General features: G+C 39.5%; 1 protein-coding gene across 5 annotated transcripts; it reads left to right on the top strand.

The window, feature by feature from the left end:
• The first annotated feature begins 77752 nt into the window (after positions 1 to 77752).
• ncam2a (neural cell adhesion molecule 2a) lies at positions 77753 to 225991 on the top strand. 5 transcript variants are annotated; one of them, XR_013303645.1, is made up of 18 exons: positions 77753 to 77970; positions 185924 to 185998; positions 190357 to 190563; positions 192291 to 192434; positions 193040 to 193177; positions 196935 to 197052; positions 199399 to 199568; positions 202313 to 202458; positions 209187 to 209337; positions 211242 to 211429; positions 211536 to 211632; positions 212104 to 212277; positions 213410 to 213529; positions 214182 to 214303; positions 214378 to 214552; positions 220324 to 220531; positions 220827 to 220928; positions 223380 to 225991. XR_013303645.1 is itself a non-coding variant. In XM_077611977.1 (18 exons), the coding sequence occupies exons 1-18, from the start codon at positions 77919 to 77921 to the stop codon at positions 223434 to 223436; spliced, it is 2382 nt and encodes a 793-aa protein (XP_077468103.1). In that variant the 5' UTR covers positions 77753 to 77918; the 3' UTR covers positions 223437 to 225991. The 5 variants fall into 5 exon arrangements, 4 of the variants coding, with proteins under 4 accessions (XP_077468103.1, XP_077468115.1, XP_077468096.1 ...); XM_077611977.1 differs by having other exon boundaries at positions 220827 to 220866; XM_077611989.1 differs by having other exon boundaries at positions 220827 to 220913; positions 223380 to 223500.
• Positions 225992 to 250186: the final 24195 nt, after the last annotated feature.

Raw genomic sequence — 250186 nt, 5'->3', positions numbered from 1 at the left:
TTGAAAATAGATCAAGAATCAGCTTGCGTGTTTTGCAATGGGAGTTTCTTTAAAAGGGTTAGGAACATTCAACACATTCAGTCTATAATCGGATGGTGTTTCACAGTGCAGATGGCTAATGATCATAAAGTCAACTAAACTCATCAAATATTCTTCCATGTCTTATCTTAAAATGAAAATGGTCTGATCTAAAAAAAATCTGCATGCTTTTGCTTTCACTGATGTTAAAAATGAGCATCACAAGTGGCTGCAAGTATGGATAGAGAGTATCAAATTGACTCAACAGCCTTTTTATGTCTCACCTCTAATCCTAATTGTGTAGACACAGAGCGTTCAGTGTGTGAATTCATGTTTTGCTCCAGCTCGAGAAGACTTCAAAGCCATTTGTCACACTGATACTGTATTTATGAACTTGTTCCTGTGCTTACATTAGCTGAGATAATTCAGAATGTTCACTGTGGGTGCTAAGTGAGGCCATCACATGCTTTATTCATAACCAAACCTCTCTTTGGCTGCTCAAACTCACACCTTTGTGTTGGGTACAATCGTGGCACTGAATTAGAGTTTCAAACAAAAGCACTGAGGTGATTGTGGTAACTGCTATCCACAAGTACTCTACATTTGGAAGGCAATAAATTACATAGACTACAATAGTATGTCCAAATGAACATTCACACATTATGGGCAATGTTAGAGGCTGCAAACCTTAAAAAAATGTTTTCAAAGAAGCATAAACAGAAGTGCGAGAAAGGCTGGTCCTGTTAGAAAATGAACTCCCTCAAGGCAGTATTGATACAGACTACTACTTTAAATGGTGCAGAGACCTTGGCTATTGTGTGAACTAAAATAAAAGTAAAATCAATGGTTCAGTGGAACTCTTTTTCAATGGACCTATTGAAAACTTAACGTTTGCGGCAATTATCGTGTCAACGATGGAAGTCAAACCCATTTGAAGAGAAAGGCAGTGGTCAAATGTATGTCTATCTCAGTGAGTTAAAAGTATTCCTTTATTTATCACACATACAAAAGGATCACATTTTTTTAAAAGATTGGAATATTAGAATCACTTTTTTGGCGTGACGATCTATTCCTTTTCAAAAGACAAAAACTATCCTTGCGCTCAGAATTTACCAAAAAGTAAACCAAGGAAATGTTTGGGAGGAAAAAAAAAGACGCCTTGAGGATTCTTAATATTCTAATAATTCTTAAAAAATTTATTGATGCGTAGACCGTGTTGTTTTACCTTGTTTTGTCGCCGGTCTTTTGGTCGTCGGTCTTTTGGTCGCCGATTTTTTGGTCGCCCGTTGTTGCGGTCGGGGCGACCAAAAGACCGCTACCAAAAGACCGCTACCAAAAGACCGGCAACCAAAAGACGGCGACCAAAAGACCGGCGACCAATCGACCGCACACGAGTCTAACAATGATGCTTACATTAAGAAGAAGCTCGCTTTGTTTGCATACGTAGTAATGAGGTGTTTTCAGTTTGGAGAAAAGTGGAAGAGGAAGCAGTTGGAGCAATTTTCTTTCCGGTCTTATTTCAACCCATTAACATCTTTAAATCTACAAGATGGCTGCTGCGAGCCGACAGAAATGATAAATCATTTCGGATTTTTTTTTCATTCGAGCTTACCTTACATCATTCAATTTTAAGTTTAATAGGACACGAGAGTTGGGCAAATTTAAACGAGTAAAGAAGAAAGAACCATAAAACTTTCCCCAATAAATGGGAAGAATCATCTCCGATCTCCTGATCAAGGCAGTGATCGCACATCGCATCCCAGCCCTGTCAAATCTTCTCAGACATTGTGACAGGTGGGATAATGATGGCACCAGCACTGAGCAGCAAACAAAATTCTTTCCTTCCAGAAGATCAGATATGTACCCACACTGTTGGCATAAGCCAAGCACTTATTTCAACACAATATCCATTCACATTTTTTCAAAGCGCTTTGACACTGGCTATATATATACATATATATATATATATATATATATATATATATATATATATATATGTATATGTATATATATATGTATATGTATGTATGTATGTGTGTATATATATTTATATATATATATATTTATATATATATATATATATATATATATATATATATATATATATATATATATATATATATATTTATATATATATATATATATATATATATATATTTATATATATATATATATATATATATATATATATATATATGTATGTATGTATGTATACAGTGGTACCTCGAGATACGAGCTTAATTTGTTCTGGGACTGAGCTCGTATGTCGATCTTCTCGTAACTCGAACGAACGTTTCCCATTGAAATTAACTAAAAACAAATTAATTTGTTCCAACTCTCTGAAAAAACACCAAAAACTGGATATTGTATTGGATTTTTTTAAATTTCTTCTAATTCACAATCTATTAACAAAGTAACACATAACTAGTGGTTTAATATGACTAAAATGTGTTTAGTAGTACTAAAATTATACGGCTTTTGAAGGGGGAGAGAAAGAGAGACGGACAGAGAGAGGGGGCGGAGAGGGGAGGGATTTTCGCACGGCAACACATCATTTCATAACATAAACAGATTTAAATGAACTTGGATTATGATGCAGACACACTCAAAAATGAGTTTAATCTAACCTTACACTAAACTTAATTCTAATTTTGTAATAAAGTTTGATACCTTTCTTCTCCCGGGTTGGCTCTATTTGCCCCCCTCCAACCTGACTTCCACTATCGATGGGCTGTTTGCTTTTGTATTCCCTTCAAAATATTCCGAAAATGATGCACACAAATGTCCTCACAATAGGATAACGCACGACCACTTGCCAACAATATATACTCCTCGTATTAGCGATCGCGCCACCATTCGCGCTGAGTGACGGAAAAAAATGCAACGCTCCGTCCAGTGCTCGTAGATATCTGTTATACACGAAAGAGATGCAGCAAAAAAGACAGTGCGCTAAAATCATAATCAGCCTCTCATGTCTTGGCCACCTGGCTTTCTCATATCTCAAAATTAGTCTCGTATCTAGATATAATTATTTGCTCGAAATTTTATATATATATATATATATATATATATATATATATATATATATATATATGTATATATATATATATATATATATATATATATATATGTATATATATGTATATGTATACGTATATATATTTATGTATGTATATATACATATATATATCGGAGAAAAAAGTTTGGACACCTGATTTAAGCAATATTAAACCTATCAATTCTCAAATGTCTGTAGCAAAAGTAGAAATTCAAGTCCGGATTAAAAAAATAACTAAAAATGTCACAGAGTATTGTACTTGTTTACTGCCCACATGTAAATGTTTTCCTCCAAGAATCCCAAATAAGAAAGGTGTTGCTTTGAGAAAGAGCAGAGTCCAAAGACGTATTCTGGTCACGTCCTTCCTCTTGTCTTTCTTGCTCCACCAGTGATTAACACAAGTGCAGCATGCATACATTTTGACAGACAGGCCCCTCCCTCCTCCTCAGGGCTCAGCACCCTTCCCTCCTCCAGTCACTCTCGGAGGAGTTGTCCCCCGCCCATTGGCATGTGGACGTGTGTAATGGAGATGGATGTTGGCCGGCTCTGCTTACACTGTGAAAGAGACGGACTAGTCCCTAAACGCCTGTCTACCAGCACACATCAGTCTTCCTCCTACTGAACCCCTCGATACACCCATATTGCGTCCCCAATATCTCGCTGTGTGTGCATGTCTGTTCTTAGTTCTTAAAAAAAAGGTTGACATTATATTCTGTTGAAAAGAAAGCAGCTTTTAAACTGTATAGCAGTGGTGTCAGACTCAGGTTGGTTCGTGGGCCGCTTTAATGTCAACTTGATTTCACGTGGGCCGGACCATTTTAGATATAATATTTAGATATATTTTTTTATAAATGGATTAAAAGAACTGGATTAAAATCCCTGAATATTCAGTTTTTTATAGATCTAAAACAATGTTTATTTTCCCTTTTTTAAATATATTTTTAGATTTTACAAAATGATTTTTGAACTAAAAACACAGAAAAAATGGATTAAAAAATGACAATAATTGATTTAAAAGGGGGGAAATCAGGAATCATTCATTTTTATTTGACCCTAAAACAGAAAGTCGGCACTCATGATTTAATTTCCTGGGCCACACAAAATGATGCGGCGGGCCATATTTGGCGCATGGGCCGCCACTCTGACACATGTGGTCTACATTAACCGTGATATTCGAGGGATTGCTGTAATTTCATTGCAAGTTGCGTTCTTAGACAGCCAATTTTTTTTAATAAATGGATTAAAATAACTGGATTAAAAGCTCTAAATATTCATTTTTTTATAGATCTAAAACAATGTTTATTTTAGCTTTTTTAAAATATATTTTTAGATTATACAAAATGATTTTTGAACTAAAAACACAGAAAAAAAAGATTCAAAATTTACAATTATTGATTTAAAAGGGGGAAAATCAGGAAATTGAATATACATCTATACTCTTCATTTTAATTTGATCCTAAAACAGAAAGTCGGCACTCATGATTTACTTTCCCGGGCCACACGAAATGATGCGGCGGGCCAGATTTGGCCCCCGGGCCGCCACTTTGACACATGTGCTGTATAGTGAGAGGGTCTGACTGAGACACAACTTTCAAGGTGCTTGTAAACCAGTCCAGTGGTTCTCAAAATAGCAAGTTTGCATGCTGCAATTTAGTGTAGTACAAATTCATTTGCATTGTTATAATCTCATAACTTTTAAAGCTCATCTTGCACTGGCAGAGATTACCACAATAATATCAAATACATGAATTAAATTCTCCCATTTTTCTATTTTAGCCCCAAAAATAGGTCCAATAAGATTGACATATGATTTAAATCAGAAATCCCTATTACAAATATAAATGATGTCCATTCATCCTTTTAGGAGACTAAAATATAAATTGGAGTTTGCTGGTCACTGCTGGAAAAAAAGACATTGACCATGACCTTTTTTAATCTGGATTATATCGTAATATAATGTCAATATGTGTTATATTTGCAGACTCATACAGACTGGTTATTTTGTTTAAACAAACTTGAGCTCTGCATCCTGGTGATGTTGTTCCACGTTCTAATGTTGCATACTGCTTCCCCCTCCTTTTACAAAATCATGCAGATGATTTGTTTTATTCTTTGAGTTTCCTTGTAAATAAATGGCAATGAATATGAAATATTATAATACATTTTTAATTGCGTTGCTGTCAAACCAACCTTGAGAAAATAATCGGTAAAGGTAATTACCGTGGGTTAACAGAATACCATTAGAAACTTTATGAGTCCTTTAAAATTTAAATGAAGTCAGAAAAATAGTATTAAATCTTTAGTAAATGGGACTGTTTATGGTGGTGTGTGATTCTTTAGTAAAAGGTGGATATTATAAGTCTGCACAACCCAGTGGAAATCATCCATTTTTGTAATAGATGTGGTGAACATAAGATGTCACCAGTCTCGCAATAAAAACATAACTAAACCCAATCCTGGGCATTTCTTTGATCAATGCACAAAAGTATAAAAAATAATAGAAATTATAATGTCCCCCCAAAAAGTTTTTGTACCGTCAAGGTATTAATGTTAGCTCTGACAGTTCCATTTTTTTCCGAAATAGTTTCTCAAACAAAACAAAACAAAGCAAACAAACATAAAATGGCTGCAATCAGAACAATCTGAAGCAATTGAGATGCTTCATTGTGTGTGCTGATGTTACACCTTGGAGAAAAGAGATGGAAATTATCACTCAGACAGCTCGAAAGAGAATTCATTTTACTAAATGAAGAATAAACCAAAAATATAGAAATAGCCATTTAAAAAAAAAAGAATGTGCACTTTTCCCAATTCATTTTCACAATAAAAACAAGCCGTCATCTACTTTGCAATCTTTAGTCGTTTGTGTTAAATAAAATGTACAAACATGTTACTTTATCTCTAGATAGTCTGTTAGACATGTGTTTAAAGTTCCAAATAATATCAAAGTATCATTAACACAAATTATTTGTACTAGCCACTATTGTATTACCACTATGCTAACAGTTTATAATGTATTGCACTTCAAATACTGTCAACTGTTTTCAGTGGCTGTCCGTGCATTTTCTCGTAGCGCCTTCAACGGGTAAAATCTACTTCCTAGCAGCATTTAATGATTAAATACAAATACTGGAGCTTTTCAGACATTACAACCGGGCCGGGGGGTAATTTCCCCGGGAAAAGACAGCGATGGACGTCGATGGCGAAACGGCAAAAAATTGCACTAAAATGGGGTAAAATCCACTTCTTGGGAGCAGCATTTAGTGATTAAATACAAACACTGGCTGTAAATCAACACAACAATATATTTGCTTGTGCAGCTCGCTCCAAATACAGTTTGGTAGCCCTGGCTAATGACTAGCTAGTTGGTGAAAGCGATGACGTATCCCTACGCCTGCGACAAGGCGATGACGTATCCCTACGCCTGCGACAATGCATTGTGGTGTTGCCAACTCAAAATCTGATTGGTTAAAAGCAACAGTCTTGTTTAATGCAGCAGAGCCCGCAGAGCTGATTGTGAAGGCCTTGAGGCAGATTTCTGACCCTGGCAACAAATAATGGCTGAAATGTGATTGGTTAAATGCTTCAATATGAAAACACACATCTGGAGGCAGTGCAACCAGGGGGAAAAGCAATGAAAGGAAGCTAACAGACAATTTGGAATTATTTAATAAGTATTGATGGACAAAATATAATATATGATTCAGATATTTCTTAGGCCAGCAGAAAAGGCCTAGAAGGCCCTGACGGCCTGCCACTGACTGTTTTAGAGTAATTGATTTGCGGAAGGTTGATCTTTTTATAAGTATCAATTTCCTGTTTTATGAAGTTAGTTTGAGTCTTAAGATCGCGAGTTATATAAGGTACAATTTACGTCCTCTACGTGTTTCTCATTGTTATTCTGCTTAATTTAGATTTTCCCAATTTTCCTGTTTATTTTATTATATTCCTCATTGAGTACGCATGGTGAATTTTAAAGCCAATCCTGGTGGACTTCACTACAGTACACAATTTAAGTCCTAATTTGTCAACATTAGCTATGAATGAAAGCCCCAGCTGTTAAGCATTATAAATCCAAACTTGCATTTGTGAAACATTTTACAGACTGTCAAAAGTGAGCGACAGGACGAGTTCCGGTCTTTCATCCTCTGACCCCAATCGACATATTTTTGCTACCGTGACTAATTTGAATACCCACATCTCAAATGGCATTGCATTTCTTTGTACATGCTTGTAATTTATCAATTGTGTTTCAACAGTTATTATTCTTTAATCATCTCGTTTACAAGTCATTGAGGTAAGTAAAACTGGATACTCATATAATTGACATCGTCGTGTTAAAAAAAAGTGACATGGCAATCTTTTCTTGCATATCGTGCGTGTCGTCTGTCAAAAGCTGGAAAAAGGATAATGAGCTGATTGTTAACAAGCAGAGAGAAAGCGATGCCTCAGTGATTTATGAGACTGGTGGACACACACATTATGGCTCTGGGATTATCCAAGTGTTGACGGAAGTGACAAGTGATGCTCATTTGGGAGTGTCGATGGGTGCATGAGACCATTCCGACTTGTGCTTTCACAAAATGATGCCTACTAGCTAGCTGAAAGTTACTGTGACACAAATACAAAGACTTAAATTATATCCTGTCAGGCTGTTGGATCATTATGAATCGTGGTGACAACTTTCGTCAATTAAGGGGTAACTCAAAATTTTAATATGAACTAAAAGTGGGAGCTCGTCTTCGTGAGCTGTTTGTCGAAAAACTGTGCGCAAAAAAACTTAAAAACAAAACAGAAAGCAATAAAAATGAATTTCTTTTCAGTTTTTAAGTTATGTCAATTATATCGTGTTTTGACTTATACCTTATTGTTCATATGGCAAAGCAGGTTTTCTTTGTATACATTTCTAGTCACATATTATGCAGATTAGCCTTGATATATGAGAATCTCTTGTAATGATGACTCCTCATATTGTTATACGCAGCTTTCTTTTCCTTACAATTTATAAACTTTCCTCTCTTTTCTGAAGAAGCTTTACAATTTTTTTTGGTTGGGTTTGTTTTTTCTTTTTTTTTTTGCTAGCGTGGAGCTTTTGACTTTGGTATCACATACCCAAAATAAAAGCACAGAAACAAATAAACGTCCTGAATATTTTGTATTTCTGTGTGGGCCTGTCATCTATTGTTAATGCTGTACCTGTGTTTTACGGTGTTATTTCCTTTCCCTAGTAACATTTTGTCTTAGTTCCTTTTCAGCCATCATGCTGCAAGCTCTTTGTTGGCCACATTCAATATAAAGCACTGGAATTCGGTTTGGAAAATCCCCAGTTAATGTCAACAAACCTCATGTGGTTGGGAAAAAGCCACTTTCAAATTTGTGAGAACTTGTGGGAATTGACAAAAGTTTGCAGAGGCATCTTGCTAAGGAAAGGCAGCAAAGTTAAAAATAAGGAAGGTGTTTGTGTGTGCTTTTTCTTTTATAACAACATAGACACATACCCTATATCAGTCAGCATAACGCCTTAGGATTCTGACAGAATAGGGTCATGTTAGACAGGAAATTTTGTCTAGCAGGCACACGGAACCGGTCAGTAATCAGTATGTAGATTTAGGACAATATTCAAATGATAATGCTATGCTTCCAAATCATCAAAATATCCCTAAAGGCCTTCCCAGACAAACACTTGGCACTAAAATGACGAATCAAAGTCAAAGAGTAAATTAAATAAGTAAATATGGAGAATCCCTGCGACTCTGAAAGGGATAAGCAGTGTTGGAAATAAATGAATAAATAGAGAAATACAGATTCATGATGAAAAGTAATTAATACAATCAACATTGACATCCCCGATCCAACCTTCAAAAATCGGCAAGGAAAAAAAGAAAAAAAAGGGTGAGAAAAGTGGAAGTAAAAGGTGCCTAATTTCAGCTAAATGATAGATATGTGTGTAAAAAAATGAAGGTAGGAGATAGAAATATGAAGTGAAGTTGCCATTCTGATTTCTGTAGGTGAGTGATTCCATAATTTTGGAGCCCAAACAGAGAATGCTCTCAAACCTACGGACTTCTTTCTTTTTTTAATCAAAAGACAAAATGTACTGTTCTTGGTACCTTTTAGATCTTGCTCTGCTTTATGGCCTCAATACACTTCTCCATTCTGATCACATAATCATATTTGCAAGCTTGCTTTGTAGCGTGATGTGTTATGTTACCTTTCTCACCGTTACTGAGCCCGTGCCGTAGGAATTACGTTTTTACCGCAGTAACGCTTCAAAGCGAGTATTTTCAGCCGGTAGAAAGGAGGGAGATGGAACTTCAGGCATGACAAACTGGGCTTGTAAGTAAGTAGGGGAGATTACACTGGTTGCTAAACTATCCATGGGGAAAACGATAAGCTGATTCAATGGATGGGGTAATTCAATTTGAGCCCCTGAATAATAGTATCATTTGCCATGGAATTAGCCTCTGCCACTATCAATCAACGGAGTCCGGGCCTAAGACAAGCCGCCCCCTCGGAGCGTGTCGTAGCATCTTTGTGGTCAGCCTCTCCGGACGAATATAATATCTTTTGCACTTGGGACGGAAGATAAAGTAGAGGTAAGGACATAGGTGGGCGCCATCTGTTCAACAGCCACTGTTACGGCTGTCAGCCTGGGTACACACTATGTAGTAGGGTGTGTTGTTTTGTGGTGGTTTCTTTTGCTTCTACAGGTACATGGAGAGGTGGCAAAGCCCTGCCCAGGCCAACACAGCTGTGACTACTTCCCAATCATACCTCCTCAAATCAAGATCCACTTCCTCTCCTTATTTTAAACCCTCTTATTTTTCAGTTCAGGGCTTGACTGTCTGGCATGCAGTTGCTAAGACCGATCTTTTGGTCGCCGGTCTTTTGGTCGACCTGAAGGTAAGTGATAATTACCATGTAAATTGTTGCTCAAATTCCCTAAATACAAACTGCAAATTACTATTTAGTCATACTTAATGCCCTAGTAATTATTAGGCTAAAGAAAAGCTCCAAATTTCCTGGAATTTTATTTTTATTTTTGTTGGAGAACTTATTAAGACCCTGACTGACGTAGCTTCTTAAAGGGACAACGCATGTACACACAAACTCTTATACACTCACACGTCGGCTCAGTGAAACTGCTCATGGCCATTGTTGGCTTTTATTGATGCGTAGACCGTGTTGTTTTACCTTGTTTTGTCGTCGGTCTTTTGGTCGTCGGTCTTTTGGTCGCCGGTCTTTTGGTTGCCCGTTGTCGCGGTCGGGGCGACCAAAAGACCGGCGACCAAAAGACCGGCGACCAAAAGACCGGCGACCAAAAGACCGGCGACCAAAAGACCGGCGACCAAAAGACCGGCCACCAAAAGACCGGCCACCAAAAGACCGGCCACCAAAAGACCGGCGACCAAAAGACCGGCGACCAAAAGACCGGCCACCAAAAGACCGGCCACCAAAAGACCGGCCACCAAAAGACGGCGACCAAAAGACCGGCGACCAATCGACCGTGTACCGCTAAGACAGTGGAGTCCTTACTTTTCTTTAGAAGGCTCGAATTGTCTGGAGTTAAGTAAGTTTTGTTTGCCCCAGCTTCACCTGATATTGTAAGTACGCTATTCATTGTTGTGTTGAGTATTTATGTCGATAGTTAATTATTTTGGGCTGCATAGGGGGACTTGAGATAAGTTTAGACACCCTGGGGTATACATATAGTTTGTTGCACTTATACATGTAGTTTATTCCCCTAGACTTTTATTACATCAGTTCTGACAGTGGCACCCTTAGGCCTTATTTCCTGTATTTTTGTGGGTGTTCATTCGAACACCTGTCTGGTATTTGAGGCTGCCACTTTAGTATCTTTTGCTTCCCCTATGTTGTCCCGTAGTCGAGGTTTTGGTGGACTTTTGTTGCAAATAAATTATCCTTGAATGCTACTTGCAGGGTGTGTCTGGCTTGTCATTGACTGAATCTTTCTGCTGTGGTAGTTGCGACTCCCTGGTAGAGTGGTACCTCGACATACGATCGTAATCCGTTCCGAGACTGAGATCGTATGTCGAGCTTTTCGTAACTCGAGCAAACGTTTCCCATTGAAATGAACTAAAAACAAATTAATTTGTTCCAACCCTCTGAAAAAAACACTGAAAACAGGATATTGGATTGGAAAAAATGTTTTATTTCTTCTAATTCGCCATATAGTGACAAAGTAATAAATAACGAGTGGTTTAATAGTAATAAAATGTGTTTAATAGATGTAAAATTAGACGCATTTCGCGGAGGGGAGAGACAACGACACACACGGAGGCGGAAGTGGGGGCTGTTCGGGGGGGACTTTATTCACGGCAACAACGCACTCGTAAACGAACAAACAAATTTAAATTAACTTGGATAAATATATACAGACACACAAACACGTTTAATGTAACTTTTCACAAAACTGAATTCTAGTTTTGTCTTTTGTTACCTTCGTTTTCCGGGTTAGCGGTTTGCCACGCCTCCACCCTCAAGTTCGCTATCGATGGACTGTTTGCTGTTGTATTGCCTTCAAAATATTCCAAAAATGATGCACACAAATGTCCTCACAATAGGATAACGCACGACCACTTGCCAACGAGAAATAGTCTTTAAAGAACGATCGCGGGAGCTCCTTTCCTTAGAAAGAATAACAGGAAATGCAATAGCTGAGCTTACCCACGTATTGATTGTGGGTAATGAAGTTTTATTCTGAGAAAGGGTGCCATTGGCTATCGGTGTTGTGTGCACGAGTATACTTCATTACCCAGAAAGCCCTCTTTTTGCCCGGGCATGCGCGTTGTGCATTTCCTGGTCGAAATTCGTCTGAATAAATCGTTCAGTGCTCGTAGGTATCTGTTATACACGAAAGAGATGCGGCAAAAAAAAGACAGTGCGCTACAATGATAAACAGCCTCTCATGTCATGGCTACCTGGCTTGGTCGCATCTCAAAATCTTAATCGTATCGCGAGCGAATTATTTGATCGAAATTTTCGTCGTACCAACAGCCACCTAAAACGTTTATTCCATTGTATGTGCATCAATGTGTTCCGACATATTCTCCTTTTTCGGTTTTTGAAGGTGTGCATGAGGCCGCTGTCCTCACATTTATTTGATATTGATCAGGTGCTCGTTGTCTTTATTGCGTGTATTTTCATCGATATATTGTATGTTGGCCATATTCTTTCCTAAATAAACAGGGAAGTAATTATTGACAGTCAGGATGGGGGAGTTGTGTTTTTGTTTGGTGTGCTTGGGAAAAAAAAATCATTTCGGAGTTGTTTTTTGAGACTGCCGAGAGAGGGTGGTACATGAAGGCTCCAGTCGGAGAAGTCGCTGTGCTCATTTTTATTTTAATTTTTGATCAGATGGCTGCGAGATTAAAAAAAAATCCTCTTTCGGCTGGCAAAAGAAATGATTCTTTGCGTCTTTGTTTTTCCACGAAATAATACGCAATGCATATGTGGTACAAATACATGTAATGGGATCTGACTCATATGTCTTTTGTCTGAATCGAGCATGAGATGTCGCCGTGAGCTCATTATTTGGAAAAAAAAGCACTGACAATCCATTTTGAGAAGTCGGAAACATTTATGCTCATTAAACTAGACTTAGGTCGCAATTTCTTTTGGTGTACTGCTGTCAAATGGCTGCAGGATATCATAAAAGGGGGAAACAGTCAATGTAATACAAAAGAAATTGACGAACAAATTAGGAGGGAAAAATTGATGGCTGCTGCTGTGTAATGTGTTTTTAATGATGCCCAAATTCTTCAGCAGTGACCTGTCATCAGGGTTAGTCGAAAATTGTCTCGCCCGGTCCTATTCACGAATGTCAATAGCGGGCTCCCAGTTGGAAATACGGGCTTGAAAATGAATTTAAAAGAGATGGCTTCTTATAAATTGGAAATTTCTCTCCAAGGTCTGCAAATTGGTACCCTTTTAATGGTTGAAATTGAACAAATTAGATCCTGCCGGCTGCATTCAAACAGTTTTCTTTTGTGAAAATTTATTTAATTGCAGAGCCTGATGTGTGTCGCGACACAAGGCCTTAATTAGTGTCACTTTTTCAGAGTGGCTGAGCACTGAAATGCTGTTTTCATTTCTTTGAATTCAATCATATTCATAAGAAGGTCTTTTGCTTTCTTGCCTTTCCTGCTCCTTTTATCCCTGACTGGCTCCTACTGTTAACAATATTTTTTGACAACTCGGTTGAACATGAACTCATTTGAGTCGAAAGCAAACTATCTTGTTTGCATCAAATATTTCATGCCAAAACTAGTCGGATGTACAGTGAATAATGGAAGAGGCTGCTTTGCCAACCAAATGTGATCGGAACGCCGATCTTCAGTAAGAATTCGGCAGTGGCGGTCCGTGCATTTTCTCGTAGCGCCTTCAACGGGTAAAATCCACTTCCCAGCAGCATTTAATGATTATATACAAATACTGGCGCTTTCAGACATTACAACCGGGCCGGGGGGTGACAGCGATGAACGTCAGTGGCGTACTGGCAAACATTGTCCAAAAATGGGGTAAAATCCAGCCGAAAACAACATTTATTGATTAAATACAAATACTGGAGCTTGTTAGACATCAGAACCGGGCCCGAAGTATCATTTCCCCGGGAAAAAGACAGCGATGAACGTCGATACGTCCATATATGTCCATACGCGAAACGGCAAAAAATGCACTAAAATCGGGTAAACTACACTTTCTAGCAGCATTTAGTGATTAAATACAAACACTGGAGCTTAAATACAAACACTGGAGCTTTTCAGATATCAGAACTTGGCCCACAATTGAAATATTATTTAGGAATATAGCCATATTTTACTCACCAAAAATCCCTTTTAACTGTATACAATATCCATCCTCCTTTCTTTCTTCCTTCTTTTCTATCGCCATCAAAGCATATGCTGAAAGTCGAGCCTGTCTTGTCATATTTCTGGCATAGTCCGTCTTGAAAATGGCTTAAATCAACACAACAATATATTTGCTTGTGCAGCTCGCTCCAAATACAGTTTGGTAGCTCTGGCTAATCACTAGCCAATCATAGTTGGTGAAAGCGATGATGTATCCCTACGCCTATGACAAGGCAATGACGTATCCCTACGCCTGCGACAATGCATTGTGGTGTTGCCAACTCGAAATCTGATTGGTTAAAGCAAGTCTTATCGACGCTTGTTCAATGCAGCAGAGCCCGCAGAACTGATTGTGAAGGCCTTGAGGCAGATTTCTGACCCTGGCAACAAATAATGGCTGAAATGTGATTGGTTAAATGCTTCAATATGAAAACACACATCTGGAAGCAGTGCAACCAGGGGGGAAAGCAATGAAAGGAAGCTAACAGACGATTTGTAATTATTTAATAAGTAATGATGGACAAAATATAATATATGATTCAGATACTACTTAGGCCAGCAGAGAAGGCCTTGAAGGCCCTGACGGCCCGCCACTGGAATTCGGTGTTGGCCTGAAGCTTTCTGGGAGGTGACAGGGTCGTTCTTATCATTGACCGAGGCTGCCAAAGCGTCAAAACATTGCCGCAATCCGCTTAGGAGTGGCAGGACCAGGGCTATGATCTGCACAGCAATTCATGGAGGAACATTTTTTTCCAACACTCAGCAGCTTTACAGAAAGCAACTGATGTTTACAGAAATCATTACCAATGTGCATAGGTGGAAGTTTTTTGTTGTTGTTATCCTCTTTTGGATTATTTTTGGATGGATATCTTTTTTTTGGAAAGAGATTGGCTGAGTGTGTGTTTTTTTTCAACTAGTCAACATTTACAGTAAGTGAGTCAATATCACTACAAGGTGCCTTTGAGCATCTCACAATTCAAAAAGTCAAGATTGTCTGTTGATTTTTTTTTTGCTTCACTAAATTAGGATTGTTGTTGCCTTGTGATTAGCTGACAACCAGCACAAGGTAATACCGTATTTTCTCGCATATAAGCTGTGTTTGTAAAAAAAAAAAAAGATGACTGAATCAAGGGTATGGCTTATATGCGCACAAATCAAAAAAATCAAAACCCTTTATTGTCATCATACACAGCTGCATATAACAAAATTGGTGGTGCTACTCCACAAAGTTTGTTTTCCCAGTAAAAAAAACATAAATAAGTAATATAAAAATATAAAGAGTCACATTAGTCAAATTAGACTTCACCTGCACGAAACTGCAAGGTGACAAAGACGAAACGCCGTAATGCAAGACAATGCGGGCGATACGGTCATTTATTTCAAAATAGAGGAAAGATAAACCGATAAAACGCCAAACTAAATTTATTTTAACGTTTATGAATAAAATTCAAGAAAAAAACCCTATCTTGCATAAAAGGCAAAAAAACTCACTTACTTGCGCCTGCCATTGCTCGCTCAGGGCGCCGCCATCTTACCTAGGGATGACAAACTGGACCGCTACGGACACACTTCTGGGTTCTACTGCTCACGTGACTTCCTTTTTGAATTTGTCTATCTCAGAAATACCATTTACGATGATTTTTCTTAAGATTTTCCCTTCAAAGTAACACATTTGAAGGCAATTTTAAGAGTACGGCATATACGCGGAGGCAGCTAAAATGCGAGAAAATAGGGTATATCTCACTCTTTGCTTTGCTACCCCAGTGACTCCAATGAGGACAAGATCTTAGAAAGATGTATGCAATTCCCAAATCCACTATAGTGAGCTTTGCTTTACTGTAGCACGCGACAAAAGTGTGACACAGGAAGTTTAATGTTGTAAAAACAAACTCGTAGATTTGCATACATGCTCTCAAGAGATGCTAGGATGATGATCGCAATTGATTATATAGATACCCTGTTTTATCTAATATGCTTTTGCATGAATATTTAAGCCCGGATTCAGTGGTCTATGAATTATTTAGGTGTTGATGCAAGTGAAGCGAGTCTTGACAAGGAGAATTGGCTTTTCACTTTTCTTTGTTGCTTTTTTGTTAACTTAACATGTTAAAATTAGGTTGTGATGCAGTATGCGCCACAGCAGAGCAAAATGTTAGATTTATCATTTTATGACCTTCTGCTCCTGGAGGAGGATTATGCTAATTACACCATCAATTCCTTTTACATTTTTTGTTAGAGTTTAAACTCTTGTAAAATTGTAATTTTGGGTGTGAATGGAATTGAATGACTTTTTTTTATTTTTCCAATTTATGTTACATAAAAAAGCAAAGAATTTCCATTTCAATTGTTCTCTGTTTATCTGAATAAGCACTGAAAAGGCTAATTCTGATATTTTTTCTCAGTGATTTTTTTTAATCTCATTTAATAGTGGACAATCATGCTGTGTTTTTTAATGATAATTTACTGAAAATGTCCTTAAGACTTCATTTGTGACTCTTGTTGAAGGTTATAACCTTTTTTCTTCTTCAAGGAATAGAAACAGAAAAACAAAATTACACTAAAATGAGTGAAATGCTGTGTATAGAAATAAAAATAAATAAAAAAAACTGTATCTATAGTAAAGTAACTTGAACTAAAGTGTTAACACTAGCTGCTATAATTAGCACGATACTTTGCAGTTTCGGAAATAACTTGATTTTCAATGGGTTATACATAGGTTTTTTTTCCTGGACTAGGAAATTCAGCAACTTTCAAGTTGTTTTTTCTACTAATATTGGATCATGTCAGAATTCCACCCTCTGTGTGTCAGTTTAGTTATTTTCCTTTATGTCAAATTGACCAAAGTTAATGTAAAAGCCACATTGAATCTTGGGTTTGCTAATTGTGTTGGTGGCTGTTTACACCAATTTAAAAATCTTCAAACAGGCAAGCAATCAAAGCTTCGCCTCTAACTTTTAATGTAGCTGAGAGCTTTAAAGTGTTTACCGTCACGGGTGACGCCGTTCGTTGAAACGAGACTAGTAATTGGCATTGTTGCTCTGACCGACATGCTAATTACCAATTAATTGGAGCCGGGGTGATTAAATCATTGCGCACAAACAATAGGTGTTGTTTAACAATATGAAAGGCCTCCTCATTGTCACCCGAGTTAACTGGGAGAGTTGACGGGATGTCTGGGCGGCAGTGCAGCAGCCGTGTGGACCCAAAGAATGGAACTAAAAGCATTTTTCACAACCTCTGCTGATTGAAATTTGGAGCTGTGATGTGAAAATAGCATCGCATTACGGATTCCATGCCCTAAAGCTATATTTAAAACCTACCAGAGTGAAAAAGTCCAATATGGCAGAGCTAATGTGGTGTTTTAGGTATTCTATCCTGCATTTACAAACAGCAGAGCCAAGAAATCATCAACAGAATAAGGAATGGAGCCATTATGTTGTTGTCAATGGGAAACGGACCAACATTAATGAATTGAGGGGATTTTATATTGCCTGCTGAAATGAAAACGCACATTAAAGAAATGTCATTAAGGTGGGAGGGGTCATTAGGATAGATGAGCTCAAACGTTCAGTCGATAAAGTTAGCTGTGACTCATCATGTCCGTGAGATGAAGATGAAAATGATCTTTCCAGATGAATGTAGTACATTTAAAAATTGATGTTCGCACACCTTATTCGTTGTTTTTCTTTGTAAATTAAGACGACTTGATAGAGATTCACAAATGGGTCAAAAACCACGGCCATTTTGCTAAAATTATTGAATTTCTAGCAGTATTTTTCTTTATGAAGACTGGAAATGATTATACTCAAGATATTTTTAGCCCTCGAATTGCCCTGTCCAAGCTGTTCTATCGGTTTTAATGGCCGCGGGGTGTTTTATTGTTTGTCTCTTAACATGACATGGAACTCAGCCTGCATCCATGAATAGTATCGCTCAGTCTTGCAGCGCTGCTGTCCTTTTCCAGTGGCATTTATAAAACTTTCATTACAGCAATATAAAACATTACATGTCACGCTCTCATGAATCATTTGTGTCATGGATCATTGCTTCGGCATTATAGCAAGGGGGCATTAATGGGAAGCAACTTTGTGACAAGCGTGTCCATGTGGGAAAGCCGATAAAATTTAGAACACGATGAAAATTTGGTCCATCTTATTCCAGATTGATGTGTGTGATCCTTCCAGAAAATCAGTAAAAAGGTTCAAATGTGGGAGTGAAATGAGTCGCCTGCCACCTTTTGGGATGTATCGTCATGATTAACATCAAACACAACATTTCTTACGATCTATCAAGATACACATTAGTAAGAGTGCAGGTTAGCAAATGGCAGCTGGCTGTGTAGGAAGGGAAAAATATTCTATTCTTGGCTCGGATTTATATCGAGTGCTCCGTAGAGAGAACGGGAACCTTCAGGGAAACTATGAGATTTCATTTAGATTGTCGATGCCAAACGGCATCCCTGGTGCCTTTTTAAGCTATGTGAATAGAAGGAAGCAAATGTCATATAAATGTGTCTGTATGTACGCAAGGATTTTATTGCACAACTCGTTGTATATATTCATGTTTGATTTCTTTTTATTTTCACAATTGTTTTATTGTGACGCTTAATAGAATAGCACTCTGGAGAAATCTTGGCCCAACAGTTAGAAAACCTGCAAGTTCGCCAGCTGATATTGTTGCTTGTTACTCATGTATAATTTCCACTCTCAATTGCAGGGGCGTCAAACATATGGCCAGTCGGCCGGAAAATGACCGCGAAGAGCTTGACTCTGGGGGTCTGACAGGTGTAAATCTAGCATTATTATTTATTATGTTCCTCAAAGAAAATACTGTACACTGCACATTTGTACTGGAAAGCAGCACATTTATTGATAAACATCACAACATTTTTAACTCGTAGGATTCATGGGGGTGGAGCCTATCCCATCTAACTATGTGCACCAGGCAGGGGACATTTTTTTGGGGAATGTGGGAGGAAAACGGAATAGCCACGCAACCCCGTGGAGAAAGTGCATGAGAACATGTAAACTCCACACAGGATCAAACCCTCTACACCAGAACTGTGAGGCCAATACGTCAACCACTACTCCACCGGGCCACATCATTGTCGAGTTATATGTTGATTTGGTACCCAGACATTTCGTCGACGGACAGTTCGTCGACGGACAGTTCGTCGATGGACATTTCGTCGACGGATAATTTTCGTTTTATTTATTGCCTTTTATTTTAATGTCAAAGTTCCTTTAAAAAATCTGAAGTAAAAACTCTCATTATTAATATTTTGAGAGAGAGAGATTGAGGTTAGGTTAACCCTAACCCCTAACCCTAACCCCATAACCCTAACCCCTAACCCTAACCTTAACCACTAATCTTAACCATTATCCCCTAACCCTAATTCTAACCACTAACCTTACGAATTGTCCATTGACGAAATGTCCGTCGACGAATTGTCCGTCGACGAAACGTCCGGTCACGGTTGATTTTATTCATTATTTCAGATGAATGCTAAACGCATCAGTAACAACGCTAGCAAGTGCTGGTAGTATGATAGAAAGGAATACGCCTACAGAATCCTCACACTGACTGTTTTTAAAGCTTTGTTACATGTAATGGATTTTTTTTAAATTTGATTCAAATTTGTCTGAGTTGTTAGCAACAGTCTTTACTTTTGCTCAATCCAACAGTTTATTCAGTTGAATGTGATTTTACAGGAATTTTAAGTAACTAAGGAGTTAACCAGTTTACATCGACATTAAACTTATAAAGAAAGAGGGGCATGGCAGAGAGTCTTGTGTGGTTGTGAAGCTTGGTTATGTCTATTAAATCTCAAAGTCTTAGATTTTTTCTAATGGATCAGTGAGAATTTAATGTAAAGCTTGACAAAGTGTTCCTTTCTACAAAGCATGACATGAGAAATAGTGGTTCCTCTCTTTGCGTTGAAGAGATTCATTCGCATGGTTTTATATCTTGATTGTGTGCAGTGATGAATTACATTTGCAGTCGGACGCCTGAAAGAAGCTGACCTTTGACATTGCCGCAAGCTTACCATATCGGCTCTTTGCCACGTCCTTGGGCAAGATCAGGCGACTCTGACCTCTGACCACTCTGTGGAGGCTGACCCGAAGATAAGCAATAGTACAGTATAGCACTGTTTCCATTAGCCACCACTTTTCGCTCTGTAGCTAACCTTTCTTTTCCACTTTTTCACGGTTGATCAAATTGAGTGTGTGACCTGGATGAATCTTGTGATCTTTGGCTTTGTGATTTGATTGGGAGCATTTTTAGAAGGCAAACTGATGTGCAAACCAGCAGAATTGATATCAATATCAGTATAATGTCACACTGTCCTTAATTATGTCATACCTTCCTACTTTGTGCTTCCTAAAACTACCGTATTTTCACGACTATAAGGCGCACTTAAGTCTTAAATCTTCTCCAAAATAGACAGTGCGCTTTATATATGGACCCATACTAAAATTGTTATCATGATAAAATAAAATAAATCAGTCGATAGGGTACACGATCCTCTACAGCTCTCACAACTACGGCAAGCAGCCTCCGACTCTACTATTTTCCCCGTAGAAAAAGTACTGCGCAGTGACTGCTGGGATATATAGTTCTTTTGTCAATACACCCAGTATGACGGCGAGCACACTAATTTGGTGCTCGCCGTCATCCCGGCTGGATTTAGAAAAGAACTCCTGCCGCTAGATGTTGGCGTCAACAGAGCATTCAAAGCTCTGGCAACTACGGCAAGCAGTCCTAGACTCTATTTACGGTGCGCCAGTGAATGCTGAGATATATAAAACTGCGTTGCATTTCGGTCGATCTAGCACATTAATTCTATGTTCGTCGTCATTCCCAGTGGAAGTTTCAACTGTGGTCCGAGCTTTCAGGAAGGCAGAAATTACTGACTCGATCAATGACGACTTTGGTGAGATGCCCACCTGTTCAACATGAGTTATTATGCTATTGTTGTGTCACGAAAATACTAATACTTTAACCTCGGAGAAAAAAAAACTTGTTTATTCATGTTGGGAGTGAATGGAGTTGTCAGAAAGCTGATTTGTAATCTATTCATAAAGTTTGGCTGAACTATCTGTTTTGTTGACATTCCCTTTAGTGCAGCACCATCTAGTGGGTGCGCCTTTAAATGTGATGCGTCTTGTGTGTGTCAAATAGAGAAATAGTACTCGTTACTGACACTGCGCCCTTAAATGCGATGCGCCGTATAGTCGTTAAAATACCATAAAATGCCCAAATTCCTTGTGAGGTTTTAAACACTCTCGCAAACAAACAGAGTCAAAAGTTTAAATGTAAATACCTAACTGGATCCAGTTAGCCACATTCAGGCCTTCACTTTCCAAACCGCTTATCCTCACAAGGGTCGTGGAGGGTGCTGGAGCTTATCCCAGGCAACTAAGGACAGTTGACCTGGTAACGCTCAGACTGACTCAACAGAAAATGAGCCATTACAAGTTTGTCTGCATACGACAACACTCTCCATTGTGGCCCTTTGTGGAATAGTTTGGACACCCCTGCAATAGGAGGTAGTGGGTTTACAACGCCACAGCGAATTAACCTTCCCGGAAAACATCCTCCTCAGCTGAGGTGGCCTGCGCGTGCAACCGACTTTATTACGAGTAGCCAAACGGTAAACATAGTCTGGCGGTTTTCTGTTTGGATGGACAGAAATTTTGAGCTACATTATATTCTGTCAACCAATTCGGGGTTCTCCAGTGACCCTGTGACCCTTTGGAGGATGAACGGCTTGGAGACTGAATTAATATTGAACATATTGCACATGCCAGAAACCATTAATACATCTTAGTCTTGCGTTTTGAGTATTTTAATGTCTTCAGACTGTCTTATGAACCCCGTTCAACATATTTTCAGACTGTTGAAAATGTTTCTAAAGAAAAAAAAACATTGATTTTTTACTTGTGTGTTGTAGTGTGTTTACGTAGTGTGTAATGTAGTGTGCTGGGTGTTATATACCCACCTGGTGATTGCCAGCTCAGATGTATCATTAAAAATGAATCATATTTTGACAGTTTGACAGTAGATTTGCTGCTGTCGGGCTGTTTCCCTGAACGTGCCGTGTTCTCAAACATGCGGCGACCACGTAGACTTCCTCAAATTGTTGGATGCCCGGTTCAGTGTTTTTCACCTCAATCGATAACTTAGGGGAAAATAACAAAAGTGCAGTTTGTATTTTATTATGAAATTATGCCCCACAGCTCAAATTAATATTTTTCTTACATAATCCTTTGGAAAAGGTGAGCCCAGTCATAAATAGGCCACTCATCAGGATGACTGAGTTGTGAGAATATTTTAATTACCAATCATTTGCACCTAAAAGAAAATAAATTTCATAACATGCTTTACTCATATGGTTCAGTGAACAAAAATAAGAACTCTTCAAATTGTTGAAGTTCTACTTTTCACGTACCTAATCGCTATGATTCTTTTTGTGGTTTTTGGCATGAAATAAGACTGAAATAAGAAATGTTGTTTTTTAATAGTAAAAAGCATGCATTGTCCTGTTCCCTTCCTGGTATTGGACTGTACTTCAAACCTTTGATACAAATGAACTGGTAGTGTGCTCTTAGCAAAGTTATCCCAACCATGCCACAGATTAAAAAGTAGTAGGACAAAGCAAACCCCCTGTTGTCCTATTAAAGCGTCATTCGTGTCATGTCTGGTTTTGTCTTTATACTGTGGCTTTGATTCGTTACTTTTTTTTCACCCAGTCTTTTGTTTTTGAGACCAAGTTTAAAATGGAGAAATAGTTTTTTAGTTAGACAGCCTCCTCAAAATGAAAGCTTTTCTGTGGCATATCTATTAAAGTCACTACTGGTGACCTGCTATTAGGAGAAAATAAATGTCATATGTTCTGAAATGTCTGTAGTCAATTGTGTAAGACTGGAATAAGTTGAGGTATATTCACAACATGATTTGATTAATGAAATGCAGCAGAGTTGCTGCCCACTCAGACGTGGGCACTTTACAAACTGCCAAAGTAATGACACACTGTTGAAATTGGCACGTTGTTATCTAGTTTAATCAAATAATAGGGTACAAAGTTTTTGATTGAGTAGTTGTTGATCAGATCCAGGGGGATTGAAAATGTTTTTCTGACTTTTAGGCAAAAGAGATTGAGATTGGAAGATGGTAACTGGTGTTTAAATTAGCCTGGCCATGATTTGTGTTGTGTAAGAACACTTTCAGCCTATTTAAACAACACAACAACATACAAAAACAAAACTAATTGATGAGGAATGATGGTCAGAAAACTACATTTAAAAGTTGCACAATGGAGCACAAACAACACGATTAAAATGTGACAGAGACATTTTTAGCTGTGATTGACCATTGTGTTAATATATAAAAATAGCAATTTGAACTTCATCAACAGGTTCCTGTACTGGCCCTTTTTTATGATGCCTTTATTATGATGATAAATAAGTCGTCCCCCTACGTATTTGTGTAAACCTGCATGTAGTCGTTAAGTCATTTGTCAAGTAGAAATCAGTGGTGAGAGCTATTTTGAGGGTCCTCTGTGATGAATGATGCCAGTCATCAAGTCCTGTGTTGTGACCAAGGTCATATCGCCTGTGTTTGCAAGTCCAGGTCGATCATCTAGCTCACGAAGCTGCACCAAAGATGAGAGGAAAATTGGGATACTATTCTGGAGTTGTGGAAAATTCCTTTAGTGTGGGTGGGGGAATTTGTGGCAATGACGGTACTGGCTTGGCCTTTCTCTCGTTTGTGTCTTGCTCATTAATCACCTTAACTGCTTCGCCTTGTTTTGTGGATGGAGGGCCAAAACATCAGACGACTCCCGCCCCTATTCCCCTTATACACACTCATGATTATTATGTCGTTTGTTTATGATGCATGGAGCTTTTATGATGGCATAATGCTGTTCATCAGTTGTCCCAGTGGCCCACTTTGAAAATACGGCACCATTCCATCCTCTATGATTCAGTGACACAAAAACATGTTAAGCTAATTATGGATTTTGAAATTGAGACAATTATTATTTCCTCCAGTGGTTCTGGGAAATGTGTCAGCCAGTAAATAACATTAATTTTATGTGCAAGCGATGCAAAGGTAAGTAGGCAGTAAAAACACTTTATCCAATTAAACGGAAGGTGGATAAAGGTATGGTATCAGTACAATTGAACATTTAACTTCAATATGCATGATAATTGAGTACAATGTTCCCTTTAATTTTTTGTTCGTCTGGGCAGAAAGACAACCTCCCTGAGCACACTGCGTACCAGTGTGAGCAACATCATCATTGCTCGCTATGGGCACACACCAGTATCACACCTGCCATAAACAGGTGCATGTCTCCTACACATGGCCCAACGTCAGCAGGGATAGGCTCCAGCACCCCCCGCGAGTGATAAAGTGGATAAAGCGGTTCAGAAAATGAATGGAAAAATATCTATGAATAAAACATCTTCATAAATGCCGTTAGAATATGCACAAATCCGACTTAAAATTTTACCTTATTTTACACATCTGTCCTCACTTCTCATTCTCGTTCAAATGACTTTTCTGCTGAACGTGTCACTTGAGATAGTCAAGTTTCCATTTATATGCAATATTTTTCCATGATTTTGCTTTGATTTATTTAATAAGGGATAGCACATATTACTGAACATATTTATATTCATGTTAATGAACATATATATGTAAGATTGTAGCCAAGGGGTAATTTCCATTTACTGTAGTCCAATGTGTAGGTTGAAGACAAACGATCACACATACTAGACACACACGCGCACACAACCACACACACAGCAGATTTAGACAGTTCTCACCTGATTTTGCCGCTTGTTCTTCTATTTGCACAGTAAAGTAAAAAGGAATGTATTAAGAAATATTAAAATGTAATTAAAAAAAAGATAGAGGGGCTGTAAAACTCGAAAAACATAAGAGCGGACAGAGCTACTGCCACTGGCTGCCGCATGAACGGCGCCATCATGAGGAAAGAGGGAAAAAAAGTTTGGATTTTATTTTGTGCGCGCCATATGATTGCTGCTGCGCGGAGAAGACAAGAGTAGTGCGCAATTGTGCACAAGCGGAGCTTAGAGGGAACATTGCTTGAGTATTGTATCAGTGCCATGGAAATCGAAAATTAAACAGGCAGAATATTTCATTATTGTCGAGAGAGGGAAAAAAAAGTAACATTGGTCCATACTCATACCGAGTTTTCAATTCTGACTAAATGGTTGTCCTTCTCTCAATGTTCTTATCAATGGGTGACCAATCCAGTACATAGTCTGCCTCATCATATTGAAGTCACTGCTATGGACTCCATTTTTCCCAAACCCTGAACATTGTAAGTGGTGTAAAAAATAAAGAGAATGGATGGATGGACAGTAGCTTTGAACTGCCAAGACACCATTGAAAATGGAGCGCTCTCTTGCTTCACGATTGCACATTTGAGCATTGTTCTTGGCTTTCATGTACACAAACACAACATACTCTAGAGATTTGATTCAGCGTCAAGATGTGTGCCCCTTTTCTAATAATAACTGACCTATTACTGTTTGAGAAAATGGCTCGACTGCAAGATAATTGCAACTGATGTATTTATGGTAATTTGAACATTAATTAGGACATTTTTTCGGAATAAATATTGCCGGGGTGACAATAAAATATCTGAATAGATGAACTCAAGTTCCACTTTACCAGATTTGATGCTAAAATGAATGTTCACACTGTGAAATTGCATATATACTACATTTAATTATGCAGAGACTGAATTTCAGGCACTTGAAGCCTGGAAAAGAACACAAAAGAAAAAGAGGGAGAAGAAAGTGACCCTTCTATTGTTGCATGGGCAAATATTTGAACCATATTGGAGGCCTTGATTCATGACTTTCATCTCAGACTGCCATGAACCCGAGAGAAAGAACAATCATCACAGTTCAACTTTGAGTGTAAAGGAGTCTTGGAAAGTTATTCCATGACATTTAAAATGTCTCCTGGAACTCACTCCAAACTAGGCCCATAATTAAATTAGGCTTCCTCACCTCTAGATTTAGGACTGAATAAATCTCAAGTTATGTTGATTCATCTTTCATTGTTAAGCATGACCCAAATGACAACTGTTTGGGAATGGGAATTGATAATAGGTGCCAAGTAATTCCATAATTGATCCGATTCTATATTAATGCTCTTAATAATTATCATCATTCTATACCAAGGGTGTCAGACTCGGGTTGGTTCGCGGGCCGCATTAACGTCAACTCGGTTTCATGTGGGCCGGACCATTTTAGATATAATATTTAGATTTTTTTTAAATAAATGGATTAAAAGAACTGGATTAAAATCCCTGAATATTCAGTTTTTTATAGATCTAAAACAATATTTGTTTTAGCTTTTTAAAAATATATTTTTAGATTTTACAAAATGATTTTTGAACTAAAAACTAAAATTTAATATACATCTATACTCTTCATTTTAATTTGATCCTAAAACAGAAAGTCGGCACTCATTGTTTACTTTCCCGGGCCACACGAAATGATGCGGCGGGCCAGATTTGGCCCCCGGGCCGCCACTTTGACACGTGTTCTATACAAACATACACTATTTACAAAAGGTGTTTTTGACAAATTTTTATATCCCAATCCGGATAATTTTGTTTCGTCATAGCGATGTATATCGTTGAAACAAAATATTGGACAGCTTTTCTTTCATTTTTAGTTTCTTTTCTGGCTCATATTTTTAAAATCATATCATAGGACTAACATACAGAAAAGCCTAGTTGACAAAGTCCTTGATTCCCAAGGATGATGTACTTGTATAGCCTGTCTTTGAGTTACTGTTGCAATAGAGCTAAAATGTTACCTCTTACATCAAAATAACAACAATAAAAAATAGTTTCTATTATACGCTGTACACTATTTTATCGTGTAACAATCTTTGATGCAGTCACTCGTTTACTGAGTCGCGGAGCAAACGATTTCCAAGTATCCAATTATTGAGAACCTGTTTTGAATAGCATCGATACTGATAATCTACACATCTTTAAAGGTTTGCTGCTTTTGCGCCTACAGAACGCTAATGGTCACTATACAATCTGAAGTGTATCTTGAGATGGCTGTCCACCGGCAAGCTGTGTGGCAAATTGTCCCGGGGGGCTTAGCACAGAGCCCACTAGGATTTGTATGTGTTCATTAGCGAATGGTGGGGAAGCTTATCTTTCCGAATAGCCTCATTAGTGACTGAAATTAATATGATGTGGAGTCATTAGAGCGATAGGCAAGGGAGTTGCCGGGATTGCAATATATCCTAGCTACTCGAATTTTATCTGATGCGGGTAAAAATATGCAGACGACACTTGTTGGGTATTGACAGGATTTCCTTCACTCATAGCCTAACCCAAAGGTGTCAGACTTGGGTTGGTTCGCGGGCCGCATTAACGTCAACTCGGTTTCATGTGGGCCGGACCATTTTAGATATAATATTTAGATATTTTTTTATAAATGGATTGAAAGAACTGGATCAAAAGCCCTGAATATTCCGTTTTTTATAGAAATAGAAATGGCTGTGTGTTAAGACCTACCGTATGCATGCATGTACATCTATATGTATGTAAATATGTGCTTATATATGTATGTGTATATATATACATATATATACACATACATATATACATATATATATATATACATATATATACATATATATATATATATATATATATATATATATATACACATATACACACATATATATATATATACACACACATATATATATATATACACACACATATATATATATATATATATATATATATACACACACATGTATATATATATATATACACGCTTATTTATTTCTATATTTATTCATGTATTTATTTATTAACTTACTTGCATGCCTTTCCTGTTTCTGTATCCTCACCCTCTTGCTACTGTGGCAACGAAATTTCCCGAATACGGGATGAATAAAGTTATCCAATCCAATCCAGTCTAAAACAATGTTTATTTTAGCTTTTTTAAAATATATTTTTAGATTTTACAAAATGATTTTTGAACTAAAAACACAGAAAAAAATGATTAGAAAATTACAATTATTGATTTAAAAGGGGGAAAATCAGGAAATTTAATATACAGCTATATTCTTCATCTTAATTTGATCCTAAAACAGAAAGTCGGCACTCGATTAACTTTCTCGGACCGCACAAAATGATGCGGTGGGCCAGATTTGGCCCCCGGCCGCCACTTTGACACCTGTGGCCTAACCCCAAAAAAACAACAACACTTTTTCGACCTGAAACTGAAGTTTTTAAAGTCTTGCAAACATTGAATTAGTGTTAATCATAAGGAAAGAAGGTAAAGCAAGGTGGTAATTTTAGTGGAAAGTGTTCAGGAATGTGATTTCCAAAGCTCCAAGACCCTCAACCCCCACTCTTGGATAAATGACAACTGGTGGGTTGTTAATATTTGCACCATGCCGATCACATGCTGAGAGCGATACTTTTAAATATTTAAAAGTCACACTGTTTTGTTCTTTCATTTATTGCAAAATAAATGGGAGGTTTGTAGGTTCTCCGTTCCTTCCTTCAAATATTTAGTTAAGGGACCCTGTACACTCATAGCTTTGCAATTTGTTTTTTTCTTTTTATGGATGAATTGTTTCAGTAATTGTTCATGATGAGCAATATATTAATTGGACCATTTAAATGTTACGCTGGAACCATGACTCAAGATTAAAACCCTAACCCTGGTTTTAATTCAGTGTAATTGTGACAGGGTTGAACATTCAGGACCCAGCAAAGGACTTTGTACTAATAGCACTGACCTACATTCACACACTCAATGGTAATATTTGTTTCATGAAAATCCATTTGGGGTATTCCCCACAGTGGTTTTCTCGCATTGTCTTGACTGCTCCGCTTCCTCTACAGCAAGGGTGTCAAAATCGGGTTTGTTCGCGGGCCGCAATAACATCAACTCGATTTCATGTGGGCCGGACCATTTTAGATATAATAATTAGATTTTTTTAAATTGGATTAAAAGCCCTAAATAGTCCGTTTTTATAGATCTAAAACAATGTTTATTTGAGCTTTTTTTCTTCATAATGGAACATTTCTTTTAAACATGTTTTTCATTTCAAATGGAAACAAAATATATTTTTTAATTATGTTCCATATTAAAGTGGAAAACGGAAAATATCTATATATTTATTTTTAGATCTTACAAAATGCGCTTTGAACTAAAAACACAAAAGAAAAAAAAATGGATTGAAAATATTTCAAATGATTGATTTTAAAAAGGGGAAAATCAGGAAATGTAATGTACATCATCTATAATCATTTGAATTTGATCCTAAAACAGAAAGTCGGCACTCATGATTTACTTTCTCGGGCCGCACAAAATGATGCAGTGGGCCAGATTTGGTCCCCGGGCCGCCACTTTGACACCTGTGCTCTAGAGCAAGGGTGTCAAACTCGGGTTGGTTCGCGGGCCGAAATAACATCAACTCGATTTCATGTGGGCCGGACCATTTTAGATATAATATTTAGATTTTTTTAAATTGGATTATAAGAACTGGATCAAAAGCCCTAAATATTCAGTTTTTTATAGATATAAAACTGTTTATTTGAACTTTTTTTTCTTAGTAAGGGAAAACATCTAATAATCATTGTATTTTCACTTCAAATGGAAACAATTTTTTTTCAAATTATATTCAATATTAAAGTGGAAAACCGAAAATATTTTTATATATTTATTTTTAGATTTTACAAAATGCTTTTTGACCTAAGAATACCAAAAGAAAAAAAATGGATAAAAAATTGCAATTATTGACTTAAAAAGGGGAAAATCTGGATATATAATATACATCTATAATCTTCATTTGAATTTGATCCTAAAACAGAAAGTTGGCACTCATGATTTACTTACTCGGGCCTGATTTGGCCCCCGTGCCGCCACTTTGACACCTGTGCTCTACAGGATGTGGTTTTTACATTTTTGCTCCAATCACATTTCACTCATTGTCATACATGTGCTGTTTTGTCAAATGAATGTAGCCAATACTTGATAACTTTAGGCATAACATTTAAATTGGTGCACATCCTGTTTTATTTTTGTAAGTTCCTCAACGCCTTGTCTTACCTCCCCCCTAATCACCCGAGTGTCAACACCTGTGTATAATTGGTCCTAATTCCTTGTATGGCCTTTTTGTTCCTTTTCTTATGCCAGTGCATCATCCTTGTTTAACAATCTGCAGGGTGCTATAGGTCACAAACATAAAGTTGGCCCATGTTATGTTTTTTTTGTACTCTTGCTTTGAAAGATCTTTTGTTTCCAGTTGGTTTTGAACTTTGACCTTTTTTCACGGGTCAGGAAATTAAACTGTTGCTTGAAACCTGGAAAATAACCTTGTCACCTGCATCTAAGTCCTCCATTGTGGTCCCCCGTTGTGACGTCAGCTTTGCGGGTGAGTACAAAAAAAATCCAATTGTTTCAGAATTTTGATCTTGGATACTATATTTGATTATGTGGGATTATATTGGATATAGTTATGCATTGGTATTTTAGGGTTAGTTCTATTTATAATGAACTGCTCCACCTAACAATTGGGGAGTAATTGCATGGTTTTTTGTTACGTAAATCCTCAATGAAAACCCCTATACCACATGTGTCAAAGTGCTGGCCCGGGGGCCAAATGTGGCCCGCCGCATCATTTTGTGTGGCCCGGGAAAGTAAATCATGAGTGCTGACTTTCTGTTTTAGGATCAAATTAAAATGAAGAGTATAGATGTATATTAAATTTCCTGATTTTCCCCCTTTTAAATCCATAATTGTAATTTTTTGATCATTGTTTTTCTGTTCAAAAATCATTTTGTAAAATCTAAAAATAAATAAAACAAACACTGTTTTAGATCTATTAAAAACTGAATATTCAGGGCTTTTAATCCAGTTCTTTTAATCCATTTATAAAAAAAATCTAAATATTATATCTAAAATGATCCGGCCCATATGAAATCAAGTTGACGTTAACGCGGCCTGCGGACCAACCCGAATCTGACACCCTTGCTATACCAAATGGGGTACCAATCATCACTGAGCCGTGAAGTTTTGTGTGTGAACGATTTTTGTTCGCTTGTGTTTATAATACGCAGTTTGGGAGGGATTTCCAAGACACACCGCTGTTGATTGAAATAATATCTGAATGTCAAACTTGCGTAGGTGATTGCAGTCTTTTCTTCCCGTGCACACATTTGCACGACATTAGCAAACAGGAGGAGTCGCAAGCTTCACTGTCATACTTCAGATGTGCTCAGGCTGTGAGCAAGTGAGAAGGAGAGAGCAAGTTAATGATAGCTGCCCTTGTCTCTTTGATTGCTGTCTCAACTCTCCAGTAAATTCGGCTGCCAGCCTTCAGATGTCCGTGATGGAGCCGAAAGAACGAATGAGAAAATTCAGGACGCACACACTGCTCACAGTAGCTCCAGGGTCTTTGTCAAATGTGATAACAAGCTTTTCTTTTGGTCTCATGTATTATCGCTTTAGATGCTCAGACTTCTTCTGATGGAAATAATTTCTTCACAATGTGAATTCGATATGTTCTGGGAGATCAGGCTTTTCTCTGGACTGAGTCTAACTGGTTATAAAGAGGAATATTGTTGAGCTGGCAGCAAACTTTCTGCACAAGATATACAGTAAACACATGCATACAAAATATATTTGTAACTTGTGACGTGCAGTGAGGTCCATTTTTCTTAATTAAGGAACAACTAATGCTCCTGTTTCTTTTATCATCCGTAGTGTAGAGCATAGGTGTCAAAATGGTGGCCCGGGGGCCAATTCTGGCCCGCCACATCATTTTGTGCGGCCTGAGAAAGTAAATCAAGAGTGCCGACTTTTTGTTTTAGGATCATGAAGATTATAGATGTATATTATATTTCCTCATTTTCCACTTTTTAAAATCAATAGTTGCAATTTTAATCCATTTTTTTCTTTCTTTTTAGTTCAAAAAGCATTTTGTAAAATCTAAAAAAAAACAACTATAAAAATATTTTCTGTTTTCCACTTTAATATTGAACATAATTTAAAAATTATTTTGGTTCCTTTTGGAATGAAACTTTTTTTTAAAGAGTTTTCCCTCACTAAGAAAAAGAAAAGCTCACATTAAAAAAATGATCTAAAAAAACAGAGTATTTAGGGCTTTTTATCCATTTCTATTCATCTATTAATATCTAAATATTATATCTAAAATGGTCTGGCCCACATGAAATGGAGTTGATGTTAATGCGGGTCCACGAACCGACCTGAGTTTGACACCCTTGGTGTAGACGAGCAACACAATTGCTACTAGAAATTTTCATGGCATAATCCTAAACACCCTATGGCACATTGAATTAAATAAAAAAGGTCATAGGCCACCTTTTTAACAATTTGAATGTTTGAATTGCAAGAGCCCATAAAATCAACACTTTCACTAAAGCAACTCTGGAATAAAGAGGCAATTAGATCATTGATCAGTAGCATAGCTAGTGCAAAGTATTAGAGCACAGGTGTCAAAGTGGCGGCCCGGGGGCCTAATCTGGCCCGCCGCAAATCATTTTGTGTGGCCCGAGAAAGTAAATCACGAGTGCCGACTTTCTGTTTTAGAATCCAGTTAAAATGAAGAGTATAGATGTATATTAAATTTCCTGATTTTCCCCCTTTTAAATCCATAATTGTAATTTTTTAATCTTTTTGTTCTGTTTTTAGTTCAAAAATCATTTTGTAAAATCTAAAAATATATATATAAAAAAAGCTAAAATAAACATTACTTTAGATCTATAAAAACGGAATATTCAGGGATTTTAATCCAGTTCTTTTAATCCTTTTATATAAAAAAAATCTAAATATTATATCTAAAATGGTCCGGTCCACATAAAATGGAGTTGATGTCAATGCGGCCCGCGAACCAACCTGAGTCTGACACCCTTGTGTTAGAGCAATGTCACAGAGGTGCCCGTTGACTTAATTTTAGGTAAATAAAAAAAGTACATATCTTCCAATTAAGTACATTAGGTAACTTCACCCCCCCCCCCCCCATTTGTGATATGTAGCATCTGTCTAAAAATAAAGAATGACTAAATAAACCAAAAATAATGAGTGTGTAGAGCAGTAGAGGGTGTTTTTTAAATGTAACACACTGTGCTGGGTATTTTAGATTAACATACTTCCAGTGATAATTCACACTGCCAATTACAGGTGCTTTATTTTTTGTTGAAATAGAGGTTACAAGATGCCAAGGGAATGTGTGATGCAAGTGCATCATCACCTTATGCTTCAAATTCTATATGCATCAAAAACTTGGACTTGGATAATGACAAGATGGTGAGGCATTATTGTAATGTAGACCTAATGGATTTCTCTCCCATCACTGTTTTAATGGACTTATTTGCATACGGAAATGAGTAAATAGCATATCTAAAAACTGCAGCAAATATAGGATTTTCAGTGTGAGATTGAGAATGGAAAAAGAGTGAATCGAAAAGTAAAACTAACACCCGGGTCAAATTTGCTTCCTTATTAACCTACATGGACTTTGCTAGAGGTGCCAAAGATTGTTTACTGCATTTTTTTCCTCACCAATTGATTCCCAAGTCATTGTGATATGGATGTGTAACTAAAATGAATACTCCTCCATAATTTACTGAATGGTCAGATTTTAATTTGGTAGGAACATTTTAGGAATGTTGAACACATCGTTCCTCGGAGACTGATTTTGTTTTTGTCACGGCGCTGATCAATTACCTGCGGACCTAAAATTGTTGCTGCTTTGTAATTGGTGGAAAGACCACAATGAAATTTTTATGTGATGTGTATTTAGGAATGTTTATACTTTGGTTTTGGAACACAATTAACATTTTGTATCTGCACTGATGATATGCATTCATTAATTTTGAACCTATTGTTGCCTGCATTTTCAGAGTTAGCCACTAGAGGGTGCGTGTGCTGTTCAGTTGTGCTTTACATCTTTCTGATGAGATGTTGGCGAGTGGGCAGTGGAAATACAGCCGTACTAGAAATCTTTACATATAACTAGAGGGAGTTGATCAATGATTAGTGAATGTCAAACATTGTCAACTTTTGATGTTTTTAACACTGTTGAAATATTAACCTTGCATATTATCTTATATTAATTGATATACATATACAAAATTATCACACCCACAGAGATGTGCAAGCGGGAAAAATAGCCACGTGTCATTTTCTTGCTCAAGGGACCACCGTACTCGGGAAGAAAGCTAGTTTTTTATCTTCAAGTCTGCAGCGGGATTTACTCAAGGCGTGGGGGTCCTGTTTTGAAGCTGAAGTTATCTATTTAAATGTAAATCCTTAACACGATTGATTGTACTGGGGATTGCCCACAAAGTTATTTTAAATAAATTGTAGAGTAGAGGCTCTGCTTGTAATGTAGAGCGAATTGGTACACCTGCTTCCCATTTGATGGAAAGAACAACATGGCATTTTTTGGTTTTCAAGGAAGAGTAGCAGGTGTGAAGACCACGGTTGTCTAGATCTGACGTTTTTGGAAATAGAGGCCTATCGTATGTGTATATATATTTATTTGCTGAATTGTACCCACTAAAAACAATTAGATTTTTAAGATCATAACTAGCGATGTGCATTATAAGATAGATTGACAATATGACTTGTTTCTTACCTAAACATTATTTTTACAGAACTTTCACCAACAGCCATTGCTGTTCCAAATAGCTCCACCAAACACATGACAAAAAACAACAACCCAATAATACCATTTCAGCCATCAACTAAACCTATGTTTGTACAAAATGGATGTGAAGGTATCAAAGTAAATTCAAGTACGGCACAGTATGAATTCTTTCTCCAGTTGATCAGAGCTATTATGATCTCGGCATGCAGGGCGTCTGATTATGCGCATGGATATGACTATATAACAAGTTAATGAAGACCAAGTAGTCTACCTTCAGAAGAACTTTGATCTTCTACTCATCTTTGACTATGTATGTCCCTATAGCTTGGAAAAACAGCACAATATATGTAACTCACTTTTCTGAAGGAAGATGTCACCTGCACAGCTGGAACACATCACCGGGCACTAATGAATTCCGTTGCTAATCTAGATAATAGTAATAACATAATAAGATGTAATTATGACAAATCAAACTGAACAGCTGAAGGCAAGCATACGTAATTAACTAATTAAAAAAATATAAATTAAACGAATAGCCAGTGCACGTTGCTGACTCTGAGTAGAATTAACTAGTCCAGGTGTTGGTCAGAAGTTCCGCTGCTGACCAGCGCTCTGACCTTTAGACATCAACACAATTTCACAACAGGGAGCACTAAATTATTTCTTAATCTCCTTGCTGGCCTGAATTAAGAATTTTTGTGTACTCCTGACACTACATTTAATAGGGCTCGGCTTCAATTTAAATCACGTTCATGTCGCCATTAAATTTAATGACCACGTTTTATTACCCAGAAATTAATCATGTTATTGAAAGGGAAAAATAACTCTTTTATATTCATATATGACAAATGGTGTATGGAGTGCTAAAAAAAGTGCAAGTTTAGGACCTAAAATGACATGTTTCTCTATCTTACTAAATTGTTAATAGTATGCCAATCATCGCCACATGCTAAAATATGCAAAGAGCATCTATGCCGCGAGGGCACCAGGTCACGGCAGTACGGCGGTTCGCAGTGAGTGCTAAAGCATACAATTGGGCCTACTTTTCACATTCTGGACAATCCGGAGTCAGGCTGCCCAGTTAATGATGTGCGGAAGTTGTAAAAAGGGTGAAGAGCTATCAATACCGTTCACCCTCCTGGCTGTGTGATCGTGATGCTAACAAGATGTGTTTGCCCTCAATTTAATTAACGTTGCTGTTGGTGTAATTATTCGTGACAAGACTTTTACTTTGACCTGAGCTCAGAGGTCGACAAGGTAAATTATATGGCAATAAGTGATTGAAGTATATTTTGGGGGGATTTTACTGTGCTATTCGTGTATCAACTCCATAAAGCACATTGATGAGGAGACATTTTAATGCTTTCAGGTGCAGAATTAACGTTTTTTCCGACAGTATTTTTGACTTCTTTTGGACATCCGATTTTGACATGTACAGAATGTTCGTACAAAATTGAAATTTGCCTCTGAAATGGTCAATTTGGATGTCCTCTTGATGTTTTACAGAGATTAAAGCAGAATTTAAGGTACCTCTATTCATACAATTGTAGAAAATGTTAACCAAATCTTATGTCTTTATGGGGTGAAAATGTTTTACACCACATTAAAAATACATTTCAGTTGACTTGCCATCTGAACACATAAACATTGTTTTGTTCATATTAAGGTTAACAAATGTTTCTAAAGTTTTAAATATCTCAATATAGTATTATAAAAGTTTAATGCTGACAAACTTTGATTACATTATAACTTGAGAACATCTGTTTAGAATTGCAATGCAGATTTTCATTGACAGTAACAGTGAGCATTCCGATCAGGTTATTTGCAAAACCTATTTTTACAAGTTAAAAAAAGCCAATAAGCCTGTAGTAAAATGCACAAGTATGTCAACAAGCAACAGCAACATAAAAATTCAAGGGAGACCACTCTGGGAGACTTCCTCTTGCTGAAGGAGTGTGTCTCAGGTGTTCCCCAGAATGTTTGCCAACAGGATGCCAGGAGCATCCTCCTTTGACTTCTTAAAGGCTTAGAGACTGCCACGAACAAAAGACGATGTATACTACTAGAAATACTCTGCAACCAGGGATATTTTCCCCCTTCCCTCTACTAATAATATGATGCATAAAGCCAGACAAGGGTGGCATTTCAAAGTCTGGAAAAGACATTCAAATGGATTTCAATGTACACAATGCCATTGTTACTGTTTAATTGTGGTGTACATAAGGGTAGAGGTGTCGTCATGTTCAAGAGGGGAAATGGGCACATATTAAGAGTCTCTGAAACTTCACAGTGGACAGTCATGAGACTTTTGTAGTTCCGAATGTGTAAAAATAGTCGTGACCGGACAATTTGTCGACGGACAATTTGTCGACGGACAATTCGTCGACGGACAATTCGTCGACGGACACTTCGTCGCCGGACACTTCGTCGACCGGACATTTCGTCGACTGACAATTCGTCGCGGGCTAGGGGATAGTGGTTAAGGTTAGTGGTTAGAATTAGGGTTAGGGGATAGTGGTTAAGGTTAGTGTTTAGGATTAGGGTTAGGGGATAGTGGTTAAGGTTAGTGGTTAAGTTTAGGGTGATTATAATTTTGAGAGAGAGAGATTAGCTGGTTAATCGCTTTCAACAAATTATTTATACAACAAAACAATCGTTCGCGAGGAAGCAACCGTTCAACAAAAACGCTCTTTGACTAAATATCCATGGCGACGGTGTCCGGTGACGAATTGTCTGTTGACGAAATGTTCGGGTACCAAAATAGTTGCTAGTCAAGGAATAAAAATGATGCCGCTCGGCAGCGCGATGCAAAAATTTGAGTCCGACGAGGTTTTAATTAGGATTATTACTACGTGGACATAGTCTAATGAGGTCAAGTCATGTGGATCACTGCATTTATAAACCATAAACACATCAGATATGATTGCTGACCACAGTTCTGTTTAATTAAAGTGCATACTGCAATGATGCTTGACCTCCCCGCGCAACGACATTCAACCACTAAATCTACTCTGGGACAAAGTTGCTTGACCCAAGGTCACTCGACTCATTGACATCGGGCTAATTGCTTTGACCCCCATCACAATGAAAGCTTCTACGCATCTTTCTCTGGCCCAAAATTGGAGGCTTCTGCCTTGATACCATATCAAATGGACATAATAGTTGTCGTCCTAAACGATGTTGAATTTCCACCCCACTGGGAGCTTCCCCATAAAGTAAATGTAAAATGGATTTTTCTTTTAAGATAAAAGTGAGTTTTCTCTCCTAATGGTAGCTTTTGTCTTCAAATTCAGAATTTTTAGACATTGAAAGACAACATTTCGAGGGGAAATTGCAAATAGGACTCACTATTTTCATTATCTACCATTACGACATAGAGTATGTTGCGAGAGATACAGCTATGAGTATCATATTATTGTACTCGTATATTGGAGAAATATAAGCTAACTATTGTCAGGCACTTACTAAAATGGAGAGGAAGTATGCCATCAGCCTTCTCAAATGACCCTTAGATCATTATTCAGCAGGATTTTATTGTGCAAATTCTCTGCAAGCCAATTGAAAATTACCAATATAATTATCAACATTTATAATATGGTCATTTTTACATTTGCATTTTTCAGGCTCCAGTCCAATGAACAGTCAACATTGCTATTGATTGACAGCCCATTCTCCTGACAAATGAACTCCTCATTGATTTTGGCTCCTTTTGAAAAGTGTGTGATCATATTTCACATCATTTTGCCGTGTATTTGCCCCTTAATCTCCTCTCCGTCATCATCCCGGCATTCACTCATGCGCCTCTCCTTGAGACTTGCTTGCTTGTTTTTGTTTTCAACCATCGGCACATTCTCATGCATCCGTAATATTCCGATGGACATACCTTTATGAAAATGTTTGTTTTGAGGTTCCGACCTTTTACATGCAAACAAAATCTCTGGAGGACACCTCAAAAAAAGATTGTGTGATACATTCAGTCCTCAATTCAACATTACAGCCCACAAGCGAAATGACACACGGCTAGCTAGCACTGTCATTTTGATTCACGGCGTCTTATTTGTTCACAGTTCAAGTCCTGGGGTTTCACAGCCTCTTTGCTCAACAAGTTGTTTTCACCAATCTACACACATTCTTGCTTGCTCGCGGTCATTAATTATAAATGTTTTCCCTTGCTTGACCTTTGGCCAGAGCCTCCGCTGCTGCAGGGAAAAAGACTCAAGGGAATGCTATATATTGTCGGTAATACGAGACAGTCTGGTGGCTTTAGGAGAGACTTGTTTTCACGTTCGAACTTGTTTTCTATGCTTCTAAAATCATACCGATATAATGTTTGCCTTGATAAAGATGAGTCTTCACCAGTGGTGTGCCGTCAGGGCCTTCAAGGCCTTCTCTGCTGCCCTAAGAAATATCTGAATCATATATTATATTTTGTCAATGAATGCTTATTAAATAATTCCAAATTGTCTGTTAGCTTCCTTTCATTGCTTTTCCCCCTGGTTGCACTGCTTCCAGATGTGTGTTTTCATATTGAAGCATTTAACCAATCACATTTAAGCCATTATTTGTTGCCAGGGTCAGAAATCTGCCTCAAGGCCTTCACAATCAGTTCTGCAGGCTCTGCTGCATTAAACAAGCGTCGAGAAGACTGTTGCTTTAACCAATCAGATTTTGAGTTGGCAACACCACAATGCCTTCTCGCAGGCGTAGGGATACGTCATTGGCTTCTCGCAGGCGTAGGGACAGGTCATCGCTTTCACCAACTATGATTGGCTAGTGATAGAGTGGACTAGCCAGAGCTACCAAACTGTATCTGGAGCGAGCTGCACAAGCAAATATTTTGTTGTGTTGATTTAAAGCCATTTTCAAGACGGACTATGCCAGAAATACGACAGGACAGGCAAGACTTTCAGCATTAGCTTCGATGGCGATAGAAAAGAAGGAAGAAAGAACAGAGAATGGATTTTGTGTACAGTTAAAAATGATTTTTGGTGAGTAAAATATGGTTAAATAATATTTCAATTGTATGAGATTATTATTGATTTTTTTTTTTTTGTCGCAGCTGTAGCTGCAGTAGAGGTTTTAGAACCATAAAATAGTTTTTGCTGAAGGCGTCACTAGGAAATGTACTGACCGCCACTGGTCTTCACCATACTGTGATGGAAGGATTTGCGTTTTCCAATTATCCAAGGTTTTGTGTTTTTGGACTTTGTGATACACTTTGCAAAAAGTCTTGATTTCAGGACAAGGACAAGAAACTTTAGAAACTTAAGTGCCATTGCTGTGAGGAAAATTACTGTTCGATTTGGAGTGATTTTTGTTATCAAGACCCCCCCATACACCTCTTTATTGAAAACCTCTCTTAACCATTTTTGTAGCTGCCACTCAAAGCTACGACCCCCTACACATTTTCTATTGAAATTTGTACTTTTCTTTGGCCACTTTAGGTTTTTTCCCCCCGCAGGTACTCCTTTATTACCCTAAAAGTATATTTTTAATGAAGTTTTAGACTGGCAGCAATTTTGGGTGTACCTTCCGCTTTTGTATAATTATGCCAATATTAGTAACAGCCTCACTAAACTTTTTGTTGCTCTGTACCTGACTGAAAACTTTTGGAGTCTTGCCCAGTAATTAGACCGTACCAGACAAGAATTTTGACCAAGTTGCAGTTAATAAAATAACAACAATTAAATTACACAACAGTGGATTACTTTAATCTTGTTTGTTCATTTTGGATTTTCTTATTATAAACAAATAACTGCAATGTTGGGAGATTTTGATTAGTTTTGAGAAACAAATTGAACAGAGGGATCAAGAAAAGTAATCATCCTCTATATATAAAGTAAATTAGGTAATTGGATCATTTATGACTGCTAAAGGTAATTTTGTGGTGCTTTTTGTCCAGATGGGTGCATGACGATGACTTTGTTAAAATGCACATTGAATGTTGTTGTGTCAGAAATTATTTTTTTCAAATGAATTAGCCACTCCAAAGCCACCCTGACCAGTGAGGGTAGTTTTTAAGATCATTCCCAGCAAAAATTGGCTTGGCAGCATTTCTCTTGGAACAGCACCCAGTGGCATGATTGCACCAGCGAAAATGGTGAGTAGAGACTAAAGGAAGAAGACAGAATGATTGAGAGACATTCCTCTAAAATTAATTGCCGACCCCCAATTGCAATATCAAATCTAATGAGTTTTGCTATTTCTTCCGATTTTCATGATTTATTCCTAATTACTGAGGCCTTTACACTGTCTGAGAATCGTTCACCAAGCGTTTCCTGAGTGTAGGATTTCAAACTAAGAGTTATTGGTGGTTCGGTTTGTCAGGCGGTGGTAACTCCCTTTCTTGTCTTTTCACCTTAGAAAGTATCTTAAGTTGTTCTCTTTAGACATTGTTGGCCCATTATTCTCATTTCCAGAACATTCATTCATTCATTTTTTTCAACCGCTTATCGACACAAGGCTTGTGGAGGGTGCTGGAGCCTATCCTAGCTAACTACGGACACCTGGCATGGCACACCCAGAATCGGTTGCCAGCCAATCGCAGGGGACAACGAGATGGACAACCATTCACACTCACACACACAGCTAGGGGCAATTTAGAGTGTTCAACCAACTTACCCTGCATGTTTTTGGGATGAGGAAGCAAACCAGAGTACCTGGAGCAAACCCATGCAAGCCTGGGGAGAACATGCAAACTCCACACAGTGAGGACCCGCCTGGGATTAGAATTTCATTTTCAGTGTGTGCATGTGAACTAGGAAGGCAATGCTATAACATAAATGTGACAAGTAGCCAATATGAAAGGCCCTAGGAGTAAAACCAAATGAAGAAAGCCATGTTATGATCTCCATAACCCTGACAGCAATCATGTAATAGGATGCATGAGACTAGATGCCCAAAGGGCCTAACCTAACCAGCCACATACATGACCACAGAGTGACAGGAATGCTATACCCAGCACCCCACCATCATAATGACCGATGGACCCACCTTCAAATTTATCCCAGAACTAACCCTCGCCGCTTGTCTGAGTGACTGCAGGCAGATGAAGGCCCTCAACACCTCAACAAATCACGAGAAGTAAGGATTTGGCGTCAAAAGGCAAATGGTGACTTGAAAATTATGGTTAATGATGCCATTCTTACAAAAATCATGACATGAGGTCTTTTCTTTTTCTTCTTTTGGGAGGTGGAAAGTGATTTTACCCGTATGAAAACTATTAGCTAAAATTGTAGACAGTGTCTGAAATGAAAAGGAATTAATTGCTTCCATTTTCTATGATTGACTGGCAACCAGTTCAGGGTACACACTGCTTCCTGTCCCTAGTAAGCTGGGATACGCTTTAGTACCTCTGCAGTGGTATCCATAATGAGTTGATGAATAAAAATGACATTTTTTATATTGTAGCCTTGTTAGATGTCTTTATTTCTCATTTGAAGAGCTGCAAATTACAATCCAGTCACTTCTACTAATGCGCCTCGTATATCTTTCACATTTAGTAATATTGTTTTCACAGAGCTCAAGTTATTTGAGTACTATCACGTTTGGAAAGGCGTTTTACTGGGGATTATGCAGGGATGGCTGTGGGTACATTATGGATTCTTGCTCAAAATTTTACATCCATTTCATAGGTTGCCTAGCAACAGCACCCAAAAAGAGCGAGTCTTGATGTTTTTCTGTGTTTGCGGTGCCTGGCAAGCACACCTGGAACACCTTGTTCTACATAACGACACTGTCTCTTAATCGACCGAGTTGTGTGATGTGTTTTATCCAATCAACCCTGTGCATTCCCCTTTGAAAGAGTTTGCTTGTGAACTTGTGGCAGAGCAGAAACTAATTACAGTGTTATCGGTGAATTGGCAGAGCATTACAGTAGATCTAAGCTCCAATTTGCTGAGAGTGACAAACGGCACATTTAATGTTGTTTCCATGCCCCTTTCACTCTTTTCCCACTCAGTAGAGGAAACTGTCCCAGAACATATCCACATTCATTAAACCAAAGGCTTTTATTTGAAAACATCCAACTTGGCTCACACTTCCAAAGGAGGAAAAGCACCTGGCAGGAAAGATGGAACAAGACGGTAAATTTTATATTACTAGGTAACTGCGCAACAACATGCGCTTTTCTTCCCACTGAAATTTCGACATAAACCTATTTTTAATGAGCATTTCATATTTCCAATACACATGACGGTTCTTGAGCATGGCAGCTTTTTGGTTTGAAAGCATTCCTCTGAAGAAAAATATTAGGAGATGAAGACATATGGGATAAAAACGTGATTATGATTAAAGAAGTTTGTAAATTCTTCCTAAATAACATGTTATATGATCACCCACCTGTTTTTTTTTTAATCAGTATGCATGATCACCATGGGTTTAGCGATAAATCAAAAATAATTAGGCTTCATTCCAATCCTTAAATATCATTGGTCATTTTAAAATGGCTACAAATCCCCTTTATATGGTGCTTGAACAAATACTTGTATTCTGCTAGGACATCTATTACAAAACTTAAGGCCCTAAGTTAAACAAGACCTCCCTGTAAATGTCTAATCTGGCTAATTCAAGGCATCTGGAGGTGCATTAAATGGCATTCATGCCTAAAGCTACCCAGATTTTGCTTGTTTACGTGTTGCTAGCATCCAGTTTGTGTATTAATTGCTTCGCTGTGGTTGAACAGAGGCCCCGAAGAGGCACAAAAGAAGTTTAAGTGTAATCACCATCTGTTGTCAAGGTCATTTACCACACTATAAACACATCCATCACGAGCAGGAAATGTCCTCAGTTAACTGGAAATAGAGTCGTTCATCTTGGTGACATTTCACATTCAATATTTTGGATCATTGTGCACTATAGAAGTGCAGCAAAGATAGAAAGATATCATCAGCAGTACAGAGGCAATCACAGATTTGATCTCTTATTCATTAAAGTGAGAATGCTACTTCCTCACAACGAAAAATAGAATTTTGACAACCAGATTGGATAAATTGTTGCATACTTTATGGTAGAGTTGGGTTTCTTGTCCGCCTTGATAAATTCGAGAGTGATTACGTTTAGGTTTGAATATTTGAACCCCGTTGTGGAGGTACACGGTCGATTGGTCGCCGGTCTTTTGGTTGCCCGGAAGGTAAGTGATAATTACCATTTAAATCGTTGCTCAAATTCCCTAAATACAAACAGCGAATTACTATTTAGTCATACTTAATGCCCTATTAATTATTAGGCTAAAGAAAAGCTCCAAATTTCCCGGACTTTTATTGTTTTTTGTTGGAGAACTTGTTAAGACCCTGACTGACGTAGCTTCTTAAAGGGACAACGCATGTACATACAAACTCTTATACACTCAAACGTCGGCTCAGTGAAACTGCTCATGGCCATTGTTGGCTTTTATTGATGCGTAGACCGTGTTGTTTTACCTTGTTTTGTCGCCGGTCTTTTGGTCGGCCGTTATCGCGGTCGGGGCGACCAAAAGACCGGCGACCAATCGACCGCACAAGGTTGTGGAGAATGGCTGACATGATAGTATGTTATTCAATATAAACAAAGTGTTCTAATTATATAATTGCCTACAATATTATCGGAATGTTGCCTTGGCAGGACTCAATTTGACCTTCTGTCTTGCGTAGCCCAGCCAGTGTCTTCTTTGTTGTGAGTACTTGGACGTCTTAGACACTTGGAAGCAGTGCAATGCTTCATATGGAAGTTAAGGGACTTTTTATTTTTTCAGCAGTCCAATGTGAAAGGCTCCCGCGGCGAAGCGCAAAACCCTCGCAAAAGAAAGGAGCCACCGTAACAGTAGCGTAGCCGTGGTCTCGAAGTCAAGAGCCTCCAAGCCGATTAACAACAATCCCAAGCGTGAATGCGTTTTTCCCCCCATTGTTGCACAAGAAAGCCCCAACTTTTCTCATTTTTAGGCTAAAGGGCAGGTTAGAACGGCCGCAAAAAGGGTTTTCCAAGTTTTGACAAGAAGATGAATAGTTCAATGTCGTTTGTGTATTTCAGCCGTACACGAAAGCGCATCAAGATGTCATTTTTTGTAGAAGGGAGAGCTGTGACAGCTACTCTTAGAGGGTCCAAAAGCTTGGAAAACTTCAAGAAAGTGTGTGTATCAAGGCTTCCTCTGCCATGGGTGTGTGAATCTTTCTGCCAAAACAGCAAGATATCACTATGCCAGCACCTTTGCTGATGGACACACTCAGTTTGCTGCTCTGAAATAGTGCAAGATTCTCTTTTGGGACCTGGCCCTTTGCCGCACCGTCCATTATGGCCAGGAACCCTTCAATGCCGCTGGGAACGCAGACTCCTACATACACAAAGAATGGAATTTGAAATTTTGCACTGCTACCTCTACTGCGAAAAGGTTTTTACATTGACCTTAACATAAAAGAGTGGAACAATTTTTTTTTTTTTTTTCACTTTTCATCTCTAACAGTTTATTATTGTAATTTTGTGCTGGTTGCCTGTGAATGTTCCTGAGTCAATTTAGCTTAAAAAAATAATAATTTGATCAAGTTTCAATTTTCATGTCATCTTAATTAGCAAATTATTATGAATATCGTTTTTAATAATAATAAAATGAATAGAAGTTTAGAGCAAGCCTGATCAGGCGTATTTCCCTCTGATTTGTGACATCCTTGTTCATTGTTAAATATTGCCATATAATGTTGTTGGGCAATGGTTATGAAATATTGCCTTTCCATAATTGCACTGGGAAGCAAGATGAGATTTACTGCATTTTATGGAGGATTTCTACAAAGTTATCTTGCCCTTAAATGAACATTAATTATATTTTCATTTGCTCATCCCTTGTCTCAACGTAGAATCGTTGATGCGGTCTCCTGTAATGTACAGTAAAATTGTCATTCTTGATTAAATATCCATTCCAGCAATCTAAATACACCACTGTTATTGGGTCTATTCAAATAGGATAACAAATTGCTTTACTCAGTAGATTGTCATGATGATGACACAGTCCACAACCTTTGTTGCTCTCTCAAGCTCATAACCTGCCATTTAATTTGTAGGCATCTCCCATCATACTACTTACATTTAGCAACAATGATAAATGCTGTGGAAACCTGCCAGAGGCTTTCTGTTATTGGTTTTTAAAGCAACATAGCGTCCCATCGGGCAGAGGGTCTGGCCCAGTAGCAGTAGAAATGGATTTATGATTAAACACACACACACAAGAAAAAAAAACCTCATGGAACACTGCCATGGGAGACCGCATAATGGTCCAATATGCTCTATGGGGAGATGCAGCAGAATGCTGCTGTAAATTTACGACAAATAAACAGAGTGGATGAAGGCTTGCACTGTTTTGGCCGTATTATTCTCTGTTCGCAAAAGTCACTATTAGCCATCTTAGCCTTTTTCTCTCGTTGACTGTTGAATGGAATATGCACTATCAATTGTAGTAGTTCTTTATTCAAATCAAGAATATGATGTTTTTCCTAAAAATCATCATCCATTATTTGTTATTCAATTAAGACTTGATAAACTGTGAAGGGCTGATTTCATGTTTCAATACTGTTTGCTGCCCCTTTGCTCTGATTTACAGTATAAATCACTGAGGGTCTGCAGAGCACTAGTGACAAAAAGCAGCATTGAGAGAACAGATTTGATTAATCTATATTATTATTGTCTGTGCAACTGATTCTGTTAAGTGTCTTTGAGCGAGGAGGGTGAGTGACCTTAAGGCTTTCAGTGCCATTGACGATGCTAGACCTTCGATTATGCGGCTCTTTTCATCCTTCAATTGTGGATTTTAATGAAACTGTCGCTAACTAAAACGTCCAAAGTGCTTTGAAATGAGAGGGGTTTGAAGCCCATCCTCTTCCTCCCATTTCAGATGGAATGAATGTTTATCGCCATCAATGGCAGCCATTCAATTAACAGGACTAAAACTAAAAATGACTCATCGGTGCATTTTCATAACTAGCGCTGACAGTTTTTTGAGTTACTTAAGATCATTCTTTATCAGTTTTTAGAAACTCAACTATGTCTTACAGCGGCGGTCCGTGCATTTTCTAGCGACGCCTTCAATCCAACCCTCAAAAACTATTTTATGGCTATAAAACTTCTACTGCATCTACAGCAATGACACAAAAAATGATCAAAAATAACCTCATACAATTAAAATATTATTTAGGAATATTTTTAACTGTATACACAACATCTATCCTCCTTTCTTTTTTCCTTCTTTTCTATTGCCTTCGAAGCTAATGTTGAAAGTCGAGCCTGTCCTGTTGTATTTCTGGCATACGTTTTTATTCGATTTAATGCTGAAAATGTTCATTCCCGGTAGTGACAGGATTGCTTGCTTTGGAGTTGTCCGACCTTTCTTAATGATGTCCAGCTTTTTTCTCTTGAAAAGTCCGTCTTGAAAATGGCTTTAAATCGACACAACAATATATTTGCTTGTGCAGCTTGCTCCAGATACAGTTTGGTAGCTTTTGGCCCGCTTACTCTATCACCAGCCAATCAAAGTTGGTGAAAGCGATGACTTATACCTACGCCAGCAACTACGCAATGACGTATCCCTACGCTTGCGACAAATCATTGTGGTGTTGCCAACTCGAAATCTGATTGGTTAAAGCAACAGTCTTATCTTGTTTAATGCAGCAGAGCCCGCAGAACTGATTGTGAAGGCCTTGAGGCTGATTTCTGACCCTGGCAACAAATAATGGCTGAAATGTGATTGGTTAAATGCTTCAATATGAAAACACACATCTGGCAACCAGGGGGAAAACCAATGAAAGGAAGCTAGTATTGATGGACAAAATATAATATATGATTCAGATATTTCTTAGGCCAGCAGAGAAGGCCTTGAAGGCTCTGACGGCCCGCCACTGATGTCTTATGGAAGCACAGGAGAGCGCATTATGGATATAAAGATATCAAAAGGAATGCATAGATCAAATATGTCCTATACCACTATTTCATTTTATATCGTGATGTATTGTAGATTAGGGTAAAAATCATTCATGGTCATTGAGTTAATCAACCTTGTAAATGGATTCAGGGAAATATGAATGCTATACAAAACGCAATGTAACAAGATGTTTTGTCTTGCTAGTTTTTATGGCTAAGTAAGCCTTGAATTATTAATATTTTTGTAAGAATGCTGAAGACCAAGTCGATTTCTCCTCCTTTTGATAGCCATTGCATGCAACGGTTTTAAATAGATGAATAAATATGTACAAATTTCTACGCATTCTGACATACAGACAAGTTTTCTAATTGGGTAGAAAGCCAACGTATCTTCATTAAAATCGACTTAGATCCTTGTTTTTGTAAGACATCGGTTCTCTTCAAAATGCCACAGTGTTTTCTCCATCCAGCTTTAACGCTGGTGAAATAAAGCTGAGAAACCTCACTACTTTCTTGTCGTAAAATTGAGCATATATATCTGTCAGCGTTGATTTAAATACACGCGCGTACTTGAATTATTTGTAAAGCTTGGGCACTGCTGCCACAATATGCTTTGATGAGGAGCCAAAATAAGAAGCTTTGGGCATTAAAAAGTCAATGACTGTGCGTGCGTCATTGCCACAATCTGACCTCAGTAATTCCGAAGAAGAAAGCTCCATCAAGCTGTCACTGCTCACCAAGGCTTAAAGCCGCATGACGACGTTCACTGGCTCCAAATGGGAGACAGTGGTCAGTGTGAACGTAATACTGCCATGCTCCAGTCTTCACACTTGGCCCTCGTGAGCATGTGTGTTCGTGTGACGAGTCGATCGACTTGAAAGCGAGCTGTCACTTGTGCACCGAGCTTAGTAGACAATGCAAAATGTGCCGCATCTGTGAAACAAGGGGCCTTTAACCTCCTAGGACCTGGCGTCCACATGTGTGGACATCACAATTTTGGTTGTCCCAAAACTACAATGTTAAATTTTGGACTACAAGGGCCTGGCGTCCACTTATTGGATTGGATTGGATAACTTTATTCATCCCGTATTTGGGAAATTTCATTGTGACAGTAGCTAGAGGGTGATTAGACAGAACAACAAAGCAAAAACACAAAGTACAAAGTAAATCAAAGTAAATGGGATCATTAAGAGTCACCAAATCAAATCATTAAGACAGAAACGCAGCAAAAACACAAAACGAGCCAGAGTGGACGGAGCTACCGCCACTGGCTGCCACTTGAACGGCGCCATGTTGGTTGCAGTAGCAAAAACGAATACAGACTCAAAAAGACGTTGCAAAGTTGGACAAAAATTGGAACCACACACAGGAAGTCTTCCACAAGATGGGGAACTTCTGCAGACTGTGACCGAGGTAGAGAATATGCAGAGTCACTCTTCCAAGCTTATCCGCACACTTCCTCAGTAGTCTGGAGCTGAAGACAACCGTAGCAGAGTAGAACTCCTTGACTCCGTTTCCGGCCTGGTAAGCGCCGACAGCTCTTCCATCTTATCCCATGATGGAATGGTTGGTCAGAAGCGTTGCTTCTTCTCCCGGCACTTTTGTCCAGCTCCGAATTTCCAGCGGCATTGAGGTGTTGCTCCTTCTGCTGCATATTGTAACAGCTAGTCCCATGTGTATGACAGTGTAGGGATGGCTGAATGGTTCCAAAAAAGAAGTAGCAGAAAGAAGCCAGGCTAACAGAACAAGGAAAGTTGTAAAAACATTAAAGTATAAAGTACAAAGTAAAGTGAAAAGGAATGTATTAAGAAATATGAAAATGTCACTAAAAAAGATAGAAGGGCTGTAAAACAGGAAAAACATAAGAGTGGACAGAGTGGCGCCATCTTGGAAAAAAATGGACATCATTTTTCTCAAAAACTACATCCAAGATAATTCTTTGTTTTTACACTCAGCAGGTCCCAATTAGCCTAAATATCAAAAAGAAACTAAAAATGCATGCCTTGCAAGAGTTTGGGTCTTAGGAGATTTGCGCATGGAAGTAGCGTCACAATGACAGACGAGTCGGATGCATATTCAAACCTACACGCACACTCTTTAATTCCAAAACCAGCAACGGCTCTGGCGCAAACTGGCCACTCCACCATCCTTCACTACGCACTCGTACTTCATCCTTCTATAGATGAGCGTGCTGGCATGAAAGTTTGATTTATCCTCGTAATAACTATCAGGTCAGAAGGACCTTGGGAAGGCTCTGCTATAAAATCCTAGCTCTAGCTGGGTCCTTTTTTAATACAGTCTCAGTAAAATGGCTGAAGGTCAACTGTACCCTCACTCAATCAGATGTAAGCAGCTCCTGCAGCCACAGCAAGTGTTGTTGCAGTAAAGTTAGACAGATCGCTGCGGTAGCGCAGCCAAGGGAGCGGGAACAATGGCTCCGAGATGTTCTGCAGTGGAAAGATGCCTCTCCCACGGAGAAGCCATTACTCCCAAGTAAAAGAAATCAATCCTGTAGCGGCGACGCTGTAAAACATCTCTGCTGCAGAACTGTAACTCAAAATAAAATGTGTCTTCAGCGGACAGCGAAATATCCCCGCACAAAGAGTGCAGATCACATTTAGATTAATTCTCCCCAACACAATGGATTCCGATGACGTACAGAGGTTCAGCGACCTGCTGAATTATCGTCATCATTGTTTGTGGGTTTTTCCTGTTTGCGCACGGGAAGCAACTGAAAGTGTGTGGACATTTTATTTGTTTACTTCTGATGGCGATGGGGACCATCTCAGGGCCTGCATTGCTTTTATGCTCACATTTACTCATGATGATTTATTGCGCCTTCTTTTTCAGGTAAATTATCCTCACACATTAAACGTACTGGTACAGAAGGTGCCTGGTAGTTAGGATTAATTGCTTGGAACTCTTCCCCCTCCCCAACAATTTAGGGGAGGACTCTCATCTTTTCAAAGGTGTTTGATTTGGAGAGAACAAATCACAACAAATGTTAAATCAAGGGTTTTAATCGCAAGTAAATTTAGAAAGTAAACCTTCTAATACTGGACAAAATGTCTTAACTTGAAATGCCAAACATTCAGTGATGAAGTGAACCTTGAATGGGGATGAAAAAACATCAGTTAGTTTAATGTTATTTTGATATGTGCACCTATGCCACTCCGCAAATATCCGTATCACTTTATTAAGGAAGCAATTTTGAAAAGAAATAACTATTTAAATGAATGAGCCACAGAGAAAAGTACTGCTACTTAGGCAAATTGAATGGCCTTGCTTAATACAAGTTACACGATATTGGCAAGCAGCAAAGAAATGAATTAACAAAAGCTAAACTTAAATCTGTTCACCAAATCTTCTCTGTGTACTAATTACGAAGTCTCTAGTTCTAAAATAGTTGCAGTGAATGTCACATTTTTACTTTACAAATAAACAATATTTACTTGAATGGCCTTTTACACAACAAAAAGGCCCACAAGAGAAATTAAACCAATTCTCCAAAAGTTGCGATCACCTGATTAGTTTTTCGTCTTTAGCCAAACAAACTTAAGTTTTTGCCAACTGGAAATATTATGCTTAACTTTCACAAAAGTGGGTCACCACGTAGTGGCAATAGTAACGATATACACGTCCCAGTGTGACAACAGTTAAGAGACACAGCTCTAGTAGTTGAAGGAGAAAAGGGATACAATTGATCTATAATAACTCAGAGATACAATCGGTTAACATCCAAAGTAAATGAAATCCCTCTGGGGGATTTGCAAGTTCATTTATTTGTTATTGTGACAATTCTTTGATCGCGGCTGATGGTACATTGGAATTCTGGAGCTTTCTGAGACTTAAAGTCATCCCAAAGAAGTGCATATTTCTCCTTGTAAGTGACTCTCAGGCTTGGATGCTGTCATTTGCGATGACCTTGTCACTCGCGCTCGGCAGATCTTTGAATTACATCCCGCCGTACCCCCCCTAATGCCATCATTACCATTATTAATGGGACATGACACAAGTCATTGCCACGCATAACGTTCGCCCACACCCCTGGAGTAATGGCTTCCCTCTGATGTAAAGCCACTGCTTTTCCCGCCTAGTGCGCCAGGAGGTCAAATACGGAGTGGCGCAGGACTTGCTCTGCTGACTCCACAATGCTAGTTGTCACACACGTAATAAAACCAAGTTCATCAGTGGGTGTGTACCGTTCCTAATTAAATCTCGCGTCAGTAATTTGCTTGAAACTCATCCGCTTTGCTAACATTATGTGGACACTGATTGAAAAGGTGGCTCCGTTGGGGAGATGTGGTCAATATATCCTGTCGGTCTATTCTGTGTGATGAGCAAATTCAATATCAAACTGCTTGGCTGTAGAAATATCCAATTGATATGAATTATTGCAGCAATGAGAAGACATGTGCTTGGTGGAAAATATTCCTAATGGCTTATTTCTCATCCCATCGGAGCTAGAATGAAAAAAAAGGAGAGATGTGCATTTATTGTAGTGCTTAACAAAGCTGTTAATGCTATGAGCTCGAGCAATCGTTTAAATTAGTAATATGAACATTCTCCCTCAAGTGATCACCATTCCATCCAAGGACAGACCTAGCTTAATGGTAATGCTAAAGTATTTTTTTTTCCTACAATCCATGTTTGTGTGGCCTTTTTCCAAGTCATTTAAAATGAACACAATCCTGTCTGACCTGGACCAATCAGATTTGACTTGCCATCTCTATAACGCTCAAAGTCCCTTGGGATTGGTGCATGCCAAAATTGAACTTGCGTTATTGTCATATTTACTTCAAACCAATAATCTTCCTGCTTATACACATGAATACATTTGTGCTTTTCATTTGAACACGATTTTCAATATCACTTTATGACAGAAACTAAATTGGCTTCAATTGTGTTCATCTCACATTCGAAATTTCTCTCGTAAGAATGTAGCGCACAGCTCTTATAATTTGGTTTACGATTTCAGTCAAAGTGCGGAATGTTTGTATCACTTCAAGCCAGGAAAAGATCTGAGTGATAAACAGTTTGCAATTGTTTGTAGAATACGTATCCGTCAACGTTCATCTGTTGTTGCCAAGAATGAACAATAATGATGCAATTACCCAGTATTTTTCCCCCAGCTTTGCCTTCAGCACCAGTTAGCTTTCCTTGTATCCGTGCAAAACTACTTTGCTAGATTATTTATTTATATAACTAAACCAAGCACACATTTCTTTTAAATGTTTCAATGTTAGATGCATCGTTGTTACCCGAGATCCAGCCTGACTAAAACTCCCATCTTGAATCACATTTTGAGCTTCTTTCCTGGAGCTCAGCGCCCTGCTGCTGTTCCAGCATGGTGGTAATTACCTCGTCCTCCTTTGCTACTAATGAGAAGGTAAAATATGGGTGTCTGGCAACCGCATTCATTTGCAACACCAGCTTGCTCCCGGCAGGAGAAGACAAAAGGGAGAGCGTTTCTATTTGGCCCACAAGCCATAATGGATTGATGGCACACAATCTCAAACCACCTGTTGTAGTTATCCCGCGTAACCTCAAGCGTTTATATGGAATGTTCTGTACCAACCTTCAGCTTTATCCTCATTCACAACTATCCTCCAAATCAAAGGAAACAAAAGGTGCTTGGAGTATGAGACTGAATTGAATAGGAATCAAACAAACTTGATGAAAAACACAATATAATCATTTTTTTTACTTGCACATTGTGCCCTGTGATTGGCTGGCTACCAACTCAGGTTGCCCCCTGCCTTGTGCCTGTAATTGTCTGCAACCCTGCGACCCTTGTGAGGATAAGTGGTATGGTAAATGCAGTGGCGGTCCGTGTATTTTCTCAGAGCGCCTTCAATGGATCAATCCAACCCTCAAATACTATTTTATGGCTTTAAAACCTCAACTGCAGCTACAGCTGCGACACATAAAAAATAATCAATAAATCAATGCACAAAAATGGGGTAAAATCCACTTGCTAGCAGCATTTAGTGATTTAAATACAAACACTGGAGCTTTTCAGATATCAGAACTTAGCCCACAATTGAAATATTATTTAGGAATATAGCCATATTTTACTCACCAAAAATCATTTTTAACTGTACACAATATCCATCTTCCTTTCTTCCTTCCTTCTTTTCTATCGCCATCGAAGCTAATGCTGAAAGTCGAGCCTGTCCTGTCGTATTTCTGGCAAAATCCGTCTTGAAAATGGCTTTAAATCAACACAACAATATATTTGCTTGTGCAGCTCGCTCCAAATACAGTTTGGTAGCTCTGGCTAATGACTAGCCTCATAGTTGGTGAAAGCGATGACGTATCCCTCCGCCTGCGACAAGGCAATGACTTATCCCTACGCCCGTGACAATACATTGTGGTGTTGCCAACTTGAAATCTGATTGGTTAAAGCAACAGTCTTATCGACGCTTGTTCAAAGTGGTAGAGCCCGCAGAACTGATTGTGAAGGCTTTGAAGCAGATTTCTGACCCTGGCAACAAATAATGGCTGAAATGTGATTGGTTAAATGCTTCAATATGAAAACACACATCTGGAAGCAGTGCAACTAGGGGGAAAGGAAGCTAACAGACAATTTGGAATTATTTAATAAGTATTGATGGGCAAAATATAATATATGATTCAGATATTTCTTAGGCCAGCACAGAAGGCCTTGAAGGCCCTGACGGCCCGCCACTGGGTTTGTCAATGTTGGGCTGGGCCTGTTGATAATACTCAAGTCTGTTATTTTATGATTTTAAGGACAGTTTTTTTAATAAAGGAAAAAGGCTGAAGAAATTAGCCATGATATCAGAAAGATCATTTTTGCTGTTTTGGGTCAGAAGTGACTTGACAAAAGATATGAATGACATCATGAGGAAAGAATATGATCTGGAAATACTGAAACATCTCAAGACATTAGCGAGGTAGTTAAAGTTTTGTAGATATGGGTCATTTAAAATGGTAAATGACTGAGGATATTACCCACAAAGCGTGCACTGATAATAAAGATGAATGCAATTGTATTCTAAATTGGCCTATGGATGACAAAGTCATTGTTTTTTGAGATTTCATCTGTTGTTTTCACACCTTTTGAAAATTAATGGCAGACCTAAGAAAGTTTGAGAGAAAGCCGTCCTGGAAACGGTGCTCGATATTGTCACGTAGTAAAGGGAAGCTTGTAGAGGTGATATTGGAAAAATGATTGACCCAAGTAGTACATCGTCCACATGACCAATCTTGTTTAAAATCTATTACATATCCGCTTTTAATTTTTATATTCTATTGTATATTTTTTTCCGCATTTCATCCACACAGCATTTTTGAGCACCTATTTTATGGGCTAAGGTGAGCAGGCCTGATGCATGCTTCCAAGTAAGTACCATTCTCTTGCCTTCCATTATCATATTTTTATCTGATTGGGAGGAAATCATTTTTTCTTACACTGTCAGGAATAAAAAAAAGGGTTTCCCAGTTGAAGGTTACAGAAAAACACAATGATGTGAAGGAAAAAGATTACATTGCTGCCGGTCGGATAGACTCCAATGTCACACTTGAGGAGACAAAAAATGTCATCACAGTGGTGGCAATCAGAAACATTTTATTCTCATTTTTTTCCTTCTCGAGCTTCACATTTACTATCACATCTCTAAGATTGACTTCCAGCTACCGGTACAGAGGTGGAAAATTCCCATTAGATGGACAAACAACAAGACAATAAGAGTGTGTTAGCAACAATAACAGTGCAGCTTTGTGGCAATTTCATGGTCATAAAAGAGATCATTTTAGCAGAGAATGTAAATGCTAATGTTTATTGGTCATGCAGACACTTTAATTAGAAACACATCAGGATGATAATTTGAGGGCTACATTAAAACTGACTTTGCATCAGTTAACCCACCCCAGCTCGCCTTTTTATGACAAATGGCATTGTTACAGTGAAGCTATCGCCATTGAATCTAATACTGGTTCTGCAGTTTGAAATAATCAAGACTGGAAGATACAGCAAGTCAATACTGTATCATTACAGCTAACCAATTGCTTTGACCTCTGTTTCTTCTCAAGCAGACATGGAGCAATCCATCAAAATTCTTCAAAACACGATGATTATATTGGACTCTAAGTGTTGCTCATGAGCGGCAGATGTGATTTAGTTGACCTCCGCAGAGGTTTTACCAAACTCAATCTGAAATGTCAACGTGAACTACACACCTGCCAAAGGCTCCTGCTCCGTGTACTACAAGACGGTCTTCGGGGCTCTTTTCCTGCCTCTTGGGTCTTTGGAGGCTAGTGTGTGATTTTGGAGACCATTAATGCTTTTTAGGGTTGAGCATTAATTGGTTCCCATGGCGATGCCTCGTACCACCTTGCAATGTGTCAAAACATTCTCATTATATTGTTGGGGACTAACTTTGGAATCATATCATTAGACACTTCATCGTGAATATGCCTTTTAAATCATTGTTTTGTAGGTACGGCTCAGTCGAAAGTGGCTTGCATGTCCGCCCCACAGTTCTGAGATTGAGGGTTCAAACCCGGGTAGGGTCCTAAACTTCCTATGTGGCGTTTTCATGCCTGAATGGGTTTTCTCCGGGGACTGCGAGAAAAGATTTCCTCCCACATCCCAGAGTAAGCGATACGAACACTCTAAATTGTCCCCAGGGGTGAATGTGAATCGTTGTTCCGTCTCATTGTCATTGTGCCCTGTGAGTGGCTGGTAACCAATTCAGGGTGTCCTCCGCCTAGGGCCCACAGTTGGCTAGAATAGGCAAAAAATATTTACTGTATATGACATAATGCATATCTATAGGAACATAAAATAAAAGAACAAACATTTAAAAAGCTGAAGCAGCACAAAATATTTGAGTGCATGCAAGAATGGACAAAAATAACACTAAAATAATATAAAATAATACATAAATCATTATGAATGAAAGTAGCGATTTTATAAAACAATGTAATGGACATATTTCAAATACTTTAACTATTACCATTTTGTGAAAGTCATTAAAAAAAAAAAAGTCAAATGGCAGTTCATCTTTTTTTCTTTTTTATTTTCAGATTAACTTGTATTCATGACTTTTGGTTTTATTTTGCATAAAGTGAAAAAGTGTCATCCCTGGTCCATCAAAACTGCTTTACAAAATATTTACAGAAATTTCATATTCGAAGAATGGAAAAAAACACCCCACACATCTGTAATACTACAAGATTTGATTTGACCATCTGGAAATGAGCTGTATCTGTATTCTCTTTAACAAACTAGTATCTATATGAGAATAAAAAATCAACTGAAAAACAATTATATGAGATGATGACTTCCAGTGCCAGTCAAATATAGACAAAAAATGCTGCAATGCTGAATGCGTAAATTAGATTTTACATTCATAATACCATTTCATGATAATGCAATCAATGCTGGTATCATTTTAATTATTTTACCAGAGGTTAATGCAAATTTTCACTTCCCGAGGGACAAATCGACAGCTTTCATGCTTAATAGAAGTCATTTAAATTGACAGCCTCTGAGTCACCCTAACGATAAAATGTTTTCGTGAATACACCCAGCAAACCGGTCCTCCTAATGCATGCAATTAAAAGGAAGTGTTTACATTATTGTTGAGCTACCAATCCCGAAAACAGCAAATAATTTCCCCAATTGACTAAACTCCAAATGTGGGTTCTTGATGAAAGCAATGTTAGTGAAGACTCAATGGAATTTAGAGAATGAAATCCACCATTTAAATTAACCGGCCCTGACAAATGCCTCTGTTTGTAGCTAAGCGCTCTGAACATTCAAGCTCTCACATTATAGTCAACAACATTCATTCATTCACCGTTTCAGGGGGCTCATGGGGGTGTTGGAGCCTGTACCAGTCGATAGGCAGTAGGTAGTGTCAATGAATTGTTTTCCAGCCAATCGCAGGGCACAATGAGACAAACAACTTGTATCTAGGGGCCATTTAAAGTGTTCATCCAGCCTACCATGCATTTTTTTTCAGATGTTTGTGGGCGGAAACTGGAGCACTTGGAGAAAACCCATGCAGGCTGATTGATTGTTTTGTTCCGCCATCCATTTCAATTGTGGATAAACATTTGCATGTGTAAAGCCCTGGTCAATGGACTCGGATGCTACACAATGTTAGCAAAAACATAACAACTTAGTTTATTTTCCTGTCAGCAATTTTCCATACAAAAATTAATATACTGTATTTTCTCGCATATAAGACACCCCTGCATATAAGCCGCACCCTTAAAATGGCCTTAATCATAAAATTTTACAATTTCTCGCGTATAAGCCGCCCCCTGATTCACAATTTCCACCTCCATATTCATGGTTTTAATAGGGAGTACATTTATGTTACTTTGAAGGGAAAATCTTAAGAAAAATCATTACACCTGGTGTTTCTGAGATACTGTATGAATCAAAAGCACATTATCAGGCTCAATATCATAAGGAAGTTAGTAATTCATCCAGTAATAGTTGTTTTCTTACTGCAATTTTTTTTGCTAATATCTACTAGTGAAAGAGTATGGCAACGCTGTAATTCTTGTGCGCATATAAGCCGTACTCTTGATTCAATCATCATTTTTTTGTGTTACAAATGTGGCTTATATGCGAGAAAATACATAGGTAGTCAACCTCAAAAGTACATTAGCTTTCAAAGAGAAGTCATGCACCTGTTGGCGTCTGTCATCAATATTCTATCCATTGTTCAAAAGCATCTCCCATGCATATCCTTATTTTACCTCACTCATTTGAGATTTGGAAAGAGATTTTTTGTTGTTGTTGGAACACAAATTTGTCAATTGTGTGTCGACTGTGAATGTGGCAGCAACAAAAGACAAAAAAATGATCTCATAATTATCTGGCTGTGGAAGATAAGACATTTGTGGTAAACATGGAATAAAAACAATAACTTTTTAGGTTCAAATCATCTTTTAAAATGGAAAATTCAGTTGACCATCGAGAAATATGTTGGAACTACTTCTAAAAAATGTTTCTTTAATGACTATTGAAATAATTGGGCTATTTAATGAATAATTGAAGAGAACATCTTACATCCCGCTCCTTTGAGCACAGAATGCCTGAGTATTCCCGCTCACCCAGGTCATTGTTTTCCCAATGCAAAGAATCATTAATAATGGACTCGTCTGGTTGTCTTTCAAAAGACGTTTTCCTCGCTTCTGTGCAAGATTTGCTAATTAACACTTAATGACTGGACAGAGCGGCTCAATTCTGAGCAGTTGGTAAAGGGCCCAAGTATCTGTCTCCTAAGATTGTTTGCATGGGGTGCCAACCATTGTCTGATTTAGGTGTAATAGATTTATTAAATTGATTCAAAATTCTCCTCAGTCTTTAAGACAGATATAAAATGTCAACAAGTTTGCATCTGTTCTGCCTCATCCACGTCGCTTTTGTTCCTTCTTGAACGACATCACAAACATGATGGAGGTCACTTTTGATTCCCCTGTTGACATGACTTCACTTAGCATGTGACTTCAACCAATCCATGACCTTTCCTTAATAGAATGAAATACCAACGATGTTGACTCCGTCCACGTGTACACATAAAAGCTTTTTTTCCACCTTTTGTTTTTTGTTTTAGTCTTTGAAAAATTGTTTTTTTTGGGTGCTTTCAAAACCGTGTGACTGAAATGTTTTTATGATGAAAGATGTTTATGGATTCACTTCAGTATCCTATTAGAGGTGGCAGATCTTAAGCCTTTCCCCACACTGAATGATGTGTGTGACCCATTTCATTCCTTCTTTGGTGTTAGTCTTTTAATGAATGGCTGATCTTTAATTGAATAATTTGGCCAAGATTAGAATCATAGATGTGTAATGTAGAAAGGAACCAGTCAAATACGCGTGAACTTCTCAAAAGTTAAATACGTTTCCTGATTTCCACAAGCGTAAGCAAATTGGCCATCTTGCTGCTGGACAAGCTAAATATAGTACAGAGTAAATTTAAAAGAAATAATATATACTAACGTGTCGGCCTCACAGTTCTGAGATTTGAAGGTTCAATCCCATCTTTGGAGCTTCCTGTGTGGAGTTTGCATGTTCTCCCCAGGCTTGCATGAGTTTTCTCCGGGTGTTTTTCCCCAAATCCCCAAAACATGCATGTAGGCTGGTTGAACACTCTAAATTGCCCCTAGGTATGCATATGATTGGTTGTTTGTCTCTTTGGCCATTTTGATTGGCTGGTGCCCGTAGTTGGCTGGGATAGGCTCCCGGTACACGGTCGATTGGTCGCCCGGAAGGTAAGTGATAATCACCATTTAAATCGTTGCTCAAATTCCCTAAATACAAACTGCGAATTACTATTTAGTCATACTTAATGCCCTAGTAATTATTAGGCTAAAGAAAAGCTCCAAATTTCCCGGACTTTTATTGTTTTTTGTTGGAGAACTTGTTAAGACCCTGACTGACGTTGCTTCTTAAAGGGACAACGCATGTACATACAAACTCTTATACACTCACACGTCGGCTCAGCGAAACTGCTCATGGCCATTGTTGGCCATTGTTGGCTTTTATTGATGCGTAGACCGTGTTGTTTTACCTTGTTTTGTCACCGGTCTTTTGGTCGCCGGTCTTTTGGTCGCCCGTTGTCGCGGTCTGGGCGGCCAAAAGACCGGCGGCCAAAAGACCGGCGGCCAAAAGACCGGCGGCCAAAAGACCGGCGGCCAAAAGACCGGCGGCCAAAAGACCGGCGGCCAAAAGACCGGCGGCCAAAAGACCGGCGGCCAAAAGACCGGCGGCCAAAAGACCGGCGGCCAAAAGACGGCGACCAATCGACCGCACACGAGGCTCCCGCACACCCGCGACTCTTGCGAGAATATACGGTATGGAGAATGAATGGATAGTGTTTTTTTTTCTAACACAACCATACTTGGGTCTAAATACAATAATAATAAAATATCCATCTGAATTAAATATCATGGGCCTATCCTAATAAATCAAGCATCAGTTCAATGTCGTAAAAATAGTCAGCTTTTTTTTTTTACAACACCTGTTGCACCAGATTTGATGCTTTGAAATGGAAACAACAAAAACAAAGGTTTTATGAGGTTAGATTATCTGGTTTTAGGAATGAGAAATGAGAATTTAATGTTATGAAGTGACGCACATCAGAAAATGACATCTCCCTATACAGATTGTGTGATTCCTATCAGATCTTGGGTGCAAATGACGCATGACGCTCGTGGTGGTGGCTACGAAAGGCAAAACACCCGTAGATAAGACTAAGGCAGGCTGGTGACACGTCGGGCTTGAGAGAAAAAACAAATCATTCGGGACCATCTATTCCCATAGCTGCCATTCACTCAACTGCATTGCACTCAGGAGCGGCTGCAACACAGCAGCCTGTGAATCCCAATTCTTTATTATTAATTTTAAAAAGCTTGTGGAGTGCTCTGTGCTTTGGCAACCTCTTGGACCACAAGCTGGCCACTAGATGAATAAATCATCTTTTTGAGTGAATTGAGCGGCAGCTTGAGGACTAAATAATGAACTGGAGTTCCCCCTTCAAATATAGAGCAAAGTAATATGTATAACTCTGCTTAAAAACGTTCCCTGTACAGTGTACATCAAAGGTATATTATATAAACATTTTATCTTCATTATAAGGTGCGACTTCAATGAATGGCCTTAAAATTAGTTTTATATATAAGGCCCACTGGATTATAAAATGCAGTAATTGTAGAGGATTGTGTTATTCATCAACGATATAAAGTTGTAGTAATAGTAGTAGTGGTTAGGTGTGTTATACATCAACTAGATGGAGCTGTGCTAAAGGGAATTTCATACAATGATTAACCAATATTGATCCATATATAAGGTGCATCGGATTATAAGGCGCACTGCCATCTTTTGAGAAAATGTAAGGCTATTAGTTTTGCTTTATAGTGCGGAAAATACGCTAAATTGTTTGTTCCCATTCAGATGTTGACATGCACTAATTGTTTCTGACGAATTTGCTAATGTCTTTTCCTGTTCGTATAAACCCACTCACTTTGCCTCAGGCTCTAAAGTGCTACATGTGGAATTTCTTCTCCTTTTCTAGTTTTAGTTTCCCATTTGCACTCTGTTACATCATTTTTGCAAGCAAAAGCTCATTATCAAGTATGAATGCAAATTGTAATGAAAAGATTTTTTTAATGCTTTTACAGCTGGTAATTGATCCTCATCTAGCGTACGATGTAGGCCTGGGGCCTAGATCCGCATGATTTTGTGCGGCCTATGAAAGCAAGTCATTTGCGTTTACTTTGTCCCCCCCCCCCGAAATAAAAACATAAAAGGAAAGCGCAAAGTTTTTGTCGGGATTAAAAACAGCTCAGCCCCAAAATGCTATTCCCAGTCCGTCACAGGTCACATCAAACTAGGGAAAGTTAGTCAGGATGTACGTGTGTGTGTGTGTGTGTTTGATGTATTAGTTTTCTGTCCACAACTAATACACGATCAAATTTCTTTCGCTTGCGGTGGTGTCACAAGGCCTGTTTCCAGGAACTTGCAGTCTATGCTATGTGCAGTTCTTCTCTAGCTTAATCTGGATTCTCAGGAAGTATTGAACCGGAGCTCCATTTGCCGACCCAATATGCCGACGGGCGTTTACGGCCCTGTGAGCTCATTGTGCTTTGTGCCCTTTCAGTTTTACAGGTCTCCATCAGCATTAATGGTGATAATTGATGTGTCTGTTCTTAGCCAGTAATGATGTTTTTAGTATTTATGGTTGGGGACAGGCAGGCAAGCTGCTTCTCAATAGTCCCCTAACTCCCTACCTCTTTACTGGTGTGGCATTTTTCACTTTCACATCAGTAAATTAATTTTGACCCAGCATTGCCATACATCAATGCAAACCAGGGCTTGCCGCCTCTTGGCAGCCACATTTTCTTAAACTGTTGTCATAAAGATGCTTTATTGATTCTCGCCACTGACGCTTTCATAAGCTCTTTGCAGAACAAGTGTTTTACAGCAGGGTTAAAAATGTGTCGGCCAGTGGCTTCTGTAAACTACCCATTTGAAGAGCTCTTTTCAATGTGATAAATGCCCTGAGTCGCAGTCAGATTCAACTATCATTTTTAAAAGAGTAACATTTTTCACTGATTGATACTATTGACAGTGCAGAAGAGAAGAGCAGACTTTGTGTTGAATTAAGCGCTTTCTTAACATGAAAAACAAGAACATTTTGAATTGGGGGGGAGTTCCAGTGGTTGTGTGTGTGTGTGTTGTTCAGATTTTTTTTCTCTATAGCCTTGAAGTTTGACAAGTCATAATATACTCTAATTAATTTTGTCCTTCACACATCAGAAACTAAATTGTTTTCTCTGTTAAATAGCCTTGTTTAAAGTCAAAATTATGACAGGATAATCAGGATGTGATTTTAAAAGAGTTCCTGCACACAAAAAAACAAAAGAGAATATAAATGAAAATCCTTTTTAACTGTACACAATATCCATCCTCCTTTCTTTCTTCCTTCTTTTCTATCGCCATCGAAGCTAATGCTGAAAGTCGAACCTGTCCTGTTGTATTTCTGGCATACATTTTTATTCGATTCAGTGCTGAAAATGTTCGTTCCCGGTTGCGACAGACTTGCTTGCTTTGGAGGTGTCCGTCCTTTCTTAATGATGTCCAGCTTTTTTTTTTTCTTGAAAAGTCCGTCTTGAAAATGGCTTTGACAGTAAATCTGCAAATGTGACATGCTAAAGCAGGGGTCTCAAACTCGCGGCCCGCGGGCCAACTGCGGCCCTCGGGACGATAATTTGCGGCCCCCGTCTTAATATGAAAGATTAATGTTCCTGCGGCCCGCAAGATTGATATGAATGACACTTGTTGTGTTCGGAGCTGAATGAACCATTCATTCCTCCAATCAGCTGGGCGGAGGAGAAGCCATGAGGCCGATCACTCCGCTCGGCCCGCACACTCCTCCGCTGCTCTCAGCATAGAACTGAATGAGGCGCTATGATCCGTGATCCAGCCTGTGTCAGCGTCTGTAGCCATCTCCGCGAGTGAAACGGAGAAACGGAGAGCGGAAGTGCGCATGCGCCACAAACCCGCGCGACTGAAAGTGAAAGATCAACCCGAGACTCATTCCAAGTGGAAAAACATATTACAGACCCTCAGAGATGTCTCTTTCAAAGCCTGCCGTGAAGAGAAAGGTCGGTGATGAGCACAGACAGTTTCAAGAAAAGTGGGGAGTGGAATATTTCTTTGTTGAACACAGGGGCACCCCGACGTGTCTCATTTGCACTGAAAAAGTTGCGGTGCACAAGGAATAAAATTTGAAACGTCATTATACTACGAGACATGCTGAGGAGTACGAAAAATACCAGGGAGATGAGAGAGCCAACCAGGTTGCCAGTCTTAAAACATGTCTTCTGAGGGAACAGGATTTCTTCAAGAAGGCTACCAAAGACAGTGATGCTGCAGTCGAAGCTAGCTACGCCGTTTGTGAGTTGATTGCTAAAGCAGGAAAGCCATTCACAGAAGGTGAATTTATCAAAAAGTGCATATTACAGGCTGCACATATTGTCTGTCCAGAAAATAAAAGTCTGTTCAACCACATCAGCCTTTCTGCCAACACCGTGGTAGAGCGCATTTCTCACCTGTCAAGTGACATTTATGATCAACTGTGTGAGAAAGCACAATGTTTCAGTGTATATTCAGTGGCTCTTGATGAGACCACAGACATCACAGACACTACCCAGCTCGCAATATATGTCCGTGGTGTTGATGACAATTTTGAAGTAATGGAGGAGTTGCTCACAGTAATTCCAAATGCATGGCCAGACAACGCTAAGGAAATATTTCACCAGCTGTGTGATGCCATTGAGAATGCCGGTTTGCCATGGAAGAGCTTTGTTGGAATAACAACCGATGGAGCCCCATCAATGACAGGGAGGAAGAATGGACTGGTAGCACTTGTTCAAAAAAAACTGGAAGAGGAGGGTGTGGAGGAGGCCATAGCTCTGCACTGCATTATCCATCAGCAGGCCCTTTGCAGCAGATGCCTGAAGTTTGACAATGTGATGTCTGTCATTGTGAAATGCATCAACCAAATCAGATCCAGGGGCTTAAAGCACAGAAGGTTCCGTGCTTTTTTAGAGTAAATGGAGTCCGAATATGGGGATGTGCTCTACTTCACTGAGGTACATTGGCTCAGCAGGGGAAACGTGTTGAAGAGATTTTTTGAGTTGAGAGCAGAAGTAAAAGACTTCATGGAGATAGACGGGTTTGCTGTTCCTGTGCTAAGTGATCCCAAATGGCTCATGGACTTGGCTTTTCTTGTTGATATCACACATGAGCTTAATGTACTGAACAAGAAGCTACAAGGCCAGGGGCAACTTGTCAGTGCTGCCTATGACAACATGACAGCATTCTGCACTAAACTTGTGTTATGGAAAGCCCAGCTCTCTCAGACAAACCTTTGCCATTCCCCAGCATGCAAAGCTCTCGTGGATGCAGGCACACCAATCAGTGGTTAGAAGTATGTTGAGGCCATTTTTAAGCTACAGGAGGAATTTTATCACAGATTTGCAGACTTCAAGATACACAAAGCCACATTTCAAATTTTTGCGGACCCCTTCTCCTTTGATGTGCAAGATGCCCCTCCTGAGCTTCAAATGGAGCTCATTGACCTGCAGTGCAACTCTGCACTCAAAGCCAAGTTCAGGGAGGTGAGTGGAGAAGCAGACAAGCTTGGGCAATTTTTGAGAGAGTTGACCCCCAGCTTCCCTGAACTTTCCCGAATGTTCAAGCGGACCATGTGCCTTTTTGGGAGCACATACTTGTGTGAGAAGCTCTTCTCCACCTTGAACTTCAATAAGTCCAAGTACAGGTCCAGACTTACTGATGAGCATCTTCAAGCTCTACTGAGGGTCTCCACTGCTTCCTCCCTCAAGCCAAAAGTGACTCAGCTATGTGAGAAGAAGCGCTGCCAGGTCTTTAGCAGCAAGGAGTAGGCAAGAGAAGCAGTGTTCAGAATATTTCATGTTCAATGTTCCATTCAAGTTCAGAAAGTTATAGGTTAAAGAGCTGTTAATACAGACATTTGAAATGGAATAAAAATAATTCATTTTCTCTACTTAGCCAGCCAGTGTATATCTACTGTATGCTCATTATTATTATTTTATTTTTGTATTACTGATTGATTTATTTTTATTCATCTTTAAGTTAATTTATTTAATTCATTATTTGTTGTTAAAAAATAAAGATATTTGATAACGTTGGAATGTTTTATCAGCGCTTTTCTTGTGGAAATCCTGATGCGGCCCAGTCTCACCCAGACTCGGCCTCTAGCGGCCCCCAGGTAAATTGAGTTTGAGACCCCTGTGCTAAAGTGTTTAAGTTATTAACGATTGCATGTTGTACAACGAGTTTGGATTGGATGGGTTTATCGGTGTTCGATTGTTGATACCTTGATCCACATGGCAAGTGTGTGGCATGTTAAAGAGTATCGGTATTCGATTATTGATGCCTTAGCACATAGCATGGCAAACACGGGAGATCTTCCTCATAACAGTAAAGTTGGATTGAAGAAACAACAACGGATAACTGTTCTGATTATTTCTCCCTGTGTTTTAAGATTAAATGCAGGGTGCAACACAAACAAATCAATTTCTTCTCCTCCTTCAGCCATTGCGGGTTGACAAAACCGCTATTAAATCAACACAACAATTATTTGCTTGTGTAGCTTGTTCCAGATACAGTTTGGTAGCTCTGGCTAGTCCACTCTATCACTAGCCAATCATAGTTGGTGAAAGCGATGACGTATCCCTACGCCTGCGAGAAGGAAATGATGTATCCCTACGTCTGCGAGAAGGCCTTGGTGTCACCAAATCAAATTCTGATTGGTTGAAGCAACAGTATTATCGACACTTGTTTAATGCAGCAGAGCCTGCAGAATTGATCCTGGTAACAAATAATGGCTGAAATGTGATTGGTTAAATGCTTCACTATGAAAACACACATCTGGAAGCAGTGTAACCAGGGGGAAAGCAATGAAAGGAAGCTGGCAGACAATTTGGAATTATTTAAGAAGTATTCATGGACAAAATATAATTAACATCAATCTGTGATTCAGATATTTCTTAGGCCAGCAGAGAAGGCCTTGAAGGCCCTGACGGCACACCACTGAGGAAACGGTATAAACAGTTTAAATGCATGTTGCTTGAAGGTTTGGGGGGCTGTTAGAGCTTGGAAAATTTCAATCTGAGGAATCCATGGCCCTGTGCTTTGGCCTAAGTGAGATGGATAACTGGTCAGACAGATCATGAAACAGGGGCAGGTCCCTTGGTGTCGTGCTTCACCCATGTCCTTTTCCTACACCTGTTTAGGAGAGGGAAATGAGGAAGAACAGACTGTTGCATCAAAGGCTCAATCCACAGTAGGCTGACCACAATAATAGAATTTATGTCAGGAAGGAGTTTCTGCAACTTGAAGGGGCAGATTGATGAATGTCGTAAATCACTGCATTGGGTTTTACAAAGAAAAAAACGCCTCCGGCTGGAGAACACGTTCTTGTGACCAAGGCAAGTGCCACTCTATTTTTACTGTTAGAACTTTATTCTACGTTTTAAAACAAACGTTTGAGGATTTTTTCGTTTTTATCTATTCTCTGTAATAGTCTACCTTATCTAGTGGTATAAATAACAAGACCAAACACTATAAGGAAAATTGTTGTGGTGCAGGCAAGTTTATCTACTGGCGTGTATTTGTCGCGTGTTTTTTACTGTATTGTAATGATCAAAATATACTGCCCTGAAGAAGTAACAGAATGGGCCAAATTGCTTACGAGTAAATGTTATCTTGAGACCATCCAGTGAGCTGAAGAAATAAGGCAGTGGTGTGGTGAAAATGGAGTGATCAATAACAAAGCCTTGTAAAAGAACAGAGTCTTTCTTTGACAAGAAGAAATGGAAGGGAAAGAATTTGATCAGGCAGTTATGACAAAGGAATTGGATTGGATTGGATAACTTTATTCATCCTGTATTCGGAAATTTCGTTGTCACAGTAGCAAGGGGGTGAGGATACAGAAATAGGAAAGGCATTTTAGACATAAATAGATAGGTAATAAGTGGGTTAATAAATAAATACATGAATAAATATATAAATAAATAAGCGTGTTGCTGAAATATATATATATATATATATATATATATATATACATATACATATATAGTATACATATATATATATAGTGTATATATATAGTGTATATATATATATACATATACATATACATATACATATACATATACATATATATATATATATATATATATATATATATATATATATATATATATATACATACATATACATGTACATGCATGCATACGGTAGGTCTTAACACACAGCCATTTTTTTGTTAAAGAGCCTGATATGAGAGGTTTATGTTATGAGAGGAAAAAAAAGAAGTGGAAAGAAGAAATTTAAATGACACAAATTCAGATGTGTTGACATATATGAAAAGGAAGCAAAGAAAAGTGTCAATCGGGTCCAAATGTGCGGAAATGTAGTCAATGTGTTCTATTTCTTACCTAAACCTAAAGAGTTACAGATTTCAATCAAACTGCAGCTCATTCAAATCGTAATTAAGCAAAGCAATCAATTAAAAATGTGACTTGTAGTATATTTAGCTTGTGAGTAACCTGCATGTTGTTAATTAAGCATTTTAGTGCCGTTTCGCTTGTGCAATACAGTTGCCTTCTTGAACAAGCACGATAAAATGAAGCAAAGTACATCATGGATCTTCTTCCCAGCTGAAGATGAAACAGACCTTGTGTGTTTAGGAGGTCATTATTCTACTTTGCAAGTTTTTTTTTTCTTCTATAAGGGATAATGGCAGACGCTCGGACATAAAGATTCAGAATCTTTCTGGCTGCATGTGGTGATATGACGGAAGTGTACTTTTTCACATCAAGATGAGAGCGGTGTAGGAAAGGATTGTCTTATCAGTCACAAAGATAAGAGTGCCATCAGCAGGGCAAAAAAAAAGACTTGCCGATTTATTTCAGAGTGCCGAACATGGAGACTTGGAAGGTCAACGAGATTGAAACGGTAGCTACAGATTCTTCAATTTCTACCTCTGAAGCTACGAATTAGCTTTGTACTTTACCTCTCTTTGTGGTTTTTTTTGGGCTCCGAGTGGCAAAATGATAGCTATTACAATCTAGAATTGCAAGAGAATAAAAGAAAAGCAGCCACAAAATTACACCTGACACTGAGTGGTGAGTATCAAGTTGTCTACTAATCTAGTTCTGCACCCTAGATAAATAAAGGCCTGGGGCTGCGGCACAACCGCAAATGATAATGCTATCATGGTCCACAGCACAAGTAAATAAACAGTGGAGGGCAAACTGGTTGGATGAATGTAAACAACTATCAAAAGTTTTGAAAACTAAGGATGTTACATTATACATATTGACGACACACTTCTGTACAGTAATACTTCTACTTACCTAATTAAATAGTTCCAGAAGTGGTTTCGTAACCTGAAAATTTACTAATATTCGAATTAGCAGTGCCACTGCATATTCAATCTACAAAAAAATGTTGGTGGCAACAACGTGTAAATACATACAAGTGTAGCTATGTACATATAAATCTTGCATAAAAAACACGCACACCAAAGGATGGCAACACTACAGCGCAGTACTATACTGACATAATAATGTACCCCCCCCAACCCCACCGGAGTGTCAAAAACAATCCTCAGACCTCAGAGAAAATGAATACTGCATGTTTTTGTTATCTGTGATTTGCACTTCTGTGTTCATGTCTCCCAATATGGAAAGTCTAAAATTGTTCGTAATCTAGGAAACATGGGTTTGCCCTTTCCCCTTTACTTACTTTGTAGTTTTATTCTGAGCCACAGGACCTTTTCACATTGTCTTGACTGGGTGCACCAAACCATTGACAATCCATTCACTGTGTATACGCTGTGAGGATGCAAAGACAGATTTGTTCACAATGTTCAAATAGCAGAAGGAAATGGTCCAGTGCTTTGCTTTCAGGCTACTAACAGCAATAGACCCTCTAAAAGCATCTATACTCCTGCTACCTGGTAAGGCCAGGTTCCCGCCAGGTTTGTTCACTCTGTGCTAAAAACCAAGTGTTCTGTGAAAAAGTCTCATTCAAACCAAACAACATTGTTTTGGTGTTCGCATTTCTATTCCCTGTGTCTCTTGTCCTTGCCAATTTAATTCAACTGTTGCCTGCCTCCTCCTGGTCTCTCCTCCAATCAGCTTCCCCGCTGTGTGTCTCATTTTCTTGTCACTTTGTTCGTGTATATTAGCTGTTGGGAAGGATGGGGGGGCTGCCACCTCTCTGGCTGAGAGAACACTTAAACACTATAATATAGCACTGTGCGTCATCTTGTATTTGTTTTCTGCTACTCTAGCGTTAACCCTTTCTGCTTTGGCAGAGCCCACCACATGCAGCCACAATTGTTAGGCATCCCCGTTGACCCAGCTAACTGTCGGACCCCCATCAAACTGCCCTCATGACAGTGCAGCATCATTATAATTTTGTTCATTTGAGCATGCCATGAATTCTGATTTTTATTCATTCATTTTGCATACCGCTTATCCTCGCAAAGGTTGTGGGGGTGATGGAGCTAATTCCAGCCAACTACTACAGGTACCAGGCGGGGACACCCTTAACTGGTGGCCAGCCAATTGCAGAGTCTGATTCTCATGGTTGATGAAAATTTATTGAATTTGTTCAACATCCTCATTGTGTTTTGTTCCTCCTTATTCAATTTTCTCTGATTTTTTTGCCAAATGGTAGTTTGCTGGATGCTGCCCAGCAAACATTGAGTGATATAACTTGAGCTTCTTGTAGGCTTCTTTTTTTCCTCTGCTCCACTGTCATCACGTCATACTCATGACGTGCCAACAGGTTTTGGGTTTTTCAGTTCCCTCAGCGTGAAAAGATGATGTGGTAAATGAATTGAATTCGGATTTAAAGTCAGGGTCAGGGAAGTTGTTGTCCGAAGGGGCTGTGTGAATAGTTATTGTCTGATCTTCAGTGTAAGGGGTAAGTGGTTTATTTTATGGGAAGAAGAGGTTCTGACCATAGACCTTGTTTGGTGAGCTGAATGTTAAGAGATGGAACAAAAATAACATTGGCTCATTATGAGAAGTAAACATCTGTTTGACTATTGAATTACAAATTGATTGCGTGAGTCATTGAATCGAGGAGTCATCTTTTCATCATATGTGGGTGCACCCGAAAATATTGCCCTATGGCATGAAAAGAATATTAAGCAGATAGAACACAGGTTGTTATTTCACCTCAGCATGTCACCTGTGGATTCGGCACACACGCACAAAATATATTACTGTTAATTGTACTGACGTAATATTGTACATTCACAAACGTACAGTAAGTTGAGTGTAGCCTTCATGTGAGGCATTACGTTCTATCTCACTCAGTCAGACCTCTGCTTCTCTCTAATTGAGGCGCCAGCGAATACAATTATAGTGAGAATCATCTCTGCCTGATGTGAGGACGGATTAACGGGATTAAGAAGATAATCTGTTGACCCCCTGGCCCTCGCACTGCATGAGGCTGGAAAGGCAATTTGAAGCGGAGGGAAGAAGCAATACAGGGGAGGAGGTGTGTAGAGGAGGAGAGCGTTTTAATGAGCGAGCTGACGAGCGTCTCTGACCACCAAGAGGTTCACATGGCTAGCCTCGGGGGGGATTACTTTGTGCGAGACCCACCGTCGACAATCTCACCTAACCACTCACATCATCTGCTCCCTTCACGATCACTTCTGCCTTTGTAAAGGTCACCGCCTTCTCAAAGACAGACCTGTTAACTTAATCATCCATATATTGGAATTCAACACTTTACATTCACATTCTGATTGTACAGCGGATGCATATAAATTCAGGTGAATAAATATATATACCATAGATATTTTAATATGGAAAAATGTCATCTGACTCCAGACCAAAAATATTTTGATAATGTGCACCTGACTTTAGGCCGCAACCCTGAATTTTGACAACCCCCCCTTAATCCCTCTTTTTTTAAACTTTATATTGTGGGATATTTACATAAAAAGCAATGTACGTAGATTATCAGCTTGTAGAAAGCCTCGGATAAACCATATTAGAAATAGCAAAGTTAGAAGAGGGGTTTTGAAACGACTCCGTAAACCGTCAACCATGAGGTAGTCATCAACAACTAAATTTAATGGGATATTGCTAAAGAAACTTGGCAAAAAGGCTTTGGCTTCAGAATACGGCTGAGATTGAATTGAGCATTTTCAATTTTCAATTCTAGAACTGATAACTTTCAGTTCAATATTGGCTCCTGAAACTACATCTCACATCAAAGTACACATGGTGGCACAATGTCTGAGTGGTTAGCATGTCAGCCTCACAGTTATGAGATCATGTGTTCAATCCCAAATTCTGGCCTTCCTCGGTGCATTTTGCATGTTCTCCCTGTGCATGTGATAGATCTGAAAAACAACTAGGTTAAGAAAGAGTGAGACCAATTTAAAGGAGATTTAGTTTATTACCAAACTGCAGAATGGGGAGAGCTCAAACAGTGTGAACCGCTCACGGTCTGTTGTCCTGCAACTCTCACCGGATGACCAGTGAGTGAGTCTTAAATACAGGCAAAACTGACAGTTGTCAGCAAGACCTTGGACAGATACGTTTCAGTCATTTGCAGGGCACAAAGTAATTGATCAGTGTCGGACAGTTGAGTGTTTGTGCTGACATGTCAACCCAATCACAAGACTAAGATTGATTATTCAGTCAGACAGTTGAGTGTTTATGCTGACATGTCAGCCATTCATAAGGATGACTACGATGCTGTTATACTTACAAAAACTGATACAATATGAACAAGCAATTGCAAAGAGACTGTCTTATCTTACAGCATGAACCTTCCTTTGATCTCGGAACTGTGAGGCATCATGCTAACCTGTCATCCTCCATGCTATTGAGACATGTTTAATTTAAGTATTTTTTTTTTAAATCAAAGTGAGTTTTTTCCTACCACAGAGTCATTCTGAGGTAAAGACAGGAGGCAGAGCTAGAAGTTAGAGATGAAGATACTGAGGGTCCCCTTGGGATTGACCAGGTTGGGTAGGATTAGAAATGAGACAATAAGAGGGACAGTGAAGGTCGGGTGTTTTGGAGACTAGGTCAGAAAGGGCAGACTTTGAAGTCCATGCATGTCCAGAGAAGATAGGGACTTTATCAGCAGGAGAATGTTGAGGGTGGAACTTCCAGGGAAGAGGGCTAGAGGTCGAACTTGGAGAAGATACATTGATGTACTGATGGAGGACGAAAGTGTAGATATGAAGGAGTCATGCCGGGGATGTTCTTGAGGTTAAGCTTAACATAAACAATGCATATATGACATGTGTTCTGTCTGCTTTGTTTAGTTCCAGAAACCTGAATAGCATTTACAGTATATATATTTTTTATGTATTGTTTAAGTCTTCATCACACGAACACTTCACAATTAAAATCAAGTGGCAACTAAAAATAAAACTCGGCTTGATACGCAAAATTGTTCTCTTGCTGCACGCATAAAAAGAAAACCTGTTTTCTCATCTTCCCCACGGCAGATATTTGGAGAGCAGGGTAACTAGGTAGCAATTACATTTCCAATTGGAAATGAAGCCATTATCAAACATTAAATGTAATCACTCAATTGAGGTTTACTCTTCATTGTCTAAAATGTGTTTAAATATGATATAATTTCAGATTTAATATTGATTCATTCATTACTTTTACATTCTGCTTACTGGAGCCTATCCTAGCTCACTATGGGTAGTAGGCGGGGTACACTCTAAATTTGATGCCAGGCAATCGCAGAATTAATGAAGGAATAAAATATTTACTCAAATAATCATTAGCTATTTTATACATCGCTCTGTCATTTTTTTCTTTTAATGTTTGCATTATTTTGCATAGGTTCCCATTTTTTTATGTCAGGACAAATATATATGGATCACAATTTCACGCTCTTCACCATTTTAAAATACAGTTTATTAGCGTCTAAAAAGTGAAATCGACACATTTTAACCATGAACATACTTTGTAAACAAAGATGGCAAAATTTGAACTACCTCTCTTGGAATCTTCAAGTGAAGCTTCTGTGATAAATGTCCTCTGTGTTTTTTATAGCATAATGATTCATAATGATTTAAAACTGTTACCGTCGCACTTGTCGAGAACCTTCTTGTCCTTAAAAGATTAACTATATTTATATAGCACTTTCCTCAAGGTCAAGCACTTCATTTGTTGATGGTTAATTCCTCTTTAATTCAGTTCCTGTTTTAAAACCCAGAATTGCGGTGTTTGCACAATGCACTACACATTTAGCGACACATAAATTCTGTTTCCGAAGCAAGTGTGGCACAGCTAACCTTAATAGATCAACTCAAATTTTGCACAAAACAGCCAGGAAATGTGATTATTTTTTTTAACCAATTGAACCACAAAGGGATTTTATCACCACAGGCAGCACACATCTCTATCCTGCAGGCACAATGGTTGAATGGCAATAAATGAGCAATTAGAATAATTGATCTAGAAAATACTGTTGTATTGCCAGAGTTAAGATTTTTAGGATGTTCGCAAAATATACTTGCGGCATGGAAATGGATCAATTTGACAGAGGGAGCTTACAAGTTCAGTTATATTTGAGCACTTCAAACATATTATCAGATAACAGTTGTGAGATTTCTCTCCCTGTTACATATTCTCTGGCATATTCTGATTGTAGTTATCATTTACTTCAGACAAGGGCTTTTTTTAAGGAATGCCCCCACGCAAACACATCTCAAGACAGTCATGCGATGAGTCATATGAACCATTTCTTCTTGTCTGCTACATCTAACTGAGGAAACGGATCCAAAACAGGACCTTTTAATCAGGTTAATGCATTGCATTTACATATACAGTCGTACCTCTACTTACAAAGTTAATTGTTTCCAAGACTTTTTCATAACTTGAAAATTTCGTAAGTAGAGGTGTACTTTATATGTAAATTCTTTAATTCGTTCCACGGTCTTCACATAACTACCAACTAAATCCTTTAAAATTGGTCAAACTGTCCCAATTTTGTATGAAAGATGTGAGGAAACAAAATTATAAGGAAATAATTTATTAATGTCTTAAAATATATAAAGCATATTAAAATGTGCCCTGGGCCGCTGAAATATCTCCCTCTGTGGCGTTATAGGTGTAATACCCATGTTTATCCGCCAGATGGTGGCAAGAGCCAGTTCTACCAGGGCCGAAAGTCGTCCACTTTGTAGTACGTTTTAGACTTTTACATGTGCCCTATGTGTATGTGTGTGAAAATGTGCCACGTTGCATTTGTAGTTTTTAATCGCTTAATACGAGATATTCGAACTAAAATAACGGCTAAGGAAATGCATTTACTTTTTGGGCAATTTCGTAACTTGGATCTTTTTCGTATCTTGAGTCACTAATTTGCATATTAAAAAAATCGTAACCTGAAACTTTCCTACCTAGAGGCATTCGTAAGTAGAGGTATGACTGTATATAGACAGTCAAAGACACTTTATACATCACATTATTTTTTCGCGTTACACTAGATGGTGGTAAGCTACTATCGTAGCCAAAGCTGGCCTGGGGCAATCTGATGGAGGAAGCCAATTGGCTGACTACGATCAACAGCTCATTCCCAAACCACTTTCACACAGTCAAGTTGGGTGAAGTATTTTGCCCAAGGATACAACAAGGGGGAGAAGAGGTAGCTGGATTCAATCATTGGACGACCAGCTCATTGAATGGCTGTTCTGCATATCAAGGAGACGCGGAATCTATATACTTTGTATTTGGAAACCCCTCTTTTGCAAGAAAGCAGTCAATAAAGAAGTACTCCTGAGTCTTTGCAATGGACATTTTGAACAATTCAATTTTTTCGACTTTGTAGCAGCACGAAAGCATGATTGAAATGTATGCACAGTGGAAGAACTGCATAAATTCCTTTTGGGATAGATAAACAGAAAATGTAGACCAGTATCAATGACCCTTTTTCACTTCTACCTTTTATTTTTATTTTCCAATAAGAGAAAATAATGTACGTGCACAAATAGTGGTCTACAACCAAGATTCCTCTTTTTAAAAACCTTAGGGAACAGCAAAATTACCAAAATATATCTTTCATATAAGAATTTTTTTATGGCTAACAACATTTAAGAATCATTAAGCCTTATTCAACAATGTGTTTTGCAAAGGGTGGATAAAAGTATTAGCATTTCAATTCATTTAAAAGGGAAAGGTTTATATAATTAAAGTGCTTTGTAGTACAAGTCAAGGGATACATTCAAATTGTATCACATAATACCCATACTGTTCTTTTTCTTCGGAAACCTTAGGCACAACTGCCTCGTGCACTTTTGTGAAAACTCTGGCCGTGAAAAATTCAAAGACTCAGAGGCTTGTCACTTGCTGTCTTGTTTCCACGTGTTTCTTCTTCGTGTCTCATTTCTCTTGTTTAATTTCCAGCTGTTCCTGCCGGCACTTTCCTTATGTTACACTAGTCAGCACACCCCAGCCGCCCATGACCGCTTAATTTGTTTGCCTCCCATTGTTGCCTGTGACGGTGTGTCATGAGTTTTATTCCCACTTTTATTATTCTCAACTTTTCGGTTGCCTGGTGGAAAAACAACGTTAAAAATGACGTGGACAGGAGCCAAGCCAACTAGTTTTGAGAGCTGGATTGGTTAGTTGATTGTTTGAATGATGCCGCCTGATGGTGTAGAGCAGTGGTCCCCAAACACCGATCCATGTACCGGTACTGGTCCGCAAGCTACCTAGTGCCGGTCCGTCAGAGTAAAAAATATTAACACTTTACATCTCGACCTCCTACTTGAAATGAGAAAAGTTGTTATAATAATAATAAATAATTGCTATTATGCTTGCCGTCGTGGGTTTTGTTCGTGCCACGACCCCACCCCCACACAATTTGTCTTAAGTTGTTGCCCTTCCCATTAGCTGGTCTGCGATAACATAGAAAGAGCCTAACTGGTCCGTTGTGAGAAAAACGCTGGGAACCATTGGTGTAGAGGTTCACTTGACTGACTTTTAGTGTGGGGCAGGCGTGAGCTCGATTCCCACAGGTAGCAGTATGATTGTGAGTGCATATGTTTTGTCCGTCTCTCTGTGCCCTACGTCTGACTGGCGACCAGTCTAGGGTGTAGTGTGGCTTTCGCCCAAACTCAACAGAGATAGGCTCAAGTAACCCCCCACTCTTACGTGGATGCATGGTACAGAAGATGAATGAATGAATGATTGACTGAAGGCTTTTTGGGGAGAAGAATTCCTTTCTGAATGGCTTTATCCTCATTAGGGTCGCGGAGCATGCCAGAGCTTATCCCAGCTAACTAGAGGCACCAGGCGAGTGACACCCCAAATTGGTGGCCAGCCAATCGCAGGGCTCAAGGAGACGGACAACCATTCACCCTCACACTCGTACCTAGGGGCAATTCAGAATTTTCAACCAGCCTACCGTGCATGTTTTTGGAATGTGGGAGGAAACTGGAGTACCTGGAGAAAACCCACGAAAGCCCAGCGAGAGCATGCAAACTCCTCACAGGGGAACCGACCTGGGATCGAACCCACGACCCCAGAACTGTGGAGGCGACTCGTCTGCCTGCGTAGAAATTCATTCATTTTCTGAACCCCTTTATCCTCATAAGGGCCGCGGGGGGTGCTGGAGCCTATCGTGGCAGACACCCTAAAAACTTAGTGTCCAATCAGCCTACCATGCATGTTTTTGGAATGTGGGAGGAAACTGGACTACCTAGAGAAAACCCACACAGGCCTGGCGAGAACATGCAAACTCCACATAGATGGACCAACCTGGATTCGAACCCAGGAGCCCAAAGCTGTGAGGCCGACCTGCACAACAGTCACATGGAGGACCTGACCTCATAGTCTTGACAGCCTTTTTTTACTAGTCTACTTTGCTCCTTTTGAGACCCGGATGGACCAATTTAGATATTAGAAGGTAACGCAGTACCTTAATTTTACCTGTATTCTTTTTTGGTGTTGTGTTTTTATTTTAACACAAATACCAGTAGTTCGACTTCTGAACAGTGTGTGGGTACTGGAATCACCTCGGGCTTACATGGCAGACAGCAGCTGGGTGGTGGGGAGGGTGCACATCGTGCTCGGAGAACGAGCTTGGCAGCGGGAGCGCGCATAGAGGAAGGAGCGGAAGAGAAGAGGAGAGAAGAGGACAGAAGAGGCAGACCAGTGGAACACAGTCACTCGCGGAGTCCAAGGCGGAGTGGATGAACGGAGTCGAGCCCTGTACCTGCCTGGTTTTCCTGCACGGTGTCTTTCTGTAGCTGCAAAGGAGCAGATCTACAATGATGCTCCAACTCGTGCATCTCATGGCGGTTTTGGTGTGCGGCAGCCAAGGTAAAACGCGCGTGCGCGTCTAGGTGTGTGAGGGTGCGAGTGCACGTCAAGGCGCGAGCCTGCAGACTTTGTGGACAACTTGGATTTGCCGTAGCGAGGTGCTGGAGACCGGGAGACGGGGTAGAGGGGCTGGACTGTTGTGCTGGACCTTGTTTTGTAGTTGCATCACGTCTTTGCAGGAGCTAGGGGGGCTCTGAAAAAAAGGGGGTGGGGGGGATTTGGGGGGAGCTCTTGTCTTAAGAAAGACTCCTCTTCTGTGCAGATAAGTGTTTAGTCATTTGCACTTAAGAGATTTGATTCGGGATTTGATATACTAAGGCAACTTCAAGCCGGAATTGGAAGAATTTTGCTGTCCTATTTTCGAATCGTGAATTTTCCAAAAGTCAACTCGATCTCGCAATGTGTACAGTAGCCAAATTGAATCATTGCACGTGCACGATGCTGCGGTTGCAGTTAGGAGTGCCCGTGAGAAGTTTAACGCGCACCGTGTGTGTGTGTGTGTGTGTGTGTGTGTGTGTGTGTGTGTGTGTCTTTGCACATCGATGAACTGACGTCACGATCGTATAGATTGACTCTATGAGGAAAAACATCGGAGACAGATGACTTCATCTACGTTGTCAAGATTTATCTATTTCGCTTATTTAAACCGAGTTTATGGTTTTTAGCAGCTGAATTTCCCTCAAGTCAGGTGCCAACATATCACTTTGCTTGATTGATGTTATTTACAGTGGCTTGCTGGTTTGCGACAGCAGGTGGCGGTAGAGAGCTGAAAAGTGTTGCGCTCGGGCCATATAAAGACTTTTCATTAGGTACCCCTGCACAATACAATGCATCTTTCCTAACCTTTTGTTTGTTTGGAGCCAAAACCTTACATCAGAAATATCTCACAGGACCCAAGCTAAAAAAATAAAATAAAATGTCACAGTCTCTAGACAAGAATAAAGTTCACAAACAAATTGATTTACTCAGTCAGAAATTTGAGGAAGTTTACTTCTCATCTCATCTCATTTTCTGAACCGCGTTATCCTCATTAGGGTCGCGGGGGGTGCCGGTGCCTATCCCAGCTGACTCCGGGCCAGAAGCGGGGGACACCCCGAATCGTGATTTAATCTTTTTTTATGAACAGGTGGATATACATCTTAATTAGAATCTGACATTCAGTAGAAGCGTGTCTAGATTTCCGGCCTATTTTGGTGGGGAGAGGCTGGATTGCAATTTCAGTCATTGAGTTAATAATATTCGTTATACATTTAATAATTCTGCTTGGCACTATGCATCTCTGGAATAGATAGAGGAACACAACTTTTTTTTAAATGAACTATTTCCTGCAGCACACTGCATGATGTATCAGCAGATAGCAGAGTGGTTTTCATGTGACTCAAGATTCAAGCACTGTGTGTATCCCTTAAAAACTTAAAATGTATTTAGCTAAAAACAAGTTATTTTCACCTAAGACAGAATGTGGAAAAAGCCAATCACTTCTCGAACAACTTGCTTTATTGTCCAGTATTTGTTCTTTCACATTCCCAATACTGAGTGACCAAGTCACCTATTTGTATCCTGGTTTTAAAGGCAATACTTTTGATACACTTTTTTGTAGTGGATCCAACTAGATACAACATGTAAGAATGTTTATAACACAAATACATCCATTTATTTTATAGCCTTGATTGTTTGTGTCATGTCCCCCAGTTAATTATATCGCAAGCTTGTGAGCTGCTTTTTTTTGCCCCGTTCCAGAAAAGTCTGAACATATTGAGATTATGCCAACAAGGAGAGAAAGAGAATTTTTTTTACCTGTTGTCTCACTTCTCTCAGTTCAGCATACCCCAACTCAAACTTGCTGGCATATTTCTGGAATATATATCGTCTTTGTTCATTTATTGCATTGGTCTTTCATCACACTTTAGCAACCATTTTCATCAGCTATCATCCATCATCTATTCACGATGGCAACAGTCCACTACAAATGAGCTGCCAGACAATACCCAGAACTGAATGCAAATTAGAATAAAAACAAGGGTGAACTTGAGTTCAGTATTTAAAAAAAAAACTATCACTTGAACAAAAAAAAATCACATTACAATTCATTTTCTTTTTGTAGCAGCAGCTTGAATTTGTGTGCGACGCTGAAAGGATTTGCGTGTCTATGCTACTCCACTCTGTGCACACATCCCGTTTAGCTTCTCTACGAAAATGTTTGCTTGTGAAATCCCAGTTTGCGAACCGCTTTGCACTTTGCATTCTTGAAGGTTGATGTATTTGGCTTTTACCGATCCTCCGTACAATGAATTACATGGTCGCTTGGGCTCGCCGGGGACCCGCCAATGTGATGTTAAGTGGCGTAATTAAGATATTCCCCTGTATCTCTCAGGGGGAAACGTCCATGGCTGAGGCTTTAAAAGATTTATACCCCTGCGCCTAAGTGTCTCTCATCATACCCTGAGCCGGGGCCTAAGCATGTGTTTGAGGTTTGCTCACATCATGTACTGCGGCTTTATGTGCTCTTGCTCACACGAATGGTTTTGAGCCTCAGCGCACAAAGGCGCAGAACCACAGAAGCCTTAAAATAAACCAACCATTCCGAAGAGATAAATATTCACGCAAGGCCTTTTCAAGAAATCCACATCAGCAGGGTAGCACACTGTAGGGTTCCTGGGATGTGATGTGTGTGGGTCTTGGCGAGGATTGTAATATTTGAGCGATGGTCTAGAAAGAGCCCGTGTGTACAAGAAAGTGGAATCACACCCCGGAGGCGGCCATGTATAAGGAACCCATTTTCAAGAATGACTTGAGTCAGCAGGCCTCGGATGTTGTCCAAAGGGCAATCTCATTGTTATGGATATGCTATTTATTATCCTGCCATTTTATTTTGATATGATGTGAATGTGTGTGCCCTTTAGCACTCATTTCCCCAAGTTTTGTCCTCTGCATTACTTTGCACACTACCTATTGGCCCCTAGTTCCATTACGTTGCCTGAATACAAACAGTCATGGTCGGAATAAAGTTCAAAAAACATCCTTATTTCTTTATTTCCTGCATTTGTTCCTCTAAGCCATAGAGCTGTTAAATTATTAACACCTTTTCAGTGTGACTAAAACTTTGCCTGAATGTCTTGTTTCACTTCTTAACGCTAAGCCATGTTGTTTTCCTTATGAAAATACACAACAGATCTGAATATTTTGTTCATGGGGATTTTTGAGGTCAGTTACCATGCAGTACTTTAGAAGAGACGTGTCTTGCTCCAAGGCAGTTTAAATGGGTTAAAAAAACTATGCAAGTTAAAAGGATTAGCATCAGGGATTAGAAAACATGTTGAAAATACTCGCACTGGAATAAAAGTATACTGTTGATGTTGTTTTTTTAATTTCCCGGTCACATTGGAAACAAACACACCATAGATGAGAGTTGACATTCCACTAGGTGAGAATATGGCACATTTCCAACAAGATTTGGCACCGTTGCATTTCCTGCCAACCTCCCCTTTAGTCTTATTCAAGACACTTCTTGACATCATGGACGTGACTAGTGTTCTCCTCGGGGATTCTTCGCTTCCGGCAGGGTGTGTGAAAAGTGTGTACATGGGATGTGGCAAGAGATCGGATTCAAAATTCATTCATTCCAAGCGAATCTGATTGCATCTCGTTAAAGTGCATCGGGCAAAAATGAACTCAAAGTCGGTAGAGTCACACTGAGCCAAAATGAATAAAATATAATTGGATCGTGTTGAGATTAAATCTTATTAGACCAGACTGATGTAATTGGAGAAGGCAGCCTTCTTCACCACGAGCCAAGTAGGAAACACTTTGGCTTCCTTGCAGGTTAATGGGACGCGCCAGACCACGATGCTGCCTGACACCAGAACCAGTTTCATTTCATTCATGTAGGCCACGTGTCAAAGTGGCGGCCCGGGGGCCAAATCTGGCCCGCCGGATCATTTTGTGTGGCCCGGGAAAGTAAATCATGAGTGCCGAATTTCTGTTTTAGGATCAAATTAAAATGAAGAGTATAGATGTATATTAAATTTCCTGATTTTCCCACTTTTAAATCAATAATTGTAATTTTTAATCATTTTTTTCTGTGTTTTTAGTTCAAAAATCATTTTGTAAAATCTAAAAATATATATATAAAAAAGCTAAAATAAACATTGTTTTAGATCTATAAAAAACTGAATATTCAGGGATTTTAATCCAGTTCTTTTAATCCATTTATAAAAAAAATCTAAATATTATATCTAAAATGGTCCGGCCCACATGAAATCAAATCAAGTTGACGTTAAAGGCTGGAATGCTGAAAATATGTAGTTTATGTCTAGAGTGGCTATACTGAAAAGTTGCTGTACTCTCCTCGATAAAAACAGAAAGACACAATTGGTCATATCCGCAATGGATTTTTCACTTTTAATTAAGAAGGGTCCTAGATTCCTGTCATGTTTTTTCTGAACCCCTTATCCTGACAAGTATCGTGAGGGGTGCTGGAGCCTATCCCAGCTGACTTTGGGCACCCTGAATTGGTGCCCCGCCAATCACAGGCCACAAGGAGACAAACAACCAATCATATGCATACCTAGGGACAGTTTGGAGTGTTCAAACAACATAACCTGCATGTTTTTGGGATGTGGGAGGAAACCAGAGTACCTGGAGAAAACCCACGCAAGCCCGGGTAGAACATGCAAACTCCCATCGGTGGGATCGAACCCTCTACTCCAGAAATGTGAGCCCGACGCGCTAATCACTCGTCCACTGGGCCGCCCCTAGACTATGACTAAACTAGACCCTAGACTACTACTAGATTGTAGGCGTTAACTTCATTATTCTACAGGTTGTAAATAATTCATGCCTTGACTTGAAAACGATTGACAAATATTTGTTTATTTATTTTTACACAATCTGTTGTAAAGCTATGCCACTCACACGCTGTCCTCACCTGAGAGTATTTTGAGCTGTGCACCTTCTCAAAATGTATTTATTCATGGGTAAACACAGCAGGTATCAACTGCCATCCTGCGTTTCTTGCATTTCCAAATATTTTGTAAGACATTCAGAATACATTTCAGCAGTTCCAACAAAAGTTGTCATTATTAGGTTTGAATTTAACATCTAATTATATTTTTCATTGGTTAAGTTTGGTACACTCGTGTGCCTTATCTCAATTTGAGATTTTTTGTGCAACGCATTCATTCTCATGGGGGAATTATCTTAAATAGATCTGAATCTTGATTGGATAGGTACATTTTCTCACTTATTTCCTGATAGCTACTCTAAACACAAAGTAATGTGCTAAATTCCCCCTTTTTAATAGTGGATACAGCTAACATATTTAACATATAAGGTACTTACCTTATCCAGTGTAGTAAGGCACTTAAAAATGAACCTCCTTTTAGAATACGGGAAAAAAAACATATCACGCCTAACTGATCATTATATTATGTACATATAACAATGTATAAAATCTGTAGGAATCATTGGTATGAACTTATAACTTTGAAATTGTTGACTTCAAATACTTGAAACATTAACATTTTATTCAAACGTTTGGGGAAGAATGAGTTTTGTTTTGCAAATGTTCATTTAAACTAGTTCTTTTTCCCCCTAGATTTTGCCAGTGCCATAAGAACATTTTCTATCAGTGTCTTAAAAACAGAATTTCCTGTCTTTTATATCAATCTCCTGCCATGAGCTTGTCCCCAATGACACAATAACTCTACCTACGATTGTCCTATTTGACATTGTTCATTATGTACACTAAAAGAGTTCTGTTAAAGAGGTAGATTTATGTGATAAGACCTGCCTCTTTTTTACCATTAATGGAATATCGGCCCTTTTCTTTTTTTGGAGTCTGTCTGTTATTTCTTCGGGAGTTAAAATTGGTTGGCACGTCAGCCTGTTTGTGCAATGTATCTATCACATGGCCTGAAATGTCAATGTCAAGAAACCGTTTTATATATCTATCTATCTCTCTCTCTCTCTCTCTCTCTCTCTCTCTCTCTCTCTCTCTCTCTCTCTATATATATATATATATATATATATATATATATATATATATATATATATATATATATATATATATATATATATATATATATCTATCTATATATATATCTATCTATATATATATCTATCTATATCTATATATATCTATATCTATATATATATATATATATCTATATATATATATATATATCTATATATATATATATATATATCTATCTATATCTATATCTATATCTATATATCTATATCTATATCTATATCTATATATATCTATATCTCTCTATATATATCTATATACGTATCTATATATAGCTATTTATCTATATATATATGTATGTTAACAGGTGTGTGTTTGTCTGTGTATATATCTGTATACATGTAGTATGTGTATATCTGTGTATGTTTATAATAACATACACATAACAGCAGAATGCCAAATTACAAGTCCGTAACTATCACTTATTTAGGTATTTTGCCGAGTAAACGCACCATTTTATACTTAATATCTTAAGAAATACTGATTTTTTTTTAACCAGTTTTAGGAGTAACATGTGGCCATTTTCCAGGCAGTCCGTAGTCATATTAACACATCTCAATGTGAAAAGCCTACATTGCCGTTTAATGAGAAGTTGAGACGGCTCATTATTGGCCTTTGTTGGTCTTCCAAATCCCTTTTCAGTTTTCTTTGGTCCTTACAGATGAATCCCCTGCTTCTTCACATACCGTTCGTGTGATGACAAGGGCCCCAAACGTATTGATCGGAACATAGATTTTTTTTTTAACATCACATATTGCCTGGCTTGCAATGTTGTTAACGGGCTGACTTTGAAATAATTAACTGGACTTTAGCATCGAGGTGAAGAGGCAGATGTTTTGAATGAGTGGATAATAGCATACTGACAATGATAACAGAAAGGCAAGGCGACATGGCCTGGTAATTTATGTTTTAATCATGAGGAGAAGGTAATAAGGCGAATGGTGTTATTGACAACTGCACAGCTATGCTTTTCATTTTAATTGTGGTTTTTGGTTTTAATAGGCCGAGTGTCAGTGCAGCATTAGCTGCAGAAGCAAAAAAATAAAAAATATCTATATCTATATGTACATGTACAAGCATTTATTTGTATTTAAATATACATGTACAAGCATTTATTTGTATTTAAATATACATGTACAAGCATTTATTTGTATTTAAATATACATGTACAAGCATTTATTTGTATTTAAATATACATGTACAAGCATTTATTTGTATTTAAATATACATGTACAAGCATTTATTTGTATTTAAATATACATGTACAAGCATTTATTTGTATTTAAATATACATGTACACGCATTTATTCGTATTTAAATATACATGTATACGCATTTATTCGTATTTATATATACATGTACAAGCATTTATTCGTATTTATATATACATGTACAAGCATTTATTTATATTTATATATACATGTACAAGCATTTATTTATATATACATGTACAAGCATTTATTTATATTTACATATACATGTACAAGCATTTATTTATATTTACATATACATGTACAAGCATTTATTTATATTTACATATACATGTACAAGCATTTATTTATATTTACATATACATGTATATGTAAATATAAATAAATGCTTTGCGTGAAAAATGTATTTTTGGTTTCCAGACACATTTAATCACAGTATTTCATTGCACACTTCTGTTCTGTACCATTATGTGAATACATAGTTAACACAGCATGCTTCAATCACTCCACTTTGTATCAGAAGTGAGACTTGTTAAAATGCTCTTTTATTAGCAGCCTTGGGCAAATTTATGTTGCCGCTCGTGCCAAGATGGGTTTAGCTGCCAGTCTCTGCTCAACATCATCTGCCAGATGACATCATATTGTTAGCTGTCTCACTGGATTTCTTCTAGTTGGAAATGAATGTAGTGGCCATCTTGAGAGGAGATTTCTGATTTCTTGCCTGGTGGCCAGTATCCTTCTTGATGGGAGGTGCTACTTCAGAAGCCGTGGATGAGAGGGAAATGCGAGGTTTGGCTGTTGTGTGGGTGGGAGCTGTGCGACTTGCTGCATGGCCAAACATTCTCCCTGCTCCTGATTTGCCTCTTGATGTCAGACTATCTTCAAACAGAATTTCCTAATGAAACGTAGGCCAGCTTCTTTTTGTTTCTCATTTGACTTCCACATTTGATTTCTTCTTCTTTTCATGTGCTCACGCTGCGCTCTGCACGGTCCTCCCACACCAGAAGTCTCATCTGCTCCTGGAGTCTGCCTTTTTAGCAGCACTACTTGGTCTGTTTGCCTTGGAAACTAACGTCGATGTTTGCGACTGCGGCTCTCAACAAAGCCAGTAAATGAGATGATAACATCACGTCTTTTCACATATGAACGAAGGGCAAAGAAATAGCAATGACATGTCATCTGAGCGCTGGAGCTAAAACCGCAGAAATATAGATGCCCGTCTTCTCGGTCAATAAGCCATGAGAAGCAATGCTGTCCCCTGTCGCATCGTCTGTGCTGCTCCCTCCCCACGGTGGCGGCCTGAGTCCCAAATTAATAGAGCTCTCCCAGACGATCAGGGAGTTTCATTTGGAACCTTCACGCTACATAAAACACCGCAGAAATGAGGAGTTCACTGAGGGCCTACAGGAGTCCAAGAATAACCTTTACGTCATGCTGGTCTTCCACCTGTGCTTCTTCACGAAAACCGCCGGCATTGTCTTCATTCAAGCATTGCTAGCTATTGTCTCCCATATTTCAAGGTTGCAGATTAGCATAAACGCATGCAAAGAGTGAACGAGATTATGCCACAGCCTTTGTTTGTCGATGTATGAAATTAAAACGGATATCACTTTTCGCCACATTTCTGACTGTTTCTCCTAAAAAGTCAGTTAACTGGCAACCGTGTAAAATTCCGAGTGGCAAAGAGAAAGTGTGGCGCCCACACCCCCGAGGACTGCTTTACTCTTATCATTATATATGCAATGGCCAAGATTAGACATGGTAACCGGCTCAGTCACGACTGCGTGCCTCTCAGCGAGGATTACCACGATGACTAACCACTCGACGCTCTGGACACAAAACGATTCATGTTGTGCCACAAGTCGACTTATTAAAAACCTGGCAGCTGTTTTGTTCATGGCAAAGCTAAGAACACAAATACATATTTAGAGATAATAACCTCATCATCTTGTTTGTCTCAAATAAATCATCTGAACAACAATTGGGGGGAATTCTTTTCATTTTGGTTATGTATTTATTGTTTGGAGAAAGGTTCACCTTTAATTTATTTGAATTTAAAATTGAAATAAAACACCAACCTCATCGAACAATCATTTTTTTGTACTATTATTCTTCAAATATGTATTGATTGATGTGCTCCCATCAATTAGTTATCGTATAACTCCCTAAATGACAATAAATGGAGCACTTATGTTAAATTTTGATGACATGGGCGTCTTCTACTTCAGGCTTTAGTAAAGAGACATATTAATGGAGACTTATTTTATATTTGCCAATCATTGCGGAAAACCAAATGCAACAAAAATGACTTTATACTGAAATTATAATGCTCTCACAAATGCACTTGAAACAAATGGTATACATTTCCATAGTGTCCAATTAGTGAAGCAAGATAATTTGCTGTTGTAATCCTGCCCATTGCTCATGGCAACAAGGGGCACTCTCATTGTCTTTAAGTGTACTTTTCATATCCACTTCTGCAAATGAAACAATAAGCATTGGAAAAGAAACATCCTCTTGTATAAATTGAGGGCAAAAGTAGCTCTGAACGGCAATCGCTCATTCGGCAGGACTTGGGCTTTGGGCCTGGTGCAAACGTTTGGCTTCGGGCAAAGAAAATTGCAACTACATCATGTTGAGATGCTTGGGCCCTTGAACAAGGCAATACCTTGACTTTCTCTTGTATTCTTGTCTGCTTTGCAACAAAAATATCAGTGGCGGTCCGTGCATTTTCTAGTAGCGCTTTCAGCTATCGGAATCAATCCAACCCTCAAAAACTATTTTATGGCTTTAAAACCTCTACTGCAGCTACAGCTGTGACACATAAAAAATCATCAATAATAACCTCATACAATTGAAATATTATTTAGGAATATAGCCATATTTTACTCACCAAAAATCCTTTTTAACTGTAGACAATATCCATCCTCCTTTCTTTCTTCCTTCTTTTCTATGGCCATCGATGCTAATGCTGAAAGTCGATCCTGTCCTGTCGTATTTCTGGCATACGTTTTTATTCGATTTAGTGCTGAAAATGTTCGTTCCCGGTTGCGACAGGCTTGCTTGCTTTGGAGGTGTCCGTCCTTTCTTAATGATGTCCAGCTTTTTTTCTTGAAAAGTCCGTCTTGAAAATGGCTTTGACTGTAAATCTGCAAACAAATCCATTTCTTCTCCTCCTTCAGCCATTGCGGGTTGACAAATCCACTATTAAATCAACAACAATTATTTGCTTGTGCAGATTGTTCCAGATACAGTTTTGTAGCTCTGGCTAGTCCACTCTATCACTAGCCAATCATAGTTGGTGAAAGCAATGACGTATCCTTACGCCTGCGAGAAGGAAATGACGTATCCCTACGCCTGCGAGAAGGCCTTGGTGTCACCAAATCGAATTCAGATTGGTTGAAGCAACAGTATTATCAACACTTGTTTAATGCAGCAGAGCCTGCAGAACTGATTGTGAAGGCCTTGAGGCAGATTTCTGATCCTGGTAACAAATAATGGCTGCAATGTGATTGGTTAAATGCTTCAATATGAAAACACACATCTGGAAGCAGTGCAACCAGGGGGAAAGCAATGAAAGGAAGCTGACAGACAATTTGCAATTATTTAATAAGTATTCATGGACAAAATATAATTAACAGGCTGTGATTCAGATATTTCTGAGGCCAGCAGAGAAGGCCTTGAAGGCCCTGACGGCACACCACTGAAAAATATACAGCCAACAGTAAATGGTATATTAAAGAAATCCGAGAAAACATAATGGTACTTATTTTATTGTTCGTGTGCTAGTGACATGGTACAGTAATTAATTAAGCAGACTTGTAGAGAGGATTTAGTCTGTTAGTAAAACTAAATGATTTCTTGCTGTTTCCTGTCCGCGAGTTGCCAGGGAAGCGGCACCAAGGGATCAGGTATTGTCTCCTGTGGCGGCAAACGTTTTGGCATCACTTTTCCGCTATTTTCTATGCTCCGAGGGAACCGCCGCGGGTGTGTAAGAGGCTAAAAGTGCTTGCCGTGATAAAGCTCAGCATGACACATGACCCAGATGCTAGCAGGGCTATTTCTTTTGCCTGATCACAGATGTGTGCGAACGGGTGATGATGTTTTAGCATCCAACCGTTACTTGTTTGTGACAGTGGGCGTCTGATGGAAGTGCAAAGGTCATCCTCCTGTCAAATCAAACTCGGGGAGTTGTGCAAAGCAAAAAGGGTCCTTAAGTGGAAAGTAAATCATAAGGAAGGAGATCAGGGCCGGTTGTGAGCTTTTGTCATCAAGTTTTTGTCTACTGTTTTATTCGTGCCTTTGATGCTTTGTTCCTCTCGCTCAAGGCTCTCTTTGTGATGAGTGAAAATGAAGCTGCCTGCTTCAGCAAAAAAAAAAATTGCAACACCTTGAAATCAGGTAGTGTTTAACTAAATGAAACATTGAGAACTTTGTCTTAACAAAATGGGTATTTTTTGTGCAGTACGGGTTCTGTCTTGACATGAATACAGTGGTATGGAAAGAATTCGCTACCCCAGATAATTCCCAAGATTTTCCTTCCAAAGCTTTTCCTAAATTACAGTTTTTCTGCTATGGGATATATTTCATTTGAATTGCTGATCCAAATGACCAATGATTTATATGTGAATTCATACAATCTAGCATGTCCACCCTTCTGGAATCAAGGGTTCAATCGCATGCGTTTGTGCTCCCCTCGTGCCTTGATGTGTTTTCATAGGGTCCTTACCTTGACCGGACGTTTCGTCAAAAGACGTTTGGTCCCCGGACGTTTGGTCCCCGGACGTTTGGTCCCCGGACGTTTGGTCCCCGGACGTTTGGTCCCCGGACGTTTGGTCTTCGGACGTTTGGTCGACCGGACGTTTAGTAGAACGGACGGGCCGTCGACCGGACGTTTGGTCGCCTGGTTCGCTCGCTGTCAAATTATGAGAGAGAGAGAGAGACAGAGAGTTTACTGTTGAAAGCGAGCAACCAGATAATCTCTTGCTCTCAAAATTATAATCATGAGAGAGAGAGAGAGTCCGTTCTACCAAACGTCCGGTCGACGCCCCGTCCAGTCGACCAAACGTCCGGGGACCAAACATTCGGGGACCAAACGTCTTTCGACGAAACGTCCGAGTGCCGGTCCTTACGCACCCCAAAAACATGCGTAGTAGGCAAAACGCCACATTCGCTGTAATTGTGTATTTGTGTGTGATAATGGGTATTTGTTTTGTTGGGCAATTCGATTACCTGGCAACTAATACAGAGATACCAGGGTACGGGAGAAGAATTAATGAACGTACATTGGTAAATATCAAGTAAAATAAAGACTTGGTATTGCCAAGATGAGCCTAATCATGGTCTCTAAACAGGAGTCCTATAGGATTCAGCGATTCTCCCCTGCTTGGGTCTATGGAAATGCAGGTGCAGTCAGTGTAAGTGTTTGTGTGCAGAATTGGAGGAATTTCCGAAAATTACTCAACAGCATAAATCTAATGAGACCATGTGGGATGAAAATGGGGTCCTGTGCATTGATGATTGCTTCTCTTTTAACATATATGTCTGTGGGCCTAAATTGAAAATCAGTTACTACATATGCTATGGCGTATAATTCCACCAGAGATAAGCACTATTTCTATCTGGACTCCAATTGGCTCGGACCAAGTAGTCACACACTTAATGCTTTAGGACCAAAAAAAGAAAAGACTTGTGACTTGTTTTTGAGCGTGACTTCAAAGACTACATTCCTCCGATTTTATTTATTCACGAAGGGAAAAAATGTTTAATGGTAAATTGCAATTAGCATGTCAATCAGTCAAAACTGCCATTATATAGAAGGACACACACTTATCAGATGGCTTGGTCATGGCATGTCAGGCTGTCAAGAGTTATTACTCCCCATGAGAAAAATTCCAAGTGCTTTGTCAAATTGCTACATTCATTTATCAAAGATGATTGACAGCCAGGCTAAAATATTGAACTTTGTCAGCCATTTAAAGATCCATTTTAGCCAATCTTCGGGCTTGATGTGGTAGAATTTTTTGGTGTAGCAAACACACATGCACCAACTTTCAAGCCACAGGTAGGTGTGCTTTTGAAATGGTGAGTAAACATTAAGTGCTTGTCATTTAAAACAAGTTACATTTTAGGAAAAATGGAAAAATTGAATTCATATTTTTTTCTATGATTTTTTCTTCTCGTAGTTATGATACAAAATGCATATTTAGTAGTTTGGTAAAGACTGCCATAGTTTGGACTGGTCAAATTTTAAAACAGTTGCGTGTGTGAGTGTTTGTGCGTGCGAGTCCAATATACTGGGACTAACATGATTCAATACTTAACCACACACTGTTTACAAGCGTGACCGGACGTTTCGTCGAAAGATGTTTTGTCCCCGTACGCTTGGTCCCCGGACGTTTGGTCGACCGGACGTTTGGTCGAACGGATGTTTGGTCGAACGGACGTTTGGTCGAACGGACGTTTGGTCGAATGGACATTTGGTAGAATGGACGTTTGGTCGCCGGGTTCGCTCACTGTCAAATTATGACAGAGTTTACTGTTGATATTTTGATATTAGATATTTAGATGTTAAACTCACTCACTCTCTCTCTCTCATGATTATAATTTTGAGTGCTGGTTTCAACAGTAACAACCCGTCGACCAAACGTCCGTTCTACCAAACGTCCGGTCGACCAAACGTCCGGCCGACGAAACGTCCGGGGACCAAACGTCTTTCGACGAATTGTCCGAGTACCGTTTACAAGTGTTTGTACTTTTGAATTAAGAGCACAGATGAAAAACATCATCTATTCAACCTGTGAGCTATTTTGACACCACAACACTTTGATAGTGTGTCAGTTGACATTTATGCGGCCATGAGATTTATGGTCTGTTTATGAAGCCAGCCTGCAGAGGATGTTATTAAGCTAGCAGATTCTCTTTGGGCCTGCAAATGAGCCGCCCCCACTGAGCCCGGGCAAAGCCGTCTGTAATTAGACCGGGGAACTCACCTGTTACCAAAGTGAACTCAAAGGAGTGAGAATGAGGTGAGGGGGCAGAGATAAGGCAAAAGGGAGGAAATGAAGGGGGGGGAGTAGTGGTGCTGATAAAGGGTCACGGAGGATGAGGAGGCGAGGAAGCTGACCTTGACACCAGCAACACCATTTTGCCTTGCAAGAAAAAAAAACAAACAAACAAAAAAAAACGGAATATCTGCGGGTTTAAGCTCTCCTTTTCCAACTCAACTTCTTGTCCTAATAGCTAAGGTGCAACGGCGAAGGAAGTGTCTGATACGACTCGCCCGACTTGTTTTTATGTGCATCGACTGTCATAACTCCTTTGTGTCAAAACACGAACTCCTGAGTTTGCTCATATTTCAATAGAAATATTTGTTCAAAACATGGATATTTTTCTGTCAAACCCTCGACCCTGTCACATGACCTGCTTTCTACCTCGGCCTGGTGAAAATAAGGCGTCCTCAACACGTGTATTTTCAGTAAAGTACACAGGCAGATACCGATATAAACACGGAGCAGACTCCTTCCGTTGGCTCTGTAAAAACATGATAAAATATTCAGCATGTCTCCCCGCAGTTTGGGTTCTACCTGTCTTCATTTCTCTTGCTGGATTTGAGCACTGTACTGAAAATGAAATGAAAAGTCCCCGTGCTTGTCAACATCCTCATGGGTACATTGAGTGGGATTAGATAGGTTTGTGAGTAGGTGTATGTGGGATTCTGTCTACAGTATGTATTTAAGGATGCTTGAGTTGGGAACAAACTCAAATTCGAGAATTTTAATGTAATTTAAACTTTCGTCAATAGTGTACCCTGGTGTAAAGTCATAATAGGCCTGTCATAAAAACATTTCTGGCGGGACGGTAAACAGAAATTTCCCATAAACTACTGTATTGTGAAAAAAAAATCCTGCTGACATGTTACAGCCTATAAATGAATGATCACATAATAACGCGAAGGGCAAAAGATGACATTGAGTGGTTCAGTGAGCTAGCTATCTTAAATGTTAAATAGTATCTTTATCATTTCTGTATCGAAAATACTGTCCCTGTCGTCACTTGGACCAAATTGATTCAAAAATATCCACCCCAGATTCTCGACCAACTAACCTAACTAACTACTTCTACCAATTCTTAAATGTTTTACAAAAATCTCTTCCACGTAGCGAGTGGTTAGCGCGTCGGCCTCACAGCTCTGGGGTCCTGTATCCAAATCCAGGTCACGTCCACCTGTGTGGAGTTTGCATGTTCTCCCCGAGCAAGCGTGGGTTTCCTCCGGGTACTCTGGTTTCCTCGCACATTCCAAAAACATGCATGCTAGGCTGATTGGACACTCTAAATTGCTATGGTTGTCCGTCTCCTTGTGCCCTGCGACCGGCTGGCCACCAATTCAGGCCTCTGCCCCGGAGTCAGCTGAGATAGGCTCCAGCACCCCCCGCGACCCTAATGAGGATGAAGCGGTTCAGAAAATGAGATGAGAGATCCTTATAAAAAGATAATGCATAACATCCTCTAGCAAGAACCTATTTGTGGACATTACCATACAGTTTTGAATGGAATTCAAGTAAATAATGATCAAAATGGGCAGCTGTCTACTGTAATTGTTGTGGTATCGCATGTTGAAATACTAATACAGGATATAAATGATATGCTTTGGAATTGCTTGGTGGCTTTGTTCTACTCAAGATGTCCTCTATTTTCATGCTGTCTTTTCTTCATGGTGTCAGCCACAATGGCCTTGGGGGGTGACTCATAACATTACCGACTTTGTGTGACAGGAAGGATACTTTTCCTTTATTGTCCATCCAGCCAGACAGTATTTTTGCAGGGTAATGGCCACAGTGCGTGCATAATGCAGGCACGTTGAATGTCAGGCTAGCACCTGGCAGTTGCTGTAGCCTATATATCAGTAGATTTTAGGCCACAGATAGATACGATTGTATTAGTGGGGTTATGATAAACATGCTCTTCCTCTGAAATGGCAGCAATCACATACATATTAGTCATCACTTTTGTGGTCATAGCATCTTACATATCGCCATGGCAAATTCTTTTGAAATGTCACTATCATTTTCAAGCTATACCACCCAGAAGTACATGAAGACTGGCTCAATCAAAGGCTTTAGACTACAAAACTGCATTTGTTTCCTTGCTCTGTACCACTCAATAATGCTTAGGCGCTTGGATGCAGATTTGATCAAGGTTTGAGAAAGCGGGGAGGAGAAACCATGTCCTATTGATGCATATCTGTCTTAATGGGTTTTAATTCATGGTGCTTTTCTGCACTTCATCAAACGTCTGTTTTTGTGACATTCCCACCCACCGCTTTTCTTTTAATATCCGGCCTTCTTCCTTTCATTTTATCCGCAAATATCCATCTCATTTGTGGCTGAGCTTGCTCTATTCATATTTAAATCATTGTCATTGTTTCTTATCTTTTTTCCCCTATCTTTTTATCATCTGTCATCATATAAACTTGAATTCCCACGTCTTTGCATTTTGCAAAGCGGAAATAAATGCCAGAAAGACTTGTATAGGATTTCCCCCCTTTCCATCAGATAGCAAAAACTTCCTAGCAAAAACACGTACCCTTGCACAAGACATAACATTCCCAGATTTAATCCCCAGCCTTGCTTAGCACCCAAAAGTGGGAGATTAGTAAAGGTTTCTGGCTGCGCTGAGCGAAAATGCATGTTATTTGGCAGTGTTGCCGTGGCAAAGATACTACCACCTGTGCATTCGGTACTCGGACGTTTCGTCGAAAGAGGTTTGGTCCCCGGACGTTTGGTCGACCGGACGTTTGGTCGACCGGACGTTTGGTCGACCGGACGTTCGCTCGACCGGACGTTCGGTAGAACGGACGTTTGGTCGCCGGGTTGTTACTGTTGAAACCAAATTATAATCATGAGAGAGAGAGTGAGTTTAATATTTAAATATTTAATATCAAAATATCAACAGTAAACTCTCTATCATAATTTGACAGCGAGCGAACCCGGCGACCAAACGTCCGTTCTACCAAACGTCTGTTGTACCAAACGTCCGGTCGACCAAACGTCCGGGGACCAAACGTCTTTCGACGAAACGTCCGGTCACGGTGCATTCAATGACATTTAGATAACTTTTAATTTATTTTAAAATGTTCAGACTCATTTAAGTGTACAGTTAGTCATCTTCATACCCCATTTTTCCTTCTTCCAATGATCTCCACTTGATATACAATCCCTATTTTGATCCAAGGCTTCAGATACAATGTACATAATGAAGTGTCGTACTGCATAGTGTATTTTTCCTCAACTATTCTTTATGATTTTTTTCATTAAAAAATGACGGATCATTTATCCATTCTGCAAAACAAGGTGTTCATTTTCAGTGTAATAAATACTTCTAATCAAATCTGATTTACGCTAACACTAGAATTTTATCAGGAAAAGGTGACCTCTCTGGCACCACCGTCTTCCTGTGATTGTATTTTTGATTATTATTATTATTGGTGTGAAGAAAACCATTTTGTCAGACTGAGACAATTTCAGCATGCAGGGATGCCATGAGTCTCGGTGAAACGGTGGATAATTGGTTTGCATGTCCGCCTGGATGTTCCAAATCCATAGGATGAATCCCGGGTGTAGAAGTGTACAAGGTGATGTACCTGAATAAGTTATTGATATGCTCCCTCCAAAAATGGTATTGTAGCCTATATTATTTAAACATATGCCGCTTATTTATTTGCAAAAAATATCCAACAATACAAAGTTGCTGTATTTATTTACAGAAATGTTGGATTGAAATATTCGCATTGTCCGTGAGTAAGACCATAGTTTTTGACAAGAAAGTAGAGCTTGATTTGTCAGACCGTGAGAACCTTTTGTAGTTCTTCCTGACCTTTTCAGGGGTGATGACGACATTTGGTGTGTTTTGACAGATAGAGACTAGAGATTTGAGACTAGTATTTTTGCTCCTACTTTAAAGTATGTAGTCTTTTTCTGAAAATCTTTCTTTTCTATCACTCTTGTTGTTGTTAGCATAAAAACGTGCACAAAGAAACCACATTCTCATGAAACAATTGATTAAATATGTAATTGGGACATTCCATTTTTGATCCTGCACCTGTCTTATTTCTTTACAATTGCATTAGATTACACACTTACCATCATTGTTACTCTCAGTTTCAAATTATTTTCATTATTTCCATGTTACAGATGGCTGCATCATGCATGTTTTTCCCCCCTCATAAATTTCATTCAATTTCTGGCTAATTTTCCTAACGGTGGTTTGAATGAGCGCTAATATCCTGATGCTCCTGTTGTGTGCCTATGTGAGCCAGCTGCAGCGATCGCAATACAACAATCATACAATTTTGGGGGTGTACTATTATAGAAGAAAGGAAAAAAATTGCTTCCTTTACTGGGTTCTACATTTCTCACAGACAAGTGTGCTACGAGCCTTTGGTGAAAAATTCCAATTTATTATTCTTTTGACAGAGACTCAAGCTAATCAATCACATTGATTCATTGTTTAGGTCGAGCCTCCCGGCACAGCTTGGTTATGGTTTAAGGCACAGTTAGCAAGCTAACTGCCTTCTGCAATGCAATGGCGGTCCGTGCATTTTGGGGTAGCGCCTTCTGCTATCGGAATCAATCCAACCCTCAAAAACTATTTTATGGCTATAAAACCTCTACAGCAGCTACAGCTGCGACACATAAAAAATCATCAATAATAACCTCATACAATTGAAATATTATTTAGGAATATAGCCATCGAAGCTAATGCTGAAAGTCGAGCCTGTCCTGTCGTGTTTCTGACATAGTCCGTCTTGAAAATGGCTTTAAATCAACACAACAATATATTTGCTTGTGCAGCTTGCTCCAAATACAGTTTGGTAGCTGTCTCGTAGTTAGCGCACTGAGAGGTGGCGCACACACCCTTTTCCCGGCTGTAACAGGCTTGCTAGCTTCGGAGTTGACCGCCCTTTCTTAATGTCCATTTTTTTCTGGAAAAGTCCGTCTGAAAATAGCTTTGTGAGCAAATCTGCAACCAAATCCATTTGTTTTCCTCTGTCGGCCATTGTAGGTGGAGTTTGCGATCTCTGGCTGCCTCACTCTGGCTTTGGCCCGCATACTCTCTATAGCTAGCCAAGTTGGTGAAAGCAATGACGTATCCCAGCCAGCAAAATGGAAATGCCTGCGAAAAAGCATTGTGGGGTTGCCCACTCGAAATCTGATTGGTTAAAAGCAACAGTCTTGTTTAATGCAGCAGAGCCCGCAGAACTGATTGTGAAGGCTTTGAGGCAGATTTCTGATCCTGGCAACAAATAATGGCTGAAATGTGATTGGTTAAATGCTCCAATATGAAAACACATATCTGGAAGCAGTGCAACCAGGGGGGAAAGCAATGAAAGGAAGCTAACAGACCATTTGGAATAATAAGTATGGATGGAGAAAATATAATAAATGATTCAGATATTTCTTAGGCCAGCAGAGAAGGCCTTGGAGGCCCTGACGGCCCGCCACTGCTGTAATGGTAGAAATAGGCTTTGCACTAGTAACTAAGTAACTCACCATCGAGTATGATGAACACTATTTCGATCATTGATGTATTGTTGTTTTTCTTGTGTAGACTTAATGGAGGGGTATTTTATGCTTATGTAACTGTTATATCAAAACCAAAAGAATTCAGAACATGGAATGTTGTACTTGATACTTATCAACCACAGAATTCAGTACTGCGTAGTTATCTTAAAACATGTACCACTATATTATTTCTCTTTGTTATAGTGGATAATTCTACAAAGAAACACCGTCCTTTAAGAAGAAGAACCATTGTTTCTGGAAGCACTGGGCTCGAAAAGTAGTGACCAAAGGGAAATGGATTTTATGTTGACTCCCTTATCAAATCTAATTAGGCTTAGCTTTGGACGTCATAAGGAGAGATTCACTGTCCACATGGTTTGACACAGTGTTCCACTTACAAATGAGACAATAGAGATGAAAGGAACAGGAGATTTGCTGTCTGCACTCTTCCAGAAATTTAGTGCTAATCACCAAAACATCTGTAAACTGAACAACTTGAAAACACCATCACACCACTCGAGTACAAGGCTCTAAAATTGAGATTTTACGAAATTTTACGGATTTTACAAAACGAAGTCTTCACTTTGGTAAAGACTTATGCAAGGGACCCATTACTAAATGATCAACATGTGCATGTACATATCCGTTATATGAATTATCTTTTTGACAAATTGTATATAAAATTGTCCACTTGAAACTATTCCATTACGCCGATTGTGTGATACTCGCAACCGGTGTGTGGATTGACTTTGGCCAATGTATTTTAATGTTAGATTTCATTACAAAAGTGAGGGATTTGGGCCGAGGGTAATGTTCGATTGGTTGCCCCTACTTTTGGCTTTTTCTATTTTTAGCCTGTCCCTTTGTTTGGCCCTTTTCCACCCGACTTCTCCTTGGGCTGCCAGCCTGTCATATGTATTGGTTTTGGTTGGCTACCTCTCTGCTACAAGCCAGTCGGGAGGTGGCTTGGCGGGTGTGCTGTCCAGCTTCCAGGTGGTCTCTTTTTGGCACTGAGCATCCAAACTCGGTAAGGCAAGTGTAAAGGGAGTGCTGCGCTAGGTTGCTTTTAATCGTGGATGTCATTTGAGTGCAGATGCATGCCAGTATTGCACCATAGCCACTTTGAACTTGGCATTTTTCTGGCCGAGTCTCACATTTCCTCCAGAACTAAACTAGACCTTCTATTCTTTTCATTTCAATTTTATTTTTTAAACCAGTATTGGTTCTAATATAGTATTCACATGTTCTACAAACTTCACATTATGATACGTTTGCAATACATAGAGTATTCCGATCACGAAGAAATCATCTCCTTTACTTGGTATGCCCCAGTATTCGAACTGAAATCCAGCATAATTATTATGCCTTGGGTTACAGCACAGGTGTCAAAGTGCCGGCCCGGGGGCCAAATCTGGCCCGCCGCATCATTTTGTGTGGCGCGAGAAAGTAAATCATGAGTGCCGACTTTCTGTTTTCGGATCAAATTCAAATGATTATAGATGTACATTATATTTCCAGATTTTTGCCTTTTTAAAAACAATCATTGCAATTTTTTTAATACAATTTTTTCTTGTGTTTTTAGTTCAAAAGCATTTTGTCAAATCTAAAAATAAATATACAAATATTTTCCTTTTTCCATTTAAAAAAATATTTTGTTTCCATTTGAAATAAAAAAAAACATGATTAAAAGACTATTTAGGGCTTTTGATCCAGTTTTTTTAATCCAATTTATAAAAATCAAAAAATATCTAGATATTAGATCTAAAATGGTCCGGCCCACATGAAATAGCATTGACGTTAATGTGACCCGCGAACCAACCCGAGTTTGACACCCTTGGGTTACAGTTACATTTAATTCAGTGAATTGTCAGATTTTACTTTTAAATACTATGATGTTGGATGTTAAAATGTCAGGAATAACAATTTGTTACTTTCAAAATTATAGTTGGCCTTCACATTTCAAGAAAAGTGATGTATTTTGAAATAATATTTGGATATTTATATATAATATAATATAGTTTCATCTCATTTGCAATTTTTCTACTTAATAATCCCATTAAATACCAATTCCTGTATGATTGATGGTCATTGACCCATGCCTTTTATCGTCAGAATACATCAGTATGTGTCATTTTCAAACCAATCTTTAAAGCTTACATTCAAGGCTGCCTTTTATTAAGGTCAAATAAATTTTTCCATCCTTTCTTGGCAAATGTATCCAATACTGGATTTATGCAGTGGTGGTGGAATGCACGAATAAATGTTGAGACATTTTTTTTGGGTGCAAATAGAAAATTATTTGTTGGGATAAATTCAATTGTAGAACAGATCATGGACTAAGGTGTGAACATTTTTGTCATTCTCATGGATTTATAGATGACTGCAATCGGGAACATAATGCCCCGAGTATAAATCCTATCAATATTCTGTATTAGTGAGTATTTAGTTTTTTTTAAACTCTTACTTAATTAGAAACCAGCGCATCACTAGCTGTTGCAATAAGGTTTAATGTTTAAAGAAAACAGTTTGGTCTTTCAATACTGGATAGTTTTGAAATAGCTCCACAATAACAATAATTTCCACAGAACGTGTAATCCGTTATGTCGTTTACGTTCCAGAAAAGATGAAAAGAGAGCAATCTTGGAAGGAGAATGATAGATTAGCTGCTAAGATGCTGCTAAGAATCAAACACCTTCCACACAAACGGCATCATTTGTTTAAACTTTGATTTTTGAACCAATTTCTTTGTCTTTCTTTTTTTTTGCATGGCAAACAGTTATTTTTATCCATTCTTATCTTTACAAATTGCCACGAGAGCCACTTGTGTTGTGTGGCAGCCTTGCAGTGGAATCAGTAAAACATTCCAAGATGGATTTCAAGGAAAGCGTCAAAGCTGATTAATCGGCTCAGCATGGTTAGCTTTCACTCACTTTGCCTACCCAGCTCCTCTGTAATCATCTAAATCTGACAAGATGATTAATCATCATCAAACAAGAACAAGATTAGCATTTTTATTCAGCTGTATGTTTCAAGTGTTGATGCTCGACAGGAGAAATAATCCATGAGAATGCCAATGTCTGCACCTGAAAGACAAATGTTGCTTCGGGCAAAAAAGCCATAACTTTGCTCACAAGGCCCATGCATGTAAATTTAATCTCTGAATAATCAACGATGGGAATGTTGGGCATTATATCCTAGATTCAAATCAATTTCTGTCTTTCTATTCTCAACAAAGGACAGTTGTTGGAATTATTTGTAAATGTTTAAGAGACAGGGAGATGTTGGTGAGAGAGAGAAAAAACAAATTAAAAAAGAAATAGTGTTGTGGTAACATTTTGGCGGTACGATGGAAGAGTGGTTGGCTCGTCCGTGACCCCGGTGAGGCTAATCGACAAAGAAGATAAATGATATTTTTGTACAGTACGTATTATACACCACAATCGTCATTAACGTGAATTCAAATGAGTGTAGTTCACCAGTGCAAATGAGACATTGTATTAATAGTGGAGATATAATTGGTGAGGAGTGAGCCTTGAGCGGCAATAGAAACTACCCTTCAGCTCCAGACTTCCAAACGTAGAACAGTTTTATTTCACTCTCTCTTATGCTCTCGCTACATACTCCAATTTGAACCCTATCAACCTTATCACCAATTTATTTTCATGTATATTTTTGTGCGTGTCACAGAATCATATAACTACATTCTACTTACTGCAAATAAAACCACACCAAACAAACAAAACCACCCCAAAACTATAGGAGACTGATGGATTTTTTATTAATACACTAATCAAAACAGGGAGACATCATTAACATACACTGGCTACAACTTGCAAGGAAAATCACTCCCAACTCGCCCTCGTCCAGGATGATTCTAAAGAAACGGCATCTTTCTCTGTCAATTTAGTCAGCGCATAATCAAAACATTTGAGGTAATCTGATTCAAACAATTGCATAAGCTAACCGAATAACACCATTAAGGTCAAAAAACAACTGCTCATATTAGATCGGAAACCAAAACAACTGCGTAATAGTTTGCACGAATAAGCATAATATTTCTTTAGAAGGTAAACAGAGCGATCGTATTTTTTAAACAATGCGAGTAATTTCGGAAGTTCATTCGATTATCGCCATCTGCCGGAATCCAAGTCAAAGCAATTCAAGAGTCCCTTGTAGATCTTCATTGCCAACTCAGATCAACAGTCTCGGCCTGGAACATGGTGTCCTGTTCATTCAATAGTCCTGAAAACAATTAACTGGCCTCGAAAGCAGCTTTGGGGGAAAGTGTCATCGTGCTTACTCGGTCCCAACATAAAGCACAAATTAATTTATAGCTTCATTACCTATTAAATGCTTAATGAACATATAGTAACATCCCAGAATAAACCCAACAGAGACAAAAGCGATTATGCTTAAAATAATGACAAAATTAGTTTATATATTATAGCATTTGTGCTATAAAGACAGAATAAAATAAGCAACAATTGTTAACTGAACTGTAAAACAAGGTCGAGCTATGTTTTTATAGTGTCTTTATCATCATTCCATATGGCTATTTTTCATCCAAGCGGATGTCACTGCAGTAATAAAAAGTAGATGCTTGACGGAGTACCGGTTCAATCCTAAATCATTCTGACATGAGTGGAAGTATTTGGCCAACTGATTCAGATTTGAATACGATCAATAGAATTGTTTACAACACATTATGTTCACACTTTGCCTGCATCTTGTCACCCTGCCACGGTCGCCGGCGTCTGATTGAAGGTGAGAACTTGACAAGAGGAGAAAAGTCCTGACAGGCCCTCAGTAAATGTGAGCAGCAGAAAATCTTAGTTAGTCATGCGAGAATGCACGGGACCGTAAAACAGTGCAATTAAAGATAGCACAAGCATCCGTATACGGAAACTAAAATGTACAATTGCTGTTATCGTATGCATCTTTATCCACCAAAGAGAAATGATGTCCTCGTGCTGTGGCCGCTATCTGCCATCCATCAAGACAAAACGTGGCGCAATAATAAATCAAGCCAACAAGGTTCACATGACCCTATGCCCTTATGATATGATATGTGGGATGTTATTAGCCCCGAAGACCCGACATTTGTCTGAAAAGCTGGATGGGTGCCGAGAAGGTGAAGCATGTGCTTGCCGAGGTCAAGGTGAAGTCGACAGGGAGTCCGACCTCACACAAACCGTCAGCCGGAAGCCATGTCCACGCTGTAAAACACATAATACTTTGTACCGCTACTTTCGAATGCTTCTTCATGTGAAATATTCTGGTTACAAAAAGCTTTGATTGGAAACCTTTTCGTTCCAAGATACGAAAAAATAGTAAAAGTTACGAAATTTAAAAAAAAATCTAACATACACTTATCTATATCTGGTATTTATTTATTTATAAATGTTCGTTCTAGAATTGTTTTTCCATTGGAAACACCTGTCAGGCCTTCCGTTCATTAGGACGTTTCCTCTCCATGATGCCGAAACTGAGGTTAGCGCGCTGTAGGCAGACGCTATAGGCATCCCTGGTCGAATGCGGGTTAACAGCCATGGGTTCCGACAGCGGACCAGGGCGCCAGCCTGACCCAAAATCAGCACGGTTCAGGTGGGGGGGTAGTGGCCACAGGTGGAGTATGAGCAGTCTGACAGAAAAGCCCCTTTTCATCTTTTTTGGGGGGGACCATGGATGATAGCGTGCTGATTCACATTCGATCCTCATTTGTCACAGCGTTGTTTCTTGAGTTTTTCTGAGTGTGTGTAACAAATGATCTTATTTGGTTAATTTTATTTACCATGCTTCAAATACATTTCTATTGTTTGGCTTTTCTTGCTTAGTTCCCAAGTTAGCTATTTTTGTTGTTGTAATCTTCTAAGATGTGACTCCATCCACCTTTTTTTCCGCATCCACAGAATAATTTTATTTTTTATTCAATAATCATTCGTATACATTTCTTATTCTTTGTGTTTGATTGGTTCTCAGTTTATCATGCTTTGTTCACGGCTCAATGTATAGGCAGTATTCACGCTATATTGGTTGTTAATCTTTTTTTTTAATTTTTCTACAGCTTGAAAATATGTACTTTAATATTGGCAGTCATACATGATGAAAGGTTTCGACACCTTCACCTTAGCCTTTCAATGTGCTGTGGTTCTTAAAAGAACAAAATCACTCTGTGGAAACGTTCGATAAAAGCGCTGCTTATCAGTTTGCATGTGACCCTTGGGTCCTATTCTGCCACACTAGTGGTCTCACACAGGGAATGTGAGCCTAAATTGAAATGAAAGCCACTTGATTCACAATTTAGTAGCACATCCAAATGATCTGAAAGTGTTTCCAAGTGTTTTCTAACAAATTATCGTGATGAGAATGGAAAAATTACAATCAGACAAAATGAAACTAATCATAGGCAAATATGTAATATAAATCATTTAGTGCACTATACATGGTACCGGCATTACTATTTAGAATTTCCACTTATGTCAATGAGTGTAAATGTTTGACTGGTCCTGAGGCTGAATTTTCCTCTAAAGATTACCACGGTATATATATCATTCAATTGTCTGTGAAAGCGCTCCATTGTGTGTTTTGAAAGGAGAGCAGGACATAGAATGTAAGATATTTCTGTCACTGACAGATGGAGTTTACGGTCATCTTGTTGTCTGTGTAAAGTAAAGAAACAAAACATAAAATGGACAGCTGCTCTATGACTATGACAAGTATCGGAATAAAACCCAAACAATAGAGTGCCAACAAGCAAGCAGTCACCGTCGTGCAGTTCAACGCCCGATTCTGATAAATAGACTTTGAATCCGTTCTGCAGTCAGGCAGAACCCTGCTGTCTGCTCTTGGAAATAGATGACACCAGGTGAGCGAAGAAGGGTAGAGGCATTCTCCATGAACTCCCAATGAACCTTGCACGGCCCTCTTGACATTTTCCACCAACCGGCAGTAGCGCTCATGTACACGTATGGCACGTTGTATTTCATTTGGCCTGTTCCCCAAGAGTGAGCTGCCCATGCACTAATAGATTCTAGTGGTTGACTGTCACTTAGCATGATGAGAGGTGACAGCAAGGCCCCGTGGTGCCCTCGCTCCGGTGTTGGCAAAGGTCAGGTTGGGACAGGTGTCCGTCAGCCATAAGCACCAGGCAGGGATGAATGAAACAACCTGAGCATCTGCGCACATAGAAGTATGTTCTGCATCATGTCATTTGCACTTTCATCTGAAGCTACAACTCCACTGTGGCCTCCCTCGTTGTTGATCTTTGCCAGCTATTCAATTATGGGCTGTGGTTGATGCTCCCAGCTGCAAAGCTTATCAAGCCTGGTTGATGTTGGCCAGACAGATTTGATAATGTATCCGTGAATAAACATCAGGTAGATAGATCCAACTACTCCGTTTCCATGGACCCCATCAAAGATTAGTTTTTATCGGACAACTGCCCAATGCAAGTCTGAGATACCATGACTCACCTAAAAACCCGCACACTGGACAATATGCTCCTTCCTCCATGGACCTAAAGGACAGAAAAACCCTTCTCAAGAGTAGGAGGCTTTTTTTGTTTCTCTTGGTTTCATTTTGTAGGGTTACGTTTAGAATTCTTATTCTTACATGAGAAAAAACATGTATCATTCTTTCAAACTTGGTGATAACAAACTATTTGACACATGCACAAAGATGCTTTCCTCAAGCAGATAGCAATAGGTGACATTTTGACCCCAGTTTGCTTCAATGATGAGGCGAACTTCCTCCTTTGTCAGGGTCGTTTAACTACTGCTCATTGTTAATGAAGACGAACCATCAAGTGAAATCAATCAATGATGGAGTCCCCGTACTCTATTTCCCAGAGGCTGCAGTAACAGACAAGCGACAATACTTGCATGGCACAGCCTGGTTCACAGACATTGCGCCACAGGACTTCAATGAGCACATTTTCTGTCGGGCTGTGCACTTTTTTAAAGCAAGACCAGCGCTTCCCAGTTGCATGTCCCCATAGAATACCCATCCTCACTGTGTCTTGAAGCTGCCTTATCAGGACGCTGGAAGTCTTTCTTAGCGGTGAGCTGTGGCTGCTTGCCAGGAGGAAGAACACATCAGTGGCAGATCAAACGGAACTCGTGCTGCAAACGGCGAAAAAAGATGTCTGGGTTTCAGCTCCTTGCCTTTGTGGCCACTTGTTCGTGCTAGCGTGATAGTGGATGTGTCACTGTGAGATAGGGATTTTGAAAAAAGAAAAAAACTGAAGTAAAACATTTGGTGGTTATGCAACTAGATGACTCGATCAGGCTGCTGAGTACTTGAAATCTTTTTTTTTTCAATTGCATTTTAAATTCATTAGCTTTTAGTGCTTGAAGTCAGTCAGTTCTGCCATTAGTAAACTCACAGTAACACCCGCAGTCTGTATGCAAGACTAATAGAAAGTATACTCGATGTTGATTCATTTTACCAATGTAAATAAAATAATTGAATGTAAAATGAAATTGCATAGTTTTATCATTACATTTCGCTCGAGCTTGACCTTGAAAATGGACTATAAACTGTGCCGAATATTTGTAACGAGAAAATGCCTTTCAACCAGACGCTGACCAAAAATAATTATTTATTTTTTTACCCAAAAACCAATTCTGTATTCCCACAAAAATAGAAGATTGATTTCTTTCACTCTTTTTTTTGTCATCTGTTTGAGGAGAGATAAAAGCTATATTTTCTCCTCCTTTCCATTTTGACATCAGATACTCGGTAGAATTTATTTTGTAATGGAACACTCCTGCTGGAAGGCAGATTTTAAAGATCATTCCTTGTCTTGTGTTATTGTGTGCCCTCAGACCTTAAGCGAGAGTTTACTGCCACCATTATAACTGTCTTTGTACTGTAAATGTTTGTTTCTTGATTCATCTCAATTGCCATGGGCAAAACATCAAAATGAGCAGTGTTTTAAAGATGAAAATTACCTAGTTCATTTGAACTACACAGCAGCATAATAAATGTAACATTTTTACGATTCTGTACTACTTATGAGAAAATATTCGGATTCACAGTTGTATGTCTGTTGTTTCCAAGCCACCTTCATATTTTCTTTGTGCAGAACGCAGGAGGTCTATTTCTGATTTATGTCGTTCAGATATTTTATTTGTATCTACTTGTGATCTCCACATGGGGTCAAAAGGTAATCCAGTTCATTAGGTGTATGAAATATTTTTACGATATTCTCTCTCAAGCGCAAATATGCCTGTCGTGTGACCAATATGCAATATCGTTGTGCCTTTAAAAATGAACCAATTTAACCAAAAATGTTGTGACTGAACAAATGCAATAAATGTTTACTGTTACACCTCGTGGGGTCTCAAAATCAGACTGCAACTCAATGATGTCTAATTTTCATTCATTTTCTGAACTGCTTATCCTCACAAGGGTCTCAGGGGGTGCTAGAGCTGGTGCTGTAATCTTTTGTCCCCCGTACCATATACCAAATAACTATCGAGTTCCTGAGAGGATACTTGCCACGAGTGTATCTCAAGGCACAGACTTTAACTCGTCACAACTCTGCCAGAGTTTTTACAGACTTTTCCCCAAGTCAAAGACCTTGGAGAATAAAAAGCGAGACCTCAAGGGAAGCAAAACTTCAAGCAACTGTGATAGATTAGAGGTGAATCCATGTCACGCCTGTGTGTACATCTTCACTCTGCTTCGTAGTTCCCATTCAAAACAGGAAAGCTATTTATGGCGCAATTAATTCTGAATATTGCAGAATATTTCACCGAATAAAAGTTTAAACTATATAGCTGTTGCATTCCAAAGCTCTTGCTTACCAGATGTGTTGTTGATTTGCACAGACCTTTTCAAATTTATTGAAAGAGACCATATATGTGCTTGGGTGCAAAAGAAAAATGGAAATCAGCACTGTCACAATGTGCTGCCGAAATGAAACTATTTGTGCAATTTTCCTCCCCACTGCTATCAATATGAGCTTCTCGCAACAATTTAAAGTTGTGCTACAGAATCTTTCAAGGCCAACTGGAAGCAAGTCAACTTCACTCTGTCAGAACTCTTCTGAAGCAAAAAAAAAAATGTGCGCTTGAAGACATTTTCCAGTTTCTCCCACACACACTGCAGATTTCTGTTGAACGTATTTAAGCATCACAGCCCCACTGCAATGGGTTCACATCCCATCTGGTCTAAATGGAAATCAGCAAGAGCACTGCTTTGTGTCTCCTAGGCAAATGTTTAGAAAAGGCCTAGTTCTTTTGATTGAATGTGCATGTGAAAAGACTTTGATTTGATGTAGAGAAGATCTGTCTGGAAGAACTGGGAAGCCAGACAAGGGAGGGGTATTTGGTCACTAAGTCAAAGCTTATTGACCGGTGCGAGAGGAGGATTTTGGGTGATCAGGCAGGCACGTTGCTTCTGTAAAGACCCAGATTTCAGTTTGGAATTAAGGCAACAGTACCAGTAAGGAGTAGGTAGCGGGAGATCCTGGGATGACAAGATCAGAATAGCCGAATGTTACAAGCATAGGAAAATACCTGATTGAAAGACGTGACTGCTGTAGTGGCCAAAAGTTGACCTTGTCTGCTGAAACATGCCCCACCAAAGAACTTTCAGATACCTAATCTTTTCCTAAATTAAGGGCCATTAAAATGTAGCCTTTAGTTCAGTTCTGTTAGTATACATTTTAGTATTGGCTAGATCATTAACTAACACATTTTTGGGGCTCCTCTTAGCTGATGAATGGTGACTTGTAAGTAGTCCATTGCATCTCCCTACTTGGAAATTCAAATAACAACTCTGAGGTGTTCTGTAGCTGTGATATTTGTGGTAAATGCAATTTCAGAGTTTAGGAAAAGATACATCCTGCAGAAGTTAGGTGGTCGTGCATCCTGCATAATGCATGTCAGTCTTGAATTTAAATCACTCATCCTTTATCCTACCCTGCCTCAAGAAGGACACTTACTTGTCCTCTTTGGAATTGGACCTGAACATAACACATTTTGGTCCATTTGGGAAAACAGCATTTTTTAGAGCAGCTACAGCTAGGTAATGTTAAGCACTTAGGAAAGTGATATTTAACCTTAACAACTCATGCTGTCATCCTGCAGCTGTCACTGCCACAAATACATAGTTTTCTGTTCTAAAACTCGCTGTTAAGATGGTATTGGTGTGTTTAAATTCAATTGTTGTTTGTGTTTGCACTCAAGCAATTAGCCACACATCCCATTAAACTCGACTCTAATTGTTGATGGCTTTGTCCTTTTGAAAATATTGCAAATACCGTACAATCTTTTTTGGCTCAATATGTAACAAAAACTATTCTTGAATCACCCTGTTGTGATAGAGCTGCTTTCCATCCCAACACTCTACTGGCCTCCCATTCACTAGAAGGGAGCTGCAACTCCATGATGAATAAAATTACTGAGGTTAGCGCACTTTAGGTGTACGGCATGAGCGGTGGAAGTGGCCACCGTTTGCGATCGTCCGACCAAAAGCCCCCTTTCCGGGGACTTATTCATCTTTTCCAATGTCAGTGGGTGACATGGTAAAGTAAATTAATTCCATCACAACAACTTTGATTGAACCTTAGAGATTGTGCTACTAGAATTTGACTCCTCATGCAGTTAGCTGATCCCAACTATAAAAGATAGTTATTCCGTGTTGTCTGGCAGCCATTGTTTAATGATTCTCCCCCAGAGGAGCTGCCAAGTCAAGGGTAGGGAAACCTCAAAAGTTTAAATGGCCTGCACTGTCTTATCACAATCTGTCAAAATTTGAAACAGCTTGCTGACACTTTTTCTTATGTATGCAGCTTACAAAGTTGCGCAACTCAACTCTTGATTAGTGAGCAGGCACTCTAGAAACCAAACTTTTTTTTAATGTAAGTGCACCATGCAGTCTAGAGAGAAAGCAGCTATCAAACTTGGCAGCTGGAGCTATTTACCCACAAGGAGAGAGGCAAAATATCGGAGTGGTTTACTACTTATAAGTCTCTAAGAGTTACAGACATGATAGTTGTGACTGTGTCATAAGATTGTTAGTATTGTTATGTTAGGGATTGCAGCATCTTGCCGTGAAGTGGTTTTATTTAGTTGTGGGGAGACGGTTGCACTTCGCAAAATAGAACAATATGTAGAAATACTGAAGCAATTTCCCACGACCGCAACAATCATTGAACCAACCTTGATTCAAACAAAGTTCATCAGCTATGAAGTTTAAGCTTGGGTGTAAATGTAAAACTACCAACCACTTAATTTTTGCGTGGTTGTAACATAATGATTAGCCCTCCTGCTGCTCACGAATCCACAATCAACCACTTGCACTATTTGTGTGGTGTTTTATCGTTAGCTTAGTCTCTTAACTGCATCTTACTATGGGATGCGAGCTGCAGCCCAAACACTGCGCATTCATTATCATGCACTTGGCAGGCTCAGTCTGAAATGTACCATGCGTCCTCATTTGCATACAAAGATGTCTCTCCTGCATAGCAGATGTAATGAAATTAGTATGAAGAGTAGAGGACCTTGGAGGAAGCTTATTGCACCACTGAAACATGTTAATACTGGATGCCTTCTGTCAATGCATTGCTTGATGGTAGTCTGCCTCCTCGTTTCTTGCCTTGTCGTTTTTACTCCCACTCTTCCCCCAGATGCTCATTTCTCATAAAAAAATATATTTGCTGTCGACGCTCCCTCACCATCTTGCATGGCGTCCCCATCGCTCTCTGCAAAATCCACTTTCTTTTTCAAAGATTTGCGTTGTGGTGTTGTCATTCTTGACATGAGCTCCAGAACTGCGTTCAGGGCATTACGTATTGCACTGCCTTTGTCATACTTTAAAAGAGGAAGAAAGCAAAGAGACTACTTAATTCTTTCCAGAACAGCAATTTGACTCGGAAAAGTTGTGACTTGACCTTGGTGAATGTTAACGTTGCTCTCAATCTCATCTTGGGTCAAGTACATGTTAATAGGCAATCTCTCTGATAATGTGGGCACTTTTGCTTGCCGTGTACTTTTAACACTTTGATTTTGGATCCAAGTTACGGTATTCTCTGTTAAACCAGGTCGTCTTTCTTGTAGCCAGTTTATGCTGAAAATAGAGAAGACTGATTAAAAAAAACATAACACAATTAGTATTCTTGTTCTATTTCTTCTGCCAAGACCCCTGTCTTTTTCCTGCAGCTTTGTTCCCATTACTGAGCGAATCGTCTGCGGCAATCAATAACAACTCGCGGCCCCGAAATCCATAAATTGCAGGTTGGGGAGTAGAAAGAGCTTTTGTCTCAAGTTTTCCATTTACGTATGTGTAGACATTGATGCTGTCAATCGTTTAAGTGGTCACTCGCTCCTTGGTGGAATGAATAAAATACAGTGGTACATACAAAAATATTAAAAGTTTTGTTGGGAAACTTTTTTTATTTCAATATAACAAAATTATTCCAAGTTACAAAACATAAATACACTTCCTGTATCTGTTTTGGGGGTGGGGGGAATTGTCTTGGAAGAGTTGCGTTCCCATTGGCTATCTTCCAACACCTCATTGGCCTCTCATTGGCTAGAACAAAGCTGCCCAGGTTAGCGCGCTGTAGGCAGACGTTAGAGCCAGCCTGTAACAGTGTTACAGCTACTGGGTCCAACAGAAGGGAACAGCAAAAGTCCAACCCGGAAACAGAGAGCTCAAGGTGGGTTTATGAGGTAGTCTTAAAGATTGTGAAACAAATTATGCTAAGTCAATGTAAATTGCGTCTCTACCTATGAAAAATCCAAGTTACGAAACCACTTCTGGAACCAATTAATTTCGTAAGTAGAGATGTCACTGTACAGTGAAGGATAATGTTTTTTTGGGGGAGAGGGGGCATAAGTAGAAATGAGTGTTGGTTACTTTGCTGAATGACCTTCAAAATAACATCTTGAGTTCAGAAAACCATTAGTGAAAGCCGCAGCGATGCTAAGGTAGTATTCCGTGGTCGTAAAATGGTTGCTATTTCACCACTCATTCAAACTCTGTATTTTGCCACAAAATGTGCGTATATCTATGCCCCAGGCTGGCGTGAACATCTTCTGGAAGGCCCTGGTGGGTCATTGCCAGATCGGATGTTCACCAGCAGCCAGTAAAAGTGCAAACTGCACGCTGCATTGTGGCCAAGACGTCAATGTCTCAACGGCCGTGTTGGAGTGCTCGGTGACAGCATCATAATAGAAATGTTGCGCTTTGTTTTCCATTCTATACACCTGTGGAGAAAGTCATGAGGCAATCATCCACTCGAATGGGAAAGTGTCTCAAACGCTTTGACCACATGTGTACGTTCTCACATTTATTTAACAAAGTACCCAGGCACCTCAGTACTTCCAACGCAATTCACAATCACAGTGTCAACAACAATGGTGACACACAAATCATTTTCCATGGAAGCACACTAAAAGCAGTTGTCACTCCTAGGGTTGCCAACTCGCGGAAAAATAACACCTCATCGGTAGAGCTGGCTGGCTAACCCGATTATTATTATTATTATTATTTTTTTTTACGTGAGAAGTGATTTTTTTTTATTGACTCAATAAAAAGTCCTACTTCAATTTAAAATGTATAATTTAACGCTTACAATCCTGAGGCTTTTTCTTTCTGTGTGTAATTTACTGTAAATATGTTTAACACGGGACAATTCCATTTTTTAAAGGGATGGGTGGCAACCCTAGTCACAAATCTTTTCTGCCATGTCATCCTAGTGGCGATATAACATTTATCACTTTTGGGGAAAAAATATTTTTGATTGCGTCCAGACATCCAGGAGAACATTTCTGAATGAAATACCAAAGGTGTTTCACGAGATTTTAAATCAGGTCTCTCATTCCAACGTGTCGTAATGCTGGGGTGAAATAAAAACATAAAAAAAACCTCCTACTTAAAAATGTAGAACACGTACGTAACATTATTTATATGGCACACAGCTATGTATAATTTATATTTAGGATGTAATATAGTTCAGCTTCCATAGCTAAAAGTGCCAATATGAATAATTGACAGAGGATGACAATGCCGCTCCACGATGTTTTTGCTACTGTTCACATCTGCGCTGGCATTCATCATTATCTGGCACACTTGAAAAATAACCCGTCACCATGTTTCTTTATGTATGTCTTTATGTTATTTATGCAAGTGTAGGTACTTAGATTTTCTCAATTCATTGTCGTCGTTCCTTTTTCTGTGTTTGGCAGCTGTCAGTCTGGCAGCCAGTCAACATGCTCTGCTGTGTGAAGAAGCACAAAGTGATGGCTTGTGAGGGCAAGTTTGAACTGACAGTTTTGAGGCTCTGTTCACAGCAGGCAGTCGAGTCACACGGCAAACCTTGAGTGCTTGTGCTGCGGCAAAGTATGATCCGTTTGCGTAGACCGCCGCCAAATGAGCTTGCTTCACCGCACGGGGGCTACAGTTTTCATCAAATATGTTGTACATATTCATTTAAATACAGTAGCCCTGCACACTATCTCTGCATATATCTGAAAATCTGCACAGAATGTTTTATACGGAGATTTTAGCCGCTCACTTTTCCGCTTTTGTCTTTCCTCACACCGGTACCATTTTACAACCCCCTGTTTCCAGCACAGTTTGAGACTTCTTAATGGATGTCAAATTAGGCCCGATGATTTTCAAATCTAAGTGTAGGTATATTGAGTCTTTGTCTTAAAACAATTGACGTGTCATTTAAGTCAAACCATGCATTTTCATAAAGTGCTAAGTAACGCACTCTCTCAGCTGCAGGACTGCTTTTCCCGCACCAACTGGGAACTTTTTGTACACGACAACCTCCAGGACTACACGGACTCTGTTCTTTCTTACATAAAAAACTGCATCGACAACGTCACTATAGATAAACGAATACGGGTTTTTCCTAACCAAAAACCCTGGATGACCAATGAGACACAGGCACTCATCAAATGCCGTAATTCCGCCTTTAGATCAGGGGACAAGATAAAATATAGCGCTGCCAGAGCTGAGCTGAAAAGAGGCATTAAAAAGGCCAAGGCAGCATATACCAAAAAAATTGAGGAGCACTTCACAGAAAATAACCCAAAGAAGATGTGGCAAGGAATACGACATATAACCAACTACAACAACAATACTATGTCTGTTAATGCAGATGCCTCACTAGCGGAGAATTTGAACCGTTTCTTTGCCCGCTTTGAGACTGACAAATCAGGCCCAGTCTCAACACCCCCACCACCACCCTGCAGCAATACACTGACGTTCCGGGAACAGGAAGTGAGACTGGTAATGCGGTCTGTGAACACCAGGAAGGCTGCGGGCCCTGACGGAGTACCTGGGAAGGTGCTCAAAGCCTGTGCTGACCAGCTGGCTGGAGTCTTCACAAATATTTTCAATTGTTCCCTGCAACTATCCATCATTCCATCTTGTCTGAAATCTGCCACCATCATCCCTGTCCCCAAAAAGCCAACCATTGGCAGCATGAATGATTATAGGCCTGTTGCCCTCACGCCTGTGATCATGAAGTGCTTTGAAAAGTTGGTAGCCCGCCATATCAGGAATACAATCTCTCCCTCAATTGACCCTCACCAGTTTGCTTACAGGGCAAACAGGTCCACTGATGATGCTATTGCCATTGCTCTTCATACAGCACTGAGCCATCTGGAACACCCTGGGAACTACGTGAGGATGCTCTTCATTGACTACAGCTCAGCCTTCAATACCATAAAACCGGACATTCTGACTAACAAACTCTCCCACCTTGGACTATCCTCTTCAATCTGCTGCTGGATAAAGGACTTCTTGACCAACCGCCCACAGACTGTTAGACTTGGTCCCCACCTCTCTTCCTCCATTACACTAAGCACTGGCTCCCCTCAAGGCTGTGTACTGAGTCCTCTTCTGTACTCCCTGTACACCTACGACTGTGCACCCACCCACCAGTCTAACGCCATCATCAAATTCGCTGACGACACCACTGTGGTCGGACTCATCTCAGGAGGGGATGAGTCGGCTTACAGAGATGAGGTCAACAATTTGTCTTCGTGGTGCTCGGTGAACAATCTCACGCTGAACACCACGAAAACTAAAGAAATAATCTTGGACTTTCGCAAACACGGCACAGATCTGGCCCCACTCCTCATAAATGGAGTATGTGTAGACAGGGTCCAGTCCTTTAAATTCCTGGGGGTCCACGTCACGGACAAGCTCTCATGGTCTACAAACACCACGGCAGTGGTGAAGAAGGCTCAGACACGACTCCATTTCCTCAGGGTGCTCAGGAAGAACAACTTGGGCTCCAATCTTCTGAGAACCTTCTATAGAACCACTGTAGAGAGCATCCTGGCGTACGGCATCACAGTGTGGTACGCTGGAAGCACGGCGGCAGACAAAAAGGCCATGCAGAAAGTGATTAACACTGCCCAGAGGATTGTCGGCTGCTCTCTGCCCTCACTTGAAGACATTGCCAGCCCGCGTTACCTCAGCAGAGCCAAGCACATCATAGGGGACCCTTACCACCCTGGTCACAATCTGTTCCAGCTGCTGCCCTCTGGCAGACGCTATAGGTCCCACAAAGCTCGGACAAATAGGCTTAAGGATAGCTTTTTCCCCACATCCATCAGACATCTAAACTCGCGCTAACATACACACATTCCCTTCTGCGGCATATGAATAGATGTTTGGTTGGTGATCTGCCGCCTCCTAGCTGACTTGAAGGAAGGTAAGTGGCAGACAGTGTGCGGTAATCGAGAGGTAAGCGACCTGTATGTAATCGCGAGGTAAGCGACCTGTATCCACAACAGCGGAATGACAAATTACAAGTCCGTAACTTACACTTATTTAGGTCTTTTGCCGACTAAACGTAGCTTATGGAGAAGCACCATCAATTTCGTCACACGCAGTTTCTGCGTGTGATGACAAGTAGGCTTTTTTGTGTTGTGGTAATGACGACATGGCCTATGTCCGATTATTATTATTATTATTATTATTTCATCACTACCAAAGAAACAAAATCAATTCAAATGGTGATATTTCTTTCCCATTCCTACTCTTTCATACTGCAATGTATATTTTTTCTATTATAGGACACTTTTTGCCAGAATTCATGTTTTGTTAAATAAATAAGAATAAAGGTAGATGAATTGAAAATTAAACCATTATATCTGATAGATTTATTATTAATATACTTTAATCAAACAGGGAGACATCTTTAACATACACTGGCTACAACTTGCAAGGAAAATCACTCCCAACTCGCCTTCGTTCAAGAGGATTCTGAAGAGCGGCATACTCTTCTCTCCATTTAGTTGCGCCATACTCAAAACATTTAATGTAATCTGATTCAAACAATTGCATAAGCTAACCGAATAACACCATTAAGGTCAAAAAACAACTGCCACAACAATCTCATATTAGATCGAAAGCAAAAACACCTGCGTAAGATTTTGCACAAGTAAGCATACAATGTGACCCGAGCGGATCGGAAACCAAAACAACTGCGTAAGAATTTGCACGAATAAGCATATAATTTCTTTATAAGGTAAACAGAGCGACCATATTTTTAAACAATTATGCGATTATCGCCATCTGCCGGAATCCAAGTCAAAGCAATTTAAGAGTCCCTTGTAGATCTTCATTGCCAACTCAGATCAACAGCCTCGGCCTGAAACACGGTGTCCTGTTCAGTCAATAGTCCTGAAAAAAATTAACTGGCCTCGAAAGCAGCTGTGGGGGAAAGTGTCCTCGTGCTTACTTTGTCCCAACATAAAACACAAATTAATTTATAGCTTCATTACCTATTAAAATACTTAATGAACATATACTATTATCCCAGAATAAACCCAACAATATCTTTTTGTTAATAGTGGTCAAATAAAATTAAAAAATCACTGTCTTTTACACTTTGTCTAATTACATTCTTTATTTAAAAGGCCTCTAAAAACTTCAGAATTTTAATATTAACCTTGTTACTTATTTTTTGGGGCTGTCACATCTTGGCTTATTGTTCAAAGTCCTTTGGAATAGGCTCACTCAAAGCTTGGCATGCTTGCAAATAATGTAAGAAGTCTAGATTTGAAAGAAAATCTCAAATGAGGAACGCTCGAGGAAAAATCAGTCATTCAAAGAGGTGTACTGTAAATCATGAATTCCTTCCTGTTGCACATGAAGATGCTGCTGTGAGTCACAGATTTAACATTTGCATTCCGGATCTGCTGAGCACCTGCCAGCGCAGCGAGGACATCAGAAGTGTATTGGTAATCATTAAACAGCCACATCTTAACATTTTCTTTTACAACTTGGTTAATTACCACTTGTACCAGACCTGACATTCCCCTGGAGCTTTCTCCCTGCGCGAACTCCCACCCCTAGACACCCCCCTCATCGATTTTTGACTAGGAGAAAAAGTAAACTTTCCCAAGGCTTTTAGCTTGTTTTGTTTCGACACCTTGATGATTCCCAATTGGGTGAACTACGCTGGCAAAGATGCTAATTTGTTCTTGACTAACGGAGAAAAAAAAAATAAAATCATTAAGCAGTTGTGCAATTCCCAGGAGGAAAGGGGAGCAATGGGAAGAGGTTGTTTGTACACAAAGCTTATTACACTCAGGATTCTGATGCCAAGAGAGTTCAAAGGGGAGTTTTTAATTAAAAAAAAGACTTTATTTACTGTGATCTCTTATTTTTGTATCTAAGATAATTGACTTAACCCTTTTTCTTTTCTTTCTTTCATGCTTCAATCTCTTCGTGGACTCAGGTAAGCCAGCCAATGGGTTTTAACCTCAGTTCACACTCACTAAAACTCCATGTTCATATTTACAGCACCACATTGCAGAATCGCATATTACACCCCCACTGGGTGTAGTGGATCATGACGAGGTAGCTCTTGTGTTCCACTAGGAAGAAGTATGACAGACGCGTCTCCTGGCGACAATGCACATTTAAATTGCATCCAAACATCAATTCATCACTGCCAGTTGTGGTGCTCATCATGACTCGGAGGCTGTTTGATTGAAGTGCGTGACATTTTCAGAGAGTGCGCATGTGTTCTTTCCGGGAATTACATTTTAGTACCTTCTCAAAAAGGAATCGTCCAGCTGTTCCTCCCCATCCTTAGGAGGAAAATAGCAACTTGACATGTTTACACCTAGACCAGGGGTGTCAGACTCGGGTTGGTTCGCGGGCCGCGTTAACGTCAACTTGATGTTGGCCGGACCATTTTAGATATAATATTTAGATTTTTTTAAATAAATGGATTAAAAGAACTGGATTAAAAGCCCTGAATATTCCGTTTTTTATAGATCTAAAACAATGTTTATTTTAGCTTTTTTTAAATATATGTTTAGATTTTATAAAATGATTTTTGAACTAAAAACACAGGAAAAATTGATTAAAAAATTACAATTATTGATTTAAAAGGGGGAAAATCTGGAAATTTAATATACATCTATACTCCATTTTAATTTGATCATAAAACAGAAAGTCGGCACTCATGATTTACTTTCCAGGGCCACACAAAATGATGCGGCGGGCCAGATTTGGACCCCGGGCCACCACTTTGACACATGTGACGATATCAGTCACAAATTTTCTGTGGTGCAAAATTACTCTTGAGGTGACAATGGCTTCATGTCAATTGGTGGGGTTGCCAGATTGGAAAGACTGTCTTAAGCCCAATCATAGCATTAAGCATGAAAAAAATAGATGAACATGTTTTTGTTTTGTTTTTCAGGGGGCAATTTAACGTAAAATTACGTTGAGCCATTACACGTAAATTAACCTAACCTTAATCTCTGTTAAAACAGTTCTTTCCAACTCCATTGGCAGGGTTGCCAGATTGGAAAGACTGTCTTAAACCCAATCATAGCATTAAGCATGAAAAAAATAGATGAACATGTTTTTGTTTTGTTTTTCAGGGGCAATTTAACATAAAATTAACGTTGAGCCATTACACGTAAATTAACCTAACCTTAATCTCAAGCGCATCCTTGTAACTTTTCTGCTGGAGATTTTTCAGTTTATTAAATCGAAAAACCTACAACCTTAAAAAAAGATTAGGGGAAAAGCTTCAATTTTGTTTGTAAACGTGTGTTTCCAGAGGCCAATTTATGCCTGAAGAAATATTTTGAGTCCATTAGACATCCATTTGTTGTATCCATGTTGCCTGCGAAGTAGTTATAGAAAAGAAAAGAAAAACAGTTGAACAAAAGTAAGTCCTAGGAATAAAAAACATGAACAATTCTGAATAAAATATTAATTAAATGCATCTATCGCATTTCAATCTTTTTTTAAAAACTATTTTGTGAAATCAGAAATGGAATTCAGACCATAGCTCCACGCCCTAGAAGGGGCTAAAATGCCAGATATAATTATAACAAATGAAGATGCTGTTGTCAGAAAGCAATGTAGCCAAACTTCCAGTTGTTGGACAACGAAGCTTAACTGTTAAAACAGTTCTTTCCAACACCACCAAATTCTGTGAAAAGTAGCCCAATTGGGCAGGAGCCAGCCCATTCTGGCAACATTTTCTATGGGAACTTGCTGTGCTCATTAATTGTAGGTCACCGACTGCTTGTATAGTTTGATTGCGGGATCTTTCAAACTACTGTATTGACAGACGTATCTTTATATTTAATCAGTTTTCCTAGAGGTTATATCTCCTTCAGAATAATTTTTCCACGTCTTTTCAGTGTGTTAGTGAATGCTGATTTGTTCTATTGTATTTGAACATTTAGATGGTTGTAGTACTATGGTGTCCTTTTGAAGGAAGGACATTTTCAAAGTCTTGTGCTTGCTTGGATTTGTAATCCTGCTATCCTTTCGCAATCACGGAACTATGGGGAAGCTTTTGGAGGCAGTCCAGTATTTATTAAACCATCATAAGCCAATTTGTCTTCCAAAGCCTGCCCTTGAGCAATGTACCCATTGTCAATCTTCAAAAAGCTTATTCACCAATGGACAGTCAGCTGAGCACTTTAAAGCTCAGTATTTATGCTTATTTATTTTGTTGATGGGTTGGTGTATCAATATGCCAACTTGAGTAATGCCATTGCCAAATCGTACCGATACTTGACATGTTAATTTGGTTTTGATTTCTCATGAATTGTACAGTTTATATGTAATGATGCAGGTTTGTCTGGCTTTTCTCTGGGTACTCCGGTTTCCCACATCCCAAAAACAAGCACGGTTTATTCAATATTTTTCAGGATGATTTCATTTCTCCTATTTTCTTCTATGTATGTTTGCTCCCCTTCAATCAGTACCAGTCCTGTATACAATCAATATGGTCATTGTGTCAAAGAGCATAACATTTCATAAAGGCACTCTGGGGGCTCCTTTGCCGCTTTCCATATCACACTACGTGGTCTGCATTTTGTATAGTTCTCCATATCCAAATACTTTCAGGTAGGAGAATAGCTCGAGGCCAGACACGTGGCCTTGGTTGATTTGACTATACTGATTTCAGACTGGTTCACGAGCTTGGGCTATCTGGTTGCGCAACTCTCGCACTAAACGTGGAAAATATATTGAAGCCCAATTTCAAGATCACCTTCGCTATAGAGGAGGAGGAGGAGGAGGATGCCACTTGTCATTTTCTGATCCCCAGGTGTGTATTGATGGAGCTCTCAGCTGGAGTGTTGTCCTTTTCTCGCGAAGGTTTTTCCTCAATATAGAGACACTGAAAGTCAATTGCACCTGCAGTCAGAAAAAGCTCTCTGATGATTTCTGATAGAAATCTCCACTAAAGAAATTGAGTCTAGAGGTGCAACCATGAATTGATACATCAATAACTATTTTAGTAGTCTATTTATTGTTTAGAGATGTTAACAATGTTTCGACGAGAAATGTTTCCAAATATGTCATCTTAAGGCCAACATAGAGATTGATTAAATTCCATAAAATATCACAGTTAATGCATTTCATCTCCCTAATAGCAAATGTCCATTGGCTTGGATGTGGAGCAATGAGGAGTTTTCATGCATGTTTTGGGGATGTGGGAGGAAACCGGAGTACCCGGAGAACACCTGCTCAGGTCCGGGGAGAACATGCCCACAAATGGAGGTGGTGGAGCAGGTGCAGGCCGGGATTGGACCCTTTATCTCTTAACTGTGAGGCGGATGCACTATGCCAGATGTCTCAAACCGATTCCACCGAGGGCCGCAGTGGGTCCTGGTTTTTGTTCCAACCGATCCAGTGCTGACATTTTAACCAATCAGGTGTCTTCTAAAATAAGTAGCACCTGGCTGCAATCAACTGATTAACTGATTACACTTGCAAAAGGTATCCTTTTGTTGAGTTGGAATGAAAACCTGCGCCTACTGCGGCCCTTTGAGGACCGGTTTGAGACCCCTGCACTATGCACTCTTCACCCCGCACTGTCACCATATAATTCCTACTAAATAAACTTTTCGCTCTGACTACACCAAGCTTACAGTCATGATAGACCCTCCATTGCATCTTACGGCAGTACTTTAGGCTTGGCTGCATACAGTATGTCTGTCAACTTCCATGGAGAGGTGGCCGTTGTTTAAACCAGTCATTTGTTATATTGATGGCGCACTGAAGGCCTCCATTGATTTGCAATCGACGCGCTGGTCTGCAGTAGATAAGCCTTCAGACACCAGGAGATAAGTGGCTGTCGTTTCTCCTGACAGTCACAAATGTCACAAAGGACGGCACAAAGTCAGATGCCCCCCAAAGTCAGACTGAGAGTCTCGAAGAGCCATTCCATTTGCACACATGGCAAAGCAAAGGCACTCATCCAACCGTGTAACCTCTATTGCCAGGCTTTTGCATCGAATTATTGCTTAATGCTGTCATTAGAAGTGATTGCCTTGTCAGTCAGCCAGAGTCCTTTAAGATCCCAGTTTATTTGTATCACATCATTAATCGAAAGAATGCAACACTGGTGTGTGTTAATGAAAAGCTAGAGGGGTAAAACTATGTTAAGAAATGAAATACCTACCGTTATTATCTTTTCATTTAAGTCTTTGATTTGTCTCCATGTATAAAAGCATTCATACCCCCTGTACATGAAAACGTATTTTCTAGACATCAAGCATATGCCAGCCAAAGTACACGTGGTGATTGTACATCTGACCAAGTTTGGCTTATACATCTAACCAAGTTTGTATCCTCAAAAATATAGATCCAAGAAAATTATGAATGTGTTAGAGCAGACAATGTATTGCGTCTCTTATCTAAGATCAGGTCCGGCCTCGGTGCTTTGCTCAAGGACACTTGAACAGCACCTGAAGCATTGCTTTTTTGCAACGAAAACTCGATATTGCATTTTTTTTCTGCAGGCAGAATGATTTGACCAGTTGATTCTCTGCTCAAAATTCAAGGCAAAAAAACTGACCCAACTATGGTCTTTTTTCCTCCTTAAATCCAATTTCCCCTCACCAACGGCACTACAATGTATATCTCAAAAGGCTTCCAAAGCGGGAAGTTGCCTGCTGTCGTTTGATTCCATATTTGCAAGAAATTGAATGTCTATATATATATATATATATATATATATATATATATATATATATATATATATATATATATAAATGTATATATCTCTCTATATATATCTATCTCATGTATGTATGTAAATGTGTGTATATGTAGATAGATTTTTCCCCACTCTTATATGCATAGTAAGAATGAGTCTGTGTCTGACCTGGTTGAAATTTGTGATAATTGTAGTTGTGATTTGATTGCAAACACTGAATGCAACCACATTGCAAATGAGCAGAATTTCTGATGTGACATAATAACGCGCCTTATTGTGCAAGTAAATGCCCATTTCGCTCATAGCACGTGTAGTCTTCAGGAGCGCAATGCCGCATATTTTTTTATCTTAATCTTGGCCCTTCCTCATAGTTTCGGGGGCATTTTGGGCTTTTTTGTCATGCAAACCAGATGAAATGACATCAAAGGTCATCGTAAATATAATCTTGATGAAAAAGGCCACTTTAATGTTGCGAGATTAGCCAATCAATCGTTTGATGTGGAACTTTTTCTTTCATCCTTTGCCACATTTTAAGATCCATGGAAGTATATTCCGATGGTGATTTTGAGCATTTTTGGTTCTTTTGCATGCCCCCATTTCCTCTCCGGCTTTTGGGCTGAGCTTGCTTTACTGCCATTGATAAGCTGATGTCACGCTCTCCTGTGGCTTTCAGGGGCCGACTGTGCCACTGCAAAACTGTGAGAGTTTAGCCAGATTGACGAGGGAATATAGCACAATTTGGTGTCATCTTGCAAAGGAGACTGGGAAATCATACGACCAGGTCATCCCGTGTATTTCATGTCAAGGGTGGGCACACAAATACACGCATAAATGCGGCAGCACGGGATGTGTTGCTCATGCATCCACATTCGTAAACAAAACAGTTGATTTAGATAAGAGCTTTATTCTGCTTTACACACCAGCAGTCCTCACGCCGCTTGAATAACAATTGCTCGTTTACATGCACTCAGGAAAGCCACACAAATTAGAAGATGGGATGCATTCTCTATCTCTTCCGCCTTAAGATCACCTGGTTGCCACTTGCTCGTTTTAGCATGCACTTAAATCGCTAATTAACAATGTTTACATTGGACGAAGCTCTTCATTTATCATTATCGCCATACGAGGCGCATTTCATATATATATGTATATATATATATATATATATATATATATATATATATATATATATATATATATATATATATATATATATATATATATATATATGTATGTATATATATATATATATGTACAAATATATTAATAAAGTTGGCTGTATACGTTTATGAAATGCGCATATATGTATATATACGTATATATATGTATATGTGTATATATGTATATGTTCTAACTTTTACATTGTTCACCTGTGTTAACTTAAAATATAAAAGCTAAGAGCCTTTGCGATTGGCTGAACTCAATTCAGGTGTTTACTATATCCATAGTTGGCTGGAAGAGGCTGCAGCACCCCCCACAGCTCTCCTGAGGATAAGCTGCTCAGGAAATGAATGAAAAAAATAGTCTGGAGTTGAAAGACATTGTGTTTTATCTAATCTACTGATGTGGCATTTAAAGCCATAATTATAATAATTGTTTGTTTTCCCAATGTTTTAGAACTTTATTCATTTGATCACTTTAAATTTATTCATTTATTATGCCCTTGAGAGCAGCGGAGTTGCTTGAGCTTGCTTAAATATAACGGTCTAAACGGTCGGAGAAGCTGGTGGTCATTATAGGAAGTTGGGGATTCTTGCCAATGCTTCTGATGGGTGAAAAATGTTTCAAATTAATCTTAGCCTTGGGTGACCTAATTAGGACAGTAATAAATCACAGCACCCCCCACTGCAATCATCGCCATACCACCTTCTCGCAGTGTCATGAAGTTCGGTTGCTCTGTGATATGCCAGTGACCCTCTGGGAGTACAGGTCCTCCATCACCACCTTCCAGAAGGTTAGTGTTAACACACAAGGACTGCCAACTCAATTGCCTTCCTCCAATCTATTTTTATATTTGAATAATAAATGAAATATGGTAGCCTCAGAAATAATAATGAGGCATTGCAGTGTTGCTTTTGGCTGCCATCTTATTAGGCTGTCATACATCAATGCTCATAAGTGTTAGTCACATTTTATTCATTCTCTCTAATAGTTTTAGTTGACAAAAACTCAAAACAAAGCTTAGTAAAAGTAGTGTACAGAGGGGTTTAAGCAGAATCAAGACCAGTTGGTTATGTCGGAATATCGACTCTGTACCCACCAATGGAAGTCCAGCTACAGTGACTATGTTGTCAGGCTGGACTGGGAGGGGCCAGTCAACTCCCCCCTGAGAGACATCCAGTTCTTTGTCTCACAAAGGATAAATGCTGACAGGGAGGTCCTCAAGTGGGCATCTCAATTTTAACACCTTGGCATCGTAGCATGATCTGTCATGGATAACGAAACGTGAAGTTTAAGTCATTGTGGAGTGTAATACACACTCTGATGTCAGCATGACATTCAGCCACTATTGGACCTGCATCAGGATTTTAATTCCTTGTCTAATCTCATCTGTATGAGATTCAGCAAAGCTGCAAATAAATATATGAATAATGCATTTGCTGGGTTTGAGATGAAAACCTGGGGAAAGCATACTCCATGAGTGAGAATGTGTTATCTATGCGAAATCTCTGACTCTCATTACACACAATTCGATTTTGGCAAGACACGCGACCCCGTAGTTGACAAGCAGGAAATGAGGCGCTGCACTCTTAGAATGTTCCCTTAATACAAGGGAGCGATGAGGGTTTATGGAATGAACCCAACCAAGAGAATGATGTGAAAGAGTGTTTTGTTGCACTCAAGTTCCCTTTTTTACTGTGTAAACCCACACTGCAAAGCTCCACCTTCACGGCGTTAAGTAGTGGCTCCTGGCAGCAACGTCCCCCCCTGAGCTGCGGGTTTTAAACACAGCGCCGTGACTTACAAAGCCCTAGGCTCTGCAAGCTGCTCCTCTATGGGGTGCCACCATCGGTATGTTCATACATGCAAATACAGGTGGATGTTTAGACTCACATTTGTCTGATTTCTACATACCCAAACAGGTTTGCTCGCAGAGGATCAGAAGCCGGCTTGGGATGTTTACTTTTAATTATGTCTTCTCCCATCCTTCCCACCTTGCCGTCTTTGCAACGTATCAGAGTGTTTGTTAATTATACACAGGAAATGTGCTGTGGCTCTTTTATACATCTTCGCACCTTCTTTTATTGACTTTGAGGAGATAAATGGGATGTGTTTTGGTTGGAATTCTGCAGCTGTCAATGGTTTATGCTTAGTGTCTGCCATTACACGTCATTAGCTGTGGATTAGCCGCATCTCTTGCCTTGTTTACTCCGATTTTCTTGTCTCTTTCTAATGCAAGTCATTTGGAAAAGTGGCACTTGTACCAAAACCCAATCAAAAGCAGAGGGATCTATGAAAGTGCTTCTTTTCATAGTTTGACATGTTGGCAGACAGAAGAGAATGTTTAGTGATCATAAAGAAGGATGAGGGCGAATCAAGTGGTGACCATAATATGCAGAAGTTGCATCAATTCACAATTTTACTGTGGTTTGGAAGATAAAAAATAACATTAAATCAATAAGGAGAAAGAGTTGCAGCCTCTTAGAAGGTGATACATAAGGCAGATTCTGAGGGGAAAAAGTGCAAAATGTTTGCTTTGCAAACATACGCACGTCAAAAGATGATAATTACAGCGTAAAAAACTCACAATGGAAATAAGAAGGAATATGCATCTACCTCATGATTTAATTTGATTAGGTTTCATAGTGCTCCGATTCTATTGGATTACCAATTATGGATGCATGTCATTGTCTATCGTACTCTTTCTTGTCCTTGTCCTTTCATTATTCATTCATTTACTCATTCATATTCCGCCCTGCACATCTTCGTAAGGGTTACGTGGGTTACCGGAGTCTATCCCAGCTTACTTCGGGCGAAAGGCAGACTATGGCCTAGACTGGTCTCCAATCAGCCATAGGGTACATAGTGACAGACGACCATTTATACTCACAATCATGCCACCACCAGCGGGAATCGAGTTCATGCCTGCCCAAACCGAAGTCAGGTGAGTGAACCACTACACCATCATTAATATTTCATTATTATTATCTCCTTTTGCTAGTTTGTTTTTGCACATTCACTCTTTAGATGAACCTAAATGCTGCTTTGTCAAGTTAGAAGAGCTTCAAGGACAAGCTACACATCTGTAATTGCTTGTCAAGCAAAGTAAAATGGCCTGACTAAATCTTTGAGTATATGAATTGTTGAAGGCTAATATAATAAGTGAGAGCTATTCACTCATATGACTTGTAGTGTTTCAGCCTTGTTGATTCTGAAATGTTTTGTCATGGCGACATGTTACCAGTACTGGTGCAATCTTGAGAAAACCTAAAAAAAATTGTAACAATTGTTAGTCATAAATTATGGGTGCGCGTTATACACTGGTGTAAATTATACTCGGTATGTGCGACATTAACTGGCATCATTTTTCTATCAAAATATTTGCAGAACATTCCAATCTTTTTAACTGATGGTGTGCTGCATCTTTAAATCTTCAATATAAATTCCAAAGAAAACACATCAGTGGTAATACTTTCAACTATTTTGAATCCACCTTCACTGTAATGTTTTTTTGTTTCCCTGTGACATATTTTTAGAGAATGTCACAGAGAAAGATTGAGGCGCACTCGTGAAAAAAAAGTAAAAATTCAGGGGGTGTTGTTACTTTTATCTATCATCTCTGTTTGAAGTGTGTGTGTGATTAAAAGGAACGTTAAGGGAACATTTAGTGTGTTACATTACCTTCTTGTGCTACCCTCCAGCAAGTTAGCAGGCGACTGGTTAGCTGCCATATGCTTGCCATGCTTTTGAAGTAAGAGTATAAACCGTTGGAATATATTCCTGTTACAGGAACAGTATGCAAATGAATGTGTGCATCTTCAGGCATTTTTCAGTTTCTTTGTAAATAGGGATTACTTAACAATCTGCCTCATGTACATGGAACAAAATAGTCACTAGAGGGTGAGCGAAGTTATTGATTATTTGGTTCATCTTGATGCACATGTAAAAAATCTGTGCCATAACATCTCAGAAAACTCAAAAACAACATTTGTTAAGACAAACTTCATTTGTAAGTAATTTGTTAAAAACAGCAAAAAGCATGGTTTGAAGTGAGCGAGGACATTTCCAACCGATGAAGTGAATTTAATAACATTTTAATAGCACTATGTGTCAAAAACATATTGCAATGTGATTTGTAAAACCCTGCATGAATTGTGACAGATATGGCCAATTAGAATGTTCAAAAGGTCTGTAAGTGAAGTGGATTTGGTTTAATGTTCTACAGAAAAAAAGAGTAGTAAAGAGCTTTTCGTGATCTGGGACAACGGGCAGTGACGTGCAGCAGTTTTCTGGGTGTGTTTTTAAATTCTGCGCACATTTCTGTATTTTCAATTACCACACACTCAAAGCGAGATTATTTCAACATGACTTCACCGAAAATGTCTTTTTTTTTTTTGCACAAACCTTTTATGGAGACCTAGCCTTTGGCCATACAAGTAGCAGAGTCATCCGATGATAACTTGTTGCTTGTGTTGCCGCAAAATGCCGAACTGTGAATACTCTGCTGTTGGGTTGGATAGGGATAACTTTGGATTGGACTTTATTCATCCCGCATTCCGGAAATTTTGTTGTCACAGTAGCAAGAGGATGAGGATGCAGAAATAGGAAAGGCATTTTAGACATAAATAGATAGATAATAAGTAAGTTAATAAATAAATACATGAATAAATATATAAATAAATAAGCGTGTTGCTGATATATATATATTTAAATATATTTAAATATATATACATATATACATATACACATAAGTGTACAGACACATATATACATACACATAGATGTACATGCATGCATACGGTAGGTCTTAACACTCAGCCATTTTTTGTTAAAGAGCCTGACAGCTGATGGGAGGAAGGATCTGCGGAAGCGCTCCTTCCTACAATGAGGGTGCCTCAGTCTATTGCTAAAAGAACTTCGGAGGGACTCCACAGACTCATGCAGAGGGTGGGAGGTGCTGTCCATGATGGACATCATCCTGGTCAGCATCCTCCGCTCTCCCACTTCCTCCACAGAGTCCAAAGGATAGCCCAGAACAGAGCTGGCCCTCCTGACCAGCTTATTCAGCCTGTTCCTGTCTGTTTGGAGATTTCAGCAGTTAACTGTCACATTTTCTATATTAGGAGTCTTTTTGACACTTGTTGCAAACAGCGCTCACATTTTGTTATATGTGGATCCTCTATTTTTTCAGTCCTTTTGGGCTGTGTGTGTGCTCTCTTGCACCCAGAGATTATAAATGTGCAAACATTTTTGAGTTGTGCATTTGTTTCCTGCAGAGATTTTTCTCCTTTTGAACTCAACTTTAACTTGTAGTGCCCTGCCAAAACAAATAGCACTGGAAGTGTTTGTGTTGTTGTAAATAATGGTGATTGGTAAGGATGCTCTGATTTCGGGGGAGAAAAACAGTAGGATACTGGCGCTCATGCAACCATGTATTACAGTTTGAGAACAAAGTGGTGCTGCAATTTTGTTAGTCGGGGAACAAACCACTTGTCACAATGAGGCATGAAACCACCTTAGAAGTCATCGGTTCTCTCGCATTGACTAATATGCATTTTATGTACCACATCGGATCCAATGCAAACCAGATGGCCAACATTTTCAGGCAATGCAAGGCGTCTCAGTGAGGTTAGCCAAGAGAGGGGGTGGGATGATGAAGACAGAAGACTTGACAGGTTGCTGAAACTAATGTTCATGTTCATTCATCCATCATTTAGACCCGAGGATGACACTTGGCACATGAAAGCCATAAAAGCTGTAGCATGCACAAAGGTGTCGTATGGGTGGGGAAAGTGATGATGATGATTCTAAGAGGCCGTGACTGATAGGGGCATTGGTGTTGTTTTTATTTGGGGCCCTCCAATCCCTTGTGCACCCCCATGTGTACCCACACATGCACACACCATGTCTTGTTGACATTTTCATAGGCACTAAGAGTAATTTATGTAAGGTTAGCCTGCTCCCACTGCACCATGCCAGGACACAGCAAAGCAAACAGAGTCCCAAAGAGGACAAATTGCTTTTTAAAATTGCTCAGACAGAGTGCTCTTTTTGCTCCATTAGGACAAAGTGCAAACACTGCTACCGAAAACCGGTTGGGAGTAGGATGGGTGGGCTGTATGGGTGTAGCATGCCACATGAGAGGGACTTCATCTAATAGAATTGCCATCTGCCTTTGCGGATACCAATACAACCAGTGTGTTCTGCATGGAGAACATGATAATATCACATAGAGCTTTGCTTGTGTGTCTGTCTATTTTCAGATGGCAATGTGAGAAGTGTATGCTTTGATAATTGAAGATTGAACCTAACTGGGAAAGTAACAACAATCTAAAAATATTATTTCCGGCACTACGACTCCACTATTGCTATATAAACAGTCACTGTTTTGGCTGGTTATGCCAGTTTGCCGGCAAGTGCAAGTAAATGGTGTTAGATTTTATTTTTTGCAGAGGGCTAGATCTAAATTCATCACTTGACCTTATGCTGTGAACGCAATGTGCTACTGCTAATGAGCTGTTGCTAATTTACGCGTTCATCCTCATTAGTTATCTGAAAACTGTCGTTCAATTATTTGTGTCTTAATGAGCAGAGAGATAAGTATTGAACATAACATAACAAAACAAAAAAGACAAATGTTCATCTTCCAGACTTGAATTATGGGAAAACATTCAATAAGTGGCTATTGTTGATGCCTCAGTGCAAAAAGATTTTGGTTTAGGCTATATACTGTGTGAGCGGCATAGTGGGAAAAGTGGTTGGGATATCCGGCCTGCAGTCCTGGGATCGAAGAGTGAGTTCTGACCTACCTGTTTGGAATTTGCATGTTCTTCCCGTGTCTGTGTGGGTTTTCTCCAGGTACTCCGCTAGCCTCCCATATCCTAACAACAAGATTGGTAGTGTGGTTGAACACTCTAAATTTTGTGTGTGAATAGTTATTTGTCTCATTGTGCCCTGCGATTGGCTGGCCACTGTGCTCTAGCGGCCCTTGTATGGATAAGCACAACTGAAAATGGATGAATAAATGCGTATTTTAAAATCTCAAGTTACTGTACTTACACTCTGTGGATTTCCTTCGGCTATGGTCCTCCAAAAATATGTAAGGTTAATGAGCGAGTCTAACTGACCTGCCGGTATAAAGCCAAGTGGCATTTTTTTGTTTCTATGGGCCTATTCAGTAATTGATGAGTCCATGTTGTGTCCAAACACTCTAAATATCTGATCGTGAACAGGAAAAACAGGGTGCAATAAAATGTCCTTATCAATGTAATGAATTTTGAAATAAAATTGGAATGTCCCTTCCTTGAAGAGCAAGACGCCCTGTACCAGTCGATCAGTGGCCTTTATACTCCAGGGAAGGTTATCTGTACAAAAATAGATGGTGATCCTCAGGAGTGAGCTTGACAAGAGCCCAATCATTACACCATATCTAAAATATTCATGAGAACATCTTCCATGCTCCCGTCTCAGAACAAGCATCTCTTCAGTGCTCCACTGGATATCGAGTCGAGGTTCCACCAGATAAACTGCCCTGTAAAACAAGCCAACTCACAACAGGAAATAAATTCACACTTTGACAGTTGTACAGATGATATCCATCCTTCCACCTTGCCCGTTAGTGTTTATCCTCATTATCCACATTTTCAAAATAACCAAGTGTGAAATATGGAAGAATGAATATGACTTGTAAAAAGTTGCTTTAGTTTTCCAACCTGCTCAGTGGTTCAAATCTTTGTGCCAGTACAGAAAGACATAAAAAATAGAAAAACTTAAATTTCTAGTACCATTCGTAGTTTCTGCTAGTTAAGTGTTTATTGACGTGTACAATTTACAGGTTTATTTTCTTGGTAATAGGACACAGGCCAGCTTTGAAGTTGAAAATGATCTTTGAAGGCATAGACAAAAAACATGATGAGCAAAAAAACGTAACTGACGCTCAGCAGTCGTAGCTTCCTATTGCTTTCTCAGATAAGAATGACGTGCTGGCACAAAACGAGGAACAAGGGGGGGGGGGGGGGGGAGTAGGGATAATGACATAGGTGTGGGCCCTCCGGTAATTAGGGGAGGATAGACAAGGCTGACAAAGTATACACTTGGCAATTGAGGAACCCATTGTAATATTGTATGATGTGAACTAACATGAATTAACGCTGCTGATGGCGGCGTGTAACAGCTGCAGTAGTCAAATTCGTGTGCGGTCGATTGGTCGCCGTCTTTTGTTCGCCGATCTTTTGGTCGCCCCGACTGCGACAACGGGCAACCAAAAGACCGGCGACCAAAACACCGGCGACCAAAAGACCGTTGACCAAAAGACCGGCGACAAAACAAGGTAAAACAACACGGTCTACGCATCAATAAAAGCCAACAATGGCCATGAGCAGTTTCACTGAGCCGACGTGTGAGTGTATGTGTTCGTATGTACATGCGTTGTCCCTTTAAGAAGCTACGTCAGTCAAGGTCTTAACAAGTTCTCCAACAAAAAACAATAAAAGTCCGGGAAATTTGGAGCTTTTCTTTAGCCTAATAATTACTAGGGGTTTTAGAATGACTAAATAGTAATTTGCAGTTTGTATTTAGGGAATTTGAGCAACGATTTAAATGGTAATTATCACTTACCTTCCGGGCGACCAAAAGACCGGCGACCAAAAGATTGGCGACCAAAAGTCCAGCGACCGAAAGATTGGCGACTAAAAGACCGGCGACCAATCGACCATGTACCGTCAAATTTATACAAATAACAGAGTACGTATGTTCCATATAGGATGGTCATGATGTTTCACCTTGATAGCATTACAAAAAAAGAAGATAACATGCAAAATACAGTGACCAGAAATATAGCAATGGCAAAGTCTATGCAGTATATAGTTTCATTCAGTATTACTGTTATGAAAATTTAGCCTCATTTTTGTCCACCCCAATAGTGTTGCCACATTGTGAGGATTTGCATTTTATTTGCAAACAATTACATCGTGTGCGGTGGAATCATTTCCTACTCTCCTTCCACATTAGTAGAGAGTTATTCAAAACCCTTCTTAAAACTGCTCCCCCCTCTTTACTGATCTGAAGTAAAAAAACGATTTAAATTATTTTTTGTTTAAGATTCACAACCAGGAGAAGTTATGTTACCAAGGCGACTGTAAAAGCCCCAAAGAAAGCCGACTCTGGACTTTTTGGGCTGGTATAAAAAAATAAAAAATTCCACCTAATTAATGTCAACAAGACTAAGGTGGAAGACAAGGTGGGCACCCAACACTGGTTAAGGCATATCCAGTGCTGGCGTCCATCTTAGTAACAAGCTGGAAAGGACTTAAACTATATATATTCGCCATTGCTCATCCACAAATATATGTCACGCACCATGATCATGCTTTTGTTCGCAATAGTGTATGCAGTGTTATGTATAGTGTAATTCTGCATATTATTTATTCATCTTTAGTTGCTTACAAATAGCGTATTTAATGTTGCATGTACAGTTTTGCTCCAGACAATCTTACTATGACTGAGTTTGACAGTTGTTTCATACACTGGCGCCCTCAACCCATTTCATTCATCCATATTCAAATGAACTTATTGTTTCAATGGGTGGGGGTCTGCAGTCTATCCCAGATGAATTATATTTTAAAACCTAACACTGAACTGGAAAAACCAGAAAAAAATTAAATGCAATCTAAAATAAGAACCATGTTTATATTATTTGGGAGGCGAGAAATTAACCTGCTGGAGTAACTGTGACCCATTTTTTTACACCACATATAGAAGTGAATAGATTAGAAAGATTCTGTCGAGTTAGTGTTGTTTATTCTAGAATTTAAAATCTTCATGTACTCTATGTTAATTTGCCTACTTGCCCCCCACCTTTGCTTCCTCTGCCATTCGTTTGTCACCTCCTGGTTTCTCAATTAAGGGTTGTGAAAAGCAACTTGTGGACAGAAGACTCTGGGGGATAGAAGGCTCTGGTGAAAGGCAGGAAGGAGGCAAAGCTCTCTGTTTCCTGTAACCTGATGTTCTTCTTAGACTTAGTCTTCTCAATAAAAACAATTATATTCACCTTCTCCACACTATTTGCTAGATGTTAGGTATATTTTCGTTCGGGTGAGTTGAAAATACATGCAAGGCATTTAAAAAAAGAAATATGAGATATATGCCGAGTTCTATACTTATTTTGCTAGATTGAGATTTTCAGCAAGTCCTGAATGGGTTTGAATGGGCTGGCTGAAGAATAAATTAGTTTGGATACAATCAGGGCCAATTCCCCTCTTGTCCGTTTGCCATTGCTATTCAACTCATACATTGGGTCACGGTTGCACACGTTCAGCCACTTGATCATTCTTTAAACGTCTTAGCCAAATATACTCCCATTACGGAAGTAGGCTTGACCACCACACTCCTTCTACTGTCGTTTATGTGATCTTGTGTGTGCTGCTTTATCGACCTGAAATGAGGATCTGGGGCTGTGTGATTTATCTGTACAGGTGATGCTGTGTACATTTATCAGTGGGACTTAGAGCTAGTTCAAGTGAATGAGGCATTTATAACGATAAGGATGTGATGTAGTCAAGGACGAGTTCAAGAGGGCGAGTGTGCTGCGCGATAACCGTGATGTACTATCTCTTTCTCTCCAACGGCGAGCTCTGCAGCCACCGACGTGAAAGTAACAGTTTTTCTGTGTTTCTTAATGGGGTGATTCATGATATGTAACGCTGTGGAGGGATTACTTGGCCCCACGGCACAATTTGCTCCGCACTTCTCAGCCTACGCTTCCATTTCTCTTAAAAATATCGGTCGAAAAGTCATCCAAAAAAGCATTGCGAGCATATTGATAAGTAACGATTGCAGTGAATGCTTTGAATTTTTCCAAAGAAAGGATATACCAGCTAACAGCGGCCGTCCGTGCATTTTCTAGCGACGCCTTCAATCCAACCCTCAAAAACTATTTTATGGCTATAAAACCTCTACTGCATCTACAGCTGCGACACATAAAAATAATCAATAATAACCTCATACAATTAAAATATTATTTAGGAATATAGGCATATTTACTCACCAAAAATCATTTTTAACTGTACACAATATCCATCCTCCTTTCTTTCTTCCTTCTTTTCTATCGCCATCGAAGCTAATGCTGAAAGTCGAGCCTTTCCTGTTGTATTCCTGGCATACGGTTTTATTCGATTTATTGCTGAAAATGTTCGTTGCCGGTTGTGACAGATGTGCTTGCTTTGGAGTTGTCCGATCTTTCTTAATGATGTCCAGCTTTTTTCTCTTGTGCAGCTCGCTCCAGATATAGTTTGGTAGCTTTGGCCCACCTACTCTATCACCAGCCAATCAAAGTTGGTGAAAGCGATGACGTATACCTACGCCAGCGAGAAGGCCATGACGTATCCCTACGCTTGCGACAAGGCATTGTGGGGTTGCCAATTCGAAATCTGATTGTTTAAAGCAGACAGTCTTATCGACGCTTGTTTAATGCAGCAGAGCCTGCAGAACTGATTGTGAAGGGCTTGAGGCAGATTTCTGACCCTGGCAACAAATAATGGCTGAAATGTGATTGGTTAAATGCTTCAATATGAAAACACACATCTGGAAGCAGTGCAACCAGGGGGAAAAGCAATGAAAGGAAGCTAACAGACAATTTGGAATTATTTAATAAGTATTGATGGACAAAATATAATATATGATTCAGATATTTCTTAGGCCAGCAGAGAAGGCCTTGAAGGCCCTGACGGCCCGCCACTGCCAGCTAATGCAAAACATCCCATCTCCATGCAAGTGTTTCATTTTGTTGTTGATAAAGTCGACTCGCTCTGTTCCCTGATGATGTTGATTTAAAAACGGCTCTTTTTGCCTCATTTGGAGCTTCATGTCACCATTCTGAAACAGAGTATGCAAGTCACTGAACAAGAGGGATGATTGCCTCTGTGTTGCTCTATTCCCATGTTAATGCAGCCTTTGCTTTCCGTTTTTGCTGTGAAGTTCATCATTTTGGAACAGTGTCACCATCTCTTGCCGGTTTAGTATTTATTGGAATGTGAACATTTCCCCGTGTGTGAGCTGCCTTAGAGCGTAAAAGTTAATTGAATTCAATCCTACATCAATGGTACAATATTAAAACTGTTACTAATGACACCTGAGAGTAGCTATTACATTTGCAATAGCTATTATGGGAAATTCTGTACGAATTTCATTCACGGTCTTCATAATGTAGGTAGGAAAAGTCAATCAAAGGCATGCTAAGCATGAAGTATAATTGGTGGTCTTCCATTACACCGTGTGATTCGATTATCAGTGACAGATTCAAGTAGTTGCAGCTACTAATTGAGACTTTTTTAATCTATGATTTTCCAAACTACATGCTTTCGTGAGGTATTTGCGTGGTGAAATGCAGTGTAGCTAATTTGCTCACCATTTCATGAGCATCCACTAAACGGGTGGAATAAAAATACAGTCACGGCATGCCGTCGTTATTAAATGACTTACTTCAACTTGGTCGCTCAAGTTGAAGAAGACTGTGACTTTTTAATTTGCTGAGGTTACTATTAGCTAAAATCACACTGTTTGGCATAAAAGTGCCAATATGCACCAAGCTCATTCTGAAAAAATAATTACAACAATTAATATGATTGACTACAAGAGCTGTAACAACACATTGCACAGTTGAAATTATTTTAATTCAATCAATTATCAAATGCCATTAAGAGAAAGATATTCACATTTGCTGTAATTTTCCGTACTGAATAATGATGCCATGTTAATAATATTTAAACAATCATTTCCTGCATTTAAACATCTATCAGAATGATGCATTTAATCAATCTTTGCATTGAGTTCTGCACATTTTCTGCCTGCAATGTTTTTTTTTTCTCTCTTTTGAAAACAATTCAGGATAACCAATTTACCTGAGATTTCATGTCCATCGTAAAGTGCTGACTGCAGGTTTCCTCCCTCCACAAAAATGAATCACCAGCCACCACTGGTTACACAAATAAATAATAATTATAACTAAACGTGCCTTGGGACAAAATTTAAGAGCAAAACAGTTGTTTCGCAGCATCGTAGCTTTAATTCACAGCGTGCCTCTCTTTGTTTCTATGGCGGAGAAACATTTCAGCTTTTGATATAAATCAGCGCCACTGTGACATAATGTGCACTAGAGAACAGAAGTCTATGAAGCCATGCATAAAGAAAACAGATGACTTGCCCAATTTCATGAGGACGATAATAATGAAATGCAGCGCCCCCTCTCATTTCGGAAAACAAAGGGGGGAAAGGAAACAAAAGGGACATTTAAGTGAGTGAGTCAAAAGAAGAACTTTGAATCGGCCACTTTTCCAAGGACAACATTGTTTCCAGTCGAACTCCCGTGTGAAAACAACTCAGCAAGGCAATCAGTTTAAGGTCATTAGAGACAATGGCAGCAGAATTATAGCAAATCTCATTTATTTCTACTTTTGTTTTGTTTTCCAGGCTGGAAAATACCCTTATTATTGTTTATTTGTGCTGTTGTAGTTTATCTCATCTGTGGTCATCGTTCTTGTGCTCGAAACAGTTTGTGTCGAGACCATTATCCAAATTTCTTGACTAATTAGTCTGCAGCTTCTCTGTGGGAATATAAAAGTTTTCAAGGATGACTAACGATAGATAGCAATCTGTGGAACATTAGCAGAGGTTTCCTCTCTATGAGAGCTAGTAGTAATTGGAATATTCACAGCTCGAGTGGCCACATTTCGTTGAATACAGCAAAAAGAAAGTAGCTATTCACCGTAAAATGTCTCTGTTTATATATGGGAAATCATCCGATTAAGAAGAACATGGGTTTTGCCATTAATCTTACAAAACAAAACCTAAGCCTAATTAGGTGCTTCTTTTTCTACTTATTTTTCTCTTTATAGCTTCAAAATCCGTAATTGTGCTTGCGATGACTCCTGTAACAAATGACCATAGCGCCAATCCACACGTGTGTGGTCAATTGGTCGCCGGTCTTTTGGTCGCGGGTCTTTTGGTCGCGGTCTTTTGGTCGCCCCGACTGCGACAACGGGCGACCAAAAGACCGGCGACCAAAAGACCGACGACCAAAAGACCGGCGACAAAACGAGGTAAAACAACACGGTCTACGCACCAATAAAAGCCAACAATGGCTATGAGCAGTTTCACTGAGCCGACGTGTGAGTGTATAGGAGTTTGTATGTACATGCGTTGTCCCTTTAAGAAGCTACATCAGTCAGGGTCTTAACAAGTTCTCCAACAAAAAACAATAAAAGTCCGGGAAATTTTGAGCTTTTCTTTAGCCTAATAATTACTAGGGCATTAAGTATGACTAAATAGTAATTCGCAGTTTGTATTTAGGGGATTTGAGCAACAATTTAAATGGTAATTATCACTTACCTTCCGGGCGACCAAAAGACCGGCGACCAAAAGATCGGCGACCAATCGACCGTGTACCCAATCCACAACCTACATAAATTCATTTTTGTATCATTTCAATAGTTATGAATCTGTATGAGTCCTATTCGAATACAATTCGACATTCTAGCATTTTAATTTGTGTGTAAAATGGCATGATAGTGGGACTTTAACTCATTGGCTGCCAATGGAGCGATGGAGGTCAAATCCATTTAGACTGGGAGGGTTAAGGGTCCCATTTTAAATGGATTTGACGTCCATCAATGTCAGCCAATACCGTAACACCTACTGGCTTTTCCTTGTTTTCAATTCCGACTCAATACTAGACCCCTTAAATGACTGGAAGTATCTTGCTAGTGTGCAAGAAATTTGAATTTGACCTCTTTACTTTGAGGCTTGTTGAATGATTAAAAATGACTGATGGAGAAGTGATCTCAGGACATTTGTCTGTACGTATAGTTTCAATCCAGTAGAAATCATGCTGTTCAGCTCTCTGTGAGTCCATTGATCTGTCTGTCTGCCAGCTCCCTGTGGGGCAGTGTTTATCAGTTAATTGGGCTGCAATTCACTTCCTGGCAGGGAGCACATCCTGACGACATCTCAATAAAAGCCAACTCTGCTGGCAGGTTCTGAAACATGGTCCGGTCCCTCGCCTGAATTCACGTTCCTGCCTGAGTGCATCCTCCAGAAGATGCTCACAATTGTTGTTGCACTATCAACAAACAAATGTGTGACAGGTTTAAAACGCATGTCCTTATGATGAATACTTGACTGCGCTTTAGAGGGATGTGCTCAACAGTTTGATTTGCTGTTAAAAAGTAATTATGTCAGCCCTGTGGATTCTATTACGCTGCATCTCAAATACAGGTTTCTTATGTTAACTTTAACTCTACATTAGATGATTCATTCTCACTTGTTTGCAGTATTATTGGCTGATGACTGGTAATTGGTGTAAAGTTCGCTGGGTTAGCTCAAACAAGATCCTAATGAGGACAATTGCAATGGATTGCAGAAAAATGATGGATGGGTGTTTAGTAATCCCGCCCGAGTGGCAGCATTCACCCTGAGCTGAGCATAAAAATTCTGCCTGTGTTGCGGTTGTATCCCTCCTCTTAGATCATCAGGAGTTTAATCTGTGGAATTGTCCACATCCAGGGGTTGGATTTCATTTGTTCACTAGTCTCCTCGCTGATTGATTTGTGAAAAGTGTGGTCCCAGATTGTGTCTACACCTTGCAAGTGTTGCTCCTTGGTCACCATTGCAATTGGTCCCACCTTGGAGGGCATCAATAATGAAGGAATACAGCTCAAAACAGGTGGCGCAGACACCCAACTAAAATCCATCCGGTCAGATAACCTTTATTTTTAAAAGTCCTCATATCCGTCTACCCAAAATTACGATTGTCTCTAGAACAACAAGAGTTATATGATTTAATGTAGGTTTTAAAATTCACTTGTACTAACGATGCCCTTTCGAGCTTTTTTTTTCAAAAGAAGTCCCAAATGCTCGACAGCCACTGATTATTTGAGCGTTTGAGTGGTGAAGTTCTCAAGCATCTGTGAAAGCTGTGAGGATAATAGACAGGTGCGGAATGGTGAATCAGCGAGGTGCTGCTTTAACAAGACATTTTTGGCAACTCCATGATTAGATAAGCTTGAGAAGTTTTTTTAGAATGAGATAGACAGTAAGAAGATGTCATCTGAAAACTGAATCCTTGCTAGCCGCTTGGAAGGAAGCCATTAGTATTATATTATTCTCATCACCACAACACAATTCTCTGTGTATTTTTTTAAAGAAAAGTCAGTAATTTGAATTTATGGATATCTTCTTTATGTGCAGTTGCAGAGGGTGAAGCTTACTGATTTTTGTACTATTGGAATCTTAAGATTTAAAGGTTTTTTAATGGGATTTTCAACCCCTTGCAGAGTCACCCTCCATAGAAGAACATACAAGAGGTGTGTTGTGAAATTCTTGGGAAAACATCCCAATTGAATTTATTTATTACAACGAAAGGAAATGGTTTGGATAAAGAAAAGAACAAAGAATATTAGTGTAAAGACAGTTATATTTTTAATGAGTACAGTATTTTATTGATAATCTTGAGTCGCCAATGAACCTTTGGGTTTTGTTTATTAAGATTTTACTGAACAAGAACTTGAACAATATTGCCTCAAGATGCGAAATAGATATTACTAACATCAATAGTCGGATAGTAATCTTCAATTACTTACAGTAGCTGTTATTTGCAGAAACTTTGTAGAAAAGTCTACTTTTAAATCAAATAGGAAATGCTACTACAACCCTCAGGGATGCACTACACAGAAGATGTTTAAAAGTAGCCCACCCACAGTAGCTAGACACAACCAGTAGTAAAAAAGAAAAAGAAAAATAATCGATAGCTTAGATTCAGGCAGATAAAAGAGAGCAGGATTTGTTGTTTGTCATCCACCAAGTTTTCAACCTTGTGCAAAGACGTGATCAACGTATTTATGTTATGAAGCGTTTTTGTTTCAATTAGTTAATTTTTTAAACTTGTTTTCTGCTGCACTGTTTTCATGTGTATTGAAACAATGGAACGTTGCTAAGATTCTGTGAAATATGGAAAGAGCAATGAAAATAGCTGTGAAGGGGGCACGTGGGGGAGGAGATGAGGTCGTTAAAGAGCCTTTTGAAGCATATATGATGTTAAGTCAATTTTCTATTAATTTATGAATGAAAGAAATAGTTTTCACAAATAAACTGCACTCTAATGTGCTTTAGACATAAACTCAATGCCAGGAAAAATATATGCAATACCTCCTATGTCATTTACGATATTTTTATTAGCCTTAGTGGGAAAAGATTAAATGGCATGCAGGTGTTTTATGTTCCGAGCATGGTTCACTTATTTCTTGGTACTGTTTGTAACTTCCTGAGCCTGAGACATTTCAGACAGGAAACAGAATACTTGGAAAATGTCAAATTTTCTCATTTGACAGAAGACACCTTTTTTTGTAATTCCCTCGTTGCCACAGGGCATCTCGCTTTACGTTCAGACTCTTGCTTCCTGTCCTTTCTCCTGTTTGTCATAGCAATTGCCTGATGCTCTTCATTTCACAAGAGTGTAGGTGGAAGCGTTCTCTATAGAATGGTCCCAACAAACGCACATATTTCCTGTGATTTTGGCATACTTTCCCCTTTCAATTTCTTATCAGATATATTTTACAACACTGAGTAAAACACCAAGTAAAACAAAATTGTCGTGGAATTCAAGTCAACGTATTTAATTGGGCTTTGGATGTTTACGGTAATATGTTTAATGTCATCCCAAGAGGATTTTGTTCATGTGACTCAACCGCCAGAAGAATATGGCGAGGCTGAAAGCGTGCATAATGATGGATTTGTCAGTATGTTGCATCCAAAGAGCTGCATTAAAATAAAGAATCACAGCTCAGTGGTGTTTTTCTTCATTCAGTGTGGAGACTTGAAGGATAATGAGGGACATGCTGAATGGTTTCTGCGTATCCTGTTAAAAAGAAAAAAAATTGTGCACATTCACCTCAGTCTTCTGATCACACACTGGTGGCTGCACCATTTTCCAACAATCAAAAAGCTTTTATAGGAGTGTTGATAGATATTTCCAATGTCTTTTTAAAGCCTACTTCAACGGAAAGAAATGCAAGTCCATATAACCCAACGAAAATTATAATATTGCCATAATCAGTCTATTTGACAAGAATTTGTCACTGATTAAAAATGTTTTCGAGACCCTTCTTTCTATATTTGCCACTCTTAAAGCACACATGCATGTGGCATTAATAATGGATCCAATGCTACGCAGTGACAAAGAATTATTGTTCTCAAGAAACAAAGTGTATCTTCTTTTCTAACCTGCTGTCACCGATTCACCAAGGCTTTCGAATCAAAAGATTTTATTTGGTCTCGTGAAAGCCGCAGATAGACAAGAGAAGTCATCCTTCAACTATCTGTGACACCCTAAATAACCCTCTTCATCCATTCTGATGACAAGATAAACACCACTTTTCTCTACCTGATAGAGAAACCAGCCCAATGCAGGGTAGTCGCCATCTTCTTCCCTGACAGAGATAAGAACAATAATAATAATAATCGGACATAGGCCATGTCGTCATTACCACAACACAAAAAAGCCTACTTGTCATCACACGCAGAAACTGCGTGTGACGAAATTGATGGTGCTTCTCCATAAGCTACGTTTAGTCGGCAAAAGGTCATTCCGCTGTTGTGGATACAGGTCGCTTACCTCGCGATTACATACAGGTCGCTTACCTCTCGATTACCGCACACTGTCTGCCACTTACCTTCCTTCAAGTCAGCTAGGAGGCGGCAGATCACCAACCAAACATCTATTCATATGCCGCAGAAGGGAATGTGTGTATGTTAGCGCGAGTTTAGATGTCTGATGGATGTGGGGAAAAAGCTATCCTTAAGCCTATTTGTCCGAGCTTTGTGGGACCTATAGCGTCTGCCAGAGGGCAGCAGCTGGAACAGATTGTGACCAGGGTGGTAAGGGTCCCCTATGATGTGCTTGGCTCTGCTGAGGTAACGCGGGCTGGCAATGTCTTCAAGTGAGGGCAGAGAGCAGCCGACAATCCTCTGTGGTGATTAGAGGACTTTTAGTATTTCCTCCAGTTGAGTGAGACACCTGGACTGTCTGATGAGGTTTGAGTAAGTTATAATTTATTATTATTTTAATTTCATTTACTCTCAATTAACCCGGCTACAATTATTGTGGGCTAAAGCGGTGTTTTATGAAAAATAATCGACTGGACCTGGGAATATATTTATTCATCCAAGTCATTTCAGGTAATTAAATAATTGCAACCGGACTCTTTAGTTCATAGTCGATGTTTCCGAACAGGTTTCATCAGTTCATTTAACAAGCTGTTGCATTTGAGGCTACAAAGCAATCACTTGGTATACATAAGCTACAACATACCGTGTGCGGTCGATTGGTCGCCAGTCTTTTGGTCGCCCCGACCGCGACAACGGGCGACCAAAAGACCGACAACCAAAAGACTGACGACCAAAAGACCGGCGACAAAACAAGGTAAAACAACACGGTCTATATGCATCAATAAAAGCCAACAATGGCCATGAGCAGTTTCACTGAGCCGGCGTGTGAGTGTATAACAGTTTGTATGTACATGTGTTGTCCCTTTAAGAAGCTACGTCAGTCAGGGTCTTAACAAGTTCTCCAACAAAAAACAATAAAAGTCTGGGAAATTTTGAGCTTTTCTTTAGCCTAATAATTACTAGGGCAATAAGTATGACTAAATAGTAATTCGCAGTTTGTATTTAGGGAATTTGAGCAACGATTTAAATGGTAATTATCACTTACATACCGGGCGACCAAAAGACCGGTGACCAAAAGACCGGTGACCAAAAGACCGGCGACCAAAAGATCGGCGACCAAAAGACCGGCGACCAATCGACCGTGTACCACAACATACGATTGATGGAGAGTCAGATGTCTTGCTGTATTTTAAAAAGAATTCTTTTTGAGGACAAAAATGTCCATCTAATCCACCAGGAAGACAGAAAGTTTCAAACTTTGGGAACTCCTTATTGCTGAACTTTGCTCTATTCAAATGCTGCTCAATATTTTCCTTAAGCAAATCACAAACATTAAAAAAAGGTGTTCAACTTGAAGGCCGTTCCACAACCTTTATATTACTAAATGTAATATTAATGATGGAATTTCACCATACCGCAGACCGTGGCCTGTGCGAGGCTTCTCAATTACTGTTGTACTGAATCCCAGAGGAGAGATATCATTTTGGTTTGGGGCATGCCTTTAAGTTGAAGGGTAAATAATTGGATTTTCTCGTCAAACCCGGACTATTGCTGTCCTAACTAGCCTGGTTGTATGACTTGATGAGAGGCCAAGTGTCTTCTAAGGCAACAAGAGCAGTCAGGTTGTGATCGATTCAATGTCCTGGGGAATTTCAGTCCGACAAAGTTTTATGAAGGCTTAAATACATTACAGAGGAACTGGTAAACTCTAGGAAAAGTTGCTTTACATATGCTTCTTTATGATTAGTTTATGTTGCAATTTGAGTCAATCTGTTGCTTGACAAAATGTCGGCAATATAAACCATACATAGGCACATTTTTCTTTCTTTCCTTTTTGCTGCCAGAAGGAATACAAATGTAAAACAAAAAGGAAAATTGGAACCTATCCTTTATTTTAATGTTGAGGGGTTCAATAAATTGTTTTAATATAGAATTCAAGACCTTTTGCAAAATGCCAGAAACAATGTGGTTTTTTTTTTTTTAATTCCGCAGTTCCACTGCTTATAAAATAACAAGACACTTGAGGATTTTTAGTTTGTGTCTGCAAAACAAGGCCGTGATTGTAGATTCTTGGGGGGCAGCTTCGCTAAAGTTTGATTGCGCAGGCACTTTCAATCAGCAGGGATTAGAAGCATCCAGCAAGGTTTTATTAAGCTTCACCATCCTTGGTGGTGTGTCAGTCACACATCCATCAGGCATGTATAAAAATGTTTACAGCCAATGAGGCAGTCAAACCTGTTTTGATAGAATCGAAACTTTGAAAAACTTCGGAGATGGGCACATGGTGTCAAAAATATTTTGGTTGGGCAAAAAAAAATCTTGAAAATGTAGACAACAAAAATAGATGTGCAACTACTCATGGATCAACCCACCAGAGTACCTTTTCTTTTTTTTTTCTGTACCAAAGATTGCTTTTGATACTTTATTCCTCCCTTATGTGGCAGATAGTCGTGCATATATTTAATCCATTTTTATGCGTAAGTTGTAAGTGTGTCAAGCATGATTCAAGATCACAGCATTTCCTCATCCTTCCTTACTTTTCTTTTCAGGTAGACATCTCCAGAAATGAAATGCATAGACACTCGTCTGTATTTTCTTCGATACTTAAAGGCTAAAATATCCAAACCTGTAACCTTGTTTCAAAATCATGTGTTTTCAAAGAATGAAGCAAAAAAAATCTTATTTTTAAGTAATTCAAAGTGATGATTTTTCTCACTCATCTATATACAGAACCATCTTGCAGGGTCATATACTTGGTCTTTTCTGTCTCAGGATGTAAAGAATATATATGTTGTATTTGTATGAAATAATATACTTTAGATAGATGGTGAAGAAAAGACACCTACGTATCACAACAAAGTTTCAACATTATTGTCAACACCTGGTCAATAAGAACAGAATAGAATTCTGCAGCAGTGACTCGCATATTTGGCACCCAGTTCTGAGTTTTGAGTTCTTAAAGTTTCCACGTTTTCCTCCAATGGTTCCACCTCCCTCCCAATTTCTCCCAAACCGTGTACATTTGCGACCGTAATTATGGATTCTTTTGGTTGAAATTTACTTTGTGGAGAACTAGTGCAATTTGCCATGCCATTTACCCAAAATTGGATGACAATCAACATTTCAAAGCACCTACACACATCTGTGATCCGTATAATATAATATTTGCGGTTATTAATCATGACACAGACATCTGGATGATGACTAATAATACGTATTAGCATGTATGACATGTCTCTATTGAGGTACTGCAGAGCTATCGTACAATGTTGACACATTATGTTTGTCTTATCCACCGCTCGCATGTCATCACTGCTGCACGCCACAAGAAAGCTCATTTAAATGAAGGCTCACTCGATTTAGATTTAAGTTTGAACTTTAGTTTTCTGCCGACTAAATGACGCTTGGAAATTACATTAAAGTTTGATCATTTCATTGATCTTACAATGATGAGTATTTGTCGTATATAAACTTTTGGGAAAAAATCTTTAAACAAGAGCAGTATATTAAAACACTAGGCTTATTACAAGAGAGTATAATTGAAAAGATCAGTGACAACTATACATTTATTGACAAATCAATCTGGATAATTCATGGAACTTGCTCAGCTTATTATTGAAGCCTTTTTCTGTTGATGATCACACCTCTTAGGTAGTTTTATGAAGCTTGCTAAGCTTTGCCTGGATATTATTAGGTTAATTTGGTTAATTGCACTACAAAATTTCCCCAAAGCGTTATTGTATACACACTATCCATTTTTAATTGAAAATGTAAGCACGACTTACATTGACAATGACTCAAGTCGAGAATATTACTATCTTTTTAATGTTTAAAAGACTTGTGCTTCAAAAAACGTTCTCACTGTCAGATTACTTATTATTAGTTTTACATCGTAAGGACGTGCTCACAAAATAGTCAACGACCGCTTTATTTATGTACCTACTCATTATAGAACAGTTTGAAAACCAGGCGACAATTCTATTTTTACCTTATTACAATTGTCAAGTTAAATTCTTTGGAGAGTTAAAGCAGACAATGAAATGTGTGTAAAACATGTTCCTTGCTTGAGAGTTGAGAACCCTGTGAAATTCTGACTTTTGGGAATTCTTTTTATTTTGGTACAACTACTACTACAACTGTCCCACAGCTGCCAATCAGAGCTCTCCCTGCCCTGTAACATCTGACCTCTTTCCAAAGGTGAGTCAGAAGACCTAAATTGGCAGAGAGAAGGCTTCATTCACTCAGACTGTTCCCAGCCTTGAATTGTGATTGATAGCTCCAGGCACATGATTTAGAGACGCGTGAAAACATGGAGGTGTGGTTCTACGGGTCTGAGAAAGTGGCTGAGACAACCAAGGTCACTAATGAGATGTCACAAAGCTGCTTCTGTGTTCAAATCTAATGGGAACAGGGCATGAAAAGAAGAAAAATGTGAGAGAAGAGGAGGAAGAAACAGATTGTGATCTGCAGTGTAGTACTTACAGTGGGGCAAATAGGTATCAGTCAACCACCAATTGTGCAAGTTATCCTACTTGAAAAGATTACAGAGGCCTGTAATTGTCAACATGGGTAAACCTCAATCATCAGAGACAGAATGTGGAAGAAAAAAACAGAAAATCGCATTGTTTGATTTTTAAAGAATTTATTTGCAAATCATAGTGGAAAATAAGTATTTGGTTAATACCAAAAGTTCATCTCAATACTTTATGTACCCGATGTTGGCAATAACAGGCCAAACGTTTTCTGTAACTCGTCACAAGCGTTTCACACATTGTTGCTGGTATTTTGGCCCATTCCTCCATGCAGATCTCCTCTAGAGCAGTGTGTTTTGGGGCTGTCGTTGGGCAACACAGACTTTCAACTCCCTCCACAGATTTTCTATGGGGTTGAGATCTGGAGACTGGCTAGGCCACTCCAGGACCTTGAAATGCTTCTTACGAAGCCACTACTTTGTTGCCATGGCTGTGTGTTTGGAATCATCGTCATGCATTTTTTTTCTTCCACATTCTGTCTCTCATGGTTGAGGTTTACCCATGTTAACAATTACAGGCCTCTCTGATCTTTTCAAGTAGGAGAACTTGCACAATTGGTGGTCGTCTAAATCCATATTTGCCCCACTGTAGTTGGATGATCTCTGCTTAAAATAAAAGGTGTTAGCGAGACCAGGGGAATGGAATTAATTGACATGTTTTTATATGAGACTATATTGTCCCCATTGCCTCTTTTGTTTAAATCACCACTCTTGAATCATCATTTTCTGCCTTGATCCGGCTCTGCCATCCCCAGGTTGTCTTCCTCTGACGTGCTATAATGTATTCTTAAAGTCATCCTGCTGTCATGTGTCTTGTCTAGTCTTATTACAGCAGAACCATTGTCTTTCACACTCATGTCAGAGGGTTGGGTGGTGGTATCTGGCAGTTCACCCTACCGCAACATCCTCAAACATTATCTAACCTTTAAATAAAATATACTATAATTGCAACATCCCTCTAATGAGCATATATATGTAAATTTATCCTAGGATATGAAGTCATTAAAGTGATCAATCGTTTGTAGGTGAATGCTGCTGATTATCTTCTAATTCACGAAGATTTATGTAGTAGATTTCCAGTTTGACTAAGGTTAGGATAGATGAAGGTTTATCTGAAATTCCACAGTCTGGTTTCTTTTTGTTTTTGTTAACCGTCACAGGATATGCAACTAGCTATGGTATGGCTTGGCTGAGGGGCCTGACGCAAGAAATATACGGCCCAGTAAAATGTGGCCATAAATGTTGTAAAACGCCCAGGTGTTGCTTTTAATTTCACCCAAGAAGTGGAGAGGTTTTACACGGACTGAAGGGGCTTTGGGAAAATAAACATGTCTCTGCCTCTGAGATCATTATCATTGCAGCTAATAACTCTTCCCAATCGAACTGGCCTCCCTGCCACTGACTGTAGGTGGGGTTGCCAGCCTTGCTGCAAAACACACAGGCATCTAATCGAATCAAATAGAGACTGTGGTGGGGGCTCGTTGTGTGCATTTTAAAGAGACAGGATACTAATCTGTGTGTATTAAAAAAGACAATATAAAATGAATGCTAACTTCACTGATTCACGAGGCTGTGCTAAAACAAATGTCATTGGCTCTCCTTAGTGAGAGCTTGATGTCTGTTTATGCCGTAGACCACCTATGTTGTTGTTTGCCCCTGAAAAGCTGCTCTATGTTGTTGGATTACTTTTAAAACCCTCCATTACATCTCAGCGCTTGTTCTCGCCAACCAGCGTGCAGACTTGGATTGGCTGCTAACTGCGGCCAATGATTAACCCTCCTGTTTACAGTGGTTCCTCGACGGTGTCTCAATCATCTGACTCCACTGAAATAAGTGGAAACTGACCTGTGTAGTATTTTACTCTATATAAAACAAGTAGCAACTGCATAATTAAATTGGACAAAAAGCCATTAACGCAGTCAGTCATTTATGATTGCAGGTCACATCACTGCATTCATTTTTTTAAACTACTGTTCAGAGTAATGGTCTATTACTGTATTAGTGACACCTGCCTATTACAATGAGGATGAAAGCAATAAATTATAGTTATTATTAATGTGGGGCGCCAACTTGCGTTCTTGCAAGTTCTTGACAGCCACATGCAAGCTGTTCCCTAAGTTTAACTTATCTTACTGATCTTATTGCTGTAACAAATGTAACGCCCATTGTCATTCAAATACAATATACAGGTTTCGAAATAGAAAGAGATTGGTATATTGCTGCAAATAGTCAAGGGAAAAAGGCTTAAAAAAGACCTCACTCCTTGAGACCTCCAAAGGGTCTAAAAATACAGGCCTGTAGACAAGCGGGCTGATTAATTTTTTTCTTTAAATCTATAGCACTTTTCACTCTTATGAATGTGTCATTACACATGGCATCAAAGAACAGAATACACTGACAAACTATTTTGTAGGCGAAAAACTAAGGAGTTTAGATTTTTTTTTTTTAATATAAAATGAAATACAATTTCAAAATCAATTAGATTCACTGATTAGGAGGTGTTAGTCAGCAGAGTATCTCTTTTTTTCCTTAATTCAATTTGTTGCTTTTACCTTTTGCTTTCAAAAGTGCCCTCTGATTATAAATTTGTGGCAATCAATTAACGATATCCATGAGGATGTGATATCTGGTAACCTAAAAAAAAAGAAAAGTTGTATCCCTTGGAGGTACAACATGACCAATTGATCTAAGCAGCTTTTGAAGAAAAGGGAAACTTTAAAGCAACCAATATGGATCCGACTAGGCCGACTGTTCATGTAGCCGTAGTTCAAGTAGAGGTTTCAGAAGTACTGCCCCTGGCAATGTCACAGCCCGCACGGTGAAACACTTCTTTCATTTGACCGTCACAACAGAACATTCCGAAAGTTCATTTTAGGGGTGCCTTGAGCGGTCCGAGCTCACGCAGTTTGATCATTAGCACCACGGAAAGAACGCAGGGTGAGCGTTACGACGGATAACTAGACAAATGATAATTTATGGTGTCGCAACGGTTTATTTGACCGCAACGCACGAATGATTCTCCCATTGGGTTAGATTCCTGCTGGTAGATGTGTCGTTTGAGAAGAAGAACATCTGTAATTTATGTGTTATCTTTTTGTTTGTGGTGCAAATTGAATAAGATGTCTACAAGTCAAGTGTATAGCCGGGAGCCTCAGACTGATTTAGTGCTCCCGTGTGTATTTGTGCTCGTGTTTATGTGTCTGTGTATCCTTGTCTCTGTGTGATTCTTGTACCACCCTCCTATGGAATGAATGTTATAGCCAACATTGAATTGATCTTCAAGGCGATTGAAATGTGTTGGTCCAGGGCTGGGCTAATGAACAAGTTAGAGTAATGCTGCCTTAGAAAATACACACATATTTTGTGTGTTTGCACGTGTGCGAGCAAGAGCCTTTAATCCTTTAACAGGATTACAAGCATTGTCCTGTGTTCGCTTGTTCCTTTACACCCACAGATGCTGCTTGTTGCAATGTCAGAGCCCACATTTAGGATTACTGTACAATGGGCATATTTTTCCCTTACTTTCTTAAGCTATGGCATGTTTGTAATACACCCTTAAGTTCAGATGCAGTTTGGGGGATTAGTTTTTATTTATTGTGCATATTGTAGTCGACTTGAATTGGATTTGAAGCACATTGTTCTTATTCCAGTCTTAAAGTCTAAAGGGAAAGACACGGTTTTCATCAAGTACATCCCAGCAAAAAAAAACTGGATTAACAAATTGGATTTAAAAAAAGGGAACATATTAGATTTTTATAATAATGCCAATTGTCATGCACAGATCGCTTTGTACTGTTTCAAGATGTATAGGACATGATTGTAGTACCTTTTCAAGAGGATGCCAGATGCAACTTTCATTGGCCCTGGATGGTGATACAATGTGGAAAATGCAATTTTTCAAAGGTACTCTCCATGTGTGCACCCAGGCTCTTACTTTTGTGGTCAATTTAGCTCCGTAATTGTGTAAAACGTAGCATAACTGCAGTTCTCGCAGTTCGTGGCATAATGATGTAGCAATGGTGTGTCTTGATTCTTAATTCATGCATGTATACACTGCCTACCAATTGGAAACTCACTCTCAAAGCTTTCAAAACTTGCGAACTTGCGCATGTCCTTTTTCAGGCATTTATAACCTGTGATATCTCTAATGCCAATCAGGAACGCAGCCGTACTCGACCTCACCTAGTTAGCTCGGACAGGCTCGAGCCAAGTATGTGTGCCCTTTTAAGGGTTAAGCCAAGCTAAGACAACTGTCTATGACTGCAGCTCCATTTAGAGCGGTGGCTTACTTTATGGATCAGTGAACTCCTGCCTGTAGGGATGTGGTAGAGCTCCATTAAAATGCTGGCTGGTGTTTCTTCAATGACCTTCACGGACATACACGGCCGCTCCCTGCTGTTATTTAAAATAACCGGATTTAAGTTACTGTACTGCTGATATTTCAGCTTGCAAAATGAGAGTTCTGGAGCAGCCATGTATTCTCACAGGGCTCAATGTAATACCACAAACAATTTCGTCAGTCAAACATTGTACATTTGCATAAGCGTACACGCTCTATGTACCACTTGCAGACATTTTTTCGGTCATGTTGCGTGAGTAAAGCATTCACATCTGTCTTTGTTATTCCTTACGTTATCAAAAATTTACATTATTTCGCCACGTGTGAAATCACTCTTGTTTTTTTCCTTTTTTTTGAGTTGTGCAGCACTCTGCAGCAGGGAATAATGTACATCTATGGGGGAAACAAAAAGAGTGCCAGGGGGACTTGGTGTCAATTAGCATCTTGTCAAAACTGGATTTTATTCGACTACCAGAACGAAATGTCAGGCTAGATATTCAGTGAGGCTGTAATGTCTTGTTGAAATGCAGGTACAAACAAAAAAAACCTGTCATGACAAAATTATGTTGGACCTGGGATTTATTGACGATAAAGTGAGTTTGGCACGTGGCCCAAAATATGTTATGTTCTACAAAAAGGCGATTCAGTTTGCTTTGAATGATAATTTTGTCTTTATAAGAACTATACAGTCCTTTGCACTGACGGGTGCTAGGGCCCTGAATCAATCAGTTAAAATAATTGCAGATAGATGCTCAACCATTTTTTCCATATTCAGGAGAAATACTTGTTTTATTTACAATAAAGGTTATGCATTTAGAAAATATAAAAAATGCATCCTAACAGATGTGGCCCAATAATAAAAACAGGGCACAGGTACTGAAGGTTATGGAGTGTTGTTTACTAGCGAATCATGTAATTGGTTTGTTTGTCTTCCTCCTCAGCGCATGTCCTATTTCACAACACACTGAAAACAACTGCCTTCATCATCTCTGCACTGTCAGAGAAAAAATCAAAAGAAGGCTGCATCTTCTGTCAATTAGTGGAATTGGACTATAGGTGATACTTGGGGATTCTGTTTGTATGGTTCAGCAAAGAAATGTCCTATTTTCTGTAATCGGGGTGGTTTGCAGGTGCTACTTAATAATACAACATCGCTCAAAAACCAACTTCCTGTCGGAGTATGAATGTTTGCCAAAATAACACTCACATGTTCAATGGGTGAATTTTGGATGTACCGTTTTTTTGACTAACGTTGTACTTTTGCATCAGTAAATAGTGGAATGGTCATGACATTAAATACTGCTACATAATTGATTATGTTACTGTACAAACCAAAAAACTGTTGTAACAAGAAGGACTGGATCAAAAGCATATCGGACTGTTATGAACCACAAAACCCTAAACAATGCTGAAATATTGTTTCTCTGAAATCAGAAGTGCATTGACCGTAATGAGTCAGTGGATGGCCTCTAATGGCCTTTTATCTTGAAGCCACACAGACATTTAAAAAATAACGATAGCCTTTCTGTTAATCAACAAACATCTGTTTCCAGTTTATAAAAAAAGAATGCATCGAATACAAACATAAATGCTTAATTAATAGTAACCTGCCTTCTGCAGATAATGTTGTAGTTTCCCACCTGTTCAGTTTCTTCTCGATATTGGTTCTACAATACTTTTCTGCATTTTTATTAGAATTGGGATTCTTTTTTTAAATTCTATAAATTAAATTCATCTTGATTCTTTACATTTTAATTTGACAGGATTGTAGTATTTGGTACATGTTTTGTCTTTAAGCAGTAGGTCATTGATCGGTCAAAAAGATTTGTACCATTGATATATTTTCATGTAGAGACACATGTTAGCGCCTATTTTAGCATACCTGTTTGACAGCATATTGTCAAAAAAAAAATAAGATAACTTAATTCGATGAAATGTTCTTAATTACTTAACTTAATCCAATTATTTTATTTCTTAGCTATCAGATAATCATATGCATGTTTCCGTTTTATTGGCATGGCATAAAATCATTATTGTACCTGGAGTTTAAAAAATAAAATCTTTTGGTTAAAGGTTTAATCTTTTCTACTTAATAAATTGTAATTTATGCATTAAAGTTCCACACCTAGTTTTCATTTAGGTTTATTTTTTATCTGTATTTTTAACTGCATGGAAGAAGGTTGTCAACGCACAGGGAGTCATATTTTACAAAAAATAAATGAAGGAACACAGGAATGAACAACGAAACCAAAAATGAAGCACTTTAGATTATTCTTTGTGGGGGCACAGGCGGTCTTTATTCTAGTTAATGCACAATGTTATCTCCTGACTCTCAAATCCTTCCAGAAAAATGTCTTATTTCAGTTATAATTGTGGGGTTTTCTTCTTGAAAGCAAGCAAACCAAAAAATGAGAATTCATGTGTATACTGTATGTACCCATAGGTGTGTGAGATGATATGATAGAGACGAGAAGATAAACAGAATGACCTACAAGTGTTTTTCGATAGTGTGTGTGTGTGTGTATTGTGTGTGGAAAAAGGTCAGAGATGGTGTGTCTATGTTGGGGAGGGTTATTGTTCTTAACTGAGACAAACTGGATCCATTAGTGGACCTTTTGTTGCCCAGCAAGCACCTTAAAGAACAGCTTGTCCAGACACTCATTCGCCGGCACTTTCGGCTATCTCTGGCGATCACACGGATCAATCTGAGTCGGGGACCTGTGGTGTGCGAAGTATTTGTAGGTATGTGTACGACTGCTGATATTTTTGTGCTGTCTCCGAAGCCAAATGTGAGTTTGTAATGACCTGCCATAAAGCATAATATTTCCTTCAACCTGCATTGACACATGACTTATTCAGTAGACTCCAAATTTACACTCGTTTTAACGTTGTTTCACAACTGACATGCTGCCTTTGAAATTTAGCAGTTGAAGTCAAGTGCATCTCAGTCAGACACTAACACCATCGAGCATCGTCTTAGTTGTCCCTTGAAACACTGGCATTTTATTGTACGACTTCAAAGATGGCAAGATGGCCCGATGAACGAGCATTATCCCTTTTAAAAAGAAAGAAAGAGAGAGAGAAAAAAGCGTGGGACTCCGCTTTGAAGTTCCACATCAATCTTCTATTTGCATTCGTCAGAGTTCTCCTAGATTTCCTCTCAAAGCCATCAATGCGAACTCGGGGCACTTTGAGGTGTTTGACCAGTTTTTTAATCGAAAAGTCCAAGAACTTCACTGAACGAGTCTAATTTTGTGGTTCACACACTAAAGGGCTACGACATTTTGTATGGGTCACGTAATGAACCCTATCTAATCTTTCCTTTTTATCACCCAGCCTTCATTGTGCATGTATAATTGGCAGAAAATCAAGTATATGGAAAATTATACAGTATTCCCCCTTTCCCCTCGCATAGTCACTCCTATGCATTAACTATGTGGTCATTTTTTATTTATTGCACAATGACGTGCAATTAGAGCTGTTATTACTTGGCCTTTAGTCTCAGTCATTTAGAGGTGAGTACACTATCAATCCTCCCATTTTTAGTAACCTCTTCTCCTTCTCCTCCCTTTCCCTCAAATGAGGCTGATAAGAGCAGAAGGCCCTGAATCCACAACTCATTTTAATCGTGGCCTCTTAATTACATTGGTAATTTCCACGATTTTCAGCTGAACACCCACAAATTGGTGGAGTCAGAGCCCAAAGACAAAAGGGATTTTGTGTTAATTAAACATTGTCGTTCATTTCACACTCTCTTTCTCCAACATATGCACATTTGTTAACGGCAACTCTGCAGCTGTCCCTTTTGTGAGTGTGTTCGGATGTAACACTTGGTAAGATCCTTCCCGGCTTTTAGGTGATGCAATGTGTTAAAAAAACTATTAGCATTAGCCAAATGCACCTTTTTCCCTTTTGGTTCTTTTTTTCCCCAATTAAAATTATAATGTCATAATGTCACAGTGTTATGAATATAATCAAATGCCCCTGAAATGCAGGGTCCTGCAAAGTTTAGTTCTTGAACACCAATTGTTCAGTCTGTATCTAACAATTTTGGGTCAAATCCTTCAGAACTTAATGTGGGCTAATCATGGTGGACCGATAATAACACCCACCTCCAAAAAAAATAATAATCAACAGCTAATTCGAAACCCTGCAGCTCGGGTAGTAACCAGAACTCAGAGATCAGTACACATTACTACTGATCTAAAATTTTTACACCCAGTTAGCTCTAGAACTGGCTTCTACAGTTCTGTCACTGGTCTATGAATCAACGAATGGGTTAGGCCCTGTATACATTCACCAGCCACTAATGGAAAATAAACCCCCCTGGGGTCTGAGATCTGCAGACTTTGGTCACGTAGTGGATTGCTCAAAGTTCAAAGCAAACATGGAGAAATACCATTTAGCCATTAAGTTGCACACAAATGGAATAAAATGCCATAACTGTGAATCTTCTTGGTTCTACTCCTCTCTCATGAACATATTTTAGGTATTTTTATAGTGTTTTTGTAATCATTATTTTTAAGTTTTAATTGCACTTGGATGTTTTTGTTTCGGTAAATAGATTTACTATTTTTGTTTAATTTTCTTTGTTTCGATCTTTTATGTTCTTTAAATCATTGTAAACCACACGGAGGTACCTTGTCTAAATAAATCCGCATTGCCTTGCCTAGTAGAAGCTGATACGAGCTGGTCTTACTGCATGATGGGAAATAGTCTTTACAAATCAGTCTAATTTTCAGGATTTTTTTTCTTTTTTTTTTTTTTAATCACACAATGGGGGTTAAGGTAAAAATAAAAATTTTGAAAAAGATGGAGATCTGGGGGGAAACTAAAATAAGGATACCCCACAAAAAATTGAGAAGGAGCGTGGTGACTAACCTACCATCGACCAATGCAGTCATCTGAAGGTCGTCAAATGGGTTTAAAATCTATTTGAGTACCTCGAAATATAAACAAATTAAACCACCATACAAGTGAAAACCATCCGTCCTTCCCATATCAAATACTCATAATGAAACAAAGCCCTCCGGTATGTTGTGATCATAAGCAGGCAAATAGCCACCATTGCCAAGAGGCACAATGACAATCAGTTATCACCAATGTGTTGAAAGAAAATTGGTGTAATTAAAAACAAATTGGAAAAAAACAAACAACATCCATCATATTTCCCACTGTGTTGAGAAGAAGCTTGTCTACACTTTATGATGTTATCTAGCAGAGAGCGACTAACGAAGGAAATTACAGAGAGGTGGCTTGGATTGGCGCTCTTGAAATTGGCATCCCCAGACGCTCATCAAGCAATTAGCACTATTTGGATGTAATTTAATGCTAATCCTTTATTCTCTGAATCATTTTATTCATTTATTATACGGTTTTGTGGAAGCCTCCAAGGGAGAAAGTGGCACACACACCAAAAATTGTCCGTCCAATATTCAAATGAGCAAGATGCATCCCATCTTAAATTGTTCATCGGATGCATTTAACAAACAATTGAGTGTAGCCTTCTAATCAATGCACAAATTTCAATTATCGCCAATTGTACTGAAGCACATGAGCCATCGACTCTAAGAAACAAGCGCGAGAGTATGGATGAAGACTCGGCCTACATTCTCCATCTACCGGTTAAATCGTAACCTACAAGCAACACACGTAATATCAATAAATGTTCTGTTAACACAGGCACTCTACTGGTAAAATTCCTAACCTATAGATGTCTTCCATATACTGGCTAACGCCTAACGACAATTCCCTAATTCATTTAGCATCCCTGATCCAAAAAAAAGGAAACACATTTAAATTTAAAGGGCTCACAGGCTCAATATACGGTACACGATCTTTTGGTCGCCCGGAAGGTAAGTGATAATTACCATTTAAATCGTTGCTCAAATTCCCTAAATACAAACTGCGAATTACTATTTAGTCATACTTAATGCCCTAGTAATTATTAGGCTAAAGAAAAGCTCCAAATTTCCCGGACTTTTATTGTTTTTTGTTGGAGAACTTGTTAAGCCCCTGACTGATGTAGCTTCTTAAAGGGACAACGCATGTACATACAAACTCCTATACACTCACACGTCGGCTCAGTGAAACTGCTCATGGCCATTGTTGGCTTTTATTGGTGCGTAGACCGTGTTGTTTTACCTTGTTTTGTCGCTAGTCTTTTGGTCGTTGGTCTTTTGGTCGCCGGTCTTTTGGTCGCCCGTTGTCGCGGTCGGGGCGACCAAAAGACCGGCGACCAAAAGACGGCGACCAAAAGACGGCGACCAAAAGACCGGCGACCAATCGACCGCACACGCAATAGACACTGGCCCATGCTGCGTCGTTTTTAAGTTTCAGGGCGATCAGTTCTCAAATGACCGGGGAGCAGGACTTCGAAGTTAGTGTCCACGAGAGCAGTAACAACAATCAGAATGGGGACTTGACAGGTCTTCAGCCTGTAAAATGAAGTGTAAAGTGTAGGTCTGTCTCCCACTTTAGAATCATGCGCTGTCATCAAATGTGTGTGTACAGCCAGACACTATCCTGCTGAAGCGAGCTGCACTCAAAGTTTACAATATGCGATAAATAAATAATCATTCTATAAAAAATATCTGTTCCGGCAGAGTTTATGGCACAGAATGATGACGACAATGCAACTGTGTTTTTCCACAGGCCTGCTTTAAACATGGAAACCAGTAACACATTAGATGTTGATCTCATGTTAATTACTAGGGCTCTAGCAATACAAAAAAATCATAAATTTTGATGTTTCTTAAGCATCAAATCACCTGAACATCATTTGCTAATTATAAAATAAATTACAATCCCTAAATAGAACACTTCTCATTTGGGGGGGAGAAAACACACAAATAATTTTTCCTTGAGCCAAGTTTGAAAAAAAAAAAAACACACAAACACTGGCTTTCTACATCAAACCTCTTTGTTTATTTGAAATCAGAATTTCTTCCCCTTTTATATTAACATTAATGAACAAAGGTTTTTGCTTTGTAACAAAATGAACCTCCATTTGGGAAAATGTGCCCAAATGACCTATTGAGCACACATTGGTAATTTTAATGAATAATGTTTTAATACACACATACACACAAACACACACACACACAAACACACACACACACACACAAAAACTTTCAATGGGATTGAATTAATGCTAAAACTTGAGCAGTGAAATGGTACTGAGGCACATACAAATTCACCACAGGAAAGGAGAATTTTTTATCTCTATGGATTACCGGTTTAATTTTGGCTATTTTCAGAGTAAGCCACTTCTTGAAATTGAGCCTCCTTGTAATTTGTTAAACAATCTGAAATTAATCTACCTTTATCTTTCATCTGTGATTGTCTGGCAACCGAATTGGGGTTTACTCTGCCTTCTGCCCAAAATTTACTGGAATTTTACCCTTGTGGGGATAAACGGCTCGGAAGATGAATGTTACCTTTCATAAATACCATCAATTTTGGCCCACATTTAGGCAAACATGTCCACAAATCTATCTATCTGCAGTCAGCCTTTATCCATTGAATTCTAAGTACGTATCACTGTCGTCTTGCTATTCCCAGGACTTCATTTTAAAAATCAATCTCATTAATTTACTTTAAGGGTAATTCAATTAAATCCCAGGTCTGTTATTCCCTAAGGTTAGCATTTCCCGAGATAGTGTGCGACATTTTCCCTTTAGTTTGTTTTCCAACAATGGTGCAGCCAGACGCTTACTCCAAAAAATAGCTGTTAATGTCTGTAGGCTATCTGCATCACAAGCTCCGATTTTTTTTTTCTTCTTTTTAAAAAGTGGTTCACATGCAAGGACTTTGAAGTACAAAATATCTCTTATCAACTTTTGCCAGCTGTGTTAAAGACAGCAGCTGCTGTGCAAGTGTCATGTTTAAGGTTGCTCAGAATTGCTTTTCATCCATGCTAATCCCCTTCATTGATATTCAATGAGCATCACAAGCGCACATTACTCCAGAGACAAGACGCATCTCCAAAACAAAGTCAAACTTTTTTCATCTCTCTCTTAAGGATTTTTGCTCTTTAGGATTACTTAATCCTAGGGACAAGTTTTTAGACTAATGTCTTCTCATTGATGAGTATTTTTTTTTCCTTGAGAGCAAATGGTAACCACTTTGCTGTCAGAATAAAATGTGATATTTATGTCATTTATATCACACACATTTATATCATTTCGGTTGCCAAGCTGGCATGTATTGAGAAATTTCACTTAATGAAAGATATCCCTGAATGTGTTGCGCAAAAAGTCTCATAATGGTAATAAAAGTAAAATGAGTGTAAAGGAAAAGTCGGCAGAGATGTTCTTCATATATAAGTGGGCAGTATGCACTCACCGCTATTTGATGGTTTGTGCTAAACAGGCTCTTTGTCAAAAGCAATCAACCCAGTTTGGCTTTTTTAAATCATTCAGGCTGGCTCGATGTGGCTGATCTAGAAAGGTGAGGGAAACAAATTCAGGAGAGAAAAATGTATTTGCATGAATGGTGCCAAGTACATGCATGGTGACACTTAAAGCTTTTATTGCCATTTGAACTATTTGCCCGCATCATCCGCAGATAGCACAATAGTAACTGTGAACTGATGGTGGAGGGACATATAAATGCCACTATCTGCTAAACAATACAGCTATTATAATGAAATTTTGGTTGGGTTTTTTTCAATAAAAATGCAAATTCAGCTCCCTTGTTTTTCAATTCTACGTTACTAAAACAACCGAGCGGTCGAGTGATTAGCGATCCCAGGTCGGTCATCATTGTGAGAACTTGGCATGTGCGTGTTTTTGTTGTTGTTGCTGGGTATTCCGGTTTCCTCCCACATGCCAAAAACATGCAGGGTAGGCTAGTTAAACACTCTAAAATGCCCCTAGCTGTGTGTGAATAGTTTTTCGTATCCTTGTGCCCAGTAATTGGCTGGCCACCGATTCGTGACTTAGAACCCCCGTAGACCAGTAGAAGCAATATTTCTTTACTTTCCCGGTCACTTTCATGGAAACAACAATTTCTTGAGGAAAACATTTCTCTTTTTGTTGGATTTAACATTCTGAAATCAATGATCAGTTGGGCGTGCTTTTCAAAGGTCACACAAAGAAACCTGCCTAGGAAATTTCCTGGATGGTAACAGGAGTTAAAGAAATCGTATCGTAATCCTGTTCTGTCAAACTCAGTGACTCCCCTTGGCAAGGATACACGTTTTTGTGTGTGGTTTTTTGGTACATGGTCGATTGGTCGCCGGTCTTTTGGTCGCCCGGAAGGTAAGTGATAATTACCATTTAAATCATTGCTCAAATTCCCTAAATACAAACTGCGAATTACTATTTAGTCATACTTCATGCCCTAGTAATTATTAGGCTAAAGAAAAGCTCCAAATTTCCCGGACTTTTATTGTTTTTTGTTGGAGAACTTGCTAAGACCCTGACTGACGTAGCTTCTTAAAGGGACAACGCATGTACATACAAACTCTTATACACTCACACGTCGGCTCAGTGAAACTGCTCATGGCCATTCTTAGCTTTTATTGATGCGTAGACCGTGTTGTTTTACCTTGTTTTGGTCGTTGGTCTTTTGGTCGTCGGTCTTTTGGTCGCCCGTTGTCGCGGTCGGGGCGACCAAAAGACCGCGACCAAAAGACCGCGACCAAAAGACCGCGACCAAAAGACCGGTGACCAATCGACTGCACACGTTTTTTTGGTGCCCTAGCTGATAGGCTGAGATGATGGTGACACAATAAATGGAAAAAATGTACATCTTCTTTGGCTTGATGTTGGTTTTACTTTGTACCGATTGAATAGCATCAGTGCTATTCACATGATCAAACACTCGTCTTGTTTGCTGTATTGTATATTTCTATATATTAATCACCTTTGTTCAAATGTTAATTTTCTGACAAATGCTTAGTCTCTAGATGAACGTGTATCTAGGTAAAACGGAAGAGATACTTGTTTCCTTTCCTTTCCCTGAATTATTGGATTGTTTTCTTTCAACACCTTGTCGGGCCAGTTTTAGACATGAAGTGTCATTAATAAAAACATGACAAGAAATAAAGGACTAAAGATTGGTGGAAGAATGGTGAGAAAACTTGGGCTGAGATATAGCTGATTACAGAATTAAGGAAACCACCACAAATAATTGTTGCCTGAGTCTCAATTGAAAGATAAAATGGCCACTGAAAGCAATCAATAGTCAATTAAAAAACAAAAAAAGGAGCCATTTGGGATGTGTTTTTGTATAGTGAAATGGGCTGTTACATTTGCACGTCATTAGTTTGCATTTTCTGCAGGGCATAAATGTAAAAGGATCTTTTCGTTCACTTGGACCAAAGAAAAATCTAATAGAAAATAGTCACTCTACATCTGGAGTGCCGCAGTTTATATGTGATGATCAAATGACTTAAAGATTCAAACCACCGGGTGGATTTATTTGTATATATTCTGCTTTCAGGGTTAAAGGAACACAATCTACATAAAAAGCTTACCAAGTTCAAAAAGTAGTCGACTGAATCTTGATACACAACCAAAGCCCTTTAAAAATGTTTGGGCTTTCTCTGCCTTTTTACAAAGGCCGGCAGTAGGCCGAGAACATGTAGCAGTCGCACTTGTCTGCTCTCAACATGCAAGAATGAAGTCAGTTGTGTGTGTTTTGTTGGCAGAGACAGTTTTGACAGTGCAGTGTGCACACTTGGCAGGATGCAGCGAGAGCGAAGCGCGCAAATGGAGCTCAAGTGTTTCCCAGGTTAATTAAAAGATGATCCCGTCTCAGACATCTGGCTGCGAAGTTGTCAAATCCAATGAGAAAAGACAAGCCAAAGACCTTCCTACGAAAAGTGGAGCGAGTGAGATGGAAAATAACAACTCAAGAGGAGACAGATATTTTTTGGGGAAGCTTGGTGGAATTGTTGAAATCAAAGGTCTCTAAAGTATCCACTAACGTTTGTCTTTTCATGAATCCTTTAGTGTCTCCGTGTTCATTCAAGCGCACTTTCAATTGTCGCATAAACTGTTTGCACATTTGTAAAGCAGGGGTATTTAATGAACAGCCTGTGGGCGTAGAAATGGTGTCACAGGGGGACCAATCAGGCCCACGGCCACGTTTTAGTTCTTTCATGCAGTAAATACAGAATTGCATTTTATATATTGACACGAGCACCATAAAGCTGGAAGTGAAATTTGTGTGTGTGTCATTGAACGGAAAGTTTTTGACTTGTATGAGCAAATGCAAAGCACTCTGCTTTTTTTCCTTGTCATTAGTTCACCATCTTATATCGGCAGAAACATCTGCGTGATTAAAAAAATTCAGCAGGTGCGTGGTGCAGGAAAAGTTGCTGTACTCGTTAAATCGTTAAGCATATAAGCACTCAAAGTGAGAGTGTAGATAAAAACATTTCATTACACTTGCAAGTGTAAATACTCATTTGAAACTACCTGAGGAATTATATTGTTATATTCTAATATATTATTAGGAACAAAGGAGAATCACACTGAGCAAAATGACAAAATAACTTTTCTAGGTTTAAACATTTCTGCATTAGTAGAATTTTGCAGATATAAAATTGGCTTAAAAATTGTGTATAAAAAAAGAGTATCAGAAATGGCACACATGAACATGAAAACTAATTGTAGGCAGTCTGGGCAGCCATGATTTACTGTATTTGTTGTTCAAATTGTAACAAGTTCACCCTATCTTTTACCATATACTGGATTAACATTTTATGTGGGAGGAAACTGGAGTACCTGGAGAAACGTGACCGGACGTTTGGTCGCCGGACGACGTTTGGTCGCCCGGGTGAATATGATTTTGAGAGCTGGTTTCAACAGTAGATATTTAGATATTAAACTCTCTCTCATGAATATAATTTTGAGAGCTGGTTTCAACAGTAAACTCTGCCATGTTGTCAAACGTCCGGCGACCAAACATCCGGGGACCAAACGTCTGCGACCAAACGTCCGGCGACCAAACGTCCGAGTACCCTGGAGAAAACCCACGCATGCCCGGGGTAGAACATGCAAACCCTCAACTCCAGCTCTAGTTCTTTAAATACAAATCAAAGTGACTTGAAATTAAATATCACCCATTTTGTAGTTTCAAATGCAAGGACAGATCTGATTGTGTCCTTGTCAAAGGACGCTCTGATTTTCTGTCGCGCTAATGGGAAATGTTAACCACAAGTTGAAGGCTTTCAGTGCATCCTTCTATCTTGCATTGATGTTGGCATCTAGGATTTCTCTATGAAACGCAAATTAGAAACACCACCTTGTCTTCCTTCCAGCCTGCCTATTTATATAGACATGCTGCACATGCACTGTCGTTTGAAAAATTTCCCTCAGCACCAAAATGGAAACCTTGCAGAGTGGAGATAGCGAGGCAAGGCGACCATAGAATTCTCCCGATCTCGAGGCAGCCCAAAGAGCCGTGACATGGTGCCTATACCGGCTGTCTGCTCTCTGGTGATGATAAGAGCTGCAGCATGCGATCTCTTTCTTTAGAGGAGTTCTCCACCCGTCCAGATAGTTGGTTGCATGGCAAGCTACTTAAGTTACCTGGACGTTCACCTGAACATACTATGTACCCGATAAGATATGCTTTTTCTGAAGTACCACTTTCACAGATTTATAGACACTAATTAAACGACAGAATACTGTCGAAAAAATATTGAAAAATAAATTATCAAGACACACACAGATCATTAATTATTGAAATTGTACCGGGAAAAAAATGATGTTGCCGTCAGCTTTCTTAAAAAAACTAAGGGGTTACAAGAGTACAGGTCCCGCCAGAGGTCGTATGTCTCAATAAAAACAGAGTACAGTGGTACCTCGACATACGATCTTAATCCGTTCCGGGACTGAGATCGTATGTCGAGCTTTTCGTGACTCGAGCGAACGTTTCCCATTGAAATGAACTAAAAACAAATTAATTCGTTCCAACCCTGTGAAAAAACACCAAAAACAGGATATTGGATTGGAAAAAATGTTTTATTTCTTCTAATTTGCCATATATTGACAACGTAATAAATAACGAGTGGTGTAATAGTAATAAAATGTGTTTAAAAGAAGTAAAATTAGACGCATTTTGCGGAGGGTAGAGACAGCGGCATACACGGAGGCGGAGGGTGGGTGTTCGGGGGGACTTTATCCACGGCACTCGTAAACGGACAAACAAATTTAAATTAACTTGGATTGATATATACAGACACATTCAAACATACTTTTAATGTAACTTTACACAAAACTGAATTCTTATTTTGTTTTAATCTTTTGTTACCTTTGTTTTCCGGGTTAGCGGTTTGCCACGCCTCCACCCTCACGTTCGCTATCGATGGGCTGTTGTATTTCCTTCAAAATATTCCGAAAATTATGCACACAAATGTCCTCACAATAGGATAACGCACGACCACTTGCCAACGAGAAATAGTCTTGAATGAGTGATCGCGGGAGCTAAGGCTAAGGACAGAATAACAGGAAATGCAATAGCTGAGCTTACCCACGTATTGATTGTGGGTAATGAAGTTCTTTTCTTGCACACAACACCCATTGCCTATGGGTGTTGTGTGCACGAGTATACTTCATTACCCAGAAAGCCCTCTTTTTGCCCACGCATGCGCGATGTGCGTTTCCTGGTCGAAACTCGTCTGAATAAATTGTTCAGTGCTCGTAGATATCTGTTACACACAAAAGAGATGCGGCAAAAAAAGACAGTGCACTACAATGTTAAACAGCCTCTCATGTCATGGCCACCTGGCTTAGTCGCATCTCGAAATCTTGATAGTATCGCGGGCAAATTATCCGATCGAAATTTTCGTCGTACCACGAGCTGATTGTAGGTCGAGGTACCACTGTATATAATAGCACCAAAACCAGAAGTGTGAATGAGGCAAGCTAGTATAAGGATTTAAACTGGAAGAGCAAAAAATCACTTCTCACCTTCAGATATTCTCTCTTCTTGACCCATTTAAATAGCTAATAAAAAGGGTTAATAGGTTGTCTTTTCGGCATTGGGAACTCTTATTTTGCTCACATTTCCACGTGCGAGCAAGCTCTTTTTCTATTGAGTTGACGGCAAGCAAGCACTACTAAATGGTGCAGTTATTGAAATATACTACTGCATTTTGAAGTGTGACTCCATGTTTAAGAACTCTCTGGTGACACTAAGTTCCCTCAGTGGTCGCACTTATGCAATTGAATCAAAGGCGTATCTTTTTCAAGATAAGCATTCATTCAACAGTATTTTTTTCTGGTTGTAACTCGTACATTGTACGTATTAGCATCGAAAAATACTTTCTTTTTATCTCGACTCCGAGCTTGATCTACGCTCGGTTTAAATGCTGCACGGATTATAATCGTGGATAATGTGTTCAAATTCCTCTGTTTCTTGAATTGTGATTTTAAGGCGCTCTACTCCTTTTCAAGGACTTTCAGTCCCATTCCGTCTGTTCCAATCTATTTTACAGTCTTACATCTTTTAAATCTTTCACTTAATGACTTGCCGAAGCAGAAGGCACGGTTGGGAGTTGATGGTCAGCGGGGTTAGCATCTCTAATCAAGGTCAAAACGACATCAGTAGCGTGTGATTCATCAGCTGTTCTCCATAATGCTCTTTCTTTTTAATTTAATTGTTTGCCTCTGTAATAATACATTTTCTCTTTTTGTCCGGGCCGCCCCAAGTACCCCAATTAAATTTGTAAATGTATTCCCAAAAAGAAACAAACAAAAACATTTGATACAAAAACCAGCAACTTCTCTCTGTTTGGAAAATGATTGTATCAGTAAATAGTTGTAATAGTAAGTAGTAATTGTTTCTCGGAAATAGTGTTTCTCGGAAATAGTGTTTCTCGGAAATAGTGTTTCTCGGAAATAGTGTTTCTCGGAAATAGTGTTTCTCGGAAATAGTGTTTCTCGGAAATAGTGTTTCTCGGAAATAGTGTTTCTCGGAAATAGTGTTTCTCGGAAATAGTGTTTCTCGGAAATAGTGTTTCTCGGAAATAGTGTTTCTCGGAAATAGTGTTTCTCGGAAATATTGTTTCTCGGAAATATTGTTTCTCGGAAATATTGTTTCTCGGAAATATTGTTTCTCGGAAATATTGTTTCTCGGAAATCAGAAGTGCGCTGACAGTAATGAGTTAGTGGATGCCCTCTAGTGGCCTTTTATCTTGAAGCCACACGGACATTTGAAAAAATAATGATAGTCTTTCTGTTAATCAACCAACATCTGTTTCCAGATTATAAAAAAGAATGCATCGAATACAAACATAAATGCTTAAAATAGTAACCCGCCTTCTGCAGATAATGTTGTAGTTTAGTTAATTCCCCACCTGTTCATTTTCTTCCCGATATTGGTTCTACAATACTTTTCTGCATTTTTATTAGGGTTGGGATATTTTTGGGGGGGATGAAATGTCCTTAATTACTTAACTTAATCCAATTATTTTATTTCTTCGCTATCAGATGATCATATGCGTGTTTCCGTTTTATTGGCATGGAATAAAATCATTATTACACCTGGAATTTAAAAATAAAATCTTTTGGTTAAAGGTTTAATCTTTCCTACTTAATAAATTGTAATTTATGCATTAAAGTTCCACACCTAGCTTGACCTATGCTCAGTTTAAATGCTGTACGGATAATAAACGTAGATAATGTGTTCAAATTCCTCTGTTTCTTGAATTGTGACTCTTTAAGCTTTTTTAGCTTGATTGGAGTATTGGAGAAGCAGTAGTGCTGGAGTACTTAACGGATTTCTAATCAAATTTTCAGTGGAATAGCTATCGGTACCTAAAATTGATATTCCGTATGTTGAAAGTGGACTTTGCATTACTTACAGTCCCCAACAAAGCATATTTTATCCAAGATAGAACAGAACAGCAGAACAAAGGGATGGATATGTAACACTTGCAATAAGTGTGCTGGGTGTTACATTGCATTTTGTATACACGCCTGTAGCCTTGTTATGAAATGCGCAAAAGTGTCGTCCTAAGACCTACTATGGCCATCTAAAAATTTCAGACCACAGGCAAGGCTCTCCTTTTCTATAGTTTCTATACTTTTGTCCAGATATTAATTCACTACGTGCTATCAATTCTAGAATGTCATATGGTGGAAATTTGTTAATTGTTTGTGGAGCAAGGGCAGTCACCCAATTACTCTCCACTGTCTCCCCTTGCAACTGTGTGCCGATTTATCTGTTAAAACTGATGAAATAACCTTGTAGCAGCTCACTACCAGAGTTTTTTTCTTTTCTTTTTAAAACTGCCTCTTTAAAAAGAAGCACCATTCACTCATTGCTTTATCTTTGATCCATGTTGCAAGAAAGTATAAGATGGACTCAAGTAAAACCGCCACAAAAGATCTTCTCCTTGCAGAATTCTTTTGCCGACTACTTTGCTGGACAATTGGGTGATGTGCCTTCTCCCTTACCCAATGAGGAGGAAGTAAAGCACAAAACAATGTAGTCTATCCATAGAGTTCAGCCTCCGGGCAAGATTCCAGCCCTTGTAGCCATTGCTCAAATGGAATTCAAAAGAAAGGAGACAGTTTGTGAATCGTTTTTTTACAAATCAATGAAGGTGGCCCCCACAGTAAAGAAAGAATGTGGTGAAGAGGGAAGTAAAATGTTTCCAAAAGCTTTGTTTAAGCTGATAAGTAACATAAATCCACTAACCACAGGCCAAGGCTGCATGTAATAAGGGAGAATATACCTTCCTTTGCCTTCACATATACACAAATTTGGATATATTGGGTTCAAATCGCATAAATCCCAGATAAGTTTCTTTTCCAGGTGAGTCTATTTGAAGGACCATATGACTTAATTAAACAAGCTATTTTTATTCTACCTATGCCGGGTGGTGAAACCTGCGAAAGGTGAACATGATGTAAAAGATAACTCGAGAATCAATAATGGGATTATGAAAAAACTACAAATATGGCTGGAATACGAAAGGAAAAGATGATCAGATTTTGGGTATTGACGTCCTAGATTAGAATTTTGCAATGACTTGGAAACGAATTAGCCAGTGTAATTCAAACCAGGTACACACACACACTCTTGTACAATTTTGAGTGATCAATCAGCCTACCATGCATGTTTTTGGGAGATAGAAGGAAGGAATCCATGCAGGCACAGGGAGAGCATTCAAACTCCACACAGTTAGGCCGGAACCCACCGGGGTTTGAACCCTTGACGTACTAACCACATTTCCACCGTGCCTCCCATTTACAGTTTTAAAATTTGTCATTAATTTACAAACCTTACTAAGAAGTCACCCAAGCATTTCTAATACTGGGTTTTATGATGGTGGCCTGAAGTGCAAAACTATACGACTGCACTACTCTATGGATAAACAAAAGCAAATGCCCATGCACTCTCCATTGACAGACTCTGCAAATTAACGGATGTCAGGAAGAAAACTTTACATAAAATCTAAAGAGTGATGTTTAAGAAAGATGTCTTAGCATGCCAGCCAGAAGCACTTTGTTTAAGTGCTCCGCAGGGTGTTGTTAAGAGGCACTTGGAGCACCCCCCGATTTAAACGACAAACAATTGTGTGTGTTTTAGGAGTTTTGAAGGTCAGCGTAATATGTCTTGATTCCACTATCAGTGTTTACGATGAGGTGCTCGGGGACTAGAGATTACTTGGTGCTTGATCCATCTGAGACATCTGCACGCTTCCCGGTGTTTACTGCACACCATCTTTTATTTCAACAGCAGATCAGATCAGTAAAGACAGAAGCAGTCAAAGAGAGAGTCAGAATAGTGTACAGGGCTACAACCATGGGACAGTCATCTGTGTTTGCGGTGCATACATCACCTCTGCTACAGCCCAGATAACTTGCCAGCTAACGGTGCTGTTATCTGGATGCGCCTCCAGTTTAAGAGAGCCCAGTGTTTACAGCTGCTCGCATGCCCACATCACACAAGAGCATAAAAACACTCTCCTGTTATAAATTCTTGCTTTCACACCAAGTATGAGTCGTAGTTTGGGCGCCTCAGATTAAGTGGCACCACTAGGCTCTAATGCAGGGGTGTGGGTGCAGGTTTTTGTTCCAACCAATCCGGCACAGACAGTTTGACCAATGAGATTTCAGCAGAAAACAAGAAGCACCTGACTGCAATCCACAGATTGCACTTGTAGGACACCAGATTGGTGAAAAGGTGTCCTCCTTCTGGGTTGGAATAAAAACCCGTACCCACTGCAGCCCTTTGTGGAATAGTTTGGAGACCACTGCTCTAATCAATTCTCACCCCCTGACATCTATTGAACCTGGCTGGCTAGCCTGTCCAATCCGACGGTGCTATCGGTGCAACACTATAGATAATGAGCACTCGGAGGCTGGTTTGTTGTGTGGATCTAGCACCCGAGTCCAAGGTTCTGGTGCCATAATGAGGGGACTGAATTGGAAATGGCGTTCCCAGAGTGTGGACCTCGGTCAGAGCGGCAGAAGTGGTGTTTGCTCGAGGGATACTGAAGTAGGACACAATACTGGGAGTGTGTGCACTTCAGTGCGGCATTAGCCATCGTTGCTGCACCCTAGTGGTTTACCCTATTCTCACCTCATACAATGCTGATTGGCAGGAGCGATTCAATTCCATCTGTGTAAATATTCCTAATGCAAGCAAACATACAGGCTTGTGAAACCTGCATTTTCACATGCGCGCTTTGCCTACAGCTGGTGCTCTGTTTCTCCCTCTTAAAGAAGCAATATGACCTATTTTTCAGGCATATAGTATCCTTCTAGAGAACATTCAAGTAACAATTTTATCTTGAGATGATTAGTGAATATTTAATATAAACTTTGTATAATGGCTCTTTCAAAATTTCTCTGGCTCTTCCGCTATGAAGGTTCTTACTTTCAGTTTTTAGAGTCTCAATAAGCATCCTTTGAAATTGTTTCATCCGACTTGCCCAATCGCAAAGTGTTATTATCTAAGCTGTTATTACGTGCAGTAGTCGGAGGATGGAGTGTGCGTTCATTCGATCAGAGGAGTGGCTAGGGGGAAAGAGATGGAGGTACCACCAAGCGTTTCAGCATTCGCTGATTTCTCAAACATAGGTGAATGCCTCGGAAAACCGCTCTGTGTCTTCAGCCAGGGAATCAACAAATCACATGATTAAAATCTCAAAAAAGGTTACATTTGCATGCCATCTGCCCTTTAATATTCAAATTGGTATTTGTTTAAATGGCCTTGAACCCACTAATTGGAAGCTTATTAGACGGTGGCACTTGAATTCTAGCACACTAAATAAATTAATGAATGAACTATATATTGAACTGTGAATGTAAACAAGGTTAATGGGGGCCTTTCGATTTTTTTTTTCATCCAATCCTGACTGTTAAAAATAGATGTCACTGTCTTTATACCGCTACTTTCGGCACATTTGCCACGTTGAAACGCCTTCTCCTTCACCAGAGTGTATTGTGCTTCACCAAAATTGTTTTACCCCAAAGCGTCAATGTCAGTTTGTAACCTTTTCAGCATTTTTCTACAACGTAGCAGTCAGGATTCCCTGACTGCATCACACAGACATATTCATTAGTAATCCTTTCAAATCTTTCTGACTAACTGAGATCCATAATAATATCGTAATCACTATGAATTATGTGCAAGTCCCCCCCGCCCTTGTACTCCATTTAGTATCATATTTAGCGCATATCTCTCCTCATCCTCTATGTGATATGAAATAATATTAACAGATGATGAAACAGAGTGTGCCACGCGGCTGAATTTTCTTTTGGGAAGGTCGATACTTAGTCTTGATCAAAGCAAATTTGCGAAACGCGGTTGTTATTCATTTTAATACACACTGAATTGGAACGGGTCAATGTGTTAACAGTCTGCGTTTGGGTAAAAGGCTGATGGACTATTTTGTACTTGAATTTTCTTTTTAATGTGACAAAGCCTGCACAAGCTTGACCAGACTGAAATTGATTTGTTACGCTGCAATATTGCCAGAAGTGTACATCAGAACATTTGCTCTGCGAGACAAATCTCATTTACAATACTTCACTGAATCTTAAATACGGCATTGTCAAGCATCCTCCTACGTATTGACTGTTCATGGGGATGAAAGTGGATCATTTGCTAATGAGTTGGCTTGAGCTTCAGACTTTAGCAGGTTCACTTGAACAATCACACCACTACCGACTCAATTCCAATTTGCTTTTGAGACCTTTAGCAAGACAAACCCTCACTAAACAGATGTCTTCCTTTTTTCCGTGTGTATGTGTACGAATCTGTCTATTCTTTTTCAATGAATAATGCAAAGTAAGAGAGTGAGGTAAAGTTTTAAACAATAATCAAGTCACCTGTCTGCTTCTGCCTTACTCTCATCACAAAATGCTTATTGAATGCATCGGTTTGTATCTTGTCTCTTCCATTAAAAATGTATTAATTGTGCTTCTCCCTTCCGGTCTGCTGGCTTTCCTTTGCACAACTGTACTTTTAGGATGCAGGCCACGGAGCTCACGCTGTAAATAAGATTGTTAATTAAATGAGTTCCCTCATCCATATTCTTAGAAGAACTAGCAAACATTATAATTGAATCAACTTATAGCGGGAAAATTACCATAAAGACCCATTCTTATTTGGAAGCCTGTTTCTAAAGCCATCAATTTTCAGCTTCAGCTTGATTAATATGAAAATATGCTTTTTCCTGGTCCCTTAGGCTAAGCATTGGTTTTAATTAGCATCCCCTAAATTCGCCAGTGTTACTATATATTCTAACCTCCATCGATCTGTGACACTGAAACCACTGTTGATGCCACCACCAGATGGCAACTTCTGCTCCTAATCCAGCTGTGGATTTACGTAATCGTACATGTTGTCAAGCCCGTAGTTACAGTCTGCTGCCAGTATTTGATGGATGCTTTTCTCTCGATGAAAAAAAAAAACTCCCGACCCCTTCACCGAGAAGAGGCGTTGTCTTTTCTGAAGTCTCCCAACTAGGCTGCTGTGAGACCTGAATACGTGAGAATAAACCCAGTTTCTATGGAAACAAAATGAATCTTAAATAGATGGAGGTGGTAGAGACGATGAGAAAAAAAAGGTTCTAAAATCAATTGGAAATCATAAAAACAAGAAGCCTGCATCACGGTCGGTGACTACATTATACTGCAACTTAATTAATTAAATTCAAGATGTGTGCCTCTATACACATTGCAATGCTAAGTTTTCTTTGACACGTTCAAGAATGTGTTAATTTTGCAAACACTTCATCATAATGAGAAGTATTTCCAAATACTTTTCCATCAGTTCAATACCAGTACAACCACATTAATAAATATGTATATAGTTCAATTGTGAGACAGTGTCTTTGAAAACGGAGCATACTTTTCTTTGGGAAGTGAAGTGTGATTTAAATGTTTTGTTTTTAAGTAATTTTCTTGCATTTAGTCAAAATTATTTTCCTTGTCATTAGGCAGGTGAGTGGATTTTTCTGTGTCTGGCATTTGTTTGGAACTCCACTTTATTAAAAAAAACACTGCAAGTTAATTGCAAATAGTTCGTACCTCATCTGGTCCTTTCTGATGTTGTGAGATAGCATTTGTGCTTCACAGAAGTAACGCATTAGTGCAAGATGACGGGAATTTTTCTCTCCCCTAGCAATAGAGGAATCGTGTCCAACAATATTGAAACACTGGGAGAAAAAAAATCTACTGAGATAAATCACCTTCAGGATACATGTTTACAAAATATTAAACTTAAAAAAAGACGGGTTGGGTGATTCACACAATGCAGGCAACCATGACAGAATAACAGTATGAATAATTAAAGTCTGTGTTGATAATTATGGAGAATCTGCAGCTTATTAACAAGTGAAAACTGAATAAAAAATTATTTTCTGTCTCTATGTGGGGGAGCTATATTTGTATTAATGTAGTTTATAACATCTGACACTTTTTCATGAAACAATTGCTACAGCTGTTCAAGTAGGATTAGACTTGGTACGGATAGAATATTCCATCTGAAATATTTTTTATTAAAAAGAAAAAAAAGAACAGAAAAGTGTCAGCATTTTTTCTTTAAATCATGCAGGCTCACCAGACCCAGTAATAACTTTCAACGTATTGAATATTTCGAGAAAATGAATATTTCTTACAACTGTCAATCCCTTTATTCTTTACACTGCTTAACTTGTTCAGGGTCACGGGGTGCTGGAGGGTACACGGCCGATTGGTCGCCCGGAAGGTTATTGATAATGACCATTTAAATCGTTGCTCAAATTCCCTAAATATAAACTGCGAATTACTATTTAGTCATACTTAATGCCTTATTAATTATTAGGCTAAAGAAAAGCTCCAAATTTCCCGAACTTTTATTGTTTTTTGTTGGAGAACTTGTTAAGACCCTGACTGACGTAGCTTCTTAAAGGGACAACGCATGTACAAACAAACTCTTCTACACTCACACGTCGGCTCAGTGAAACTGCTCATGGCCACTGTTGGCTTTTATTGATGCGTAGACCGTGTTGTTTTACCTTGTTTTGTCGCCGGTCTTTTGGTCGTCGGTCTTTTGGTCGTCGGTCTTTTGGTCGCCCGTTGTCACGGTCGGGGCGACCAAAAGACAGCGACCAAAAGACCGGCGACCAAAAGACCGGCGACCAAAAGACCGGCGACCAAAAGACGGCGACCAAAAGACCGGCGACCAATCGACCGGCGACCAATCGACCACACGGTGCTGGAGACGCACTGGTTCGCTTTAAGTTTGAGTCATCTCTCTTTGAGGCAACACATAAAATGAGAGCTGGCCTTTTCTGGGAAACGGCCACAAACATATCAACATTTAATTTGCTTGAACAGGATGTGACAAAGGGCGATAAATGGCCTGAGCTTCGGCCATTAACTTGTAGGAGCAGAAATGGAAACTGCAGAGCTGTTATACATTCCCTCCTTTCTAATTTAGACATGAGTCACTTGCTTTTAGCTTTCTATTATAACCACCTGGTCTGGGTTTTACTAGCCTTTTTGTCTTCTAAGTGACTTTGCAGAGCTGGACTGTAAAGTGTTGCATTTTTGGTGACTTTGAATCACCTTATTTTCAAGCAAGTGGAACAGGCACACGGGTATCGAAACAAATAGCCTGACAGTTGTCTAAAAGTTTTCCATTTTATCTATTTAGTAGTGTATATTCATAACTTCTGTTGCACTTTCCCCAGATTCAGTTTAATCAAATTCTGCTTCTCCCGTGAACATTATTGAGAGCATTTCATTTGCCAATTAGCCAGCTGTTCCCTAGTTAAATAATGAATATGCTAATTATAAAGCCAGGGGATATGTTGTCTTTTGAGTTGACGCAGTGACAATTATACAACTCGAGGATATTAACGCTCATGTGTGCTGCTTGCGTGTGGTTGTATTTTTTTATTATTATTATTTATTTTCCCCCCAGTGGTGTCACTCCATTAGGCACACCCGCATCAACTAATGAGCTCTTATACAAAGCTGAACAGAAAATGTTGATTTAACAAAGGCCATAATGCTCACTGTCTGGTTTATTTTCTCCCTTTGGGAACATGTTTATTATTCGGATAGTTTGCCATGGTGTAAAAATTAAAGTTCATCTTGGTATGTAGTTCATAATATGGACGGTACTCGGACGATTCACCGAAAGACGTTTCACCGACGGACGTTTGGCCGACGGACAGTTCGCCGAACGGACGTTTCGCCTAAACGGGATTTGCGCGCTCGCCCCGCCCCCGGATCGTGTGTGTACGTTTTTCAACCTCGGCCCACGGGCCATATACGGCCCGTTACAGATAACATTTATTTAGGAATAACAAGGGCATGTACTGCCCCTGCAAGTACTACTGTAATGAAATTGTAAATCCAGAAATCCTACTCCAGAAAATTTACAACAGCATAGAAAACGTTGAGATTAATCTTTGAATTAAGGTTCTCAGGAAATCATTTTGAATATACATTTCCTAAAATAATGGGAAATTATTTAAAATTAAACTAGAAGTAAAAGTGTGTTCCATGGCATTTTCAGGTATTGTTCTCTAAGCCCTCTAGTCTGTCCAAGGCACTTAGAATTTCACATAAGTCTTCTAGTGTTGTTTTTTCTCAGTGTCAGACATCAATCCCCAGCTTTGATAAATTACATTGCGTGTCCAAATGGCTACTACTTTAAACGCAAGGATAAAATAAAAAATATAATAAATTGGCAGCACATTGTAGTACGCGCTTGTATTTAGAAATATGTCCAGCGGGGGGCAGTACATGCCCTTGTTATTCCTAAATGAATGTTATCTGTAACGGGCCGTATATGGCCCGCGGGCCGAGGTTGAAAAACATGTACACAAACGATCCGGGGGCGGGGCGAGCGTGCGAATCCCGTTTCGGCGAAACGTCCGTTCGGCAAACTGTCCTTCGGCCAAACGTCCGTCGGCGAAACGTCTTTCGGCGAATCGTCCGGTCACCAATATGGACAGCATTCAGGGGTGCAAAATAAGGACACTTTGTCCATGAAACCTTAAACTTGCAATTTTCATCCGTTGAAACACAAACATTTCTGTCATCCGTCAGACGTGAAGGAGAGTTGGCACGTAAATACGGCGAGAGATGCTTCCTTAGATGCGTATGCAACATTTAGCTTCACTTTGCCGTATTAATACGGAAGTAATTTAACTTCAGACTCTACCATCTCTTTCTCCTAATTACTTACAACAGGCAGCCACGAATCTGCATTCTTTCATTTGTGATTTATGAGTGCAGATGCAAAGCAATTTCACATACAACATTTCATGCATAAAATGCACAAATTGTAATCAAAATGGACTGGTTGAAATATCATAGTGATGCCCAAGATCATTTCTATGGTCACTGGAGCTTTTAGTTAATATTTAGAACGCTTTCAAACTCACTGTTGTAATGCTGTTCGTGTTATGCATTCATTAAGCCTTTTGAAAGCTCCAGGAAATAAACATGTTTTTTGTGAAAACTTGATGTGGGATTCTTTGGTTCAGAGGATAAAAAAGAATTGGACTTTTTTATGTTTTAGTTTGATTTGGATCCTTTGATAATTTGTATCAGTTCGGGAGATTTAGTGGAGTTAACAGTTTTCTCTGGCGTGATATGAGATGATTGCACCCGGAGCTGGCATCAGGCAGCCCTGGTTGGCCGGATTGTCGCGACAGTTGGTGGTGGCTTCTGTCAGAAAGTGAGCAAGAGTCTGCAGTTGACAAGATGTCTTTGGGAAAAAAAGGAAAATGTAGTTCTTTAACCCTTAGACTGCCTTTTGCACGTTTTTTTGCGAAAAATAAAATGGTCCCATGATAGGCCTAAATAACAAAAATGCCCCGAATGCCAAAAAAATGTTTTGAAAATAGAAATGGAAACAAAAAAAATAATGTTTAATCTGTTAAGTGCTCCCATAGGAAATAATCACCTTCCGCAAAACAGCTGTTCGAATGAAAACAAAAGATAAGTGCAGATGAATATTTTTACTGGGCTTTTTTTCAGCTTTTGAACTCCAAAAAGTTTTCATGGGGCCGAGTAAACTATGGAAAATTCATAGTATTTGGCAGCTCTATATATGTAAAATGCAAATTTTTGGAAGCATAAATCCTCCCATCATCGGGCAGCCAAAGGGTTAAAATCATTGCAAAATGACACAGGCGATTAAACGAGTTGTTTTTATCATGGTTTTAAACAATCCTTATAACTTCCAAACTATAACCACCATCGGGTTCTATACAGTGATGCAATGACCTACAAATACAATTCCCAAACTAGTTCAGCAAAGCTTGCGCATTCATAAAAGCCAGGATGTACCGATTTTTACACCAGTGCGCAGCTGTGTCATTAATAAAGAATAGAGCCTTCATACCCTAAATTTAGCATTAGTTTGTCCACCTAATTTTCGCTGTCAAGACAATGGTGAAACAAATTGCATCACCTTTCATTATGTTGGTAGAAAAAAAATAACAATGGCAAGCAAGAGAGTCCCCCAGCACACTAACAAGCTGTAGCCTGTGCGCTCTTGCCCTTGACGGGCTAACTCTGAACCTACACCCACAATAAGACAGCAGTTAATTATTCAGCCTTGATACAAAGAATCATAAATTGTGCTCTGGGAATAGAAACTGCGCAGGAATAGATTTGAAGGTTTGACCTCAAAACTAGGATGATCTCCCCATACAAATATATTCATTCATTTTCTCCACGGATTATCCTTACAAGGGTCGCCCGGGGTTCTGAAGACTATCCCAGCTGACTTCTGGCACCAGGCAGGGAACACCCCGAATTGGTGTCCAACCAATCAAAAGGCACAATGGGATAAACAACCAACCATACTCATAGCTAAGGCCAGTTTGGAGTGCTCAACCAGCCTAGCTTGCACGTTTGAGATATGGGAGGAAACCAGAGTACCCGGAAAAATCCCACCCAAACCTGGTGAGAACATGCAATCTGCACCGTGTGCGGTCGATTGGTCGCCCGGTCTTTTGGTCGCCGTCTTTTGGTCGCCGGTCTTTTGGTCGCGGTCTTTTGGTCGCCCCGACCGCGACAACGGGCGACCAAAAGACCGACGACCAAAAGACCGACGACCAAAAGACCGGTGACAAAACAAGGTAAAACAACATGGTCTTCGCATCAATAAAAGCCAACAATGGCCATGAGCAATTTCACTGAGCCGACGTGTGAGTGTATAAGAGTTTGTATGCGTTGTCCCTTTTAAGAAGCTACGTCAGTCAGGGTCTTAAGAAGTTCTTCAACAAAAAAACAAAAGTCCGGCAAATTTGGAGCTTTTCTTTAGCCTAATAATTAATACGGTATTAAGTATGACTAAATAGTAATTTGCAGTTTGTATTTAGGGAATTTGAGCAACGATTTAAATGGTAATAATCACTTACCTTCCGGGCGACCAAAAGACCGGCGACCAAAAGACCGGCGACCAATCGACCGTGTACCAAACTGCACACAGTGAGGACCCACCTGGGATCAAACCCTCGACCCCAGAACTGTGAGGCCGACACGCTAACCACTCACTCACCGGGCCACCTATACAAATATATATTTATTCAGATACAAGAATTTCAGTTTTATAATTTTCACAGGGAAAAAAATGTCATCTGTTCAAAATATTGAAAATTATATTAAGAAAAAAACATGGAAGAAAAAGACAGCAGCGACAGCCTGAGTGGCGACTTGAAAGACCTTCCGCTTGTAATAAATCACAGTAGGATGAGGCAACAGACATTCCTTGCTGAAGAAAAGTGATTACGTTAAGGTCAATTCCACAAACAAGCGAAGGTCACTGAAATTTTCAGTGCGAGTCTACAGCCACAGTTAGCTTTTTTTCTTTCACCGGCAACCATTACCACCTCAGTTTTACTCACACATTGAAATTATTTTCCAGTTGTCTTCCATCCCCTTTTTGTTTTGGAGCTAATAATAGAACTTGACATTGTGCAAACTGTGATATTGGTGTTGTTTGCTGCCATGCTATTTATCCAACGCTGATTGATGACTGTCTGTTTTTGGAAACACATACGCTGCTGTCACGTTTATCTTTTGTATAATGACTGTTTTTGTTAGACCTGAGTGCAAAAGGTCTAAAAAAATAATCTAAATATTCTAGAACCTTTAAAAAGATATGTTGTTTTCTCGAAAGCGGTACATTTTTAAACGTAAGGGTCAAACAAATATATATGTATATTTTTTATTTAAAAAGAAATATTTTAGAAGAGAGCTCACGATATTACAAGAGAGTATTTTAAACCTACAGCTATGAATATGATTCTATTATGGGATGTACCTTCCCAATTATCATACAGCTAAAACCTGACCTCCCATTGTTTGCAAGCAAGACCAAAACATTTATCCCTTTTGCCTCAAAGCTTCTTTCCCAGGCTGGACTACAACTGCTGACCTCCACTTTGTGTCTGAACTAATCTGCGGTGATTAGATAATGGCAATGTTATCGCCACTAGCAGGATGTGACCCATAAAATAACGCGTTTGCCCCTTTGCATTTTTAGTCCTCAAAAAGTAGCAAGGCACAGCAAGTTCGAGATCCAACAAAAAGACAACTATTTTCTACTTTATTAGAACTGTGTGAAATTCCATTTACTACTTAACTGCAAGTCAATGTTGCACGGTCATGATTACCGAAGTCACAGTTTTTATAAGTACATTTTGGGACTGTTTTTAAAGGCAGAATTGTCAAAGTGAGTCTATTAGGCCTGCTACTAAATGGAAAACAGTTGCTCACCAAGGATGTGCAAAGAGTTTAGTAGATGTTGTGCTCAGAGGAAGCTAAATTATATATCAATACTTAATGTAGTAGTTTTGTCAACAGGAGAAGCAAACACTGTGCTATCTCAAGCAATTACTTCCCATGTCTATGCATCTGTCAGGATTGAGAACTAAGCATAAGATCATCATTTTCTGCGGCCCTCCCATTACTGTGGAGGGAAATAGATCCTTTCATGTTCCTTTTCATATTATTCTTGTCTTCTATTTCAAAACTCCCATCGGTCTTTGAGCATTAGAATTACAGCATGGCTATGTTTTGGGTTTGAGTTTGAAGTTCGCGAGAAAATAAATGTTCGCCACTCAACGGGCAACGTGGATAAATTGGACTCAACGCTCTTGCTGCGTTGCGTGTGAGCTTTTATTACTATTTCCATGTCTCTGGCTATATAGTAACTTGCAGATTGCCCCCCAATCAAAAATGTATTATACATTTAAATACAGAACATAAATATAAAATCATAAAAAATATCATTATATTTTTATGATATTAATATTATATCTGTAATTGCACCTGTGGATGAATTGCATTCACTGTTGGTAGTGACTGCACTGGTTATATATTTAAAAATGAACGACAAGCAGTTATGACTTTCATTTCTTGCGCACTTCTACGGAAGCGAGCCGCTTCTGCCTTTATCGTCACAATATATTTTTACAGTTCAATAAAATTGCAAGTACAATACATTGTATGTGCAGTCTTAAAAGCATATCCAGACTATAGTATAGTATATATCAAATTGGTCAATGAGCAGAAGCGAGCCACAAAGTATGTATTTTTTTCTTCTTTTTTTTCTGAGTGTCTGGTTAATGTCGTGTGCGGTCCATTGGTCGCCGGTCCTTTGGTCGCCCCGACTGGGACAACGTGCGACCAAAAGACCGGCGACCAAAAGACCGGTGACAAAACAAGGTAAAACAACACAGTTTACGCATCAATCAAAGCCAACAATGGCCATGAGCAGTTTCACTGAGCCGACGTGTGAGTGTATAAGAGTTTGTATGTACATGCGTTGTCCCTTTAAGAAGCAATGTCAGTCAGGGTCTTAACACGTTCTCCAACAAAAAACAATAAAAGTCGGGGAAATTTGGAGCTTTTCTTTAGCCTAATATTTACTAGGGCATTAAGTATGACTAAATGGTAATTCGCAGTTTGTATTTAGGGAATTTGAGCAACGATTTAAATGGTAATTATCACTTACCTTCCGGGCGACCAAAAGACCGGCGACCAAAAGATCGGCGACCAATCGACCGTGTACCGGTTAATGTGTGGTTTGGCTGCATCAAGCACAAAGATTGGATTTCTTGAGCTCGCCTTTAGGCTTTTTATCGTGGCAATGTGCCACGCTTCGGTTTTACTCAGTTACTTGGCATAATTGACCCATGACTCATTTGTTCCAATGGCAGACTGTCTCCTCCTTCAGGTTTTTGTATTTTTAGCCAAGAGAGTGAATCGTAAGAAAAAGAAGTGGTCATGGAACGGGCATTAAAAAAAGGACATAACTATTAGATTAGGTACGGTGGGTTTTCCTTCCGTGGAGAAATACAAGGTGACGGCAAGGCTACAAAAATAGCAACATTCTTGAATGTAGAGATTTGGGGCGAAGGCATTATTGCGCACCTGCAGGCTTCTTACGTTTCTATATATATATTAATACAATATCCAGGCAAATTGGATTTTTCTGATGTGACTTTATACTTTCAGCTGAATCTGGAAAAATGTGAGCGGGGATAAAGTAGCATACAGTATGTGTGTGGTGGGGTGAAAAGTTCCCATCTTCTCAATCGCTCCAATTTCCTTCAACATCGAGAAGTCCATGCAAGCAATTGAAATGTCATAGTTGCATTTCTCCTCTCTTGTTTCATTTTTAACGGCTGATTGCACGGCCCTCATGACAGCCATTGAGCCCTCAACGTGGCCCATTGTTTCAGGTTTGATTCTCTGACAGAATGGTCTATTAGGAAAATCGCTCTCATTATCTTGCAGCCTCCTAAAGTGACATGAGAATAACTTCACTCAACAAAAAAACGCACTTTGTCTCCAATATTGCCTGATTTTAATGGTTACCCAAAAATTAAAACGACTAAAAATAAAACAAATAAGCTGATGTTTGCCAGGTCAATCAAATTCAGATAAAAAAGCAGGAGTGGGAGCTGGCAGTGAAATGAGAAAAAAAGCCTTTGTAGTAGTAATATGTCACATTTTCTCAGTGATAAGGGATCAACACTATTACATCCGGGAGCTTTTTGATTTTATTAATATGTTGTTTCTCATCTCACCAATGATGTTTGTTCCTCACCATCTCTGTCACTTGAAGTTTCCCCACTAAGATCTGTTCTTTCATCTGTTTTTGAATATTAGTGACAGTTGAAACTCCAAATGGAAAAAGAAAAAGCAAAACAGTGATGATAAAAGCCAGCCAATATTTCTGAGAAAAACAAACTGTCGGAGCAGTGAAACCAAGGAATCTAAATGTGGATGAAACTAAAAACATGAACTGACACATTAACTGTAGGGCGGCCCGGTGGAGAGAGTGCTTAGTGCGTCGGCCTCACAGCTCTGGGGTCCTAGGTTCAAATCCAGGTCACGTCCACCTGTGTGTAGTTTACATGTTCTCTGCGTGTGTTTCCTCCGGGTACTCAAGTTTCCTCCCCACATTCCAAAAACATGTCGTGTGCAGTCGATTGGTCGCCGGTCTTTTGGTCGTGGTCTTTTGGTCGTGCTCTTTTGGTCGTGGTCTTTTGGTCGCCCCGACCGCGACAACGGGCGACCAAAAGACCGGCGACCAAAAGACCGGCGACAAAACAAGGTAAAACAACACGGTCTACGCATAGATAAAAGCCAACAAAGCCATGAGCAGTTTCACTGAGCCGACGTGTGAGTGTAAGAGTTTGTATGTATACATGCGTTGTCCCTTTAAGAAGCTACGTCAGTCAGGGTCTTAACAAGTTCTCCAACCAAAAACAATAAAAGTCCGGGAAATTTGGAGCTTTTCTTTAGCCTAATAATTTCTAGGGCATTAAGTATGACTAAATAGTAATTCACAGTTTGTTTTTAGGGAATTTGAGCAACGATTTAAATGGTAATTATCACTTACCTTCCGAGCGACCAAAAGATCGGCGACCAAAAGACCAGCGACCAATCGACCGTGTACCCCCTAGGTATGGGTGTGAGTGTGTAGGCCACGATTCAGGGTGTCCTCCGCCTCTGGCCCGGAGACAGCTGAGATTGGCTCCAGCACCCCCGCGACCCTAATGAGGATAAAGCGGTTCAGAAAATGAGATGAGACATTTACTGTACGTAATAATGTTGATGAGCTTTTGAGTAATTTAACAAATTAAATACAAAAAAGTTTAAATTCCTCTCCAGACGACTCAGAGGATGATGAACTTTCATAGACTCAAACCTCGAGGCTCATTTCATTAACTGACTGCGTGAAGTGCACACTCAGCCACTGTGATGAGCCACAAATTCCATCATTAAAAAAGAGTCAACAAGAGTGAAATCTTAAAGGGGAGCATTACTATTGAGCTGAGATTTCAAAAAAACAGGATAGATGTGTACTATATGATTACCGTGTTTTCAGGACCACCAGGCACACTGTTTTTAAAGGCGCAGTCACAGTTGTGGGTGCAATTTCTGTGATTAACACATACAGGGGTTCTCCTGCCCACCCAACAGGGCTGTGTTTTTTTCACCTGACTTCAGTGCAGGCTGCACGCGTTTGATTCACACTTGTGGTGGTATGATTGTGTGTGTGAATGGTTATCTGTGTCTTTGTATGCCCTACAACCAGTTTAGGGTATAGTCCACCTTTCACTGATGTTAGAAAGGCTCCAGCACCCTGCGACTCCAAGGATAAGCAGTGTTGAAATCCAACGCATAAACAAGACGCTCTGTTTTATTGGTGCAACATACGGTAGCAAGCACGCATGCTTTGTTTTTACAAGGCAGCGGGAACAAATCAGGGTTTAGTTGTGCTTTCTTGAAGCACTGTAGTTAACAATTTTATCACGTTACTCTTTGATCAATTATGCACAAACCCATCCTCAGTTTCTGTATAGCTGCCAGCCAGGGTCCCTCTCATTGTCATACTTGTCACCGTCCAGCTTCTCATAATTGATGCCAAAGCTCAAACAACAATACGAGCAGACATGTTGGCCCAAGCATCCACGATCCATTCCCAAATTGTGGTGTAACTCCGCCATCACTGCCGGCCAGCCTTGGTTCATCAGCAGTCATTTATCGCTCCTATAACGGCTTGCAGCTTAACTTTGAAAGCCCTGTTTACACCGATGAAATGATGGCAAGCTTCACGTACATTTGCAGATTTGTTTTAATTTGGTTCTCCACATCACTGAGCAATTCGTCCATTTTGGAAAACACTGAAGACTTTTAAGACTATCATCGTGAAAACACTGTATATTTAAAGGCATTTGTGTTTTTGCTTGAATAGTGTAGTGTGTCCGTGTATTAAAAACAACACTTTTGGCTCTGGACTTGCAGTGCCTCTTCACTCCTCAGTTTTTACAATCCACTTGTATATTTTCAAAAACAAAATTACTTCAGGATGAGCTGCAAAACCGTGTTGCTCTGATAAATATCTTCACACTGCTTTTATACGTTGCCCGTACTCATGGCTGCAACTAAGCTCTTTATTGGAGAGCAGCATCTTTGCCAGCATGCTGGCTGCACCCTGGGCTCAGTGAAGGGCACCAGGGCCTTATACAGCTTTCATCTTCTCCTCTAGAAACTGTTGCAATCAGCAGGTCAGTTTATACAAGAGTGAACTCAAGAAACGGTAGCGGCAAAAGGGAGTGTTCGCTTTTTAGCTATATTTTGGAAAGATTTCTGTAAAATGTAGGCAGGGCGGTGGGCAACTGGTTAGCACGTCAGCCTCACAGTTCTGAGATTGAACAATCCCAGGTTTGGACCTTCCTGTGTGGAGTTTGCATGTTCTCCCTGGGCTTGCTTGGGTTTTCTCTGGGTACTCGTCCCACATTCCAAAAACATGGCTGGTTGATCACTCTAAATAGAGCTTAGGTATGAATTGTCGTCCTGCAAATGCAATGATTTCGGTGGCCATAATTTGCTGGGATGGCCTCCAGCACCCCCCACAAATCGGTACTCGGACGTTTGGTCGCCGGACTTTTGGTCGCCGGACTTCTGGTCGCCGGACGTTTGGTCGCCCGGAAGGTTATTGATAATTACCATTTAAACTTGTTGCTCAAATTTCCTTTAAATCATGCAGGCTCACTAGACCCAGTAATAAATTTCAACGTATTGAATATTTCGAGAAAATGAATGTTTCTTACTACTGTCAATCCATTTATTCTTTACACTGCTTAACTTGTTCAGGGTCACGGGGTGCTGGAGGGTACACGGTCGATTGGTCGCCGGTCTTTTGGTTGCCGATCTTTTGGTCTCCGATCTTTTGGTTGCCGGTCTTTTGGTCGCCCGGAAGGTTATTGATAATTACCATTTAAATCGTTGCTCAAATTCCCTAAATACAAACTGCAAATTACTATTTAGTCATACTTAATGCCCTAGTAATTATTAGGCTAAAGAAAAGCTCCAAATTTCCTGGACTTTTATTGTTTTTTGTTGGAGAACTTGTTAAGACCCTGACTGATGTAGCTTCTTTAAGGGACAACGCATGTACATAGAAACTCTTATACACTCACACGTCCGCTCAGTGAAACTGCTCAGGGCCATTGTTGGCTTTGATTGATGCGTAGACCGTGTTGTTTTACCTTGTTTTGTCGCCGGTCTTTTGGTCGCCGGTTGTTTGGGTCCGGGCGACCAAACGTCTGGCGACCAAAAGTCCGGCGACCAAACGTCCGGTCACGCGCAAATCTTGTGAGGATAAGCGTCTTTGTGCACAGCAATAATTGATACAATGGTTTGATTTAAGATTATAAATGTCTCTGTATAATTGCCTTTACTTGGTAGGTGCGCTACATTTGAACTGCTGGAGTATAAGTACGTTTGAGAAGAATTGAACAAAACTCGGGTGTTAATTCAACGAGACTGTGATAGTAAAAAAAGCCTGGCTTCAGTTACTGCTGAGTGTTGTAACCCTTCATTTATTTATTTCCTTGTGCTTACCCGTGCAGTTGCCATCTTCTTTTGCACTCTACCCCCTTTCGGTTGTTAGAGCACTGCTCCAACTGCAAGGTTTCCTGCTCACTGTGGAGAATCGATGTTCACTCAACCATTTTATGCGCTGACATTGATAAGCTCTCAATTCATTGTTGCAGGTGTAATAAACTCTGATTCACATGGTTTTCTTTCCTCTGAGGAAATTGGTGGGGATGTTGGACAATTTGCTACTTCTAAGCTTCTACCAAGAGTATGGACGTATGGATTGGACGAGTTTAGTCGTGTTCGCTGATAGTATGAGTGTTCTTTGAAAGTGTGTCATTTACTGAAGAGCTGACTGACAAGCTTGTCACAGATACCAAGTAAATCTTTCTAACATGCTCTGTGTGAAGAGCTGCAGTGTTGAACATTGTTGATCAAAATTGGTCCGTCTCTGGGTGACAACATGTCAGATTGGCACTTTACAGGAAATTGCTCCTTGTAAATGCATTAGAATGCTGGACAACACAAGTCCAGCTCAGCTGAAATTAATACTTTCTGTGTTCCCCCCACCCCTTTTTTCTATATCTTTCTCTATCCCAGCCATCCTGCAGGTGTCCATATCCTTGAACAAGGTGGAATTAAGTGTTGGAGAGTCCAAATTCTTCACCTGCACAGGTAGGCATTGCACTCTTCTGCGTATGCTTGGTTGTCTGCATGCCTGTGTATATACTGTGCACCTAGAAGCAGGCAATGCGGGGGTCTGTTTTTTTTAATGATAATAAGCACCAGTTCCATGCTCCCCATATGGTGAGTGACATTTTGACCACCAGTCTGTCCTCCCCCCCATTGTCCTCCCTAAACCTTCATCAAACGAGGCCGGTGCTGGCAGGTCCGACCTACCACCCGCAGCTTGCCTCTTCTCCTCTGCCAGCCTGCAGACAAGCATAGCCTGAAAAGAGTGTTGGAGGTTTGTGATAAGAAGCTCTTTTCAACCCACAGTATCATCCTAACTAAATTTGCACACAATTCTGCCAATTGGAGCCCATCACCATTCATATATCACTTTTAAAATAGTATACCCTAAACACCTGCTACATCAATTCATGTGTATGTATGCATATATACATATCAGTGGCGGTCTGTGCATTTTCTCGTAGCGCCTTCAACGGGTAAAATCCACTTCCTAGCAGCATTTAATGATTAAATACAAATACTGGAGATTTTCAGACATTACAACCGGGCCGGGGGGTGATTTTCCCGGGAAAAGACAGCGATGAAGGTCAATGGCATACCGGCAAACATTGCCCGAAAATGGGGTAAAATCCAGCCGAAAACAGCATTTATTGATTAAATACAAATACTGGAGCTTTTTAGAAGACATCAGAACCGGCCCCGGAGTATCATTTCCCCTGGAAAAAGACAGGGATGAACGCCAATGCGTCCATATGCCAAACGGTAAAAATTGCACTAAAATGGAGTAATATCCACTTCCTAGCAGCATTTAGTGATTAAATACAAACACTAGAGCTTAAATACAAACACTGGAGCTTAAATACAAACACTGGAGCTTTTCAGATATCAGAACTTGGCCCACAATTGAAATATTATTTAGGAATATAGCCATATTTTACTCACCAAAAATCCTTTTTAACTGTACACAATATCCATCCTCCTTTCTTTCTTCCTTCTTTTCTATCGCCATCGAAGCTAATGCTGAAAGTCCAGCCGGTCCTGTCGTATTTCTGGCATAGTCCGTCTTGAAAATGGCTTTAAATCAACACGACAATATATTTGCTTGTGCAGCCCGCTCCAAATACAGTTTGGTAGCTCTGGCTAATGACTAGCCTCATAGTTGGTGAAAGCAATGACGTATCCCTACGCCTGCGACAAGGCAATGACGTATCCCTACGCTTGCGACAATGCATTGTGGTGTTGCCAACTCGAAATCTGATTGGTTAAAGGAACAATCTTATCGACGCTTGTTTAAAGCGGCAGAGCCCGCAGAACTGATTGTGAAGGCCTTGAGGCAGATTTCTGACCCTGGCAACAAATAATGGCTGAAATGTGATTAGTTAAATGCTTCAATATGAAAACACACATCTGGAAGCAGTGCAACCAGGGGGGAAAGCAATGAAAGGAAGCTAACAGACAATTTTGAATTATTTAATAAGTATTGATGGACAAAATATAATATATGGTTCAGATATTTCTTAGGCCAGCAGAGAAGGCCTTGAAGGCCCTGAGGGCCCACCACTGATACGTATATATGTATATGTATATATGCATGTATATACATGTGTATATATGTTTATAAATAATATACATATATGTATATTTATTCAATTCCAGATGATAATTTCTAATTCTAATTTATCCATGCGCTTACTGTGCAAAATAATTTGTCTTTTCCCAGGGGTTGAGAGATGAAAATGGTGGCTTTTAGAAAACAAGCACCCCAATCATTTAATAAAATCATTGAGCTTGACACACTTAAGAGAATTTATGTGATGTAAAACAAGCAGGTTCAGTGAAGCGAGGTTGAGCATGACAGATATGAAGGTGGTTAAACTGACATTATAGCATGTGTAACCTCTCCAATTACTGAAGTGGCATCACGCCAGAACAAGTGTCAACTGCTGAAACACGAGGAACGTGCTTGTAAAACGCCTTCATGTCCGCCTTTGCTATTGTATGAGCTGTATTGAGGACAGCTGAGAACAACATTAACTAGAACATTGTCACTTAGTCAACCAAACAAGATGGTATTAGATTGATACTGTGTGTAGGAAAACCTGGGCTCTTTCCACGGGTAAAAAAATGCAATTTTATGTTGTTGTAATTAGAATCATATTAATGTAAATATCTGTTGGAAGGGTCGAGCTGTAGGGTTCATTAGCCATTTCCGAAAACCAACTGTCAGCTGTCAGAGTGCTGCCGTGTAAAAGAATTCCAATCAATAATAAAGGCAGAGCTTACGCAGAGTTGAAGAAATGGCTGATGGTGTTTTCCACAAGTTACTGCCGTGGAGACGGCGAGAAGCTCGGCTGGCTGTGAAAAACAAGGCAGCATGGCACACATCCTTGTCTTGTCATACCATCTGAATTAAATGGCCTGTCACCACGCGAACCGCATCAGCTTTAACATACGTATTTAACTGTCACATTGTGGCTGACAGGTTTAAGGTGATAAGATTCTAATAGGTATGACATGAGCGCTTTGGCGACATTTATCAGTTGGAGACCTGCAAAAAAAAGGAGAAAAACCTGGAAGCAATTTAGGCAGATCTATGGTTGTGTCATCACATTTATTGTTAATGATATGCAGGTTCACACATTGAGGATGTGATGTGACATGACATGACAAAACAGTCTCAATGAGATCGATTAGGGAACCGACCATAATGCAAAAAAATGTAATTGGAGTTTTTTTTAAGCCTGTTAAGTCTAGAGAGTGTGACATTAACCCAATATAGAATTAGTCAAGTGTGACTTCACTTAAACAGTTTCCTTGTGGTATGATTTAGCAGTCTTGCCATTTTGCTTAATTTACATCGTGAGAAGTGAAAAATATGTTTACTCTCATGACAGTATGAGTGAGAACTGTGAGCATGATCTCGTGATGCTGCTCAAAAATGTATTATTTTGAAATGTTTAAATTTAACACTATATTTTTACTACTAAATGCATTCTGTTGGAAAATGTGCAAAAACCAAATAAAAATAATGTAAGCAAAACACATTTAAAACAAAAATAGAACACAACAGTAAGAGTACTGAGAGAATTACTGAGAAAATTATTATAGATGATTTGGGGGGGGGGTATTTTCCCTTCTAGATAACCTCCTACTTGACAAAAGCTGTATTGTTGCTTTCTCTCACACACCTTAACATTATCTGTACAGTGACTAGAACTGGAGAGAGACTGCAGGTGTAAGCAATGTCATTTCTGGCTCTGGATAAAGCAATGCTATTATATGCATTCTATTGTGTACATTAATGTCAAAGACACCTAAGAACGGGCACATGCAAAAACGATAACCATTGTTAACAACACTATATTTTGTTACATGTGAGCTGTCATATGGAGGATTTTTCCCTTTTGACTTGTGTGCAAGATTGAATTATTTTTGCTGTCTAGTGGTAGAGAACTGCATTAACATAAGAAAGAGGCAATTTCAAATACAGGCAATGTATGTTTGGAAAAATGGATCTCAATCTGTTATAGTTTATTTTGGGACCATGCAAAATGTTGAGTATTTAAAACAACCTCACAATTTTCCTGTTCGCTTAATGTTGATAGAAAACATCTAGTTAGTTTCGCCATATTTGCAATGTAAAAAAAAGTATTTCATTTTATTGAATCCCTCAAGATACTAGAAGCTCACACTTAAAAGAACAGTGCAAATAATGTGTATTTAATCATTATATTATGATAAAAAAATCTGTTTATATTAATTACATTATTTATTTAAATCAAAATTACAAAGTGGAATATTATAGAGTAACTTTTTCCCTTATTTAAAAATTTCAAACGCTTGCGTTGTGCAGTATTTTTGGTTTATGCTGGCTTGGTTTTTAAACATTAATGGCAGTTCTGTACATTTTAGATGTAAATGTTTAGTATGAATTTTATCTGCAGGGTCGCAGAGCAAATTAAACTTGTAACTCAAGGCATCAATTTCTGCAACTTCTGGGGGTCCTATATACAGGTTTTAGCCAATTTTGAGATTGGTCTTCCTTCAAATAAGAGTCACAAAGAAGTAAGGAAACCACAATAAAAAGAAAAAAAATCATTATCCTCTGATGTGCATTAAAAGGTATCACATAGAATATTCTTGAAAATGAGAGCCCAATCTCGAAAATTACACACGTTGCCATTGATTCAAAGACCTGCGCTGACAAATTCAAAATGAGCTAATTATAGGGAACCCTTTGTTCCTTCTACTTGCCCTGCAAGGAAGATAGTATGTTCCTCAGTTAATTATGCTGCTTCAAGCAATCTTCACTTCTTTCCAACTTTTGTTTCCTGATAAAGCGATTGGCGAGCCAGTGAGGCTGGAATGGTACAATCCTCAGGGCGAGCGCATCGTGGCCTCCAAGCGAATGGCGCTGCACACGGAGACATCCCGATCCCGGCTCATCATCTACAATGCCATTGTTGAGGATGCCGGTATCTACCGCTGCCAGGCCACTGAAGCCAACGGTCACACGGCGGAAGCCTCTGTCGTGCTTGAGATTTATCGTAAGCATTACACGCATTTCTTTGTCTACTGCTTGGACCATCACTTAAATATTGTCATGTTCTTTAATTATCCACTACCTAACAAGCATGTTGCAGCTCTGTAAAGCTGCATGTTTTTAGGATTTTGAAACCATCTTGTGTGTGGAGGATTATGTTTGCCCGTCCATGTGTGTGTGTTCCGTCTTGTAATTAAAGTATAATGACTTCGAGCCACGCAATGGGACTCTGATCCTGCCAGGCATAATGAAGGATATGCCACTGAGGCCAACCTTTCTTGCTGAACCGGCACTATTTCCCGGCAAAAACATAATGTTACGAGGCACTAAGGAAAGGTGGAAGTGAAGCGTTGTTCAGTATTTACACAGACAGGTTCATTGTGTGGAAAGTATCATTAGAACCACCACGGATATGGCCCCACATTTTTGCTGTATTGGCAACCAAGACTTTACACGTTTTGCCATGTTCAAGAGAGGAAATGTCACGTTGTAGTAGGATCTTTCACAAGCGTAAAGGTCGGTATGTTTTATGAGATTCTCTCGTCACCACAGTATGGTGCCTTTTTTTTGGTATACCGCGGGAGTTGGAGTGGCATGGAGGAGCCTGACGTTTGTGGGTGTGTTTTTTGATCCTTTGCGACCATGCCAGAATGATGATGCTGTCTTCAGTGGTGCGTCTACTTAAGAAATTAACTCCTGCTTCCATGGCAACAGTCTCTTGCCAACCTCCGGTATACATCTACATGAATATCTACCTGAAGCTTTAGCCGCAAGCCACTCAAAGACCCCTCAGGCAACAGGCAGGCCCAGACATTACTCAGTGTTTGACATGAAATTCGTTACTGGCGAGAGGAAAAGTGTCAACATTCTGTCAGGAAGATCTGACAACTCCATGACAGCAGGTTCTAATTATGCTGCCCAAGCTGGCACCTGCATTGAGAAAAGAAACCTGGCCTGGTGTACCTCACACAGAGCTGTGACATTGCTTTACTGGTTGATATTAAAATGGGCTCCAGGACATCCTGCGACACTTGTGAGGATAAGCGGTATTGGAAATGAATGAATGCACATTAGAGCGCAATTGTACATGTGAAAGCACCAAATTGATGTCTCTAGACAACTGCGCTATTTCACCTTGCCAGTGTCACGTCTGTGTGCCGCCTAATGCTGCTCATGAGAGGATTATTCCATCCCTAAGGCTCCTTTGCTATGGAGGATGTGGAAGCAAACAAACAGAATGAGGCTTTGTGCTCTTAACACCAAATAAGAGGAAGAACATGAGCGATAAGTCTCAAGAAAGTGCTGGAGTATTCATGTGGAAGTATGTATACAAGGTGGTTTGACGTTTATGACAATACGGACATGCTAAACACCTCCAAATTGTTAATATTGTAGCTTGTTACTAGAGAAGACCTTGGCTTCCAAATGCAATTTAAAGTGAATGGCAGGTTGAAAGAACTGAAAAAAACATCGACACAGTGGATACATATTTTAGTGTCCTCTATTCATTTATTCGACTATTTCTGATGAAAACACACTCATGCCCCCATTTTGGGAAAAATGCAATTGTTTGGCTGTACTGATTTTTGGTGAGTCAAAGAAAACACACAATCTAGCAGAATAGAAAAAGTGCCTAAAAATTCCCATTTCCATTTTATTTAATTCTAATTGAGCACTAACTTTTTGTCTGATTTTACAATGAAAAATAGCAAAACCTGTTTAATCTTGCAGAGAGGCTGACCTTTCGAGACATTCAGTCACCTCAGGAGTTTCGATATGGCGAGATGGCAGAGGTGATCTGCGATGTCATCAGTTCGCCGGTGCCTGAAGTTGTGTGGTCCTACCAGGGCAGAGAAATCACTGAAAAGCACCACAGTAAGTTCAGAAGAAGCCTTAAAATGTGGTTAAAATGTGACTATATTTAGATGACGATCAAAATAACAAATCAAAAGTAATTTACCCCAAACCAATTCAGCTATTTATGTGTAAAGATGCTTACATATACAAAATTTGTTTCCCCCGCTTGGTGTCTATTGTTGGCTGGGCTAGGCTCCAGCACCCCCGCAACCATTGTGAGGATAATAGATATATATAGCAAAGGAATGAATGAATTATACAATATATTCATTCATCTTCAAAGACTCTTAGCGAGCCACGGATGTGCTGCATATGCCAGTCAGCAATAGGCGGGGTACATGGGATCAGTTACCAGCCAATTTTTGGAATGTATTTATAGTCCCATTTTTTTTTGATCCCACATAATTAAATCATTTATTCTGGAGAAATATGATAGTGTTATTGCAAACACAATGACAATGTTTATCTGTGTTTCTGTTGTTGTTGTTGTTATCTAGTAGATGTGCCAAAAGTAAAAATGACAGCTAGGGTAGTGTGACAATTTCATTTTGCAGTTTCCATAAACAATCTTATCTAGCCTTTTTTTTGTCTTGTTTCCTTGTTTTTTATCTGGTGTGGTGCAGGCAGGCTAAAGGTGCTGGCAAACAACAGCCTGCAGATCCACAATGTGACCAAGGCAGACGAGGGCGTATACCGCTGCGAAGCCAGCGTGGAGGCTCGTGGCGAAATCGACTTTGTGGATATCGCTGTGGTAGTCAATGGTGAGTTAGATGAAAGGTAAATCTTTGGCGCACAATGTTCTTCAAGTTCAGCGTGACACATCGTCTTCGGCTGTATTCACACTAGGAAAGTCCATAATTGGGTTTCTTTTCTCCGAATCAAAATACGGACCCTTAATTTTGATGAAATACGTACCCTTTTTGGTTTGGTGCATTTTTTTTCACATTGAAATTCTAGCTAGTGTGCTAGAACTTGAGAACAAACCAGTGCATGCGCAAACATTCTTCAAACTTTGGACAAATTGGTCCAGACGGGATAAAATGGTAGAATACAAAGGTAAGAAATGACAGCGCTCTGACGCTAATCAGACAAAATTTCTCATAATGCCTGGGACTACAGAAGTTATTAGATGCAAAGAGCTGTATGATTCCATAACTGGTTCACACCATCGTGCAGATGTGGACCACCAAAACAAATAGCAGTCAAAAATGTTAAATGTATTTTTGGAGATCAACCAAATCTGTCTAAAAAGAAACAACACACACAAAAATACATGCTACTTTACATAAAAATAACTAAGATCAATATAATTCTCTAATTCTATGGAGAAGTACAGCCTGTACAGCATGGGCAGGACCATACACAAGCAGCAATAGAAGGAGTGGATTGCTTGGAGGCTCAGGTACATTAAGTGGTTTTATCAATCAGCTGTGGACACTGTTGCTTGGGGATGTAAAATAAACAAAGTGATGGAAGGTGGAAAAAAAGCAAAAACACAGTTTTGTCTGTAGACCTCGGGAGGAGCTTAGAAGAAGAATAACGACCAGGGCTCCGCAGCTCGTGGCCATCTTCCCTATGTTGAGATCAAAATGGATTTTAAAATAAATCTTGCCACGACAGCAACTCAAGGGTTTTGAGAGAAGTCAAGCGAAAAAATCAAACCAACCGATATCTAATTTCAAACTTTGATTAGGCCTTGTGCGGCACAGTGACCGAGTAGTTAGCACGTCCGCCTCACACTTCTGAGATCGAGGGTTCAACTCCGGGTGGGTTCCGAATTTTCTGTATGGAGTTTGCACGTTCTCCTTCTTCACCTGTTTCCTCACACATCCAGAATACATGCGTGGTAGACTGGTTGAAAACTGTAAATTGTCCAAACCCATCATTTTGAGAATAAGCGGAACTGACAATGAATGAATGAACATCTACTGTGCCTTGATATTGATCTCCAAATATTAGTGTGAACTTCCTCTGAACCATAAGCATGTGTCATCCTAACACTTTCGGATTGTAGCAACACTCAGTCATACTGTTTTGTTGACTGTGAGCTAGCGGAAGTGTCAGTTTTGACTACTTCAGCACCATGTTAACAGACACTGCTGGACCCAGTCATGCACAACAAGACTAAAAGTGAGGTGGAAGCCGCTTACAGTATACTTTTCTCCTTCCATTTGGAGTCATAAATATTCATGGCTCTGTTGATAAGAAGCAGTTTTCTGACATGTGAATTCTTCGAACGCAGCTGCAATGGCCCACTGGAGCTACTAGCCTCCAGTGGATCATTGATGAGGGGGTTGGTGTCTTGGCGCGGAAGACCAATCAACCTGAGGGCAATACAGTTAATAGGCTCCAGAACACCTCGGGCAGGAATCACACAGAAAATCTGCTGTAAGCCTTTCATCCATCGCATTAAAAATGTAGCGCAATAGGCCAAAACATGGCTCAGATGTGACATTCATCAAGGGATTTATTGAGGAAAGTTCCTGCTAAGCAGTGATTGTTCAATCCGGGCTTAGAAACTTGTTGCTTGCCTCAGTCTTTGACATAATTAAGTGCACATTTAGGATGGTTTATTAAAATTAAAAGATGTACCTGGTGACTAGCAACATCAATTCAGTGGAATATGTTATTGATACGGTACAGTGTGTGAGAAAGTAAGTGAAAATGTGGTTGCTTTTTGGAAAACGACACCCCACCCACCCCTCTGAGTCCAAAGCAATTTGCATTAGATAACATTCAACCCCTTCATGCACATCTTGATACACTAATAATGCGGCTGCTATGTAAGAGTGATGCCAACCCATTGGGGGCACATTAGGGTCACTTCACTCCCAGGACGACTCAATCGTGTACAGCTGCCCTTGCTGGACAGTTGGACTCCAACAGACGAGTGGAAAGCAAAAAGGATTTTGCCCAATAGTAGAATTATGGTGAAAACTTGCATGATGTGATTGGACCAGGTGTATTTTTGTTCCAAAAGAAATCTGGGCATTATACTGTTAGTTTCCTGATGTCTTGAAAATGTTTCCGGACCAAATGAATTCATTGTTACTTGTCCCACGCACCTCAAGTACTCACAATTGTGCACTTTTCAGCTGTCATTTAAAACCATTTACCGTGTCTATCAAAGTAATCTTCCTTTATATTCCGGCAACAGAATCATAGTCACTACAAAGGTGTGTACAAAATACTAACTGGGGACAAGCGAGCTTTGCCTAAATGGTCAAAACCAAATTAGAAGCAATACTATTTTGATTACTTTGACACGGCAAGAACTTTTAGATATTATTTGGGTACACCCAGATGTTTAGTTATAGTGAACAGAAAATTCCACCAAACTAAAGTCATGTGTTGGTTAGGTACCTGCACCATGTTTTCTTAAAGATACTTCCATAGAGTGTATGTTACATTCAGTATTTCATTTAAAAGTAACTTTAAACACTGTGGAACCTCATGTTTTTACTTCTGAGTGTGCAATGGCTTGTTCTGACATGGTCCCACAATCCCTTGAGTGCTCTTCTGCCAGTGTTAAAAGCCTGCAATACAGCAAACTAGTGATGGGTTGCCGCTATATAACAAGGCTCGTGCTTTGGTTTAGCACTGAATTTCTTCATATTTCATTCCTTGTAGTTTTAATAGTAATGTTACTTTCAAATATTGATGCTGTGAGCCGACTTATCAATTGAGTACATGTAGTTTGCGAATTTGCACTATGGAAGTGTTGGATATGACTAAAGTGAGCAGAAGAAAAGTTGTTGATTTGGTCTTTTAAAGTAGTGTACCCTATTTAACAAGGTTGCTTTAACCTAATTCATTCAAGAGAGTGTATTACAAAGGCATAGTCGGGTGCACTTGGGTGCAAAAATTGATTTGCTCAGGGAATCAATGGTTATCACATCAGACAGATGCTTGCTTCTCTGAAGCACAAAATCGCAACTATTGAAAAAGTCTCAAAGTTCCTGATTTTCTCTGGCACGATATTTAGCCCAGGAAATCTTCTCGTGCTTGATGTGTGTGTCCGAGCTTGAGGCTGAGCTCACTCAACCTCGAAGGGTAAAGCGACAAACATGACTCTGCCTCACGGACTTGGAAACTGCCGAAAATGTCGGCTGCTCACGAAAGTGGACCTGAAATCAAATCATTAGCTTTTCTTATCTGTATTATTTGTAGGAAAAATGACAAAACCTAGGAGCACCTTAAAGCTGATCTCCAAATCACATTTTGGAGATCTGAGATACATTCATGGATCAAAAATGTTCACAGTTTGGGTTAATCCGATTCAATTGGTCAGTGTACCGACACTGGATCGACCACATCTCGAGCCCTATTAATAATGCAATTTAAGTGACACCTTACCCTTTTGGTTTCATATTTTTCACATTACCACTGTATCCAACTTTTTAAATTATTTTTTACAACGCAGTCCTCCAAATCAAGTCCGAGAGTTTACATTCAGTATTTTATTTGCTCTACTCTGATTATTTTTTCTGATCCTTCTCTATTTCTTTGTGTCCACAGTCCCCCCAGTTCTATCAGTTTCCCAACAGTCATTTAATGCCACTGCGGACTACCAGGAGTCAGTCACCTTCACATGCACCACCTCTGGATCTCCCGACCCTGTAGTTTCATGGCACAGGTAACTCCTCAGATAATTTATATTCCTAGCAAAACAAAACAAAAAATAAGCATCACTCTGCCATTCAAAGCTCAAGATATGCCGAACAGCGCGAGTGCAAAACCATTCAGCTCGAGTAGTCGGCTTCATGAATGTGTCAATACTTCCTCGAGGTAAAACAAGTGGTTTACTGGTTCTAAATTCAGTCGCTAAGCTTTTGTAGCTCTGAAGAATTTGTATTCCACCCTCTGCCAGCTATACAGTAATAGCACATGCTGCTACGGGAGCAGGGGCGTGAAAATGAGTGCCTGAAGAGCATTTGACTCCACACTGTCCGCTCTGTACCTCGTCATGAGAGAATTAGCTCTTAGACACCCTGCTATTTGCACCTGAGCGTCTATTAATAACAGTGAATCGGTGCTTGTTTCCTGTGGTGCACCAATTATTTGATGCCAATGGGCCATAACAGTGATATTTTCATTTCATCCCTCTAAGCATTGATCATTCATTCACTTTGGTGGTTCCCCATGTCTAACCTGTAGCGTTTTAATGCTGCTAATTCATTTATTCTGTGTCAAATCATTATATCTTCACCTTTAACACTGTCCAAGGTCACAGCTGCAAGGGCAAACAACAAAACATTTTTAACACCTAGCAACTTCTGATGACTCCAGACACGTTTGTGTTTCAAATTCATCATACACAACCTGAAATCAATGACTGTCTCCAAGAAATGATTAGGATACACTCAAGACAAATGGATCACAATACAGGGCAGACACTTGAGAGGATAAACAATCCTATTTTGTATCAACCAATCGACATTAGTGTTTACTGTGGTCGTTTTACTTTTAACATAGTGTGTGAATGAATGTTAACAAAAAATAGGAAAATATACCTCGATCTGCATCTGAATGGATAGACATACTAAATACCTCCAATCATGTTGTCAATGTTAAGCGTTAAGAGGCTTGCCAAGGAAAATGTTTTAAGCAACAATGGAAGTGAATACAAATAATTTGACTAGATTCAGACTTCAGAGGCTTTCCCCTGGACAGCGACAATGTGTGTAAAACCTGGTTAATTACAAACCATAATCCCAAAGAACTTGTACTTATTTTTGTGCAAAACATGTTGCACCAAGGTTAACCTGGCAATTATTTACCTATGTCTGTCTGTCTGTCTTTTTCATCCATCATGCACAACATTTCATGAATCACAAAGAAGGGACTACATCAAATCACGCAGCTCCCGTTGCATTGACAAATGTTATTAATTTAACCTCTGAGTAACTACTCGTTTTAGCCTCCCAGTTACATTTCTTGTCAGCGGGACGTTTGGCCTTGCCCCCATGCATCTTGGGTAATGGACTGCCTGTCAGTCAACATAATGACATCCACCGAGCCACCTGTCCCATGCCGCCTGTGCCGAAGATGAGGCCCCCTCTTCATTTCCTCTTTGGCTCGCCAACGTTATTATTACTTGGCTTCGCTGTTTCCTCCGCTGACTCTCAATTATTTTTGCTCACTCTTCCTACAGGCGGCAGTGCCACATTGTTGCATTGTTTGTGTGTGTGTGTGTGTGTGTCTCACCACACATTTCCAAAGTTTCCGATATCTACCTCTCTTATTAGAATGCAACATGTGACCTTAGCACAGAAGTTGATTAGCATATTCTATACTTGGTTCTCTTATCACTTTTCAATTTAGTTGGACAACGGCTGAGGTTTAAAAAGAAAACAGGGGCCAGCTCCAGATTGAATGTGTCTTATCAATGCCATCAAATAAACAGGCGAGAATAAAAATGTGTTTTCACGCATTCTATTCTTTTTCAGTAAGAGCTTCAACCTGTAAACAAAGTTGTGTGCTTTGCTGTAGAACTGTTGATTGTCATTTTGGCCGCAATGTTTGTTCATGCACAAACACACACACACGGGCAGTTAACAGTTGGTACGCGTGAGATGAAATATGAAAGCTGTATTAAAAACTCTTCCTGTAAAATTGGAGAGAAAACTTTTCCCCAGGAGTCAAATAACAAGTGGAAATAGGCAATCGAACCTGCCTCACACCGTGACGTGTGGGATGAACATTGGAAACACTGTATTCCACAACACAGCCAAGGGCTGCAGCCGGCAGCCAAGTGGAGCTAAGACACATCAGCCTTGACAACACTGACACACTGCCTGGAGAAAGGAAGAAGATCTCTCTGGGTGACAGAGTTGTAGCACGTGCAAAAGATGTTTATGAGATGACAACAAAAGTATTTAACCATTCACAAATGAAGGATTCATTTGGTTCAAAAAATAGCCTTGCCTGAGACTTTCACTCCATCGGCTCACATTTGAGATTTTGCTTTGTGTTTGTGTAGGAAAGGCCAGCAACTGCAGCCATCGGATCAGTACATTCTCAGTCATCTGGAAGGGGGGCGGAGCATGCTCACCATCCGCAACATCCGCCAGGTTGATGGAGGATTCTACTACTGCAAGGCCACCAACAAGGCAGGTTCTCAAGAGAGGGAGCTCTTCCTCAAAGTGTTTGGTGAGTCACTAAGACAAATAGTCCACCTTTTGCATTTTATAGTTCACTAAAAAATGGTACTCGGTCGTTTGGTCGCCGGTCTTTTGGTCGCCCGGAAGGTTATTGATAATTACCATTTAAATCGTTGCTCAAATTCCCTAAATACAAACTGTGAATTATTATTTAGTCATACTTAATGCCCTATTAATTATTAGGCTAAAGAAAAGCTCCAAATTTCCCGTACTTTTTTTGTGTTTTGTTGGAGAACTTGTTAAGACCCTGAGTGACGTAGCTTCTTAAAGGGACAACACATACATACAAACTCTTATACACTCACACGTCGGCTGAGTGAAACTGCTCATGGCCATTGTTGGCTTTTATTGATGCGTAGACCGTGTTGTTTTACCTTGTTTTGTCGCCGGTCTTTTGGTCGCCGGTCTTTTGGTCGCCCGTCGTTTGGGTCCGGGCGACCAAAAGACCGCACACGCTAAAAAATAGCTATAAAGGTCTTCAGTTCAAGGTTTGAGATCAGGTTGGGCACATTTTAGCACTTGCGTTATGGTAATATTTTTCTTCTTAGGTTTGGTTTCAATCACCATACATTTAAATCAACGTATTTCATAGTACAAGTTATTTCTTTTTACGCGTGTTTGAGTCTTATTGTGCCCGGGCACTTCGTTGAAAATACATATTTATGATGTCTGCCTCCTTTCAAGTTGTTAGAACAGCTTATTCTTCTGAATGCAGATATGAAATGAAGATGATAAAGGCGAGAAGAGTAATAATACAGTATCTTTGCCGCTGACATATGTTTGAGGAGAAGCCTTGTGACACGGCGCTTTATCAATAAATTGGTTTTTGGACAGTCATTTGGCGATACACCTTAGTCTGAAGCTAAGGTTGAATATGTTTTACACTCATAATAAAGTTTAATATCCATCTACAACTTAGACATCTGCACTATGTAGACAACTTCTGTGTCTCCCAGAAAAAGGAAAACACAGGTTTAATCTTATTATTCATGATTTCCGCTGAACCCATACAATCCCATCATTGTACGTATTCACTTTTTTTTCTAATTTGAATAAAACAAATAGTCATGAATAAGTTCATTTAGGCTGGCTGATGCAGAAATAATGTAACATTTTATAATACTGTATTAAATCAGACTGTTCTGTCATTCAGCTTGGGGAAATATGCTTTGTGGCAACAAAAAGACAATTGCAAATTCCCTTTGTGACTGTCCAAAGTAGCTCAAAATATTAATATACGACAAAGTCCATTTTTGTGCGATATTCTTGCATAAATGCAGAACGTTAAATGCTTGCTTAAAAAAACATGCTCTTTTTCAGCTTTTCTTTCAGAGCTCTGTTTTAAAGAAAATGAAGATGATTAGTATGGAAGAAAATTAGGCCATCTAAGGGGAAAAAAAAGCTGGCCAAGATTTGGACTTTATTCTTAGAATTTTGACTGTAAAGATTTTAGCTCATGAAGTATTATTACTCCTCTCATCTTTACCGTCTTCATTTTTTTGTTTTATCTGTGCTGAGACGAACAAGATGTTCTAACTACTTGAAAGGAGGCAGAGATCAGAATTATGTATGTTTAGCAAACTTTAAGATTGATCCGAGGAATTTAACGAACGAGACATGTATTGAAACCCAACCTAAGCGAGCCAGGTCACCCATGTGAGAGAGATCTTGATCTCAATGGGAACTATCTGGTTAAATAAAGGTTAAATAAAAGAATACAATTTATCTTATGAAGACATTTTGAACAACTGAATATGAGAACAATTTGTTTTTTTTCCGCTGCTGCTTGATTTTTTTTCTTCCCAATGCACAGAGCAAGATCAATATCAGCAAGTTAAGGGCGAGCCATGACCTTCACCCAAACATTTTCAACACCTTTAGGACCAATTATATAAAGCAGATTGTCAGTTTGGTCCACTTGTCCAACACCAGTCTCTTACTCAAAAAAACATTGTATTCTGGATCAATGAAAAACAAACTCTGAAGTCTTTCCAGGAAAAATATGGTTTGACATTGCAAAGGAGGAGAATATTTCCTTACGTCTTCCTGTTGAGGTGACGTGTAGACTGTCCAAATATACTTCCGTCAAGATATATTTCATCTTTCAACGTCATCCTTCACACCATGGGACCTGATGTTCCTTTGTCTGTGTTTGCGATGTCTTGTTTTGACAAGGTTTTGCAATCTCTAGAGTGCTTTTCCAACACACTCAAAAGCTTCCTTCCTCCTCGCAGTGTAGGTTTTCAGCTACTCAATGAGAACACATGTACTGCATTGTTGGAAAACTGGTGTTATGCTAATGTTGTGTATCATTTATTGACGATGCCCTTGCTTTCTACTTAGTGTTTTTTTCTCCAGCTTGCTTTGAGGTCCTTATCTGGAGCTAGTGATCCCCCCCCAGCAACGCTTATATCACTTATGATTTTGTTAAAAGGGGATCAGTAGGTGCTAGAGAACCGTACTTCCAAACGGAATTTTGTGCACGTTGAAAGAGGCTAGAGGGGAAACGTGCATTGCGGCAGAGGCAGGGCGAATGTTTGCGAAAGATAGAAATGTTTTATCTGTAAATCTGTAGAGACTCGGCCAGAGGGTTTCCTCCTCTACTTGACAGAAGCAGAAGCTTGTGATTTATAAATGATCAGCACCTCGGTCATGCATCAGCTGTGTGTGTTTAAACCTGCCGGCGTCGCGTTCATCTCGCCTTTCTGACTGGCGCTCTCATCTTCTCTCCAGTTCAGCCCCACATCACGCAGCTGAAGAATGTGACGGCGGTGGAGGGCAATGCCGCCATGATCTCTTGCGTCGCCGAGGGTGAGCCGCTGCCGGACATTTCCTGGAGACGAGCCAGCGATGGGCGGACTTTTGTGGATGGAGACAAGGTAGAAAACGTCAAATGACCTTAAAATTACCCTGTCTTGTGTCCATCATTTATTGTTCTATCAATGGTCTGGTATGCAGTATCTCTACTGGGTGAATATATCTTTAAATGCAACCACAATACATTTTCTGCGTAGATTTTTAATCATCCAGATTGCAGTAACTTGAAAAAATATATAACTCATTGCGCCTTCACTGTTCTTTTTCTTCTCTTTGACTCCCATCTCTAATTGAAAACAAGCTAGGTAGTACGAAAGGCCCAAGGATAGGACGGTAAAGTTTCATACTTTGGAACAATGGAAGACACAATAAGCAAAGTAACTGTGGCTATTCATCAAATCCAGTAGAAAATGAAAGAGCCATTAGAGAACAAGAAAAAGGACTCAAGGATATGTGGCCATTTTATCGATACATTTAAAACTTTGAAAGAAAAAGAACCAAAAAAGATGGTTTACTCACAAAATCCCAAGAGCAAGCTCAGCAATGATGTTTATGCATTGCAGCGTAGTGCCGCAAGGAGGGCAAAGTCAAATACTGTATAGTGCACCAGCAAAACTAAGGAGCCATTGCACAAGCGCCTGGCACAATATCGAGGAGAGGCTTCCTCAAGTGCAGAGCCAGTGGTTGATTTGCATCTGAAGAAGAAAAAGCATTCCTTTGAGGATGAAAGAATAGCACTCCTGATTTGAAGGTGTCAAAAAAAACATCGATATTGCACTACAAAACGTTTCTCGGGCTTGAAGGATCATCCATCCAGTGAACAACTGATTGATATGGAGGACAGCTGTGGTACGACGACGCCCAACAAGATCTTTATTTTTTTATACCCATTCCAAGGTCCCCAGTAGCACCATCTGAGACATAAAAAGAGAAACTCCACACTTGGAAATTGAAAACTGAGGGACACCTTTAGTGTGAAGGTGAAATTTCTTCTCCAAACAAGAACAGCTTGGTTGCCTTGATTTAATGGTTGCAGATTTTGCTACAAACCCCCTTCTATAGAGAAAGGTAGTAGTTAGCAGTGGCTGGCTCATGACTTGAGAAACATTCAAAGTAAATTGCTGATTTTATAACTTGCAGTTTGTTTGACTAAAAGTTTTTCATATCCTGAATTGAATTTGCTCTAGTGAATCGACTTCAAGACTTGAACTCCATGCCCACTATATTTGATAAGCCATGACCAACTGCAAACTAATGCAACTACAGCATTCAGTCATAATTTGACAAGCATTGCAAAAAGCTATTGTCTCTCGATCTTGCATTCACACACACAGACACACATTTAATACATTTGGGAAACAGAATGGCGCGAAAAGCAACTGATGTTTTATTTTTATTTTTTAATATAAGTGTTTTATTTGTAGCAGCAAATTCATTCAACATAAGAAAAAAAATTATTCCTCCATAGTTGCAGTAAAAATAATATTTGAACTACTATAAATACATGTCTTTCGTATTCTTACCATCATTATATCTTAACATCATTCCAATTAATTTTCTGGTCACATGGGTTGATTAATACTTTGATCCATTCTTTACTCAAAATTTCATTTTTTTCCCATAATAACTTGGAATATGCTTGTTACTCAATTTTTGACTTTATACTCAGGCATTGTGTGTGACTTACTGGCACTCCAAATCTAAAGCAAAATAATTGTCATGCAAAATTAATTCATTTAGAGCTCTGGTTGTTCTTTTATTTCCCCACTGCTATGCAGCGGCTTAATACCCAGCACGATCCATATGCAATGTTTCTGCTTTGTCCTTATAAAGCACATTAAAATGTCATTACTTTCACATCTATATTGAGTAATTGGGTGATGCTTGCATCGTGTAGTTGAATACTAAAAGTAATAGGCAACATTTCCACCTGATTACTGCTATATGTCCTCATAAAAGCTGTGATAATCGGTCCCAGCTGCCATACATGAATTGTTGAAATTAGTGCCACCTTACACGTCAATTGCTGGTCATAACTAGTCAAAAAACAGATGCCGTTGTTTTTTATCTACGAAGTTGATAATGGATTCCTTTTCCTTGCTCTTTATGAGCGAGTCTTGTAATCACGTGCTTGCCGTAACTCAGACCGCCAATGGCAAGAATGACCTTGTATTCAGATTAATCATAAAGCAGGCGATTTCAGAGAAAATTAATACATTCTGTGTATTTATTTTAAGACCAGATATCCAAATAAAACATGGAGTTAACAGCAGCCGGGCTACCTTGGGAATGTAATTATTCTAAAAGGCACTGCCAGTGTCAAGCACATATGTACTGCCAACCCTTGCAGAGGTCTTAGGTCTCTTTTTAAAGAATGCAACAGCTACAGTACTCTTTTTTTTCCCTGAAAAAAGGTCATCACAGAGATAAATGAATGTGTGTGCTAGCTTGTACCGCTTTGGTTGATAAATAAACTGCAAATGCAATTATGGAAATGCGACTGGAGTCCCACACATCTAAACACACACAAAGACAAACCGAGTATGTGGGACACGAGGTGTGATGGATGAGCACAATCATTTAGGTCTATGGCAAGACGTTGCTCTCTCAATTTGCTCTCTGCTATATTCCTCTCTGGGCTTCACATGCTTTCTTTCCACTCACTCTGTGGTGTTTGCATTCTTTATCAACTACAGCCACCTGACTGTGGTTTGCTGATTAAATTGTGAATTTAGTTGGGCAATTGTTGCATTAGAACTATTCACAACAACCCACCTCAATGTTAATGCGTTGTTACAAATCATTTTTATTTATATATCTATATTTTTGTTCATTTTATAAATTTAGCAAATGACATTAATCTGGAAGACCCGAATGATGCATCCCTAACGTGAACTGTCACACAGTGTGAGGGTGTTTTCGGCAGCTACTGGCGGTAGGCCGCTAGAGTTTAGGCTTGTCTATGAATTACACCCACATACAAATCCCGAGGCTGAGTAGGGAATGCCATTTGTCTTCTTTCCCGAACCACAGAGCACTTATTTACTGATTCCACGCAGTTTTCACTCTCTCATTCCAGCTTGCTACTGTATCTTGGATGCTCTGAGAAATCGTCACGCTCCAGTGACCCCAAATTAAACATTCTTTAGCCCTCCTGCCATAGTGGCCAGCTGCCTAGTCTATGCAATCCCATTGAAAGCATAAATCGTAGGACAGCGTAAGCCTGGGACTTATTTGACGATGCAAGAATGACCTCCCAGACTTGCTGTTTGAAAATGTATTACAGGAGCAGTACACTGTAGTATATAGAGTTCTCGTGCCGTAGTTTTTGTTTGTTTAAATATCATAGTAGGAAAGGAAAGGGTAAGGTTTAGATTTTAGACGCTTCACTTTCAAGTATTGTAAAAGGGCTTACAAAGTTACTTCCAGCCGAAAATTGATATTTCATTTTTTTTACATGTCATTCTTACATGGTGGCTAATATTTAAGACTATCTATCTGGACCATGCCCACTGGTTGAGTTGTGACCAGTGTAGGCTGTAGTAAGCCTTTTCCCTTTTCCTTCCATTGAAGGATTCTTGGAACTCAAAACGAGCAGCATCAAATACCCAAATTCTGCTAATCAGTGGCTTAACAACTGTTTTGTCAGTATAATGCATGTTGTTGTTGTTGTCACGCGGATGAAGCAGTGAACTAATCAAAAGTGAAAAGCGCGTGTAAAAAAAAAAAGGCGCTGACATCTGAAATGAGATGACGACAGTTAGTTCCAAGACATGCTGACATTTACATCTGCCATTTCTAATACGTCTCCAGCATGGTGATGAAAGCAACCCAGCCTCCCCATATGCGAGTCAGATGCTTTCCCGAATTATTTATACATTCCGTAAGAACCATGTGTTCTATCTCCTCTTCTTGGCCAATCCTTTACACCTAGGTACCTTTTTAAGCTATGTGCTGTCAGGGCAGCCCATGTGTGCGCAGGGCATGTGTGCGCAGGGCATGTGTGATTTCCTGAACATGCATGCAGCCTCTGTGAATGTGTGCGTGTCTGCTCTTCACTGTGGTGTGCTGGCCACTTGCCTTCCACTGAGCTGCATATCAAACAGGCTGTGCTTTGGAGGCTGCCTTGGTCTCCACGCACACACCCCACCAGTTGGCATAGAGGAATGGGATGGAGGTTGGAGAAAGGGGGGAGATGGGCGAGGGGTTGTTAGCCAGTCATTTCCTGACTCAGAAGCTCTCCTCCTGGAAAGTGTCCTCTCTCTTTCCTCTCCTCAACGATCCCTCCATCCTCAGCATTCAGAGCGTGCAGGCTCCTCCAATCCCATTGACCCCAGCTGGCGGAGTAAACAGTCATAGTGTGAAGTGGTGAGACACTGCAACTCATTGGCAGACAGGTCTGCTGTGATAGGAGTGCCGATAAGCTAAACAGGATGAAGCAGAGACAACATCGTGTGGGTGTGGAGGTGTACTGAGGTCATTGCGAAGAATTAAATGTGCAAGGGAAGCTGTGTATTTGCATAGTGCAGACACACACTGCCATAAACACGGCCTTATTTCCACTAAGCAGTACAATTCAATTTAGCTAAGACTAAACTATAATGTTTTGTCCAAAAATTGGGGCCAAAATGCACCTGGAGACCAAGGCTGTTTCAATACGATAACAGGTGTTTGCACAATGTTTGGCCATGGTAAGTTATACACTGTCCTTACTCGGTAAAACAATTGTGGATAGGGCCAGTGTAAAACCATTCCCTTGCTAACTCTTGCCCTGTACTTATTTTTCAGACATGCATATGTATTCTCATAACAAAACAGTAAACATCCATAGCTGGAAGCTCTGAAAATTTCTTAAAGGTGATATGTATAACACTGTACAGATACCTCTTGACATTTTAATGTTGTTTTTGTTTTGTTTCGTTGTTATTTCTATCCATTTACTTTTCTCGCATTATGAAAACAATGTGCAGTAGTCTATGGTTGGTACCTCACCAACTCCTATTGTCCTCTCGTCTTTTTCCTTTAGCATGAATCACTGGCTATGTTTACATGCTGTGAAATTATATTTTTATAATTTATTGGGAGTAACCTGGTTCAGCACGGTGATGAAAAAAGGTTCAAAATTCCAAATATTCTCATTCTAAATTTTAAAAACACGATCATTTTCCAACTTGAATAACTTGATTGGGTTAAGGCCTGTCATTCAGTAAGATTTTTTTTTTAAAGATTGAATATACACGCTATATAAATGCTATCTCTTACCAAGAATCCTATGTTGTTTCAACACCAATAGGAGTCATTTGAGCCTATCCAAGCTGACTTTAGCCGAAAGGCAGACAACACCCTAAACTGGTAGCCAATCAGTCGGAGGGTACACATGTAGACAGCCAACCGTTCGCACTCACAATCACACCGCCACTGTGTGGGAATTGAACCCACATGGCTCACACTGAAGTCAGGCAAAAGAACCACTGCACTTTCTACAATATTGACCGTAACCCGAATATTGGCTTCATGTGAACATAGCCCCTGAGTGACTCAGTCTGTAAGGAATTTTCTTGGTGGCTAAAGGGTTGAAGGTTTTAAATAACTAGAGACACCACAACTGCCCCCTCACTTAGTGTAAACATAATTTCTCCTCAAGATTTATGAATGCAATAAAGAACTTAATGAATGTGTTAATCAAGGAATGTGAATAAACAGTGGCAGATGAGAAGAGCTGACTGCAATAAATCAAAGGTAACAGGGTGGCAATAGGTGACTTGTGAGTCATATTAACGATGCCGTGTCATTATGGAATATTTCCTTCCTGGTGCATTTACTCAGGAAGAGATCTATGAGGCCACTGGTTTACCTTGCAAACTATTTTAGTCTCACAAACCACCATCCAATAGGATGTCACGTTCTTGCAGGAAGAAGCTCGATCGATTTGCTCAGGCAGTAACAGTATATACCTGATTCATGATCCTGTTACTCTTGATGCTATGTCTGTGTGGTCATAGATGACCCAATGTGGTTGTGGGTTTGACAATCCCAAAAGGACACACCTCCTAAATACGCATCAAATAAAGCGACTCTGAAGTTGTTCATGAAAAGCAGATTTCAGAAGCTTGCCCTCTTATCTGGTTTCCAATTGTCTGAAGCTGACACAGCAAATTGTGGATTGTCTGTCTTAAAGAGAAAAACATCAAGACAAATGTTTTGTAGTCGAAAACTCATGGGCAATTTCAAATTGAAATGTATTGTTTTTCAGTTTATTCTTTCAACTCAGCAACTATGTACATTTACATTTTTTTTAAACAGAACGTTTTCACGCATACCGTTATACTATGCAATGCAATACTGTGTATTGTACTGACTATACTTATTTGGTATTGAATTTGTTTTTGTGAACTCCACTTGGATTATTTTCTTAAAATAATGCCTTAAGTTCAATTATTTTGTCGGTACAGTATTTCTGTATCACATTTGACTCCACGATTCTGTGGTGATGTTTATTCACTAGCATATCTCTGTAAACATGCCTGTGGCATTTTGTCCCTCAGTGCAAGTTTCTCTCTCTAATTGCTGTTGTGTATATACAGACCCTGCAATCCATTTATCTTCCTGCATTGTCCTTTTACCTTCACTAATATACACGTAGGGGCATTGCGTTGCCCCTCACATACGCAGGTATCACTGCCTGCCCACATTGTGCTTACCTGTTTTCTCTTTTTTTCCCCAAACCTCATGCTATGTATTACTATAAATATGTTTCAACATACTTGACGTTAATATTTTGTCTCCTCAGAGCCAGGACGGACGCTTTGAAGTGCGTGGCCACCACGGAAAGTCAGTGTTAACCATCAGCAACGTAAGGCTTTCTGACCTGGGCCGCTTTGACTGTGAGGCCCTCAGTAGGATCGGAGGGCATCAGAAGAGTATGTTTCTGGATATTGAGTGTAAGTGGGTTTTTTAAATCCCATGATGTTTCTCGACATTGACATAATTTGTCCTCGTATTGCAGATTCAACTGTCTTGAAAATAAGCACCTACAATCAGAAACATAATAATAACTTTTGTCCTTGAAGTCATCTATTGAGCGCCTTAGTTCTGTCGTGTTTTGTTCCTTCAGTTCCTTTCAACAATGTGTGTGCGATTGTGCCACTTTCTCGGCATCCGCAAAGTAAATTGCATTGTAAAGTCTCACCCACACTGACAACACTCCTGCATTAGATACAACTTGTCCATTTTGCTTGCTGTTTCGGGTGGGCTTGCTCCTATGTAATGGACTCTGACACTGAGATGTGAATATTGGCTGCGGACAGGGGTATAAGTTGGTCAAGGCACTCTGCAGAAACATGAAATAAACAGCGAGGGAAAGCCAGAGCAAATGAATTTACCGTACCTGGTTGTCGCTTGCTTTGCTCAGAACAGCAAATAGAACCACATTTCGCACATTTGTTCAATGCATCATTAGACCATAAATTACAGTACAATGCGTTGGCCGCGTCTGACAAGTGGCTTTTGTGCAGATCCAACTGACACAACCGCTGTCAGCCAACTAATGAACTCATTTACTAAGTCACTGCAGGCTGAGAGGGGATAACGTGTCTCACTCAAGATGGAGCACCAGGCCTCAATCTCTCTAATGAAATCCTGCAAAAACTATAAAACCACTCCGACACCTCGACTGAAAATAATCTACAAGACAGCTTGGCATAACTGCCTTTCCTCTTTAAATTTGTTTTTTTAATTTATTTTTGGAAATTCTCTGCGAGGCAGTGAAAGTAGGGATTTCTGCCCATAGCTTGAAGACTCTCAAAGTAATGTTGCTCTTTTTAATAATGTATGGGGGATCTGAGTGAAATCCTTCCTTCCCTTTTAGGGTTACACCTCAGTGACGCTGACTCACCATGTGGAATGTCAGTCATGTCTCTGATATTTTTGAGGGGTGTTTACATGGCGACTGTCATCCTTGCCTGGCATCCAGATTGTGTCACACTTTGGTCACATTCATGACACACACTTCTAAAGTATTCTTTCTTAAAATGCATCGGCTGTACTCACTAATTGGAAAAAATACTGCATAACTGACTTGTGGCTGTGCATCAATTAGGTCGCATCCATGCTAGAAAGTAGCAGCATGGAGCTGCATTGGGCAGACTTCCAGCTTGAAAAACAACAAATGAGGATTATATTAGACATTGCCAGTGAACATTGTGTCCAGTTAACAAGTGTGCTTGACAAGCGAAGTAAATAAGTCAAACTATGGATATAAAAGGAAATGCTCAGCAACAATAAACAGGCAAGATAACAGGATTTAAAATCATCATATTCTTTACATATTCTTTATCCTCTGTGTAGAACAACTGATGATATTAGTAGTGTGCTGATGAACTGAGCAGGAGTTTAGCCATTTCATTGATGCATTCCCACCTGAACACACTCTCCAGAATGTGATTGGTCGCTAGATCCAGGGCAAGGTGTCCTGTCATATTAACAGTCATATTCTTTATTCTTGATGTGGAACAACTGATACTAGTAGAGCATTGAGTTTAAAGAGGAGTTTAGACAGCTAAGCTGTCTCAGCTGAACATGCCCTGATACAATCTAATTGGACACCGCATCCAAGCAAGGTGGCCTTGAACTGAAATGTTTCTTCATAATGAATAATGAACATACTAAATAAATGCTGCATAAATGAAATACAGTATTTGTATACTCTGCTTTACCTTAGGTAACCAAGTGTGACAACTCTACAAAGAGCCACATTTAATTAACATGGATCATTAAACATTAAGGCACAATTTATTGTACAGTATATATGAGAGTGAGAGTTACCACGTGTTTGTGTTCTGGACAGACATACCTAAGTTCTTGACCAACCACACCATCTACTATTCTTGGGAGGGGAATCCAGTCAACATCAGCTGTGATGTGATGTCCAACCCACCTGCCACTTTGCTGTGGAGAAGGGAGCACTTCACCATCTCTACTGATAAAACCACCATCACACAAATACACAGCAGCACGGGCAAGGCTGTACTAGAGGTGTGACCAAAGGATGACCAAATAAATGCACTGCTTGTTCGTTGTTTTGTTGTTTTTTAGTTTTCATATTGGTGAGCATCACATTTAATAAACATTTGGCTTACAGGTTACTCCGATGTCCGACAGGGACTTCGGTCGCTACAACTGCACTGCCCGAAATAACATTGGCATTCGCTACCAGGAATTCATTCTGGCCCAGGCTGGTAAGTGTGTCCCTTGACCTCCAAGTAAGTCCAGAAAGTGCCAGGTTGCCAATCCCAGTTAGGGGTCCCCATAATTGTAATTTCCAATCCTTTTACCGCTCTACTAATTGCCCTATTTGCAATTATTCTAAAACCAACACAACGCAACCTACTCTAATCTCAAACAGAGCAATCTGATTTACCATTCCCTTCGCTATTTACTGAAGTGGACCCTAATTTACGGTGGTGCAGGCTAATACACGATTGAGTATTCCAATTATCTTTCGTTCAGATTGAATCACCTGGACTAACAAAGGTAATGAATACAAGGTGACCTTATATGACGTCTTTGCAGGAAACGAGGTGCTTCAGAAGACACTAAAACGACAAGTTTAGCTCTGTTACATAAGCCAAGAAGGCCGTTTGTTGAAGGCATTCTTTTTTTTTTATTATAAAGCCTCTGAACACTGATCACTTGTACTATATTTCTAGACGTCCCATCCAATCCGTACTCGGTACGTCTGTCTGCCGTCTCCCAACGTTTGGCTACAGTCACGTTCATGAAGCCGGAATCTCACGGCGGTGTGCCCATTGGCTATTATCTGGTCCAGTACAAGGAGGTTGGCCCACAGGACTGGAGGGATGTGAGATCACATAGTGTGCAGAGTAAGTTTTAAAGGAAGCTTACCATTGCACCTTTATCCTCAAGGGAAGAAAATATCAGGTTGTTCTCAAATTTTCTTGATAAAATAGTGATGTTGGTTAAGTGTCAATATTTTTACTAATATTTTCCCAAACATCTATGAGGTCAGGGGTCTTAAATTCTTCCATATTAAACATATCCAATTATGCCTTTGGGGCTTTGATGCACATTCATACTGAAACACAAAAGGAACATAGCAACTATTTTCTAGCTAATGTCTGACGCAGTTCACGACAGTCTTGTGTTTGATTACACAATACTGGCTGTATCATGAAATCTTGATGAGTCGATGTGTCTTGACCTCCACGGCAGCGGCTCCACCGAACCTCTGAGGCCGACTCACCGAACCCGTGGGTTTGATCGAACCAAGGTTAAGAACCACTGATCTAGTCTGTGTCAGGCATTTAATTAAATTTTTTAGCTGTATGAGCAGAGATCCTTAGAGGTCCTAAGAACTTGCTTTTTTTTTCTTTTAAAGTGAGTAATGCACAAATTAAAAAAGGATACATTTGTTTTTAAATTAAGTTTAATGTGTCTCCTGTTTCAAATTCAAGACCTAAAATACTTTCGTGCACTTTGCTACGTAATTAGAACAAATTGTGTGGCATTCCAGTAATCGCTTTCACGGTGTAAAATGCCAAAACATAATTAGATGGTAGGACTCTTTACATGCAATGCTTTTGTACAAATTGAAACCCATGCTTAAAGCCAGAAAAGTAGCCTGGCACTGCTGCAAATGACCAACTTTGTTACAGGACTGAAGCTCTGAACAAGCTCTTATTACAGAGTATTTAATTTGTGCAGACTGACAAAACAACGTGGCTAACTCATTACGCTGTTGGCTTTTCAGTGAAGCTAAGTTTATGCAAACACATTCCAGTGACAGACTGTGCTCTGATATTGAGACGCTGTGCTAACACACCATTTTTAATATGCAGTGTGTGCACAGGGGGAAGCACAACAGAGGTATTCAGCAATCGACTGAATCAAGATCAAAAATTATAAATATTTATGAGCCTACTTGTTTTTTTTACAGGAAAACTTTATGTTCAGGTTTGTGGCCATTGTTTGATTGGTGCCTCTTTGTCTCATTAGCAACAGTGGTGCTGACCAGCCTGGAGCCCAACACTACTTACGAGGTCCGAGTGGCAGCCGTCAATGGGAAGGGTCAGGGCGAGTTCAGTCGCATGGAGACTTTTCAGACCTTGCCCATACGTAAGTTTATCAGCGATAAAACTTTTTCATGGATTGTGGTTTGACAGACCATACCTTAACTAAATTTGGTCATCTGTAAATTTGGGCCTGTAAGATGATATTTTCCGATCTGGTTTATACAACGCAAGTACATCACTCCGTTTATTCAGAACAGCTCTTAAACAAGCAAGTGAGATGCGCAATTTTTTGTCATCATGCTGGGTCATTCATCTATTTTGGACTGAAGTATAGATTGATTACAAACATGCTACAATGGTTTATAGACATACACAATGTTTTTATTAGCCTCACAGACATCACCTGCAACGTCACGGTCGCTTTTGTGCTGTTCTTCAAAATTCGTTTTCTAATTCGACAATGACCTTGCTGATTTCGTCATGTACTGTAGTGCACTCCGTTTTGCCACTATTTCTAAAAAAAATCCCCATAATTATCAATGACTAAGGAATTTACTTATTGATTATCAGGCTCAACCTTGAATCGGTTATAAAGCAAAAAACATTCAGTCAAAATTGTGTCTTTCTCTTTAAAAGTTTCCCTTAACCTATCTAGCTACGCCACCTTCTCCGAGTCACCATCTGATTGGAAAATAAGATTAATTGTTTAGATTTTTACTCCGCCACCTAAACCATCTTTTCCATGTGTCCCAAAGGAGAGCCAAGTCCACCAGCAGTCCATGGGCAGACAGGAATGGGTAAAGCTTACAAACTAGGGCTGGTAAAACAGGATGACGGCGGAATGCCCATCGTGGAATACATTGTCAAGTATAAGACAGTAAGTGACATCCCATTTTTTCCAATGTTTCAATGTATTTCAATCCATTTTAATCGCTTTCTGCTGCCTTCCAGGACAAAGAGGAGCAATGGATGACCAAGCTTGTTCCAGGTTCCAATGACTTTGCGACTCTGCAGCCGCTGCAGTGGAACACTCGATACGAAGTAGAGATCACGGCCCGCAATGTTAAGGGCCTGTCGGAGCCTACCTTCTATCAGTTTTTTATGCCACAGAAACCTGACGTCACAGGTAAAAGCCCCGCTGTGTTGAGAAAATTAGCTCGCAGGTGGGAAATGTTTGGGTGGCCCTGAGTTTTACAGGGAATAAAACGGGATATGCAGAAAGATTTCTCATTTCCAAGTCCTCCAGCTTCTTCAGAGCTGGCACGCATAAAATTGCGCACATGTATGCAGAAATGCCGACAGATGCTTTGATGTGCGCCTCACAGGGAGCTTTGAAGTATTTCTCGCACCCCAAACTGTCAGAAATGTGCATTGTGGAAATAAAAATGTAATTCCGTTATTGCCCCCCTATGAGTGCCACCAACAAAAACCCTCTCTGAGGAGGCTTAGGTTTCCTCCCGGAGTCCATTTGAAATGGTTTGGAATGTATCCAGCCAGTGTTTTTCTGCTCCAGCTAAATTGCCCGCAAACATGTGCACTGCCTCACAAGCAGAGTAGAGGAGCTGCGGAGCTCTAGGCTTAAGGCGGCTCTTCGATTGACTGTCCTCTCCAGTTAGGGTATCGTGGGAAAGGGCCCTGGGAGGGAGCAAAGCAAAGATGAGGGGATAAAGCTTTCTCCTAATGTGAACAGTGGACATACAGTAACCTGGGGTAAAAAATTGTGCTAATAAGGCAATAAAAGGCAAACAGGCAACAACAAGGAGGACTACTTACTCCAATGCCTTTTATGAAATTCCTGCTATTTCAAAGTTCGTCTTGATAGTATAAAATCTGTTTTGGGGGAGATTTGGGGGGGGGGGGGGGACTGATCAATTTCCGACATATTGGGTGGGTATTGGAGGGCTTGATAGTGCAAGTGATTATGTAATCAATAGTACCTAAGAATTACAAATATACTATTAAATATTTCTTACGGTATGATGATAGCAGTTTATTTTTTCATACAGTACAACAATGCCAGATCTTTGATCTGTTTATCAATGAGATGGAAAAAAAAATGTCTTGCAGATTTGCTACAACACAATGTGGCAGTGGGGGTTAAACAATTTTGAACAAAACTCTGCATTTTGACTGGCTACATTGTGTTTCAAATTCCAAATTGAGGCGAAACCAATGGGCAGTATTCAGGATTAGAAAGATAGCCATCCTTTATGGTGCTTTGAAAACGCTTGGCTGTTTTAAACACTCATTAAAAAGAACAAATAAACATTTTCTGCTCTATCTGTAGTACACACCATACAATGTTCTACTTCCTCCCTTTTTTCTTAGCAATGCCATTACGTTCAGTAGTTAATGACCACATAGTTTAAATTTTGCCTACTGAATAATTAATGAATGTTGCTGCATTTTGCCTGCAGCACTCAGCTTCAATTGCAGAAAGGTCAAATACACCTCTGCCTTAAGTCAGATGAACCTTTCCATTTTTTTTAATTAGCAGTGGTTAATGTATTTTTTTTTCACTCGTGTGTTTAAGCAACATGCCGTTTCTGGAAGTAAAATGGGGATTTCACAAAATATCTATTTTTACGGCTGCCCAGAAGTTAAGCATCTCATAAATTCTCTTACCACAATCTCATTGATTAAAAAAAAAAAGTCTGACTCAGCAGAAAAGCACAAGTACACTGGTCAACAACTGCTGCTTTTGCCTGAATCATGCAAATTATAATGTTATAGTTAAGCCTTCTGTTTTCACTGTGCAGAGATTTGTTTAGGTGGGTAGAGTATGAAAATTAAAAATAGTTTCAGGCATTCATTAATGTTTCGTACCGTTTATCCTCACAAAGACTGTCGATTAAACATAGTTGTATGCATGGTCTTACAATCCAGTAGCTGATACACAAGAAAAGAACCTTGTTCAGTCAATATGTTTTGTCGAAATTTTCTTTGAACGTTCATTGCTGAACTCAAATGGCTCATTAAAATATGCTGGGAAGAACCAGTATTCATCCTTTTACAGCATTCTGTGCTCAAGTTGCCTCCTGAGTGCTCTCCAGTTGCATCAAGGCTCACTGCATCCTGCTTAAATGTGGGCCAAGAGGAGATTGTCCTTCTATTTAATGATCCTTTTAAAAGCGCTCAGGGCAACTTTGATTTCTATGGACTGTCCCAACACTTAGGAGCATCCTCTTTCAGATCCTCAAACATCTCTACATAACCCTCTGGAGATTTCCATTTGCTGCCTCCCAGATCAATTAATGACCATTTGGCCGTCATTAATGGACTCACTTCATCTCTGAGCTATTGAGGGAACGTCAATCAGCCCGAGGCATAATCAGTCTTTGTTGGCTTTGAAGTGTTTGGATACCTGGGAATTGACAGGCACGGCTAATGATGCCATATTTCAACAAGTAGACAAGGGTTTGAGACAGAAGTTTGAGAAATAATACAGATTGATTTTTTTTTTTTAAATGCACTACTGTTATGAGGAATTCGCCAATGGATGCAAACCTACTCACAACTGGGAGTTCTGCAGAGAAGGGTACTCACCCTACCAACTTTTACAGCGTCGACTGCCATATTCAAACATGGAAAACTAAAGCAAGGTCGGGGGCAAAAGAGAACCACTTCGGTGTTGCTTAGCAACTATAATTAGTTCTACTATATTGTCAAGTCATTATTAGACAAATGACCTCAAATCAACTAGCAACCATTAAGCAGCTAATAATACTGCTACTTATATTTGAATACTTTTGCAGTCATGTGCCATAATTAGTATAACATTTTGTTTTATCAATTTACAATCCAGTAGAAGCTCTCCTTCCTGACCCCAAAGATGTGATTTATTTGCAGAGTACAACATTAACCATTCAACAACCGCAGGCACTTGTTCTCCCTGACCTGTGTAACCAACCCCCCTCCACAGCAATGATCTTAACATATACAGCAATTATGTGCACAGCTATGCTCAACACAATCCCAATTAGTGATGCTTATTCAGAACTCAGATAAATCTCCGCGGATTGACGCAAAAACAAAAAAATATATGTCTAATTTCATGCGAGTAAGGTTTTAAGAGCAAGTTTTCATTTCTCTTTCCTTACCACCAGGTTACCTTAATGATTTGTTTTTAATTCAAAGATCAACTGTGTATTTAATTTCAGATGGGCTCGTTGTTCTGTTCTGATTGTGTAGATGTCCGAGACATTTATTTCTACTCGTAGATTAATTCAGAAAACTAAGAAATAAAGGTCAGAGATTGAGGATGCTCGGTCTTGAACTCAAGTCTCTTAGACGTGAAATATTTTTTGTGGGCAACATAACTAACAACAATGGTAGTCTCCATCAACAATCGCATTCATTGCTAAGTATACTTCAAACTGCCCTTGTTTATTGTAACATTGTAAGCAGTTTCAAAAGGAAATAGATAATAGATTATGGTTTACAGCCTGAAAGAAAATCCATAGGAAGGATGGCTGCCTTTTCACTGGTTTTGAATATGTTTTCCATCAGAACAATGGTGTACATAGGGCTAAATTATTCACTGCAATGTGTCAGTCGGGGTAATTTTATAAATGGTTGGCTGTATTAGTAGGCAATTCGCTGCTGCCTTGACGCAATGGGCTTTTGTATGCTATTCAAATTTATTTACCGGCGTATTGTATACTGTGATAGTAGTCTTAGAGGTTCCATGTTGTTCGTTGTGATACATTGTTGTCCTTCAGAGAAAAGCATTTCTCTAACCCTCAAATTAAAATAATAGTTCATACATTCTGGACAGTCCCAACGTTACACTTGCTATAGGCGATTAATCTTATAGATGCTGACTTTAGAGATAGCAGCCAATGATGAAATTGTGCACGTGTGTTAAAACTGCTCATGCTAAATAAATGTAATGGTCAAGGGAGCAAAAATGATTTTTTTCTACTATTAACTGCCAGTAGTAATTGTTTGCATGTTTTCTATCTGTTAGTTCTTTTATCAAAGTTTTGTAAAGCAGAACACAATGTCTCCTCAAAACGGCTATTACTTTGCTTAAGTAAAAGTACCTAGATAATAGTCCTCTGAACATCATACTCCAAACAAGCTCTAAGGAAAACTCAGCCATACAAAACATTCTTAGATCAACTTTCTTTCATTACATACTAGTGAGACAGCACACATTTTAAGAGGAAGGATTGTAGGCTAGAATGTTTACTTAAAAGTGTCACTAAAATCAGTGGCGGTAATGGGGTAAAATCCACTTCCTAGCAGCATTAGATTAAATACAAATACTGGAGCTTTTCAGACATTACAACCGGGCCAGGGAGGTGATTTCCACGGGAAAAGACAGCGAAGTGATTGTGAAGGCTTTGAGGCAGATTTCTGACCCTGGCAACAAATAATGGCTGAAATGTGATTGGTTAAATGCTTCAATATGAAAATAGACATCTGGAAGCAGTGCAACCAGGAGGAAAAGCAATGAAAGGAAGCTAACAGACAATTTGGAATTATTTAATAAGTATTGATGGACAAAATATAATATATGATAAAGATATTTCTTAGACCAGCAGAGAAGGACTTGAAGGCCCTGACGGCCCACCACTGATACTGGTTACTTCATTGTGGGGAGTGCTAAGGAGGCTTTTCAGTCAGGCATGTGGAAGCCTCATCTCATCTTCTGAACCGCTTTATCCTCATTAGTCGCGGGGGGGGGGCTGAAGCCTATCCCAGCTGACTGCGGGCCAGAGGCAGGGGACACCCTGAATCGGTGTCCAGCCAATCACAAGGCACAAGGTGATGGACAACAATGCACACTCACACCCACACCTAGGGGCAATTTAGAGTGTCTACAATGCATGTTTTTGGAATGTGGGAGGAAACCGGAGTACCCAGAGGAAACCCACGCAAGCCGAGGAGAATATGCAAACTCCACACAGGTGGACGTGACCTGGATTTGAACCCAGGACCCCAGTGAGGCCGACGCGCTAACCACTCGTTCCACCAGGCCGCCCTCACCTGACAGCCTTGTTGTTTATATGAAAGCAAACCTCAATAATGGTTCTGTTGGATTGGTTGGAGAAAGTCATGAGACACTTTCTCCGTAAAGAAACAACATAAAGACCACACAAGCAAAAACATCTAAAAATAATAATAGTAAGATAAAATAAGGGCAGTGAATGGAATGGAGCTCAATGTTTTGTATTTTGTGGTCAGCTTGTACAACCCACAGAATCTCAAACCTATCAAGTAAAATAGTACATTCTCTTCTTTCATCAGCAACCGAACATGTTTCTATTAAAAAAAAGTAATGAAAACAAGACTAAGAAAAGAAAAATGAAACGTCAAGAAAAAATTACGTCGACCAGTGACTGGTCCTGTTTTATTTAGTTTTTTTTCTTAAGCAATAAACGACAATGTACAGAACGATTCACAAAATTATTATTTTTTTACATAAATATAGTATATTATACATTATTGACATTGACAGAGAAATGAATATAATACTTTTTTTTTGTTCAAGTGTGAGGTACCTAAGCCTTTATGACTCGTTGGCATTCATTCAGAAGGGTCGCGTGAGGGGTGCTGTAGCCTACCCCAGCCCCTATGGGCACCAGGCAAACAAGACACTATGGATTTTTCAAAAATATGTGTACCAAATGATCATCCTGTATATATAAGCCTACCTAGATCGCCTTGGAGCTTCTGCAACGGTTCCCGCTGAATTCACTGACCTAATTAATATACAGATTGGCGGCGGTGTGCAATCGGTAGGTTCAATTCCAGTTTATATGCAGTAGCCGCTGTGATCTAACATAAGAGGAAGTGTACAGGCATGACCTTCAACCAGAAGCTTCCCAGTGGCAACACCTGACCTGTTGCACCATATCATATTGCTCAAGTGCGTTCTCCATGTCTTAGCAGAATCCCTGTTCAGCGGCCTGGGCCTCGGGGCAGTGGTGGGCCTTGGCCTCGGAGCACTGCTCCTGCTGCTTGTTCTGGTTGATGTCAGCTGCTTCTTCCTGCGCCACTGCGGCCTGCTGATGTGCATCACGCGCACACTGTGCAGCAAGAAGACAGCCACTAGTAGCAAAGGCAAAGAAATGGAGGAGGGCAAGGCCGCCTACCTGTAAGTGTGTTTTTTATTGTGTGTGTCTAACAACAGTGACAGTGGGGTGGATCAAATTCAACAAGTCATTCATGCTTGCAGAGCGTGCTTCTGCTGTGGGTGTCACGGTCTTTAGGTCACAACTGCATTTCAATCTTTGTTTTTCAAGAATATATACATGCAAGTTGAGTGAACTGTTTTTAAAAGTTAAACAAATTGATTCCTCCTACGATAGACTTTTTACATGAATCTGGCTAGTCATTTGTTTTGTACAATTTTTCGGATGAAAAAAAGAAGCCTTCTTTTTGCCGTCTAGGTACACCTACAACAGCCGCCCGACCACCTTTTCAGCCACAGTATGTCTCTGATAAGGTCTTCTTCAACATCTCATTGCATGTGTCTGGTGTGTATTCATCAAGTGGGTGCCTTTTACATCATTCAACCAACAACCAATACTCTATTGTGACAGCATTCATTGGGCATTCATGAAGCATTCATTCCTCATATAGAGTTCATGTGTATGTTAGAATTCAGTGCTGCTTTGGCGTCAGTTTTTATGTTTTCCTGTTACATTTCAATTGTTTCTTCAATTACTTTACTAGTAAAAAAGGTTGCTTGGTTCTAATTGCCTGCAATTGTGCAATTTTGACCCACCATTAGGCTTAACACAGTGTGTAGCAAATCTATAAGAGGTGCACAAGGGATTTTGCAAGCTTAAATTAGCAGTTTATATATATATATATATATATATATATATATATATATATATATATATATATATATATATATATATATATATATACATATATACACATGTATATAAATGTATGTATATGTATATATAAATATATATATATATTTATATATATACATTTAAATATAATAAAAAAAATATTTTAAAAAAAACGTAAACCTGGAGTTCTCGTCAGCTGGCAATGTTTTGAGACAACAAGTAGTATTATTATGCAGTATTCTTTTTTTATTGATATACAAGCCACATGGTATGATAGTGACAAAGGAGTAAGTTTGAACTTTTCATTTCACTTTACTGAGATAATTGCGGATTCAATTTCGAGCAAGATTGTAACATGGGTGAATAAGGAGACCGCACGTTGAGTGCCCTGAACGAAAAGTGCAATCCAAGTTAAAGGCCATTTACCAAGCCCATTTAAAAACGCTTGCTCAGTGAAATTGGTATGCGATAAGGAGTATTTAACTTTATTAAATACCTTTGGGATGAACTGTCCTCACAAATATTCCTCTGGGTGAATGGACACAACAATCCCGTAGATACAATGTGCAGGATTTGTCAAAAGACATTAACAGCTTCATGTTTCAATTTTTTCCACCTCATTTGTATACAAGAGACTCTAATGTCAATATTATCTATACTGAGAGGTTCTCTAGTATGCACGCGCAACAAAGAGTGACTTAAGTGAGAGACATAAATATGCTTCTGGTTCCTATATGCATCACTAATGAATGAATGTGGACAAAACAGGAGCAAAATAGCTATACCAGAAGTAAGTCTGCGAGTCCAATCTGGGTTTGCATGAGTTAATGAAACATGAAATTGCTTCCACCACGTGGGAACTTTAACATCCTCCCATCAAGTATGGAGGAATTCCCTTAGGCCGGTTAGCAAATGTGCTTATTAGCCTTTTTTCCACTCCTATAATGTTACATTTCTTGCTTTGTGCAAATTAATGCCATATTGGATTCAATTTGAATTTGTTGTAATGTAAAACGGCTATTTCAATAGGGACATTTTAATGACATTCAGTAGGGATGTTTGTTTCGGGATTGAAAAAAGGCACTTTCACAGAGATAATACTACTTAAGAATGTAATTGAAAGTAATGCACCATACTGGAAGGTGACTAAAGTATTTCAGTAAGTCATTTTATAGAGAAAGGATTAGAAGTGGATAGGCAATACGTCTATCTGAATTGATACCTCAATCTGTTAAGTAACGATCCAATCAAATTGATCGAAACATGCCATATGCTTTGTGCTTTTCTTAAGCTAAAATATAACTGATTAGGTTAAATGTGTACATCGAATTCTAAGCAATACGTAATGCACCATACTGGAAGGTGACTAAAGTATTTCAGTAAGTCATTTTATAGAGAAAGGATTAGAAGTGGAGCAATACGTCTATCTGAATTGATACCTCAATCTGTTAAGTAACGATCCAATCAAATTGATCGAAACATGCCATATGCTTTGTGCTTTTCTTAAGCTAAAATGTAACTGATTAGGTTAAACGTGTACATCAAATTCTAATAAATCAATCACAATCCAATTGTGGCAGGCTGTAATATTTTGTAAATATTGGAGAAACAATATCCTATCCCTGTCGATTTACACCGCGACTAGTAATACAGTACATCTCAGTTTTAAGTTGTATATCAGTATGGTAATCGTGTCTTATCGAGTTAGAGTTTTGAGCACACAGCTTACCTTGATAACATAAATTGTTCATTGCAATAAAGCAACAATTTGATTCAAAAGTTAATTTAAGGTAGCGATGGATTTAAAAGACCCAAACCTTGTCACTGCTGATATTGTGTTTTCCAATATTCATAGTAGCTTTAAGTGAGTTAGGACAGCCCAGTTCAGTTCTGTGTGAATAATATGTACATGTCTCACGCTTTCTTCATTGCTACCGTACGTTGTCATTGCAATGAAATGAGCTTTCTCCCGCCTATTTGTAAACGCTGCCTTTCTGTGACTCCATCCAGCTCTGTGTCTCATCGACTTCCTCCCGCCTGCTTAAATCATTTCCATCTTCCCACGACAGTCTTGCTTGTAGAGCAGTTATTTTCGTCAGTAGCTTCTCACATGCCCACTGTGCTCTCCCGTTGCAGGAAACTGCCACTGAAGGAAGAAAATGGCAAAGAGTCTCTCAAGCCGCATACGATTGAAATCAAATTGCACGGTGACCACAGCATCCACGCCAAGCCGGAAGACAGCAAAGCATAAAAAGGGGGCGCCTCTCTCGCACCCGCAAGAACATTCGGACGATCAGACCAAATCCCAGAGAATCTACAGCACTGGAACACGGGTGCAGAGAAATATGCGTGCCCAAGCGAGAGGCATGTGTAAATAGAAATTCTAGATTGACGCGTGGGTGCTGACATCAGTGATAAATGATTGTAAATTTTATTGTGTCCGGTTATGATTCACATGACACTTTTTTAGGTCTCCACCCCCACTCAAGCCCCCTTCCCACAGGATGCGTCCTATCAAAATATTCACAGCTCGGCCATAACCAATGCTGCCCTCTCACCATCACAGGTGTGGGCGATTCTAGCAACAGAAGCAAACAGTACTAACATACCCGCCGAAGCTTTCCGATGATGTCACTTTTTGTTGCCTGTCGTCGGCCTAGCTAGGCTAAGCTGATTAGCTTTGGTAAGAAATGTTCAAATATTTTCGTCAGAAGAGCAGTCTGTAAAAGGAGTATATAATTGTTTTATTCTATGTTGCCAGAGATTTAAAAAAATGTCAAATATAAACTTAAAAAGGAGGAAAAAGGACAAAAAAAGATCAAGCGTATTTGGGTTTAGTTGTTTTAAAGTCTTTTAGGGTTTGACGAGAACTTTTGCCGCCACTTTTGCCATCTTATTATCCAACTGGATATTTTTTTGTTATGTTTTTCTTTTTCGTCGCTCCCCTCCGGGAAGCGTCGGCTATGATTGTTTTGATCCGCCAAAGCAGTTGGATGGAGGAAGTGAAAAAGCACGGAACCAAGGAATAAAGACCCAAGTCTACGTTTACTTTGATGTCTTTGCGCTCTCTCCCCCTCTGATGTCTGCTGAAAGTCTTTTTCCTTCATCGGTCTGCTCGCTGACATTGTCACGTGTTGTACATAGGTGGGAAAAATATTTTGAAGAGCTTTTATGTAAATACAACTTAGAAGGATGTGACTTTTTTCAAAAGGCGCTCTCTTCTTTTGCCATGTCGTATTTGGTCCAAAGCTTCGTGCTCGTATACGTTTGATTGTCTAGTCAATCTGCGGCTTAAAGCGATTAGACAAATGGTGGAAGTAATTACATTTCTTACATCCTGTAGTATCGGTACACACAGTTGGATCACATCTGTATTGTTTTTTTAGTTTTTTTCGCACAGAATGTGTTTGACGGTTGAATGTTTTTGCACTGCAATGGACTGTGAAAAAAATGTAGAAAACACTGAACAGAAAATAAGGAACAATGACAACTGCTGATGTACAAGGTGTGTCAGAAAAGAAAAGTTTCAGTGAGGCCTAGAAATTCAAGGACTAAAACAATGACTGGTGATTCGTTTGTCAGATTTTTCTTTTTTCTTTGATTTACGGGAGCAGACTTCACTGAACTTGAAAGACAAATGCAAGTAATGACCAGGTCTTTAAAAAAAACAGCAACAACAATGTTTAAGCTGTTCACAGCAACTCTTAGTAGTCTAGTCTTTTGTCAAAACGTAAAACCAGGGAAATACTCTGTATCTCGAAGCGCCACTGATTTTTATATCAAACAAACTACATTTTTTCTTCTGGAGTAGCATTGGCCTTCCCATCTTTCTTTGTCATGCCTTCACACACACCTGAAATAACGATTGGTGGCTTGGAAGGTTGCATGAGCATGTTCTTCTTGACATTAGCTCATGGCATTGGCATTATCATGGTAAGGGTCGTCCAACTCAAAACTCCCTCCCTGCTGGCTGATCATGTTGCCCATCTTGAGGGGAAAACTTGTAGTTAAGGTTGAAAACAATCTCGAACTTTTCTGACATACCTCCTAAAATCCCTAGTAAATTCTTGTCCGGTGTGTTTTGTGCAGATGAATGAACTCCATGCACCAGGTTGCATGTTTCTCCTTTCAATGCATCTGCATGTCCTATGTCAAAAATAGCATTCCCGATTCTAATAAATATCTGGCGACTTGATTTTACTTTTTCCCTTTGCTTTGTTGGTTTTTTTAATGCCACGTTTAAATGTGATAATGACCTCCCTCGAATGTGAGTTGTTGATTATGCACATGTGGACAATGATACACACATCCCCAGACTGCCGCTCGCAATCTCTCAGACTATGTCCGAATGTCGTTTCTCACAGCAAGCCCATGCACCTGCATCAAAAGGCTGGTTCTCCCATGCGGTTCCACTGCCTACCGAGCCGACTTTAAATGCCCGTGCACAGTGCCTGGGGGCGATTTGTAAATGTTCTTTTGTATTTGACGTCAAAACGTACTCCCCTTCATTCTTCCTGTGTCCGGTTCACCATGTCCTCTTTGAAAGGGGGTTAAAATGGGTGTGTGTGGCCTCAATGTACAGTGCGTGTCCTCTTTGTTCCCAAATCCCATGCACCCATTTGGACCTTCCTTGCTGAGTGTGCTTTGAACAGGAAGCGGGAATATTGATGTCTCTCTGTATGTACCTGTGCAACACTTGTGACTCCTGTCATTTGCCGCTGTAAATAAACATGTCCTAGTAGAAGAGACTGTTTCGAGATGTGACTGACGCTAAGGTATGACGAGAACACACCACATTCCGCTCTTATACCAGACATTGTGACAAGTGGAATTTCACGGCAAAAATATGAGGAAAAAGAACACTCCTAGACAGACATACAGGTATAGCCACCCCCCTCCCCAGTTCAATAGCCATAACACAGCTTTTTCTCCAGAGGGCACCTGGCAATTTTCAACAAGGTCATTCCTAAGCCACCATTATTTCAAACAGAGGCTGTGTTGCATCTAAATCGATACTCACCTCTTAGGTGATAAATCCGAGAGAAGCATAAGAGCAGTGTAGAATGGTGATATTTGACGATGTTTTAATGGAGTTCATCGTGTGGCACGAAGACACCCCCAGTCTTTAATCAACAAGTGCAATTTTTAATGCATAACTTATCGAGAGGTGTCACCCTGGGTGAGTGGTTGGCATGCAGTTCTGAGATAAAGGTTTTATTCCCGGGTGTCCACCTTCCTGTGTGGAGTTTTTCATGTTGTCCCCATGCCTGCATGGGGTTTCTTTGGCTTCCTTCCACATCCCAAAAACAGGCATGGTTGACTGATTGAACTCTCATTAGTTTTTCATTCGGTAGGTGTGATTGCGAATTTGAAAGGGTGTTTGTCTACATGTGCCATGCTTTTTTTGGCAGCCATTTCAGGGTCTACGCCGCCTTCTGTCCAGAGTTAGCTGCAATATGCTCCAGTATACTCCATAAACCTCGTGAGGATAAGCAGAACGGAAGAACATAGTTTTAAATCTTGGCACCCAAAAAGACAGCTGTCAGTAGCCACACCCGCCAAGATTATTTGTTGAGCAACCGTATTGCACGGATATACAGTCACTTTTTTTAGATTGTGTTAACCTATGCTGTTCTCTGCAACTGAACAGAAATTGAATAGTCCTTTCAATATATTCAACAGAAGATCATTTGAGTTGATTACCCTTCTTACTGCTCGGTTAGCTTCTGTCTCAGCTGCATGCTCTTCAAGGATGTTTCATTTAAATTCTGTAAAGTTGATGTGCCACAAAATTATTTCTTTAAGCCTATAATGTTTACTCTTCATTGCTCAGATTTATATGGACGCAAAAGTGTTCATCCAGCATTTTAGGAGCAAGTGTTGCTTTTCTTGTCAAACTCAGATGCTGAGGCATAGAGAGAACATTGTACTGTATGTCTGTGGAGATACAAGAGGGAGGGCAGATGCAGCGCAATGAAATGAGTGTGACTGTGAGATATACAAAATCCATACACTAGAGGACACAAACAAAGGCACTGGACAAACCACAGAGTAGGAAAGTGCAAATCGGACCATAACACAGGGGTTGCAAAGGCTCCCTGCAAAGAGTTGATGCTGAACAATTCTAGTTTTTGCATACTCTAAGTGTGCCTAGTCACTCACATCAATTTAAACAGTGTTTTAGCAGACTGACAGACAGTCATAAAGAAGAAGAAAAAGATAGCACAATAAGCCTTTAGGTAATATTTCTCTCCTAATCTTACTCTTTGCAGAGTCCCCCATGATACTGACAGCACCTTAATCCGAGCTACTCAGGAAAGTTTGGGAAAAAAAACCTTCCTGCCATTGTTGGAAGTTTTCTCTCGCTGATGCACAAAAGCAGGCGTGCACTTAGGCACCACTTTTCCACACAATCCCGTAGTGACAGGCGGCCGCGCACAAATTAATTTCCAAAGCTCTGGCGGCGTGCATGGAAGGTTGAGATTTTCCACGGAGGAAATTCTTGCCGCAAGCTTTCTGCCAGGTCCACTTTTTAAATCTCCTGATTTCCAAGTCGCCCAGCACAGGTCCATTTGGCTCTGAGCTGACAGGCGCGGATGTGCGAAACAGTCGGGAGGAGGCAGAATCTAGTCCACATTAAAACGCTCACCTTTCTCTTACCTCTGTGGTGATGTAACACATCATTTTAAACCCACAAGGGAGAACAGAAGCACAAGAGTGATCTGAGTGGCTTTAGAAGTATGATGGCGCTCATCAGTCAGGAGAAACTTGACCTCAGCTTCAGGTAGGGACCTCATACCGAACAACCATCAGCCTCAGAAGTGTTAATGATGCTCTCGCAGTGCTTTTGTCCCATAGATGAGCCCTGTAGTTCTTGAAATACACCGCAAATGTACTTTTCTACTTTGGAGCTGCTGTGAATGGACACATGCCACGGTGCTCCTATAATTCAAAGAGATTTCACTATACCACTACATTCAGTAGCCACAAACATGCATGAGACGATAAAATTTGAATTATTTATAATTGTCTGAGAGGCTCGCGGGGGCACTGGAGCCAATAACAGCTAACCGGGAACAAGAAGAAGAACAGGAAAACTGGAACCCTGTCACGTCTTGTTAGGGTTTTGGGTGGAGGTGTGTATGTGTGTGTGTGCTTTTCGCCTCTTGCGTCCCTCTGAGCTTCCCTTCCTCTTGTAACCAGCTGCGGGTGATTGGTAATCATCCTTTGTGTGTCTATTTAAACCCTCTGTGTTTGTGAGTTATTGTCAGATCGTCTGCCTTGTTTGCTTCATGCCACGTTGCCATGCCATGCTACCTTCTTCCATGTTCCTCGTTTCCCCATGTCTTCCCAGGTTTGGTTTTGTTATTTGATCCTAAGTCCTTGTTTTTTTTAGACCCTTGCCACGTTTTATTAAAGTTTTTCTCGAGCTCTCCATTCATAACATACATAACAAACCCACCAGGGATTGAATCCTTGATCTCAAAATTGCTAAAAAAAATAACTTTCAGAGAATTACAAACTGCAACTAATTGTTTTTTTTCGGGGGTTTTCGACTCACAAGCTCAAATTCAGGATAGCAATGAAATAACAGTAATCCCTCGAATATTGCGGCTAATGTAGAGCAGACATGGCCGCGATAATAAAAAAATCGCGAAGTAGGGTTACCTCTATTATGACTTCTTTTCCGGTGCTGAGTCCTAGTAGCAAGAGTGGCTTACTCTTCCGAGTTTCAGCGTGGATTTTCACATTTTTATTAACTTAAATAAATATATATTTATTAGCAGAAAAAAATCGCGAAGTAGTGAATTCGCGATAAATGACTTCTGTCTTGAATGTTCGTTCATATTTATTTTTACGTTTTAATAAACAGTGTCTGAACACAACGCACAGTCAAAGCACAAGGTACAAAAATCGGAAATCTTTCCTTGCCACGTTCGACATTGCCAAGAACTTTCTCATAAAAAAAAAATGTATTTTACGTTCTTTCTATTCAAAGGAATGCGAATCATCAAATATTGATCAAAGGTGAAATCAATACAGTTAAAAAGCGGGTAACTTAAGTCACACAGAAATTCTCACCATTCATGTTTACATTTTACATGTGAGAAGCACCACTGTCCACAAAGCTTGGTGACTGCTGCAGAACGTTTTGAACACAGCCCCCAATTACGAAGCCCAGCCACGCATCATCACAGCCAGAGTCCCTCAAAGCCAGTATAGATTACGGCCATTTGTAGAAAGCACCATGCATAACTGTGCAGAGCCTCGGGGAAAAAAAAGTCTTTCCCAATAATTGAGCGCATGGCAGGGTAAATGTCAAACCATTTGCGGGCCGTTCAAAGCCACAATATTCTTCTCTATTAGCTTAATATTCCAGAGTTACTCCTGCAGGCTTTGTGCAAATTCATATTGGATTTTTATTAAAATTCAAACCAATAGTAATAGATGCGCCTCTGGGGGCGCTTTAAAAATCAATTTGCTAAATAGCTCAAAATTGCCCCCACAATTGCGGCCGTGGAATGTAGAGCTCATCACCAGTCAAAGGTGATTCTTACGCAAGTGTGAGTAAACTTTGCTCTCTCATCAGCCAAGACTTGCTGGCTTCAAATGTGACAGTACACCCGCGCACATCCTCCATGACTCCGCCAAGCCATACAAACTGGATCCTGCCCATCAAAAAGCCCCACGGCTGTCTCATCTGCTAAAGAAATGAAATATCAGCTTGCTTGGCTCATTACCGAGGAAAGGAGAGCAACCGGCCGACAGGATTGATTAATTATAAAGTGACATTTACGGATAATAACCTTATGGTGGGTGTCGGCGCTAATGAATATGCAGAGGCCAATCAAATGAAGGCATTCAGCTCACAGAAATTATCTATACTCACATATGCGATCACATCACAGCAGACTGCACAAAATCTATCTCAGTTGTGACTGTCCAGACAATTGTGAGGACAACATAATGGCTTTGCCTCTCAGCCCCACCCCCACGCGAACCTGGGGTCACACGCGGTAACAACCGATGTGACGATGCCAGATGCTCGTCTCTGCCCCGCCAGCTGCGGTTAGTGTTCGGGGTCGCTCCACCTTGCCCACGGGGGAGTCCGATGGCCGGATTCGTCACATTTGAGAATGTGCTTAACGGTGCTGCAAGCGTTCCAATTTTTAAATAGCTTACCTAAATGTTCGGTGTAAAAATGTCCCACTTGTTTTTTCGGTGAATTGCTTATTGATAGGGCAGTGTTGTATTTCAGTGGTTAGCACATCTGTCTCACAGTTCTAAAGATAGGGGTTTAGATTTAAACGGACGTTTGGTAGAACGGACGTTTGGTAGAACGGACATTTGGTATAACGGACGTTTGGTATAACGGACGTTTGGTCGCCGGGTTGTTACTGTTGAAACCAGCTCTCAAAATTATAATCATGAGAGAGACAGTTTAATATCTAATGTCAAAATATCAACAGTAAACTCTCTGTCATAATTTGACAGCGAGCGAACCCGGCGACCAAACGTCCGTTTTACCAAATGTCCGTTCTACCAAACGTCCGTTCTACCAAACGCCCGGTCGACCAAACGTCCGGTCGACCAAACGCCCGGTCGACCAAACGTCCGGTCGACTAAACGTCCGGGGACCAAATGTCCGGGGACCAAACGTCCGGGGAACAAACTTCTTTCGACGAAACGTCCGGTCACGCACCCATTTCGACATGATGGAAATGTAATTGCTCTGTTTCATAAAAACTACATAAAATGTATGAATTCTGAAAAAAATCATTCTTATCTCAATTTCATCAGAGACCGGAGGTCCTCTGTACAAAAATCTGAGCCTGTTTAATTGAACATACGACTGAGAAAAATACTTTCTGCTATACGAAAGGCCATGCACAGGATTATTTAACCTTCAGTTGGAAAAGCATTGAATTGTTCTCCATGTCATTATAGGCAGAGATGGATGACAGTAATTTTTTTTTTACTTTTACCCCCATTTTTCTCATGTATTATCTGAAATTGGATAATTCCCAGTGACCCGCATAGAGCTCGAGTGGTAATCACTGCACTAGATTCACCTTGACAATCCAATGAGACAGGATACTTGAGTGTAGAGGTGTATTAAAAGCCCACTGAGAGGTGTTTTTCAGGTGACCTTTTGAATTGGGAATGTTGCAGGTCTCAAAACATCAGGTGATTTACTTTTTTTCCCGTCGTTGTTCATGTTGACATTCAGGCCGTCACTTGTGCGTATGAACTCCTTCAAACAATCAACCACAACAAAAGGCAACAGACGCCCCGTCGTCAGTGCTGATTGTCAATAAGGTACTTGAAGTAGTTGCTTTTTCCTACTTTCGCTTCCCCGTTCACAAAAGCAATTTAATTCGTATCATTCGGCTCTATTTTAAACTTTTTTTTCTAGAATACAAAAAAAATACATCCAAGCTCTCTGCAGTCTCACAGCCAGCCAATGGCTATCATTCAACATCAGCTAAATAAGAAATGGTTTAAAGGACACTGCGACCTCAAACATGTCCGCAATAATAACAAACTGTTAGCACGATTGAAATTTGGAAATTATGTTTCGCGACATATCCGGTTCTGTATGGCGTTTCCTAGAGGAAAACCGGTGCATTGTGTGCACAAGTAGAAGATAAAAATAAATGACACAGAACATATTATGATTCATTAATATAATGAGCAATTAATCTGCTATCAATTGACAAAAACAGTTCAATGTCTGGATCGTATTACATTGCTCACTGTGACATTCATGACCCATTTGCCATGACCTACAAAATCCACTTAAATATTTCTTATATGGCCATTCAGGAAAAAAAATTGCAAATGGGTTCCATTTAGTTGAAATTCCTCTCAAGAACGATTTATTTGTTCTCGAAAAGTACTCTGAAGCTCATAGAGGGGACAATTTTGAATTTATTAATTTGTAAAGAAACACATACTATTCAGTTTGGTGCTTGTTCTTTCCGGCTCAAGTACAGCATATTGGCCATTCATTTCATTTGTATCATTTGCTTCCTCAGTAAATAAACCAGTTAAATGTCATTATAAAAATAAGTGTGAAATGCATCCTGCATATTCATGATTCCATATTTAATGAATACAATTGAGTATTGTTTTAAAACCACAGTCCTTTGAACAAATGTGCAAAAACAACATCTGTTGCCTGTGCCTGGTTCTTAAAATCAAACTTTAGCATGAAATATAATCATTTGAATCCTCCAGGAGAAATAAATGAAATACATTTTATATTAAAATGAATTAGCCCCAGTACTGCTGTAAAGGTCATCTAACAGAGTTTAAAAAATAATTAAATAAAAGCTTTTTATCTTGATGTTGGTTGTTTCTCAAGATCACTGTCTAAGGAGGAAACTGGAGTACCCAAAGAAAAGCCACGTAGGCATGGGGAGAACATGTAAATTCAGCACAGGAAGGAGAAATCTCAGAACTGTGAGGCGCACGTGCTAACCACTCTTTGCCGTGCCGCCTCATCACTTTTGTCCAGATCATTTTAGGGTTTGAAATATTTTTGTTGCAATATCAAACTGGGCCTAATGAGGTGATTTATAGGTGATATTACACAGTTTGTCGCATGAATAATATTAATATTTGTATTCCAGCCAATACCGATCTCTTGTATCCCCAGTGGGTTTTGGTCTTCCTGTTTTTCTTGTTATTGGATTGGATTGGATAACTTTATTCATCCCGTATTCGGGAAATTTCATTGTGACAGTAGCAGAGGGTGTTTAGACAGAACAACAAAGCAAAAGCACAAAGTACAAAGCAAATCAAAGTAAATGGGATCATTAAGAATCACCAAATCAAATCATTCAGACAGAAAAGCAGCAAAAACACAAAACGAGCAAGAGTGGATGGAGCTACCGCCGCCGGCTGCCACTTGAACGGCACCATCTTGGTTGCGGTAGCTAAAACGGATACAGACTCAAAAAGACGTTGTAAAGTTGGACAAAAACTGGAACCACACACAGGAAGTCTTCCACAAAATGGGGAACTTCTGCAGAATGTGACCGAGGTAGAGAATATGCAGAGTCACTCTTCCAAGCTTATCCGCACAGTTCCTCAGTAGTATGGAGCTGAAGACAACAGCAGCAGAGCAGGACTCCGCTTCAGGCCTGGTAAGCGCCGACAGCTCTTCCATCTTATCCCACGATGGAATGGTTGGTCAGAAACGTTGCTTCTTCTCCCGGCACTTTTGTCCAGCTCCAAATTTCCAGCGGGATTGAGGTGTTGCTCCCTCTGCTGCGTATTGAAACAGCTAGTCCCATGTGTATGACGGCGTAGGCATGGCTGATGGTTCCAAAAAAGAAGTGGCAGAAAGAAGCCAGGCTAACAGAACAAAGAAAGTTGTAAAAACATTCAAGTAAAAAGTATAAAGTAAAAAGTAAAGTAAAAAGGAATGTATTAAGAAATATTAAAATGTAATTAAAAAAGATGGAAGGGCTGTAAAACACGAAAAACAAATAAGAGTGGACAAAGCTACTGCCACTGGCTTCCGCGTGATGGCGCTATCTTGGAGAAAAAAATAAAAATAAAAAAAGTTAGCTGGGATAAGCTCCAGCACCCCTGCCGAATACATATTTAAATATAGGAAAAATAGACAGAAAATAAAACTTGAATGGCTGATTGTGAACTGTTCTTTGTATTGCCTTTGTTGTAGTATCCATGCTAATAGCATTATTTTTAAATAAGCAAGCAGGAAATTAAGAAACTCATGGGAGCACAAATTGTTTACTGTAATGAATATCTGTTGGGAATATCAAAGACAGGGTGAAGTTCAATTGCTTCCTTGTTTGAAGCATGGCGTGACTTCAAATTTAATGAATCCCCCCAAAAAATTAATAATTAAAAATCTAACCCATTTCTTGGCTCAGAAGATGAAAGTCTAAGACTAAATACTACATGTATTTTCAGGTGTTGCTCTCCCAGGAGCTTATTACACACAACAAGATGGAGGTCAACAAGCACTTTTGGAACAGCGGGCAACCTGTGGTGAGCTCATTTTGTCAAAGTTTAGCACAAAATTTACTCTCTTTCTCCTGGCTTTTATTTACCAGCCAGTGCAAACAAAGAAAACAATCGCCAAAAATGTAAGATGACCTTCTTACATCTCAGCACTTTCCTTTGTCAGTAATTGGATGATTAATTCGCAGCATTCAACCATAAAGTGTGGAACGTAAATGACAAAAACTGACACATTGCCCTGTTTCATTTATCATTGGGCATTTCAAGACAGAAAGTGCTGTAAATGAAAATTTGGAAGACCCATGGGACATAACAAATTTATTTAAAAACTATGGCTGGGTAATGAATTGATTAATGAGAATAAAAATACATGTTCACCGTGTTTTACATTGAAAACATGACATTGGCATTTGATTGACACTTTCTACAATGTTTTCAAATATCAATTCACGCTCATTCAGTTAGAAAATACAACATTCATCTTTATAAATAAAAAAAAGTGTTATATACACTCACTGTCATTTGCTCTCTCTTTTCATTGAAGGAAGAGATAGAAACTTGCAGCTTAGAGGGAAGTAGTGGATTTAATTTCGGGCCATAATGCCTATGAATAATATATAGCAGGGATGGCCATGTCCAGTCCTCAAGAGCCCCTATCCGGTCTGTTTTCCATAACTCCCTCCACCAACACACCTAAATCAAATAATCCGGATGGGTATCGAGCTTCTGGACACCTTGCTGATGAGTTGATCATTTGATTCAGGTGTGGTAGAAGAGGGAGATACGGAAAACAGACTGGATAGGGGCTCTCGAGTACTGGACTTGGCCATCCTTGATATATAGCATAACAGTCAGTTTTGGGGGGAAAAGTAACGGCTATGGAACAGAATTTATTACAGTAATGAAAACTCAGTAAAGCAACAGGAAACGGCTAATTCAGTGTAAGATCCTCGTGGACCCGTAAGATTTAGCACAAAATTAAATATCTCTTCTTTGGGGCACCCAAAGCCACTGATTGACTGTCACAATACCTAATGAATCGTTATACGGTTTACATACTCATCCTATTGCAAAGTCAAAATAGTCACAATCGTTAAGACACCAGGCTTAAACAGAGAAAATTGAAATCGTGACATGATTTGTTTTATGGCATTTTACTGTTTATAATTATAGTCAGCCAGCCGGTGTGCAACTGGTTAGCGCATGGGCCTCACAGTTCTGGGGTTGAGGATTTAAACCCAGGTGGGTCTTCTTTGGGTACTCCAGTTTCCACCTACATCCCAAAAACATGCATGCTAAATTGTTCCTAGCTCTGAGTGATTGGTTGTTTGTCGCCTTGTGCCTTGTGATTGGCTGGTCACCGATTCAGGGTGTCCCTTGCCTGGTCCCCCCATAGTTAGTCGGGAATGGCTCCGGCACCCTCCTCTCACTCTCGTGGCATCATGACATCTTGTGTGCAATATTAAACTCAGTTGTCTTAGCAACTGTACAGAAAGGTAATGGTTCTCTCTGGCGGGAGCATTCAATGAGTAGATTTTCTCTGAAGGACTGACACTATTGCATTTTCTATAAATACTGCATACTTTTCAAGGCGTTTACACACTCAAAGGAATCGCTGTGAGAGTAGTGCTTGCTGTAGATGGAAGTATCCCAGGAGAGCATATTAGTTCTTTTTGTCTTTGCCTCTAAACATTGTGGTAGACCTCAAAGCATGCTGACGTTACAACTAAAATAATTAATACGCATATTTAATCTTTTGATCAGTAAGCTAGGTTTATGAACCTTAAAAGTATGCATGTTGTCATTTACAAAATGCAGTCAAAAAATAACTAACAGAAATTGTCTGAATTTATTAATGGCTTTATAGTCACCTTGACCATATCATGTATTAATGTACAAACAAAACAATCTTTGGTCTGAAACAATTTCCACATACAAGTGTTTTAGAATTTGGGAGAAAAAAATATTGTTGAATTCATTTTTTTGTTTAGTTGATAATACCTCTCTGAATTCACTGGATTGAAAATGTTGAAAAGTTATGAATGCTTCAGGCACTAAATTATAAGAATTCACTTTTTTCCTTAGTGGCCCGGTGGGGGAGTTGTTAGTTAGTGTGTCGGTTTCACAGTACTAGGAACGAGGGCTCGATTCCTGACTGTTACGATCGCGCCGCGGCGTCGTGGCGCGATTGGGGAGATTCGGACCCAGTTGCGGGGAAGCAAGGGGAGGTGAGGCGTGCAGTTCTCATGACAGTAGCTTTAATGACTCAAACGCTTTACAAAATAACAAGGGCTTGTATATCCCAAAACGTAACAGAACCGGAGTATAGGGAATAATACCTTGTAGCGATGTATGCTGTGACATGTGATGTGTCACGCAGGAATTTACGCAGTGTCATGCAGGAATTACGCAGTGTCCGGCAGGAACAATCCAACAATGACTAACCATTTGCGTGGTGCTTAAATACCCACATTAGGAAGTAATCACAGATTGTTTGCAGCTGCTCTGACCTGACGGCAAGCCAGGAGGGACAAACGGGCCGCTCCTGACACTGACCCAGCATTCCGGACCCTGCTGTGTGGAGTTCGCATGTTCTCCGTGGTCTTGTGTTAGGTAGGTTGAACACTCTAAATTGCCCTAGCTATGAGTATGAGCGTGAATGGTTGTCTGTATTCTCATGCCCTGCGATTGGCTGGCCACTAATTCAAGGTGTCCCCCACCTCTAGCTCCCCCCACGAGCCTTGTGAGGATAAGCGGTTCAGAAAATGAATTTTTCCTTAACAATTAATGACTTTGGCACATTTTTTGATGGCCGTCTTGATGGCACAGAGATGCCTCAGTCTATATGTGATGCCCCAACCAAAATGTACTTTTCAATGGACACGCCTTCCAAATGGCCAACGTTGTGCTCAAAATGAATAGCGGGGTCGACAATGCAGTCAAGCGTGAGTGACAGCCATACACCAACTATGAGAACGCCTGATCTTAGAACAGAAGGATAGTTTGAAAGTCACAAATAGATGACAGGCAAGTCAATTGCAACCTCAGAGTCGTGTAGTTATTGTCACGATTAAAGCGGTTGCAGTATTATGTTGCAATGCATTGTTGCATTATTACTCAGTGGGCTGACTTTGTAGTTGTTTACAGCTTTGCACTGTTTGAGGGAAACAAAGATTCCTTTTTCCCGGCAAGGACAAACCAAGCATTTCCCGTGTTGTTGTTGTTGTTGGTTTGGTAGTGATTCGAGGCCAGAGTGAGACCCAAGCCAGGGCTTAGCCTTTCTGTGTTCTATTACAGAAAATGGGCGAACCCATTACTCCGCTGGTAATCTCACCAGAGCCAGACAGGACGTATTAGAATTTTCCATCTACCCTGTGGTCTCCTGTGCCCCAGGGCATGAGCGTTCCCCACTGACCCTATGGAGTCCATTTCCTTGCTGCGGAACCACTCCCGATCATGAGTGCTTTGAGCTGCCAAGCTGCACTGCGCACACAAGAGATATGTTTGGAGTCTATGTGATGTGCAGTGAATCGAGAAGACGAGACGAAACAAATGAACTAGAACACATAAAAGAAATAAAATATAAAAACGTACAAAAAAGAAGTCTGCATCTCAGCGCAGGCCCTGGGCAAAGTAAGGGCTGGGGGCTACATCTTACCTGTGCGTTTCCAAATTCCAAACACGGCACATAGATCTTGTTTTAAGAATACCCACGTGCAATTGAGGAAAAACTACGTAGTTGTTGTGTCTCCAGTGTTGCTAACTTGGTTACATTTTTCGCTACATTTTTTGTGTGCTGACTTTTTCAGCGCAACTTTCAACTATATTTTTCTAAAAGCAGACAAAATAAGGGCCAAAAAGGGTTTCAGTGTGTTTTTTTCCTGATGATACACATACATCCTTCGACTAGTCCAACTTTCAAATTATTTGAAAAGTTCAGAAAAGGAACAGAATATATCACATTGAACAAATTACACACATGATTTGTGGGCGTGTGCGGTCGTTTGGTCGCCGGTCTTTTGGTCGCCCGTTGTCGCGGTCGGGGCGACCAAAAGACCGGCGACAAAACAAGGTAAAACAACACGGTTTACGCATCAATAAAAGCCAACAATGGCCATGCGCAGTTTCACTGAGCCGACGTGTGAGTGTATAAGAGTTTGTATGTACATGCGTTGTCCCTTTAAGAAGCTACGTCAGTGAGGGTGTTAACAAGTTCTCCAACAAAACACAATAAAAGTACGGGAAATTTGGAGCTTTTCTTTAGCCTAATAATTAATAGGGCATTAAGATTGACAAAATAATGATTCACAGTTTTTATTTAGGGAATTTGAGCAACGATTTAAATGGTAATTATCAATAACCTACCGGGCGACCAAAAGACCGGCGACCAAAAGACCAGCGACCAAAAGACCAGCGACCAAAAGACCGGCGACCAAAAGACCGGCGACCAAAAGACCGGCGACCAAAAGACCGGCGACCAAAAGACCGGCAACCAAACGACCGAGTACCATTTGTGGGTATGTGATGAAAGAGTATTGTAATGTCATAATTTATTCCAACAATGTAATTCGCTATACATACACACGCAACGGTATATTTACGGTAAATGTAGCGAGGCTCCTTGATAACGGTTCGAAATTCTGAAATGTCACTTTTTAGGATAATAATCTCCCACCCCTGGTCGAGAATGTAAATAACATACCACTTAACTGTGTTGGTGTGGAATTCAAATAACAAAGTCAATTTTCTTCATCTGTTTTGGAGGCTGGTTGAGGCAGCCTCTGTTTGCTAAAGCAAATATTTAACAAGGAAGATCTTGACCTTACCTTTTGGTGCTGTAAATGTTATCATCTCAAATCCACCTGCTTGCTGGATTGTTGTGATAGTGGCAAACCTGTTGGGTTTCCAGACAAAATCAGCCCAATCAAGGTGTTTTGATGCTCTTTTGAAAGGGGCCTTTTGAAAACGAGACAAGCGGAAACTTGTTATGCTTTTTGTGGTACCTTGTGGCCAAGCTTTGAACTTTCAAAAGTAAAGTGCTATTCATTCGTCCTTACCTCTCATTCGTTGATGGTGTCAGCGTGCGGCAAAACGCTGCGGGAATCAATAAAAAGTGGGCAGAGGCGTTTTCCTAAGAAGTCCCATGTAGCTGCCAGTCAGTCTCAACCAATCTGTGTTTCTGTCAAGTCAATGTCTTTTTTGAAGAAGAAAAAAAGCTCACTTTACGCTACTGACGTGACCTCCATCTTGGAAGGCACTCATATGACAGCAGCTCTGTAAAATGATTTCAGCCAAAAAAGGTATTGTAAATTGTCTGACTGGTTTGCCCTCCATTTTTTTTTTTTCATCGTTATTAGCCAGCTCATTGGTTTGGCTAATGACATGGTTGTCTACTATAATGGTGACAGCAAACAGCAAATATGCCTAAAAAAACAAATGGCATTTCTGATCATGCAGGGAGTTATGAAAACACTTGAGTAGACAGTCATTTATTTAAATTATTCTAAATTGCCTATGAAAGGATTAAGGCATAGTAATCCTTTGTGTTCACAAATGCCGTAATTCATTTCAACAGGAAAGATGGAACCCTTCAGAAAAGCAAATCTTTGCATTCATCTTGCTTTCGTGTGAAAACGGGTCTAAAAATGAACATTTATTCACTCGTCAGACTGTTATTAACTGTGAGTAAATTAGAAGGGCATGACTGAACAGGAATATGAAAAAGTAAATGGGCAGTAATTTAATAGTGCATTTTTCTACAGGGTTTTACCATGCACAAAGTGTGTAAAATGAGCTCAAATTCTCCTATAAATTCACACTTCAATAAAGATAATGAAATACAGTAGATTCAAATTATGAAATCAAACAAAATGCATTCCAAGTACTAATTATAAATGCCTATAAAAACAAAAAAACGTTAATTATCTATGCATTGTGCTAAACCTTACTCGCTTACTACCTTGTTTAGTCTTTGTATGGCGAAACTGTCGAAAAGCTAAGCAAAAGTTGTCTGCAAGTGTTACACCCTGCATTTAATCTTAAAACACAGGGAGAAATAATCAGAACAGTGATCCGTTGTTGTTTCTTCAATCCAACTTTACTGTAATTATCAACACAAAAACCCATAACATACAATTACATATATATATATATATATTTATATATATATATATATATATATATATATATATATATATATATATATATATATATATATATATATATATATATATATATATATAAAATCAACACGTTAGAACCCAAAACATAATGTACAATTACACTCGTTCAATATACAGTCATAACTTGTTATATCTTTTCTTTTTACAACTTCTCAACTATTCAACAGGGCAAACAATGCAATATCAATAACATAACATCCTTTCTATGACACTGTACAGGATAATGGCGGCCGAAGGTAGCATGCTAAATGCTATTCCATGTGCATGTCCCGAGACTCGCACATTCACGCTCGCAATTCAAAAGTAAATAAACATTACCAAACATTATCTCCTTTCTCACACGCTAAACAGTGTATATTGCAAACCACCAACTCAACCGGCCTCTACAACAAACAGCATACCTTAAAACACAGGAAGAAATAATCACAACAGTGATACGTTGTTGTTTCTTCAATCCAACTTTACTGTAATGACTAAAAATCCCCGTGCCTCAAGCTATGTGCTAAGACATCAATAATCGAATACTGATATTCTTTAACATGCCACACACTTGCCATATGGATCAAAGTATCAACAAGCAAACACCGATAAACACATCCAATCCAAACTCGTTGTACATTCTCAACATGCAATCGTTAATAAATCAAACACTCTAGCATGTCACACAAGCGGACAGCTATCTTAATTTCTAAAATTGACGATATGCTACAAATTATCATATAGTTTGCATTATTTAAACTATTCCATTGTAGTAATATTTATGACGGTAAAAGGGCCCTTGAATTAATTACTTCCCCGAAGTACATGCTGTAGGTGCAGGCATGATAATAAAATGCAAAATCCCAATAGTTTTTGTACATACATACCATTAAAATACAATGCCGGTTGTAAGCCAAACAAACATCAGTGTATCCCTAGAGGCATTATGTTGTATTTTTGATGGGGTGGATTAAGGCAGATTAACCGCAACCACCGTTACAGATATATTTTAGCCTCTGACTCTGGCGTCTGTAAGATCTTCAAAATCATATCATAGCACATAAATCCCTTTAAGGAGCCATTTTAAAAGCTGTCTTCACGTATATTAGATTTCCAAAGAGTCATCAGAGTATCAACGTGTTTCAGTGAGTTTGAGGCCGTTGTAGAAATTGTATCCTTCAAGTGAAGCTCTCAATCACTACTGCTTTCATTTCATTTCACCTGACTGACTGACTGTCAGTCTGACTGAACGCCGACAAAGTGTTACGGCAAATAGGGGGGAGGCAGAGGAAGGGAAACGAGGCGACGGACGTAGATGCGGCAAGGAGTGATGACTGGGTCTCATGGGATGCGATATCTTTCACGAACCGACGTACGCGAGCACACGATAGACACAAGCTTGATATGATGCATAAATAGAGAGTCATTTTTCATCTGACTGATGATTTTATCCCCCAAAGCAGGCAGGTAGCTGCATTCTTTATCTGCTGATGCAGTGATGTTACTTACTGCCATCGATCTTTAATAGACAAGGTCATCAGATATTCGTGGAGCCTAATTAAGCAAGTGGGGCCTGTTCACTCCCTCTGCGTATGTCTTAGTAATGACATACAGACCTAATTAATTTTGGTTTAATAGGAAGATGATTTTTGCTCCTGGGCTTTCATCTTTGTGTGGGCGCACTCTGGTCAGGTCGTGTTTTGTAACTTTTCCGCGTTCCAGAATGTAAATGGAACATTTTTGCATTTTTGAAGACAAGCAAAAATGTATCCGATCACTTCCATCAGGTTAGGAGTCATACTTCATATTCAGAGTAGCAGTCTGTGCTTCCTACTGTGGGGAATTATTTCTTTGTTCTACACTAAGCAAATATACTGAGTAGTGCAGGATCGATGGTGAACCAACATCAGTGACCTCGGAACTGACAAATGTTATTCTGCTGTAGGGTTGGAAATTCACACAGACCACCAATGTGGAAGACTGTAACCTAAGGGTAAAGTAACAAAAGCCTTCCAGTTTTACTTGCTGTCAAAGGTTTTGTATTCACTTACTAATAATTAGTAAATCAATTTTATGTTGGTTTTACGGATGTGAATGTGTATTTGTGCTGTTATTCCTGAGAGAATGGTTCTCTTCTATTCACAAGCTAGCTTGGAGGATTTCAACATTGCCTTAAGCTGCTCTTCAACCAACTGCACACTGAACTAGAAGCCATTACAATGGCATTACGGCTAATTAAGGAAGGTTATTATTTGTGGCAAAAAGAAGGTGGAACTGGACCCAGTGGCAAATCGCCTTTGAAGCTTAAACCACCAAAGACTTCTAAGCCCGTGAAAAGGGGAGCCTGCCTTCACAAAACAATTATGTCTCCTTCTAAGCAGTCGAAATACACTGTGTACGTTTATATAACTGATTGAATTTGGGGGTAAAGGAAACGTGACCAAGGCAGAGGCACGCGTGTTCTCAAGACTCTTTTTTTAAATTAGCGTGTGATTTAACGAGAGCAGACACTGTCGATGATTGATGCTGATAAGTGATACTAGTTGAGGTAGATTGTAGTCAACGACAGCCTTTGCGCTGCATTTAATGGTGATTGCTGCTGTTCCGTCGATGACATCCTGCAGGGCATGTGCCGAATCATCAGCGTCTATGGCTATTTGCGGAATCAAAAAGACTGGGGAAATGTCTTCATATTACAGCGCAGAAAAGCTCATTTCATCGCGCAATCCAAATCAGCATGAAATGACTTCTCTCGTTTTCCCGGTGAAGCCTTCACGTTTTTTAATGAAAATATTACAGTGGATGGGTGCAGTTGAATCTTGAGACTGGTTGAACAAGTCCCTGGTTTACGGGAAGTATATCTACAACGTGAACTGCTCCCGTGCTGGAGAGTTCAAGCTAATCCAAGACTCATGAAGCATATGTTGGGAATGAGCCTCACATCTGCCTTACCAAAGTCCACTTGCAAGGTCTGGGTTTTTTGTTTGTAATCCATCGGAGCTTTGAAGAGGCTGCCGGCTGCCAAACGGATCTTTGCTAAGCCTTTGGAGAATCCCACAGAATTCATCTTTGTGTCGATGTATGGAAAGTTTCCATTTCTTAATCCCTGCTTATTTCACTTACCTTTCCAAAGTTGACAAATATTTGTGCTGATGAATGAGTTGTTTTGGTGCTGTCAGGCCATTAAGGGACTCCGGGAAGTGCAAAGCGTAAATCCAGAGTCCCCAAAGGCAGAATAAGGCCAACAACCTTGAGTTCTCCAATGCAAAAAAAAAAGCAGTCATTTTCCGCGGCAATGCCACAGCGCCGGCAATATTGGATTAAAACGGCTTCTTTTCTTCTCCTGTCCACTCATGTATGGCCACTGTGCGGATGAGGTCTGTCGGAGATGCTTGGCCGCGCACAATGGAGATAGCAGCAAGCAATTTTGACATTTCTGCTTCAGGGTCACGATGCATGAATGCAGTTTGGCAGAACAGCTTCAGAGCTGTACGAGTGAAAATGTAGCAATACTGTCGAAATCAACAATCTATTTGGCTGACTTATAAAGTTGCTGTTGTTGAATTGACACGGTTCCAAAAACAATACAATATAAAAACGATGTTAATAAAGAATCCAGTCAAATACAGCAATAATAATTATATATATATATATATATATATATATATATATATATATATACATATATATATATATATATATATATATGTATATATATATATATATATATATATATATATATATATATATATATACATATATATATATATATATATATATATATGTATATATATATATATATATATATATATATATATATATATATATATATAAGTCAAGACAAAAATGAGACTGAGTGGCACAGCAACAGACAGTGAAAAAAGGTTGCGCCAGCCTAGACCAATCTTTCACTGGTATGAGCAACTTGCCTTGTTGAAGGCCAAATAGGCTCAGTGAAATGGAAAGGATGAGGGTGACAGGGGATGGGGTCAGTTGGACAAAATGAGCACCGGGAAATTGGACCAGCTCTGAGTGGCGGATGTGACAAGTGAGGTGAGAGAGGTGAGACACAAACAGAGCCTGGGTCATATTGCAACGTTGACACACGGATAGTGTAGCATCACAGAGAAGTCAGAGATCCCGACAGGGGACACATGGTCTCCACGTAAACTCTGCTGAAAAATCCCAAGATGGCTTGGAACAGCCGTATGTATGTTTTTATTGATGCCAAACTATTTTATTGTATAAGTATTATTCATTTGTGATGCATTTGTCCTATAACAGCTTTTAGGTGCTAGCTTTCATTGTAAACACCGGATTTGACATGAGAATACTTTCAGCAGTGGCGGTCCGTGAATTTCCTAGTGACACCTTCAGCTATCGGAATCAATCCAACCCTCAAAAACTATTTTATGGGTATAAAACCTCTACTGCAGCTACAGCTGCGACACATAAAAATCATCAATAATAACCTCATACAATTGTAATATTATTTAGGAATATAGCCATATTTTACTCACCAAAAATCCTTTTTAACTGTACACAATTTCCATCCTCCTTTCTTTCCTCCTTCTTTTCTATGGCCATTGAAGCTAATGCTGAATGTCGAGCCTGTCCTGTCGTGTTTCTAGCAAACATTTTTATTCGATTTAGTGCTGAAAATGTTCGTTCCCGGTTGTGACAGGCTTGCTTGCTTTGGAGTTGTCCAACTTTTCTTAATGATGTTCAGCTTTTTTTTCTTGAAAAGTCCCTCTTTAAAATGGATCATTTAATAAGTATTCATGGACAAAATATAATTAACATCAGTCTGTGATTCAGATATTTCTTAGGCCAGCAGAGAAGGTCTTGAAGGCCTTGACGGCACACCACTGACTTTCAGTGATCCAATTTATTTTTCTACATTGTTTATGACCACACATCTAGTATCTAGAGTTTGTGTCGGACCAATGGCTTACACAACACCGATTAATCATTGTTTGGGTACAAAACAACTTAAATGCTCAGAGAAAAAGTTTATTGGCGAGAATGCTTCTGGAGGTGAAAAAAAACGGCACAAGCGTCAACAGCCTACAGAGGCTGAATCAAATTGGGATTAAAAACGAGAATGGGGCTTCTTTGATTTCTTCACGGTCAAAATGATTGTGCTTTGTGGCACTATGAAGTCCAATCTGTTTGATTCGCTAATGTACCCTCGACATGACAGCGAGGCTTAAATATAATACTCTTTTGTATGCACTTCAGTTTGGTACTAAAAATATATTTGGTTAATAGTAATAGAAGCGATTCAATTTGATCTTAAAAATATTATTGGTCAGATGGGATAGATGGGAGTTGTTGCCTTGTTGATTTGGAACAGGAGAAATGTTGTTGTTTTTTTCCCAGTGTGGTAATTTTTTTTTTAACATTAGTTTTCAAAGTCGACATATTGTGCAAAATGTTGCAACCACCAATTTTGTTGAACACACGGGTGATGCTGTGTGTGTTTCTAATCTCCCACGCTGCCATATCTAGCGCCATCCATCACAGGTTGGCTGGTGTGGACCTGTCGTTAAGATGAATTGACTCACTTTCCTCTGAACCTTTGAGGAATGATACCTTCCATTGTAGAAGTAATAAAACAATCGATGAGGCACACTCGGCTGTGTGTTTTATTTTTCATACCGTGAAATGAGGCGCGGCAATCGAGTGCATTATGGGTAAAACCAAAGCATGACTTGACGCTCTGACTCAGCAATCTCGTTTTCGGTGCAGAACAGGAGGGGGGTCGCATTTGTTGGGGAGCGGCAGGTGGTCAAGTTAATTGCCCTATGCTGCGAGGTGCTGGGGCGTCTTGCTGCGTATGCCGAGCCTTGGAGGAGCTCAAATTTGGGCTTCTCTCACCGCGCCGGTTCAATCAGATTCTCTTTGCTCTGCCATTATTCGCCTGAACTGGCTCACATCCCAGAGGCATTCTCTCTCTTCCTCTTCCTCCTCTTCTTTTCTCGCACTGCCCGCTGCACACCCGTGTATTGTCGCCTCTTTTGTGTGTTGGACTCCCTTTCTACAGTTCTTTGTCCCTAACACTGCTTCTTCCCTCCTCCACATTTAGCAGCGAACTGCCATTCCTCACAGATATTCTTTCTACCCACCCTGACGATTGTATTCTTCCCGTTTCACCAGAACCATTCCTCCTCCTCCTCATCCTCTTTTATCCCTGAGGCCCTTTTGTCCTCCAGCTCCACCTCCTTCTCTCGCCGGTCTTCATCTTACCCCGTGAGGCAAATATCGATGTAAACATACACACGGACCCGGGTCCTTCTAAGCTGCTGCGAGCTATCTGCAGGACGCCCTCCATTGTTCCACAAACATTAGCAAGGGACTTCAACTCCAATAGGATTATATCTCTTTAGTCAAGCCAGCCTCCAGCCGTGAAATAGACGGCGAGGGATTCGATTTAGATTGTGGTAGTAAAGCGAGTTTGCAGTTCTGGCAGCAAAGTAATGATGGATCGGTGAACTCATTATGCGTGTACTATTAAAACTGATTATACTACACCAACATGCCACTTCCTGTGTGTGGTTCCAGTTTTTGTCCAACTTTACAACGTCTTTTTGAGTCTGTATCCGTTTTTTCTACCGCGACCAAGATGGCGCCGTTCAAGTGGTAGCCGGTGGCGGGCTTTGTACTTTGTGATTTTGGTTTGTTGTTTTGCGGCCTTTGCAACTGTACTGTGTAACTTATAACTATGGCTTTCCTTTATCTGCATTCGCACCCTCTTGCTACTGTCACAATGAAATTTCCTGAATACGGGATAAATAAAGTTATCCAATCCAATCCAATGCAATACAAAACATGCAACATTCATGGAGAAGAAAGCAGTTCGTTTCAACTCCCTTCACGTGAAAGTAATTAGTTGCAATTGGAGATTTCTTTAATCTCAGAATATGCCAAAAACAATAGTTAAAACGAGGCGTGAGACCTTGCTATCTACATGTATGGCAACTGATGTCATTTATACTTACACTGTTTTGAGCCAGAGGTATATTATGAGCTGTCATACAAAACAAAAAGGCGAGGAAAGTTCCTAACGCAAATTACATTGAGCTTCAAGTCTTTCAGAAGCTACGTGTCGGAAAGCCATTTCGGGTCGCAGGCTTATCAATTTGAGCAGAGATTAAAATTGAAAAAGGATTTTGCGTTTTCATCACATGGTGTTCGTGAAGCCGAAAGCCGAACACCTGAGCATACTGATGCTTCCTTCCTCTTTTGTCTGTTTTTTTCTCTTTTTTGCAGAATCAGCTGCATTGTTTATAAACTCTGTTAATTCATTGTATCTGCATGAAAGAAATTGTTATTAATCAAGTCACGCGAAAGGGCAGACAATCTACGATACTGATAAAATAGTGCTTTTCATTTCTGTTTTTTCTCCATGATTCATTACCAAAAAGCAGCACCAACTCTTCTATATTTTGCCCCCAAAACCTTTGAAGAACTTCTGCCCCCAAACACACATGCATAGCCAACACCTGCAAGACAAAAAAATAGTTTTGATGGTATTGCTGGAGCGTTTGCTATCACGCTGGGACAAAAAAACAGTCCTTTCACATTAAATATTGCTGCATATTTTCTCTCCAAAGAAGGCCAATCCATTTCTATCATAAAACAGAATAGTGTGGCTCACCTGCTACATATTGCTGCTCTCGCTATGCACGTCATTGTTCTTAAAATCTCTGTCTGGTCAAGTCTGGGGAGACATTGTGAGGACCAACCGAGCAGTGGCATTTCTTTTCATGTCGTAGGAATGCTGTCTGTTGTGATGCCTGCACCTCTGCTTTCCCTATCTCGAATTTCTCTGTAACCTTTTGCTTCAAAGTGGTATTGAAGGTGGTTGTCATGCCTAACGATCAAAGAATGATCAAACTCTGTTGTGCCGCTGTCAGTTCTGCTTTTTCACCTAGACATAAAGCACAGACACGAGGGAGTCACAGACAATCTGGATAAACACCCAAAGAACATGTTTCTTATCTACGATCTGCACATTTCTTGCATCTGACCATTGCTATTCTTTAGAATTTCACATTACGCCGCACATTGTTTTAACCCCTCATTACATTAATTTATCATTATTTATTTTCTTGTCCTACTTTTTTGTTTGTTTCTCTTAACTAACATCAGTTTTTTTTAAATAATTGGCCCTGTCATTGTTTTTTTTAATGGAGTATTATTAGTCATCTAAATTGCCCCATTTTACAATTATTTCATCATTTATGCATCATCCATGCATCATCCATTCACTGTAAAATTATGAATCATAAAAAAATGCTTCATTTTACAATTATTTCATCATTTATGCATCATCCATTCACTGTAAAATTATGAATCATCAAAAAAATGCTTCATATTGTTGTATTGAGACAACAGGCAGTAGTCTTTTTAGAAAAAAGTCAAACACCGGTGTTAGGTTTGAATTAACATTTTGGCCTCAAAAGGACCAATGACACATGTTACACCCTGCATTCGATCTTGACACACAGGGGGAAATAATCAGAACAGCGAGATGTTGTTGTTACTTCAATCCAAACTTTTACTGTAATCAATTAACACAAAAACCCATAACATACAATTACACCCATATATATACATTATCAACACGTTAGAACCCAAAACATAATGTACAATTACACCTATATATATAAATATATATATATATTCAACACTTTAGAACCCAAAACCCAATGCACACACACACTCGTTCAACACACGGTCATAACTTGTTATATCTTTTACTTTTACAACTTCTAGTAGTCCTACTATTATTCAACAGGGCAAACAATGCAATATCAATAATATAACATCATTTCTATGACCGTTATAGACACTGTCAACGATAATGGTGGCCGAAGGTAGCGTGCTAAATGCTATTCCATGTGCGTGACCCGAGACTCTCACATTCACGCCCGTAATTCACACGTAAATAAACATTAATAACCATTATCTCTTTTCTCACACGCTAAACAGTGTATATTACAAACCCCAAACTCAAAACAACCTTTACAACAAACAGCATACCTTGACACACAGGGGGAAATAATCAGAACAGCGAGATGTTGTTGTTACTTCAATCCAAACTTTTACTGTAATGATTCAACACACCTCCCGTGCCTCAAGCTATTTGCTAAGACATCAATAATCGAATACCGATCTACTTTAACATGCCCCACACTTGTCATGTGGATCCAAGGATCACCAATCGAACACCGATACACACATTCAATCCAAACTCGTCATAGCTTCTTTACATGCAATCATTAATAAATCAAACACTCTAGCATGTCACACTAATAAATCAAACACTCTAGTATGTCACATACACACCAAAATGTAAGTCCTTCCTTTCTTGTTTCTGAATTCATGAATCGTCGTAAGGATGAATTTTCAGGTGTCATAAAGAATAAGTCCTGTTTTTATGAGTGCAATGAACAGAATTTTTCCCTAGGTGAAAGATGAAATTCTCAAGACTTGATTTACATGCACCTATAAAAGAAATCAAAGAGCGTTTTTACCATTTGTAGAATGTCAACCAAATGAACCAATTGGGGGGTAGTAATGAGACTATTAGTGTAGTTGAAACCCAATCAATAATCGTTGTAGTAAGGAGTCGCTATGCTCATCACTGCTAATGGACAATTGGCTTTGAGGGATTGTATTAATTGGCCTCTTTAATTGACATTATTTGAGTTTGTAGGCATCCGATTGTTCGTCAATTTATGTTATGCGTGCTTTCTAGGATGATGCTCATAGTGC

This window comes from Stigmatopora argus, chromosome 1 (genome assembly GCF_051989625.1).
Source record: "Stigmatopora argus isolate UIUO_Sarg chromosome 1, RoL_Sarg_1.0, whole genome shotgun sequence".
Classification (NCBI taxonomy): domain Eukaryota; kingdom Metazoa; phylum Chordata; class Actinopteri; order Syngnathiformes; family Syngnathidae; genus Stigmatopora; species Stigmatopora argus.
This window is presented reverse-complemented; position numbering and strand designations above follow the sequence as displayed.

What these genes read in the sequence shown, in the direction of transcription:
- ncam2a (XM_077611961.1), top strand. Translation starts at nt 77,919, where the DNA reads ATGATGCTCCAACTCGTGCATCTCATGGCGGTTTTGGTGTGCGGCAGC. An exon ending in CCTGTAGTTTCATGGCACAG is followed by an intron (nt 197,053 to 199,398) that starts GTAACTCCTCAG and finishes GTGTTTGTGTAG; the next exon opens with GAAAGGCCAGCAACTGCAGC. An exon ending in TTTTCAGACCTTGCCCATAC is followed by an intron (nt 213,530 to 214,181) that starts GTAAGTTTATCA and finishes TGTGTCCCAAAG; the next exon opens with GAGAGCCAAGTCCACCAGCA.